At 38.7% G+C, this 288,358-nt stretch overlaps 8 protein-coding genes across 11 annotated transcripts; 2 read left to right on the top strand and 6 right to left on the bottom strand.

The window, feature by feature from the left end:
* Positions 1-24,766: 24,766 nt before the first annotated feature.
* LOC127428488 (uncharacterized) lies at positions 24,767-52,734 on the bottom strand. The gene is made up of 8 exons (XM_051676905.1): positions 52,433-52,734; positions 50,190-50,527; positions 44,865-45,012; positions 44,031-44,148; positions 42,804-42,845; positions 42,619-42,660; positions 36,708-36,933; positions 24,767-25,879 (listed from the first exon to the last, which is right to left on the bottom strand). Exons 2-8 carry the CDS (start codon positions 50,359-50,361, stop codon positions 25,650-25,652), a joined length of 978 nt encoding a protein of 325 aa, XP_051532865.1. The 5' UTR covers positions 50,362-50,527; positions 52,433-52,734; the 3' UTR covers positions 24,767-25,649.
* Positions 52,735-67,767: 15,033 nt separating this feature from the next.
* On the bottom strand, positions 67,768-73,007 carry LOC127428489 (transcriptional activator protein Pur-alpha-like). The gene is made up of 2 exons (XM_051676906.1): positions 72,836-73,007; positions 67,768-69,252 (listed from the first exon to the last, which is right to left on the bottom strand). Exon 2 carries the CDS (start codon positions 69,176-69,178, stop codon positions 68,318-68,320), a length of 861 nt encoding a protein of 286 aa, XP_051532866.1. The 5' UTR covers positions 69,179-69,252; positions 72,836-73,007; the 3' UTR covers positions 67,768-68,317.
* Positions 73,008-76,680: 3,673 nt separating this feature from the next.
* On the top strand, positions 76,681-210,029 carry nrg2a (neuregulin 2a). Of its 3 annotated transcripts, none has more exons than XM_051676901.1 (11): positions 76,681-77,237; positions 139,415-139,580; positions 140,369-140,487; positions 166,664-166,790; positions 181,291-181,349; positions 186,936-186,959; positions 190,537-190,639; positions 198,585-198,720; positions 198,822-198,949; positions 199,863-200,087; positions 206,888-210,029. In XM_051676901.1, exons 1-11 carry the CDS (start codon positions 76,826-76,828, stop codon positions 207,537-207,539), a joined length of 2,151 nt encoding a protein of 716 aa, XP_051532861.1. In that variant the 5' UTR covers positions 76,681-76,825; the 3' UTR covers positions 207,540-210,029. The 3 variants fall into 3 exon arrangements, with proteins under 3 accessions (XP_051532861.1, XP_051532862.1, XP_051532860.1); XM_051676900.1 differs by having other exon boundaries at positions 76,707-77,237; positions 198,597-198,720; XM_051676902.1 differs by lacking the exons at positions 181,291-181,349; positions 186,936-186,959 and adding an exon at positions 180,843-180,919 and having other exon boundaries at positions 76,682-77,237; positions 198,597-198,720.
* Positions 210,030-236,268: 26,239 nt separating this feature from the next.
* epdl2 (ependymin-like 2) lies at positions 236,269-241,564 on the top strand. The gene is made up of 6 exons (XM_051676910.1): positions 236,269-236,371; positions 237,842-237,876; positions 238,006-238,140; positions 238,285-238,471; positions 239,913-240,003; positions 241,432-241,564. The coding sequence occupies exons 1-6, from the start codon at positions 236,296-236,298 to the stop codon at positions 241,553-241,555; spliced, it is 648 nt and encodes a 215-aa protein (XP_051532870.1). The 5' UTR covers positions 236,269-236,295; the 3' UTR covers positions 241,556-241,564.
* A 107-nt stretch (positions 241,565-241,671) lies between these two features.
* LOC127428490 (ubiquitin thioesterase OTUB1-like) lies at positions 241,672-250,464 on the bottom strand. The gene is made up of 7 exons (XM_051676908.1): positions 250,328-250,464; positions 249,776-249,837; positions 249,159-249,257; positions 248,747-248,865; positions 245,995-246,079; positions 244,362-244,556; positions 241,672-242,215 (listed from the first exon to the last, which is right to left on the bottom strand). The coding sequence occupies exons 1-7, from the start codon at positions 250,371-250,373 to the stop codon at positions 242,018-242,020; spliced, it is 804 nt and encodes a 267-aa protein (XP_051532868.1). The 5' UTR covers positions 250,374-250,464; the 3' UTR covers positions 241,672-242,017.
* A 2,420-nt stretch (positions 250,465-252,884) lies between these two features.
* Positions 252,885-254,069, bottom strand: LOC127428491 (cytochrome c oxidase subunit 8B, mitochondrial). The gene is made up of 2 exons (XM_051676909.1): positions 253,902-254,069; positions 252,885-253,289 (listed from the first exon to the last, which is right to left on the bottom strand). Exons 1-2 carry the CDS (start codon positions 254,019-254,021, stop codon positions 253,179-253,181), a joined length of 231 nt encoding a protein of 76 aa, XP_051532869.1. The 5' UTR covers positions 254,022-254,069; the 3' UTR covers positions 252,885-253,178.
* Positions 254,070-261,839: 7,770 nt separating this feature from the next.
* Positions 261,840-267,703, bottom strand: slc22a6l (solute carrier family 22 member 6, like). Of its 2 annotated transcripts, none has more exons than XM_051676903.1 (11): positions 267,272-267,703; positions 266,165-266,701; positions 265,620-265,723; positions 265,354-265,508; positions 264,966-265,134; positions 264,302-264,425; positions 264,105-264,220; positions 263,519-263,733; positions 263,184-263,292; positions 262,821-263,024; positions 261,840-262,356 (listed from the first exon to the last, which is right to left on the bottom strand). In XM_051676903.1, exons 2-11 carry the CDS (start codon positions 266,555-266,557, stop codon positions 262,263-262,265), a joined length of 1,683 nt encoding a protein of 560 aa, XP_051532863.1. In that variant the 5' UTR covers positions 266,558-266,701; positions 267,272-267,703; the 3' UTR covers positions 261,840-262,262. The 2 variants fall into 2 exon arrangements, with proteins under 2 accessions (XP_051532863.1, XP_051532864.1); XM_051676904.1 differs by lacking the exon at positions 267,272-267,703 and adding an exon at positions 267,161-267,256.
* Positions 267,704-270,030: 2,327 nt separating this feature from the next.
* On the bottom strand, positions 270,031-287,178 carry pygma (phosphorylase, glycogen, muscle A). Its single transcript, XM_051676899.1, has 20 exons — positions 286,877-287,178; positions 282,336-282,437; positions 282,123-282,201; positions 281,796-281,899; positions 280,781-280,912; positions 279,342-279,453; positions 279,169-279,251; positions 278,889-279,032; positions 278,628-278,720; positions 277,848-277,994; positions 276,566-276,729; positions 276,106-276,220; positions 275,778-275,879; positions 275,523-275,670; positions 273,973-274,031; positions 273,496-273,637; positions 273,192-273,399; positions 272,716-272,850; positions 270,873-270,939; positions 270,031-270,767 (listed from the first exon to the last, which is right to left on the bottom strand). Exons 1-20 carry the CDS (start codon positions 287,117-287,119, stop codon positions 270,618-270,620), a joined length of 2,529 nt encoding a protein of 842 aa, XP_051532859.1. The 5' UTR covers positions 287,120-287,178; the 3' UTR covers positions 270,031-270,617.
* Between the last annotated feature and the right edge of the window lie 1,180 nt (positions 287,179-288,358).

Below are 288,358 nucleotides of genomic sequence, written 5' to 3'. Positions count from 1 at the left end.
GGGATTTAGATATTTTTAAAAAATCTATTCTAGAATAAATATTATGAACTGATGAAAAAAAATTATAATCCCTACCAGATGGGTTCAAAAGTCTCCAAATATCTGTAAGACCAAGATTTTTACACATCCTGTGAAGCGTCACTGTTGCTCTAGGGGGCTTACACACTTTTGCTTCACTGTGATCAAGGACTGAGTCCATCAATAGATTAAAGTCTCCTCCCAATATTATATCATGAGGGGTGCCAGCAGCTCAACGTCCCTTCAAGATCTATAAAAAAGCCCTGATCATCAGTGTTAGGTGCGTAAATATTAGCCAAAATCAACCTTTGCCCCTGAATTTCTCCTAAAACAATAATGACCCTTCCTAATTTATCTTTAATCTGTTTGAGACATTTGAATTGTAGATGTTTATTTATCAGTATAATGACTCCCCTGCTCTTACTTGAGCCAGCGCTAAAGAAAACATTTCCACCCCATATCTTCCCAAATTTTTCAGCTTCCTGTGGAGAAAGGTGTGTTTCTTGAAGAAACACTAAATCATATTTCTTACACTTAAGAAAATAAATAACCTTCTTTCTTTTTATGGGGTGCCCCAACCCATTCACATTCCATGTGGAGAGAGATAACCTACTCATATTAACATTTGACATATTGATATCATAAAAAAAAAATTGTGTGTCAAAAACAAGATTATACAGACCACATTCCCCATTAGTGCAACAATCAAACCCTGAACTTCCCCCCGAACAAAACAAACAGAAAAAAAGAAAAACGTGCACATTAATCCCGCGCACGACAGCGCCAACCGGCGTCAATGCCTCTAAACTCAAAAGGTCCATGTACGTATACGAGAACCCCCACAACAACTTTGCCATCAGATTAAGTCCGGTGCTTCTGCACAAATTTTGTGAGGCAAAATTACAAAACAGAAAATACTTTCTAAAACAGACCCCAGCCAACAGGCAGAATAAACGCAAAGAACATGTAGATTCATTCACAGAACTGTCTCAAAGGTGTGTTCCTCCACAAAACAAATTCCAGCTGATATAAAGCCGTTCAGTTTCCTCGGACAGACAAACAAGTGTTCAGTGAGCCGGCTGCTTATTAGTGCAGCAGATGACATAATCATTCTACTGTCCCTTAAAAATACTCCACAAAAACAAACTCCAGTCAACAGGAGGCACAAGCACAAGGAACGAATGGATTCATCCACAACTGTACCGAAGCAGAATTATTCAACAAAACAAGCTCCAGCTGCTAGGCGGAACCAGCACAAAAAGAAAAAAACAGGCGTCCCGGTTTCGGATGATCAAGTGTGTATTGAGCGAGTCAAATTCAGTCGGAGGCCGCGTAAAAAAAAATACACCATGACTTACTCAGTCCGTCAACTTTATAAAAGACGTCCTTTATGTGAGCATGTAGATATTTTGCGGTCATCCATAGTGTCCATTCTCAATCTGGCCGGAAATTCAAGTGTAAAAACTATCTTCCGTCAATGCAAAAGTTTCTTGAAGGAAGTGTCATTCTACAAAACAAACTCCAGCCGCTAGGCGGAGCCAACACAAAAAGTAACAAAAAATGGCACCCAGCTTCCTCAGACAATCGAGTGTATGTTCAGCGAGTCAAACCACTAATATAAGAAACATCAAATGGCTTACTCACTCCAATGTATTTATGAAGAAGAATGCCTGTTTTGGACATGTAAATGCTTTGCGACCATCCTTCGTTTCTATTCGCAGTTTGGCCAGAAACATCAATGCAAAAGCGATCTTCCGTTGATGTAAAAGTTTCTTACATTCCTTGAACCGATCGCGTTTCTCTCTTGTCGAATTCACAAAGTCCGGGAACAAGAAAATATTGTGATTCTTCCAAGAAACCTTTCCTTTGCTCCTCGCCTGGCACAACACAAGATCTTTATCGGATGATCTCAGAAATTTGGCCAGGATTGATCGGGGCATGTCTCCCTCAACAGATCCGCAAGCAGGGACTCTGTGAGCTCGCTCGATTTCCAGTTTATGGCCTGTTATGTCGAGCAGACTCGGGAAGAGCTCATCCAGGAATTTCACCATATCTCTGCCCTCTTCATGCTCAGGAATTCCAACAATCCGTATATTGTTCCTTCGGCTCATATTTTCAAGATATTCCAGTTTTTCCAAAATGTGTTCCAAGCCTGTTTTGGACACAGGCAGATTAGCGGATAATTCCCTTTCCGATGACTCCAGATAAACAATCCGTTTCTCAACATCCGACACTCTTGTGACCAACTCTGTTTCTATCACCATAATCGATCGACGTATTACAGCGAGATCCTCCAAGTCAGCAACAACCTTCATCAGCATCACCGAGATGTTGGACAGTTGACACTGTCTTTTAATGTCTCCAGAGTCTGAGGATTTTGACTTCTTTGCCATGTTTACCTCAAAGAGCAAATATATAATTGGGTGTATCGAATCTCACCGGTTTATAACATGAAAATAATTAAAAAAGTGCACAGAGCTCGTGATTCACACATCTGCTTCTCGCATGGCGTCACGTGTTCTCCCCCGAATGTCATAATATGCTTGATGCAGCATGTCTTGTGCAGCAGCAGCATGTCCACATGCTTAAGTCAGTATGTCTCTGTATGTTCTAGCAGTAGCCTGTCTCCTATCAATATGTCATACCCACATTAACATGCTTTCAGAGAGTTGTCATGACTGAATTGCATTTATTGTTGTTATAGATCAGCTACTTTGCTTTGTACCACAAATTCTTGCATCATAAAGTAGTGTTTATTTGTGAATTATTTGGTAATGTTTAAAGGGGTCATGAAATGCTCTTTTTTATAGTTGTATTATATTCCCTGAGGTCCACTGATAATGTTAGTAAAGTTTTTTTTTTTTTTTTTTTTTTTTTGCATTAAAACAATAATAAAACATAATTTAGTAATAAATTAGAATTTTCCGCCCTGTTTTTCGTCCTCTGTCTGAAACACTCCTTAAGTTACTCACTTAGGTTTTGGCCTAAGCGCCTCCTTAAAACTTCAACATAAATGCCCACTGTTATGATTGGCTAATATTGTGCAGCCCCTCGAAGAGAGCCATTTTTGAAACTCAGTCGTAAGAGAATGAACCAGCTCAACAACATTATAAAACTAAATGTCAGGGTTTACACATAACGCACATCAAACTCATTGCATCCGAATATATTAAACTGTTCATCTCAAGCACAACAGTTAACACTCACACCCTGTCTACACTGGACGCGAGAGTCGTGTCGTGTCAAAAGCAATAGAACCCATTATAATCAATGATGCTGTCTACCATGGAAGTGTCCAAATAAATAGTTTAGAAAGTTAGTGTGGACATGCCCGGAGTAGACAGCCTCAATCCGTTGCATAGTGTCAATGGACGCTCCCAGTTTAAACAGGATGTCAGCACCTTAAACTATCACACAGTCATGACATATGAAATATTCATGAATGAAACTGTTTACTCATGTTTTTTGTGATCACATCCAAGTGTTTTAACTGCCCCATCCTTCAATAACAGTTCCTTTTCAAAGCTTGAATCATATTATGACTGGTATGAGCTGAACATACAATCCACTCTAAAATATGCTGAAGACACATCCACATCTACATCTAGTTTCCAGTATCATTAAAGAACTAAAAATAGCACAGATGGGCAAAAGATGACGCGTTTGTGCTCAGCTGAATGACAGAGAGCTTCTCCTCTTTAGAGTTATAACTTGACACAGCGTCTTTTAAAAGCGGCCTGAGATATGTATCAAGCGGTCAAAGACGTCTGTCTATGCATGTTTATGTAGAATTATTTTTAATCCAGACAGGCACATGAAGGTGTTCTGTGTAAGTCCACTTAGGATGAATCTTCCATGACAGGCCCCATCTCTCTCCACTTCAACTGTGTGACTGACTGAGCACCAGTGGGCGGGGCCAAGTTTGCAATGACGGAAAAATAGGCATTACATATGCAGATGTATTTGGTCCAAGTTCCACAAGTTCCACGAATTCCAAACAAGCCGTTTTCGCAGCTTGGTTTAAATAAATGCTCTTTTTCTATTAAGGAGGATGTTTTCAGTTCTGAAACTTACAGTATGTTTTTATAGTACAATGACCTCTTATATGTCAAAAGATTAAGGAAAATCTGATTCCTCATGTCATGACCCCTTTAATTGTCATGTTAAGAATACTACTCTGTCTGGTTTGGTTCTGTTTTCCAGCCTGATGGTAGATTGGCGTCAAGACGGCCATTTTGTGATGTGAGCTGAGGAGAAGAGCGTGTTGTCCTGCACTCCCTCATGGATCAGCTCATTTGTTTTCACTCCATCCACAGTGCACCTGGGAGCCAGGGCCGTATGTATCCGTCGAAAGACGGGGGGGGGGGGTTGAAGAGATAGATATATCCCCGTTCAAGCCTGTGACACATTAATTATTAACAAACTCAAAGTAAATGCATTAACTCTCCCTCTCCCTCTCTCTCTCTCTCTCTCTCTCTCTCTCTCTCTCTCTCTTTCTCTCTCCGGTCCTCTCATCCCTCTCTCCTCTACTGCTTGCTGTCTTCACTCATCCAGATATTCCTCCAGTGCTCTGTCTCCAAAAAACACATCTCCCTCTCTCCTTCTTTTTCTCCTATGCATACATAGTCACTGATAAAACACCCCTCTCTAAAGCTTTTTTTCAGCTAGTTTTCCACCATTGTATTTACTTCTTTTTGTGAAGTGTAGTTTGCTGCTCGTAAAATGAAGTGAAGCATGTCAATTGGTGGGGGTGAACGCAGAAGGGTGGGTGACAGCAGTTTCAGGCACAAGGCCCCGAGAGAGAGACAGAGACTGAGAGAGAGAGAGAGATGGGAGAAGAGGGGCTTGGTGACAGAGTTTGAGGTTAATAACTCATAAAAGGAAGCTAAGATAAAATGTTAAAGTCAACATAAAATGGTATTCGACATATAAAGGGGCACTGGTCCATTCAGATTTATGGCTGGTCCACCCAATCAATGCTGGTTGGAAATTAAAAGAAGTCACTTTGTGTCACATACAAAGTAATCTAATCTTAGATTCATACATATCATCATATTTCTGCAGACTGTTCTTAAAGTGAAATCGGTCTGCGCTTACCGAAATTTGAAACACTGCCTCCAGTGGCTAAAGCGGTAACTGTTGTTGGGCATATGGGCATGTGTGAGCTCCATTTACTGAGTGTAATGTCCATGGAGGGGACTTCGCTGGTTTTCAGCTGTACAGGCTGTAATACAGTAAAGAGGAATGCATATTTTATAAACTGTACCTCCCAACCCAGACCCCATACCTAAACCTAACCACCAGTAGGGTAAAATATTTATGTTAGGGGTAAATTGCATCCTCCGAATTGCGCTCATCACTGATTATGCAAACACGATTACTTCCTGGTTGCAATGCGAGATGCAAACCCGGTTCTCCCACGCTGCTGACGCGATGCGGTTCCGGTCACGTCACAAGGGATGGTAAACATGCTTAAGCCCATGCAAAAATGCCTTGTGGGAGGTGAAGCTTATAAGTTAGGTAGCATAATGCGACTGATCCTAGGGCACTGGAACTTTCGGAAACTTCATGCCAACTTCCCTTGTGACCGTGCTGATTTCTATTATATACACAGTGTCTTTATATAGCTTGAAACACAGTCAATCCATTCACTAATATGAATACACCATATGAAGCATATTGCACACAAAATCGGAAAGCACTTTGTCAATAATAGGCTCTGATGTGTTTAAATTTAAACAACAACAAACTATTTGCCAATGGGTTAATTTTTTTTAATTATATTTTATATTTGACGTCAATTTAACCCCAGCAGAAACACTTTGTAAAAAAACACAATAAAAGAAATTCAAATAAATTACTAGCAGCAGTGTATCTACAATGTGTACATCAGTCTGAGAATCTTATAATGTGAAAAATCATTGTAGTTTTTTTATGTTTTACACTGATGAGCCAAAACATTACGACCACTCACAGGTGAAGCGAATACCATTGATCATCTCCTAACAAGGCCACATGTCAAGGTCAGGGTTGATTAGATGGTAAGCGAATAATTAGTTCTCGTAGTCAACATGTTGAATGCAGGAGAAATAGGCAGGAGTAAAGACCTGAGCGACTTTGACAAGGGCCAAATTGTTATGGCCAGACAACTGGGTCAGAGCATCTCTGAAACGGCAAGGCTTGTGGGGTGCTCCCGGTCAGCAGTGGTGAGTACCTACCGACAGTGGATGGCTCATCGATGCGCGAGGGCAACAAAGGCTATCCTGTCTGGTCTGAACTGACAGAAGGTCTACTGTGGCACAAGTCACAGGAAATTTTAATGATGGTTATGGAGGAATGTGTCACAACACACAGTGCATAGCACCCTTCTGTGTATGGGACTGCATAGCCACAGACCGGTCAGAGTGCCCATGATGACCCCTGTCCACCGTCGAAAGCGCCTACAATGGGAATGCAAGCTTCTGAACTGGACCTTGGAGCAGTGGAAGAAGGTCGCCTGGTCCGATGAGTTCCGTTTTCTTTTACATCACGTGGACAACCGTGTTCATGTGCACTGTTTACCTGGGGAAGTGATGGCACCACGATGCACTGTGAGAAGACGACAAGCCGGTGGAGGGAGTGTGATGATCTGGGCAATGTTCTGCTGGGAAACCCTGGGTCCGGCCATCCATGTGGACGTCAATTTGACATGTGCCACCTACCTAAACTTTGTTGCAGACCAGGTACACCCCTTCATGGCAATGATATTCCCTGATGGCAGTGGCCTCTTCCAGCAAAACAATGCACCCTGTCACACTGCACACATTGTTTGGGAATGGTTTGAGGAACATGATGAAGAGTTCAAAGTGTTGTCCTGGCCTCCAAATTCTCCTGATCTCAATCCAATTGAGCATCTGTGGGATGTGGTGGACTAACAAGTCCGATCCACGGTGGCTCCATCTCACAACTTTCAGGCCTTGAAGGGTCTGCTGCTAATGTGTTGGTGTCAGATACCACAGGACACCTTCAGGGGTCTTACAGAGTCCAAGCCTCGGCAGGTCGGCGATGTTTTGGCAGTATGCAAGGGACCAACATCACATTAGGCAGGTGGTCATAATGTTTTGGCTCACCAGTGTATATCTGGGGGTCTTTGAGACCCCAAACATAAGTTATGTCACATTTTTATATGTTCGAAGCATGTTATCAAGTTGTTTATGTTACAGTATATTATATTTATAATCAATTAACGAGCAATGCCATGAAGCATGAAACTGATGTTTAGTATGATTTTTGAGATATTAAAAGTTAAAACTTTTGCAGTTACTACTTTGAAACATGTCTCTCTCTCTCTCTCTCTCTCTCTCTCTCTAATCACCAGCTTCTGCTATATATACTATAACCTCTCTATACTTAATTTTACTTGGACCCTGTCATGATTATAGTCTCCATGGACACTGTCTCCACGAGCATGGTCTCTACAGACAAAAGTCTCAACACACTGCGCTGTGTGTTTATGTGTGTGCATGTGTGAGATTGCGTGTGTACAGAGCAGCATTTCAAGACCAATATTGTAGCTTTCATCATGTTGCCCTTGAGTGGGCCACTTTCACACAAGCACACTTGCAGGACACAGACTCCCTGCAAATGGAAAAACCCACTGCCGCTGGGACAGGAAATCCAGAGGCTGCAGTGGTGAGGTCATCACTTCACTCTCTGACTGGAATGACACGACGGTTTGAGACTGATCAGCGACCACAGAGTTGAAGGACAGGACAGGGACACACAATTCAGAATGAAACTGTGTCCACATTAAACATCTGGGATTCAAAATTGAATTTAATCCGGGAAATAAACAAAGTTTTGTAATTTTTTTTTACATTTTAAACATACATTTTTACATTGTGACATAAATTGAATAAGAAACAATTAAGATTCTTCACTATTTTAGGTCACTATTTTAGGTTCTAAAATTCATAATAATTCTTAATTTTAACTTTTCTTTTTAGTGTTACAATGATAATGTAATTTGTGATGAAAAACTGTATATATATATATATATATATATATATATATATATATATATATATATACACACACACTTGTTGACCCCTCTCCAAACATAGCACTTATGGTTGTGACCATAAAGCTCTATTTTGGTCTCGTCACTCCAAATTACAGTGTGCCAGAAGCTGTGAGGTGTGTCAAGGTGTTGTCGGGCATATTGTAACCGGGCTTTTTTGTGGCAGTGGCTTCTTTCTGGCAACTCGACCATGCAGCTCATTTTTGTTCAAGTATCGTTGTATTGTGCTCCTTGAAACAACCACACCGTCTTTTTCCAGAGCAGCCTGTATTTCTCCTGAGGTTACCTGTGGGTTTTTCTTTGTATCCTGAACAATTCTTCTGGCAGTTGTGGCTGAAATCTTTCTTGGTCTACCTGACCTTGGCTTGGTATCAAGAGATCCCCGAATTTTCCACTTCTTAATAAGTGATTGAACAGTACTGACTGGCATTTTCAAGGCTTTGGATATCTTTTTATATCCTTTTCCATCTTTATAAAGTTCCATTACCTTGTTACGGAGGTCTTTTGACAGTTCTTTTCTGCTCCCCATGGCTCAGTATCTAGCCTGCTCAGTGCATCCACGTGAGAGCTAACAAACTCATTGACTATTTATACACAGACACTAATTGCAATTTAAAAAGCCACAGGTGTGGGAAATTAACCTTTAATTGCCATTTAAACCTGTGTGTGTCACCTTGTGTTTCTGTAACAAGGCCAAACATTCAAGGGTATGTAAACTTTTGATCAGGGCCATTTGGGTGATTTCTGTTATCATTAGGATTTAAAAAGGAGCCAAACAACTATGTGATAATAAATGGCTTCATATGATCACTATCCTTAAATAAAAGACAGTTTTTTTTTTGCATGATCAGTCATATTTTCAAAATCAATGCAAAATTTCACAATTTCTGCCAGGGTATGCAAACTTTTAAGCACAACTGTATATTATATAAACCTAAATAGAAGCATTTTCACAAATGGACACTTTTAAACCCCACTGTACAGAGTGTGAGAGAAAGTGAGCTTCCTTAGCATTTCCATACTCTTCCTGCCATCACCTGGACAGCAGAAATGGAAAACAAGCCCATACAATTAGTTTTTCATTTGTGCAAAACTATTTTTGCTCTCCGACACACACCCACTCACACACGCACTCCGTTGACACACATTGTGAGGACAGCTGTGAGCGTGGAACAGAGGACAGTGGCTCTGGCCGTTCGGTCTAGCTCACCATGGCAACACTTCCTGCAGACACTGCAGCTGGACTTGCAACCCAGATGTACACACACATACACACAAACTTATTCGCAGTGGTTAAGACAGTTTAAAGGCACTAATTCGGCAGCTTGTTCTTTGTTAACCTGTACTTTTGAACAGTACGGCTGCTAACTATAATATTAATTAAATAAACATCAAAAACAAAAGTAGTGTTAAAAATGTACAATATATCATTACACAATTAATACATTGCTAAAATTAATGAATGTAGCATAATTGTAACATAATTTACGGCCACTATTTTTGATTGATTGCTCTGCTCTCTACCATCACAGTAGATTTTGATGTAGCCTAATCGCTGTAGCCTGATGTAGCCTGATTTTGATGTAGCTCCCTACCTAATAAATTAATATGTCAGATGTAATTTTTTCATTAATGTGTAAGATTTTTTAAAACATGTATTTCTTTTTATCTAACATTGTACTATTCTGAAAAATGAGCCTTGATTTTTGCTTTCCTCAGCTACCTCAGCATTGGAAATTAGGCTAATATGCAGATATTGAGGTCAATTATTCCAAATGACCAATGACTTAAACACAGTCGAGGGCTTTTTAAATCAGAAATGTATTGACAGACATTAAAAAAAAGAAAAACAAGTAATTAACCTTAAAGGGCTAACATCTGTAATTTCTTACAGTTTAGCGGAAATGCCTGCTTCTCTTTATTTGTAGTCAATACAAATTTTTGTAGTCAATTCTCGGTTACACTCCAACTCCATCATGTTCTTTTCGATTATATCAGTCAAATCTGTAACAAATCAGTAACATATTTATTGAATCTCACATATAGAAGCAATTATTTAATGAGGAAATCGACAAATGAATGTCAGTCAGCGAGTTGCTCCCCCGGAATTTAAAAAAATTCATTTTTAAATTCAGCAGCAGCAGAGTTATATAGAGCAATGGCGATTTCCAACCGAAAGTGATCCTCCCTATGCCCTATTCACTTCGAAGGACAGAGCTCTTGATCTGGGCACTCTGAAGGGAGCATGACAGTACTGTATGAATGCACTCTTCGCTAGCAGTCTTGTGGAAAGGCCCTTCGTGGAGAAAAATATTTTTTTTAATTTGGAACGACCTTTCGAGTTGCATCCTCTTCTCGCAGTGCCCTTTAAGAGTGCAAAAAAGCTGTTTGGAAGACGCTCGAATAAAGCGCGTGTGGACCAAATGCGTGTGCATGTATTAGATGCAGAATAGGTGTTCATTTTAATGTGTTCAGTTCCCATATTCCGTGATCTTACTTTTACTTTACGCTTTACTGCACTAATGTCAGTCTTTGTTGTATATCAACCTCTCTGAAAAATAATCAAATATAATGAAAAATAAAAAAATAAAAATATGAACGAAATATAAAACCTAAAAATAACGATAAGACAACCTTCTATGGTTCTTATTAGGTTATCCCACAAAACCCACCCTGCAACGTTCTGGGAACGTTAGTTTATGGTTGCAAAAATAGAACCTAAAGGGAACATTCCTGGAACGTTAGGAACCAAATGCTAACATTAGGGGAACGTTCTGTGTTTGCTGGGCCATAACTAGATAGCCCTAACTAATACTGTAGAATATTATGAAATATATCAATGTCTGATAATATATATAACCCAGAAGAATGCACTTTAAGACCCCACATTTTGAATATCTGGTGCATTTTTGTCATTTTTGGTTGCATTTTTGCCCAAAGCCCTCCACTGTAAAATCTAATTAAATGACATTACTTAGATTTTTTAATGCAATCAGTTTGCATGCCTTTTTTTTTTTTTTTTTTTTTTAAGAAAATTTACTTATTTGGCTCAAGTAAACTGAACTGAACTTTTTAAAGTATCATTAACTAGTTACAAGTAATTTAACTGTGTGATTGTATTATTGTTTTTATTTAATTGTTTAAATTGAGTGATAACATGTCTTATACAGTATAAGATAAATTAAGACTGAAAAATCTCAGTTCGCCATATGGCACCTTGGATTCTGCTCAGTACTTCTTAGTGCACATAAATCTGCACGTTTGTGAAGTACAATTGAGTAAAGAAGAATAGTTTAACTTTAGCAGGCTCCAAGTTCACCAGAGCTCACACTAATCACCCTCATGTTGATTTCACACAAATCACAACTATCAGCCAGCTACAACAAAACCACAACAATATTCATAAGAATCAAAACTATATACATTTTTAAATAATTATTATTTTTCTACATAAGTTGCCTTTTTTTGACCAAACCTGCATAATTTATTCAAGCGCAAGGGTTTATGGGTATTCCACACAGCTGCAATTTTGTACTTGATAATTTTGAGTCAGTAGTACTCAAAGCCAAAGTTTAAAGAACGTGTATATTTGAGTTATTATTACAAAATGTGACATTTCAAGTACTGTTTAATTAGAACCACTTAAATGTTTTTATTAATGACAACTTTAGGGTTTAGAGAGTAACGGTAACTCATTTAAAACTAGAAAGAACAGAAAAAATTTAGCTTGAGTAAACAATTTTTTATTTTTTTTTATTTTTTACAATTTTAGATTAACTATTACTGTTTACAGTTACCTTCTGACCCTTGTGCCTTTTGAAATTTATATTAGGAGGAGAGGTAAATATTATATTACTAGTATTATCCTGAGTCATTGTGGCTTACTGCATATGACATCAGATTTTCAAACACCTGGATGTTTATTTTAGAATTTGATTCTGCATGCGTTGACACCAGGGAGCAGTGTGTGAGAATTTCACACATGTGTGAAGAGAGACAGAAAGAGAAAGCGAGAGACAGAGAGGGGCTGGAGTGTGGAAGTGGGTCATCTCTGTAATGTGAAGCAAACAATTCCTCAGGAGAGCTCAGTCTTGGTCTCTTCTTTTTACCTCCACACTAGCATCTGCATCCTCCATGCTCTCTATTTCGTTCTTCTTGTCCTTAGTATTCTTATACAGCTAAACTTATACATTTGATGACTCCATTAGCAACAAGTAGCATCACAAACATTTTTTTTTTACACAAGACTGTGTCCTTTCTGAATCTTTGTTTGGATGTATAAAACATATTTTAGGTCTTTTGAACAAATAATTTATACCAAAACAGAACTAACAATACATTACCCTTTAAAAAAGTACCATGTATTCTTACTTTACAGGAGGTCCCTTTGGTGCCATTGAATATGAATATAGGATGATTTCCTCGAGCACTGTGTCTGTGGTGTTATAAGTATTGCTCTGTTGTTTTGAGCAACAAAACAACATTGCCTTGACCAATGATGTGAGTTTGGGGCTGGACTTTCTTTTGCTTTACCTATGGCAGACAGTGTTCGAAAAAGCTGTTTGAAAACAATGTTAATTTTTTGCAGTTCTGTTTGGCTAGTGGTGGAGAAATTTCAGCTTTAAGTACATAAACATTGTTATCAAACAGTACAATCACATAGGCCTATATCAAAATGCCCTGGTATTTCCTTAGTACTTTTTTTATTTATACATGTCAAACCTAACTGTAAAAATCAACCTAAATGTCAGAGTGCTGCTATTCATTCAGTAATTTTTAAGTACAAAAGTAAATGAATCTGGGAATCAAACAGTATCGTGGTACATATCAAAATATAATTACTATGGTATTTCCAGATAACTTTTTTGAGAGTGTAAACCCTGACAAGTTTGTGAAGGTCATCCCAAATTTCCGATTGCTGATTACACACACACACACACACACACACACACACACACACACACACACACACACACACACACACGAGGGAGCTAGCTAGCATCTTGATAGCATATAATTATTACAGCAGATATTAGGGAAACTGTTAATGTTATCTGCCTCATTGCATCTTCAAGTGTTTTTTAAACAGTCCTTGCCCTACACAAGTTGAGATTAAGGGAGATACAGCTACACCTCACACCTACACACACACACAAAGAGGGTCTCTCCCCCTGCCCACTTCCTCTGCAGCCTGTGGTGTTTCCATTGGGGTGAGAGAGTGCCAGCTCCGTCCCCCCCTGCTCCCCAGTGGGGTCCTGCCTCCTGGCATCTGTCAGGGCAGCTGTCTCTCTGCTTATGCCGCGCCCGTCCTCCACGCAGCACTGAACGCCACAGACACACACACACAGGTTTGCTCAGAGCAGTGATTATTCAGTGCACACATGCATGCATGCTTACACACATAATTTACTTTAGACACACGTACACATACACATCCCATAGGAAAGAAAAATCACAAGAGATATTTTTAATATCTCAGTTGTTTCTCCTAGACATAAATAAGATAAAATGGAGAGCAAATGAAGACTAAGTCTCCTGCTTAGATGTTTCTCCTGGAAAAAAGACCCAATTAACCTCACGTCTCCTCTATAGTTTCAGGAAAGATCTCATATAGTACATAGTCTCAAACTATGCTCAGATTTGCTCAGACAAAGTCAAAAGTCAGAGATTTAATTATGAACTCAAAATATTCTCATCAAATCCTTCTAAGACCAAATTATCTGAGTTATGTTATACACATTAATTTTACAGCTCTACATTTTTACTTTGTCAACAATTTCTTCCTTATCTGCTGTTTTATTTCTCCTAAGGAACTTGCGGAGAAACATCTGAGACAGAGATGATAACTGTAAATGAAACATAATTAAGAGCTCAAAGTCTTTTAAGCTATGAAAGACCAACCTCTGAGAAAAAAAATTTCCTCTGGGATGTGCAAAACTGACAAACAAATTAATTTACATAAGTAGTACAATACATGACAGTGCTGTATGACCATGTGTCAGACAAGCCAGATATGAACATGACAGTTTTAGCCACTGATTTGGTTGGAAATAATGACACACACTCACACACTCTCTCTCTCCCCCCACTTTCTCTCGCTCTCTCTCTCTCTCTGTTGGCTGATTGCAGTCTAATAGCATACACACAAACACATGAAGACGGCTCAGAATCACATCATGATGGGAAGTCAAAATGAAATAAGTCGAACAATCAGTGAAGACCTCAAAATTTCAGCGAAAGAAGCTGGTGTGTGTATTTATGTGTGCATGTCTGTGTGTGTGCACCCAGGCGTGTGAGCACCACAGGAGGTAAAAATGAGAAAGTGTGAGGTGCCCAGGTGTTAACATTCTAGTACTCCGTCAAGCCCCGTACACACACACACACATGTAAATGAGAACTAGTGATTCTCACAGCATAAACATCAAAAGTCCACTCTAAACCACTAGCTTCTACAAAGTGAATGCACACCACAGAGCATGACTGGACGTCAACAACAAAATATATCTCCTCCCTTGATAAGCCTATTATTATGTTATCCTAACTATATACAATTATATACTTGCCAAGTTATTTGATTATTTGACCTTTTTACCCCTCCTGTCCGCTACCCTGACAGTTTAGGATGAGATTGGTCACTAGTGTATTTTCAAATAGGAGAAATTGTAAAATTGAATGTGGTGGCTCTAGGTATGAAAGTCCCACCTGACAGTTATGAGAGGCAATCACCTTTTAGATAGAGACATTGCCTGTTAGTTTTCATAAAGAATGTACATGCGCATTGTCTGCACTAGCCTAAAATAAAACATTTTGTGTTATCTGAGCTAAAGAAGCACAATACATTCTTGTCAGATTTTATTGCTGATTTGAAATGTTATTTGACCGTAATCTTGACCAACCATTTTGGAGATTTCGGTTTCCCTCCATTCATCTAGAAAGAAGCTGTACTTGTATGCATAGAAATTCGCTGCCCAAAGGCAAAAAAAAAAAAACAAAAGAAAAAAATGGACGCAGAGTGACCTGACTTGCTTTAAACGGGCTTAAATTTTACATTTAAATGGACCAAAGAATATGATCAGTACCACAAATTACCACAGTAATTTCTGTAAGTGTAAAACCTAATGGTGAAGGTCAACCTAAACGTTTGAGCACTGGTCTTCCTTAAAGTACTTCCAAGGCAGTGTTTGTTGTAATCTAATTACTTTTTGAGAACAAAAAGTAGTGTAGTGCATTACATTTCAAATTGTAATCAGATTACAAGTTATTTAAAACATGAATTATGTTAATATGTAAACCTGTTTGCCAAGTCAATGAACAAGGACAAAATATAAAACATTATTTTGAATTATTTGAGTGGAAAAACAAGATTTCTGTAAAAAAGATTTTTCGAAAGTAACTGAAGTAATTAGTAATGTGGTAACTTTTTCAATTAAGTAATCAGTAAAGTCAGTAATCTGATTACAACTTTTGAGTAATAACTTTAGTGAATTACTTTTTTGTGTAACTTACCCAACTTTGTATCAAGGTATTTTAATATGGTATGTGAGAGAATAAACATTTACGGTCCCCGTTTAATCCCACTAAAAGATCTCTCATTTGGCTCACACACACAAACCCCACTGACTCAAACTCATTTAATGAAGTATATTGGTCACTTTCGTGAACACACACACACACACACACACACACACACACACACACACACACCTCCTGTTAATAGGGAAGGGGCAGCCAGCATGGATGCGGCCCTGACTAATTGGGCGCGGCGCAGGGAAGTGGGTCTGGAAACTACCTGGCAATTTCCTGCAACCCTCCCTCAACCTCTCCCTCTCTCCAACTGTCTCCCTTTTGCCTTTCTCTCTCTCTCTCTCTCTCTCTCTCTCTCTCTCTCTAGTGTGAAGAGAGTGGGCAGGTGGGCTGCTAGGAGGAGTGGCTGCAGCTCTGCGTTGATATTCTGCTGGCGTCCAGCTTGTCCGTCGCCCTACATAGCAGGCGCTCCCTCTGGCAGTGCCTGGATTGGCTCGAGGCTCAGCACGCCGCACACTGTGGCTCCAAAAGACTTTACACACGTGCGCTCACACATGACACACACCCACGTTCACTCAAAAATATGCGAGCACATGATGAAATGAGCTAACCTTCAGACACGCTCATTCACGCGCACACTACAAAGAAAAAGCAGACCAACGTTGACCAGAGCTGCCAAAAGACAGGGATATTTCATTGTGTTGTGAATGCTGCAGTGGGTATAATCTTAGGCCTGCACCAATTTACCTGCTTTGGCCCTTGTGGTAGACAAAGACAGACAGAGAGAGAGAGAGAGAGAGAGAGAGTAACATCATGTCTACACTACATAAGTCAAACAGGCACGTCAAAAGTAGATTGCTCCCATTATAATCAACAATGCTGACGCGTGCGTGCAGTGTACGGCTGTGTTGATTATAATGGTAGTGATGTAGTTCTGTTGTGTCACTTACTCTCAGGGTAGACGGGGTGTCAAGGGACACATAGGGATGAAAGAGGAAGGGGAGAGGTGAAAAATATTTTTCTCTTTTACTGTATATGCACTGTAAATATGCATCCATTACCATGTGGAGCAGAACAGAGGCTGCCTTAAGGCTGAAACATACTCTATGCAAGCACGCAAAGGCAGATGTTTCTAGCTACACAAGCTCAATTTCGAGTTCTGTTGCATTGCAAACTGTGTTACACCATAATGCACAACAACACAAGTATGCTTTGCAGTCTTAATGTTGCCGCAAGGGGCACTACAGCTGACAGTAGTTTGAACTGTCCGCATCTATGGTAAGTTTCTCTTTCAACTACTGTCATGGCTGAGCAACAGTTGCTGAAGACAAAGTAAGCAAGTAAGATAAAGTGAGTATATTTATAGCAACTTACCAAAATAATAAGTATCTTATCCAAGGGATTGGCAATACCCCATCCCAACCTTAAACGATAAATTTACCCAAAAATGAAAATTCTGTCATTATTTAGTCACCTTCGGCTTCCTGTCACTCCAAACCCATATGAGTTACTTGCTTCCATGGAACACAAAAAGTGATATTTTAAAGAATTTCCATGGTCACTCTTTTCCATACTATGAAAGTGAATGAAGACTATGGCTGTTAAGCTCCAAAATGACAAAACAGCATCATAAAAGTTTCATAGAAGTGGTCCATACAACTTGTGTTATATTCCAAGTCTTCTGAAGCCATGCGATAGTTTTATGTGAGGAAAAGACAAAAATGTATATAATTACTTACTAAACATCTTGACATCCAATCTTGCTTTCCTTGGTGCATTCATGAGAGAAGTAGTGATGTCAGATTTGTGAACTAATCATTCTTTTAAGTCGAATGAATCGGTTGATCCAGTTTACCAAACTGGTCTAAATAATTTGTTCACAAATCAAACTGATGCAGTTCTCAAGTTAAACTCACCGACTCAATGGTTAATACAGTAGCTGCCCAGTGGGGAAGATTATGAATGAATAACGATTTGAACTTGGTCTGATCACAAAAAGCTATTGTATGACTTCAAAAAATGTAAAATATAGTGCACAAGGCATTTGGAACACTTTTATTATACAGCCAGGATATTCTTCAGAAATTCACATTTTGTGTTCCACGGAGGAGTTTGGAACAATATGTTATATGAGTAAATGTTGAAAGAATTAATATTTTTGGGTGAACTATACCTTTAATGAAAGCACAGGAAGAGGACAGCAGCTGGTAGCGTGTGTTTGAGCCATGAGGATAAGACACTCACGCTGGACTCGCCAGGGTCTTTCTGCAGCACCACTTACACACACACACACACATGCACACATCTGGAGAGACTGAGCTTCTTTGTCCGATTTGCTGCCGCCCATGTTGGAAGAAGGCCTGGGCCGCAGGGGCTCGCTTGCCTGCCCAGGAGCCAACAGCACTGAATCAGCCATGACTACAGCCGAGCACAATTTCAGCCCAGATCAGACACAGCTCTCCCCCAACAGCCCCAACACCACAACTGCTCAATACAACAGGAAAAACAAGAGAAGAACAATGTTAGTAAAAAGATAAGTATACAAAAGGAAGATGGTGAGAGTGAGGACATTAGCCACAGAATAGGGAGTGTAATCTAATTGGCTTAGTAGATTTGGGCAAAGCATTAACATTCGATGCATTTGGTTTGTTGAAATGTTAGCTTGTGTGTCATGAAATATTCCAAAGGGAAAAGTCATAAAGGAATAGTTCACCTATTTACCCAACCTCAGAATAAAATTTAAAAAAAGATCTCTTGACTCTGTTTCCCATACAGTACATTAATAGCGACCAGTTTGTCAAGATTTAAAAATGTCATAAAAGCACTGCATCATTAAAGCATCATGAAAGTTGTCCATAACACTTATGCACATGATGCACTATATTCCAAGTCATACAATTTGTGGTAAACAAATATGGCCCATGAACATATTTGATGTCTTGAAGTTTGGTCACGAGCCGTGCAAGGAACAATTACGTTTAAAGTTATTGCCATCCAATATAACCATTTTTTTTAAGAGCTGCAAAATAATAGCATACAGGTTTGGAACAACACAAGTGTGAGTAAATAATGACATTTTCATTTTTGGGTGAACTATTCATTCAATAGACAAAATCATAAAATCTCCATTGAGTCAAGCTCAGAAATGAGACCTTTAGGGGGCAACAGACAGATGTGGGGTTGTTTTTTTCCATGTAGTCCACAGCTGGGGAGAAATATTGAAATTTTTAGCCATTTAGCGCTTGCAACATAACAACATGAAATCTTTCAGAAATTCAGAGAGGCTGTTATATGTCACAGCATGTGTGTGTGGCATGCTGCATGCACATAGCTTTCTGTATATGCACACATATATGCCGCACATTTCCCGATGCCGTGAGCGTGGAGGAGATAGCGGTGCGATGAAGGAGAGGAGGGAAGAGAGAAGGGGGGATTTTGGGGATGGGGGCTGGAGTAGGTCTTAGGGGCTCCAGGGAGGCGAAGATCCAATTATAGAATGTTAGAAACAGTTTACTTTCATTGTATGGAAAACAAGATGCAATGAAAGTCACAAAACATTCACTAGAACTATCCCTTGAAGTTAAGGTTAGAGAATAACATTTGGGCTCTGAAATCAAACCCTAGGAATCTTCAAACTTTATTTTTTTCTATGTAGGCTAACTCTAGCTGCAAGTTTCTCAAATGCTTAAGCTAACAACTACAACAAATTCAGCCTCAACATGAGGCACCTTCTGAGGTAGATGTGATAATTAGTAATTTGTTTTTCATAGATGTCTCATTGTGTAATAGTGCACTTCATTGTTTCACATAGTTCACTGTTATGTATTATAATGGGTTGTAGCTTATTGTCACATTTTTAGCCTGTTCAGTTTTAACCAGTCACCAGTGTAACACACACTTTTTCTCAGTACGATGTCCATTGACGCATGAAGACTTTTGTACCCTTAACTTCTCTCCAGCTCACAACTCTTGCTGGCCAGTGGCATCACTTAGCAACGTCAGCCCTCGTCCCAGCAGCGACGCCAACCCCCTGAGAGCCCAGAGTCTCCCTCAAAGTCAGAACCACCATCTCCTGGCAACAGCGCAAGCCATCTACTAACATCCAACACCTCCTGTCTCCTGGCAACTGTGTTCATATTCGTGGTCACAAGCAATGGAGCCTGTGTTGATGCTACAATCTGTGTGGCCACAGGGGTTGATGGCGCCCCCTTCAGATTGGAGGTGTCATCACAAGAGTGGAGCTTACAGCAGTAATTTCATTATGAAGGAGGAGTTGTAGACTGAGAAGGTCCATTTCATCTGAGTTTGTTCCAGTCAAAATAGAGCAGGTCAATCGTACAATCATACTGCACCTCCTACCCTGCCAGGCGTCATCCTCCACCAACCCCACGGAAGTCTGTCTCCTAGCAACGCTGACTGCATGCACCCCGGGAGGGATCCGGAAGTCCACATGCTCAAGCGGTGCTGTTCTTGGAGAGCATGTCAAAGCACCCCCTCCAAATTTCTTTCTTTTTTCTCTTTTTCACTCTCTCTCTCCCATTCCCTCTCTTTGGTATACTCCAGCTGGCTCCCACGCACAGATTTGGAACGGCTCCTGCACACAGAGCCTGGGATGAAAATAACAAGGCCACAAAAATCTTCCACTTTACAGTTCTTTTCCTTCTGAAATCAATCGTTTCTCTGTTAAGAATAATAAGCAAATGACCATGGACTCTTCAGCACTTTTAAGCTCCAGAAATCCGTACGTCCCTGCTGAAAAGACCAACTTAACCAACTGGTCAAGGCTGGTTAATGTTGGTTTAGTGTTAGTCTAGTTCATGGACCGGCATAGTCATGATGTTTACCAGGAAAACCTGGTTTACCAGTATGGTTTTTCTGGTAATGCTGGTCAAGTCTTGCTGGTTAAGCTAGCGTAAAAGCCTTGTTGGAATACCAGCACACCAGCATCCCATATTGTGGACCAGCATTCAAAACACAAGCAGCTATGCTGTTTTATTTTAGTAGGGGTCCCATAATCAAAACTTCTGAATAACCTCAGATTGTCTTGATCTTTAGGCCTGGTCTTCTTTGCCCCAAATTACCCAGGATCTTGAAGCTTTTCTACTCTCTTCTGAACCAGTTTTGTTCAGTTTACTTAAAATTACTGTAATAGCTTTCATATGTGTGTACACTAAGAATGTTAGGATTTTTGCTAACTTGGAAAGATTTTTTATAGTAAATATTAATGGCTTTGCCTTCGCCAGCAGCCTTAAAGTTGGTTTGGGTGTCAATATTGAGTTAGATATCAGTGAAAACTAGCAAAAACAACCCCAATCAAGCACTGCCGGCTTGTTCTCCAGAGTCTAGACCAGCTCATTAAGGTTGGCATCGCACTTCTCTTCATTTCCGTAAGTCTGCTGAAGCCCCCATCTTCCCCACCCACTCTCTCTCCCCTGAAATCCCATAGCAGCTCTGCAGTGTCTCCTCAGAACTCCAGAGAGTTCTACTTTTCCACTAGTCAATGGCGCTCGGTTGGTGAGCAGCTCCAGCCCACCTTCTGCACATCAGAGAACCTCTGTGAAATCCTAATCCCTAGAGCAGGGTGAAACACAGGCCCGGCTTGCCTGACCTCTTTGGTTGCCATGGATACAGTGCACTATAAATAAAACAGAGCCTTTTTTTAAAGCAGTTTGGCAGGGCTTTACGGACTGGTAGGGTTCACTCTGCACCCCCATCCACCCCTACTGTAAATTAAAAACTACTATCTGTGTTGGTGTTTTTCTTGGGTAGTATTTATTGAGTCCAAATCTGATGGAAAGGCAAAAGAGAAATTGAGAGAAGGAGAAAGACAGGGAGGGGGAACAAAAAGCGAGCTCTTGAACTGGTCCTCATGCACAGAGGAAGCCAAGTTGTTTGTGGGTGAAGTTTTTGGGAGCGTTTAAATCTGTCGAGTGTAAACAGATGGAGCTGTCCTAACGGATGGCCGTTAAAAAAAGAGGTCCATTTTCTTCAAAGTGGCGGCACAGAGGCGTTGAGAGACGAGGGAGGCTGCGTGTTTGTGCACTGAATCAGGGATGCGTTGCAGATTTTTGTCTGGCGAGGTGAATCTCGGGAAGCTAGAATATAATTTGGTCACGGCTGTGGGAGGTTGTGGGGGGTGGATGACTGTGGGGGGTGGGGGAGCAGGGTTTCGACCGTTTCGCTGCGGTGAGAACACGCTTGACACTACATTCCTTTCCAGTTAATGCGGTACGGATTGCTGGAGTTTAACCCTCTGCCTGCCTGGGCCTGGAGCTGGCTAGAGTCTCAGCTAGTGACCAAAGAGCTCAAGCAATGTGCATCCAAAACTAGTCTGACCATAAGGAACCAGCACACTAACCATTAGAAGATCAAAATATTTGTATATATGTGATGATAGTTGTTTCAAGAAAGAACAGAAATGTGTGAAAATGAGGATAAGGCCATTACTGGGGTCTTTGTTGAACTCCATTTCCTGGAAAAAAAATTGATCATAAAGTAACATGGTTCTACAAATAATTTTTTACCTTGTATGTACCTAAGAATAACATGTAAATACCATGTTTTTTTTTACATATACTTTGGTAGTACCATTGTTTTTTAGTCTTTTTTTCTTGGACCTGTACCATGGTAGTGCTATGTTTTTTTGGATATGTACCATACCATGTTTATTTATTTATTTTTTTTAAATGTGCCATGGTACATTATTTTTGGTACTGTGAGGTTACATTTTTTTTTTTTTTTGTAAGTGATGGTAGATATCAAAGTACTATGGTATTACCATATGATACCATCACTTTACCATGGTACTGCCATAGTACTTTTTGTAAGGTTTTGATAGACTTCTTCTTGTCTTATTCTTAATCTTGGGCTCTTTTTATCAGCTCTGAGGCACAAGTTTAGCATCCAGTGACCATGTCCAAGCAGCATGCCAGTAGACAAACATCCCTGTGACTGCCTGCATGCAGCGTCTCGTGTGACAGAGGCACAACTGAGCCTGTGGAAAAACAAAGACACGCTCCACTTTCCAAACAAACTAACCCTGCCTCTGCTGCAGGTGGACACGCTGGCTCACGTACTGGCCATCAACCCAGATTTTCCGTGGGTGAGTGTTTTTTTTTTGTGTGTGTGTGTGCGTGTAGCGGGCGAGCAGGGAGTTAATACGGCAGGCCTGTGGCGGTCCTCCTGCCCTCAGCCAGATTAATCATGCAGTAGACCCTGTTCCCTATGCCTGAGGGCTGAGTCGTGCCTGCATGCTCACCCTATCACATGGGCCAGAACCCCTCTCTCTTCTCTTCATGCTCCTTTGGGGCTGAAGGGGGAGGGAAACGCCCCAGAATGCCACGCTTTGCTTCTTTCCCTTTCTGTCTTTTTTCTTATTCCCTTTTTCCTTCTGTGGGTGTCAGGAGATAGAGACAGGGAGAGAAAAACAGCAGTGTCCGTCTCATCTTCCCTTGGCCACAGTGGCAACAATGGCCCCTTTTATCGCTCATCAGAGGGGCCCGTCGGCAGTGGCCAGGCTTTGAAGGCGTAGATGGGGTTGTTTGCTAGGGGCCTCCCGCATTTGCCTGGAAACGACTCATCGATGTCTCTGTGCATCATAGAACAGCCGCTGCTATTGTTACGTTCAGTGTTGCAGAACCGGGTGCCGGCTCCCATTTGACCATGCCTTTTGATGGATTAGTGAGTTAGTGTGTGTGTGTGTTTGTGTGCATGCAGGGCCGATGACACATTAAAAGATCATAATGATATCACACACGAGAACAGAGTCAAGTGTGTAGTTCACTGCAACATCTGCCCAAAAATATTTACAGCCTCAAATTTGTACTATACCATGCTATAGAGGAGCGTAGCAACCCTTATAATGCACTTTTAAAAAATTTCTCAGTTTGTCCCTCCCACTTTTCAGAAAAAAAACTGTTTGAGAATCGCAGCAAACAAACTGTGGCAAAAGTGCTCAGCAGCGACCTACATCTTCCATGACACACTGCGAATGACGCAATTGAGTCTCCCTACACTCTCAAACTACATTTACATTTGTATGTATCTGAATATTTGGCAATTTACTTCACATATATTGATTCTATACTTACAATTAATACATTTAAATCAATATTTTTTCCATAGTTTTAATTCAATTACGTCATACGCATTGCTCCACAGGATTGTAGTTCATTCCCTCATTAAAGACATTTACTACACAGTCTTTTACCTTTAGTCTTTTTGTCTGATTTTCGAATACTTTTTAGCTTCTATCCAAAGTTTGTGATTCACCTAAGATCTGTTGGTCTGGTTAATGGCTTACAACTCTTTTATGAAGAATTTTATTTCAGGAACCAAAAAGGCTGAAGAAGTGTGTGGGCACTGTTATGCTCTATTGGTACAATAACTAGATCAAAAGTTATGAAGAAGTCTAAAAATGTTGATAGAGGAAAAATGTCTAATTGTTAGATGATGCATAAAGTGTCAATTAACTTTTAGGAAGATCAAAATTTTAGGATAAAACTGATATTAAATGTATAAGGGAAAGTCTTTTAATTGGTTGGCATTTCTTATTTTTTCAATTTTTAATTACCTTTTTGCCTTAACATTTTAAATGGTCGTGTGGTGTGACAAACAAATGATTAAAAGTAAAAATATTCCATGTAGTCTCTCAATTAATAGGAGGTCATGTATCTGCATTTAAAGTACCTATAAAAGAATTAGTAAAATGTTAAGGAGTATAGCATGTCACACCGCAGGACGTGTCAACTTCTCAAATGTATTCCATGTCAACAACCAATTACACACTGATGCAAAACCCCCTCCCCTCTTTCTCTCTCGGTTTTATTGTGATCAGCAAGCAGGGGGCATCCAAGAGAACAGCTCACTCTACAGATTACAGCCCAACTATCAAACACAGCCGAAAGCTCTTTATGTGTGCAATGTTTACATTCTAAATGATTTGTAAGCTCTGTCAGCTCTTTCATGGACAATGCCTTGTAATTTATTGCAGGAAAACTATCATATATTCTGATTAAATGTGCATTAGTATGAAGTGTTCTTGTCATGGCAGTATGACTTGACCTCAGATGACTCCTTAAATGCCTGTCATAAGCACATGTTAAACATAAACACAGCCTAAAGCCTGTCAAGCTACTGAGGAGAAAATTGTAGCCGGAGCCTGAAGGGAGTCTGATCATTTTATTAAAGAGGCAATATCCAACACTTGTCCTGAATGTGTGGATGAGACTTTCAAGCTTTGAGCCAGAACAGAGCATGTATATAAACTCTTCCAGCACATACAAATCCATAATTAAGTGCAAGCAAATGTGACACTGAAAAAATAAAATAAAAACAAATACATGAGGAACTTTTTAAAGGTGACTGCTGCCCCATCGACCGATGACCTGATTACCAAAGATGTTAAATTTAAATATAATCATAATAATATGAAAGAATATAGAACCGGACACATAAAAATAGACAATCTGTTTCATGTTATCGCTGAACTGGTGGAATCTGAGACCATCAACCTCAAAGCAAATTTTTTAAACCAACAATACAGAGATCTGGCTTTTTCCACTAAAACGTGACAGCCTTCATATAAGCTACGGCCTTCAAGATGTCTTGAGTAAGCAAAAGTGATCTAGACAACATTAACCTACAGGATGAATAACTTTGGTTTATCATTGTTTGCTTTAAGAGACTCAATCTTATACTGGTGGTTAAGATTTCACGATTTCATCTCAGACAGTGCAATTTAGTCATACAGCCAGGTCGACATTATTACTGAAAGTATTGACAGACTGATGTAGCAAGTGTTTCATTCCAGCTGAACAATTTACCAAACACACTCATACCATATAAAAAATTAAAAAATTAAAAAACAACAACACTGCAAAAAATGTTTTACCCTGCCGTATTACTTTGGCAACAGAAGCATTCAAGTTCCTGAGAGAAGCTACGCATCTACACCTCTCAATAGAGCCAATGATCTGGACAACTGAGTTGGGTGTTCTGCAGTGTCCAAAGAGGCCTGGATGCAGTGCAGGAGTTGGTCCCTTGTCGATTACCTGAGGGTGGGTGAGGGGTGGAGCCTCAAGTGGCTAGGCTTTTCTGGGATTGGAGGTTTGTTGACACTGTGTGCAGCTTGAGAGGGTGGGGACTCACTGGACACACTGAAGGTTTTCATGAGCTGAGCCACACGGCCCCGTCCCAAACAGCTCTCCTCAGCTACTTCAGACCCCATGTCGACAGAAAACGCCCGTTTAGAGGCGGGCACCACTTGGAAATCTTTTCCTGAGAATGAGAGAGCAAGAGTGAGGTAGGCTGAAGGAAGTACTTCAAGAACTTATGACCAGTGTTGGGTAAGTTATCCACTACAGACTACTAAATATTTCTCTAAAATTTGTATCAGATTATGATACTTATTACTTCATTGAAAAAGTAATCACATTGCTAATTACTTTGTAAAACCATTACAGACACTTTTTTTGTTATTCCGTTCTAAATTCAAAATAATAATGTAATTTCCTCTTCGTCCATTGTTACATGCAACCCATACACTCATCAGTCAGTAGGGGGTGCACATAATTCAGCTGTCAAGGAAACGCAAACATAATTCATGTAATTAATGTTTTTAAATGTAATCCACGTAAATAATATAATTTTAAAATATACAGTTTGTAACCCCATTAATGTAATTTTAACACTATTGAAAATCAGCAACTGTAATTTGATTACAAGTATTTACAATGTAATAATTTACACTACTGTTGACAAAAAAGTAATTCGATTACAGTAAAACATTTCTTTTTGCTCACTTTACACCAAAAGACTGGTTATGACCCTCAAGGTTCATCTATTCTGTCCTTTACCCTCAAGTTTTCTGTCCTTCTCTGAGCACACTCTTCTATCCCTTTCTTTTTACCCGTTCACAGTGTCCTTGGCTCTTTCTTCCTGGGCTGCAGAACGCCAGACCAGAGGTCGTTGGTGCAGGAAGTAGAGAAGGGACACAGCTGGGCGTAGTTGATGTGAGTGTGAGAGTGGTTATAGGTGCGTAAGAGTGCGCGTTTGTGTGCGGTTATTGTGTGTTTGTAATTGAGAGATGGAGGGATGGAAGAAGAGGAGGGGAGGGCCACAGGGATGGCGGTGGAGAGCAGACAGACGCTGCTCAGACACCAGATGGCTTGAGGAGCTGCTTATTTTTAGCCACGTCCCCAGGGGACACAGATGTGTGAGTGCGTTCGCTGTCTCTCGTAAACACATATACCCTTTCTCTTTTACACACAAACTTTGACACACATTTTTCCCCTAACAAACTCTTTCTCCTGAAACACACCCTCACGCACGCTTACACACCCTGGTCAAAGACATGAAGCCACATGTGACTGTCAGTCGAAATGCCCCACTATTGAATCATGAAACATCAGCTTTAGCCACAAGGTCTTTTAAAACAGACATTCAGGGGAAACACAAAATTTGATCCAGTCGCTATTCAAGAGCTTGTTTATGTTTTGTTTTCTTGTCTTACTCTCTCTGGCCTCCGTTATTTGGGCATATCTCACGAAAACATGTCTCCAGGTCATATTTGAACCCAAAATAAAGACAATTAAGAAATAATATTTTGCATGAAGAAAATTAAAATTTTTAGGACTACTACTTTTAGGACTATTTTGAATTGTGACATTCTTTTAATGACAATTAGGCATTTCCCCCCAAATTCTCATAACCATATTGAGAATAACCTTTTTTTTTTTTTTTAGTTCCCATTATTCCTATTATTTTCCCATTATTCTCAAAGTTGATTCTCATTAGATTCTCTTTTCTATAATACATAATATGTAATTCTTACTATAATACAACAGATAAAAAAATAATGTAATACAAAGATGTCTTTTAGCATAAAGACAATAGAAAAAATACTACCATCAATATATATATATATATATATATATATATATATATATATATATTGATATATATATATTGATATATATATCAATATCTATATTTATATATATATATCATATATATATATATATATATATATATATATATACACACTTGTGCTCAAAAAAGCATACCCTGGCAGAAATTGTGTAATGTTGGCATTATTTAATGTTGGTCTTTTATTTAAGGATAGTGATCATATGAAGCCTACATTATTGTAAGAATTCTGGGGGAAGTGTCTTACTATGCAATGCAAAATGTATATATAAATAAGAAATTATGTTTTTATTAAAAACATGGAGACCATTTAGGACCACTTGAAAATGTGATACTTGTTTCATGATAATTAAGCACCCACCCCAAAAATGCAAATATATATATACAATAATGTGTCCGGACATTTAACAGTTTTTTTTTTTTTTTTTTTTTTTTGTAATTCTCATTATTCTCAATGGTGATTCTCATTCAATTCTCTTTAATGTAAAAAAAAAAAAAAGTCCTTTTTTTTTTTACTGTATCAGTCATTTTAATACAGCCTGGTATAAATTGCTTTAAAAGACTTTATTTTATTTTAATAAATTTTTTTTTTTTTTTAATCAGCAAGGTGGTACAATAAAACCATAAATTCTTCTTCCTGTCCAGTAGGTGGCGATATGCACTAAAAATGCAAATCGCAAAAACAAAACAAGAATAATGTGAAAGTAAAAAAGGACTTAACTTAACTCACTGTCACTTTTGTCTTTGTGTCATCTTGGACTTAAACTGACACCTAGAGGCTTGGATGCAGCATAATTTTAAATAAATAGTTTTCAGTTACAGATGCCATTGTAGAAATTTTGTATTCACAGTCAGCCATGATTACTTTTTATTTTATTTTTTGTCATTAACAATTTTTATTGATTCCAAAATGTAAATTAACACAGACAACACATGAAAACACGGAATCAACTTTATCAATACATGCCAATTGACATTAAATAACAACAGACACACATATAAACAAGCAGTTCAAAGAAAATACTCTATGACAAAAAAAAAAAAAAAAAAAAAAGAAACTAACCAACCAAAAAAAGAAAAATATTCCACATATTAATTACAGAAATTACCCAGTTGTCCCTCTCCACTGCTCCTCCCTGTCAACCCCCCAGGAAGGCCAAATAAGTGCCCCACTTCCTGCCATACTCACCCAAACTGCCCAGCCGTCTATGATATAACTCCTCAAAAGCCACCAATCTGCCCCACCTGGCGACTTCCATCCCCCGAGTATCACTTGCCTGCCGATCATCACGCAGGTAAGGACCCAGTTTTTTATAAGTTTATTTATTATATTAATACATGCCCCATCACCCAAAATACAAAGTCTGGGGCAGAATAAAATCTGAGTGCCCAAGACCTCACAAATCCTTTCTCCATTTTCTAGTACTAAATTCAAGTCTCTCTCTCCCATAACTTCTTAAGAGATGTTAAAACCCCATCCCCTAGACTCTGAATTAGCCAGGAATAGTATGCTGAAGCTTCATGACCTTTTCTAAAAGCAGCATCTCAAGAGTGTCTGCCGCTTTAGGGGGCTGCGTACTACACCCAAAGGTGGTACAGAATAGATGGCAAGGCTGTAAGTACCTGAAGAATTGAGATCTGGGAATCCCAAACCGCTGTATAATATTTTCAAAGGATCTCAACGCTCCATTTTCATACAGGTCACCCAGCGTAGTAACACCCTTCCCAATCCATTCTGTCCAGCAGAAAGGGGACTTGTTAATGCACAATTTTGGGTTTAACCAAATACTTGCGGCAACATTCAGATAAATGTCCGAATGAAACACACAAGAATCTTTTGTCCACACTAAATGCATATGCGAGATAATGGGATGTGTCTTTACTTCTCTGGGCAGCTTGGTAGAAAGACTTTGCAATGGCAAGATAGGGGCAAGGACGTCCTGTTCAATAAAGAGTCAGGAAGGAGCTCTCTCAGGTGGAAGCGACCAATGTGCCAAATGTCTGAGACGAAAAGCATAATAGTAAAACAAAATCTTGGGGAGACCTAACCCACCTTTTTCAACTGGCCTGTGTAACTTGTTAAAATGCATCCGAGGAAGTTTACCATTCCAGATAAAGGATTTAGCTATACTATCAAATTATTTAAAATAAAAAAGGGGAACTTCAACAGGGAGAGACTGTAGTAGGTAGTTGAATTTTGGAACACAATTCATTTTAATTACATTAACCTTCCCAATCATAGATAAATGTAATGAAGCCCACCTGCTCACATCACTCGAAATTATTTTAAGGCGTCAAAATTAACTAAATCACACAAATTTGCTGGGAATAAAATGCCCAAATACTTAATGCCCTGTTTGGGCCACTGGAAGGCGCCCGGCTGGAAAGCCGTTACTGGGCAGTACGCAGTCAGAGCCAAAGCTTCAGATTTAGACCAACTGACTCTGTATCCTAGGAACTTAGAAAAGGAATTACTAAATCTGTGGAGGCAAGGCATAGTTCTAGTTGGGTCAGAAACGAATAATAAAATATAATCTGCGCAAAGCAAAAGCTTATGCGCCACACCTCCCGCCACCGCCCTGGAAAATTGTCCTCCTTTCTTATTGTGGCTGCTAATGGTTCCAGGGCAAGACAGAATAATAATGGGGAAAGAGGACAACCCTGCTGGGTGCCCCTATCCAGAGTAAAATAATCTGAAATTAATCCATTTGTTTGTACCGCCGCTACCGGGTGTCTATAAAGTAAATGAATCCATCCAATAAAAGTATTCCCAAAACTGTATATTTCCAAAATCTTAAAAAGATAATCCCATTCTACCATATCAAAGGCCTTTTTGGCGTCAAGCGTGATGGCAGCGACCAGAGTCTGATCATTCGCCACTGACCACATGATATTGATGAAACGCGATATTCATGTTATCAGAAGAGCTACGGCCCTGAATAAACCCCACTTGATCTATATGTATAAGAGAAGTCATAACTTAATCGATTAGCCAAAATTTTTGCCAGTATTTTTACGTCTAGCTGGATCAGGGAAATTGGACGGTAACTCTTACACTCGCTTGGATCTTAGTCCTTTTTATGAATCAGACTGATCCGGGCTTGTGTCATGGTTGGCGGAAGCTTTCCATTCTTTAATGATTCCGTATAAACTTCTAACAAAATTGGAGCCAGTTCTGTAGCATAAGATCTAAACAATTCAGCAGCAAAGCCATCCGGCCCTGGAGCCTTGCCTATAGGCAAGGCCTTAATTACCTCTCCAAGCTCCTCCAAGGTTATCTCAGAATCAAGATAATTTTTTTGCTCAGTCGTCAGTTTAGGGAGTTCTAATGGTCCCACTAAGTTTCTAATATCTTCACTGGTGGACGAAGATGTAGAACAATAAAGATCAAGAGAGAATTCTTTAAGAGCATTATTAATATCAATGGCTGAGGTAAATATTTCACCACCAGCCTATTTCACTGAGGGAATGGTAGAAAAAGATTCTCTCTGCTTTATATATCTAGCCAAAAGCTTCTCTGCTTTGTCCCCCAACTCAAAGTATGACTGTCTTGCCCTGAATAGCCAAAACTCCACCTTCTGCAACAAAATAGTATTATATCTGTATTTCAGTAGGGTCAATTCTCTGAGGCCATCAGACGACATTCAGCGCTTCAGCTCTGCCTCGGCACTTTTAATATTCCCTTCCAACTCCACAAGTTCTCGTGCTTTGGATTTTTTGATGAATGAGGCATACTGTATGATCCCTTAAGAACCGCCTTAAGTGCCTCCCAAGCCACACCTGCAGATGATACTGAGGACCAGTTGGTCTCCATATAAATATTGATTTCAGCCTTTAACATTTGTTGGAATTCAGGATTTTGCAAAGGGATACATTAAAGTGCCAACTATATGATTTTTCATATGTGGCAACACCTCTAAACTCACCAGAGCGTGATCCGAGACTAAGATGTTTCCAATTGAGCAATCAACGACAGAAGAAATGAGGGACTTAGATATATATATAAAAAAATCTATTCTAGAATAGATTTTATTGACTGATGAAAAAAATGTATAGTCCCTACCAGATGGGTTCAAAAGTCTCCAAATATCTGTAAAACCAAGATTTTTACACATCCTGTGAAGCGTCAATGTTGCTCTAGGGGGCTTACACACTTTTGCTTCAATGTGATAAAGGACTGAGTCCATCAAAAGATTAGTCTCCTCCCAATATTATATCATGAGGGGTGCCAGCGGCTTGCAACATCCCTTCAAGATCTATAAAAAAGCCCTGATCATTAACATTAGGTGTGTAAATATTAGCCAGAATCAACCTTTGCCCCTGAATTTCTGCCAAAAAAATAATGACTCTTCCTAATTTATCTTTAATCTGTTTTAGAGATTTGAATTGTAGATGTTTACTTATCAATGTAATGACTCCCCTGCTCTTACTTGAGCCAGCACTAAAGAAAATATGTCCACCCCATATCTTCCCAAATTTTTCAGCTTCCTGCGGGGAAAGATGCGTTTCTTGAAGAAAAACTATTTCATATTTCTTACGTTTAAGAAAAGAAATAACCTTCCTTCTTTTATGGGGTGCCCCAACCCATTCACATCCCACGTGGAGAGAGACAATCCACTCATATTAACATCTGACATTTTGACATATGAGAAAAAAATAGATTGTGTGTCAAAAATAAAATTATAAAGACCACAATCCACATTGTTGCACCAATCAAACCCCAAACTTCCTCCAGAACCAAACAAACAGAAAAAAGAAAAACGTGCGCATTAACCCCGCACACGACAGCGGCAACCGGCGTCCATCCCTCTAACGTCAAAAAGTCAATGTATGCCTATGAGATCCCCCCGCGACAACTTTGCCATCGGATTGCTCAAGTCCGGTGCTTCGGTACAAATTTTGTGAGACAGAATTACACAGCAAAAAATAGCCTATAAAACAAACTCCAGCCCATATGTGGGATAAACACACACACACAAAAAAAACATGTAGATTCATCCACTTAACAGTCTCGAAGGTGTGTACCTCCACAAACAAACTCCAGCCGCTAGCAAAACCAGCACAAAAAAAAAAAAAAAACTCCAATGCCCTGCAAGAAATATTTCACAAAACCAACTCCAGCCAACAGGAGGCATAAGCACCCAAAACGAGCAGTTCATCCACAAGCTGTCCCGAAGAAGTTATATTACACAAACAAACTCCAGCCACTAGGCAGAACCAGCACAAAGAGAAACGAAAAAGGTGCCTAGCTTCCTTGGACAGTTGAGTGTATGTTTAATGAGACAGGTCCACTAGAGAGCAACATGAAAATCACCAAAGGGCTTACTCACTCCAATGTTTTTATGAAAGACAGTGCTTGCTGTGGGCATGTAAATACTTTGTGGCCATCCTTAGTATCTATTCTCAGTTTGGCCAGAAACATCAGAGCAAAAGCGATTTTCCGCTGATGTAAGAGTTTCTTGCATTCCTTGAATCGATCATGTTTCTCTCATCGATTTCGCAAAGTCTGGGAAAATGTTGTGATTCTTCCAAGAAAGCTTTCCTTTGCTCCTTGCCTCGCGTAACACAAAATCTTTATTGGATGATCTCAGAAATTTGGCCAGAATTGATCGGGGCCTGTCTCTCTCAGCCGATCTGCGAGCTAGGACTCTGTGAGCTCGCTCGATTTCCATTTATGGCCTGTTATGTCGAGCAGACTCGTAAAAGAGCTCATCTAGGAATTTCAACATATCTCTGCCTTCCTCATGCTCAGGGATTCCAACAATTCGGACAAAATTTCGCCTACTACGGTTCTCCAAATCCTCCAGTTTTTCAAAAATTAGTTCCAAATCTACTTTGGTCACTAGCGGATAAGCAGCTAATTCCCTCTCTGATGACTCCAGATAATCGATCCGTCTCTCGACCTCTGACAATCTTGTAACCAACTCAGAGAATTTCGCTTCCATCGCAGTAATCGATCGATGTATTACAGCAAGATCCTCTAAGTCGGCAACAACTTTCGTCAGCATTACAGACATGTTGGACAGTTGACGCTGGATTTCTCCCGCTGCACCGTCCAGACAGAGTCCCTTGTCCGCAGGCCCGTCAGAGGTTTCAGCTTGAGCACGTAAGTGTCTTTTAATATCTCCAGAGCCCGAGGATTTTGACTTCTTTGCCATGTAGACTTGAAAGAACAGATATGTAGCAGGATGTGTCGAATCTCATGACATGATCTTATGACAAAAATAACGAGCTGAGATATTCTTCTAAAAATCTTTGTTTGTGTTCAGCAGAAGAAAGTTGAGACATCTGGGATGGCATGAGGGTCAGTAATGCTGAGAGAATTTAAATTTTTGGGCGAACTATCCCCTTAAACATCTTGCCTTTTGGGATTTGAGACAGCTGTGAGATTGTTCTGTTATTGAAATGTTATTTACAACTAATTTTAAGAAAGAAAAAAAAAGAAAAAAAAACATTTAGAAGTTAGAAATTAGGAAGAAAATGGTAGTTAAGAAGACTACTTTACTCTTTATTTTTCTAAAGAACATTTCGGGAATCCTGCTCCTGGACATATTCTTAAAAGGTTTCTTGAGAATCAATCTTACTTCTTAAGTCCAACACTCTCTTCTTTCTGTCCTCTCTCTCTCTCTCTTTTGTGCTCTCTCCCTCCCTTCCTCTGGCCCCTGACCTGTGGTTCCTGTGTTACTGTCCTCTCGACGCACTGCGTGGGCCTGCCACTGATTATCTCACTGTGTTGTGTGGTCGCCACGGAAACTCTGGATAGGCTCCAGTGATCTAGGCGGACACACATGTGTGCACAGCACTCTTACACACTCACACACCCCGAGTCACTCTGATGATCTAAAGGTGTTTGTTCCACTGCATTTTCCATGCCCCACTAGTAGCCCATTCTGCATCCAACAAACACTGTGCATATAGGTGTGTGTCCGTTACTGTGTGTTCATACATCGAAGTGTGCTGTTAGCTGACACCAGCGTAACTACAACGCCTGTCACTCGCAGACAGTGTTTGCCATTTTCAATCCTCCCATAAAATTAGTGAATTCTCCACCAGAATTCGACCTCTCTCTCCGACACTCTGGAACCTGAGCCTCTTTCACAGAGCTGTCACTACGTGCTCACAACACCCCCTCAAAGCCTGGCTGAAACTAAACTCTCCAACCAGGCCGGCAAAAACGGCTCCTGCCAGCTTCACCGTGCAATTACTTGTGACAATGCCTGTAAATACCTGATCACAATGAACAGAACACCAAAACCACAGCCTCAATCTACAAATTTGCCATTAATTGATTTGCATGCATTTATGAATGACCACAAGAATGTTTTTGGTGTATGTGGCAAATACTGTAAAGCATGCACATTCACAAAAAAAAAAAGATGCAATAAAAGTGAACAGTGCAAACATTCTGCCTAAAATCTCCATTTGTGTTCCACAGAAGAAATCACTACTCCGATTGAAATACATTAAAAATCTCTTTGGGAGCAACAGTGTACCAACTTCATGTTTTTGATATGGTGTATATGGGACAATTTCTATTCCCAGTCACCATTGGTAAGCAGAGGAGCTGAGCCACACTGACAGCCCAGTGCCGGAGAAAAGCATGCTCTCTCTTTAAATGGCCCCAACTCCGAGTGTGTGTGTGGAGGGGGTACAGAAGTGGGGCAGAGGGCAGAATTCTGGAGCGGCACGTTTGTGCACTGAGCCAGGCTGCGGGGGGGTCACGGCTGCCAGGAGGAGGTGGCAAGGGGGAGAGGAGGCTGGGGGCCCTGTCACTTATCAGCTCCGTCCGAGCGCCGCCCAGGGCCAGAGTCAGGAAGCAGCGCTGGAATGTGTCCTTCCCTCTGAAGGTGAAGAGATGCGACACATACACACACACACACACACACACACACAGGCACACAAACCCACACACCAATGCACACGTGCAAGCACGCAGAGACGGAGCGAGCAGCTGTGGGAAGCTGTTGCTTTTACTCACATGTCAGGCTGAACATACAGGCAACTCACACACACACACACACATTCCCATGACTTACGTGCTCTCAACTGCACCCGCAAAGTTAAACGCTCACACAAACTGACATGCACACATGCTTCCTGTTATACACACACACACACACACACACACACACACACACACACACACACACACACACACACACACACACACACACACACCACATTTCCAGATGTTTACAGTCTATACCTGAATCAGTTCACATTTTTTGGAAATCCAATTAGGATTGACAGCTTTTGGCAAATAGACAGTTACTCCATCAAATGAGATACACAAACTATATAAAAAATTATGCAGTTCAAACCAGATACTCACATGAACACAAAAATCTCTTCTGAGCCAAATTAAGCCTAATACCTTTAGTATTAGTAAGTCTAGTTTCAAAGAAAATAATTTAACATGATCTGAATGATTATAAGTAATGAATGATATTCAATATTTTATATCAAACAATTGTCATTTACCTTACCTGGCCTAGGTTATGGTGGTGGGGTGTATTATTAGGTTTTAATAGGCTGAACTTCTATTATTTGTCCAGTAGGGGACATCAACATTAATTACAGAGATGAATTGTGTAATGCCTAATAATACACACTAGATGGCACAAGTTCGGCTTCCTAAGTGAGTTATAACATCTGTTGAGGCTGTTCACACCACTAGGAGTGTTAAGAACAAATGCTCAAAAGAAATGTTAAAATTTAAGAATCTACCATCAGAAAAAATCCACATTGATTGGACACTAATCTGGGGGGGGGGGGGGGGGGTTACATATCCCCCTCAATATCATAAGTGATTACAGTCCTGCTCTCTAGACAAGATTTGTTTTAAAGAATTTGAAAGATTGAAGTTACATACAGTATGCCTTTTTCAACTTTAAAATAGAGTCAGAAAGAATGACTCTAATTTTCTGATTTAATAGGGGAAAACAGATCCAATGACAGATCAGTGTGAAAACAGTTTCAAATTAAATCAAACTGATGCTCAGAGACAGATCAGCATACATTTATCCTGAACATGGAATAAGACATTTTGTTTCCGAATTTATTTATTTTTTTCATAATTTCATAATTATTTAGATGGTGTGAGGAAAAAAAAAAGGTCCAACTCACACATACAGTTTGCATACATATATGCTACAGTATGTAAACACCTGACTCTCACCTCTGTTGATCTGTGGTTTGGGGGTGTCTTGGGGATGGAGTCTGGATGTATCAGGCAGCTGATTGGTCGTCTTGTCCTCTATGTCCGTATGGGCAGGTCTCCTGGGGGCTGAGTGTGTCGGGAGGAAGTGGGGCCGATAGCAAATTGAGGACAGGAGTGCCGAGCCATCTTCTGATAGTCCTGACTCAGCCTCTTCTTTGGAGACTAAAGGCTGATTATGGGATACCTGCCATAGACAACAAATAAACCAAAGATTGTCCTAAAACCATCACATATTTAGCCCTCATGTTCTGTTGAGACTGACTTCACTGTCTTTGCCTTTGGGGTCCCAGAGAAGGATATTTCAACTCTGTAGATGCATACAATGCAAGTCAATAGGGTACAACATTTCTGAATCTCCAAAAGGGCAAAAAGCAGCATACAAGTAATCCATTCCACTCCAGTGGTTAATCCATATCTTCAGAAGCAATATGATAAGTGTGGGTGAGAAACAGATCAATATTTAAGCCCTTGTTTTCTATAAATCTCCACTTTCACTTTCTTCTTTTGTTTTTGTCTTTTTGCATTCTTCGTGCATATCAACACCTACTGGGCAGGAAGGAGAATTGATAGTAAAAAAAAAAAAAAAAAGACAAATATTTATCAGTTTCTCACCCACACCTATCATATCACTTCAGAAGACATGGATTTAACCATTGGATTATTATGGATTACTTTTATGCTGCCTTTATGTGCTTTTTGGAACTTCAAAGTTCTGGACACCATTCACTTGCATTGGATAGACCTACAGAGCTGAGATACTGTTCTAAAAATCCTTGTTTGTGTTCAGCAGAAAAAAGAAAGTCATAAACATCTGGCATAACATAACATTAAAGAATTTAAATTTTTGGGTGAGCTATCCCTTTAAAGACAAAATCTGAAAAATGCTACAAACATTTGAGTCATATTTAGCTAAAACAAATTTATTCCCTAAATAATATCAAGAAAATATCACTTTTTATTCCAAAGCCTGTTTAGTTGGGCATGGGTGAGCAGCATGCCACCCACTGAAGCTTTACTATAATGAACTACAGTATGCAAAGATTCAGAGAAATCAGAGTTAGAAAATTGCAGTATCTATAAAAGCCACACAAAAACCAAGTAACTTATTTTGGTTTCCATGTTGGCGTAGTAATTTCGTTTAGCCTTTGTAGGGCAGTATAGCTCTCTTCACCGAAATTATCAAAAAACCCTCTGGAGCTCCAGCCAGACAAAAACAGCAGATGTTGCACGCTTTGACAGTAACAAACACAGGCAGTGTTAACACATAAACACATATAAAGAGAGATGAAATAGAAATGTGTGCTGTGTTAGGACTTGCCCTGCCCAGGGGCTTGTGGGAATTGAGGGAGAGAAAGTGTGGATGAAAGAGAAAAAGGGAGATGTTAACTGAGAGCAATGGAAAAAAGCAGGGAAAGAGAGGTCCTTGCCCAGAGCCCAGGGGACGGTCCCACAGTCCCATCCATCTGTGACTGACAGGCACACCGTCTCGCCCGTTTTAATTCCCTGATCAACTTAATCAGCCACCTGCTCTTTAACAACTCTGGGGCACAAATCAGCCCCTGGGCTCTCTCAGGTCCTCCTGCAGAGCACACACACCCTGTCTGTCCTCATGCTCTGTGACACACAGGCCACACACTGAGAGCAATGCTCCATTCTCTCCTTCTGCAAACCTTACCGGTCAGCATTTTAAACGAGCTCAAACGTTTTTCTTAAATACAGTTGGGTCCAAAAAGTCTAAGATCACATTGAAAATCTGGGATTCAAAATCTAATTTAAAACTGGAAATAAATAGAAAGTTTTAGGACTTTGAAAGGTTTACAGTAAATCAAAGAAATGCTATAACATAAATAAAGAAATATTTAAGGTTCTGCACTATTTCTACTTCACTAATTAAATAAGAAAATTGCAACAATGACCATAGTCACAAAATTAAAGCACATGTTTGAACTAACCCAACCACTAGAATACGGATCCAACCACATACTACACAGACACTAACCTTACACTACTTACACTACACCTTGCCAAAACAATATATTAGTTTTACATTTATGCACACAAAGAGTTGTTTGTGTTAAAAGCGTAGTCCACTGTGCTACACTATGCTTGGCTGTGGGGGTCAAGAGACTGAAACAGGTGTGATCAGAGAGCAACAGCTGAGGGTAAGAAGATCTCAAGATGAGAGCACAAAGACAGCTGCTCCAACCTCCAACCCCCCCTTCTCTCAGAGCAGAGTGCCAGGAGAGACCACAGACAATCTGGGTAGGCCATTCCTTTACACTGGCACCATGTCTACACTGCAATTGTGCGACCCAAAATAAGAATGCGGTCTAGTTTTGTATCGTTGCTGTCAGTGTAGACAAGTGGAAGAGTCATGGCAGACTGACACATTTTTAGTTGCTATAAGTGGGATGGATGACAGTGCAAATGCAGCATAGAAATATACTGTATAGAAAGACAGAGAGGGAAGGAGGCAAATCATGTTAATCTGGCAGTGGTGTCAATGAACAGCAGCAGTTAGATCCAGGGACTTTCCAGCAGCCTCTGGTATAAATGAGCTCTCTGTGGTCATATAGCATGTCACATCAGTTCAATGAGCCTCTTATTATGAAAAATGATTTGGATTTGTAAACAGTGTTGATTCATTGCCAAATCTCTAGAGTTATATACCTGCTTCAATCCAAGAGATGAAGTGGATTTCTTATGACATGAAAAAACATGTATAGTAGGCATGCCATAAAATATCAATAAATCGATTATTGATCGGCACGTTATTTTAATGAAATACAGTATTTTTGAGGCATCAATATACAGTTGAAGTCAGAAGTTTACATACACCTCAGCCAAATACATTTAAACTCAGTTTTTCACAATTCCTGACATTTAATCGTAGAAAACATTCCCTGTCTTAGGTTAGTTAAGATCACTACTTTATTTTAAGACTGTGAAATGTCAGAATAATAGTAGAGAGAATGATTTATTTCAGATTTTATTTCTTTCATCACCTTCCCAGTGGGTCAGAAGTTTACATACAATTTGTTAGTATTTGGTAGCATTGCCTTTAAATTGTTTAACTTGGGTCAAATGTTTTGGGTAGCCTTCCACAAGCTTCTCACAATAAGTTCCTGGAATTGTGGCCCATTCCTCCAGACAGAACTGGTGTAACTGAGTCAGGTTTGTAGGCCTCCTTGCTTGCACATGCTTTTCCAGTTCTGCCCACAAATTTTCTATCAGTTGAGGTCAGGGCTTTGTGATGGCCACTCCAAAACCTTGACTTTGATGTCCTTTGATGGCCATTTTGCCACAACTTTGCTGGTATGCTTGGGGTCATTGTCCATTTGGAAGACCCATTTGCAACCGGGCTTTAACTTCATGGCTGATGTTGCTTCAATATAGCCACATAATTTTCCTTCCTCATGATGCCATCTATTTTGTGAAGTGCACCAGTCCCTCCTGCAGCAAAGCACCCCCACAACATGATGCTGCCACCACCCCAATGCTTCACGGTTGGGATGGTGTTTTTCGGCTTGCAAGCCTCACCCTTTTTCCTCCAAACATAATGATGGTCAGTATGGCCAAAAAGTTAAATTTTTGTTTCATCAGACCAGAGGAAATTTCTCCAAATATTAAGATCTTTGTCCCCATGTGCACTTGCAAACTGTAGTCTGGTAGTCTTTTTTATGGTGGTTTTGGAGCACTGGCTTCTTCTTTGCTGAGCAGCCTTTCAGGTTATGTCGATATAGGACTCGTTTTACTGTGGATATAGATACTTGTCTACCTGTTTCCTCCAGCAACTTCACAAGGTCCTTTGCTGTTGTTCCGGGATTGATTTGCACTTTTCACACCAAACTACGTTCATCTCTAGGAGCTAGAATGCGTCTCCTTCCTGAGCGGTATGATGGCTGCGTGGTCCCATGGTGTTTATACGTGCGTACTATTGTTTGTACAGATGAACGTGGTACATTCAGGTGTTTGGAAATTGCTCCTATGGATGAACCAGACTTGTGGAGGTCCACAATTTATTTATTTTTTCTGAGGTCTTGGCTGATTTCTTTTGATTTTCTCATGATGTCAAGCAAAGAGGCACAGAGTTTGAAGGTAGGCCTTAAAACATATCCACAGGTACACCTCCAATTCAGTACACCTCCTATCAGAAGTTTTAATGACTTCAACCTAAGTGTATGTAAACTTCTGACTTCAACTGTATTAACATTTGCCAACATTTAAATTAGAAGCCTAATTTGCGTGCTTTCCAACTCACTCAGTTGGGCTACTGTTGAATGTCTGGCTTAATAGCGTTTGGAGACAACAATAGGGTGATTTAACATTTACTGAAGCAGTTTGCAAAGCACAGGAATCACAACATAGAATGGGTATTTTAGAGCTCCTTGCACAGGACACATACACACAAAAGTTACAAAAGTTTTCCAACTTCATCAAGAATGAAAGTGACGTTGATGAGTTTGCAGGTTAGTGTACGAAACTGGTTTAACTGTGCAAACTGAACGATTAGAAACTATTATGCAATTTCTCTGTATCTATCTTTGTAGAGGTTTCATTCAAGCTGTCAAACCACAAATAGACATAATTGTAACTGAACATACGTTATGCAGGCTATATGAAGGATGCATATACACAATACTGTGTGTCATCCTCTGAGGCTAGAGAACATAATCTTTGTCCTTTGATAATGATTTGGGTGAAATTTAATGGAAAACTATGCTAGTTACGCTCGGTGACACTGCAGATTTTTGAACCAGATGTGTCCGGTGCGTGACCCACTTTAATTAATCCTGCCACTCATACTTTACCAAAGTTGTGTTGAAAAATATTTTGAAAAGACACAAACTATTGTGCAACGAGCAACCCTATTTACAGTATATCTGAAAAAATCCCGATATATGTTGATAACCATTGGGAAAATCTTCAGATTATCGATGCATGAAAAAGGCATCGATCCCAAACCTAATGGGACACAAAAACGTTTCATTTTTTTACTATTCTTAATTTGTCTAGCTGTCCAATGCAATATGTTACCTGTAGCATTTGGGTCCATTGCATTTGCAACTTTAGTAATAGTACAAATGTATTAGTTTATTAGTGACTCCTTCATATAACAACATAGATCCATTTTTTAAATACTATTAATTGTAGAAACATCCTATTCTTTTTGGTATACCTTACAAAAAAGTACTGAGGCTGAATCATTGTCAGAAATGGCATTAGAAGGTAATACCATGGTATTTTGATATATACCATTACCATAATTATTACCATGATCCTTAAATGGTAGAATGTCATGGTATTACCATAGTACACTGAAAAAGTCAAACTGTGCAGCTGTTACCTTACAAAGCTATTTCTATCTGATCTCCTAAAAATTACTTTAAGTGTAATCTAATGTGATCAGGTATTTTCATATTAAAGTCATATTAAATAACAGTTTTGACTTGAACACAACCATTACTGTTATCACATGCCAAATTTTTTTCTAACAGTGTAGTGTCCAAAAAAAAAAAAAAAAAAAAAAAAAAAAAACAATATTACCAACATGGGATGTTTTTTTACATAGTGAATGTTTATAGTAATAACATGACACTTTTTGAAAGGGAACCATGGCTTTGATATTAAAGTATATGTGTATACTCAAAAAGAATGTTCTAGCCAATATTTAAGAATTACGCATTTCAATTTCATAACAAAATTCCAAAAAAACAAAATTGTAATGTTTAATGATATTAAATTAATAAAACTATTTAGATTTTTATTTTATTTTATTAAAGATTACTCAATTCAGTGTGATGGAATTTTGTTATAAAACTGAAATGTGTACATTATTTTGAGTGTATATACAAAAAGTGGTACTTGCATTTTCTACAGGTAATGATGGTTTTTCTTCATTTACTGGAACCTAAGGATTAGAAGACATTTAAAGAAAAAAAAAAAAAAAAACGACATATGAAACAGATTGCACATCAGTTTTAACAGGTATCCTATTGTAAGGTAAGTCTCATTCATCCCGAACATCAGATTTGTTGCAATACCAAAACACACCTGTGGAGGCGCCAGAGTCCTTAAGTCTGTGTCATTGTTCTCCTGTGAAAACAAAAGTAAGACTTAAGACTGGGAACACAAACTCTCCACTCCCTCTGACAAATAGCATCTCTTTTATGATTTTAACTATGACAAAACTTTATGTAATAATCCCGATTAACTGACAGGTTTGAACTGTTAAAAATGTAAGGGCCCTAAAATGGGCTTGTGCTGGTATTTGTGTGACTCCCATGCAATCCTTCACTAATTGGCAGCAGTGAGTCACATGTGGTGAGGTAGAGGAACAGATGTTTGTGTATAGCTAGTGAAAAATCATAGTCTGGTGATACTGGCCAGCACATTTCCTCCCTGGAGTGTGCTCGCTGCGCACGGTGTTGCCATGGAAACCCTAGTTCGATTCTAACGTAACAAGAAAGAGAAGGTGACAAGATCTTCCTCTCACACATATTAAGTTTAGACCCTGGATAGAGAATCTTAAAAACACAACCTCTGGGTCTGAAACTGAGAGACTTACGTTTTGTGACACATACACACACACACACGTTGGTGCGGCTATCCTTATGAGGACCCTCCATAGACTTAATGATTTTTATACTGTACGAACTATTGATTATATCCCCTAAACCTAACCCTACCCCTAAACATTCTACATTTTTACATAAAAAAAAAAAAAAGTTTATATTTTTTAAGCGACTGAATTATGGGGACACTAGAAATGTCCTCAAACCACATTTATAGCATAATTCCCTTGTAATTACCAGTTTGTAACCCCTACTTGTGCATAGGCTGGTCAAAAAGTGTCTGTTGGTTCAAAACCCTGTTGATGCCAACTGACCACACATACACAGAAACATTGATACATGAGCAGAGAAATTGAGCCATAAAGAATTGAGCAATGAGGGCTGTTGTGTCTGAGAGATGGAGAGGTGGGTTGGAGACAGGAGGTTTTTTTGAAAGGATGAAAGGGAAAAATGGAGAAGGGAATTAGAAAGGGAGGAAAAAGGAAAGGAAGGTGCAGAAAGAGGGAGAGACTGAGGTTGTGATTTATTTGGCTGTTGAACGATGACTCTCCCTGTGGACAAGGTTTGTCTCACTGCCCCACGGCTGTGTCAGAGATTAATGGCAGCAACAGGAAGGTCACCTACACAAACAGACATGCATGCCTGAAAACGCAGTGGCACCAATTTAAGAGTTGAGCAAATGTGGAGGTGTGCATGTAAAACACACCTTTAAGTTCAGTTGGACTCCTGAATGCAGTCTGAGCGGAAGATTTTCTCTCCCTGATCGTACAGGTTCTGCTGATGTACGATTTGCCAAGTTGCTCTTCAAAGTGCCAGGCTCATTGCTAAGACATGACAAGACATGTGAAAACATAATTAGTCCTGACAGAATGAATCAACGCCCTTCACAGCAAAACAAGTTTTCAGCATGCATAATCAGTACTTTTATCTTATTTTCCAGTAAAAATATCTAAACACCCTTAAAACAAGATACATTTACTTGAGAGGCAAAACTGTGTAAGACTTGTTTTCTCAGAATATGCACAAAGAATGCAAATCACCAAAAACAAAAGAAGAACGTGAAAGTGGAGATTTAGAGTAAAAAAGGACTTAAATATTGATCTGTTTCTCACCCACATTTATCATAACTCTTCTGAAGACATGGATTTAACCATGGATTACTTTTATGCTGCATTTATATGCTTTTTGGTCACAATTCACTTGCATTGTATGGATCTACAGAGCTGAGATATTCTTCTAAAAATATGTGTGTTCAGCAGATGAAAGAAAGTCATACACATCTGGGATGGCAGGAGGGGTGAGTAAATGATGAGAATTTTCATTTTTGGGTGAACTAACCCTTAAAAATAAGAAATAAAAATTTGCTAATGTGGTAGAAAAAATATTGTCTTACACAGTTTTGCTTCCCTTGTTTTAAGGGTGTTTCAAAAAATACTACTCATAAAACTTATGTTTTGCAGTGTGTCAAGCTTTTTTGTTCTAAATACTCCAGGAACATTCAGTGTTTTTGTCAGTGTTTGAACGGAAACTTGGTCCATACTGTGAATTGTTCAGGACGCTGGGTGTTTTTTTCTCTCCAAACCCTGAATAGATGATCTTGGAGGACTTGAGTTCATCAACCTCGCCGATGACAATGACATGCACATCTCCATCTCGCCCCAGCAGCCAGCTCACACTCTTGTTATGAGCTACAGAGAAAGACAAAAAGAGAGACTCTGAGATGGTTGGATTCTGGTGTGCGTGTCCCTACCAGCCTTCTTTACTAGCTTAAGCTAGCTGAATCAGCTTCAGTAGAAAGACTATGCTTGCCAATCAGCTTCACCAGCCAAGCTTTGTTGGTGAACATTTTGGCTATGCTGGTTCTCCAGCTTGACCAGCACCAAACCAGCATTTACCAGCCTGGAGCAGCATGAAAATTCATCAGCTAGTCTTTTTAGAAGAAATATGAAGGAAGTTAGAATGGCTCCAAGACAGGCATGGCTCCAAGACAGGACCAGGCAAGGCCCACCCAGCGGGCATTCTCACCTAAAACAGCAAATCCTGTCCCTGGTTGGAAAATGTATATGTTAATTGATACATTTTAAATAAGATTTAATACAGACTGTATTTCATATAGATACAATTGGAATTCAGTGTTATTGAATAGTGAAACAAGTGAAGGCTCCTTTTAAGGTAAGGTTACTTGTGTATAAGAAGAAAGAAACAATCACAGCAAGTGAAGAAACCCTCACATGATGAACTGGTTCTTCTTGCAGACCTTGTACTAAAAGTACAACATTCCAGTTAAACAGCCTGTCTGACAAAATCGTGATCCAGGTCAAGACAAAGATATCAAATCAAACAAGCTAACAACTAAACAAATGATAACAACTAAGTAATCAACTAAAATTAGACTAGAAATATACACAAATGTATTTTTTATTTTTTTTTAAACGTCTCAATTGCTTCACATTTCATATATCACATTTTATCTCAGGGTATGCACAGAAACCTGACCAGCACATTTTTAAAATACATGTCAGTACTAACAAATAGAATTAATAGTAAATAAATCACACACATTATATGTATAAATAAAATAATTTTATTTCAGATAATTAGGGAAAATAAAGTCACACATCTCTCTTTCTCGGTCTCTATCGTTTCTATTATGTAGCACACACAAATCTTTAATCAATTTAATTCAAATAATTCTACAATAACACCAACAAGCTAGCAATCATGGTACACAGTGCATACAGAGTTACAGCTGCAGGCACTGATGACACATAAAATATCCAATTACTCATAATTCCTGCAAGTGACCTCATGACTTTGGCTAGGTTAACATTGGGACTAATCATATAAGCAATAAGATTAGACTACTATTATGATTTTTAATCGAATGTATATGTCCACATTTGGCCTTAAATTAGAGATGACAACATTTACATTTAGCAGACGTTTTTATTTAAAGTGACTTACAAAATTAGGAACATAAGTAATTCGTCAAACAAAAGCCAACAATATTTTGGCTTTATTAGGACCACAGTGTTCCTAATAAAGTGATAAGTGAGTGTATATTTAATGCCGTTTTTCCTGCTGTCCTTTGATTTGACATGATGTCTCACTCAGAATATTACATTCTTGAGCTTCAGTGGTATTTAAATGCCACCATACAACTGCAAATTACTATTTAAAAGTGCTTTATCCATCTGATCTTCCGTCACTTGCAGATATTTTATTAGATAGTCATTAAGCGTCCTATTCTTGTTCAATTTTTTTTGTATGTTTATTCATTATACATATTAAAATAAAGAACATGTCTGGGTTTGTTATACATGCTCAGGGAGTGTTATACGCATATAGGTCAGTTAATGAGCGTTGGCTGATAAGGCAACATTTAAAAAGTCATGTAAACAACCTTACAAAAAAAAAAAATAATAATAATAATGAAATCAGATTTGAGCAGAAAATCAGATTTGGGCCACATTCCTCTGTGTGTGAATGTAGCCATATGTACATCATCAACTGTTGATATTCATATCTATAATCTTTCTCCCTTTCTCCTCCTCCTCTGTGTGTTTTGAGCGGCTGCATTTCCGGTGTACTTCCTGCTTTGCTAGCAGTCATCTGTTTAAGGGAATGGAACTTGGCCTGGTTGACATGTTTCATCTTGCTCTGAAAACTGGGTCAGTAACAGAACGGTTTCTTGTGCAGCCAACTTGCCCAATTTAAGGGTCAGGATGTCTGCAAAAACTCTATTTTTTATTGTATTTTACTCTTGACAATAAAGAACCTTGAATCTCAAGGGACTTTTATATATTTTCTAAACTATTTTTTACATTGTAAAGTGAGTATAGTCTATTGGACAGGCTTTATACAGAGACAGTCTCTTTGAATAATGTCCGTTATGCTTCAGGACGTTGTATCAGTATGTCTTTGGAAAATCATTGATCTGCAAGAACAGCTGCAGTTGTCTCAAGGAGATAGAGGACTCTCTGTTCTCCTCTGAGGTTTGAAACTCTGGGACTCTATACAGTAACTGCTTTGTTATTGGCCAACAAGACTTCCTCCTGGAGTCAGGCACATATCAAGCCAAATTAACATTTCAGCAATCTGCACATTATTTACTGGTTCACTTCTGTATTAAAGAGACTGAATTCATAGAATGGATATTTAAAGGCATAGTCCACACAAAATGAAAAATCTGTCATCATTTACTCACCCTCATGTTGTTCCAAACCCATATGACTTTCTTTTTTCCATGGTACACAAAAGGAGATGTTTAGCAGAATATTAGTTGGCATCTTTTTCCCCATTCAATGAAAGTGAATAGTGACTGAGACTGAACATTCTGCCGAACATCTTTTGTTTTCCACAGAAGACAGAAAGTTATTAGAGTTTGAAAGAAGATGAGCGTGAGTAAATGATGACAGAATTTTAATTTTAAGGTTTTCCCCTCACTGGCTTATCTTGCCCTATTCAAGTGGAAGATAAAGAAAATCTGTCGTTTATGCTCTATTTAAAGGGATATTCCGCATTCAATTAAAAGTTAAGCTCAATCGACAGCATTTGTGGCATAATATTGAATACCACAAACATTAATTTGGAATCGTCCGAACTTTTCTTTATAATGAGCAAAAATAGAGGTTACAATGAGGCACTTACAATGGAAGTGAATGGGGCCAATTTTTGGAGGGTTTAAAGGCAGAAATGTGAAGCTTATAATTTTATAAAAGCACTCATAAAACTCATGTATTATTTGAGCTGTAAAGTTGTTTAAATAGTCATTTTTACAGTCGTTTTAGGTTTGTTGACATAATATCGTCATGGCAACAAAGTTGTAAAACTGGCTATAATTTTACACAGGAAAGGTTTGTCAACGATTGTACCACACTAAAATCATGTTAACACACATATTGTTTGTCTTTTGGCAATACTTTTGAAACAGTGAGCATTTTAACATTTACGGAGTGGCCCCCTTCACTTCCATTGTAAGTGCCACACTGTAACCCAGATAGTACTTTTTTTAAAGAAAAGGAGGGGCAAGTCAAAATAAAATTTTGTGGTAATCAATATTATGCCACAAATGCTGCCGATTGAGCTTAACTTATATTGAACCCGTAATATTCCTTTAAGTTGACTTTCTACTGCAGAGGTTTCCATGAAAGTTCTGGCTCTTCCAGAACAATGCTGATATGCCAGATTCCATGAGTACATTGTACGTCTTACCAGTTTAAAGAAGTACATGGGTGTAACTTTAGCTCAACGACAAAGTTTTATTTATTCAGTTTTCCACAGCTCTCTGTTTCTTTTGCCATTTAACAGATACCCTCTATCTCTCAGATGCATTCCTTCCATATCTTAGCTGTTTACTACTCCCTGTTACCCTATTTTAGAAAGCTGACCTCCTTACGGAAGTCTCATATCAGTGACACATGAGGCTATGATTGGGAAGAAGAGGTGAAATTAAGTGAAAACCGCCATTTTATTGACATGAATGTGCGTACGGTTTTTAATTTGTCCGTTTCCAGTTTTGCACTGAGGCTGAGGTGAACGTTCACTAGCCATGTGAATTGTCCATTAGTATGCCATTAAAAGTGAGGGATGGATGGAGTAGAGATTCTGGTCTGGACTTCCCCTTGCTCTCATGATGAAACTAAAGACTGTAAACTCTCAGTGTCTGGTCAGTGACGTAGATGTTCCCAATGGTAGCATTAATAAAATAGCTCTCATCTCATCCGTCTACACACTCACATGGCTCAACCATCTGTGTCCATCTCTGTGAACTTACTGTAGTGTCACAAGACATTATCCATGAAGCCTGCAGTAACACATGGTACGTCCACCATTGCTGAACTGATTTCTATCAGCTCAGCTACTTTGTCCTGGCTGAGTCATGTGCCACATAAAGATTCTGACCATATTAAGTCAGTTAAAGCCAGCAAAGAAAAGCAATACCAGACTTGCAGAGGCCTGTGATCACACAGCAGTTAAATATCTGCACTAGTAATCCAAAGGCCCTACGTACAAACCTGTGATGAGTAATCTTGAAAGTTCCTGATAAGTGGCCCAATCACCATGGTGCCCTTGAACAAGACATTAAACTTAAAGGAGATTGTCCCTCTAATATGTTAATTGTGTGTCTTGTTTGATAAAATGCGTTTGCTTAATGCTAAATAAAATCAACAATATGCTCTTGTTTAGTACTACATATTAGAGGTAGATGATATATCGGTTTTACTGATTAATCTGTGCCAAAAGTTGCTTTTTGAACTATCGGTTATCTGCAAAAATATGTGCCTATAGTTTTTTTTAATTATTATTCCTTATCAATAAACCTCATCTTGTGAAATACATCAATATAAACTCTTCATCTGGTGAAAATATATAAATACTTAAATATAGAGCATAATAAGGTAGTTATTTCAAAATAAGAGTCCCCTGTGTATTTCGGACTTGTTGACTCACTATCCGTAACAAAAGATTTTTTTTTTTCATTCTATAAATCGATAAAAATACATTTAAAAAATCATCCTTTTCCACCTCCTTAGTTATCGTATCGGCAAAATCCACTATCGGTCGACTATCTAAAATCCACTACTACATACAGTATGATAGTGATATATAATAGAAGAGGAATACTTGAGCACTGTTTAAATACTATCCTTTGCATTGCGTTAATTAAAAACTCAAAGTAGAATAATTCACTAAATCCACAATAATATTAAAAAACATCTGCTGTCATATGACTGCTTGACATCCAAATTGATGTTCTAATAAAAGCTGCACAGATCACAGGACCAGTTAAGTATAGATATACAGGCAGTGGACACCATCAAAATGCAATAGACTTTAAGAGTTAGATAAACCAGAGGCCAACCTCTATTTGGTTTGGTTTTGAGTGGCTCCCTCTCCAGCTTCTCCTCTCGCTCCTTCCAGCGTCGCACCTGCTCCTCACGCATCTTCAGGAAGAGGGTCTTCTTTTGCTCATCGTTCAGAGCATCCAGCACATCCGGGTCAATGTACATGTCTTTCAGGATCTGCTGCAGCATGGCCGTGTGTGTGTGGTGGTCCTTTATTTATCCTGAAGTTCTGTAAGAGTGAGGATGATTATGGTAACAACGATGAAGCCCAGCCTGGTCCTCAAATCCACAGCTGTGACGTGCCTTCACCACACACACATTCTCATCACTGATCAGCATCCATAAACTGGACAAGCTGTCAGGAGAAATAAAACATTTAAACATCTGGAAACAATTACTTGCTTTTACAGTTTGCTAGCTTGCTCTTTCCATGCAGTTTGGGACTTTTTGTGTGATGTGTTATTTTAAAAGTGACTATGTCCATAAAAGTCTTTCGGTTTAGGAAAGAACGGTTTTGCTTTCTTTCTTTCAGTGTTGTGAAAAGCACCACACTGTCATCTCTACTCAAACACACTGACTATGTTTATATGCACAAGAAAATTTTGATTTATTAATATCACAAAACAAAAGAAAACAAACAAAAAAATTGGATTTTAAAAAACAAAAGTGGAAAATGTGTTGATTGTATAATGTTGTTTCACCCAACTGAAAGCATCCTAGTTTCAACGTAAGGTAAACAAATCAATTAGACCGATTTTATGTTTGATTTTAGTTGAGTGAACGAAGTTGATTCAGCATATTTTCAATGAGAAAAAAGACGTTGAATCAATGTCGGTGATCAACGTCCTTTTAATGCCGCAACAGACATCAATTTTATGCTGATTCTATGTCCAGATTAAAGGAATAGTTCACCCAAAAATGAAAATTCTCTCATCATTTACTCACCCTCATAGCATCCCAGATGTGCATGGCTTTTTTTTTTCTGCTAAACACAAATGAAGATTTTTTAGAATAGTTCAGCTCTGTAGGTCCATACAATGCAAGTGAATGGTGACCAGATCTTTCAAATCCAAAAAGCACATAAAGGCAGCATAAAAGTAATCCATAAGACTCCAGTGGTTACATTTATGTCTTCAGAAGTGATGCAATCTCTTGGGTGGGAAACAGATCAATATTTAAATCATTTTTTACTATAAATCTCTACTTTCAGAATGTGAAGGTGAAAGTGGAGATTGATCGTAAAAAGAACATAAACATTTATCTGTTTCTTATCAACACCTATTATACCGCTTCTGAAGACATAAATATAACCACTGGAGTCGTATGGATTACTGTTATGTTGCCTTTATGTGCTTTTGGAGTTTGGTCATCATTCAGTTGCATTATATGAACCTACAGAGTGGAGAAATTCTTCTAAAAAAGAAAGTCATTCAAATCTGGGATGGCATGAGGGTGAGTAAATGAGAGAATTTTCATTTTTGGGTGAACTATCCCTATAAGCAAATATTAAAGTTTCCATAAATCTGAATAAGACAGCTGAAATATGGCTGTATTAATCTGAATTTTGGGTCATGTAAAACACATAAACAGAAAGAATATTCATTTATTTTTGCACATGTCCACATGAATGTAATTCTGATTGATATGTGATGCAGGTAGTCATTGATGATTTAAAAATAAATAAAAAACTGAAATGAAATAAAATGGTAAGAGTAAGCACTTCCAGTATTTCCACAAAATAACAGCAAAAAATAAAATACAATAATAATAATAATAATAAATGTCAAAATAAAGTCTTAACCAGAATATGGACCTTAATCAGAAAATGATGTGCATGTAAACATGGTCACAGATTCTCAGGCCTGATTTGGGGGGATTCCTTGGAACTGGAGTTGCTTTTATCATCAGCAGCTCCCCCTCCTTTCCAGAATCCCACAAGACACGTCTCTATTTTAACATTGTCTCACTTTGGACACAAATGAACTAGCATGGCGTGACCTCTTAAAAGAGAACCAACATTACAGCAGAGAGGGTCTAAGATCACAAAACATTCAGAGCAGGCATGCTAAAACAAAGTTACAACTGCAACAACAATAGTAACTGCGACTGAGACAGAGCAGAGAATGTCTCCCCTACATATTTAATAGACTGCAGTTAATGTCTTGAGCAGGAACTAGAAACACTGAGAGATAGGGTGGAAAAGAGAAGGCAAGTTAGAAAGAGAAGGAAAAAAAGACTGTGTAAAGTAAGATGTACTCACAGCTGGGTGCGGACGTTCCACAGCAGACTTTACTAAGTGGGAGAGAGAATGCTTGTGTGTCCTTCTTGCCTTTGTGTTATGACTTAGCTGGTGACATCACAGCATTCCATACTCTCTCTCTCTCTCTCTCTCTCTCTCTCTCTCTCTCTCCTTTTTTCCTTCTCTCTCACAAATGTACACAACACACTCTGCCTTGCTTTTGCACAAGCACACACAAACTTCCTTTCTGCCCCTATAACTCTCTTAGGTTGGAAGAAAACTCAGGAAGCAGACCTCAGCTGTTGCCGCGCTAAATGAAGTAGCAGCATCCTGTTTAACAGAGGCAGAGAGAGAGTTTGGGATTGAGGAGGAGGAGCAGCTGAAGAGAAAAAGACGGAACTTAATCACTGTTAAGCAATGGAATTTACACAAACACAACTCATGAGGAAACTTTCACTCTTCCAGTTACAAAAAAAAGAAAGAAAACCATCACTCTATGTTATTTGGAAAAGAATAAGCTACTTCCCCTCACTGAAATCCCCTGTTTATAACTTGTGAGGTCATTTCCTTAAAAATGTCTTTGCTGTAAATTCACACAGATGAAAGACAAGAATTACAGTGTTTAGTTTGCTTCTGAAGCAAACTGAGAGAATGCTGCAGAATTAGTTTGAGGATAAGAATAGGATAAGATGTGAATATGCATTAGGTGCTTTAATCTAATCATACAGCAGGTGGCGCCACAGTGTAAAAAACAGTCTTTGATTATCTGTGCTCTTCAGTAACAGCCTATTTGTAATGGATGTTCAATTATAGGCCTTATATCAAATAAATATTTATTTGTTTTGGTCGCCCAGTGCCCTGTTATATTTTACATATCTCCAGCCACAGTGGAATTTCAAGTGTTTTTTTTAATTTTTTATAGTTATGCTGTCTCAGTTCTGATTGTTCATCTTGCTGCAGCTGACAGCTTTCTCAGTGTAAGTATTTTATGCTTCTGAAGAAAGATCAAAATCTGACAGTGATGTTCGCAGGGTTAATAAAACCTTCTCTGCTGGTGTAACAGGTCTAAAAAAATACATAAATTTATATATATATATATATATTCATTCCCATTTATCTTTATTTATCTTTTTTTGGTAATTTTCCACACCTGATTCTGTCTGTCCATTTAGTCTGTGTACAAACCAAGGTGCCATTTACATAGAACGTGTTTTTACATCCGTCTGTACTGTTTTTTCATTGATTTCCTACGTTAACACACTTTTTTGGCTGTTTTTCAGCATCTACCGCAGAAGCACTGCATTTTTTTGACAACGTGTCAGGTTAAATTTCACATGAAGTGCCCTGACAAATGCAGTTTGATTTGGTGTTTTTGCGTATTCCTACTGAAACAGGAAGTGGGGTTGGGATATGCCGAATTATTTAAAAAAATAGCCAATAGGCTTTAGTTTAGAGCCACACACACACAAACCCATTTCCAACATGCTGGTCATGTCAGAGCTGCTTAACAGGGAAACTTGAGAAGAGCTCTCAATACTGGCCAGCTTTTCAAAAGACTTGAAACGAACTAGGCTTTAGTTTAGAGCCACACCTTTCCATCATGCTCTTGGCCGTAACCAGCCATGAGGTCACAGAGGTACATTTTTCATATTCCAAAATAAAATTTAAAGCTATATAGAACTGAACAATGCACGACTGCAATTTTTTAATTGCCTTAGGTCAATTAATATCTTTAAAGTTTACATTAAATCTTTAATTCAATATTCAAAAAGTTTTAATATCATTAATCAGGTGTAAACTACTGTTCAGAGGTCCAGACCGCTGCTGAAGCAACACATACACTGCGCTGTCACGTGACACCTGTTATTTTTCTCCGCGCTAGTCAGGTCTCAATACCGGCCAGCTTTTCCAAAGACTTGAAAACCGAACAATGATCTAACTGACAACATAAATCCATAACCAACCCACAAACACAAGTCTTTGCATATGACAAGGCTGGAACTGTCGTGCAAGTCCAATGCAGATGAATGAGAAACACATGAGTAAAAGATCATGTATCCATGGTTTGAATCACAGTACATATAGCATAAAGAATAAACACTACTTACTCAAGCTGTACATCCCAAGAAACCTCTGGCTGCACAATCAATATAAATAAACTCCAGGAACTTTCCTGAGTCCAGCTCCTGTGTTGGTGCATCCCATTCAGGAGTGTTCATCCCTATGCCCTATTCCCATCGAAGACAGTCACCCTCCACTGTGAGATTTTCAGATGTCTAAAGTGTGATAACGATCAGCCAGAACTCACTTTAAGTGATTCTTATTGGATACTCTGTTTGGAAAGACTCTACAGCATGGATTGTGTTTTCTTCAAAGTGCCACGTGAAGGCATAATCAGCGCCACAGTCAGACGGGCTGGGGTGCGTTTCCCATACAACGACGTAACTCGCTGCTTAAAGGTGCTGCAAGCGATTTTAGCCTTTCTAAATTCCACGAGACTGAGCCGTTGATTTCCAAAACACTGCAACGATACTGTTAAAAACCGACACAAAGCATGTTCCCATGGTTGTCAACCACAACAGTAGCAAAATAGCACCATCAACTGACACTGACAAATTATGAGTGAGAATATAACGCTATTACTCAATTATTCGCTGAGACTCCAACACTATCAGAACACGCAAAATTATTGACAGGCAGAAAGCGTCAGAGACCGCGGCCCGCAGACACATTTTTGTTTGCCGTTTACACAGTCTAGTGCTGTCACAGAGACCGTTGAGATATCTCTCGACACTTATTTCAGTGATATCTTTCAGGAAGAAGGAAATCTTCCCAGGAAATCTTTCCATGAATTATTTTTTTTTCAATCGCGTACAGCACCTTTAACCACCATAGTACGATGCATCGTTGAAGAAATGCAGTGGAAACTAGCTACTGACGATTGTTTCCCTAAACAGTAGTAACTGTCACACATCCATCGTTTGAACCTCACTGGTTCAACAAAATAGAACTGACTTTACGCAGGGAGTAATAACTTCCGCAAATATTACATCATAAAAGCTCATTTACACGTACACCAGAAAGCCGTTTAATGCAAGAAAGCTTCTGAATTAAAGCTGCATGTATTGTGTAGATACATATGCTGCAATAGATGGGTTTCCTTCTACATCAGACTTCGGGGTTCCCCGACGTACATGAACACATACGAACTCTTAAAAAACATATAAACGTCACTTATGTGTTAACATGGACACATAAAAGCTGTGTTCCCCAGCAGAAACCCTGTGTTATAAAGAGCTTTCTCTTAACAGCCTTTAATCCCTTAAACGGCTGCATTCGTGTTTACGTGACGTTTCACAACACCTCTTTTCGGCAAAACCCTAGAATAAGCAGTTTTCTTAAATGCATGTAAACGTTCTCAAAGTCTTGACAGACCGAAATATATATATATGGAATTATAGAAGCCTAAGCGAAGTGAAATGATGTCCAGATATCAAACTAACAAGGAACTATGCTTCTAACCACAGGTAAAGAGCTGTAGTTCTAACAACACAACTTTGCGATGCGATGCGATGCGATGCGATGCTTGAGAATGTTCGTTGGAACTTCGGTTTTGGGAAACAACAAATTGTTGAACTACGTTGGTATCGGTGGAACTTGCGACCATAGTTGGCTAACGATGCTTTTGGGAAATGCACCCCTGAACAGTTGTAGCGGGAGGATGCGTTCTCATTCTAGAGAGCATTTGATTGGACAAGGTTTCTCAACCTCTGTGACATCATAAACGTTCCTGAGTCTTTTTAGCTGGAAGAGAGAAAGGCCCTGTCCCAAATGGCACACTTGATGTGGACTTGCGGTCTCGTGGTCTTCATTTGCGTGTTCCCGTGAAGTCCACGAGACCATAGGGTGTCCCATTTGACATTTTAGCACTCCGAGGGGTGCTTGCGAGCACCCCCTTTGCACCCTCAATGCGCCCGCAGCGGACTACTTCCCAACAGTCACCGCTACTGATCCTCTCAACCAATCACAGCGGACTGGAGTTTCCGTGCTGATGGAAAAAACATGGCGGAAGTTGATTTTAATCATCATTTTTGACTGATTGTCAATGCCGGATCACTTGCTTATCATGTGTATATAGTGTCACTTAAGTCTGATGTATAGAACTGGTTCAAAATTTGTTTTATTTGGTTTTCCAGAGATATAGAATTACTCCTATTAAGTTTACTGAATAGTTTTTCGTTGATAAAAGCAAGTAATCTAACATTAAACCTTTGCTATTGTTGTTTCAGTGAGGATTTTAGAGTTACTGTGAGTCTCTAAAATATCAAGACAGGAGAGAATAATTTAATGCACATGGCTGTAGCTTGTAAGATTGCTAATATTTATTGATATAGCAACATCCATCTATACATTTAACTGTGTTCTAAGCATCTGCCTGTAACCATCCAGGTGTCTGAATCATGTTTTTTTTGTTCTTTTAAGATATAAAACGATGGGGGTTGGATCCAGTACTTACAGCCAATCAGCCACAACATCAAAACCACCTGCCTAATATCGTGCAGGTCCCCCTCGTGCCACCAAAACTGCTCTGACCTGTCGAGGCATGGACTCCACAAGACCTCTGAAGGTGTCCTGTGGTATCTGGCTCCAAGACGTTTGCAGCAGATCCTTTAAGTCCTGTAAGTTGCGAGGTAGGGCCTCAATGGATTGGACTTGTTGGTCCAGCACATCCCATAGATGCTCAATGGAATTGAGATCTGGGGAATTTGGAGGCCATGTCAACACTTTGAACTATTTGTCATGTTCCTCAAACCATTCCTAAACAATTTTTGCAGTGTGGCAGGGCGCATTATCCTGCTGAATGAGGCCACTGCCATCAGGGAATACCGTTGACATGAAAGGGTGTACGTGGTCTGCAACAATCTTTAGGTAGGTGGTACGTGTCAAAGTAACATCCACATGAATGCCAGGACCCAAGGCTTCCCAGCAGAATATTTCCCAGAGCATCACACTCCCTCCACCGGCCTGCCTTCTTCCCATGGTGGATCCTGCTGCCATCTCTTTCCAGAGTAAATGGCCGTCCACATGATCTAAAAGAAAACGTGATTCATCAGACCAAGCCACCTTCTTCATGGTCCAGTTCTGACACTCACATGCCCATTGTAGGTGCTTTCGGCGGTGGACAGGGGTCAGCATGGGCACTCTGACCGGTCTGAAGCTACGCAGCCCCATATGCAGCAAGCTGCAATGCACCTGTATGTTCTGACACCTTTCTATTATGGCCAGCATTAAGTTTTTCAGCAATTTGTGCTACAGTAGCTCTTCTGTGGGATCGGACCAGACGGGCTAGCTTTCGCTCCCCACGAGCATCAATGAGCTTTGGGTGCCCACGACCCTGTCGCCGGTTCACCGGTTGTCCTTCCTTGGACCTACCAGGAACACCCCTCAAGACCTCAGATCCTTACGCTTGCCCATTTTTCCTGCTTCCAACACATGAAATTCAAGAACTGACTGTTCACTTGCTGCCTAATATCTCCCACCCCTTGACAGGTGCCATTGTAATGAGATAATCAATGTTATTCACTTCACCTGTCAGTGGTTTTAATGTTGTGGCTGATCAGTGTATATATGCGCTTTATTTTTCAGAGGTTCTTGATTAAATTATCGAATGCTTTACTGTCATTGTGTTTCTTGAAATTATTTAATAAAAACAAATATTAAATAGTGAGTTTAAAGTGTGCTCCTTTACTCTATCTATGAATGCCATGACTTTTCCCAAATAATAATTAACAAAACTGCATGTATATAAAAACATAATGTAAAAAATGCGTCATCTGATTGAAGTCTCGAAGTTTGTCCCAAATGCACACTTTTACCACGCATGCACCCTCATGGACCTGCTGACTAGTGGCACATTGGTCTGCACTCGCTTATGTCACCAAAGTCTGCGCTCAGAGGAAGATTGCAGTAGCGGAGGGTGCCATTTGGGACAGGGCCAGACTTAATGTGTCAAAGGTTTATGTTCTGAAAATTAATTTTAGGAAGTACACTAGCATGTAGATAAATTATATATATATATATATATATATATATATATATATATATATATACACAGGGTTGGGAGGGTTACTTTTTAAATGTATTCCACTACAGATTACAGAATACATGCTGTAAAATGTCATTTGTAACGTATTCTGTTAGATTACTCAAGATCAGTAACGTATTCTAAATACTTTGGATTACTTCTTCAGCACTGGTAGATTTTTTTCACTTGTTTTGATTATAAAAACTCTGTCAGTACAGTAAGACAAAATACACATGTTAAAAATACATTCTCTGAAAAACCTAAATATCTTATGCAGTGTTGTTTCTAAAACAATATCAATCTAATTTATCTTGTTTTAAGGATTTTTAGATATTTTTACATGAAAACAATACAAAAATGATTATCAAGAATATGATTTTTGCCCTAATATCAAAGGTCTTACTAGAAAAAAAAAAAAAAAATGATCCAACGTGAATTTTCTTGATAAAAAAATATGATCATGCCTGGTAAGGTGCACATAAAATGGCTAGAAATAGCATTTTAGCTTAGTGTAAAGCTGACAATTTACACAAGGTTTATTTCTATTTCTTCTGCTCTAAACTTACTTCAAACTTACTTCTCTGTCTGCTCGTATGAATGTAACACATCATAAGAAAGTGTTTCACCGCTGTTCAAATACACTTTGGATCGCATAATTTATATGTATAAATGTTTTCCATCTGAAAGGACTAAATATTATATGAAACAAATGACAATAAAATGCAAAGTAATCTCTTCAGTAATCAAAATATTTTTTGAATGTAACTCTATTCTAAATTCCAATTATTTAAATTGTAACTGTAGTGGAATACAGTTACTTATATTTTGTATTTTAAATACATAATCCCGTTACATGTACTCCGTTACTCCCCAACCCTGTGTGTGTGTGTGTGTGTGTGTGTGTATTGATTTCAGGGGGTCTTTAAAATTAGCGTTTACAATTTCGAACTTTTAAAAGCGAGACACCCGCGTTCTGTTACATGCGTTTTTTTTTGTTTTTTTTTTGTTTTTTGCTTGTAGCGCATTAACGAATTCGACCTGAAAGTCCCCTATACGTGGCGAAAACATTATCGGATAAGATTTCATTTCGTGACATTTACAAGCAAAGCAAGTATGAGTACCACCTCCATCTTATATTCGGGCATTTCCACTGAATCCCTCAACAGTGCAAATAAATAGGAATCTAAAGTCGAATGTTCAGAAGGATCAGCTAATCAAACTGTTTTATTTGTACCTGGTGAGTGTGTCATTCATATGTCCCAGAAGGCCTTGTTGCGAGCCTTGAGTAACGCAACCACGTTAAATGACAGGAAAGTAGGGCAGGTTCCCTGGTAAGTGTTTTTTTGCGTTTCACATTTGTCGATTACGCACAATAAAATGTATTTAAGTTTAAATCAGGCTGGCTCAAGCATTCAATGTCAAGTTAGTGAGCATTGTTGAAATGTCAATAGTCTCTTTGATACTGTGACGTAAGTTACTGTAATGTGTGATGTCCATAGGGTCATAGTCATATTCATCTTACCAGCATGTGTCGCCTTGAAGGCCTGAACTTCAAAAGCGCGGGCCTGCACTAAAAAAAAATAAATAAAAAAATGCAGGCTTGCATTCGCTTCTTTACAGTTTCAAGTGTTGGATGTTTAGTCAACAGCGCCATCTTCTGGTAAATTGTGAAAGGGTTTTGTATCTGAAAAAATTGATTTAAAGGTCAGCGAGGTAATATATCAGATTTAAAATGTCTCGACTGCAGCCTTTAAAATTATGTTTATCACCATCTGTACAAGCATATTCTATGCTGACAACAAAATGGCTTTTTATCTGTTTAAGTTTGGTGCTTGCTTATTGATTTTATTCATATTGCCAGTACATATAGCCTAATCATCTTTTAGTAACATTTAAAATGATTCTGAATAACCGCACTCACCTTTCTGTTGAAATGTTGAAGTTTTAAATGGTTGTAAATTATTTTCACTCGGCTCTTTGCTCACAGTCTTCATATCTTCAAATCTTCAGTTGACAGAATTACGTTAATTAAAATTGAGTTGAATTAATCTGATTTATCTGAAACTTGTTTAGTTGAATCTGTTTGTCTAGTAAAGGATTGCTGTAGCCTGTTTTCATGAGCAAATTGCTCATATATCACAAGAACGATAAACTACTATGAATAGCTACTAAAAATACATAATTGTTAATATATGATTAAATATCTATCTTATAAATAATATAATAAACAGTAAATAATTGGCTTATATAATCAAAATCATTTATAATATATAGCCTAATGCATAATATAAATTATGTAATCTACCACACACTGGGGTTTACAACATGTCTGTACGGATAATATTTTAAACAAGATGTTTGTAACTAAAGACACCCATATGACTCTCAAGTCAAAGACAGAGTATACAAACTAATTTCACACGAAATTATAAAAATAATTACTCTTGGGGAAAAAAAGTAACGTTTTTTATTCTAAAATGATTTTCTTTATTATTACTATTCTTTTATTATTCGAGGTTTTTAACGTTTGGCGGAATAATTAACTAGGCTAATTATTCTTACAACTGTGACAATAGTTTGCCACCAGATGGCGCACATCTCTACAATGTAGGAGCAAAACAGAGGTACGGTATAGACTTTCTTAGCTGTCTTAACTGAGGCATTGAATTATACCATTCAGCGTGGCGACTATAATTCGGCCTTTTTCACATCTGTACATAAAGACATTTAAGACTGGAGCACAGAACCTGCTTGGGTTGTTTGGAGTAGGTCCAGATGTTAAGGAAGGAGGCAAACATGCTTGCTGTAGATTTTCATAGTGATTGGTTCTGGCCCAGAATTCAGCATTTAGGTGACCATGGTAAAGTAACTCATTCCAACAGAGAATGACTATAGCCAGGCTCATGATTGAGGAACAACTGACTAAACCTGACAAGGCTTGTGCTCAGACTAGATAACCAGCTGGCTTCTTCAGGAAAGCACCACACCCATCAGCACTTAACTACAGAAATAGGTCACCCCTGTCTCACATGGGGCGCTTAAACATGCTTAACAACTGGACACTTTGAAAAGATCAAAAGAGTAGCACAATGAAATGATTCATCTCAAATGTGTAAAATGTTATTAGTAGAGGTCAAACACTGAAGGTCCACAGACACATTTTGTAACTGTTATTTTTCTTATTTTTCAGTTTCTTTTGTGTTGGAGTCCATGGCAGTCCATAGAACCGTATGGTAAATGTTTTGACGTTTAGCACACTTATTGAAGAGGGTCTGGATATTCATTATGCCAATTGTGGGGCCAGTCTCTCAAACCTTCTAGCGCCACTAACTGTTTAAATGTTCACCTATGTTTTAGCTTCTTTTTAACTTTTAAAGCAAATGGTAAAAAACATAACTGTTTCTTTCGTTGATTACTTGGGTCATGCTGAGTTAAAGACTCAGTGCAATTTCCACTATTCAGATTTTTGTCAAAAATGTACTTTTTCAAACTCGTCTTACAACTTTCTTATGATGTTCCTTAAATTAGGGTCAGATGATCTTTAAACTGTGCTAGTAAAACAATGATTAAACATTTTTTGATACATCAAATATTTCATGAGTAACATAAACATGTTTGTCGGAGAGGATGCCAAACAGGAAGGGAGCTCATACAGATTTGCGAATTACTTCAACACTTGTCCTGCATCCCAATTGATGACTTGTTCAAGAACTATGAGTATGTATGTAAGACAGACAGTGTTTCAATAGTTTTGCCCAATAGGTCAAAATGTAAAAACATAAAACCATAATAACCTTTTTATAAATTATCTTAAAGGAATAGTTCATCCAAAAATGAATATTCTCTCATCATTTACTCACCCTCATGACATCCCAGATGTGTATGACTTTCCTTCTTCTGCAGAACACAAACAAAAATTTTTAGAAGAATATTTCTGCTCTGCAGGTCCATCCAATGCATGTGAATGGTGACCAGAACTCCAAAAGCTCCAAAAAGGAGATAAAGTCAGCACAAGAGTACTCCATCAGACTCCAGTGGATTAATCCATATCTTCTGAAGCGATCCAGTTGGTTTTTGGTGAGAAAGACCAAAATATAACTCCTTTTTCACTGTACATCTTGACGTTGCAGTCTCTAGGCACAATCATGATTTCAAGCTCGATTACACTTCCTATAGCATTTAATATTAATTTATCACTCTGCCCATGCATCAAGCACTAGGAAGTATAATCTAGCTTGAAATCATGATCGTGCCTGTTCTCGCACAAACCAACTGGATCACTTCTGAAGACATTGATTAAACCACTTCTTATAGAGTCTTATTGATCTTTTTGTAGTTCTGGCCACCATCCACTTGCATTGTATGGACCTACAGAGCTTAGATATTCTTCTAAAAATATTTGTTTGTGTTCAGCAGAAGAAAGAAAGTCATACACCTATATCTGGTATGGCATGAGGGTGAGTAAATGATGAGAGAATTGTCTTTTTTGGGTGAACTATCCCTTAAAGTCATGATTTGTGTACCTTTTTTTATTATTATTATTTATTGCTGTTACTCAAACAAAATGTATCCAATATTGGCTCAGAACATCTTCAGTCCAGTCCTCACAAAAGTCATCAAATTGGTTTTGGGTGTTCAACGACGTTCTCCAGAAACACTAACAAATATGCTGTTAAACACAGCAAACAGCAAGTGAGGTTGTATCTTGGCAATACTTATTGCATACTGACATTAAAATGTACTTATCATTGCCACAATGCCCTGAGAATAACATAAATTGTGAAAGTGCCACCAACTGATCAACAGTTATAAAGTTTTAATGGCAAATCTCACCATGAGCCTATGAAATAAATAAATAAATAAAAAATTCTCTACCGTATAATATGCAAGCACCATAATCACTGCTTAGAGCTTCATTTATTACTTTTTAACCACCCAACAATATATTTATTATTTTGGTAGCATTTGTTATTTATTTAGCTATATTTAATTTATATGACTACCCAACCAGACTTTTTCATGGTTAGTGTTTTTTTTTTTTTTAAACAGTTATTTGCCTTGCCATATATTTTTAAAATTAATTTAATTTAATATTTTAAAACTAAAGTACTTCCTCACTTAAGAAGGAACACAAGGAAAAAGTATTTACGAATATTTCATTAAAAAGGAAATTTACAATTTAAATCTTCGCTAAAAAAAATTAGTTATTTAATGAAAATGTTTCAATATTACTCTTTGAAATTCAGTTCTGTCACTAGAACAAAGATCATTTTCATAGTACAATCACAATGGTCATTAAAAGGTAGTCTGGCCAATTCAAATAAAGGACTGTTTCACATAATTTACAAAAAACAGCTACTCAAACACTGGGGCAATTATCAGGTCAATAGAGTTTTTAAGTTGTTTTAAGTCATTCCTACACATGATAATATGCTATTTAATAATAATAATAATAATAATGAAACAAAAAAACCTAAATTGTTGGTTTGTTTTGTAGTAAGTGCATCAGAAATCTGCTATACCGAACATATATATCAGTTATTTTTAAAACTAAAAACACATGTAGAGAGCCAGAAATCCAATTCAAATGAAATCCGGAGAATCAAGTCAGCTGAACATATTAAGATTAAATCAAATAAAGTGTAAGGCACAATTAAGACATAAAATAAGACTTGTTCTTCAATTAACAAATATATGTGATTTTTCAGGATACATTCAAAAGAATTGCAGCTCAAACAGTATAATTTAAAAATATCTAATGTTATTATGATTGTTAAACTGAAAAAGACCCCTCACATTCTCAACAGTATGTATTCTTCTGAAAAATGTAAGATGACAAAAGACTTGGATATGATCACACATCCAATGAAAATGTACTGTTATTGTTAGTTCACATTATACATTGGTTAACCATTGGAATTGGAAGCAACCATCATTACCCATACAGAAAAAGGAGATTGCATCAAATGACATTACGACACATGTTATTACAGTATGGTTAGTCTGCATGCTTTAGGCCAGACTCGGTACAAGAAATGCTCATATTCTGTTCCTTTAAAAGTGCTACATGAACTGTGTACACAAAGAAAACTTCATTGAAGTCAGAACCTTAATATTGACCTCAGCAAAAAAATAAAATAAAATAAAATAACACTACATGAACGAGTGCACACGAGAAAAAGAAACACTTAGAAACATTTATATTGACATTATTTTCATGAGAGGTGGGTAAATTAACATTTCTTTTTATTTTTTAATTTGTAAAATGTACATAAATTATATTTGACGCATAACCGCCGAATGAGTAATTCAGTGATCCTCTTTGCAAAGGGAAGGAACATAAGTTAAGATATAAAGAAAGGAAAACTGCACAAGGAATTCCTTGTTGAGATCATTTTCAAACAAACATTGGTCAGACATTTTCTCCAGCTGGTACAGCAATGTGCTACTGACATCAACCACTGAAGACAGAAGAGGTCATCACACACCTTCATTAGAATCTTCCCATGTATGTTTTCGAAGGAAATTAAGGATACATATTGATTGCCCCTTACCCAAAGGCCTTAACACCATTCCATGTGACCATTTCAATAACCCCCAACCCTCAAATGTTAAAGGGACAGTTTACCCTAAAATGAAAATTCTGTCATCATTTAATCATTTTGTTCCAAACCTGTATGACATTCATCTGTGGAACACAGAAGGAGATATTTGGCAGAATGTTCATCGTTCACTGTCACCATTTACTTTCATTGTATGGGGTAAATAGATGCAATGAAAGTGGTTGGTAACTGAGACTAAAGCTGGTCGAACACCGGATGAGAAGCACCACACCACGGGTAGGACAAGGCACAGGTATCATGCACAGGACAGCCCAAAGTTTTGAATCTAGTCACCAAACGCAAAAACATTTTCAAAGGCTACTTCATTAAGAATTAACAAAGTGACTTTGATGAGTTTGCAGGTTAGTGAATGAAACCGGCGCAACTGCACAAACTGAACGATTAGAAATGGTGACGTTTATTATGCAAGCCTTAAATAGTCTTCATTCAAGCTGTCAAACCACAAAAAGACATACTTGTAACTGAAAATACATTGTGTTGGCTATATGAAAGATACATGTACACAATGTATCATCCAGTCATGGCTACAGTGAGTAATCCATTTCCTTTAATAATGATTTGGGTCGAATTTAAAGGAAAATTATGCGAGTGGTGTTCCGTGGCACTGCAGAATTTCAAGCAGCTTCCGGAGTCGTAGCTGGGTGCCACCAAAAGATGACGAATGGCAACGGCGGTGTGCATACATTTATATAAAGCAACTGTTTTGAATTTTAGAACACCCCATGTTGTCTGCCAGACACATCCGTTGTGCGACCCCTTTAACTTTCTGCCTAACATCTGCTTGTTTGTTCCAAGAAGGAAAAAAAATCATTCAGGTTTGGAACAATATGACAGTGAATAAATGATGACATCATTTTTGTTTTGGGGTGAACGATCCCTTTAAGAGGAACAGAGATGAAACAGGGGCACATTGATAACATGAATGTTCACAAAAAGTGCAGACAGAATAGATAACTGCTATGTGTTCACTTCACCAAGTTGGGTGAAGCTTGCTTATTAAAATTGGTTTCTTTTCCAGAAACAGACCTTTTTTAAGTGCAGATAAAAAGGCTTTAAAAAATAATAAAAACCTTTAAAGAAATAAACGTGGAATTCAGCCACATGCATTTCAAATATTAATCATATATTTAATTGATATACTTATATTGCCAACATTGGCACTTTCAATATTGCACACAGTAATGAAATATAGCACTGGAAAGAAATAAAAAGTAAAAGGGGAGAAAAAAATGAGAAAACTTTGTGAGACAAAGTTTCCAAAATGACAAATTACGTGACGCAACACTGAAAAGTTATAGGGAAATGGGAGAAAAGACATGCTGGCCACACACCCCAAATAGGCTTTTAGGTCTGTGACAAATGACACATTACTGCCAAACTATGGAGGCTTCAGTTTAAAACCTCATAATAAAGTGTGCTTGGCATTTGATAAACTAAGGGAAGGCTAATCCGCTTTGTCAAGGTTACTAACACCTTGTGGTGTTTATGTATGGGAAAATGCCTAGGTGATTTCCGATCATGAGGTCTGAGTAACCAGTCGGGATCAGAGGTATCGCTTTAAAACCTGCAAACAATGATTTCCTTCTCATTAAGGAACCGAGCCAGCCCATCAGACCACATGTTATGCAATAGCATATAAGAGGGCAGGGCCAAACAAAAACAGACAAGGAAAAAAAAAGACAAGAACCCAAACTTAGATCCAAAGCATCAGCCAGTGTATGAGCATACGGAGTCTGTAAGGCACCAGGTTGTTCAATGCTGAAGAGTATGCTCCCCAACAAGTTTCATTAAAGTCAGGGTCTCCCAACACATGTCCTCAAGGGCCCCCATGGAAAAAGGGTTTTTGTTTTCTGATCAAACAGTCAAAGCGTTGATATTATCTTATTATGTACATGTTCTTCTCAATTCTTAAAATAACTAATTCCTTAAAATAACATAAAAAATAGCATGAATTTAACTACCTGACCAAACGTTACTGACATTATGGACATTTAAAACCATCACAGAGAAGAGTCCTTGAGGACGAACATTGAGAAATCCACCTCAATGTGGCTGTGTACAGGTTAACATGCAACTACAGCATTCCTTGGTGCCACTCATACTCTCATTGGTAGACTAATATATAGTTTTTAAACCATTTTACAGATTGTTTGTCCAATCCCCCACTAAAAACGTGGGTTGTTTTCTTCTCCACTGAAATACATCTGATTCACAAAATCATACTTTGTATATTTTACTACATTAGCAATTTCATACGACTATCTGTATGTGTATCGAGGGGTCTGATAGATCAGGGATGCAACTTTTTACGTTACAAAAATGTTTTGAAGTGCTCTTTCGTTTCTGTTGTCATTGCTCCGCCTTATTAAGTACCTTTGTATACCTTTTTTTATACACTGTGCATGACAATGAGACACAAATACATATCATATCATCTGCATGACAATAACTTCAATTAAAATAATACACTGGTAATACTCCTCAGAACGTTTGTGAAGAGGTCTCCATGTGGACTACCACACTAAAAATGGATAACAGGTTGATATTTTCACATCAAGATACCTAGCAAGCCCTCAGGTGATGCTTGTAATATCTAGTGGTATGGCTACCAAGATAACCTCTTCAGATGACTTTAAATTTTGGTTTAAAAAAAACTAAACAAAAAAAAAAAAAAAAAAAAAAAAAAATGAACAAAACAAGCTAAAATATCTGATTTGTGCTGAAGTCATTAGCTCACATGTCAAGGAATTGTTTCCTAGTAACACGGCAATAACTCCATTTGAACATTGCAAACACTTCTTGGAACGTGTAAAAAAGTTCTCGGTTAATAAGGGAAACAAACGCTCAGTTCTGCTGTAATCAAGTAGGAAACACAGTTCATATATAATGTCATTACTTTGTTTAGCAGCCGCTTACTGTATTAATGGTGGGTAAGTGGAATAACATCCAGCGATGGGTGGCGAGTTTCAACTGTCAGTTTGTGAAGGTTGTTGTATTTTTGTGGGTAGTGCTCCCTTGGAGTTAAACAGTTAAATCTTTATGTATCTTTCTCTCTCTCTCTCTTTTTTTTTAATTTTTTTTTTTAACAGTAAAATTCTCTTACGTATAATTTCTCTGTATGTTATTCTGATTATTTCTTTTTTCTTCTTCTTCTTCTTTTCTCTTTTTTTTTTTTTTTTGCATGTTTTCCCTCCACTATCAATCCTCGTCCCCATCGTCTCCGTGCATCTCTTCTTGCTGCTGCTGCAGCTCGCTTGCCCTTTTTTCCCTCTGCTTCTCTTGAATCTTTTTCATTTCGTCTGCGTATTTACAGAAAGTGTTGCCGAATTTGGACCACACTTTGTAGGGCACTGTGATAGAGTTGCGATAGGTGGGTTTAACCTCGCTTACCCTCATGAACACCCCGTACTTATTGGAGCCCACGTCAAAGAAAAAGCGCTTGTTGTCCACAGTCAAAGAGGTTCCCTCGGGCAGTTCCGCTGGCTCGTCCTCCACTCCGTAGTCGTCGATGAGTTTGGCGAGAGCATCGCGAAACTCTATAAGTCCCTGCGCAGGAAGAGCGATCGTCTGGCCTTGCGTGGATCCCAAACCGGGCCCCCGGTTGACGGTCTGTCGGATCCGTAGAAACCGGCCCCTCTGGTTCTCCTTTAGATCCATGTAGTACTTCCGATTCTCCCGGACCAAAAACTCACTCTTAAGCGCCCGCCGGGGCTCGTCTTGCGCCATGTCCGGATTGCTCGGCCCCAGCTGGGCATAGTGCTCGATGAAGTCCCCCAGGTAGTCACGGAACTCGACAGCGACGGACATGGAGAGAGTGAGACGGCTCTTGTTTCCCCCGGCCCCTACTTCTGCTATCTTCAAGAAGCGGCCTTTCGCGTTCTGCTTTACGTCCAGATAAAAGCGCTTGTTCTGGATGTCAACCCGCTTCGAAGCGAGCTCTTGCGTCTCGTGCTGCAGCCCGGAAGCCGAGCCCGCCCCTCCTGTCACTGGGTGCATGGAACCGACACCCGGGCCCGTGGCTGCTCCTCCCTGCTCACTTCCACTGTCTCTGTCCGCCATGATGCTGCCTGCCTTCTCCCTCTGTCTTACTGCAAGCCTACTGCCAACCAGCCACGCCACCGCTCTCGCGAGATCTGTGTGAGGAGAGAACACGAGCGCTCTTCAGATCTGTGCTTGCACATTATGGGCATCTAAACCGAATAACCTTCGCTGTAGATTCATAGTATAAAAGGTTTAGCATTGTTGTCGCAATGCCTAATCACATCCTAGGTTTGTGCGAGAAGGAAGGTAATGCTCCGCACATTCAAAGAAAATCTTAGCTCATTGTGTCCATTGCGCCCTGTGTGTCAACTGTTTTGCCGCTTATCTTATATAATAGCCTGCATTACATTAGTATCTTAATATATTACTAATAAATCTACTGACCGTCGATACAGGCGCGATTTGCTGAGTTTTACGTGTTTGGTGTCCACGTGGGACTTTGCTTGCAAAATGCAAGATGCTATTGTAGATTAAATATTGCAGGAAGACGGAAAGCCTGGAATTAATTCATTGTTATACATATGAATGAATAGAATTTGGTTTAATTCATTTTAATCTCATAGAAGTGAAACTTTTTCTAGTTATTTACAAGTTGGGCTGCTTTGTCATGACAAGAATAACAGTAGATATCTGCAAATACATTTGATACAGTAAGTATTAGGCTAGCATGTTGATCAAATGATTAATTGATATAAAACGTTTGTTTTCTTAGCTGTTTTAAGGTGGGTGAATTTAGGGGAATGTGTTAGGACATTTTTACGATTTTCTGTAGGTTGATGGTATGTAGGCATACATACAGGCTACTCTTTGTTTTGTTTTTTTCTCTCCAACATGTTATTTAACATTGATGTAACTACGTCGTTATGCATTTATACCACATGCACGTCAGTCATTATAATCAACAAGATAACATATCTGAATATTTTTTTGTTTTGTAGTTGATCAACCTCTTATTTTCTAAAATAACTAGGCTACCTGCAAAGAATTTTCAGCAATAAACTGAAGTTTCCGATTCAGTTAAAGCACAGCTTCGCCAGCATGTTGAGAAGAATATGTCTGAAGACAGAAAAGTTGTTTTTGGTTTAATCGTTTTTTAAAAGGTTGAATTTTAGAATGGCTTTTTTATTTATTCACATGTTTGTTTGTTTTTCAGCAGATACTTTCTGGCCAAAGCGGATTACACGAATATGCAAATGTTGAGAAAAGGACATATCAAGCTATGCTTAAACGAAACATTCGTGCAATATAAAAATGAACACAATAATGCAAACTGTTCCAATGCAGCTGTAGCGCGTCTCTGAAATTATATAGGCCTTGCTATTTTAAAAATATGGATTTCAATTAAATAATGGATTACAGTCGTTAATAATTTGTAATAAAAAAAAGAATTAAACTAAACGATTATAATTAATTTAGTAAAATATCTTAAATGAATATTGTTGATTAAATCTAAATGCATTGCTTCTGAATATCAGTCTGCACAAAATGTATGAAAAATATCTGACAATGTAATATAGATTAAAATAGGCACATTCGTTTAAAATGAAGAAAATGTTTAATAAATATACAAATGCATCACTTTGATAACGATTTGTATTATAGTACATATATATATATATATATATATATAACCTTTTATAGCTTATATATGTAGCCTAGTCGTAGAAATATTGCCCAAACTCAAGGTTATTATACAAATACAATAAAACAAAAATCGAATTTGCACTCAAAAATATTCTGAATTAATCTTTATTTATTTTATTCATTTGAACTCTTATGTTATTTAACTGAAATTATATGTATTAACTTTGGAATGTGATCGCTTTTGTAAACGTGTAGCCTAATATTTTGCATTGCTTCCGTGAATTATCGATTCTCTCTAACAATTTAGTTTAATTTATACATCTGTATAAAATAATCAGCCTGTTCGTTAAAAATAAGGGAAAATATTCTAGGCTTATAAGCTGTTAGCTACATCTTTTATTGAGGCAAGAATTTAAATATTCGGTTGCATCTAATTGTATGTTCTAACTTTCACAAATGTGCTGTGTGCATTAAAATATCACACAATCTTTATTAAAACAATTTGGTTGAATTTTGATATTATTTTGATGTTACATCTATAATACAATAACATATTTAGGGATTAGGAAAGAACCAAAAGTATACATTATATAGGCCTATATAAATCCTTGACTCTTAACACAAAAGCCTGAAAAGTAATTACGTAGATTAGGCTAAATGAAATGATTTTGAATTCATATAAATATACCCACTGCATTGAAAAAAATTATATATATATATAATTTATATATATAAGGATATATATATATATATATCCTTACAATATTATCATGATAAGGGTACAATGTATACGACAACCTCCACATCTGTCCATGCAGAAACTTTAATAGGCTATACTTGTATGTTTGTGAGGGAAAAATAACACACACATTCAGTTTTCTTCAGTCCAGCAATAAACAACATGAAGTGATCGGTCCACGCTTTATGAAAGTAACTAAAAGGACTAAAATACATGCATGGAATAATTAGGTGAAATAAGCATGTAACAGACATTTTAATTGTTAATGTTCTTTCTATCATCGAAGATACGCTGAACACAGGCAGTCTGCGTGCAAATCAGGCCAATAAGGAAAAGCCTTGAAATGCATTCAAGTGCTTATTATTTTACACTAACAGACATTTACATTTTTAATGTTTCTCTCCAGAATCTAGTAGCCTAGTAATCACCGAGGATACGCCGAACACAGGCAGCCTACGTAGAAATCAGGCCTAGTTAGGAAAAAGTGCATGCACATTTATATTCATGCTTTAATAATTAAAGTGGGATTATCTTTTTTTTTTTGTACTGCCAAAAATGTCACTATAATAAACAGAATGTATAAAAAGAATAAACAAATAATAATAATAAGAAGAAGAAGAAGAAGAAGAAGAAGAAGAAGAAGAAGAATAAACATTTTAAAATTGTGTCTGCTTGTTTTCATGATTCCAGACAGTTTTCTGGGCTAAACTTCTATTATCATTGGGTTTTTGTTCCTGATTAAAAAATAAAACGACATTAACTCTGTATTTACCGTCAAAAAGTGGTTATTAGAAAACTCTGTGTGGCCTATTTAAGTCCCACTAGAATGAAGAATGGTTTACCTGGCTATTCGTTACTGAAACTTTACCAACATTTTGTAATTTGAAACTTTACACTAAGAAATGTATATTGGCCTAACAAAATGACAGTGAGCCGTGCGCACTTGTGCGCGTCTATATAAAAGAAATAGAGTGAAGGAAAGAGGGACTGTTGGCTTCAATTCATGAGCGTCACTCAAAGGTTTGATTGTTTTTTGGTCGAAGATGAACTCTCGAAGGCTTGAACACAACGGTATGCCACAGTCACACTTAAATGGCACACTGCATTTGCCGCAACTGTCTGTCAGCCTCTGATCATCCTGCTGTCTGTCACCAGTGTAAACAGTTACGGACTTTGCGCAAGCAGTCTGTTATATACACCCCCGTGTGCGAAAATTCAATCCTTGGCTGTTATTTTGATAAAAAAAAAAAAAAAAACAAATGCACCGCGGAATACCATGACATATTATCACAAAGTGCAGTGCTGTTGCCAAAGTCGCAGACCTCATATCGAGCGACGTGGTTATATCTTACCCCGCTCAGTCTGCAGGCAGAGCGTAAGCCCTTGCGCAAGCCCTTGGTAGTTGAACACTGTCAAAAACAAAGATGAAAACCTGTAAGCCCCGACGGCCTACTGTAAACACTGCCGCGGTGCTGCTTCACCGATGCGCCGTTCACAAGATGGAACGAAAGAGCAAGTCGTGGCATGGAGACGGACGCACGCACAAGCTCAACGCTGTGCGCGTGGAGTCTGATGTCAGCACGCTCAGCTGGGGAAAAGCATAAGCTCGTGCGCCTCGCACTGTTGCTTTCTTGATACTACAACTGGAGATGCTATATTAATATAAGCTACAAGAAGCAGAATCTTATTTGAAAACGGACTAATTTAAGTGTTTTACCATGTATTTCAAGTGTTTTAAAAATAGCTTTGGTGTCGTTAAACTCATATCTCACTAAGCTGGTAGTCAGTGGAAGGTTTAGGGCTGGGTTTACTAAGAACTGTAGAACGTTTGTGCACGTAAATTGCAGGCTACTAAATTTCAACGGCATGTTTTACAAAAGTATCGTATCGCAAAGGGACACAAAACAAATAATAAGCATTATGATTATTGCAATTATGCCAGTGTACACTATCTTAGAATAAAGTGCTGATAAAAAGTAAAATAAAATAACCCCCCTTTAAACGATACTCTGCAGTAAGCAGTGAATTACATATGGAAGTTCAGGCCTACTTTGATGACATGGCAAAACTAACCCTTGAAGTATGATCTATGCTTAATGATGTTAATTTAACCAAAAATATGTGACCCTGCAATAGTTTTCACACTAAATAACTAAATAGATAAACAACTAAGCATTTGAGTAAGCATGTGCTATAGCAGAGATTATTTCGCAGAGATGGGCCACTTCTATTAAAATGAATGGGAGAAATTGGAACGCTCAACCAAGAAGCTCTGAGCGCCCAATGGTCAGAGGATGTAGAAAGGAAGTCCCGCCTTACAGTTAAAAGAGCCAATCACCTTTTAGATACAGACATCACCTGCCAATCAACTCTAGTATGCACATGCGCATTAGCTATACAAGCCGGGAAATTAGCGTTTGTTAGAGTAATATGAGGTAAAGAATCACAATTTATGATTCCAGTATTGTCAGATTTTATTGCTGATTTGAAATATGTTCTTCGATCGTAATCTTGACAAATTGTATTTGAGATTTTGTTCTTTCCCCATTCAAGTAGATAGGAGCTGCACTGGCATGACTGGAAATAGCCTCCCGAGAGCGTTCCAAACATGGCCGACAGTGGACTGACTTGCTAGAGAGACTTTGGCTACAGCTAGTAAATCAGCGCCTCCACTCTCTCTTCCTCCTCCTCCTCTTCTCCATTTTCTAATGGCAGGTTCAGATATGCTCCTTTTTGCATCTGTATGGCATTCACATATTCAACCCAGTCTCATGAAAATTCGTACATATTTTACGAGTTGGCTATTTCCTAAGATTTCGTAGGAGTATAAATTTGTTCGATTCATAAGGAAAGTCAAAAATATGAAATGTTAGTTTAAATTTTATGAAGTTTATTAGTACCAAACACATCAGATTTTTAAGTAAAAGTTACCGTATTAGCTGAAATGTTTGTTACATTTGCTCACTTTAATCAATATTATATCATGAAGTTAAGTAGAGTTTACCTAATTTTATACCATTAAAATGTACTTAGAAAATCTGTGTGCAAAAACTTGCGAAGTAAAACAATTAATAAATCTTACTAGTCATTTATTTCAGTGTATAAATGAACCAAGCGTCTTCCAATATGTAACAAAATATAAATGGGTTAGCTCACTACCTGGCCGTGGCTGTCATTGAAATGCTGTTATTTGTGCTTCTGTGAATTCCAGCCGACTGAACCATTTTTAATTATCCACATCGCGTGGAATCACACTATACATTCCTGAAACCAGTCTTACTTTAGCCATAATAATTTATTTTAATATATTCTGTAATATTTATTAACTTTCAGCGCCTCCTCAAGATAACAATGTATTTGCACAATATTCGTGTTGCGGAGCAAACTCCTGGAGAAACTGGCGAAAGGTTTGGCTAAAGTGCAGCACCATTGCACCAAACAGCTTCTACTTAATAACGAGCGATTAGCCTGCTGGTTTGGGAAACAGGCGTTACTCCATCGTAAATTAACGAAGGACGTAAGCTAATAGGGTGTTAAGAGTGTGTTTTGCATCGTCTGCGGGGAAACCCGGCCCTAGGGCAGTTCTGTTTCAGAACCATGGACAGTAACCACCATCCCGATGCATAATAAACATGACGTTTCGAACGATCTGATCTGACTTCTGAAATGTATCTAAGAGCAGCTTTTTGTGTGGCTTCCTGTGTAGTCGAGTAGGCAACGTTACAGAAATGCGACATTATTAACCAGGTATGGACTCCAGATTTCTGTTCCACTAACATCGAGTTAAAAAATTTTTGGTAGCCTACTGATGCAGCAGGTACTACAGCAAAAAGATTTGAGCTAACAAAAGGTTCAAACCCAAGAGAGAGCCATTAAAGTTAGCCCCAAGTTGCTCTAGTGAAGTCTCTGTAATGTCATAATGGGCTACGTGTAAAAGGCATATAATATGCTTTGGAAAAAACATCAACAAAAATGAAAAAATTAGCCATTTTTGCAAAGTTAGAAAGTATGAGTGTTTGAGTGTCTGACCTGTGATTCCAAACAGTAATCTTAGAAAGGGTGGCTCTCACATCTTGTGCGAACAGAACGGCAGATGTCGCTCTTAGTGAATATTTTATCTCCACTCCTTTGCAGATCCACAGGTTCAGCCTTCATTAACTTCTCTACGTCAGGATTTAGGTTATTTTATATTTTGGCCATAGCCGGTGAAAGTCTAACATTTATATTTCTCATATCTTTCTAAGCAGTCGGTGTCTCTTTCTGTTATATATAACCATCATTCCATGCACATAGATGATTTATCTTATGTGTGTATCACACATTTTGTATTTTGTATGGCATCCTTGATGTTTCTTCTTATAATATCTTATAATTGTTTATATCTGTCCATGCATCAGCGATGCAACGGCAATCCGACGTATCCAATGGGTTTGATGCAACGCCTCACTATCATTTGTTTTTTTCGTTAGGCAGAGCGGCCAATGTGGCCCGAATGCAGGGCATGATTTAGTAATGGAATGAGATGCAAAACTCATTCAACGCTGTTGATTCACAAATCAGAGACGCTGAAAACCATTCGCACTGTTAGGCATCGCGCTCAAAGCACCGCAAACCTCTGGAAGCAGTTACAGTAGCCTACTGCGTTGCTGTGACAATTTAAATGGAGATTTAATGTGGGTGCTCCCGTGCACCATACATTTTGGGGTTTACTTATTCTTTTTTATTCGATAAGGACTGGTGATGGGAGAGATCATGGATTGACTTGCTACATATTTCCCTCGGTCCGTCCCTGATAGATAGGGGTGGCAGAAAGAGAAGGGGCAGCAGGGAGACGGCAACAGTGTAAAACTGTAGGCATATATTTTACGAAAGTGCATCTTACATCGTATGTGGTGAGTGGATATTGAAAGTAATAGTTTACTGCAGCATTTCACATTTCACTGCAGTCAGTACGAGCAGGGCGCGCTCACCACTGCAATTTTTGGGCAAAGATTGACTGGCGGCGTCTTGCGGATATCTGCTTATGCCTTTGGAGGAGGCAACATCTACGACTTTAACTACATTTTATGATGCGCTTCAGCAGAATGCAGCTAAGGGATTTTTATTAAGCCAGCATCATTACGCCGTTTCCGGTTTCCAGTTGGTGTTTCCCTATAGCAGGTTTATTGGAAAAAAGCAGCGGATCCCGATGGCATGGACACTTACGCAAGGTCTGCCGCGCCGCCGTGCTACTGGAGCCTATTCGCAGTGTTTTCCCTCAACCCAGCTCCACCGCCACCGCCCCGCAGCCCAGAGAGCCCTGCAGCAACGCGACCACCGACCATCGAGCCAAAGCAGGCGGCATGAGGAGGCTTGATTCGGTACACTTATCCATGCTGCTCATCGGGGTCTCCTTCGCCTGTTACTCCCCGAGTTTGAATTCCCTGCAGGACCAGGCTTACCGATCCGCCGTTGTGATTGAGGGCAAGGTGCAGTCAGCGCCTCAGAACGTCTCAGCGGAGCCGTACAGTGTGAATGTCAAAGTCCTGGACGTGTGGCCGCGCAACAGCGGGGGTCTGGAGCGGGAGCAGCTCGTCACCGTGGGGGAATTTGGCTCGGAGACTCCGTGCGCCAAAGTGAAAAAGAATCACAAGTATATATTTTTCATGGACCCAACTGAAGAGCCCTTGGTTTTCAAAGCATCGTTTGCTCCCTTAGATACCAGCGGGAAGAATCTAAAAAAAGATGTTGGGAGGATCTTGTGTGAAGACTGCGGTAAGTTTATTCCCACAAAATGCTTGTACTGAGGGTTGCAAATGTGATCGATTGGCATTTGCCGTCACTCTCGATTGTATGCTTATGTTTAGTGTGGATGGCATCAAAATGTTTGATTTATAAGTAACAGATGGGTGCTTCGTGAGGGCATCTCTGCAGCAATATTGGGCAGGAATAAAAACGGTTAAAGATTTTTCATGGTATCGTCAGACATAAGCAAAAACATATGCAGTATACACGCGCACGCCCACAGAAGCTCGCACACGCGTACTCGCAGTTCATCTGTAGGATATTACTTGAATTCTTTACAAGACCATTTCCTAATTACACTGAGCTGTCATAGTGTTCTTGGTGTAACAATCCGATAGGTCCCATAACCAATTACAGGTTGTATGCACATGAAAAGGCTTATAGACACAGTATTTGCGAGGCGTTAGATCAGAATGACTCGTTATGATATTTAGCATTTTGGGCGTCAGGATATGAAGCTCATCGCTCTGTTGGGAATGAGAAAGTTGCTGGTCTGCGCTTGTGTATTAGGCATTCAGAACAACTGCACTGGGAATGGACCCTTTAAAACTCAACTCAGGACTGAGGGAATATCATCCTACCAAGCTTTCGTCCTGATTTTCAATTACTGTTTGTATGAAATAGTTATGTTTCCCGGATTTAGAGAGATTCTTGACATGTGTATGACAATGGCAAGTAAGCCCAGAATATTCCTCAAAAGCACAATACATTTTTTAACCTCCAGTAAGCTGTTATGGGTTGATTCAGATTCAAAGCGTCATCTCAGATCAAACTCTCACAATTTAGAGGAAATAAAATACACTGCATCTTCCCTCATTGTAGTGATAGCCTAACTATAAGGTGCTTCCACACTCTGAATAAGTTTTAGGACACAGTGTTTTTACAGGCCTACTTACAGAGAGATCCAACTTGTAACACGTTTTTAAGGTATGCGTAAGAGGCCGTTCAAACCGTCTGCGCTGTTTTTCAATTGTTTTTCTATGTAGGCTAAACATGCGCTGGACGGACGTCTTTGACCGTTGCGCCGCATCTGTGCAGAAACGACGCATTTTTAAACGCCATTTCAGGTTCAAAAAAACGTTAACTTTTACAAACGCGTCTTGAAACACATGCGTTCTGTTATTATTTGCGCAAAAACAGGTTTGGTCTGAACGGCCCCTAATCGCGTTTGATTATCGCTGTCCATGGTGCTGTTTCGTGTTCTCTTCATTTTATGAATGCGTGCCAGACAGGAGAAGCACGTGATTTAAACAAAAAAGAAGATATAAATGGAATTATAATTTCATAACTGCACGTTGAAGCATATTTGAGTAGCTTACAGTACAGAGGCCTTGAATAAACTATCGCTTTGAACTAAGCTCATCGATAAACTGACAATCTTGTCTTTTTCAAAGATCAACGAGTAGTCTTTAGATGACTTTGCAGTTTCTTTTTCACAGACTCTTTTCTTAAGTTGCCAGAGGAAGTGTTGTGAATCTAACATCTGCTTTGAACAAACTTGTGTGGTGCAACAAAATCATTTACACGAGACTTCTGCCTGGCTGAAGCCATCTCTTTGCAGTGAGAATGGTTAACAGGTGATAGGCCTACTCAGTTGTGCTAAACAAAAATCTATTATGTGAAATACTGCAAGGTAATATTGAACTGTTGGTGATGAGATGGCTGAACCTCATTGCCATTCACTAATAAGAACTCTAGTCTGTACCTCCAGTGAACATACATGTTCATGACATGAAATTGACAGTGATGTGAAAAGAGTCAGTAGGCTACTAGATTCAAGAGGTTGTTGCAAAGGAGGATGGTCACGATCTTACGTGCTCTTAACGAGCGGATAGGTTAGTTTGATTATTTTATGAGATCATCTGCTCATATTTTCATTCTGTGTGAGCTTCTTGCGTCTTTAGTGTCTAAATTTGTTTTCCATGTTATTCCTGAGGAAACGTTACAACTTCAAGCACTGTTTCTGCCATCCAAAAGTGCATTAAACACAATGAGCTTTAAATACTCAAATAGCTATGTAAACCTTTTGTCGCATATTAGATGGAAACGATGTCCAGCGACGTCATTGGCTGTAGTTATAGTCGTAAGTATTCAAACGAGTCCAGTCGCACAATATCATATGAATTAGCCTAATTTAGAAAAGTCGTACGAATCTTGACGATTTCGCCGTGAGAGTGTGTTGCCTACTGGAGTTCAGTGCACCGCAGCATAATTTATGCAGATTAATGTTTTCATTTCATTTTCCTTTCTTTTCTTTTCTTTGTGTGTGTGTGTGTGTGTGTGTGCATATTTTATTCATACTTCTGTTGTATTTGTTGTCATTTTAAGTTATTTGTCATGTGGTGATTATTGCGAGCTCATATTATAGGCCTACTTAAGTTGTTTTAGAATGTCACTTGTTTATAATGTGTTACATGCGTATTCAGTCGTCACTTTGATATTTGCATCCCTGAAATTAAAAACAAAATCACAAAGGGCTGATGTCACATCATAATACATTAAAATTAATTCAAATGTATTTTTAAATAAAAAGGATATGAACTGAAAATGCTGCGTCGCACTGTGCACTATCTGCAAATAGGACGATAATCCTGATCATGCGCGCCCTCTGCCATCCGCTATTGTTGTCATAGTTACCATGGAACGTTGTCATAGAATTTGAAATCCCTGGCCCTCTGTGACGTGACGTCTTTCGGATTTATAAAGCCAAGGTTTCTCCGGGTTTACTCACTCAGAGTTTGATGAGGACAAGTACAGGACGGCTCGAGAACTCACCAAAGTGAAAGTCTGCAGGGTAAGCTGGGTGGTTAAGCGGAGACTAGGAAAGAGATCCCCCGACACATCAGCGCTTTTGAATTTGCTAGAACTGTCAATTTTTTTTTTAATCGAATCAGTTAAACGATATGCCTATTAATTAATCAAATGTTTTGCATAAATTAATTATTTGCTGAAATAGGCATTATTTGGCATTATAAGCCTTTCACCCCACACTTAGCAAGACAAGATGCTTTTTTGAGTAACAAATTAAGATGCTGATTCTTAATAACTTATTCAAAATAACTATTTCAGAAAGGGTTATCAATTTTTCTTAATTTCAATCACATTTGGCATTTCATAACATCTCAAACATTCTATAAACAAATTAATCTCCATTGTGATTGGATCAGTTAATGTGAGCCCACTTTGAATATTTGTTTTATGGGAGCCTTTACAGCTTTATTGAAAATGCTAAACCAGTTCACTTGAAATCAACTTAATATATTTATGTTTGAGATGAGAACACAATTATATTGCATAAAGTCTAAGTGTTATTCAACACAGTCATCAAAAAGTGATATATCACATTGCTATGAAATGTTTAAATGGATTCTGACTTCAAATGGGTGGTGTTCACTCAGCATGATTTTTACTGCATGCTCAATTATTTAAAATGAGCAAATGCAGCAAATTTTATGTATTTCTATGCAAAATGAAACAGGAGACTTGTTGGTGTTTAATGTCCTGTTATGTTGGGATTTATAGGAGTTTCTGTCATGTTAAATTATTTTGAAGGTTACCATTGCGGAGAAGAGTGGAGCTTATGGTTAGGTCGAGGTTGGGTACAATACTTGTAATTAATCAGTGTGTATTGCTTTTCTCATGAAGCAAATACTTGATGGATCATTAGAATAATAACTGTTTGGGGATCTGTAAACTTTCAGCAGCACCATACTTGTTAAACTGTACAAATATATATATAATATTCTAATGTGTTTGTTGCTAGCTAGCAACAAGATTCAAGGTTCAATAGAGTTATTTGAAGAGATCAAATTTAAGTTAGGTTAACTCAATTAATTTAGGTTTTTGCTACACAAAGTATTTGAGTAGAGCCTACATTAATTTCAAATCAAAGAAACTCTTTTTCATTGTGTGGATACAATGCCCACAATTGAATAAAGTTGAACCAACAATTTTTATCAGTGTACACTCAAAAAATTGCTCTTTGGCTGAACTTGATTTAATCATGGACTGTGGTTACACATGTTTGAAATGAGTTTTCTTAACTTCAAATTACTATGTAATCTCAGCATACTGTAAACACTTGTGTAGAATGAACCTAGTTAAATTAGGTAAACCCAACAAAATTATATGTGTCACTGTTACTCAAATCTCTTTTATTTCTTTATGTACTAATTAGCGAAAGTGAATGTTAGCATGCTAAATTCATGCTTGTTGGAGGCACTACAGAGTATAGTTTAGTAACAATGCTATGGTAAGGACAGTATTTGCTCAACAAAGTGAACAGTCAATTCAATGTGCAACATTGACCTGTCCTGATCGTTAGCTCAAGCTCCACTCTTCACCATAATGGTAACCCCCAAAACTCCCAACGTAACAGAAAATCTTTTAAATCATAACAAAACAAAACATTAAACACTAACAAGTATCCCACTTTATATTTATCTTGCAGAAAAACATAAAATAACACTTCATTTTAACATTTACTCTCCTGATCGAGTCCCATACAAAGCATGCTGGGAAATGGAAATATGCTGCCCAGTTTCATCAATGCTACATCAACGCCACAAAAAGTATTCATAGTCCCAATTTAAATGGATTAAGTAAACATCCATTTTACAAAATTAAATGGATAGAACACAATGAAATCAAGTTGTGACAAAGTGTTTTTGAGTGTAGCCCTTGTTGACCTTACCTCCATTCGTCTGGCTGTATGTCTCTCTTGATTGAAACAGGAAAGCATGATTCATTTTCTAACTCACTCTGCTTTCAAATATGTCACATCTGACTGGTGGGTCAAGTTTTGTGTATAAAAATATGTTTCTTCTTCTGTCCCTAATGGCTCAGACTAGATTGAAAGCCTTTAAATGCAGGTATTTTGAAATTTTCACAGTTTTCATGTGTTTTTAAAGTGAGAGACCACATATTACCGTGAAGAGTGACAGGTGGATTGGTGCAGTTGTCTAGTGTGTCTGCCTGACACTCTCTCCCTTTGCTTTCAAAATGTGTTTTCCAAAAGATGTTTGTGTCTGCAAGCAGCTAATTCTTACCCTTTATGATTTATAACAGTGATGTTATTGAAAAGCCTCTCAGTATTTGATGCTCTCCTTATGTGTTATCCTGATTTTCCCCTCCCCTTTGCGGAGGTCACAGCTGCATCGAGGTGGCAGCGCAGAATATGCCTGTGGCTCAATATCATTGATTGGAAAGAACTCTCGGGCAAAACTGCATGACACAGGACAAGAATAACAGCTGGTGATTGAAGTGCACTGAGGGAAGGACTTATTTTTAAGAAATATACTATGTCTGAAGTATTCTCATGTTTTTATATCTATACAAGGAGGTCAAATCTAAAACTTGAGGTATTTTTGGGCTGACCAAACATGCAGCTAAGATTGTGTTGTAATGAAATCCCAATGGGTTCCTGACTGACATTGAAAATGTACCTCAGTAGCATAGTGCATGATTAAAAAGGCAATAACAGAAAGAGAACTGCCTTAGGAAATTCAGTGATGATAGGCAACACATCTTCCTTACAAGCTGGAGTTGTCACTAACAGTACAATAACTGAAGAGGTAATTGATGATTACAGTGTGGTCTTATGGCTGCATACTTAAGTGGATTTGAGGATCAGGTGGGGCATCCACTTGTTGAATGGGGCGGTGGCCATATTAAAGATGACATATTGTGAGAAATAAAATTTTCCTTGGTGTAAGTTGGGGGCGGCTGTGGGACTAACTGTCTGTTTGAACAACTGAAGACAAGTGGCGTATTCAGAAAGCTGTTTTGAAAGCATTGTTAATTTTTGCAATTCCGTTCGGTGGCGCTAGTGTCGCAGAAATTACATACTTCAGCGTTAACAGGCTGTGCACATTTCTGTGTGAACCTGTCATTATATAATGCAGGCTTTGCAAAAAGGTTAGTTGTTGAAGGATGAAGCAGTTAATAAATATATGAATCCACAGAAAACCAGCAGCTCAAGGCTAAGACCTTGAGACCCCTTAAAGACACAGCAGCAAAAAATGGTTGAAAAAGAGGGTTGAAATAGTCAAAAACGTTATAAACATTTAAATTGGACCTCAAGAAAAAACTAAATAAAAATCCATGATATAACTCCTTTAAAAGCACAAGTATAAACTTGGTCATATTTAGGATATCAAAGCAGGATTATGCACTCTCCAGAATAGCCCACTTTTCCATAGCTCCAAGAAAAGCCTCTGCATCTCACCCACACATATTCCCTTCAGACAAACAGGCCTTAGCTCAGAATGTTTCATGAGCTGGACATGAGCAATCTGTGAATAGCTGCCAGTTTTTGTATTAGAATTGTAAAACATAATATCTATATGTTTAGGAGGACAGATTGTTGGAAAATGTACCGTTTGGCAGAAATTCAATTATGGATTGTCTTGCCTTATTCCTTAAAGCATTTCTTCTTGGGTTTAGGCGATTTCTTTATTTAAAATACATTACCACATTTTATATTAAGAGGTTTCATGTTACCCGGCATACAGTACATGTACAAACTCTGATTTAAAGGATCCTGTCTCTGCAGCATAGTTTGTCCCCTTGTAGCCAGGTTTTTTTTCCTACAGGCAAGAACAAAACAGTGTTAACTATTTTAGTTTTTTTGTTGCTTTTATAATCATATCTCTGAAATGCAGTTTTATTGATTAAAACTGGAGATCAACAACTACAGTCAGGGTTCTAACACTTTTTGGCCAATTAATTTCCATGATTTTAAAATTGTTTGTGGGGACTAAATAAAATATTTTAAATAATTATATAGACATTGTGGTAATACTTTACAATAAGTTGATTTGTTAACATTAGTTAACACCATAGTTAACATGAATTAATAATGTGCCATACTTTAACATCATTTATTTATCTTGGTAAAAATGAACTTACATACTGTATACAAAAACATTTTTATTTTTATTTATTTTTTTACATTAAGGTAACATTAGTTAATGCAATATGAACTAACATGACATAATAAATTAAAACTGACCAAGATTAATAAATGCTTTAACAAAAATTGTTAATTGTTATACCTGATAATGCATTAACAAACAGAACCTTATTGTAAAGCATTACTGAGACTGTTCTCAAAAAGAGCCATTTCTAGCTGATGAAATGTTTAAAACATGAGCATAACTAGAAAAAATATATACATTAACTTTAAAATTCCATGACTTTTCCAGGCCTAGAAATTGCATCCTTAAAATTTGTTTTCTACGGAAGTGGGAACCCTGTAAAGTGGCTTGTGAAGTTACAGTTGCATCTAAGATTTACAGTTTTTTGTTTATTCGCTTTGGTTTTACTTTCACAATTAGTAAATTGTTTGAAAACTCTTAGTACTAATATCACAACAGGTCATCAAAAATGCATTTTTTCAAAAGTTTCAGCATATTTTCAACTGACTAAGTATGAAACACAACATCATAAAGTAACATTTTCACCACACTAAATAAGTGTTTCATCTATATATACCTTTAATTGAAAGTAACTGCCTTTCATAATGCTATTACCATCAAACGTTTTCTTTGCATCCGTTTTCGTTCAGTTTAATATATTTGTCTATCATTTGATCCAACTGAACTTAATAGTTAATAGTTTGGTATATCTATACATTTTCAACTGTTTTATTTATTTATTATTATTAAATTTTTTTATTGATTCCATTCAACAAATTAAATAAACATAACAGAAAATGTGGAATCAAGTTATATAAAATGAAAACTTCCCCCCGAACATAACCCCCACCTCTTCAAAAAACAATAAAATTGCACACACACATTTAACACTAGAGATCCCTCTCCACTGCCCCTCCCCGAGAGCCTTCCAAAAAGGCCAAATATCTGCCCCATTTTCTATCAAATTACCCCAGATTGCCCAACCTTCTATACGACATCTCCTCAAATGCTGCTACCCAGCCCATCTCCGTGCACCACTCTCGAAATGAGGGCGCTCCAGCCAACTTCCATCCCCTAAGAATAACCCGTCTGCTAGTCATAACACTGGCCAGGACCCAATTCTTTGTGTATTTATCCCCTATATTAATGACCACCCCATCGCCTAAAATACAGAGTCTGGGGTAAAATGAAATTTGAGTGCCCAATACGTCACACATAAAACTCTGAACCCTCAACCAAAATTCTTGGATCTTAACTCACCACCAAAAAACATGGGTTGTGTCCCCATCTTCTGATTGGCATCGCCAGCAGGTGGGTGTGTTTTTAAGACCAAGCCCATACAATCTAGAGGGGGTCCAATAGAATCGATGTAAAATCTTAAATTGCATAAGGCGCCCCTTTGCATCTCCATGGCAGTGATTTTTTTAGAATCCTAACCCACACTCCCTCCTCCAATACCAAGTTTAAATCTTTCTCCCATAATCTCTTGAGAGAAGCCGAAGCTCCATCCCCCAAACTCTGAATTAGCAGGGAGTAATACAATGATGCCTCATGACCTTTTCCAAAAGCAGTAATCACCACTCCCAGAGTATCTGCCACTTTAGGGGGGAGTATGCTACTCCTAAAAATAGTACAGAGCAGGTGGCACAGCTGTAATTAACCTCCCTCACAATCCACTCAGTCCAGCAGAAAGGGGACTTATTAATACATAATTTTGAGTTCAGCCATATGCTCGAGGCTACATTTAAATAAATGTCAGAATTAAACACTCTGGACACATTTGTCCATACCGAGTGCAAATGCGAGATAATGGGGTGTAACTTAACTTCTCCGGTTAGTTTGATAGAAAGGCTTTGCAGTGGCGAAATGGGGTAAGAACTTCTTTTTCAATACATAACCAGGGAGGGGCTCTCTCAGGTGGGAGCAACCAATGAGCCAAATGTCTGAGACCGAATGCATAATAATAAAACAAAATCTTGGGTAGGCCTAGCCCACCTTTGTCAGTCAGCCTATGTAACTTACTGAAATGTAATCTAGGACGTTCACCATTCCAAACGATGGATTTCGCTATGCTATCAAATTGCTTGAAATAAGAGAAGGGGACATCTATAAGGAGAGATTGTAGCAGGTAGTTGAATTTTGCATTTTAATAACATTGACCTTCCCAGTTATAGATAAATGCAATGAAGCCCACCTGCCCACATCGCTCGAAAACCTTTTTCGTGTCATGGTTGGTGGAAGCTTTCCATTCTTTAATGATTCCTTATAAACTTCTAGCAAAATTGGAGCCAGTTCTGTAGCATAAGTTCTAAAAAACTCAGCGGCAAAGCCATCTGGCCCCGGTGCCTTGCCTGTAGGCAAGGCCTTAATTACCTCGCCAAGATCCTCCAAGGTTATCTCAGAATCAGAATCTTCAGTTTAGGAAGTTCTAATGGTTACACAAAGTTTCTAATATCCTCATCAGTAGAAGAAGACGTGGAACTATAGAGATCAAGATTGAATTCTTTAAAAGCATTATTAATATCAATATCTGAGGTAAATATTTCACCACCAGCAGATTTCACTGAGGGAATGGTAGAAAAAGACTCTCTCTGTTTTATATATATAGCCAGATGTTTTCCTGCCTTGTACCCCGACTCACAGTATGACTGTCTTGCCCTGAATAGCCAAAACTCCACCTTCCGTGACAAAATAGTATTATATCTGTATTTCAGCCGGGTCAATTCTCTGAGGCCATTAGATGACATTCGGTGCTTCAGCTCTGCCTCAGCACTTTTAATATTCCCTTCCAATTCCACGAGTTCTTGTGCTTTGGAATTTTTGGTGAATGCGGCATACTGTATGATCCGGCCCCTAAGAACCGTCTTAAGTGCCTCCCAAGCCACACCCACAGAGGATACTGAGGACCAGTTGATCTCCATATAGACATTGTTTTCAGCCTTTAACATTTGTTGAAATTCAGGATTTTGCAAAAGTGATTCATTAAAGCATCAACTATATGATTTCCTTTTCTCCATATTTGGCAACACCTCTAAACACACCAGGGTGTGATCTGAGACTAAAATGTTTCCAATTGAGCAATCTGCAACTGATGAAATGAGGGACTTAAATATAAAAATCTATCTAGAGTAAATCTTATGGACTGATGAAAAAAATGGATAGTCCCTCCCAGATGGTTTCAAAAGTCTCCAAAAATCGGTAAGACCAAGATTTTTACACATCCTGTGAAGCGTCAGTGTTGCTCTAGGGGGCTTGCACACTTTTGCTTTGCTATGGTCAAGGACTGAATCCATCAAAAGATTAAACTGTCCTCCCAATATTATTTCATGAGGGGTGCCAGCGGCTTGCAATATCCCCTCAAGATCTATAAAAAAGCCGTGATCATCAAAGTTATGTGCATAAATATTAGCCAAAATAAGACTTTGCCCCTGAATTTCAGCTAAAACAGTAATGACTCTTCCTAATTTATCTTTAATCTGTTTGAGACATTTGAATTGTAGATGTTTACTTATCAGTGTAATGACTCCCCTGCTCTTACTTGAGCCAGCACTAAAGAATACATGTCCACCCCATATCTTCCCAAATTTGTCAGCTTCTTGCGGGAAAAGATGCGTTTCTTGAAGAAACACTCTATCATATTTCTTACGCTTAAGAAGAGAAATAACCATCCTTCTTTTTATGGGGTGCCCCAACCCATTCACATTCCACGTGGAGAGAGACAATCCACTCATATTAACAACTGACATTTTGACATATAAGAAAAAATAGATTGTGTGTAGAAAACAAGATTATAAAGACCACATTCCAACACTGGCTGGAACATCCCCCAGAACCAAACAAACAGAAAAAAGAAATATGTGTGCATTAACCCCGCACACGACAGTGCCAAATGGCGTCCGACCCTCTAAACTCAAACAGTCCATGCACGCCTATGAGAACCCCCATGACAAATTTGCCGTCAGATTACTCAAGTTCGGTGTTTCTATAAAAATTTTGTGAGACAGAATTACACGGCAAAAGATAATCTATAAAACAAACTCCGGCCAATAGGCGGAATAAGCACAAAGAGCATTTAGATTCATCCATAAAACTGTCCTGAAGGTGTGTTACTCCACAAAATAAACTCCAACCGTTAGGTGGAACCAGTTAAAAAAAAAGCGCTCAGCTTCCTCAAACAGTCAAGCAAATGTTCAGCGAGCCGGCCACAAGATGACTTACTCACTCCATTGACTTTATGAAGGACATCGCTTGCTGTGGGCATGTGAATGTTTTACGGCCATCCTTAGCATCTATTCTCAATTTGTCCTGGTATATCAGTGCAAAAGCGACCTTCCATTGATGTAAAAGTTTCTTGCATTCCTTGAATCGATCACATTTCTCTCTTCGAATTCGCAAAATCTGGAAACAAGAAAATGCTGTGGTTTTTCCATGAAAGCCTTCCTTTATTCCTCGCCTCGCATAACACAAGATCTTTATCGGATGATCTCAGAAATTTGGCCTGTCTCCCTCCATGGATCACCAAGCAGGAACCCTGTGAGCTTGCTCGATTTCCATCTTATTGTCTGCTATGTCAAGCAGATTCTGAAGGAGCCCATCCAGGAGTTTCACCATATCCTGTCCCTCTTTGGCCTCAGAAATTCAGACGATATGGACATTAGTCCACCGGCTATGGTTCTCCATGTCCTCCAACTTCTCCCTGACATGCTCCAAATCCACCTTGGTCGCTAGCGGATTAGCAGATAATTCCCTCTCCAATGACTCCAGATAATCGGTCCGTTTCTCGACATCCCCCACTCTTGTAACCACCCCAGTGAACTTCACCTCCATGGCAGTGATCGATCAATGTATCACAGCAAGATCCTGCAAGTCAGCAACAACCTTCGTCAGCATTGCCGACATACTCAGCATCTCTCGCTACATTTCTCGCACCTCTCAGTCTAAATCAACTCCCAGGCTCGCGGCCTGCTCGGGGGCATCAGCTTGAGCACGTAAGTGTCTTTTAATGTCTCCAGAGCCTGAGGATTTTGAATTCTTTGACATATTGTCCTCCTAGAACAGTTATGGAGCAGAGTGTATCAAATCTCACTGGTTTATGCCATTAAAAGTGTTAAAACTAGCAAAGTATGCAGAGCTCGCCGTTCACACGTCCGATCCTCGCATGGCGTCACGTGACTCCCCCATTTTTAACTGGTTTAACAATTTTATGTGTTTGTAAAATATCAATATTTACAGTAAATCACAAGTTCAGAACAGGAAAAAATAATGAATTTGTTACAATATTGACAATCTATTGTATATCATATGTAACCACTGTTGTTTACAGTAAGTACCATATGCATTCAGAGTGTGTGTATGAGCATTTGCAATTTGTCAACATAGTGCAGGACAGACTGCAAGAAAGAGGAACCAAATAATTAATTTGTATACTGGAGGCCAGTCAGAGAGGTCACAGAGGTGGGCATCAGAAGGAGGAAGAGGACAGGAACTGGTGAGCCCCGTGATAAATTCATTGATCATATCATTTGATTACACACTGGGTTGATGTTACAGGCATTATGAATTTACAGTAATGTCAATCTGGTCAGGCAGATTAAGTGTATTTTTACTAATGTGACTACAACTGTAAACATTTTTATTTAACATCTTTAAGGTTAATTTGAAACATGTATCTTGCATTGTTTGCTACATAATCAACAGACTGATCAAATGATTTAATTGAAAGAAGATCATTCTGTTGTGTTTGGTTGATTAAGCCAAATGTTCTCATTACATATCACAATAATCTTGTGTTCTGAAACAGGGATTATATGAAAGGAAACATGTATAACTCCGATGAAAGCATGTTAGCAGGTTTTGAAAGAATGACTAGCTTTGTTGCAAGTGTGATCAGTGTAATATTTTGTACTAAGTGTTTTGAAAATGTACCACTTACATGTGGAAATAGTACCAAAGCGATAAAAAACAAAACAAAACTGTAAGACAGACCATCTAATGAATCAACTCCCATAGTCCTCGGATACTAGTTCATCCATGTGCAGGCCTGTCTGTACTGTCCCTCTGAGTGCTTGCTGTTGAATGACTGCTGTGAGTGACTCTGGGTGAAAGCAGCGGTGTGAATTGACTGACGGAAGGTGGAATACCCGAGGCGGGCTTCCCATCGATCCCGGTCATGCATGATGATGAATGTTTGTGTAGGTTGCTCTGCATCCTCCCTCTGGAGATAGATTCATACACTGTGGCCCTCTTCATAGCTGTTTTACAGAGTGTCGGGTTGACAGGAGACGTATGAGCACTTGGTGCATGAAAGCAGGCAGTAGTCTCTAGTGTGTCAGCTGTACTCTGGGGCATGTGTTGTTACCTAGACTTAGTTACTACATTATAATCGCTTTCAGCTCTCAACCCTCTTTCTGCGCACTTCAGCAGCTCAGTTCAGCTTTGGCAGTTTGTCCTACTTACAGGAAACCAGACATAATTCCTATCTAGGATAGATGCCATTACTTGTCTTATATTGCAAAGAGTGTCTGGCATGTATCTCATTATGTATTTTAGAGTACATCCATTTTTTGTTACATTTTGGCACCATATAAAACAGAACGCTTTGAATTTTTTGAGGCCATTTATATGCAGCGATTTAAAGGGATATTTTGCCAAAAAATGAAAATGCTGTCATAATTTACAAGCACAGTTTCAAGACTTAACTAGATACTGTATACTCTTCATAATATTACTGATATATTGTTTATAAAGAAATAAAGCATTCATAAAGATATTTTTGATATACTTTTCATAAAGATATACTGTTCATATGCCCTAATTTTGTAATTCGCTTTTGATAAAAGTGTCAGTTAAATGAATAAATGTAAATATAAATGTAAATTTATTCCCCTTCATGTTGTTTCAAACCTGCATAACTTTTGATCTTATGTGGAACTTAAATTCTCAGTCTGTCTATTCAATGGCAGTTGATAGTGACTCACTTCAAAGCTTAAAAAAACACCCAAAGAATCCTGAAAGTCCATGTGGCTCATACGCCATATTCAAAGACTCCTGATGGCATACGATTTTAAGTCATTTTTCAGTGAAAATAGTGACTCCCGTGTTCACGCAAGAACTTCCATTGTTTAGTGCTAAAAACAATGCAAGTCTTGTTGTATGCCTTCAGAAGACTTGACATATGACGTACAAGACGCTTGGACTACTTTTATGATATTCTGGGTGCTTTTTTAAGCTTTACAGAGAGTCACCTTCAACTGCCATTGTACTGAATATTCATTACCATTTTTCCTTTTGTATTCCACAAAAAAAGTAGTATGGGTTTAGCGGTTGGGTTTAACTGCATTACAATGAGTAGCCTAAAGAGAGAGCCTGCCCATTTTATCAGCCGTCTTGGTTCCAGAACTATTTTACCCATTAATTTCTTCCATAGACTCCATTAAACAGTTGTAAAGCATGAACCAAACCAACCAGCTCTGAGGTGAATCACAACATTACAGACTTTAATTTGAGGTAAAAAAGTATTTAAAAATCAGAGAAAAAGACAAAGGTACAAGTCTGTGTACTTACCGTCTTTCATGAGGGTATGGATTACCATCCCATGAAGCATTGCAAATGACTGAAATGAACATACAACTATGTGTGTGTATATATATATATAAAACTATTGATTTTAGGTTGTTGATTATAAGTATAGAAACAATATAGTTTACATTTATTACAAAATATTCAGAAAATACACAAATATAGAAGTAGTTTGAGAGTGCAGGGAGACAGACTTATTTGCGTCATTCAGAGTGCATCATAGGAGTGAACAGTTGCTTCCGGGGTGATTTGGTTTTCTACTTGGTAACGTTTTTTTTCTGCTTGACCATGGGTAATGTAGTTGTTGTTCAACAGGAATTTTGCGATAAAACATGAGTTTTAAACAATGAAGTTGAAATAAGTCAGACTGATGGCTTCAATGAAAGCATATACTGTACCATTGATGAAAAACCTCGGAGCTCATGGTAGGTCTGTCTTTTAAAGGTTTATCATTTATCGCTGAAAATCAATTAGTCTATGGAAGAAATTAATGGGATTTTTACTTCCGGAACCAGACTGTTGCACTCTATAATGACAGGAGAATTATTTCTTTAACAAAACAAATTAATGATGAATGGACTTTTTCTTTCCTTGACCAATATTCAAAACTCCTACCAACTAATCATTGTAGAGGTCTGCGTTATATTTCTTGCGGCACGGGATTACATTTCCGAGTTGAAGACTGGAGCGGACGGTACTTCCATGAGATATGGATGGGTGCGGGCGGTCAGAGAATAGCCTGAAAAATCAGATGTAGATCTCTTTTTTTATTATATTAATTAATGATAATAAATAAGGGAGGATAATATATATGCACACACATGCATTAAATTATCCAATATTTAGAGCAGGCAGATAGTCAGCGGTGCTTTAGAGGAATGGTAGAGCAAAGCGCACACTGTCATCAAAGGATGTGAAACTCAAACTAAAAAATTATCAATTTAGTGTTAAGAAACCAACTTCAGGCAAGTCAAATTGGCGTCATTTTCACCGTCATCTGATAATAGCAATAACAGAAAAATAAAACGTTCTTTGTGTACACTTGTTGTCTATTTGTATGGCTTTTGCTCTATGTGGAAAACAAATGCGTGTTTGTGGGAACGGGAGCATTGGGGAAGAAAATCACTGCGGGCAGAGAGCAGGTGAACATGGAGTAAAATTCAGTGGGAGTGTTCATGTGCGGGATAGAAACTTGCGGGAGCAGGTTGGAAAAAACAGTCCCGCACAGACCTCTAACTCATTGTATAGAGACTGTTTGGCCCCTGTGCATTCTGTCCATTTTCCACTTCAACATACTGCATTGCTGGCTCATCTCTCTTCATACAGCCACATGTGTGCCCAGGTCTCCCTCTTTTTTGCTTTCATTCCCTCTGCTTCAAAATAGTCAGTTTTCTATTATTTTAAACAATTTTTAAAGGTTTTTTTACTTTTCAGTATTGAATGAAATATATTTAATAAAAATGTATATCGCTTCGTCCGCCAGCTTGGATTTATTTTTCACCTTGCTTTTTATAGTGCATTCTGGGATTGCCTATGATACATACAATGTTATCTTATAATTTGGCCAAAGCGAGATATAATTAACAGACCTATCTTTTGGAACAACCTTTGCATCTGAAGCGCACCAAAGATGTCTTAATATGTTGACTTTGGAGGCAGCTTTCTAGGTTTTGGAACAGATCCAAAATGTCATACCAAGTGGCATCTGCAAACAGATGACATTGGAATGTTTCTCAAAACTAACTTCACACTTTTGCAATTATTTTTTTCCATCTGGTCCCAAGGTATCTTTCTTTGATATAAATGCTTCTAAATGTTTTGTTATCTAATGCAATGATTACTTTTTTTAATGATACTAATGCAATGATACTTTTTGGCACCACCTATAAATGGATCACCCAACATTCTGTATTTATTGCAAAAGAAAACATAAAAGTAAAAAGACAATAAATAATGTTCTTTATTAATCTGAATACCATTTATTGCTCTGTTTGTAAAATCCCTGAACAATAGTTTAAGTTCATATGTTCAGCTTTGTCAATTGAAAGTTGTAGATTCCCTAATGCAGGTGCATCATTGATCTGTATTTTTTTTTTTTCTTTTTTTTTTTTGAGGGGGCACCAAGGACAGCCCCTGTTGCTTGGATCCTTTCAGCAGTCACCTCCGGCTACTGAGGAACCATCTAAAACCACCTTTCATTAGTTAAAGTTTTAAAATCACTGGAAAGGAGATGATTCACACTGAAATAATATAATAAGCCACTTTAAACATGAAGAAAAGAGAGTGTAAAGATGCCACAAAACCTGTCAAATGCATTTCAGCACCAAAGTAAATGAACAGCGACCAATCAAACAAAAACATAAACAGAATCTATATTAGATTATAAAAAAAACTGACTAACTGTCTTTCACAGAGATCAGACATAGTTGGCAAACGTTAATTGCACTGAAATTGATGCTATTAATTCATTTTTATTACCATAACACCGCGCTTTGCCTTGGTACTCGACCTTCCCTGTGAGTCACATATTTGACTTGAGCGGACTTGGACTGGCAGAATTTAGACATGTGAATAAAGATTTCTGCCACAGACATTCTTTTTTTTTTTTTTTTTACATGCAATAATCATTTCATTTTATTAAGGTACAAATAAATTTTTGAAGTTTAAATAATCCACTCAAAATCCTCTTGGCCCAAAAATCTAAGTGGGCATGTGACCCATCAGTCTGAATGGGCGTGACACCTATGCCTCAATGCATTATTTAATTACAGTATTTCCTGCTATGTTGCCATGTTATGTTCCCTGTATTCTCTTGTGTGGAATTCCCCATATCTTAACCTAAATTGGATTGATTATTTCTTGGAATGGTATCCATACCTGTTTAAGCTTTTGATGTTATTTAGTAGGATTGGGCAGCTTGATTTTGTTCTGTTTAAATATTATTACTTACTATATTTCTTTTGCATCATTAGGATTGACCTTTGCATAGTTATGTTAATACTGTTTTTATTTTTCTAGTGATTTTATTATTTATTTAGTTTGAAAAAGAATATTTGTCCTAAACTTAGCACTTAAACAACAATATCATCACCAAATGTAATTGCAAAAATAAATATTTTTTAATGGAAGGTGTTTGCATGCTGTTAAAGTGTTTGAATGTATTAAATAAAGTGTGAGTACAGTAGTTTTCTAATACTGCAGTCATATTTCTTTGAACAGATCTAACAATGTCTGACCTGCACCACTTTGGTTTTTACATTAAAAACTAATCAAAATAAACATGATATTGTTACAACAGTATACACGACACAAATGGTCTAAAGGTTGGATATGTGTAATATACTATGATCAATACCTTTAATGTATCTTTAACAAGGGCTGCCCTGTTATAATTAAACTTCTTAATGCGCTGGCAGTAAAAGAATCCCATGATGAACAATGACCTCCATCATCACAAGTGGTCCATCGTTTTGCTGAAAATGCTGACTTGCACGTCTCTACGTTCCTTTACCCATGAAGGTGATCATTTCTAACTTTAAACACTGTATCTGTGACAAGAATGACCTTGTAGGGTTACAGTAGTGGCAAAGCTGTCCATCGTGTGATATATTTAAAGAGCTCCAAAATAGGCCCATAGGGATTGGGTTGTCCACAGAGGAAGAGAGGCTGCAGAGACAAGCCTGCATAAAACCTTGTAATTGACAAGCTGTAAATCTGAGTCAGGGCGTTTTAGACTCGGGCTGTAAAGGCAGTCGAGTGTGAGCTGTGTATTGTTATTGGAACTCAATGCACTGGCGCATTGTGACCATTTTAGAGAGACACTGTACAACCTTTATGGATTAACTGCATATTTATATAGGCAATGAGAAAATGTTCTGCAAATTACTTTTAAGAACCCAGTGCATGCTTCTTTACCCATATGGGCAATAAATACAGGCGAGATGTCAAACGTGGGCATGGCAAATGATCTGTTATCGGGTGTAGGATGAGTGTGTTCCACATATTAGATTCTCCAAAAATAGGCTAATTTAATAGATATTCATTAAGTATGAAGACTGGAAAGAATATTGAACATGTTTGCTGGCCATTAGAGTATCCAAACAAATTTTTTTAGCATTGTCTATACCTCCACATACTTGTGATTTTAGAAAACTTTACTTGTGACACTATATATAAAATAATTAAGAATTCAAATCGACAATAAAAGTCCCATGACTTTTTCATTGTTTTTGGCTATTTTGGGCTGTGTAGAATTTAGAGGAAGTCATCACATTCACCACTTAGAGGCAGTATATGAACAGGCTTTTGACAGTCCCAAAAAACATTACAAACAGGCCCGAGAGTTTGCACCCTGCAGACGTGGTGTGACTATGGCGTTACTCTCAACAGATCTGACATTAATGCATTGGGAATTGTGCCTAATCACCAATGTTTAAACTACATTAATGCTCAAATGCATCATGTGCCTGATTATCTTGCCACAGAGAATGACATTTAAACTCCTCTGAAACATTTGGCATGTGTCAGTACGCTAGTTCTGAAAAGACATGTCTGTAATTCATTGTGCTTGGCTGTAATATTTTGGACACTGTTTAGATTCATTCGGCTTTGTGAATTTAGACAATTAATCAGTTCAACTGCCAAGTTCATGATGGAAAGAGATGTACCTATGTACTTATGCATTAGTTACTTAGTTGCAGCTGGCATAAAACAAAACAGACACTGAATTTGAACTGACATCGCTACTCACTAAGAAGCAGCAATCGTGGGAGGTGATCTGGCAAATATATGTTTTAGCTGAACTTATGGCCCCTTTTTTCACTAGACCTTCACAGGGAAAATAAATTGACAAGCTGTTTGAATGTTTAGCTTGGAGTATTTGGATGGAGGGGGTGGCAGGAGTAGATATTCTTTTTTTTTTTTGTCTGCTGTGTGCTCTTAAAATCCATGTTTTCTGTTTTCCTCCAGCCGACTGAACAAATTCTTAAACAAAATTAGTTTCAGAATGAAACTTTCAGCTTATAGAATTACAGTGATACAATGGATAAATTACACCTTTTGGAATGAATCACTGGAATCTCTGCATGCATGATCAGCTTTGTGACTTGAACGTTGTAGATTCCTTAATGCATTATTTATTTACAGCATTTCCTGCTTTCCTGCCATGTTTTGTTCCCTGTATTCTCTTTTGTGGAATTCCCCGTATCATACCCTATATCAGATTGATTATTCCTTGTAATGGTATCCATACCTGTTTAAGCTTGTGATGTTATTTAATAGGGTTGGGCAGCTCGATTTTGTTCAGCTATCCTTAGAAATCACAAAAAAAGTATAATTGAAAGGTACACTCAGTAATTTCTTATGAATGTTGTCTTGGACTCACTTAAAATGGAAAATTCTGCATTATTTACTTTATTTACTTGTATGACTTTCATCTCTTGAACAAAAAAGGTGAGGAATTTTGAGGAATATCCTGAAATGTATTGAAGGTGCACACAGTAATTTTTTACGCATATAATCTTGTACTTACACTGACACCTAGCAACGTGGATGCAGCATCATTCAAATGCAATAGTTTTCAGTTACCAGTGCCATTGTAGAAATTCACTGTTCACAGTCAGCCATGATTAATTTGATCCATGAATGAAAGTGTCCAATTACAGAGTAGTATTCCTCTGGTCATGTGATTCTAACATGGCAGGCCCCATGAGGGGACCCCTTTTTTGTAGAATAAAACAGCTTTTATGCCTGCGAATTAGTAGCTGTGAATTAGCTGCGAATTAGTAAACCAATAGATACAGATGAACAAATCAAATCAATAAACTTGTTTTTGTATCAAACTCTAATTCCAGAAACTGCGCAAGTAAATCCGCTCAGCTGTCAGCAGTGTCAGAAGTGTAAGCGCGTGCAATGAGGAAGCGCTTTGTCGCATAGTTACTGAACTTAAGATGTTTATAAAACTTTCTAAACCTGTTAATTCGACACGCAAATGGCATTATACTACATCTCCGTAAGCGAGCGACACAATAAAACTGTCGTTCCTGTTTATGACCAACAAAGCTGTTAACATTGCAAGTGTGTGCGCCCTTTCATATCTTGGTGCTCCCTCATTAGACATAATGCAGCACATTTGCAAGAAAGGGAGAAATAGCAAAAATGCTTTGTGTAATGTACCAGGTGCATGGTGAAGAGAGACGCGTAAACACCTGTTGCATCTCTCATCTCCATTTCTAGTTCCATCCAGGGTTGGAAATTAACGGAGGCTCTCCGCAAATCACGTTCTTCATTTGAAATTTTGCTGAACATTATTTGTTTCATGCCGTCTGTTGTGCAGATGTTGCCGAGTTGTTAATTTAATAGCCAAAATATTTGGAAATATGTGAATGAAAAAAATATATATATTTTCAGCAACAATGCACATTATGCAATGTAGAGATCATACAACTTTGTAATTATTGAAACATGCCATTTTAAAATTAATTGTTTAAATTATTTGACATAAAAGGATGATGGAGTCATTAGGATATAATTTTAAGAAATCGATTTCATGCCCTGTGTTTGTTATAATGCAATGTCCTCTTATGGCCCACAGCCCTCAGTCAAGTTTGATTTTTGTCCTTTCATAGGGAAAAGTTTGGGCACCTCTGCTGTAGACTAAACCCAGCTGTCCATCTACTCTGGTGTTTACTGGACTAAAAGCACCCTGAGCTCTCAGTCACACACTCAAATCTACTCTCCACTCGATCTCTTCTGAAAGTAATGTTTGGTGATCAGTGCCTTAAGTGCTTTTCCCTTGATAGTAAATAATGTATTTGGCACACATGTAATGTGGCAGGGGAAGGATGTCATAACAGGTGAGGCATTCGCAGTGCCTGTCAAAGATAAGCTGAGAGCCAAGTGAGGATGGGCCCATGATGTGCTAGCCCCTACAAAGGGGCCTCCTCTCTGATCTGAGCGGGAAGTACGTACAGCATGGTTTTCTCCTCTATTATTATCTGAACACTCAGCCTTCCAATAAGGGACAGTATTTTACAGCCTTAAAGGGATAGTTCCCCCCCAAAAAATAACAATTCTGTCATCATTTACTCACCCTATTTTTTTTTTTTTCATTTGAATCCCAAAAGGAGATGGTAGTTAGAATCTTAGCCTTAGTCACAGTTCTTTTTCATTATATGGAAAAAAGATGCAAGATAAGTGAATGATGACTGAAATTAACATACTGCCTAACATGCTCTTTTTTCATTCTATGGAAGAAAGAAAGACATTAGAGGTTTGTACCAACATGAGAGACTGTGAGAGAGTGGGATAGGATAGTGGCTGAATGAAAACATTTGCCCCTCTGCTTTCTGCCTGGAAGCTGCTCATCAACTATTCATCAGTAAGCATCTGTGCTTTACCACTGCAGTATGGCATGTGTACATCCTGCCACTCAGGACTCGTGTGTAGCGTGCGAGTAAAGGACGCACTGGAGGTGACCTCCTCATGCACCTGCAGTTCTTCCTTCCTCGGGCTCAGATCGCATGCAAGCTGCTCTGCATACGTCAGTGGGCCAATGCAGCATATTTAGCCTGATCTCCACAAAGTGTCAAGTTTCAAGTTTCAAGTTTTATTGGTCACATACATAACCATACACAGTACGACAGTATTTCATACACAGTATGAAATTCTTGGTACGACTTTTCTCCTCACAGTTTACGATAAAATTATATATAAATAGATAGGGAGTAGAAATAGAAGTAAAAAAAAACACAGTTAAAAACACAATTTACAACACAATAAAATACACAAAAAAATAGGAGAAAGACGAAATATATTGTATGTACAAAGTATGCATATGAATATGAAATAGTGCATAATGACAGATGTAGAGGTGGTAGCAGCAACATTTTGACATTACACTGTCATACATCTAACCGTGATGTCACTGTTGCTAAAGACACTGGCAATATTTTTGCACACAAATACCATCAATCACAGCTGGTGCTTTATGTATGGCTGTTTTGTGTGCAGACTTAAATATTTTCATGCTTTTGCATATCTTTATTCAGACATTCTTAGAATGAAATAATTTCTAAAGACATAATTCACAAATAGAAATAAAAATGAGAATTCTGTCATTATTTGCTCACCCTCATAATGTTCCAAACCTGTATGACTTTCATCTCTGGAACAAAAAAAGTGAATTTTGAGGAATATCATGAAATGTATTGAAGGTGCACGCAGTAATTTTTCAGGCATTTCGTACTGTACTTACACTTGGACACCTAGCGCCGTGGATGCAGCACCATTCAAATGCAAAAATTTTCAGTTACCAGTGCCATTGTAGAAAATCACTATTTATAGTCAGCCATGATTAATTTAATTAATAAGTAAAAGTGTCCAATAACAGGGTCGTTACCAAGATTAAGCAAGTAGTATTTGACTGGTCATGTGATTCTAACATGGCAGCCCCCATGTAGGGGACCCTCTTCATGTAGAATAAAACAGCTTTTATAAGGTTACTGATGTGACTGAATCACCTTTCAATCTTCATCTCATGTGAGTGGATATGATTTTATACATTTTTTTCAAAATTAAAATGGAGTACAACTTTTTTAATGAAGAGTGCACCTTTAAATTATATACAGTAGGGATGCACCGATGTATCAGCTGCCGATATTTATTGGTCAGTTATTGACCAAATTAAAACCATTGGCATATTGTTAATAAGCATGAAAACACAGATATGAAAAAAAAAATGATTGTTTATTTATAATTACTTAGTAACAGACTTTGTAAAAACTCTGTGAATTCAAATATAAATCCAGAAATAATAAAAGCCACAATATGTGGGTTGGCATTCCTAAGAAAATGTAATATTACATTTTTATTCTTTCTTGTTCTTACGTTGATCTGGGAAAAAAAGCTATTGTGAATGCAGCACTTACCTATAGGCTACATGATGAGGGAAACCATCCACCAGGCTTTGAAACCAGCAGACTTTGACTTCTGAGACATCAGAAATTATATACAAGCTCTGGAAAAAATTAAGAGACCACTGCAAAATGATCTGTTTCTCTGGAGATATGTGGTATGTGTTTAAGTAAAATTAACATTTTTGTTTTATCCTATAAAGTACTGACAACATTTCTCCCAAATTCCAAATAAAAATATTGTCATTTAGAGCATTTATTTGCAGAAAATCTCATCTGGTCAAAATAACATAAAAGATGATGTGTTTCAGACCTCGAATAATGCAAAGAAAACAAGTTAATATTTATTTTTTTAAACAACACAGTACTAATGTTTAACTTAGGAAGAGTTCAGAAATCAATATTTGGTGGAATTACCCTGATTTTCAATCACAGCTTTCATGCGTCTTGGCATGCTCTCTACCAGTCTTTCACATTGCTGTTGGTTGATTTTATGCCACTCTTGTAGCAAAAATTGTAGCAACTCGGCTTTGTTTGATGGCTTGTGGCCATTCATCTTCCTCTTGATCACATTCCAGAGGTTTTCATTGGGGTTCAGGTCTGGAAATTGGGCTGGCCATGACAGGGTCTTGATCCAGTGGTCCTCCATCCACACCTTGATTGACCTGGCTGTGTGGCATGGAGCATTGTCCTGCTGGAAAAACCAATCCTGAGAGTTGGGGAACATTGTCAGAGCAGAAGGAAGCAAGTTTTCTTCCAGGATAACCTTGTATGTGGCTTGATTCGTGCGTCCTTCACAAAGACGAATCTGCCCGATTCCAGCCTTGCTGAAGCACACCCAGATCATCACCGATCCTCCACCTGGTCATCTAATGGTTAGACGGAGACCTGGAGAGGCCTTCAAGCAGCAGTCTCACACCCACTGTGAAATTTGGTGGAGGATCGGTAATGATCTGGGGGTGAGCTGTATATTAGAAATTATTTATTGTTAGAACAGTAAAAAAGCGATTGTATCTCTATATACATTTTTTAAGCAATCATAAGTAAAACAGTGATCTGATGACAAAATAAGTTAATAAGGTAAAATATCGGTATCAGCCTATAGGTTTTTGTTAAAATCAGTATTGGCCAAAAAAGTTCAAATCGATGGGGGGTGGTTGGGGGGTTTGCAGTGTGAAGCATTTACCCATGTTTCCATCGATCATGGTTGTACTTGCTTGTTTTGATTGTTGGGGGGTTACATCCCACCCCCCCATCCACCCCGGAATCTAAGCCCATGGATTGAACACTCAATGACAAGTTGTTATATGCAAACAAAACTGAGCCAGTGTAACCAATAACACCATAAAATGTGTGTTGTATTGCATTTCCACTTGATTGCTGTTGCGCACATATATGCTGCAGTCTGTCATAATCCGTGTCCGGAATAAAGCAGGCAGTGACTGTGACAGCAACTTGACAAACGAAAGGTTTACGAACAAAGGAGCATGGGAAGGGCATCCGCGTGTTTGTGTGTGGAGTGCCAGATTGTTGAAAAGAGGGTCTGCCGGCACTCCCATTGGAAGGCTCCCACTTAGCTCGAGGGACGTGTCCGGCCATGTTTGTTGCACACTCCATGCACATCGAGCGCCAGTGTTTGTTTCCACAGGTATGTCGTAGGAGTGAATTGATGTGTGTCTTAACATGAAAAGGCTTAAAAAAGAATGAAAGGTTGTTCTTTTGCTTGTGTTCAGAGGTGGACAGAGAAAAAGTTACCATCCATTGGGAGAGAGTTTGATGAATGCAGAGACCTGTGTGTGAAACCAGATCAGAGCACCATTTTACTGGCCTCATTCATCCAAAGCCCAGCCCATGCAATGACACATTTCACATTACAGACAAACTAGAAGTAGTATAGTAAAAGAAAATGATCAGAAAGTATGTATAAAAGAACTTTCTTTTTTCTTGCAAGAACTGCAATGAATTGTTCCATTTTATGTCAGTATGTGTAGACTTTGAGGTTATTTTAAAGCATTGCAGTGCATTGCATTTGATCAGTCTAAGTGAACCTTTCCAGTGCTGACCATTGCATAATCTTGCAAGAGCGCATGGTGTTAATTGAATTGAATTTTTCCTAAGGATTTCAGGCCGTGTCCCACGTTCAGAAACATGAACAGTAGGGATGCCTTTTGTCCCAAATCTGCTTAATTATTTTACGAAACTTACATAGCTGTGCTTCGTGCCTTTTCTGTCATGAGAAACAAGTATACATAAACCTAATCATGATATTAATGTTAAAAGCCCTGTTGTGTAACACAAAAGAACATTTCCAGGTTCCAGTGATTTTCAGCATCTGCAATTGGTTGATGTATTTACATTTACATTTATTTATTTAGCAGATGCTGTTATCCAAAGCGACTTACAAAATGATGAAGGAGTTTTATGTTTTCGTACAAATGAAGTCGTCCGAACTGGTACGAATTCTCCACCTCGTAGTTTTGTGATGAATTCTCATGAAACTACACTCACTGAACAATTTATTAAGAACAATATGGTCCTAATAAAGTGCCCGACATGATCTTTTGCTGTTGTAGCCCATCCGCTTCAAGGTTTGACGTGCATTCTGAGATACTATTCTGCTCACTACAATTGTACAGAGTGGTTATCTGAGTTACGTAGCCTTTCTGTCAGCTCGAACTGGATGTTTTTTGGTTTTTGCACCATTCTGAGTAAACTCTAGAGCAGGGGTACTCAATAGGCAGACTCCGTTCTGGATTCTGACCAAAAGGACAACTCAATCTGGACTGAGATCTACATTTTTGTGCTAGTTATCTGACACCTGGATAAGTGATTGTGTTAGCATAAGTAAATAAAATCTTGCTGTGAATGGCCCTTTAAACTAGCATGTTAAATGTCTGCAACAGAATCATATGAACAAGCAAAGCAAGCAGTTTTTATATCCTTTCTCGCTCTGCGCACGTTGCCACTCTGCCCTGCATTAATGTGAGTATTCATCTTCATGTGTCTGATATGACTTCGACAGTTCAGCTAAGCCAGGTGTAACAGGAAAATTTAATGTGGTTCCAGAACGCCTTTAGACTATAACGTTTTTTCCCGTCTAAAATTAGCTTGAATAATCAACATGTCATGAGCCTTTTATAAAAAATAAAAAAACAATTTGTTTTAATTTTGTGAAAATGAATACGAGATTTCATCATCTCTGGCATGGATGGCAAGGAAAGACAACCATAACTTTGAAATTACATGTTCTCTGCTTATGATGAGAATGTTTCCATTATTTGATAGTCAGCCCATTCTTAACTACAGCAGCTAGTATTTGTAAGCTGCACTGTTGTGATGTACATTGTTTGTTTGTTGTTGGTTCTCACTTTGAGGAAAATCTGAATGTAAAAATATTCAAACACAAATACTGGACTGCTATCACTCAGCTTCAAAATGAACAGTTCATCTTATCTCCTAATAGTTATATCAAGAGTCACTCGATTGATGAACCCTGAACTATTGTATTTTTTTGGTAGAAGATCCCCTATACCCCACTACTTTGGCAGCCTCTGGGACCCCAATGTCCTCATCCTTGCCCAGTTATGAAGAGGCTATTTTGACTGTTTTGACATTTTTTTCTTCTGTTATAAAGTACTATTGCTGTCAACTTGGAAATGTATTATAACTATTCCCAAAAAAAATTGCATTTCTTGTATTATATCATAGCCGTACTGACTACTGACACCTTGTAAGTTATTAGTGTCAGGACCTTTGCTGGAAAGGAAATGTCACAACTGGAACTGTTGGAACTTTAATTGAATACCCCTGCTCTAGAGACTGCTGTGTGTGAAAATTCCAGGAGATCAGCAGTTACAGAAATACACAAACCAGCCCTTCTGACACCAACAATTATGCCACGGTTAAAATCACAGAGATCAATTTTTTTTCTCCATTATGATGGTTGATGTGAACATTAACTAAAGCTCCTGACCCGTATCTGCATTATTTTATGCATTGCTCTGCTGCCACACGATTGGCTGATTAGATAATCGCATGATTAAGTAGGTGTACAGGTGTACCTAATAAAGTGCTCAGTGAGTGTATGTTGGAATACATTTACCTGGAGTAAAATAACTATGTATTCAATAGAAAAATATGCAACAAATTTGAAGCTTTGATACATAATAAAATTTTTTAATACATTTTGGGACACATTTCAGTAATGCATATGTCTGCATTTATTGTCTGTGCAAATTTGGCACGATAGTGTTTGTCATATACTGATCTCCTGCATGCCCTCTATGTTGGGTTTCCACCAAAAAATAACTAAAGTTATTAGAATATACTACTGTGAAAATACTAAAGCAGTTAATAGAGTTAAAGTTTTAGGTAAACGTAGGTTTTAGGCTTAGATTTTGCTGTTCTGTGTAAATGGAAAAATTCAGCATCAGAGCTACTCTCCGTTGCCTTGACACTTTTGTGTTTTGATTTTTGTCACCTGTGCTCGAGAATCATCTCAAACGGAATATGTCTTAGTAATGTAACATGTAGCTTTAGGTGGTTGAATAGGTGCAAGAAAGAAAACACCAATCACAATTCAGTATGCAAATATATGTATAAAGAAGACCAAACACAATATTAATAATCGCAAATATAACATAATCGCTGTCATTTTGCATACAGTTAAATTTTGAAGGCTGAACATTCTATGCAAGTCAGTAAATTTCGTAAAAAGAATAACGTTTACATAATTCAAAGTAAGCGAGCTTGCCAGGTCACAGTGTTTACCATATGAAAATCTGATTGGCCGGTTTTAGAAACTCGTTGTTTGTTTAGAATAATTAATCCAGTTATTATGAAGGCTTGTGGAGGAAATGTGGCATGGATGCTTTCCCTTCCACAATCCAGTCCCAGCATGTCAACACACTCATATTCCCAATTGTTTTTTTTTGTTTTTTTTATCATGCGTTGTCTTTGCTCAGTCTTTTTTTGTTTTCTTCTCTCCCTCCCTTTCTGTCTTTCACTTTTTTCATATTCTGTGCTCCTCTCCTTCCACTAACTCTGGATCTGTGAGGTAAGAGTCACCTGCATGCTACTGTGAGGAGCAAAAGTTGAGGCTCGATGCAGTTGGCTGGAACTGTCCCAGAACATGTTGTTATTAGATAAGTTGCCTGGAAGAAATTTGATGCATACAGGATTATTGCCTTGTCTCCTTGTTTTGAGATGCTCCCTGGCAGTATTGATACTTGGAGAGCAGTACCTGCCTCAAAGACCAGCAATGCTGGGCACCAGCTTATGTTGTGTTTCGGGTGTTGGTCCCCCAGCATTGAATGCTGGTGTGCTGGTGTCCCCACAGGCTTAAACTAGCTTAACCAGCTTCATCAGATACACCATGCTGGTCAACCAGCTAGACCAGCAACTAACCAGCATAGACTAGCGTGGGAATTGTACGCTGGTTACGCTGGTCTTTTTTCAGCAGGGGTTTCTCCCTCTTTTTTTTTTTTTTTTTTTTTCTTTCAGTGATTGAAATAGAAATATTGCCTCTGTATTGATTTACCTTCAGTTGTAGATCCTGAGCCCTGGCTTGGGCTGAGTTTCTGGGCAGAGGTTATTTATGTTCAGATTGCCAGTGGAGATGCAGCTTACTGTAAGTCTTGTTTTCATTCCTTTCTCATATTATTCTCTGGCCGTGTTGTTGACGTCATGTTGAGTGGCCCGGACTTTGGAGTTCAGGAGTATGTCTATCTCCTCATGCAAACACACTCTCTTTCCGTCTGGTCCCTCTCTCAATTTGTTGTTGAAAGATAGTCAGTGAAGAGCGAGCAGGTTGTTGTGTGTGTGCGGCGGTGGCTAGCAAAACCTCTCATGGCAGAGAATTGAACAGCTACAATAATTTAGGCCTGTGGTTCTTAAGTTTTTTATTTTTGTTACCCAATTGAAGTAAGACATTTTTTGCCTTTAACATATCCAAAAATATATTAATACATAAAAAAGCAGTACTGCTTTTCAGGAGCAATATTAAAGGTTTAGTTCATCAAAAATTTTAATTTGTTCGTAATTTACTCACCCTCATGTCTTTTTTTCTTACGCAGAATACAAAAGGAAAAAATGATGAAAGACATAATGAATATTGCTGTCTGTTTCTCAATACAAGGGCAGTTGGTAGTAGCTTAAAAAGCACCCAAAAGTATAATAGAAGTAGTCTGTGTGGCTTGTGCATCATATTACAATTCTTCTGAAGGCATTCAATGGTGAGAAACAACCCAAAATTTAAGGCATTATTCAGTTCATTATTCTTTGCATTTAGTGCTAAAACTGAACGTGCATCGGACTTCATTGAATAATGTACTTGAAGTATGTAATTTCTGCACCACTCGTGCCACCAAAAGAAATTGCAAAAATAAACATTCATTTCAAAACAGCTTTCTGAATACACCCCAGTCCACCCTTGATCAAACTAAAAGATAGTCCCCAACACATGCCATTGGTCAAGTTAATGTCATTGTCTCTTTTGAGACAGGTCACTCAAACAAAAATAGGAATTTTCATAGTTCCACAGAGACGTAGTGTTTACAGTTTTCAAATTCAAGATAATTAACCTATGAATTGCTTACTTATAGATGTCTCTGCATATTGAGCTGGGATAGAAGAAATTATTCTAACACTGAAAAAGTTACACACTTCAGATTTAATAATTAATTGAGTAATGATTTAAATTTCATGTGGTTTCTCGTCATATACTACCATATACCTTCAAAAGACTTGGAAAATGATGCACAAGCTGCATGGACTATTTTTCTGACACCTTTGGGTCCTTTTTAAGCTTTAAAGTGAAGCACTCTCCACTACCATTGTATTAAAAAGATGGACAGTGATTTTTTTTTCCCTTTTGTGAAAAAACTCCTTTCCATTCCATAATGCAGAAAATGTTAATATGAGGAAGTGAATGAGATTTGAAAACTAGAGTCTCTAGCGCCCCCTTTACAATAAATCCTTACCCAACACTTTGAGAAGGTCATCGGAACACAATGGCAATTCTGGAATTTGTTGTCACTAGCAACATGAATGCAACATGTACAGTTGAAGTCAGAAGTTTACATACACCTTTAGACAAATACATTTAAACTCAGTTTTTCACAATTCCTGACATTTAATCGTAGAAAACATTCAAGCAAAGAGGCACTGAGTTTGAAGATTGGCCTTAAAATACATCCACAGGTACACATCCAATTCAGTACACCTATCAGAAGTTAATTGGCTAATTGTCTAAAGGCTTGACATCATTTTCTGGAATTTTCCAAGCTGCTTAAAGGTACAGTTAACTTAGTGTATTTAAACTTGTGACCCACTGGACTTGTGATATAGTCAATTAAAAGTGAAACAATCTGTCTGTAAACAATTGTTGAAAAAATTACTCATGTCATGCACAAAGCAGATGTCCTAAACGACTTGCCAAAACTATAGCTAATATTACATCTGTGGATTGGTTAAAAAGTGAGTTTTAATGACTTCAACCTAAGTGTATGTAAACTTCTGACTTCAACTGTATGTGTCTCAATATTTTACTATTATTTTTAAGCGCTGGATGCTGTTGAATGCAAATCTCCTCCCACGTGTGGTCCGTCGAAAAGAAAAGTGAGCCAACATCAGGGACATGGTGCATGGGAGCATAAGGACTGAAGGCTCCATATACCACAAACTTACAGCTCGGCCCACCATTCCCAAACTTTTTCTCGCAGGCTGTCATACTTCCATAAATTATGCTTTTTCATCTTTTTCTAGGCCACAGCTCAGTTGTGCCTGGGCATCAGTTTTTATCCGAAGCATGGTGTAGTATGTTGTTTGTCTTTTATGTCCGATTACATTTTTTCTTGCATTTTTGTTTATGTTTATATTTTCCATCACTTTTTTTATTTATTTCTGCCCAGAGAGAAAAGAATTTGCTGTGTGATAGATAGCCGGTTCAAGCCGATGACTGGTGAGTGATGTAGCTGTGTGAGATTATTCTCTGTGGAGCCACAATGAGTCAGTGTGCCACTGGTATGCAGCATTGCTGTCGTTGGAACAGCAAGAAGCATATCTGTGACCCCGCCGTCTGCCTGTCACACTGAGACGGCCCAGTTGCGCTCTAGGCTTCCTGTAATCTTCTCCCTATAGAGCCTGAAGGGGCCATCCTGCCACATGTACCCGGGGACCAAACACCAGCTCTCTCTCCTCAAATTATCTGAGGCCCTCTGAAAGAAAAACTCAACCCCTTAGTTTTCGACTGGTTGGGCGATCAGCCCCAAAGGACGCTCACCACTAGCACAGCTCTTGTGTTTTTCAGGAAGGCCCTGCAATGCTGGAAGAGAAATTGTGAGATAAGCCAAAGCCATGATAAGACAAAGCTCCTCTCATAGAAAAAAAGCCAAAAATGCAAATAATTGGTGTGTGTGTGGGGTGGTTTAGGGGACATCTCTGTTGAAAAGACCAGCTTTGATAGTCATAAGCATATGTTGTGTTTTGGATGCTGGTTCCCAGCATGGAATACTGGTGTCCCTACCAGGTTTATTAAAGGGATATTTCACCCAAAACTGAAAATTCTATTATTTACTCCTCTTCATGTTTTTCCCAAAGTTTTTTCTTCCATCAAACACAAAAGGAGATTTTAGACAGAATTCTAGTCTCAGTCACCATTCACATTCATTGCACTTTTTGTCAGGTCATACAACATTTTCTTTTGGGGGTAAATAATCCCTTTAACTAGCTTAAACAGCAAGCCTCCTTTGATCAACCAGCCTCAGAAAGAACATCATACTAGTTAAACAGCATTTTTTGCTGATGAATAACATGGCTATGCTGCTTCACCAGCTAGACTAGCATCAAACCAGCATAAACCAGCTTAGACCAGCATGGAATTTGTTTTTCTGCAAGTGTTGGGCCTTCAATAACTTCCTCACTGTGACATGTTTGTGCTTTGCTTTGAGTACATTCTCCAGATAAAGGACAAGCTGAGAGTGCGCAAGGAATTTGATTTGATTTGAAAAATGCAGAGCTGGGAGCGGACGTGTGTGTCTCTCTGTGCGGAGGGGCATTGATAAGAAACTGGACCCTTTCCCATGAGCCTCCGTTTTTTTTCTCTCCCTCCTATTAAATACTAGAAAATGTAACTATGGCAGTTGCCTTTTACAAGCTAGACAAGTGAGTGGCGAAAAAAGAGCATGCATATGCAGGTGTGCGAGTGCTTGCATGTTTACATTGTACCAAAAGGGCATGTAAACAGTACATCTGTGTCAATTCACTGGCTACATGTTGGCCTGTTTCTGAATGCTGAACAGCATGTGTAAGTGTTTGTGTTAACACTGCGACGACGATGTGGGCGCTTGTTTGTTAAACTGCGTGAGAGCGTGTGGGAGTGTGTTTGTCTGTTCTCCTGAATCTGAGAACGAAAGCAAAAACATGGATGGAGTAGATCTCACCCGTGAGTCTCGGGTGAGACTCTAATGTTTCTTCTGCAGACTGCGATACTGTATATCTAAGTGCCACTTTTTGTAGGGATCTGAATAGCTGTCAAATGGTGGCAGAGACAAAAGCCAACCGCATAACACCGCTGCTTTACCTTTCTGAACATTGTCCTTTCATCACCATAGAGTAACTGCACTCGTCAGTCCTGTTTGATCATTGCTGACAAAACATGAGATGATGATCTGCACAAATGGCTGTTTGGTGGCCACAGTCGTTTGATGTAATTTTGCAATTGAACTTTAGCTGAAGTTGTAATTTTCCCCATGACATCATAGAAGAGCAGTAGAGAGTGATTCCAGCTACTGTTGCAGGCTTATTGTTGATTAATAGAACATATTGCTGACGTCACAAGCAGTTGGAAGGCTTAAAAATTATTGCCGCTTTGTGTATCTTTGTGGTTTGTTGATCACTTATGTAATACTCACACCCTCACCTGGAGTATGATCTCATCATTGATGGGATAAGCAGAGGATGAGCTACAATATTATGTTATGCACCTGTGAGGATCTTGGATTAGACTATGCGCAGGATGTGCAACTTGTTGTTGTGCCTTTGACTCCATTCCATCTAGCTCTCTCTGTGCTTGTTTGTGCTGTCACAGCACACAAATCCCTCTGTGATCCGATGCACCTCGGTTAGCGTAAGCTGTGAAAAGGCATCTCGCAGCACGCCAGGGCTAAATTGTATCCTATTGGCTGGCGTGTTGCTATGTGTATCCCGATGTATTCTGTCCCCTCTGTTGAGATGAATGTCCATCTTTGATATGTTGAAGAATAATCTGGGATAGACTCTGATAGGGATGTATATCATGTACCCTTTCATTCATAAATCACCAAATCATTGGCTGGATTGATCAGCCATCACAGTGTTTGGAAGGCAGGGTTTAAAGTAGTGGGTGGGGATAAAATTTGACAGCTCTGTGATTGACTGCCAGATGATTGGGCAACCTGACAGCTCCAAAAATGAGCGAGTGGGTAGAGTGTCATTCTACATGTGAAGCTTGATTTCTCTCACTCCCTCTCTCTAGCAGCTGCCTGTTTCTCTCGCCGCAGTGTTTCCCTGCGGACTGAGCAGAGGCTACCTCATGGACGACTCTGTTTTCATGTGGTGCAACGGCTCTGTCTCTGTCTCCTCCCTTGTTCTGAATGGTTGCCATGGTGACAGCTGCGTGCAGTGGAAACGGTGCAAGGCTGCATTCACACTCACCATTAACCACCTGAATTTACACGCACATGTAGGGCAAGGATTCTTTACATGCAATACACAAAGCGTACACAGATACACATGCACATGCAAATATATGCTGACTTTCTGTGAACAATTTCATCTTCAGGGCCTCTGCAGCACGCAATCCACGCATGCATTCACTCACTTGCGCTCACTTAGCCTTTCCATTCATATGTCTTATTGCTTGTAAGCACAAACACAGATGGTCGTTTGCTACAATACACATGGTAGTACTGTTTGGAACTTAATGGGATTGCCCTTGTTTTCGTCCTCTGCCCAAGATTTGACCACTGCAGTGATACAAGAGAGACTTCTGACTTCAATTGGTCAAGCTTTGGTAAATGCCTTGAGACATTCCGTCTGTTTGGGCGGATGTCTCATACCCCACACTGTGCCCCTGCGCAGACGAGGGCACCTGGAACCACAGATCCTTCCTTTACCAATACGAATGTGTGTGATTTCCAAGATATACCTTCAAAGAGATTGACTCGAGATCAGACCCTTTCCGATCCTTAAGGTGCACCACATTAGAAACATGTCCTGCTCCCAGGCACCGGACCTGGGCACCGTGATCATTCACAGATGGACTAGCTGAAGCTGGTTTCACAATTTAAAGGAATTGCATGAGCATGGGTCAGATTTCACACATCTGTATCCAGTGGTTTTGCACAGCACTCTTATTAGAATCAGCGCTTCTCATAATTGACGAGCTGCTCTGTCCATCAAGATAACAAAATTCTGCTATTGGGTATTTGGTAAATGCATTGATACTCTGGATATGGGATACTGGTGTGCTGGAATTCCCACCTAGCTTCTTAAATAGTTTAACCAGCAAGAATTACTTTGTACCAACTTCAACAGTAGGGTTGAGAACCAAAAACATATTCTTGATCAGAACCAGTTCCATTTAAAAAAAAAAAAAATGTCGAAAGGTTTCATTTTCATGACCTTCAATTCTGTTAATGGTTCCCGAATGAGCAGTTTTTCATCCATACAAAAGGAACGGCATATTAAAATGCTCAGTGTATTCTACTGCGCTAATCAGCAGAAGTGCTGCCTCACTTCTGAATCTACTTCGCGAAACACACAGTGTACCCAGTGTAGTCCGATTCCCGAACAAATGACTCTGAGATGGGTTTTTTTGAATCTACAGCATGCAACATACTTTACAGCCCTACCAATGTAGTACAATTCTCCCACAAATGGCTCGAGTAAGCCGTTGAATCAAAAATTCACAGCGTGACCAGTGTAGTACAATTCCTGAAAGAATTACTCTAATAAGCTGGCTCTTTTTAGTAAATCAAAACACTTACACATCCTTGTGTATATACTTACACATTTTAATGTTGTGTAAAAACACTTTTCCTTTGAACACAATGTTAAATTCCAATCCCTGTTCAAAAGGCTGTTTGGTTCATCAGTTACACCAGCACTAAACCAGCACTAATCTGCCTTGACCAGTGTGGAAGCTCATGCTGGTCTGTTCAGCAGGGTAGACAGAATATCTACATTTATTCCTTTATATCCCTGCCTCTGCAGTGCCTCTCCACCCCACAGCTGCCCTTGCTCCACCTCAGTCAAGTCAACAGGCGAGTGTTAAACGCAGGGATCTGCATCCCTTTACCTCCCACTCAGATCCACCATCTCCCTACACACATGCACACATACACATATACTGTATACCCTTCCGTATGAGAAACACACTGGTCTAAACAACCAGATGGGTGTTTAAAACCATTACATCTCCTAAGATAAACTCAGCGAGCTCGTGAAATGCCAGCAGTGTCTCGGGGCGGTATATATGTGAGATGGTGTGCAGGTACTGCGGGAGGCTGGTAGGGGGGAGGTGGGCTACACTTATCTGCTGTGATCTTGGAGGAAGTTAAAAGGGTGAGTGGGGGCTGAAACTGGCAGAGATGGGGCCTGATTGAGGGTACAGGAGTGGAAGAGATCTAGGAGAATCCAATCCAGGACTTTTAAGGGGGTGGCTCCACATTCTCTTTATTTACTCTTAATGTCAGGCATCCCCACCCACCTGATCAGAGTAGCGAGCGCCTTGGGGCAACCAATGTTGAGAAACAGCAGATGTTTTTTTAATGGAGGAAAAGAGGAACATTTTGGAACAGAGAGAGCGAGAGAGACAGAAAGAGAATAGAAGAGGGAAAACATAACAGTGCCCTATTTTAGAGAAATATCTCCTATCTCCTTACTGTTTTTGTTTGGCTGAGAGAATTTTGATTGACTGTCATTACCGTGAGAGTCCATGTCATACCACAGTCTTTTATTTCACCCTGAGCTGGAGGGCTTTGTTATTTTTTTTTTTTTTTTTTTTTTTTTTGGCAGGTGGGTGGTTCACAGCAAAAATAAAGCAGAGCAGGTCCTTGATACTCCCAATTTTCTCTCTTCTCCTTTTGTTCTGTAAATTCTTGTAACAGCATATTGCAGCATTGCACTGGTGGTATTGTATACCATCATGTCAGCTTCACCCCTAGAAGTGTTCAATCCCTGTATAGTAAATATAGTATTACACCTCTGTAATACAGCAGGGCAAAGAGGAACTAATCTTTAAAGGGAGTTCCCTTTTGAAAAATACGGCACTCACTAACCTGTATTAAGATACCTTTAGATCTTGCACTTCTGCATGTGTAAATTAGGGCTGAAACTAACGATTATTTTGATAATCAACTAATCTAATGATTATTAGAATGATTATTCGACTAGTCGGTGATTATTGTAATGATTAATTATTAGCTCTTAACCGACTATTCAGCTTGTGCCCGACTTAAAAGGTTGTATTAAACGTGCTTGCTAACATTTTATATAGTGCTTTTCTAGGCATTTAAAGTGCTCCACATAATATAGGGGGAATCTCCTCAACCACCACCAGTGTGCAGTATCCACCTGGATGATGCGATGGCAGCCATAGTGTGCCAGAACACCCACCACACACTAGCTATTGGTGGAGAGGAGAGTAGAGTGAAGTAGCCAATTCAGGGATAGAGATTATTAGGAGGCCATGATAGATAGGGGCCAATGGGGGGAATTTGGCCAGGACATCGGAGTTAAACCCCTAATCTTTACAAGAAGTGCCCTTGGATTTTTAATGACCACAGAGAGTCAGGACCTCGGTTTAACATCTCATCCGAAAGATGGTGCTTTTTTACAGTATAATATCCCCGTCCCCAAAGACGCGCTTCCTGCCTCCTCCTCCACGTGACGCGTGACCTTACCAACGAGTTTACGTCATCCCTCTTATGAGCGCACGTCACAGAGATACGGAAGCGAACATTTGTAGTTAAAAAGTATATAAGTATTGTTTTGTTTCTCAAAATAATCAATTGTTTGCGTTCAGAAGAACTTTATTTGTCAACTGGAGTCGTGTGGATTATTTTTATGCAACCTAAATATGCATTTTGGACCATCAAAAAATGGAGTACATTCACTTGCCTTTAGAGGAGGAGGCCTGAAATGAAATCTTAAAAACCTTAAATTCTGTTTTGATACATCAGATACATCTTGGGTGGCCTGAGGGTGTTAATTTTCAGCAAATTTTCATTTTTGGGTGAACTATTCCTTTAATGCAGCTAGATTATAACATGATGGCTCGCGACTTTATGAATCATAATATATGCGTCACTGTGCATTTCTTATTGTGAAGAAAATTGTAAATACACAGCTTTATTAATAAGAGAGAGTTTGTGTGACGAGGAGGAGGGTGTGGCTGGGCCGTGATGGAGCATGGCCGCTGCTGAATCAGCTGATCAGCAGGAGAGTGAGATAAGGGGCAGCCAGAGACACCAGTTCGAGAGAGAGAGATGCACATGGCCGCGCTGCACATTTGTTTATGTTGGTTTTAAGATTACCATTACATTTTATGTGATTGTTCAGCCGGTTCCCGCCTCCTCCTTGCCCATCCTTGAACTGTTACAGTGGTGCCGAACTCTGGGAAGGAGGAGGGATGCACTGTTGCGGAGTCCTCGCTGCTGCCATCTGCCAGGGGACAGAGGGGTTGCTGCCGGCCGCCGAGAGCCGGAGGAACCACGGCCGTCTGCCGAGAAGCAGAGGAGCGGTTCCATCCACCAGGGGCCGGAGGACTCGCTGCCGTCTGCCGGTGGAGGCATGAGCTGTCATCCGCCAGAGGGCGGAGGAGCGATTGAGGACCGGGTGACGGCATGTCCGGGAGCCGGCGAGTATATTCTTCTCTCTCTCCTCTCTCTCTCTGTGTGTCTCCACTCGCCCTTTCCCTCTCTCCACGCCTCCCCTCGTCTCTCCCCCCAGATTCATAGGAGGCAGGGTGGGCCAACGGCTAACAGAACGGCTGGAAGGGCAGCGTCTCCCCTCCAGAGATGGGGGGGAATTAGTCAGACCGGTGGCACCCCGGCCTGAATCGGGCGGGGGAGTAGTGTGACGAGGAGGAGCGCGTGGCCGGGCCGTGATGGAGTATGGCTGGAGCTGAATCAGCTGATCAGTGGGAGAGCGAGATAAGGGACAGCCGGATACACCGATTTTAGAGAGAGAGATGCATGTGGCTTCGCTGCATGTTTGTTTATGTTGGTTTTAAGTTTTCCATTAAACTTTACGTTGATTGTTCATCTGGTTCCCACCTCCTCCTTGCCCGGGTTTCGGCACCACTGTAACAGTTAAAAGGACTTTAACTGTTACAGTGGTGCCGAAACCTGGGCAAGGAGGAGGTGGAAACCGGCTGAAAAATCAACATAAACTTTTAATGCATAAATTAACTTAAAACAACATAAAACATAAGAACACATACATGCAATGCGGCCGCTTGCGTCTCGAACCAGCGTCTCCAGCTGATCAGCTGATTCAGTGCTGGCCATGCTCCATCACGGCCCGGCCACGCCCTCCCCATTATACACTGCAACAAAAAACTTTTTTTGGCTTGTTTCCAAAAATAATATCTAAAACTTATTTAAAACAACATACATTTATTTTAGCAGCTATACTGCAGAAGAAAAAATTGTTATCTAAGAATGTTGAATATAATATTAAAAATACAAATATTTACAAATATCTAAAAATCCTTTAAAAAAAGATGCATTCACCCGAGAAGTAGCATATAAGATATTTAGACTTGCTTTTAGAGAATAGACCTTGAATATAAGGATGTTTTGTCTTTACTGCACTTGCAGGAGTATAACAAAGTGAAAAAATACACTTATATACAAAATACACTTATATTTAAGATACATTCTCTTAAAGCAAGTCTAAATATCTTATATGTTGCTTCTCAAGTAAATGCATCTTGTTTTAAGACAATTTTAAATGGAAAAAAGACAAAAACACTTGATAACAATAGAATGTTTTTCAGTGAATGTTTTACTTAATTAAACTTAAAAACTATTTTTCCCTTTAATTCAGTGAATGTCATACAGAGGTATTTTTAAAAGATTTTGTCCTCTTTATTGTAAGGAATTATTATCCTCTATAGTGCCGATACTTCACAGAGTCGAGATTATCTTTTTTTTTTTTTTTTTTTTACAGTGCCTCACCTGAGCATGTAGATGACATGAAGCGATGGTCTGAGAATAGTTACGTTGGTATCATTAACTACTTTGAGTTAAACAGTTGCACAAGTTGATCATGAAATTCATTTTTACTCCAAATAACACTTAAATGGTGGTTGTTGTCTGTCTGGATTGCTCATTTTGTTTAGTTTTACATTGCATCTCGAGACCAGAAACAGAAAATAGGCAGTTAGAATCATCATGGCGCCTGCCACCCAGTGGTTGCTCAGGAAAACTATGGATAGGTGCCAGAGAAGCACAAGGTTAGGTAACAAGTCCCTTCATGCCAGGCTATGAGGAGAGGGTGACCCACAACCGGAGTGCATCCAGCTCAGTGTCATTACCAGTGACAGGTTCACTCACCTCGAGGAGGTTGTTGTGAGGGAAACTTCCACATTGCCACATGCACACACACACACACACACACACACACACACACACACACACACACACACACACACACATGTTGGTGCAGCTATCCTTAAGAGGACTCTCCATAGACATAATGATTTTTATACTGTACGAACTATAGATTCTATCCCCTACCCCTCAACCTCACAAAAATCTTTCTGGATTTTTACATTTTCAAAAAAAACAAAAAACAAATACAACAACAAAAAAACATCGTTTAGTATGTTTTTTTTTTTTTTTTTTTTTTTTAAGCAATTTGAATTATGGGGACACTAGAAATGTCCTCATAAACCACATTTATATCATAATACCCTTGTAATTACCAGCTTGTAACCTAAAAAATTTCCTTGTAAACCACCCAAACCCACCCACACCCCCACACACATTCACACACACACTGTTTATGCCTACAATGTGGCCTTTGATCTTCTCAGAGTGGAGGCTTGCACTGAATGGCCAGACGTGTTAGGACATGCCAGCTCCTGCCCCCTGCTACACACACACAAATTACTTGCACCAGCTGAATGATGACATGGCTATGGGGGGGGGGGTAAGGGCCCGATACCACAGCACCGTCTATGACTCACCCCTGTCATGCTTTCATTCTCGTCATCATTTGTTTAAGTTTCTGCCAATTTTACGTAGGTTCTGGTACTAGGAATGGCATGCACATTTTTTTTTCCTTTTTTTTTTTTTTTTTTTTTGAGGGGACAAAAGTGGCAGTCCTACAGTTACTCTCTTAGTTACCGATGCCAGATAAGATATGACCTATGAAAACAAAACACTTTTTAATAACTTAGCCTAGTTCAGGACATAACATATAGTTATTTGTTTATAAACTAAGCTAAAGTGCAACTGACAGGCAGTGATCACCATGTGTTTTTGTTGTATATGGAATCTGACCTGTTGATACTAACTCCGTTTGTGTTCCACTGGGAAAAATGGCATGTGAGTTTTGAGCAACATGCAGGTGTGTAAATGATGGCACAATTATCAGTTTAAAGCTGAATGGTAAAATTTGTCACCAAACTGTTTCCAGAAACTTCTATTGGTTGTAAAAAACAGATAGTCCTGCCCTGAACTCACCCCAGAAATGTTCAATTGTGCCACCATGATACACTTTTAGGTGAAGGATAATTTTCAAATGGCATTTTTCTGCCCTTGAAGGGAACTTCAGGAAGGAGAAGCCACTCGAATGGTCGTTCCAAAAAAAAAGTAAATTAAAGAAAATTAATATTTTCCCAAAGGGTGCTTCCACAAGACTGTTAGTGAAGGGTACATTCATACAGAAATACCATGCTCTCTTCATAGTTAAAGCCAATAATCTGTGGAATTTACATCTCGATTGGACTAACCAAATTTAGACATGTACAATGTGTGATTTTTGGCACAGCATTTTAAACCAAAGTTTTTTTGGAAGATGCATTCCAAATCCACTTAGCTCAAAAACCTGAGGGGGCACGTACCCCCTGGCTGGCACAACAACAAACCATTCACCTTCCATTTATGTTGATGAAACATCGCTCTGTGAGGGAACGGTATTTGGAAACATCACTATTTTGGGACCAAGGCAGATTCATTGATGTTCTTTTTTTAAATGATGAGAGGTTTGTTTACAGAATGACATCATATCGGACAGATGTTGGCATCAGTGTGTCTTGCGTGATTAGAATGGCGATAATGGTTTGTTTTGGGGAAGCCCTTATGAAGACACTTTTTGTATTGTATCTCACGTCTCTTATCTGAGTTTTGGTGCCCTGCATTACAAAAACAATACCACCTCCCATATAGGGATTTGAACCTTTACACACTCTGGCCATCAACATCAGTGTTATATGGGCTTGGCACTAACACTTTTTGGGCTGTTGTGTTTAATATAAATTCACCTAAAATGCAAAGACGTTTATAAAGTGTGGCTTAAGTGCCAAAATACTTTTGTCACTGTATTAATTCTACAAATATATAGTTTCTTGTCTGAAATTTGCACTCCTCATGGGCCCTAATATGACATAACCTGTAGGTGATTTTCTGAAGTATATAATTCAGTACAGTAAACTTGTCATAATGAATCAAAGGAGAAAAGACAGACAGCGGAAATCAACGTGTTGTGGTGGTATGATCTGTATTTGCTGGTCTATCCTACTTTACATTGTAAAGCTCACCTGTGCAGAAATAATCTTTCTTTGTTTCCAACCTTTCTTCTTTCCTTTGTTCGTTCTTTCTTTCTTTGTTTCCTTCCTTCCTGCCCTTCTTTCTTTCTTTCTTAGTTTCTTTCCTTTATTTCCTTTTTTGTTCTTTCTTTTTTCCATTTCTTTCCTTTCCTTTCTTCTTAGTTTTTCCATTGTTCTATCTTTCTTTCCTTCCTTCCTTCCTAGCCTATAGCCTATCTATTTTTTATTTTTATTTTTTTTTATTTTGTTATGTTGTTGTTGTGTAATATGTTGTTTATTTTTTGTAACAAAAAACATCTGTAAATAACCTGTATCACAGCACAGTTGTTAGAGGTGTAGCAGTGTGGCCTCATGTATCTGTGCAAACATTGGAGGGAAGTTTTTCAGCTCTCGTGGGGTTCCCATGCTGTGTTTGCGTGCTCACTGCTGGGACTCCTGACGACACGCAAGCAGGGAGAGACGCTATCAGGGACGTGTTGTGACTTGCTCACAGTAGAGGATGGGAGGCTGGGAGCAAAGAGAAACAGAGCAGGAGAGAGAGAGTGAGAGAGGGACATTGGGGGACACAAAAGTCAAGACAGAGAGGGAGAGGTGTATCATTTTAATAGAATACTTTTCTAGAAATCTAAAACAGTGGAAATGAAAAAGCAATAGAACAATGAGATGTTGACCTTATTTTTGCTGCTGCGTCACTGAATGCTTTTGAATGGGTGAGTGGTTTTGTAGATTTATGTGGGTGTGAGTGTTTGTGTACATCTCTGGGGGTGCAAGGGCACTGTGTAAGGCAGAGATCAGCCATGGGTCATATTTAGAAGTCACCCGGAGGGCTGGATTCATCTTTTTGCCCTCCTGCTTCCCTGAGACTGAGGGAGAGCAGAGGAAAAGGACAGAGTGAATGTGAGCAGGTGAGCTGGGAAGGCCTGAGCACAGAGATGTCTCCAAGCACCAGCTCCAGGGCCTGGAAGAGACAGCACTTATCAGGAGGATCCAGGCAGGGAACAGTTAATTGCCTGACAGCAATGGGAAATGCCTCCTTTTGCTCCCTCCCTCTCTTCCAAACAAGGAGGTGTTCCCAGTGTGATGTGAGAGAGTGTATATAGGAGCCTGAACGTTCTGACAAGCTCAGAGTCTCAAGTGCGCCAGTCACACACTGCCTGTTGGAGTGTCTGCATTTTCTTTCCATTGTGGATTTACATTTTTCTCTCTTGGTTTGGTACTGACATGATGTCAGAGGGCAAGAAGAGGGAACGGAATGGGAAAAAAAGGGGTGGAAAAAAAGGACGCAAAGAGAGCAGGGATCCCACTGAAGGTAAATAGAAAATGCACGCAAGGTGTGTGTGTTTGTGTGTGCGCCTGTGAAAGGAGGGGGTTCTAAGGTGTGAGGTGGGTGTGAGACGTGTGAAAGAATCTCTTTCCTTATCTTGTCAAAGCTTGCTGCATATGTTTGTCACATAGGTGGACTTCCTAAAGCAGTTAGCGTGTTGCAGCATATCTTGCCTTTGTGGCGTAGGTGCGTAATTGTTGCATTGATGTGTGTGTTGCGTGCAAGGCAGAGCACCAGTCAGTCCTCAATTAACTCCTACTCCAGTTTTCTTGAGTCATGATTGGTGGTGGCTGTCCCGGCACCTCTCAACCTACGGCACTCACCTAATTTCTGCATATTGTCGCCTATAATGAGCTGCATTGTTGCCAAGATTCAGCCGAATAGTGGGCTGCCTCCCTGTTTGCCCTTAACTCAAGTGCTTTTCAAATGTTTGATCATAGTGGCTGCACTGGTGCTGGTTCCCTCCACTTGTGCAACAGTGGCTGCCTCTGTGGTTTTCCAGTGGTTTATGCTGCAGGGAGACGGTCGTTGCTGTGGAACATTTGAAATGTCAGTGCTGGGATTTTCTTGAATGGGGGCTGACAAGAGTGCTTAGAACTCTTCCACTATGTGCTGCTGCAAGTCACGGCTTGTCACTGCAGTCTGACCCTGAGGTCGAGGAGGGAGACACATCGGGAGAGAGCAACAAGTCCCTTTTGCTTTGCACATACTCACTATGCAACTTTGTGATGGGATGATTAACACCTCTCATTGCAGCTGATGTCTCCTCAATCTACATTTCAATACATTTAATATTTTTAATTATTTAATATTATATCTTTACTCTTTATACTTTATCCAACGAAAGTTACAGTGTATTTTTATCTGTATGTGCATTCCCTTGGAATCAAACCCATGACCTTGACATTGCTAGCACTATGCTCTACCATTTGAGCTTTGACAGTCTTGTACCAACTAGAAACCAGCTACCAGCTTAAAGGGATTATTCACCCAAAAATACAACTTCTGTAATTATTTACTCACCCTCATGTTGTTCCAAACCCGTATTATTATTGGATTATATATATATAATCGGTTACCACATACCATGTAAAACTGCCTTTACTACTGATGGATAGTTTTTAAATCTATGACCCTGCTCGATTTTAACATGGATCTTATCTGCCTGCATGCTACATATTTTATTCGTAATTACTGATGCGATAAATGTTAACGTTACATATTCAAATCTATTATGCTAATTCCACAGTTTACATACCATCTGTCTCTGTGTGTTTGCATCATGTCATTATGCATCAGACATAATGTTATCCTTTATAAATATCCCTATATTGAAATCAGATATCTATAATGGATGTAACATATCTATCATGTCTTTATAGTATATATATTCATATCTGTAATTAATGTAACTTTATTTTTCTGTTTATATATGCAGCAACACATATAAGCCAAATCATCTGTGACTCTAGTGCTCAAGTCTGGTGCATGTCTGTGAAGAATGTTTAAGAATGTTTAGTAAAAACTTGTAATCTTTTTTCGCCATATTTAAATATATATATATATATATATATATTTATGAACTATTCCAAAATAATCGAATCGGATCTAATCGTGACCAAATTTGAGATTTTACGATGCATCCTAATCGGTAGTTAAAGAATCGAAATCTAATCAAAATGTTATCAGAGCAAATATTTACACACACACTCACTCACACACACACACGCACGCACGCACGCACGCACGCACGCACACACACACACATAATATATATATATATATATATATATATATATATATATATATATGTATATATGTATAATACATATATAAGTGCTGTCAGTCGATTAAAATATTTAATAATGATTAATCACAGATTTCGAAAGTGCTGAAATTTGACTCTTTATAGTATATTTCTTTTCCTGTCAAAATTCATTCATATTATTTCCTTTTTAACAAAGAAAACAAAACTAAACTATATGTAATAATACTGCTAGATTAACATTGTCCAAACAAATCCTTCCACAGTATAAAGATAGAAAAGCACTAAAATAGCACCAGTTCAAGTAACAATAAACATTTCCAAAAGTCTAAGTGGGAGGTTTACTAATTGAAAGAACAAGTCAGTGTTAATCTCGTCAGCATAATTACTGACGTTGAGGAAGGGTTTTTTGATTACGTCAACGATAACGAAGACGAGACGAAAATAGATGCATCTTCACAAGAACTATATGATTTAATTTAAGCATACTGTTGACGAGAGAAAAATAATACTGCAAGACAGCACACGAACAGAAGATAAAACTACTAGAAAGAATGAATTAGTCCAATAATCCAGTATGTTAGCAATTTCCCCGATTGAACTGCGTTAACAGAAAGAGTTAAACAATGCTGGCATTATAAAGCACTTTAAAACAGGTTAATTATCTCACTCAAACACATCCTATTTATACATGAGATAATCACTATATATGCATCATATATGTAATATTACAACTTACATCTGGCCAGACAATAAAGTGAATGAACAGGTGTACTTGAGTTATATTATGCGCTAGTCAAAATGCGTAATTTGCATTCCATAACACTGCGTTGTGAATAGGTGGTTTCTGTAAAAATGCGCAACACGCGATGCAATCTCCTAATCAGTCTAAAACACGAAAATAAATATGTCTCTAAACTATGACGCATTCAGAATACAGTAACTTCTAAAAAGTAGCTAATACTTCAGTCATTGTATGCCATTATTTCTGGAACTAAATAGCAACAAAAACTACCACAGCACTTTCCTAAACACCTGTTTGTCATGATGCACTGCAACATTTTCCTGGTTCATGAAATTATTGCATGTAATGTCTAAAAGTTGATTTTGAGGTAATTTGATCTAATATTAAATTATTATTATTATTATTTTTTTTTTTTTTTTTTTTTTTTACATTTTGCACATTATTGTAACTAATGAGAATCCCTAAAATGATTACATTTATTTTGAGACAAAATAGTTATTTGTCATTTTCATTTTTGTTCAAGGTGATTAAATCAAAAGTTTTTCAATAACTGTTCAATAAATGAAAGGATAGCATTTGGGGTAAATAATAGGGCTAAAGGCACATTAAACACATTGTATTTCTTCAGTGGGGGGAATAGATTTGAGAATAGATTTGTTATTAAGAATGTTCAAAGTGAGCTCACATTTACTCATCCAATCACAAGAGATATGAATTTGATTATACAATACTTAAGGTGTTCTGAAATGTACAGGAAGTAGTGCATCCTTTTTTGAAGTGGTTATTATGAATAAGCATTTTCTTAATTTGTAACTCAAAAAGCATTTTGCTGTCTCAAAAGTATTTGCATAAGTTGACAAATATTGCACTATAACTATTGTCCCTATATCTGCACAATATCACTTTAAACCCCCTAGGGGCCTTTTAACCCAAGTGTGGGGTAAAAGGCCACCTCGCCACCTTTTTAAAAGAAAACAATCACACAAATTATTAGTCTTGTTCACACAAATGATTCTGTTCTATCAGTATTCTTTAAAAAGAAAGGTATTTGTTCAATCTTGATACATTGTGACCAGAAAAAAAGCAGATTTTTCTTAAGGTGTGCCTTTTGCCACATTGTACCCTATACATGTTTCTAAATGTTTTAAAATTGATATTACAGTTTGACACATTTTTGTCATTTTGCACCAACATTTTCGTCAACTAAAATGTTATTTTCATTGACTAAAATAATATGGCATTTTCGTCAGAGTAAAACTGACTAAAACTAATGAATATGACATGACAAAATATTGACTAAATTTAAAAAGACTAAAACTATGACTAAAAAAAAAACTGAAAAAATGAACACTGGAACTAGTCCCCATAGGCGCATTAAATCTCTTAAACGGCAGGCTGTGACTATCCACTTTGGATATGGAATGCACATAATTCACGTCAGGGTGTCAAGCCCCTCTTTGAACTCCACATGAAAAGCGCTGCAGACAGTGTCTTGTTCTGCTTTTAGCACTGGCGCTGGCAACGTAATGGCACTTCATCCGTATTGTCGGTTAATCATTAGCTGATGCTTCAAAAGTTTAGAAGCAATGGGTTCAAAGTTTAAGTTATTTCAAGTGGAAGAACTCCAAGCTAGCCTACCACAGCATTCCCTTTTAGGTGACAGTTAAGACTTGGGAGTGCTTCTATAGTACAAAAATAAGTACGTAATTAAATTATGTTTGTTTTGTAAGAGGTCGTTTCCCCATCACTTGACCATTGGCACGTAATCGCTGTTGTGTATTTCTGGTGTGTACATCACTGTAATGTCCCTGCAAGACACATCGCAAAGGTTCCGCCCAATTCCAACCAGTGTTTTGAACTCACATGGAGCTGCGTTAATTGCTATTTAATATAAATTAACATGTTAAACATTTTAAATTAATCGTGTTTGAGTTAACAAGTTAACTTTTGACAACTCTAATATGTACAGTATATATGTTTATGTGAATCTGAGAAACTGGACATTAGGGCAGCCAAGTCAAGAACTTCCATAGTCCAAATGGCAGTGATATTTTGAATGCTTGGGAGACCCACCTAATATATAAGATTATACATGAGATATTCAATTAGATTACCGTGTCAAGACAAAAAGGCATATTATTGTATTGTCTTTCTTTCTCCAACACACACACCTTCCCCCCCCACCTCTCATTTATTTACAGACATGTCTGAGTCTTTCTGTGTCCTCTCACTTGAGGGAGGTGTTCCTTACCCTGTAGCCCTGAGACTTGATTTGCAAGGGTTTGGAAAGAGAGAGTATTGTGTTCCGCAACGCAACACAGGCTTTTATGTGGTCCTAATTTCTGTCTTTCGACATGCTTTTCCTCCCAATACTAACACAGGTGTAATTTAACATAGGATTGTGTAAGACATAACATTGTATAGACTGTGGTTTCCTCTCCCATCTTTGGTCACAGAAATATGTCAAACTGTGTGGCATCTGCTAAAGAAAGACAGTGTCTCAGAGTGATGCTAATCACCTGCATTGTGTCTACGGAAACAAAGCGCATGAGGGCCCGGAAAAAAAGGAAAAAGCCATGCAGGTTTGGAACATCATGAGAGTGAGAACATGATGACAGAATTTACATGTTTGGGTACTAAATCCGAGGATACGGAATAGGCAATTCTGAGAAACGTGCTTTACATTATGAAAAAAATATATATATATTTTATGTAGTTTTGAAACCTGTTTGGGTGTAAAGACTAGAGTCTTTAGTTTTTGTTTGATATGCCGCTTTAAAAAATGCATACATTCTTCGAGCGTCGCTGTGCTGATAAACATATCCACATATGTGGATTTTAGGACATTATTCCCTCAATAGTTGAAAAAACATGTTTGTTATTTTAAATAAGTTTCAACATTTAACACATCTGTGGGTCACTTCGCTTCGTTTTAATATAAATAAACTGAAAAAGTTCAGTTTCAGGTTGCAGATGATGTTTGGACCACTCAACATGTTAGACAGACATGGGACAATGGTAATCAGTAAATAGATTCAGAATTTATAATGTATAATTTTATTTTAACATGGTTGGCAGCAACTGGATGATGCTGGCCATTACTTTGAATCAGAATTAGTTATGCTAAAAACATGAATAGCCAACACTACTGGAAACTGGAAAAAAAAAAAAAAATCAGACTTTCTAAAGCTTGGTATTATTTAAAATTTCACAACTTAGTCCCGCTGTCCACATATGTGGACATAATTTTATAGAATTATTTACAAAAATATATTTTTTGTTCGTTTATTAGGTGCTACTAGTTACAAATCAATAAGGGAAATGGAAAATTCACACAGCAGTCACGCTCAGGTCTCAGGAGGATACACATATTTTTTAAGTGATAGATTGTGTACATTGTGTACATATGCGGATATATGTGTCATACGCCAAACTCGCTCATGCTTATGACTTTCTGTCATTGTGTCTGACTGAATAATTTCTCTCTGTATGATAAAACCACATTTTGGTTTATACACTTTACATGAATTCCTTCATATCTCGGCAGAGATATCCTGTTCAATTTTGTTGATTGTGAGCTATACACAGTGCTTAGACTTTATTTAGTCTGTTAAATAAGTGTGGCTAGATAGGAACTACTAAGGTTTGAATATGTTCCACATTGTCTTCCCAGTCTGTGATGAAAGGGAGCCATATCTCTGAAGACTTTCAAGTTGTACTTATCTTATCTACATTAATAAAAGAAAAGAAGTTAAAGAAGAGGAAACTAAAATGAAAGGAGGGTTTTTAAATGATGAATCATATATTTACATATCATGTACCTATTTTGGATATTATACCGCTGAATGTTCTCTGATAAGCAGTATGCGGGCGGCACATCGGCCACAGCGCTTCACAAAGGCTGAATCACACAGCTCGTCGAGCCATGAGAGAGAGCACACCATCTCCTCAGGCTATGGATATCAACTGTTCCTTAAAAACAAGCTTTGCTTTCCATAACAATGCATACTGTCTTGTGTAATGTTTGCGGGTGTATGTCAGGGCTGGCTCTTAAATTTAAACACGCTCCTTCTCAAAATTTATATCCCCATGCCAGGAAGTATACTGGACATTTTAAAGGGTTTATTACCATGCCAGTTAGTTTTGCATTGTTTATTTTAGTATGGTTAATTTCATTTTAACACAAGGAAGTGTTTTGGTATATACTGGAAAATGTATCAGGCTATTGAATGTTTCAGGGTTTTCACACGAATGGGAAGACCTTCATTACTTAAAAGTGGCCAAGTTGTCAAGTCAGCTTTAGGGTACCTACCATCAAATTTTTGTTGCTCAGATTGAGTTTTGTTCAATCTTTAGAATTTTTATCTTGTTTTCCAGTAAAATATCTCAGCATCCTTATACATTATCAAAACACACTTACTTGAGGAGCAAAATTACATAAGATATTAAATCTAACAAAATTTTGTGAGGTTTATGCTTAAAACAAGAAATAATGGGGTAAGGAAAATAAACTTAATTTAAATTGAAAGCAAATTTTTTGCAAATAGTTTAAGCATGAATATCCTTAAATGTTGTAGGTTTTTTTCTTTTTTTTTTTTTTTTTTTTTAACAAGGCTACATACAGTATACTGTATGTCATTTTAAGGATTTTGAAATATTCTTAGTGTAAAACTAGACAAAAATACTGATTTAGAAAGTGCTGATCAAATTCTGAATATTGATTTCACCTTGAAGTCAAAGACAAAGTTTTATTATTTAATTACTGATTTTGCTATGTCAGATCAGCAAAAAAGATGCAGCTAGATTCTGTTGCTTAAGCATTTTTGGTGCGTCTTTCCCTACTGTGAAATATTTCTTGATGAACCTGGTTTTGTGGCTATATATATATATATATATATATATATATATATATATATACCCAGCACATGCTTGTTTAATTGCAGATACGGTTGCAAGCTGTGATTTAGCTGAAGTTGCTACTCTGCTTAAAATGTGTTTTATTGGGTTGTCTAAATGTGTTTTGATACTACTGTTATATCAAACACTCTCTTTCCTTGAAAACAAGAAGAGGGAGAAATGGTACGCTTGATTAAGGTGATTTGAAAACATAAAATTAGTTTTCAAAATTGAAATTAATTTCAAACAAGAAGAGGGCTTAATTTGACATTAGTAAATATGGAAAGGACACTTTGTTTTGATTGGTTTATATCTCCCAGGGCCTTTCTGTGTGGAGTTTGCATGTTCTCCCCACGCTCGCGGGGGTTTTCTCCGGGTGCTCCCGTTTCCCCCACAGTCTAAAAACATGCAGGTAAGAGTGAGAGTGTGAATGTGTATGTGTATGTCTGTGTGTGGACTGACCACCTGTGCAGGGTGTTTCCCTGCCTTCGGCTGGAGACAGCTGGGATAGGCTCCAGCACTACCCACAAACCTATATAGGACAAGTGGCTATAGAAGATGGATGGATGGATTATTATTATTATTATTGTTATGATTAAAGGGGGTCAAATTCTGAAATGTATGTAATTTTTTGCATTCAGATGGTTATGCTGATAACATAATTTGCAATAAAACATTTTGTATTAATTTAGAAAAAATGATAAATGGAAACAATGTCAGTAGTGGTCTCAGACTTTTGGAACCCACTGTAAATGACTCAATACAACACTAGTTGGATGGATGTTGCTGATTTAGTTTTTATTATTATTATTATTTAGGCTTATTTGTCTAATGGAGGTGAAAATTTCAGTGAAATATCTTGTGGTGTTGCTCTCGGCAGTAACACTACAGCGAGAGACAGACTGATATCTATTCTTTACAAATACACTTACACCACAAACGTGTGTGCAAAACCAGACTCCTCTCACAGTGAAATCGGAAGCAATAGGTTGACTTTTCTTTCGCTAAAATCGTTTTTTCTTACTGAAATGTGAAACACTGCCTCCAGTGGCCAAAGTGGTAAGTGTTGTTGGGTGTATGGACTCATGTTAGTTCCATATGCCATGTGAAATGTTCACAGAGGGGTGTCAAAAGCGAGTTGTGAAGCGAGTTTTCAGCTAAACAGGCTACAATACAGTGAAGAGGAATGCATATTTTATAAACTGTACCCCCCCAACCCAAACCCCAAACCTAAATCTAACCATCAGTGTAGTTAATATGGAATCGTTCACTGATTATGCAGATGCGATTACCTCCTAGTTTCATTGCGGGATCTAAACCTGGGACTCCCATGCTGCTGACTCAACGCACTTCCAGTCGCGCCACAGAGGAATGTTAACACACTGGAGCTGATGCAAAAATGTCTGATAGGAGATGCTGCTTGTCGTTGAGTCGGCATAATGTGGCCATTCATAGGGTACCGGAACTCTCGGAAACAACATGCTGACTTCCCGTGTGATCATGTTGGCAAAACATACACTTCCAGCACAATCCTGCACTTTATTTTGACAGTGCAATGGCATGAGGTATTTTCTTGGAATACTCAACTATGTATCTAAACAAGATATGTGTCATAACACGAAAGTGAAAATAAATGTTCCGTTCCTTGGAAACCTTGAGAAGGTGAAAGAACTTTGATTTGTGCCATGGCTAGACAGCAAAGATTGTGTGGTTTTTACATCCTTCCCTCTCTCCTTACTGCAAAATGAATTAGCCTGCTTAAACTGATCCTTGGCACTGACCCTCTGGTTATGTATTTCCAAGCCATTTCTGAATTACAGGCAGGGCCACCTAGAGGAAGTGTCATGTGTCTCTAAAAGTGTGAGTTGTGTTAAAGCTCTGATGAAATATACTACCTGAGGGGTGGTATGGAGAAATAATCAACATGCTCAGGTAACCCAAACAAACATGTTTAAGAAGCCATCTGTACTATTTAGATGCATTACCGTTAAATTGGCAGTTAACTTGATGCGACCTAAAAAATAATACAGTAGGTTTCCATCTCCAACGGTTATGATAAAAGGAATGGTCATTCAAAAATTACAATTCTGTCATAATTTACTTATATTTTATTTTACCCTCATGTCTTGTGCGGAACAAAAAAGGAGATAATGTATATTACAATACAATAGCAGTGGATAGTGCCTTGCTTTAAAGCCTACTAAACAACAAAATTCTCTTGAACGCATAACAGACATTGAAATTTCAGGATGTTTCTCACCACAACCTATCACATACCTTCAAATCACTTGTAATACGACGTACGAGTTGCATGGATTACTGTTATGATACTTTTGGTCCTTTTTCAGCTTTAAAAGTAAGTTAAAATTAACTGCCATTGTAGTGAATAGACGGACCATGATATTCATTAAAAGATATTGTATTCATGCAGGTTTGGAATGACATGAAAGTGAGTAAATTATGACATAACTTAGAGTAGTACTTTTTTCCCCTTATATCGAGACATGGCACTTGATATATCATACACATGTGGCATTAGTTATGAATTTAAGTGTTATTTGACAGTTTTCAGCACCTAGTTTAGTGGTCTACATACTTATGTTTGATCTCTTTTATGAGTTTGAATAGTCTAACATGACTCTGTCATGGACTGTAACTGCATTAAGCTTGGAGCATGACTCCGGATTCATGAAAAACATAGAGCATTCAAATCAGATTCCCCACCCTTCTTATCTAAACAAGGGCAAGTATCACCCTGCTCGTACAAAAGCAATTCGGAACAAGATTCCTCATGTCAGTCAGTCTCCATAGAACTCTTGTGTATGCTTCATTCCTAAATTGCAGCCTTATGACCCCCGTTTGGCTTAATAGACTTTAGGCCTCAGATCTGCAGCCAGCTTACCCTGCTAAAAAAAAAAAAAATCTTAAACCAGCTTAAATGGTTTTCTAGTCTTAGATGCTTTCCCAGCCTGGTCTGCTGGTTTTATAGAGGTTTTGCACAGTAGCCAGATTTTTAGATATTTTTACAGGAAAACAATACCAAAATTATTATGAAGAATACGATTTTTGTAGTATATCGTTGCCCTGAGATCACCGGTCTTACTAGAGGAAAAAAAATTATGATCTAACGTGGATATTCTTGATAGAAAAAAATATAATTGTGTCTGGTAACAGGTGCATGTAAAACGGCTAGAAATACAATTTTAACTTAGCATAAATCTAAATGTTCACATGACAATTTACACAAGGTTAACTGTTTCTGCTGCTCCAAACTTCAAAACCCCACAGAGTGTACACAACCACATCTTTTCTGGGGATCACATGTGGATTCTCTCTATTAAGCTCCCAAAGGGAAAATTCCTTAATGACGTCATATCCACATTTTTACTCATAACCATGTGAAAGCGTCCTCTGTCTGCTCGTATGAATGTAACACAGATGAATAGACACAATATGACTACATTTACATGGACACCAGAAAGCAGCTTATTAAGAGAAAGCAGGTTATTGAGAGAAAGCAGCGTTCCGGCTACATGCACTGTATAAGCGGTGTACTCAGAGCCCGTCTGAAGGGGGAGCCTACAAGGTTAGCATAGAATAGCATAATGCAGCAGTCCCATAGACATTCTATGGGCAGTACACTGGCAAAGAGACAAGAGGCTGTGTTTTTTAAATAGATGCCTATGGAGGAGATGCTGTCTGACGTGGAATAAACTGCTTTTTATGAGGAAACAGCTCATCACTTAATGAACTGACCACCTGTTCACTAATCTTCAGCATCTTTTACACTAAACAATCCTTTTGGAGTGAACCATGTGTGGAGTTTACTACGATAAACTTTGCTGTTTTATAAGAAAAGTCATAGATGATTTTGTGACAGGTAGATGTCAGATTATGTCTCTCCCCATTCATTTGCATCCACAAATGGTGACTTACTGTCGTAACGCACTAGATAACCATTACGTTCTCTCCTATGGTAAAAGCAAGAAGGTTGTTATTGCAGTATAGAAAATCCCTGGCGTAGATCTCTGCGGCTTGCAGCTCTCCTCAGCAAATAACAAACATGGCATCCGAGGAAGTCTTTGCTATTTTATTCTCCATTGCTTCGGTTTATTTACAGATATTCCAGAGTTGTTGCTGTGCTTGATTTCTTAACTTTCTATCAAGACCTGCATCGGAATTGCGCTGCAATAGTGGGGATTCCCTCTTACGTAAAACCCGGGATTCCCCCAGTGTATGAGCCCATATAGGCGAATGTGAGGGACCATCGATATTTTATATTGGTGTTTATAAATGGGTATAGTTTATGGTGTATGTGCTTTTCCCACTTTATTCCCAGTAATGTTGAATTCTTTACACTGTGTTGACTTGTTGTTGGGCTCCATCCTATGCCATTTTTTATTCAGTCTGTTTACAAACATGTGCACTCTTTAAACACCCATCAGAAAGCAGCTTCTGTGTTAAAATGGCCACATTAAGCCGCATTCTCAAGGAGAAACCTAGGTGGTTAAACCACTTCCTCTTTATCCCTTAAGTGGCAAAAGGAAACCGGGGTTCTTGTTTACATGAAGTTTCAGAAAACTACTTTCTGCAAACCCCTGGAATAACCAGTTTCCTTAAGTGCATGTAAATGTGGTCAGTATTAAATGAAACAAATGACAATAAAATGTAAAGTAATCTCTTCAGTAATCAGAATACTTTATTCTGAATACCAAATATTTAAATTGTAACTGTAGTTAATAATACTGTATTTTGTATTTTAAATACGTAATCCAGTTACATGTATTCCATTACTACCCAGCACTGCTGCTACAGTATGCATCTGTACTCACACTCTTTGTAATAAAGTCACTGGCAAACTGACCATTTGGCCATGATGCACAGCACACAGTCACTTCGATACTAAAACATGCTTGTTGATTATGCAGATGCACTGAATTTATTATTGGAAGCTACAGTTCAACTTTCAGATCAAACGCAGGCCCTTGCTTACTCATACTGCTTCTAGATGTGGGATCATTTATCAGTTTATATCATATAAAGAATTAGTTTTGTTTTCACATGTTTACTCAGAAGCACATGGCTTTGAGTTGTGTATCATAAAATCAAATTCCTATGAAGTTACAGTGTGTTGTTGTTGTTTTGCAATTTATGTTTGTTTCTGAATTAAACGTCATTTAACTTATCTGTTAGATTAAACTGTTCTCATTTAATTTAGATGGGTTTTCAGAGGAACTCAGTATGACTTTATTTACCAAAAGATTACAGAATGTTTAAATATTTTTTATTTAAATAAAAAAAAAAAAAATTAAAAAAAATAAAAATAAAGACCATCAGGTTGCTCTGTGATACAGCATCAGAAAAGTCTGCATCATTCAGCTCAAAACAGCTTGCTTTACTGGGACAAAGAAGTAGGACAATTGTTCCTAAATTAGGATGCCTGCTGATTATTTTTGTAACCTTTGTCAAGATTTTAATTGGAGAATTGCTTGTTTATACAGCTGAAGTCAGAAGTTTACATACACTTAGGTTGAAGTCATTAAAGCTCCTTTTTTAACCATTCCACAGATTTCATATTAGCAAACTATAGTTTTGGCAAGTCGTTTAGGACATCTTCTTTGTGCATGACAAAATAAATTTTTCCAACAATTGTTTACAGACAGATTGTTTCACTTTTAATTGACTATATCAATTCCAGTGGGTCAGACGTTTCCACACACTAAGTTAACAATGCCTTTAAGCAGCTTGGAAAATTCCAGAAAACGATGTCAAGCCATTAGACAATTAGCCAATTAGATTCTGATAGGAGGTGTACTGAATTGGAGGTGTACCTGTGGATGTATTTTAAGGCCTAAATTCAAACTCAGTGCCTCTTTGCTTGACATCATGGGAAAATCAAAAAGAAATCAGCCAAGAACTCAGAAAACTCAATTTCCAAACACCTGAAGGCACCACGTTCATCTGTACAAACATTAGTACGTAAGTATAAACACCATGGTACCATGGAGCCTTCATACTGCTCAGGAAGGAGACTGTCTCCTAGAGATGAACATAGTTTGGTACGAAAAGTGCAGATCAATCCCAGAACAACAGGAAAGGGCCTTGTGAAGATGCTGGAGGACACAGGTAGACAAGTACCTTTATCCACAGTAAAACAAGTCCTATACTGAAATAAACTGAAAGGCTGCTTGGCAAGGAAAAATCCACTGCTCCAAAACCGCCATAAAAAAGCCAGACTACAGTTTGCAAGTGCACATGGGGACAAAGAGCTTTCTTTTTGGAGAAATGTCCTCTGGTCTGATGAAATAAAAGTGGAACTTTTTTGCCATAATGACCATCGTTATGTTTGGAGGAAAAAGGGTGAGGCTTGCAAGCCGAAGAACACCATCCCAACCGTGAAGCATGGGGGTGGCAGCATCAGGTTGTGGGGGTGCTTTGCTGAGGGACTGGTGCACTTCACAAAATAGATGGCATCATGAGTAAAGAAAGTTATGTGGATTTATTGAAGCATCATCTCAAGACATCAGCCATGAAGTTAAAGCTCCGTCGCAAATGGGTCTTCCAAATGGACAATGACCCCAAGCATACCTCCAAAGTTGTGGCAAAATGGCTTAAGGACAACAAAGTCAAGGTACTGGAGTGGCCATCACAAAACCCTGACCTCAATCTGATAGAAAATTTGTGGGTAGAACTGAAAAAGCGTGTGTGAGCAAGGAAGCCTATAAACCTGACTCAGTTACACCAGTTCTGTCTGGAGGAATGGGCCAAAATTCCAGCAAATTAATGTGAGAAGCTTGTGGAAGGCTACCCAAAACATTTGACCCAAGATAAACAATTTAAAGGCAATGATACCAAATACTAACAAAGTGTATGTAAACTCCTGACCCACTGGGAATGTGATGAAAGAAATAAAAGCTGAAATAAATCATTCTCTCTGTTATTATTCTGACATTTCACGTTCTTAAAATAAAGTAGTGATCCTAACTGACCTAAGACGGGGAATGTTTTCTACGATTAAATGTCAGAAATTGTAAAGAACAGAGTTTAAATGTATTGGCTAAGATGTATGTAAACTTGTGACTTCAACTGTACTTATGTTTATTTTTGGTGCGTAGATAGTTTTTAGACTTTTAAAGGGGCACTAAGTGTTTTTTACCTCACCTAAATGAACAGTTCTCGTAAAAATTAAGAAAACATGTTCACTTTCATTAGATGAAAACTTAGTCATATAAGCAGCCTAATAAAAGTTGTTTATGTTTACACAGAGCTAGTCTGCCTCATAAGGGTCACCATGTTGAGATCACATGACCAGCCCAATTAGGTTTAGCATCTTTCTACCAGCCAAATATGGGACATTGTAGCTTTAATTACAGAACTTTTTCCCCAGTGGGAATCCTGCATGAGACGTTGTGCAACGGTAAAGAGGTGTACACTTGTTTACATCTGACTTTTTTTTGTTTTTAAAGCGAGGACGGACACAAAAACGCATTCTGTGTACAACCCCTTAAACTATTAAATTGAAAACTGCTGTAATACAACCACCAGGAAGAACCAAATTCCTATGAATCTTCGCTTTTAATAAACACTTTTTGCCAAAAGATAGAAGCTGCGATCAATGGAGAAAGACAATATATTCTGTCAAGCTTAAAGGTGCACTCAGTAATTGTTCCTCATTTAAAATGTTTAACTCCTAAAGTCATGAAATGTAATTTTGCAATATATGTAGGAAATCATGACCACTCACAAAGACTCCAGTCATATCAGTAACCTTATAAAAGCTATTTAATTCTACATGGAGTGGGTCCGCACATGGGGCGTGTCATGTTAGAATCACATGACCAGCCGAATACTACTCCCTTAATCTCAGTAACTGTCCTGTTATTTGACACTTTCACTCATTGATTAAAGTAATCATGGCTGACTGTGAATACAAAATTTCTACAATGGCATCTGAAACTGAAAACTATTGATTTTAAATGATGCTGCATCCAAGCCGCTAGGTGTCAGTGTAAGTCCAAGATGACACAAGAAGACAAAAGTTACTGAGTGCACCTTTAACTGAAGTATGTCATTTCTGTGACAGTAGTGCCAACGAATGGAATTGCAAAAAGAAACAATGTTTTCAAAACAGCTTTCTGAATACACCCCTCATCTGCTGTTGAGCCAACAAACAAATAGGCCTGTTCTTGACTAACGCCATTGGTTAAGTAATGTTGTCAGGGTGGGGCTAAACGGGTCACTCAAAACAAACACAGGAATTTTTTATCACCACAGAGAGACAGTGTTTACAGTTTAGGAGAGAATTAACCTATGAATGACTTATAGTTGTCTCTGCATATTATGATGAGATAGAAGAAAGTATTTTAACACTGAAAAGGTACATACTTTTTCAAAAAGAACCGGCTTTATGTTTAAAATTATGGTCATAAGTTTGTAAACAGCGTAACATTACAGTGTCACTGTTTTGGCAGTAAATAGTGTTTATCATAATGGAAATGTAAGAAAATCATTGTTTTAACTAAACCTGTGCTGTACTGTACTTTTGTACTAAAAGTGCTGCAGTTTTTCTCACCGTTATTTAGTCTCCAAGAATGAGCACTGACCGATGCATTGTAATGTCATGTCTTGAATGGGTGCGTTTACTGGTGTTTTGGAATCACAATGGTGAGAAACAGTTATCATGCTCTCGAATGCTATATGTTTGACAAAATTCTCCTGCTTCAGACAGAAAATATGACAGAAAACATATGCTGATTTTCATTGATCTTACTCCAAGCTGTGTTTGTCAAGTGTGGCGTCTGTGTAATGTTTAACAGCCAATATCTCACACAACTCACTCAAAAGGTGTGTGTTTCAGGTCCATTTCTCTCAGTTTGTGATACATTCTCAGCAGTTTGGGTGTGAGTTTTGGGTACTACTTGCTTTGTCTCAGTACAACGTGATCCCACAGGAAATTGACATGCTGCTTCTGAATGTTCACATACCCTAAAATTGACCCCATCATCCGAATTACTGACAAGTGCCATTCCCCATTAGACATTTTGCATCAATTCAGATGTGTTCACCTTTCCCTGAGCTACTGACCAATCTCAGAGACAAAGGTTTTAGTTTCCGTGGAAACCAGGAAGTAATCGCATTCATTCCAAGACGCAGGTTCGGATCCCGTGGAAACCAGGAAGTAACTGCATTCACATAAAAAATTATGAGTGCAATTCGGAGGTGTCGCTTTGAATCAAAAATTTAATTTTTATTCCACTTACGGTTAAGTTTAGTGTTGGGGTTTGAGTTAGGGAGTAGGGTTTATAAAATATGCATTCCTGTTGACTATATTACATCATTTACAACTAAAAATACAACTCACTTTTGGAGCCACCCTGTGGACATTTAATCTCAGCAGCGCTTCGAGCTTCAGCCACTGGGGGCAGTGGTTCAAATTTTAGTTAGCACAGACCGATTTCAGCAGTACAATTTTTGACCTCCTGTTGCAAAATTCACAGTGTGATCAGTCAATTTATTAATCCCAATATTACTGGACACGTTTGCTTACAGAATTGTTAATTTAATATTGGCTGACTGCAGTGCATTTCTACAATGCCATTGGTAACCAAAACTATTGCTTTTGCATCATGCTGCACACTTTTGCACTTCAGGCCACTAGGTGTCTGTAAGTCCAAGACAACATATCAATTCAAAACAAACAATATTTAGTGAACCTTTAATTAGCTATTGAATATGTATATTGTCAAATAAGGAATGGACAGCTTTTATAAAAGGATATTTGCTATGGATTCAATTTGAGAAGGCTCAAAGAGTTACTCTGACACCTACCCCAGCCCTGGAGCAACATGTGCCTTTCTCTCATCCAGAACAGTAGGGCACGGCCAAATAGCATCGCTCAGTCTTGCTTGTCCAGCTGCAAGTCTTTGAAGCCGTATGATTGCTGTCTGAGTCCACATTAATCCCATAATGCATTTCCTGAGTAACTATGCATGGTGGCGTCTGGGCATGTGGCAACCCATGTAATGATTTCACCATCATTCAGCTCTGTTGTCCTCCATTTTGTTATTGTTATTGTTTTGAGTGTTCTCTGAAATCCGGTAAAGGCTACTTGAGGGTCTGTGAAGCATCTGTCATCAATGGGTCATTTTACATAATTTAAAAAGACGTGTAAAAGACGAGCCAATTTCTCCGCCCTCTTAGATTATGGAGATAACAGACTGAGCGTAATGTTCAAGCTGCTATTTGCTTCTAATACATTGTTTTTTTGACAAAACTTGACAATGCATTGCTTTGACACAGCTTTGCAGGACCCCCTGGACACGCCCCTGCAACTTTGCCAAAAGCCCTTGACTCATTCTAGAGATTTTGATTGCGGTTGTGATTTCTCATCGGATAAATTGTATTGCATATAGCATATTTAGCTAATAAATGATACAAGACTGACAGTCACTGAATCATGACTAATAACATTCATAGTTTAGTAGCATATCTTTAATGAGGAGCACAAGAACTGTGAATAACTCAGCCCATGCAGGGCTTTGATCAGTGATGTAAATGTACTGCATTGATCCCAAGAGCACTGGACTGTAGGGAAGACAGAGCTGCCTCACACTGCCAGTGTCTCTGGTGACATCATCTGGCCAGCTAAGAGAGTTTTCTGCATTTCTCTCGTTCTCTCTCTCTCTCTCTCTCTCTCCCCCCTCTCTCTCTGGGTCCCTTCATATCTTCTCTGCTCTATCAGCGCATCAACCACACCAGAATGTGTTGGTGTTAAAAACACTACTGTAACATAATATGTTTTTTTCTTTCTTTCTTTCTTTCTTTTTTCCTTATTTATCTCCTTCGTTCTTCCCTTACCTCCTTCCTTCCCTTTTTTCTTTTTCTTTCTTTCTTTCTTTCTTATTTATCTCCTTCCCTTCTTCCTTCCTTCCTTCTTTCTTTCTTTCTTTCTTTCTTTCTTTCTTTCTTATTTATTTCCTTACTTCTTCCTTTACTTCCTTCCCTTCTTCCTTCCTTCCTTCCTTTACTTTCTTCTTTCCTTCTTAACTTTTTCCTTTCCTTTCCTTTTTACTTCTTTCTTTCTTCTTCCCATCTTTCTTACTTTCCTCCCTTCCTTCCTTCCTTTTTCCTTTGTTCTTTCTTTCTTTCTTTCTTTTGTTCTTTCCTTCTTTCTTTCTTTCTTTCTTTCAGCTGCTGCTCCTTTACTGAGACGTATGAAGAATCCAATGTTGGTGGATGAAGGAAGCAGGCTGATTGTCAAGTGCGAGGCCTCCGGCAACCCCACCCCAGAGTACAAGTGGTACAAAGATGGCGCTGAACTGAAGAAGAGCAAAGAGATCAGAATCAGAAACGGCAAGTGAGTCAGCATGTCCAATAGCCAACATCAGCACTTCATAAAGCACTCATCCTAGACCTCACGTCTAGAAGTACATCATGACCTTCATGTGAGACAAGAACTTCTTACTTTGGGCAGTGTAGACACTGCCCGTACTCTTCTAATTAAAATGAAGTGTTTGAGCATGTCTATTATATTGTTAATTAGTTTTGAAAGGTGAATGAGGTAAAGATTCAAAAATTATTTTTAATTGTGAGAGTGATCAAGGCAGCAGGTCCTCAACTGGTTTTGATGCAGGGTCCAGGTTTTACATTGGAAATCGAGTAGCAATCCAACAAAAATTTAAATCACCATGAAATGCAACTTACCCCTGAACCCATTTTCATATTTTCTTTAACATTGTATATTTTTTAATCATTTGTTTGAAAAAGAGGGATTTTCAAGCAAACGGTCCATGTTAGCATCTGCCTAATTTGGCTAGCTTCTACCAAATGGCAGATGAATTTGTGCCAAAATACCACAGAGTTTGATTGAACGGACAGACTTTAAAGTAAACAACAAAAGATATGGGAAGTGTTTAGTCTTCCCTTTTTAAAAGTTGATAAGACTTTATTTATTTTTCTATTTTAACTACACATGATTTTACAGTACAGACTTGTGTCCTGTATTTTGGGATTTTTTTTTTTCTGATTTCTACTTTATTCAGAGTTTTAGAAAAATTCCACCCATAAAGTTTCTCCCTTTTCCATTTTTATAGTGGAATCATTGACTCTTTCTTCTCTCTCTGCCTCTCTCTCTGTCTTTTGAAGGAAAAACTCCAAAGTCCAGATCGGCAGTGCAAAACTGGAGGATTCTGGGAATTACACATGTGTGGCAGAGAATGTTCTGGGGAAGGACAACGGTACCAGTACCGTGCATGTACAAAGCAGTAAGTACAGACCGGAATATGGCTACAAACTTTTGTTTACACAAGTACACATTCGCTTCAGGTGGTATTTTATAAAATAGAATGAAGTCAGGAGCATGTCTGTGCTGATTTTAAACAGATTCATGATTGTTTGTGTTTCAAATATATAAATGTAGGATATGTTGTTCTTGCTGACATTGCATTGTGATGAGAAATGAATACTTTGCTCTTTATCATAACAGCGGAATATTAAAATAAGACAAGAGTGTGTGTATGTCAGCCTTTTCACATATCTGTAAGTGGATAGTTTGCTTCTTTTCCAAACTGAGGTTACTCCAGGTATCTCTCACACTCATTGGCTGAGAATGTGTGAATGTCAGTGCTTTTAACATTTGCATTTTGGAGTTGTCTGTTGAGATTTAGAACAGTGGCAGGATCCAGAGAGGTGCGTGCATGTGTGTGTTTGTGTATGCTCGTTCTGATCATCTGTCGGCATGTTAGGCACCCCGGAACAAGTCTTACTGTGTCACGACAGCCAGCTTGACTCTGACTGTTTTCACATATGCACGCACATGCAAACAAACAGTCAGGAGGAAGAAGCAGGGAGGCAAGACCAAGCCCATTATGACCCCAGGCTTGGGGTGGAGGTCTCGCCCCCCATACAGTTCTCATAATGCACATGCAACATAGATCAACAACCTGAATGAGGCCGCCACCAATGAAGTGCTAAAGTGCCCAGGGAAGCAACAGATAAATCTAACAACTAAGGAAATACCTACAGCTGCAATTTTATTATACACTGTTTTCTCAGCCTCCTTCTGGTACAGAATGAGGTTGTCACGATACCACAATTTCAGTAGTCAATACTAATGCCAGTGACATTTCTTGATTCTCGGTACCTATTTTAATACCAGAGAAAAAACTAATATGCTATTAAACATACTTTTTTTAATGGAAAAAGTTTAATATTAATGTAAATATTAACAAATTAAATTACAATGGCATTGATTTTTTCCTGAGGTCATCTGTAGAATGGCTTCTGTAGAGTAAGGCTACAGTGTTTGGAGGGCTGCAGCAGTGCTACCTTAGCAGCTGCATGAACTGGCGCTTTCTGAATCTATCTGAGAAGAAGAACAAGAGAGAGAAAGAGATGGAGAGGTCGATTAGGAAAAGCAAAGAGACGCATTGGCTTGAGGAGGTGCTGAAAGGGAAAGAGAGTGGCAAGAGGGAAAAGGAACAAAACAGAACAGAAAGCCATAGATGGAGTTAGAGGAGACCCAGCTGCTGTTTTAAACCCATTTTATAATGCAGTTGTGGATTTCAGGCTCTGTTCAAGCACACAGCCAATCAGATCGCGGGACTCCCTGGCTAATGTTTGTCACTGGAAATTAATCTCTCTCTTCATAAAGGCTGTTTTTCATCACATGCCTCCCTTTTAAACAACTCAGTAAACACACACATGCATATTTTGGCTCTTTCAGCAGTAAGTTAAACAAAATAAGTGAACAGAGTAATTGAACTCTTTTATAAAAGCTGATCAGTCCTGAAGTTACGGCTGTTCAGGGGAGGTGAACTGAGGCTGTCCAGGGAACGAGAGAGACCTTGTGACCTTGGGACTGCAATTAATGAAGACAAACAACAGACGATTTAAGGGCCCATCCCCTTCCTGTTCCACTCCCCAGGGGCAGGTCGGTTGCATGGTTGCCTCTGAACACTGCCACCTCTGTCTGTGCAGCAGACCCATGGTAGCTGTCACCCTTCAGTGCATCCTGCACGGTGGTCCTGTGTGAGTGTGTGTGTGTGTGTGTCTGTATGTGTGTTTGGGTACGTGTCATTGTTGAAGGTGACTCTGGTTGATCAAAGCATTGTAGTGCAGGTCACCAAATGGGTGAGTTGGGACAGAGAAATGTCAAAAGGTTATGGGCTCCTCTGTTGTGGACAAATACTCATTCTGCAAACAAGCCGCTCATGCAGACAGCAATATTAGTGTTACAAGTGTGCCGTCACACCAAAACACTCTCAAGTAGCCCCACTCAGCCCTGACTAAAATCTTAATACATCACAGTAGGGTTTATATTAATTTACCAGAATGATATGGTGTGTGCTAACCAGTCAACATGAAATAGCATTCGCATCTTATTTTATGTCCACAATCTGATTTATTTCAGAGTGAAACAGGATATTCAGTTAGAAAAAAGCAAAGCAATTAATTGGACCGTTAAAATTGGGCGTTATATACCAGAATGGAAAAACTATTTAGTAAAAGAATTAAACAAATATATATTTATTCAAAAATAAGAGGCATTGGTAAAGTCGATAGACAAACTATCACTGTAGTAGAGATATGGGGATAGTCCTGGCAGAGATGATGGCTCTATATCAGTGGTCCTCAATCTGGGTTCATGGGCCCACGGGAGCCTCTAGAGGACTAAACTAATTATTTAAAATAAGATATAGTAACATAATCTTACTTAATGAAAATGGAAAAGCAGGGCACAAAGATCATCTATACTTTACATTAAAATCCTGTCCCTAGAGGGCACTGCTTACAGCTACAGAGAAAATTATAGGGACAGAGGGAGAGCATGAGGTGAGTGGAATGTGTTTGATGGAAAACGCAGCTGGACGGACAATTGTTCCAAAATCATCAGTCATGCAGGGGCCCACCAACAGCAATCTCTCTTCTCTCTCTCTCTCTCTCTCTCTCTCTCTCTCTGTCTCTCTCTGATTCCCTCTCTCTCAACCCCCCCCCTCCCGGGAGGCTCCTCACAAACATTCAAACTCACACACCCTCAACACCTGCCTCTGTGATGAAAGCCAACTAATGTAAACCATCACTTATCTTTAATGTAGTGTTTTAACACATTTAACCACCTTGACCCCTCAGTCTCAGGTCTGTGTCTTTCATCTACCACCTCTTTCCTGCCCTCTGTGGTTTACAGTATAAAGTATCATCATCTGAAACCTCCAAATACCCCTGTTCTCTTCCCACCATTGCGTTTATACCAGACACGTGTCAAAATGAGATCATTTCCATTGCAATCAGTGGAATGTCCAATTTCAATCTGATCTCATAAAATTAACGTGACAACATTTTTGAAAACCAAAATTACGTGCATCATTACACGTTTGGCTGCAGTTTCCCTGTGAAATGTCCAGCAGGGGGCACCAAATGCAAGTGAAATGATGTTGTAATCAGACAATGTTTTTAAGGTGAATGTTAAATTGAGGATTTAATGAGTAAAATGCACTTAGCTAACCTAAAACTTTAACATTAACCTAACTAATATTGTCCTAAAAGATATATGAGAGTGTTTAAATAGTGCTTAATAAGATAAACGAGAGGTGAAAGAAATGGACATCCTTATTCTTAACCAACACCTAAACCTAACGATAGTGTTTTGAAGGCAAATTTGATATGTCATGAAAAGCACATATACTGTATAGTAGCAACCCCAGTGTTTTGATATAATAACATCGCAATGTGTGAGTAATAGAGCGAAAAATAGGTGTTTATAAAGTCATAAACAGCCATAGTACCCATTATTTGTGTGAAAGTGAATAAAAGCTGTTGTAGCACCTCTAGAGTTACTGCAGCAAAATGTATAAAGCAGCACATAAAACTGAGTTTGCAAAAATTTAGTTATAGTAATGTTCATTCTATGAGACTAGGTTGCCCATTTTATATTTTTGATGCGCTGGAGAGCTGCTCCAGCCACTTTATTCATTAATTTACTCTAATATAAAATGATTTACAAATGTTTTATATGTGAATTTGTTTTGCTATGATGTTTATTCATTTATTAATTTATTCATTACAGCTTGTGTCTGGTCAATTACAGTATCACTTAAATCTACTACAGTCACTTCAAGTGTATACAGTGTTTGCCTCTCTTCTTATTTTCTTTAGCCCTCTCCCTTCCTTTCTTTCTTTCTTTCTGTCTTTCTTTCTTTCTTTCTTTCTCTGTCCTCATTCTGTTTGTGAAAAAAAAAAAAAAAAAAAATCACTCTTCGTTTTCTCTGTCCGGCCAAACTGCAAGATTAACTGAACTTAAAGGATGCTAGAAATCTTTTTGGGACATTGGCAGTGACTGTGCTAGAATGTGAAATACCTGTAAGGGAATTGAAGACATTGATTGGTGTGGGCAAGCAGTTGGGGCCATGTCGGCCCTCACTCAGGGAGATTCATGGCAAGCCCACTGTATTTACAGTCTAGAATGAACAAGTTGTGATTCAGCACAAACAAGGCGGCTTTACATAAACACATATACAAACAAATTACTGCCAAGGACCGAAATAGCTCTGTTGTTTTGCCTATTTCCACACTATATCTTCATGGGGGGAGTATCATGATTGGAGTATCATGTGAATATCATGTTACATTAATTTAGTACCTTCCTTTGCAAAAATGTACCCTTAAATTACAAAAATACCACAGCAGTGCCATTGTATTTTGTACTGTTAAGGTACTCTTTTGTGATGGTATCACTTTCAAACCAAAAAGGTACCATGGTACTATCATGTTTTTTGGACACAGAACAATGCTCATACCATGTTTTTTGAACATGTACAATGGTAATACCATGGTATTCTTAGAAATGCCTTGGGGCACCATGTGAATTCTATGGTACATTTCAAAGTATAGTATAGTACCACCACAGTACTTTTTTGTTAGGCTAGATTATATTTGGTGTTTTGTGTGAGTCAGGGAGTCTGTTTTGGATTAAGAATGCTGGTCAGTTGAATCATGGGCTAAGTGTTGCCCATTAGGAGCCGTATAAGACCTTTGACTTGAGGGTCAGATTCTTTGGACCCATTAGCCATTTTTAAGGTGCATAGTGCTAGGTGCTCTCTCTGCCCTGTGGGTCCATGTCTCTGGTCACATAAGGAATACATATATTACTCATTCATACTTGCTTGCTTCTTTTCAAGGTGTTGCCCTTTGTAGTTGTCTGCCACAGCTCTCGCTCCCACTCTCCCCTCCCCATGCCACATGTTTCTGATGGTCTTGCCCACAGTATTCATTACTTCATTAAGTCTGTTTGGGTGGGGAGAGCCCCTCTGTTTTCCCCATCAGACCGGATGCTGGTATATATGTGAGTGTGCAAATGAGTGTTCTAGTGGGGTGGATTTGCTGCAGCTGGCTGTGACAATCAGAGCTGGTGGTTTGGTCGGCTGGTGCTGCTGTTTCTGGGTGGGGTTATCGAGGATCTGAAGCCCCACATCCTGCAATCGCTCTCTGACTGCCAGCTCACATTAAAGCCCCCGATGCCCAATTTCACGCCCTGTAGTGTGTGAGGGCGCCTGTGTGTGTGAGTGCTGACAACTGGGAAAAGCCCAGAGGTACGGTGTCACTCCACACCAGCAGTTTGGGAAAAGCGTGTAATGGAGATTTTGGACCGGACGCCTGTATGAATGCTTGCAGAGGAAGTGCGAGCCGGGAGGGATTGAGCAGGATTTGGACGAGCCTCTGATGGACCCAGATGTGTCTGTCTATCCACTGCCTGTTCTGCTCGTGGGTCTGTGCGAGGGGCAGAGAGTGGGGCTTGTTTCCAGGGCTGGAGTGGAGTGTGGCACAGAGCTCGGTTTCCCTCCATCACAACCCACTCCACGCCGCTCTCCAAGGCCCTGCTGCAGAGGAGCATGTGGGGGAAGAGCCCTGCTCCTGGTGCCCACCCTACTTCTACTTCTGTTGGGTCTTGGAGCATGCTTGCTGCTCCTCCGCCGTGCTCTGATTCAGGGAACCAGCCGCAGCAGGGAACCAGACTTACTGGACCTCCTCAGGGGAGAGGACAAGGAGGAGGCGCTCCGTGTCGATGATGCTCCACGAACCCATGCAACTCCCACGAGCACTGTTGCCCCATCCTCCCAGTGGTCCCCAGAGTCTCTATCCACGTTTTTCCCAGGCACGGCCTCGTCCGAGCCTACTACCTCTAGCCCGGCGAGCACCCTTGCCATCACCATCTCCCCCAGCAGCACCCTTCCCCCTCTGGGTAAGTGCCCTGAGCCTTGCTTGTTTACACACGCGTCCTGTTGTGCAATCGCATGCAATAGCGCTCTTTGATTTCTCTCAGAGTCGTCTCTGAAATGAGGAGGACAAGACCAGGCACATCAGCTATGCAGCAGGAAGTTGGGAACAGAAGAGCAAAATAAAGACCTGTTAATGAAAAGGGAAAAATACAGGACAGAGTTCACTGTAGGCTTCTGTTTTTCTTGATTTTGTATTCCACCTCCTTGCTTTTTGGTTTTAGGGAAGGGTACAGAGGATCCTTGGCTTTCTCTGAAGATGGCAGTTGTTTATAGTTGGGGTCATTAGTAATGTTTTTATAAATCGTGCATTTTCTTTGGACAAAAAGAATTTGGTTTTGGTATCCTGCCTAAATATTGATTGTAAAGACTTTTATCTGTTTGACACACGTCTCCCGATTTCTAAAAAAATCCCTTTAAACTTTGAAGTGAAAAATATGCAAATACTGCATGTAAATGTCATACCTGGTAGTTCTCATGCTGGTGCCACAGTCATTTGCTTAGTCCATTTATAGATTTAATGAAAACCCTGTCATGTTAATTCATGTTGTTGCAAACTCGTATGACTTTCTTTTTTCCATAGAACACAAAAGGAGATGTTAGGCAGAATGTTACCCTCATTCACCATTCACTTTCATTGCATCTTTGCAAAAAAGTCATATGCCTTTAGAACAACATGAGGGTGAGTAAATGATGACAGAAATTAACATTTTGTGTGAACTATCCCTTTAAAGTCGTCATGAAACAGAAGTTGCAACCGACTTTACTTCCATATTGTGACATATTTACGAGTGAAATAGCTTATCGAACAAGAAAAAAATTTAGGGCGGAGATTTGAGTTTATCCATTGGTTGTTGATTGGATTGTGAAATATGGCCGTTGCATTTCAGAACGGAGGCAGATCTGAATGCAATGGACACACACACCCCTACCACCGTGCTGCTCGAGTCAGAGCCAGTTATCGGTGAAATTGAGCAGCAATCTCAACACATTTATGATCAAAATGAGAGCATAAATGCACAAGCACATTGTGATCTTTGCTTACAAAGAGGCTGTAGCCACTGAAAAATGAGTGAGTAAAAGATAACTATAATTTAACATTTTGAGTCACAATACACTAAATGTAAAGGAAAAAAACACTTACTTGTGCTGTGCATCCCAAGATCCGAAGCGTTGTATTCATTATTGATCACCTTAGCAATATAGGCATGAAATCCCTTGAACACAACTGCGAATTTGACGTTATTCCTCCTCAGCCGAAATATAAATTCAAGCCAGCTGACCCGTAACCAAGGAAGTTTCGGTTAAGGAATGATAGTTTTGAAGGAAAACAGATGAAAATACACCTTGCCATCTTCAGCAACATGCGATTGACGCTTCGTTCAACTCTACGCAAGGTTGTAGTATTTATAAGACAGGGGCTGGGTTTAAGCATACTAAATGATTGGAGAAATCCTGCATACGTCACCATAGAGAAGTCTGTCGTTTCACCGGAAGATCGAGTTATGACATTTTGATTAAAGATTACGAAGTCAAAATTTGTTAAAAAAAAATAAAACATTTGCTTGGATTATTCGTTCACAATAAGATCAATAACATGCATTTAGAACATAGATGGGGTGAATTTTCATTTCATGCCAACTTTAAATATTGAATTTTACCCTGTGCATTGGACAGATTTTCCACTGACTGAATCAAAATATTCTGAATAAGTAAACATACAAATACTGGATCACTTTAGGAATCAAAGCGCTTCAGGGAAGTTCTGTTTCCTAACAGACATGTCTTTTGTTGTCAGTGTGAGTCACTGCAGTTAATGCAAACACGAAGAGCCGCAAGACCACAGTAACAGTCTTAAAGAGATAATAGATTACTTTAAGCACTGAATAATGCACCAATACTACAGCTGTATTCTACATTCAACACACATATTTGTTTTACCACAGATTCCTACAAGAACACTCTGACAGGGAATTACATAAACTGTGCTTTTACTGATAGTACAAAGGGATTATATGTTACCTTGTATGGACCTCAATGTGAAATTGCTGTGCCATACCAAATGAACCTGCAGGTTAAGTCTAAAGTAAACTTGCCCTCTCCCTCTTCCAGCTAAACATCTTAGGGAGTTTTTCCTTGCCACTCTCATCCTTGGTGTGCTCACTGGGGGAATTAAAGGGATAGGTAACCCAAAAATGCTAATTCTGTCATCATTTACTCACCCACACTTTTGATTTTCCTGCTTCCATAGAACACAAAAAGAAGCAGAATGTTAGCCTTAGTCTCCATTCACTTTCATTGTATGGAACAATGATGCAATGAAAGTGAATGGTGACTGAGGCTATCAATCCATATCAGTCTACCTAAAATCTCATTTTGTGTTCCGAGGAAGACTTACAGGGTTTAAATACATGTAATGGGAGTAAATGACGACATCATTTGTACTTTTGGGTGACATAATTTCTGTAAAGCTGCTTTGTAACAATATGTAAACAATATTGCTGTCTAAATGAAACTGACTTGACTAAGAATTTCTTAAGTTTTATATAAAGGTAATTAGTGAACTGTTATATTAGTCTTGAATTTTCCACACTTGCACTTGTGCACACATGCATAAATGCACACAGACAGAATCCAAACATTAGTTACACAGCACAGCACCAGTCTGCTGAACAATCAAAACAACACTGACATTTGAACTCTTGTGCCCTGTGGTGTGCCAAAGCTGTTGCTACAAATCTGATAGTGTCATAGTCTTTTCTTGCCCTGGGCTACATGATTTTGTTTAGAGACTTTTAATAAATGCAGCAGCGCACGTATAAATGTGAAACTGAGAAGACCTCTCTGAAGGCTTCAGGAATCCCTTTAAACAAAAGGGGTTGCACATAATGGATTCACATAATGGAAACCACTCAAAAGCCGTAAGATTGCATGCAATATAAATTGACCTCTTGTGCAGTGATGAGATTCCTCTCCTAGCTGTAACAAGAGACATCTCCAGAAATCCCCAGCAAGAGGGGGTTGAGAGAGTTTGCTGGCGCAGGAGGTTGACCATGGCAGGAAGCTTGTCTTCACTATCATGATCTCTCAAGCATCATTTGTCAGCCTCTGGAGCTTTTTTGAACTTCAAACTATCAAAGGCGTATCAATAATGTGGATGTAATTTGAACTAGCAAATATTATTTGTTACAATTTGATACAGAATTGTTCCCCTAAAAATGAAAATTCTATGATTTACTCACCTTCATTCCGTTCCAAACTGACATGCCATTCACTTTCAAACTGAGTCACCATTCACTTTGATTGTATGGAAAAAGGATGCAATGAAAGTTAATGGTTACTGAGCCTAACCTCTCCTTTTGTGTTCCTTGAAAGAAAGAAATGGGATTCAGGACTGGAACAACATAAGGCTGAGTAAATTATGACAGAATTTTCATTTTTAGTTGACCTATCCCTGAAAAGGCAATAAGATGCAAGGGCCACCCATTGGAAGTCCCTCCACCTGTGAAATTACTTGGACTGTTTGGACTGTGCACTTGGAGAATGTGTCTGCAGAAGTAAAAACAAAACACTCTCAGCAACAGGGACCTCTCCTTTAATTTTTACGACTTTCCTAGAACCCTTTGGAGATTGCAGAAAGATAGACATGTTTATGAAGCCTTCCAGATGGCCCCTTTTTGCCCCCACCCAGGCTCTCTTTTCAGTTCCTTGGCCATGAAGGATTAATCAAACTTAGGTCTAAGCTCGATGGCCAAACCCTTGGCTGGAGAAAGTGACCTCTCATGGGAGCTGTAGGGCAGAGTAAAAATTGCTTAGCTTTCACCATTAAGAACTTGGAGAACTTGGAATTTTGCATGTCCTGCATATAACCAAGCCTTGAGACTTGGGAAGCCACCTAGCAACCCTATAGCTGAATGTATAGAGATTACTCGCAAGTGTGAGATTGGATAAACAGGTATCGTCAGGGACCTTGGTAGGCTGTAATACTTTGTTGAACATTTAGCGTGAACAGTGTCATTGGTATGCTAAGTCTGGTTTAGCTTAGCCGCAATTCTCCAAAGAAATGGATTTGAACCAAAAAGGCTGATGGAGTATTAGAGTTTTTTTGTTTTTTTTGTTTTTTTGTTTTTTGTGCCAGCGGCAGTCTGATCAGTGCTGACAGAGCGATACCGCCATTAGGAACCACACACAAGCTTTGCCTGGAAGCATCATATTTTCTACACAGCTGCTCCATCCAAATTACAGCGTTAAGGGCCTTTTCACACTACTGGGAAATGCCTTTGAATGTTTTCTGTTCCTGTAGCTCAACTGATAAAGGATGGAGCTAGTAACGCCAAGGTCATGGGTTCGATTTCCAAGGAACTGATAGCTCTAATAGAAGGTATAACTTGTACTGTAAGGGGCCATTCAGACCGAATGTGTTCTTGCGTTAAAAAAAAGGCTGGACACAGTGCAACATATGAAACAGGAGGTGCAGGTCTTGAGACGTGTTTTTAATAAGTCTAAGAATGAATTGCTGCTGGTAAAAGTGCAGTATATTTGCACACAGTATATTAGTCTGTGCCGGTTTAGCACCTGATTCACTAAAGGAATAATGCAGATTAGGCAACAGTGCAAACACAACCACAAAATCTACTTTCCACAGAATTACACCTGCTATGATCAATAAATAGTAAATGTACACAAAACATTTTTTTATTTTTATAAAATGCAGTTTACCGCTTGCTTTTCTTCTCCAAACATGTACATCAGTGGAGACCACAACAGCTGAGATTGGTCCGTATTGTAACCATAGGATGATAAAAATGGATATCTGAGGTAGTTTGGCATTTTCTCCATGATTATTTTAGGTTTATGCATTGCATCACATTGCATTTGGTCTGGTTTTAATCGGGATTATCTGCTGTTTTTGTAATCGGTTTAGGTTTCATGAAGTTACATGCAAAAACGCAACAAAAAAACAAAACATCTGTTTACAACCTATGCACTCTGCTTTTTTCTCAGGACTTTTAATCTATATATTTAGTACATGAGTGAAACAATACTTGTCGTATTCTACTTCAGACCTTTCCAGTCTGTATGATGTTTTGACCGTATGTTTAACAACATGGTGTACTGTCAATAATTATTTCAGAAATGATGGCATTTTCTCAATTTACTAGCACTTGGTAGTGTACTCGCAGAATGATGCATACACACCAACACAGAACTTTAAATGCAAACCAACGTGTTAGCCACTACACGGAGCCTACGACGTAGATATATAAACCGGCCTTTAAAAATGCGACACTACTGCGCAAGACGCTGAGAAAAACAGCAAGACAAAGCAGCGGTCAAAAACATTAATCTAGAGCATGTTTACATAGAAAAACTAAACAGCACAGACTGATGCAATAATGCGTACAGTGTGAACAGCCTCTAAATCGCTTTGGATAAAAGCGTCTGCCAGATTTATGAATGAAAAAAAGGTTTTAAAGACAAGACTTGTTATAAAGACAAGTTATGAGAGATTATTCAGTTGCATAAATGTGTGCAGTTGGTTAATATGCCTTGTCCCCCCAAACCCCACCCAGTCAGTATGACAGATCTGTCTCTCTCTCTCTCTCTCCCTCTCTCTCTCTCTCTCTCTCTCTCTCTCTCTCTCTCTCTCTCTCCCTCTCTCTCTTTTCTCTTTCTGTTTGCAGAGCTTTCCCACATCTCCAGCAGAGAGTTGATGGGAGCCTCAGATACATGAGGGGATATTGTACAGGCGTGTAACTGTCACAGCTCAACAACTGATGGAGAGAGATTTAAAGTGTATCACTAGACAAGAGGCATAAACATGACAAACATCACCACAATTACCCCACAGGCTGTCGTCACAGTCTTCTTACCATAAATATGCACTTTTGGAAGAAATCAAAATAACATTCTCTTAATCTGAATATCAAACAGCGCTTGGAAACTTTCAGTTAGGGAAAAGTCCAAACCTGTGTAGTTCATACTACAAGAAGCAAACATTTTAATGAATACCATACAGCAGTGCAATAGACCTTATTCACAGTAGCGCCATCATTGATTTTTGACAGGAATGAATACGGGGCGAAGTAAGGGATAGACTTACCATCTCTTCAATGAAATGCACTGTATAAAGCTACCAATTAGATCACATCTAATTTACCACAACCCATGTTGTCTGGAGTTTTTTGTCTACTGAAATCTTTTGGAAATATATTTTTTCAGTGTTTCGTCAGCGCTTTAAACAAGTGTACAATCCACTGAAGATACTGTAAGTCTATCCCTCACAGCCTCGTTACCATTCTTGTAAATGGCGCTGCTGTGAATAAGGTCTATTGCAGCATGTTTTAAATGCACCACAATGCTTGCTTGCTTTTGCATCATGCATTTTCTGATCAATGCTTAAATAGATGCTCTGTTGCACATTTGAATAGATTCAGGGAGTGAATCTCGTCCTAATGTAACCAGCTTTTCAGTGCACCTCTGCTCACACTCCTGGGGATAAAAAGAGTTGACTAAGAAATACAAACTTACCCGCTTGTGGAACTCTGGGAAAGTGTGCACATATTTTAAGGACCAAGCCTCTGGATGACGTGTTCTTTATGAGGCATTTACTGTAGGTGAGGTCTCTCAGATGAGGAGTTTTAATATCTGCGGGTTCCATTTCTCCATCCAGGGAGACTGATCCTTGTTGGGTGGGTAAATTGTGTTGAGTCATTAGTCCTCTACTGGGATAAACATGCCCTGAAACGTGCTAAAACTCCCAGCGGGCATGGAGGGTTGGATGGGGGGTTGGCAGGGAGCATACACCTCCCAACAACCAACTGGTTAATGCGCTTGTAACACATAAAGAGATGTTGTGCTAATGAGGACAACGATTCAAATCTGGGCTGCGTTATGTCCCCGCGCAATTATTCCCCCACTTTCCTGCTATTTCCTAGAGATAGTTCACACAAAAGTTTCAATTCTGTCATTATTTACTCATTCTTATGTTCTTCCAAACCTGTATCCAGTTCTATTTTTAGTGGAACACAAAATAAATGTTGAAAATGTTCAAGTACGATTTTTATGATGCTTTTTTGTCCTTTTCGGAGCTTAACATACTTGGTTACTATGAAATTATGTTGTATGGAAAAGATGTGTGTGAGGATTCTTCCAAAGTTCCCCTTTTTGTGTGCCATAGAAAAATAAATAACCGAATATGGGTTTGGAACAACTTGAGGGTGAGTTTTTTTGAGGGTGCCTTTAAAGGCAAAACGGCCACAAATTAAAAAAGGGCCAAGTTTAATTTTCTTGATATTTCATAATATTTGGTTTTTCACAACTTTTAAGCATTTGAGCACAATTACTGCAAAACATTTTTTTTTTTAAATGAAAATAAAACAAGTAAACAAACAAGCTTGTTAGCTCAATAAACATCCGATGTAAATTTGCGTCATGCAATACCGCCACAACCAAATGTTCCTCACCGCCTGCTACAGGCACAATCACTTCAACAAACCAGTACAAGATGTTCTCTGAGCTGTTTGTGGTCCTGGAGACAATGTGGTACTTACTAAAACACAATTAACAAAGCCTGACCAGACATGCACTTAAATAAACTCTTTGTCCCTGATACTGAACCTAGACAGCGCTCTTATGTGGTAACATTAGTACCTCTAGATCATGGTTGATATCAGAGAGGGCCCAGATGTGAAGAGAGCGCACCTCCACATCTGCTATCGTTTCTTTCTTTTGACCTGCCTTTAGTCGCGTGTTCCAAATGTGTGTGGCAGTGGCGATTTCTTCAAGACTGCATGGGAAGCACGGCTTACCCTAAAAAATCAGAAATGCAAATTATAGGGGGCCTGGGTAGCTCAGCGAGTATTGACGCTGACTACTACCCCTGGGGTCGCGAGTTCAAATCCAGGGTGTGCCGAGTGACTCCAGCCAGGTCTCCTAAGCGACGAAATTGGCCCAGTTGCTAGGGAGGGTAGGGTCACATGGGGTAACCTCCTCGTGGTCACGATTAGTAGTTCTCGCTCTCAATGGGGCACATGGTAAGTTGTGCGTGGATCGTGGAGAATAGCGTGAAGCCTCCACACGCGCTACGTCTCCGCAGTGACGATCCACGTGATAAGATGCACGGGTTGACGGTCTCAGACGCGGAGGCATCTGAGATTCGTCCTCCGCCACCCAGATTGAGGCGAGTCACTACGCCACCACGAAGACTTAGAGCGCATTGGGAATTGGGCATTCCGAATTGGGGAGAAAAAGGGGAGAAAAAAAAAAGAAATGCAATTTATAGATTATACAAATTATGTATATTACTTCAATATTTTGGCAAATAAAAATGAAAAATCTTCAAAGAGTGTCTATGGCAGATACGTACCTGTACCGCTGGATGAGACCGCGTCATTTTGTGACCTGCCTGGATGCCGTGCTTCTCTTGGAGTGAATGGGAATTTCTCATTTGCATTGGAAAATTTATCTTATTGTTTATTGGAATTTGGGCTTACAATTAATGTATTTTTGTCCCACCTGGAAGCCGGCTTCTCTATGTGATGATGGTCAATAATTGAAACATTGATGTACATGACTGACAGCGCTTGAAATCCCAAAGCACCATGCTGTCAGGCACAGAGTTTGTTCGTTGGGTTGGAGCATCATGTACAGACACATTTATACACTATCTGTTGTAAATAGAGCAGTCAAAATTAACGCGTTATCGCGTGCGATTAATTTAAAATTATTTAATGTGTTAATTTTTCTTAATGCATCTACCAATTTTCACATTAGATTCTGTCTTTTTTTAAAAAAATGTTTAGCTCTGTGAGAGTTCTAAACACTTGTTGGAATAGTGCGGAATCTTTGCACTGTGTCCGGAGATTTAATGCGCATTGCAATGAATATGCAATCTATGGGGACTAGTTCTTTCATTTAGTCAGCCTCCCACTTAGACTTTGGGAAACATTTAATGTTATTTGCATTGGTGCTGTTTTAGTGCATTTCTATCTTTTATACTCTGGAGGGCTTTGTTTGGACAATGTTAATAAAGCATTGTATTGTATTGTTTAGTTTTCTTTCCTAAGATGGAAATAAATGCATTTTGACACGAAAATAGTTATATATAGAGTCAAATTTCAGCACTATCAAAATCTACGATTAACTATAAAAAATTATGCGTTAAAAGATTTAATCGACTCACAGCACTAGTTGTAACACATTTATTTTAGCTTTTGTAATTCTATATTTTGATCAATTGCCATTTTTAATTATTGCAAAAACAGTTCTGAGCTTGGTGAATTATTTTCGTTTGATCATTTCTTTGTTTGATTAGTAGTTCCCCACTCCCCACTTTTGAAAAGCACTAGCAGCTACTGGTGTGTGTGTTTGCCATGGTCCTACGATGAGTTGCTCCTCATTGGATATCTGTAGCTCTGGACAGCTAGGGCAAAAGCTGCCCCATATCAGAGCTTTTTTATTTGAAGAGAGAGAGAGAGAGAGAGAGAGAGAGAGAGAGGGAGAGAGAGAGAGAGAGAGAGAAATAGAACAAGATAGCTCATTTCTGAGTGACTGTGCTGTCTGCCCTTTGTTGTCTGAGGCCTGAGGCTAGTGAAGACAATAGCCGTCAAATTTCTGGCTGTGGCTCATAACACTTTTCTTTTCATTTGGAACAAGACAGTCTTCAATCATGTCTCAGTGCACAGAAAATTGAGAAATGGAGGCCCATAGAATGAATAAAAGTTTGTATTTTTTATGAAATCTTAAATCTTACACAATTCTCAGTGCACGTTGCAGTCCTTTTGATTTACAGTATCATTATGAATGTTGTTTTAGACTTTGCTCAGACAATGTTTATCTTTTATTTTTATTTTTTGGTGTATCTGACTCAAACATGTAATTTCAAATATTGGAATTTTTCAACATGTGGCGCATATACAGTATAACGTCATTCAAAGTGCACATCATTGTCTTTTTGCTCATTCCTTCCTGTATTGGGAACTATTCTTCACAACTGTTTTTTTAATTATGGGTCTCAAGGTGATTTTTAATGGATGTATGAAGGTTCCCTCATGTTCACACAGGTGTCTGTGCAGTCCTTGTAGTTCATCACATTAAAGGGATTGTTCACCCAAAAATGAAAATTCTCTTATCATTTACTCACACTAATGTCATTCCAGATGTGTATGACTTTCTTTCTTCTGCAGAACACAAACGAAGATTTTTTGAATATTTCAGCTCTGTAGGTCCTCACAATGCAAGTGAATGGGTACCAACATTTTTAAGCTCCAAAATGCACATAAAGGCAACATATTAGTAATCTATATGACCAGTGGTTAAATCTATATCTTCAGAAGCGATATGATAAGTGTGGGTGAGAAACAGTTCGATATTTAAGTCCGTTTTTACCATAGAGTCTCCTCACTGCCCAGTAGGTGGCGATATGCACGAAGAATGCAAATCGCCAAAAACAAAAGAAGAAGAATGTGAAAGTGAAGTTCCCTATCTGTCACTCACTCAACGTTGGTGTCAATGTAGTGACACTAGGGGTCACCCTTGGGAGCCTGAGACACCTCTGGTCTTTGATAAAAGGCCAATGAAAATTGGCGAGTGGTATTTGCATGCCACTCCCCTGGACATACGGGTATAAAAGGAGCTGGTATGCAACCACTCATTCAGATTTTCTCTTCGGAGCTGAACGGTCATGCTCATTGAGCTGAATACTACTGTTCATTCACCTCTGCTGGATCTGACGGCGCATTTCAGCAGCTTCTCCCCCCTCTGCACTGGTGCATTGCAGAGAACGCCCCTGGGCACTTCGGCAGAAAAACTAGAGAGTATATTTTCTGAAAGAGAATTTTTTCCCCTCTAAAAGAGTATATATTTCTTTAAAAGCGCGCACACACGGAACGTCTTTTTAAAGACGCGTCTTTTTAAAGATGCTTTTCCGATTGTGTGTTATTCCTGGTTGTGCTCGTTATCTCTCGCCTTCTGACGGTCACGATCACTGTCTTTCATGTCTGGGCACTGCTCACGCGGAGACAGCGTTCGTGGATGGTCATGTTCTCATTGCGAGAATATGTCCATGGCAATGTTGCGGTCGCGGCTCGCCTTCGTAAGAAAGCGAGCCACCCCAGAGGCTCCCGCCTCGGTCCTTTTACCCACGGGTATGAGACCAGCGCAGCTAGCACTGGGTGAGATTTGGGGACCCCAATGGGACCGCCTCTGCCGGGTATCCCCCCGCGGACCTCCCATTCCCCAGCACACTTGTCTGCCCCGATCGGGCTTCCGGATGAGTCCGCCGGCTCGTCTCACGGCGAGTTCGACCTCTTATTCGGAGCCCGCGAAAGTGATGAGCTCTCAAGCGCAGCATCGGAGAGTGGGCTCGTCCAGTCGGAAGCCTCAGCTGGGCTCCTCCCTTCGGGGTCGATTGCCCAGTCAGAGATGACGACATGCTTTCCCGGGCAGCCTCGAGCGTCGGTTAGAGTGGATTTTACCGCTCTTCCCTGAACCCTCGCGGCTCGGTGATTGGTTCCTGGGCTCGCGGCGCAGCTCAAAGCCACACCCCGCCCACGTTCCTTTCTTCCCGGAAGTGCATGAAGAGCTGACAAGGTCGCGGGAGGCACTTTTTACTGCCCGGTCCCGATATTTTCAGCTTCCCCGCCCTCACTACCCTCGATGGTGGGGCGGCCAAGGGCTATTCGGCAATCCCCCGGTGGATAAAGGCGCTCGCGGTGCACCTATGCCCGCAGAGCGCCACCACCTGGCGCGGATGCCCAAAGCCCCCATCTAAGGTCTGTAGGTTTACATCGTCTCTGACGGCCAAGGCCTACGGTGCCGCTGGACAAGCCGCCTCCGCCCTGCACGCCATGGCTCTCCTGCAATTCCGCCAAGGCGCTAATGGAACTGCACGAGGGTAGTTCCGCCCCGGGATTGATGCAGAAACTGCACTCGGCGACCGACCTCGCTCTCCGAGCGACAGAGGTCACGGCGCGGTCTCCCGGGCGGACGATGGCCACACTAGTGGTCCAGGAGCACCACCTTTGGCTCAACCTGGTCGAGATGGGTGAGGCCGACAAGACACGATTCCTTGCTGCCCCCATTTCCCAGGCGGACCTATTCGGCTACACCGTCGAGGACTTTGCCCAGCAGTTCTCGATGGTAGAGCAGTAGATGGATGCTAGCCGGCATATCCTGCCCCGGCGCGGCTCAAGATCCCGCACCCCGTCTACTCATCGCCAAGGGCATCCCCCTGCGGTGACTGCACCGGCTCCGCCGCAGCCTGCACCTTCGGCCCGGCCCCGGCGTGGAGCCCACCGCAGGAAGCAGACGCCACCCATCTCGCGGCCGCCCAGAACCCGTGAAAGGCTTCAAAGCACCCTTGAGATGGGTGACCCAGGGACAACGAAACCCGCTGCTCTGGAGCTGGTAAGCAGATCTTCATCTTTTTGTTACCTTTTGCATTTAATTGCGCTGCATGCCCAAGTGGCTGCAGTACTCAAGAGATCAGCAAGAGCAGTTTCCTTGTTCCCTGGGTCACGTATCCAGTGTGTACGGCCGTCATTACGACCACCATCCACCACTCCATTTGGCAGGTTTGGCGCTCCAGCGGCGGTCTCCCGCCCCTGAGCGCCCAGCTGTGGCACAAATCCACCCCTGATGTGACAGTCTCCACGGGTCATGAGGACAGGCCTCTTCCTCCCCCGTCCCAGGCTGTTCCGGGGGTGGTCACAAGCAGCCAGGTAAGTGCTTCGATGTCCTTAGACTCTGCACGGCCACGATGTGGTGTGGCATCTCGAGCTCCGCCCTGCCGCAAGGCCCCACCTGTCGGTACATCCGATGACATTGTCCCTTTGGTCCCCCTTGCGCGGAACTTGGACGCATGGCTTGCACTTTCCAATCCGTCACGAGGGCTGGTCCGGACCGTCCGACTCGGCTGCACGATTCACATCGCCGGGCATCCACCCAGGTTCAGTGGTGTCCACTTCACCTTGGTGAAAGACGAAAATGCAGCTACCTTGCGCGGAGATCGCTACCCTCCTACGGAAGGGCACGATAGAACCTGTCCCTCCAGCCGAGATGAAGAAGGGGTTTTTTCAGCCCCTACTTCATCGTACTGAAAAAAGGCGGTGGGTTGAGGCCAATCTTGGACCTGTGAGTTCTGAACTAGGCTTTACACTGACTCCCGTTCAAGATGCTGACGTGAAAACGCATTCTGGTGAGCGTCCGGCATCAAGATTGGTTCGCGGCGGTAGACCTGAAGGATGCGTACTTCCACGCCTCGATCCTTCCTCAACAAAGACCCTTCCTGTGGTTCGCGTTCGAGAGTCAGGCGTATCAGTACAAAGTCCTCCCTTTCGGCCTGTCCCTGTCTCCTCGCGTCTTTACGAAGGTCGCCGAGGCTGCCCTTGCCCCGTTAAGGGAGGTGGGCATTTGCGTTCTCAACTATCTCGACGACTGGCTAATCCTAGCTCACTCTCGAGATGTGTTGTGTGCACACAGGGACCTGGTGCTCTCACACCTCAGCCGACTAGGGCTTCGGGTCAACTGGGAAAAGAGCAAGCTCCTCCCGGTTCAGAGCATCTCTTTTCTCGGTTTGGAGTTGGACTCAGTCTCCTTGATGGCACGCCTTACGAACGAGCGCGCCAAGTCGGTGCTGGCCTGTTTGAAGGCGTTCAAACAGGGAACAGCGGTTCCACTGAAACTTCTTCAGAGGCTCCTGGGGCATATGGCATCCTCGGCGGTGGCCACCCCGTTCGGGTTGATGCATATGAGGCCGCTTCAGCACTGGCTCCAGATTTGAGTCCCAAGACGGCCATGGCGCCACGGGACACACCGCGTGGCCATCATGTTGGTCTGTCACCGTCTTTTCAGCCCTTGGACCGACCTCTCGTTCCTACGGGCAGGTGTTCCTCTAGAACTGGTCCCCAGGCACGTCGTGGTCAGGACAGATGCCTCCAAAATGGGCTGGGGCGCCGTTTGCAATGGGCACGCAGCCGCCGGCCTCTGGACGGGTCTGCGACTGCAATGGCACATCAACTGCCTCGAGTTGTTGGCAATTCTGCTCGCCCTGCGGAGGTTTCGGCCATTGATCCAGGGCAAGCACATGTTGGTTCAGACAGACAACGGTAGCATATGTCAACCGCCAAAGTGGTTTGCGCTCTCGTTGTATGTCACAACTCACCCGCCGTCTCCTCCTCTGGAGTCAGCAGCACCTCAAGTCGCTGCAAGCCACTCACATCCTGGACAACCTCAACACTACGGTGGACGCGCCGTCACAACAGGTTACCCTCAGGGGAGAGTGGAGTCTCCACCTTCAGGTGGTCCAGCTGATTTGGAGTCGATTCGACAGGCACAGGTGCACCTGTTCGCCTCCCAAGAATCCACCCCACTGCCCGCTCTGGTACGCCCTGACCAAGGCCTCCCTCGGCATAGACGCGATGGCACACAGCTGGCCCCCTGGCATTCGCAAATATGTGTTTCCCCCAGTGAGCCTGCTTGCACAGACCCTGTGCAAGGTCAGGGAGGACGAGGAGCAGGTCATCCTGGTAGCACCCTACTGGCCCGCCCAGATGTGGTGCTCGGACCTCACGCTCCTCGCGACAGCTCCCCCCTGGCAAATGGAAGGAAGGACCTTCTTTCTCAGGGAAGGGGCACCATCCGGCACCCGCGCCCAGACCTCTGGAATCTCCATGTCTGGCCCCTGGATGGCACGTGGACGACCTAAGCAGTCTCCCACCTGCGACGGTAGACACGATCACTCAGGCTAGGGCTCCCTCTACGAGGCGCCTGTATGCCTTTAAGTGGCATCTGTTCACTAAGTGGTATTCTTCCCGTCGGGAAGACCCCCAGAGATGCGCAGTTAGATCAGTGCTTTCCTTCCTGCAAGAGGAAGGGAGGCTGTCCCCTTCCACCTTGAAGGTGTACGTTGCTGCCATAGCAGCACACCACGACACAGTCGACGGTAAGTCCTTAGGGAAGCACAACCTGATCATCAGGTTCCTAAGAGGCACCAGGAGGCTGAATCCCTCCAGGCCGCACCTCGTTCCCTCATCGGACCTCTGTAGTTCTTCAGGGTCTACAGAGAGCCCCCTTTAAGACTTTGCAGTCAGCCGAGCTAAGGCACTCTCCTTGAAGACTGCCCTCCTGACTGCGCTCACTTCCATCAAGAGGGTAGGTGACCTGCAAGCGTTCTTTGTCAGCGAAACATGCCAGGAGTTCGGTCCAGGTTACTCTCACGTGATCCTGAGACCCTGACCGGGCTATGTGCCCAAGGTTCCCACCACCCCTTTAGGGACTAGGTGGTGAACCTGCAAGTGCTGCCCCAGGAGGAGGCAGTCCCAGCCCTGTCGTCGCTGTGTCCGGTGCGCGCTTTACGCATCTATTTGGATCGCACGCAGAGCTTTAGAATCTCTGAGCAGCTCTTTGTCTGCTTTTGGTGCACAGTGGAAAGGAAGCGCTGTCTCCAAGCAGAGGATTTCCCACTGGCTCGTTGACGCCATAATGATGGTATATCTCACCCAAAACATGCCGCCCCCGGTAGGGCTACGAGCCCATTCTACCCGTGGTGTAGCGGCTTCTTGGGCCTTGGCCAGAGGTGCCTCTCTAACAGACATTTGCAGAGCAGTGGGCTGGGCAACACCCAACACCTTTGCAAGGTTTTACAACCTCCGGGTGGAACCGGTTTCGTCCCAGGTAGTGGCACGCAACACAAGCGGATAAGCCCGGGATAGCCGGCCGGGTGTATCGCTTGCACATAGCGCCTTCCACCTCCTTTTGAGCTGAAGATGTGCGCCGTTAATTCCCAGTAGTGTTCACAAAATTTGTTCCCTGGTTGACTTACTCCGAGCCCTGTGGCAGTCGAGTTTTCGGAGAGACTCGCTGCCGGCCCAGTACACGCGCTAACTAAGAGCCCGGTTCTGGGGTAGGTGCTCCGCATGTGGCGGTTCCCTGTAAGGCTAACCCCATGCGATCTATATCTTCCGCTAATTCGTTTCCCTGCTGGCAAACTGTGTCTTCCTTGGGCAGAGCCCCTCTGCCCCAGTCTCCATGTTTGTAGTAACTCCTCCCCCATTGGGCAGGATCTACCTTGAAGGCTCTCCACATGGTTGGAAAGACCATGTGACGTATTCTTCCACTTAAATATCCCTGCCTCTCTTGGGGCGAGGTGTGGTCTCCGCGGTGTCCTCCCCTTGGGAGGGACACCCCCCGACTAGGCCTGGTGGCCCAGTCGGATAATCCCCCTTTCTTTTTTAGGGAGTGGGAAAAGGAGAAAGGGAAAAGAGGCCACGACTGGGTTAAGCCTGTCTCTATCTTTGGGTAGTCGACTTGTCCCCAAAAAGGGCCGTTCGACACTCATAACTGTGTTGGGGGAGGTTACGTGTCGACCTGGTGTGCTGGCTATGAGGCACACAGCAAGTCTGCCCACCACACACCGCCAGTTCACATAACACAGTTCAGCCTTGTGGCGTTTTGTATAGGGACCCCTAGTGTCACTACATCGACACCAACGTCGAGTGAGTGACAGATAGGGAACGTCATGGTTACTGGTGTAACCTCCATTCTCTGATGGAGGGAACGAGACGTTGGTCCCTCCTGCCACAACGCTGAACTACCCGCTGAAATGGCCGGACCTTATATCGGCTCCTCAGCGTAAAACCTGAATGAGTGGTTGCATACCAGCTCCTTTTATACCTGTATGTCCGGGGGAGTGGCATGCAAATACCACTCGCCAATTTTCATTGGCCTTTTATCAAAGACCAGAGGTGTCTCGGGCTCCCAGGAGTGACCCCTAGTGTCACTACATCGACACCAACGTCTCGTTCCCTCCATCAGGGAACGGAGGTTACACCAGTAACCATGACGATTTATAGTAAAAAAAAAATACTTAAATATTTATCTGTTTCTCACCCACACCTATCATATCACTTCTGGAGATATGGACTTAACCACTGGAGTCATATGGATTACTTTTATGCTGCCTTTATGTCCTTTTGGAGCTTCAAAATGTTGGTACCCATCCACTTGCAATATGAGGACCTACAGAGCTGAAATATTCTTCTACAAATCTTTGTTTATGTTCAGTAGAAGAAAGTCATACACATCTGGGATGGCATGAGGGTGAGTAAATGACGAGAGAAACTTTCACTAACGTTTGCCCACCAAAAGTGTCCAAATGCTTTTTGTCTTTACTTTGAACAATATATATATATATTTTTTTATAACTTGTATAACCTAACAAACTTATTTTTGTGAAAAGTGTGTTTGGGCTGTATTTCTATCAAATAAATATAACTTGGTTTTATATTTTAGAATCTAATGCAATGGCATTAATACATTTTTAATTGTGGCTTAAGTGTCCAAATACTTTTTGGTGCCTCTGTATGTTGTCTTAATTGTTAGCAAAAATTTCTGTTTTTTTTTTTTTTTTGTGAGTGTTGGTGTTTTGATGTTAGTAGATATATTTGTGTTAGGGTCCTTTCCCTGATAGCACACGTACATCACCTAGATGTCTATTTGGTGTGTGTGTTTACATTTGGAAAATTGATTTTTTAGATTGTTTGCTCATCTGCAATATGTCTAAAAGACGTTTCCTCTCAGATGTCAATAAGACATTGTGATGTCAACAAACCCTAAAACTACTGTGAAAATTACAATTTAAATTACTTTACAGCTCAAATAATACATGAGTTTTAACAGAAGAATTAATTTAAGTGCTTTTATAATATGATAAGCTTCACATTTCTGTTTAAAATTGGCCACATTCACTTCCATTGGCCACACTAACCTCCATTGTAAGTGCCTCACTGTACCCTCGATTTTTGATTTTTTAAAGAAAAAGATGGACGAGTCTAAATAAATTTTTGTGGTAATTGACATTATGCCACAAATGCTGTCAGTTGAGCTTAACTTGCATTGAACCCGGAATATTCCTTTAAGCAATTGATGTGTTCATGAGTTCTCACATTCATGTTATTTTTGAGAGTAAACAAGGTTTTGTTTGTTGTCTGCAGTGGAGGGACTCAAACATGAAACAAGAGCTCTAAAAAGAATATTCCTTGTTATTTTCAACCTAATGTCAGTGTACCTCTTGTGTGGCATACTGTCAATTACCACAGACCATAATTTCGACTCATCCCTCAGTTTGAATATATGAACAGGAAACATGTTTACAGTAAATATACTTGTAACGGAAATAGTCAGTGGTAACCAAAAGCATGCCACACATGCAGTACATTAGGTTCAGAATAATGCCTTTATATTCCTTTAATAAAATTTTCATTCTTAAGATTTTGAGTTTGAACTTGACAAAGATGCCACACTACATTAAACAAGAAAGAAATCCTTGCGTGTTCTGCAAAAACATTGATCTGACGCTGATGACATGAGTGTTTGTAGTGTCATGACCGGCTCAGAGCCATAGCCAGTTAAAGGAGGACACAGTGAATTGAAGGGTTTAAGTAAATTGAAATATGTTTATTAAATCAAAATATAGAATAATTTGTAAACTGTAAGCAGTGAATTTATCTGTGGTGTCTGCAAATGCATGGATGTAAGTTTTGGGTGTACAACATTTAACCAAAGCAGAAAACAGACATTCACAGAAGGAAACATAAATCAAACGAAAATAACCACAAAAAAATAACCCCCCACCATTCTAACGAAGCCCAGTCTTATATAGAGCTGAAACAGGTGCAAGAAATAAAGGTGATGAGCCTTCCAGCCACACCCACTAGCCAACCCTGGCAGGTAAGCGGGAGACCCGTCACAGTAGATATGTTCAGCTTAACAGCAGTGGAAACTTGAGTAGGTATGTGTTTAATATGACAGCGGCAAGCTGTTGTCAATCGTCATATTTCTGCTATTGATTAGAAAGTATCCCATGTATTGGGATACATGTATCCCAATGTAGCATTCCATGAACTGTTGTCAAAGATAAACAAACTGCTGTCAGTAAGGCCATAATGTAATTTACTGTATGCATATATGATTTTCTCCAGTATTCCACACAGTAAGCTTTGGCTATGTTTGCATACTACCTAATCACTCTTGCTGTTTCTGCAATGTACTGTATAATGTGCATAGTATGTACATTCTCTGTGGCATGGACTAAACTACATTTGCCAAAATATGCAGTGTAAAAAAAGAGCATGCTGCGGTGTAGCACACTACAGATTAAAATGTTTATTGTTGCAAAATGCATTCTGTTTCACATTCTAATTTTATACAATGGCAGGCATCAGAAAGTAGTACCCTAGTATTCCCTTCAAAACAGTCGTATACTGCTCATTGTGGCAAATGTAGTAGGTCATCTAAGTGTTCTATGGATACTGAAAATGCGCATACTTTGCATGGTATACATACTACAGTATATACTGCATCAGTAGTATGCTATTCCAAACATAGCTTCTCTGACCTTCGCACCCCCTCACTCTATTTTTTTTTTCTAACCCGAGTGGTACAGTATTCCCAAAACATAATTTTTGTTTTATAATTATTTATCACACATTTGCACATATACAGTGAAATTCTTTTTTTTTCTCCCACATATCCCAGTTAAGCTGGGGTCAGAGTGCAGGGTCAGCCATGATACGGCACCCTTGGAGCAGATAGGGTCAAGGGCCTTGCTCAAGGGCCCAACAGTGGTAGCTTGGCAGTACTGGGTTTTGAACCCCTGACCTTCTGATCAGTAACACAGAGCCTTAACCGCTGAGCCATCACTCCCAACCGCTGAGCCTCCCAACCAATGTTGAATATTGCTCTGATAATACGGCAGGATTACAGATCCATTCCAGAAGTGTGAATCAGCCTGAGCAGGTGGTGTGGGGGGGCTTTCTGCACACACTAAAATATTTATCTTTGCCTATCGAACGTCTCGAATGCCAGCAGAGCAGAAAAGATGTACAGAAAGATTTGTGATGGAAACCAAGAAGTCATTGTTCTAAAGTGAATGAGTGCATTATAACTGTGTTTAGACTTAAGTGTGGGGAGTTATCCGTTATGGCTTTAATGCTGAATTATCAGTAACATGTAATGAATGTTATCTGGCATGTTGTATCATCCTTCTGTGTTTTAGTTCTTGTGCAATGATGTTTACAAAGCAATCACTGAAAGCTCTTTCTTTTGGTTTTGCACAATGTGATCTGCCAATGCTAATGTCATAAGACGTCTGTGTGTTTGTTTCCTGCAGTAACCACAACGTTACCTCCAGGCTCGGGCTCAGGCCACACCAGAAGATGCAACGACACAGAAAAGGCCTACTGCGTGAATGGTGGCGACTGTTACTTCATAAATGGTATAAATCAGCTGTCTTGCAAGTGAGTTAATCTCTAGTGCCTTTTTTCTATCTATATTCCTGGTGGAACACACTATATACATCCTTTACCTTCCCCTTCTCTCTCTCAATCACTCTCTCTCTTTCTCCATGGGGGAATTCACTAAAAATGAATTGCACCTGCTGATAGCATCGTTTATTTGCACAAGCTGTCGGCATTGCTTTAACGCAAGATTCATTAAAGGAATTTTGCAAATCTCGTAACAGCGCAAACATGCTCATAAAATTTTGTGTTAAATGCGATTTGCAATGACATTTAGTGTTGAGTGCTCGGTTGCAGCCAACTACCGCCACCTGTCCACTTGATATGACTCTTTAAAATGCTGAAACTGCGCTTGAGTACACCGTATTTCTGAATATATGCCTAGCTAAAACTTTCATTATTTGATGAATTACTGCTGCTATGATCAACAGAATAAAATCATAATTTAAAAAAATAAAATTTCATTGAATGGCTGGTTTCAGTTAATAGCGCAACGTTAATTACGGCAGGCAGATAGCACTTAGTTTTGTACATTAGACGCAATCATTAATAAGCCTAATTTACGTTGAAAGGATGTGCGTTTGCGCTGAAAATAATGACATAATTTAAATTCTCCTGCTGTGCAGTGCTATTTGAGAGCATTTAACAACTGGTTAAACTGGATTACAGGTGGTTAATGAATAATACACAGGTTTCGTTCCGAAATACCACATGCAAAAGTGGTGCAGCTGTTTAGTGAATTCACCCTTACGTTGTTTACTCACATCCTATCCTCAGTTTCCAATCAAAAGTCTTCCAGATGGAGTATATTTGGGCTGTAATGTATGCATTTGATTAGGTTTTTCTATAGTTTGCCATATGTTTCCTTAATAATGTTTCTAACTGAGAGATTAAGAATTGCACACTAAGTGAAGTAATTACCCTTGTTTTCAACCCGAGTTCGCAGAGTTCCCCATCTTTCTCCAGCAATAGCCAAATGGTATCAATCAAGTCACCCATCCTTTTCTACTTACACTTTCTCTCTTTTTCTCTCTGTTCCTCTATCTTTGGTTGTATCCCTGTTTTCCGTGTGTCAGGGCACAGCCGATTGACTCATTAGTGCAAATGTTGATGAGTGTGGTATGACTGTCTCTCTGCGTGATATGCTTGGGGAACTGAAAAAACTGGCCTCTTGCCCTGCTCTGACGGCCCATATTTAGCGTGCTGGAGAGATGTGCATCAAACCACTCTAAAATGCCATGTCATGCTGGTTTAGTGCTAGAACAAATATTTACGAGATCCAGAGGCCTCCCACAAGGTAAATAGGGCCATTGCTTACATTTCAATCACAGGGGAAAAGAACACAGATTTATACAGATGCTTTTAAATCAGGGATGCTCTGGACATCTTGTTTTGGGCCGTAAAAACATTTTCGCCTGTATTATCAAAACAAGCTACAGCTGACCAGGATGATCAAGTACTGTAGCTACGAAGGGCGAGATAACAAACAAGGGTACAAGAGTCAGATGTGGGAGCACCTCTGTGTAGTCACACATGGAAATATGTATGGTCAGGTTTTGCCTACACTGTGGGAAACACATGTCCCCACAAGGATAATAAAACCTGAAATCAGCAGCATTGTAAGGCCCAGCCAGTAGTCCCCATAAGGAAAACAGCTTAAACATACTAAAAATGTCTTGAAGACCCCATAAGTTTGCTTGATGTGCACAGTTTTCTTTCTTGTGTTGATGTATTTTCTATTTGGCAGGACATATTGAAGGGCTTGTAGCCTTTTTTAAATAGCCAATAGGCTTTAATTGTGTAACAGCATTGAACCTTGATTTGCTATTTGCTAATTGGTGGCATTAGAGGGAGGGGCGTTATCATTTTAGAGACCAGAAATCTGTGTAGTGCAAGATAAGTCATCAATATTTTGGGTCTGTTTTTCAAATAGAGCGAGATTGTAAATTTTAAATATGTATATCTCCTAAAAGTGAAATTTGTCAATGTTTATTAGTACATTAGCATATACAGATTACCTCAAAGCTAACAAACATGGACTAAAAACTCCAAAAGGGTTTCTGTGAGGGGTTCTGTGGTAGGGTTAGTGGATAGAAAATATCCAACCTGGTCTCATAGTATCATGCTAATATAACTAAATGTTTGCCAAATAATTTTTGCGTGGCTCATTATAAGTACTGTGGCAGTTTCCTGGTGAAATTAACATTTCGCTACAACAACAGTGACTTTTATTCACAAGTAAAACAGCAGATTACACTTACTTTTCATCCTGTTCCTCACACAATGCTATCTTTTGACACCTAAACACTATTACTATATTACATGAATTGTAAAGCCATACATTTTAACGTTTTGCATTACATAACCAACTACATTGATATGTTTTCACATTTACGTGATCAAATTATGCAACTGCTTAACACTTTTACAAAAAAAAACAAAAAAAAAAACAAGGAGGTTCAAGTGTTTGGTATAATTTTAAAGAAAACCTTTTAACTTCTGAGAATCTCAGCCTAAGAAAATGTGAAGAAAAAAATATAAAATAAAAAACCTGAGCCAAAAATTTACTTTTTTCTTATTTTTTTTATTTTACATTATATACCTCAAGGTGAATAAGGTGGCTTCAAAAAACTGCTTTTGTTTTGTTCCTAATTATATCACCTATAACTGAGTAAAAGCTTGTGTTGATACAACAAAGCAATCAAAATGTATAGCATTATAAATATAATTTATTCTTGTGTCCAAAAACATCTCCAAGTGTCCAAAAGCCTCTCCAAACATAATAATTGTACATAAGAACTAATTACACATGCAAAGACAACAATGAGTAAAGATTGGCATATTATGCAGACATGATTTTAGTAAAGAGATTTCACATAATGAGTTTCATTCTGTGCCATTTGAGTCATCATTGAGTCTGTGTCATGTACTTGGTGCCATCTCCTGGTGGCCATATGTAATTAGAGTGATTGATCACATGACTCTCTGCCCAAATATGGAGGACTTTCACCACTGGTTGGAGCAATCTGAACCCAATCCGATTGGTTTAGGGTTCCTTGAGGCTACAACATTTCAGATGATGTCATCTGATCCAGGAAAGATAACGTGTTTGTAGCCAGATAGCAAGATGCCAGATAGCCAGATACTGTGTGCACATTTTGCTTCATGTGGGTTATCTAATAATCTATGCATCAGATTACTTTGTGTGTGGGTTTGTTTTACAGATAACCGTCTCCTCTAAGTAATGGTATGTGATATTTTATGTTCTGTTTATTTTTTGTAAATTTATAAGTGAAGACAAGCATATGAGCAACACCTTTTCACATGAAACATTTATGTCAAAGAAAACTCAAGAGCATTAACCCTAAAAACCTCATCTCTTTGGGGAAAAATTTTATTCGCTTTTAGCGCCACACAGTAGTCATCTCACCTCAGAACTGCCACAATACATGTAAGAACTATGTATATCAGTCTGCAAAAATGATGCCACAGTCAGTTAGTATTAAAAACAATAGAAAAAGTCAATAGAAAATCCAGACCACCATGATAGAAAAACATGTATATGTGTGTATGAATGTTTTAATACAGCATCTGTGTGCTATATGGAGCTATTTTGTTGCTGTGTTTGAGTGTGAGCAGTGGAGAGCTCTTACAGCATGTAAAAGTGCTGTTTTTCTTTTTTTTTTTATCAATTTCAGACCGCATGTTGTGCCATTTTATGAGTGCACCTGCTGGTATTTTCAGCCCAGATGCACGGTGTGCGTGCCTGCGTGTGTTTGTGTGTGTGCATGTGTGTGCCTACCCCTGGAATACTGCTTGGCAAGCAAACGGCCTGGACATGGCTGCAACAGCCACTCAATAAGTTGTGTACAAATTGGAAGAAGCAATAACTCAGTTGTTGCATCTAATTCACTCACGGGTGAGGCACAGATCCAGAAAAGTTGCATAATGCAGTCAAGGCCCTCAGGGAATTGTTGCCCCAAAGCTATCTCATTCAATATAGGCCAGGCTCCCATAGGAATTACTCTCCGGCTGAAGAAGTCCAGCAGTGCAAGCCAGCTCCTATTTATGCCTACCTCTTTCCTTTGAAATACAGAGTCCCACACACACACACACATAGAGGGAAAGACGAGGTAACAAATGACCCAGGCCATAAATAATTACTTTCTTGCTGGGATGATGGGGGGAGTATTTTACAGCCTGCCAAGTTATGGCAGCTCCACATCGACACCCATGTCATGTTTACATAAGAGCAGGACAGACAACAAAACTGAGGAGGAGAAAGAGATGGCAGAGGAGATTCATGGCCCTGTGTGCTGAGGGGGCCCAGACAACAATGCCATTTGACACTGGTGTTGGTTTATTCACTGCTTCTGAAGCGATTTTGTGTTGATCATCAAGGGCAACATCTGATGAGGAGACTGTGGCTTACCAAGTTTGTTTTTAATTTGTGCATGTCAAACTAAATTACATTTTCCAAATAGTAGTTAGTGCAGGGCAGTATATACCGTGAGACAGTAGAAATGTGTCAATGGGCAGAGATTTTGCTGTACCCCAGCTGAAAAACCAGCCTAAACTGGTTTGCTGGTCTCCCAGCCTGGTGAGACTGGTCGGGTTTGTTGGGTTTAAAGGGGTTTTGGCCACTTGTTAGCTTGGCCAGGCTGTTAGACCAGCCTAAATCAGCTTTGACCTGCAAACAGGTTTAAAAAGTTTGTTTTTTTCAGCAGGGTCGTTTATAACGTGGTAGATATATTTGTGTTGTTAGAAACAATATAAGCAGAGATTTGTGTTTTTACAGTAAGAAACTTGCCTTATTAATATAGAGTTGAATTCATGTGGTTTGCATACTGTATATCAGCTATATTAAAACGGCTTTGCATGTGGCTCAATCATTTAGAATTTAGAATCAAACCTTTCCATTTTATAATATTAATTTTTTATTGCTAAATTTTTAAGTCTTTTTCTTACCACATCAGTGATTATATAATGTGAAACTTTATCATAGTATTTGTAATTAATAATCATGTCATTTGGTTTGCGTCCATCAAGTTCCATGTAAAAGGATAAAACAATAAAATTAAATGAACTGCCTTTTATTTGTTAATATTTTAATTCACCGGATTATCCAAAAATAGTTATTACCTCATGGTTATTCAATATATAAACAATTTTCCTGTTGCATTCACATCAAAAACCAACAATATTGTCATGCGTACCATTACATAAAATCACTCAAACGGTGATAGAAGATTTTGGTCCTAATTTCCCTAATTAGGGAAATTACATGAAGACAGATGCCTCAAAAGGGTTTTTAAAATGTCAGTACTTCAAACCACATGTATTCTTCATGCAACACAATGAGGATCAATAGATCAGGCTTCACTTCCATGAGAATGTCATTTAGGTGTGACGTGCGTGCTGGATACATTTTACTCCCTTTGATTGAGTCGGACATATTCACGATCTGGACACAAGTAATGCAAGGTGTTCTGGGTCAGAATGGACTCATTTAGGCAGTGCTGGTCCTCTCGTTTTACAGAGCTCATTCTTTTTGCAGAGTTAGAATGACCTGAACGAAGGCAACAGGATGCAAAAGAAAGACTGCTCTCTCTATATCTTTTTCTTTCTTAGAGCTTTATTACAAAGCTTTATTGACAAGTCTGTAGAGGATTACAGTAAGTACTCTGAATATGTGAGCCCAAAAAGCATGTGGACACTTTTGGGAACTTAAGTCAGATTTAAAAATGACTGAATGTCTTTATGTTAGTAACAAAATGTCTTGTTTTATAAATTTAAACTATTGTTGTATAAATTGAAACAAACTTTTTTTTTGTGCAGTGTTTGTAAGGAGGTATTTCAACTTACTTACAACCTCCGGAGGTTGTTTGAGACGCATTCCAGACAAAATTCAGTCAAGTGTAAATGCATTTGGTTGTTCAAGCCACATATGTTAACTTTACTCCACCCAAACAGCGCTACGTCCGCAAAGGGAAAATGCGAAACAAAAATGTAAAAAACGGATGCACGTTGTAGGAGAGACAGAATTTTTTCTTTATTTATTCGATACAAATCGCTGAAGCAACTGAAACTGAACACTGACAATGAATGCATTTGATGTGCATGGACATATCTGAAATACGACAAGTCCCGAGGGGAAAAATACACAGCGCGCAGGGCAAAGTCACTTGGAGTCAAATAATAAATCACATCGCTGCACGGCATTAGCATAATCACAGAAGTGAACTCAGTTTTATTTGCATATAGTGTGGGAACTCAAGATCGTATTTATATCTGTTTGGCGGAAACCAGGGGCATAGATTCTGGGGGGGATTGTGGGAGGTAACCCCCACCCACCCGCTTCACAATACAACCCTCACCCCCAATGTTCAAACCAAATCTACGCCCTTGGTGGAGACACATCTATGCGACCAAGTGTAAATGGAATATTCTTAATTAATCAGAAAGCATTCCGATCAGTAAAAACGCATTAAGTGACCAAGTGTAAATACCCCCTGTGGGTCATCTTTCTTTCATCTTTCATCATGTTTAAGTGTTGTTTAAGTGTCCAAATATTTTTTGGGGCCACTGTAGTACAAATATATCAAACAAATTGAACAGGGTGAAGTGAAATTACAATCAAATTACAGCAAATGGAATAAATAGAGCAAAAAATATTGGTTAGATATTGCATGGTGACAAGACATAAATGATTAAGTAAATATGGTCTATGGAAGTAAAGATAAGTACATTTTAGCTTGTTTGATGATTTGGTTGATATTAATGTTTGATTTGTCCGTGGTTCTGGTTAGAGACTGGTGTTTGTTTAAAACAGGATTAGAAGATGTCATAATCGACAGACTGAGGGGGCTCTTTTTAGGGTTTCGTTTTTCTGTTTGCAGTGCCTTCTATTCCAGTATATCGTGTAAACTATATATTGCCTGGAGTAACTGGCTCTCATTTGACCCTTAATTATGCAGTAGATGTCTAATTTGCTTTACGTGGCCCATTACCATGTTTACATTTCCAAATGTGGTAATGGTGAGGTTTTGGTAGATCTATTATGCTTTGGAATATACAGTTTGACCACCTGGAACAGAATTCTTGGAATTGGTGTCTAGGTTTGTTTGGAATATCATGATGTTTATCCTCTTCAGGTTTACTTTTGCGGCCCAATTCTGGCAAAATTTCCTTTTCTTTTCCTCTCTCACCGCCTTTGTAGATCTTTGCTAAACAGATGCTGTTTGTTGAGTAAAGTCTGTAGTTTGTCTTTTTTTTCTAAATCATCAATTTTCCTATTCAGCCTATGTCATAGGCCAATGTCTGTTGTGACTGTGCATTTTATAGTTATATTAACCATTTTCAATCTTTGATTTAAAGACATTTTGGTTAGCAATTTTGGTATTGTGTTGAGTCACCACTTGAAATAGATATGGCATACAGAAATCTGATATGGCAATACATGTAAAACATATATAAAATGTATGTTCATGTATGGTTTTCACTGATATTAAAAAAAATTCACATAGAGTACTTGAAAAATGCATGTCCACAGCTGAGGTGGGGGGCAGGTTGGGAAAATGATTTGAGGAAAGAGAGAGCCAGAGCAAGATAGAAAGAATATAGAAAGAAAAAAAATTCAGATAAGGTGAAAAACAGAGCCTAGGTATCTCTGTAAATATAAATACAGAAAAAAGTTATTTAGCACCTGAACTATATTACCAGTCAAAAGTTTGTACACAAGGGGCCCTATTTTAAGAGCGCTAAGTGCAGCACTATGCGAAACATCATATGTGCAAAGCCATGAAGTTTTGGTATTTTCATGCAAGCATGCGCTAAGCCTGGGTGCAAGTTGGTTGGCGAAATCATGCGCAAAGCGCAAATGGGCTGAATCAAGTGCATTTTTATTCTGAGGTTCTCTGGTTATTGCATCATCTGAGTTCTAACGTATGTTCCATTCCCTGTCAAGCACCAGCAATATAAACGAAGACAGCCTATTCATAAGAATTTGGTAAAGTAAATGGGTTGTGTGCAATGGATTAGAAGAATATAAAAATATGGACCATTTGTGACCATTATTTTGCACAATAAATAGTTTCATCTATCATAGTTCCAGTGTTATGGTGTTTAGCATTTAAATACTACTGAGGATGTTTGTGTTTTCTTCAGCCTCGAGGAATCCCCTGCTCTGTGACTATTGTCGGCTGTGGTGCTCCGGACTGCGTTGTTGTATGTGTTCTCTATTGACCTCTTTGGGACTGTTTGCTCTTGTCCTGCTTGCCTGTGTCTCACCTGCAGTCTTGACAGTGTTAAGGGATGCTTGAAACATGCTTTGCTGCTCTCCCGTTAGTCATTGTTTTGCAATGTAAGTTTGTTTTATTTTTCTCTGTTTAATTTCTGTACAGCGTTCCTTGAGCTTTGGAAAGGTGCTATGCTATACAAAATAAATGTTTTATTATTATTAATCATATTGATCTACTGACAAAAAAAATCATGGCTTGTCTTAAAACTGTAAATCCAGGAACTCAGTTTAGACTTTGCACAGAGAATAGATGTGGTCCTCAGACATCTTAGCAGAATGACCAATTAATTGGGAAAATAGCAAATTGCGCTTTGTGCCACTTCATTAACATACAACATACCCACAGGTTGCACGCATATGGCCACAGATAGCACAAGAACTCCCACCCATGGCCACTTGCGTTTTGCGCCTGCACGAAAATTGCGCTTAGATTTAGTGCTCTCACAAAAATTGGATAAGACGCAGCGCACGGCTGCACCTAGTGCGGTAGAGCACCAAAAATAGAGCCCAAGGTTTTGCATTCTTTATTAGTACTATTTTTCTTTTCTTTTTTTTTATAATAGTCTATGTAATAACACAAATGGAATATGGACATTTTGAAGTGACCAAAAATGTTAAACACTGAAACTATCTTGAATTTGAGCTTTTTCAAAGTAGCCACCCTTTGCAAAGATGACAGCTCTGCACACTCTAGGCATTCTCTCAACCAACTTCATGAGGTATCCAACTGGGATGATTTTTAAACAGTTTTCCATGTTGTTGTACTTGTTGGCTGCTTTTCATTCACTATCCAATCCAACTAATATATTTATTTATTTGTATTACTATTTATTATAATAAACTATAAATAAAGTTATTATTATTAATGTTTGTATATTTTTTTTTTATATATATATATATAAAGTTTAGTTATGACAAGAAATTCATATGTTGCCAAAATGTATTTGTGTCTACAAAACTAGTTTCAAGCATTTAAGCATAATCCTTCAAATCAAAAGCTTTTTAAGATTATGTGAAATATTTCAGTCAAGGGTGTCCAAACTTTTTACTGGTAGTGTACATCACAGCATTTAACAACTTGAAAATATTACATAACAGTGAGTATCTGTTCTTCATTTGATGGGAATGGGCTGGAGAGAGGAATGAATGAAAGGAATGGAAAGTCGAGAAGTTATAATCCCAGAGGTGCACACTTGACTGAGAGACACACGTGTGCACACACGTTGGGCCGCCCCTCTGGCACTCTCCAGAAGGATAACATTGTTTCCATGACCTCCGACCCCTCTCAGTGGCATACCTGTTACTTAAAACATGTCTGCACTTCTATGAGGGAGGGGTAACATTATCTTCCCTCCCTTATTCCCCCAAAGACCAGAACCGTATGTGTGTACACACACAGTGCAGATGGCTATGGTTTAGTTCAAAGTGCTCTCCCACCATCTCTCTCTGTTATTCCCAGGGTCTCAGTTGCCTCTGATAGATGTTAACATTTCAGTGTTTTGCCACGTGCCAGGCAGTGGCATGGCTCTGTTGCAGTGCAGGGCAGAGGTTACGGCCCATTTTACATTCTATAAACTCACCAAAGACTTCGTGTGTCTCGTACACAAAGAGGCACCAAAACACTCTCCAGGACTTTCAGCTTCATCGTACCACGTTGGTGGAACGAACTTCCAACTCCATCCGTGAAGCTGACTCACTCTCTGTCTTCAAAAAACGACTAAAAACACATCTTTTCCATGAGCACTTAACCAGTCATTAAATTAATAAAAAAATAAATAAAAAAACAAAAAATAAAAAGATTCTGTTGCAATTTATTCTGTTTTGAATACTATTATGATGCTAGTGATACTTTGTAATACTGCACTTTTCATACCACTGTCTCCTAAGATGATTCGCTTATGTTTTCCTCTCTTGTAAGTCGCTTTGGATAAAAGTGTCTGCCAAATGAATAAATGTAATTGTAAATGTAAATGTGTGTGAGCTGCATGTATTGTGTCATGCATAATGCCTCACATCCTACTTCAAAGCTGACATTTTTAACATTTACAGGGGCCTCGTAAATATGCAATGCCTGCTAAAAAAAAATGGCTTAAACCAGGCTAAGGTGGTTTGATTGCCGTAGGTTGTTTAAGAAGGTTTATCTTGTCTCCCAGCCTGGCCAAGCTGGTTTTCAGCTGGTCTAGCCAGTCTTACAGCATAGCCATGCCAGTGCTATTATTGTTAGGCAACGTCCACATTAATTTCGCTACATTTTGGACTTCCATCCACACTGAGATGTCGTTTTTGTCTAGCGATAACTGAGATTTCGAAAATGCTCTGACAAGTGGATAAATTTGAAAACACAGTCTTCGCATTGTAGTATGGACAGGGAAAATGGAGGTATTAAAAAACGATGACATATTTGTTTTCATGTGATGCAGTCATGTGATCCATTCAACTCAAAATCAGCTAGAGGGTGGCCCATGTTGTTGTGGCATTGCTGTGCCTGTTATCCACTTATATGATAAATGTTACTTTGTACAACCTCCAAATTACTTCAAAGGCGACAGGAATTGCTGTCCGTCAGCGGAACACGAGGACAATTGCATTTCAGACCGTACATGGAAATGATGCAGGGCCATGGTTAATCTTTTTTACAAACGTAATGAATTAGCAAACAAAAACAAATTAGTGTGAACAACTAAATAACATTTTAAATTAAATTACTAAGTTCAGGCATGAAACTTCTTAGAAAATATTCTTTGAACATGAACATGTTATCTTTAAGTCAATAAGCTCGCTCACACGTGACATGTCAAGCCAGTCGGCTCACATGGTGTAAGCTGATAGGTCCTTTTGACGAATAATCGGGTAGCCAATCAACTTGCGTACTCTCTCTTTGCCTAACGTTTACATTTTCTCAGTTTGCAAGTCAGCCAGTTTCATTGCAGTGAGCTGTGATTTTCTCTGAACATGCCATTTGTTTAGGTGGTTGATGGGGCTTTTTCTTCTATCAGCTTGCATGGTCATGTCTGCTTTTGACCATGACAAATAGAAGCATTTTGTCTTTATCAAGGTAAGCCGTAGGCAATCAGACTCTGGCACACATCGCTATCTTAGGTCATTCGTTTAAATAAATCCACACATAGCTATTTTAAGTCACTAGTTAAATAAGCTCTGGGTTTTCCTGGTCCAGATAAACATTATGTTTATCCCCCATATTTAAGCCTTTCAGCCAAGCGGCCCAGAAACACCGAGATTTAGTTCTTTAGCGTTATGCCATTCGGCCCAGCAGGCCCAAGAACACCTAGCTAGCATACACTGTGCACATGAAACTTCAGAGCAGCAGCAGTACAAAGTCTTGGTGGTAGATCTGCTTGTTTTTGGATTTGTGTTATACGTTTGTGCAGATTCCCTGCTTTGTTGGGGGATTGTGCCCCAGTAGCAGCATGTCCACATGTTTAACTCAGTATGTCTGTGTATGTTCTAGCAGTAGCAAGTCTCCGTACTTGCACTGCAGCAGCAGGAGCAGGGGCAGAAGCGTAACAGATATAGTCTAAACTCAACTAAAACAGTCATACATTGAAAACTAATGAAAACAAATGTAAACAAAATGTAAACAAAAACAATATGAATGGATAAAAATAAAATAGAGATAAATATATATGAAAATATATAGAAATAAAAATTTAATTAAAAATTCTAAACTATTATAATGACAAGCTAGCATTTAGCTGGCCTCCTAGCTTAACCAGCTGATAAGTAAACATAACACCTTTAAGACCAGCAAAACAGACCAGCCTAGCCAGTTAGGCCAGACTGGGAGACCATACCAATTTTTTTTTGTTTTGTTTTGTTTTTTCAGTAGGATAGTCAAGCAAAGATTCCCTCCCATATTGGGGAAGAGCAGAAAGGCAGCATACAGCAGATAGTCTGGTGACAGAAAATAACACACACTTACATTCTCTGTTTGTCCTGTAAATTGAATGTGGCCTGACTACAGTATATACCGAGTAAAATGGAATTAGCAATGTGAAAACATCATCCCCACAATGCTCCTTACATACTGATGAGTGATAATTTGTTTACTGGAATAACATGAATAAGCATAATTGGCCAATCAAACCCATGAATGAGAGCCATGTCATAATCAGGCAACCATATTTGAGATTACTGCTAACTGGCTCAGACATAGCTTTGGTGGATTTGTGCTGTCTTCAAGTCATGTCGGAATGATTGTATTTATGAGGTCAGCACTCATGAACGCTACCACAATATTGTAATTATCAGTGGGAAACTCTGGATTTTCTTAAAGCTCTGACTTTCCAAGTTGGGGGCATGTCAGTAAAAGGAATATTCTGGGTTCAATACAAATTAAGCTAATTTCACTCCTTCTGGGATTACAGTGTGGCACTTTCACAATAGAAGTGAATGAGGCCATTTCATAAATTTAAAAATACTCACTGTTTCAAAAGTGTAGCCATAATTTGTAAACATTATGTGTGTTAACATGAATTTACTGGATAAAATCTCTTTTCTGTGTAAAGTTATATCCAATTTTACAACTTCTTTTCCATGACAACGTAACATCGTAAACCCTTAAACGACCGTAAAGATGATGATTTAAATAGCTCAGATAATACACAAGTTTTAACAGAATTCATGTAAGTGTTTTTATCAAATTAAAAGCTTAAAATTTCTGCCTTTAAATCCTTCCAAAAATTGGCCCCATTCACTTCAGTTTGTAAGTGCCTTATTGTAACCCTGATTTTTTCTTTTCTTTTCTTTCTTTCTTTTTTTTTTTTATTTTTTTTTTTTAGTTTAAGAAAATGTGTATTTAATTGGGTTATCAACATCATGCACACAAATGCTGTTGATTGAGCTTTGTCAGAATGGTAATTTTACTATACGATTTAGTTTATATGCATTTTGTGTATGTATAGTGATAAAGCTTGTCATAAAATATGGTAACTCTTTACAAAAAGGTTGTATACAGTTACATTAATTAATGCCAACTGTGAATTTAAAAATGAACTTTAACAATTTAACAATTAAGTTTAACATTAACAGTTACCAATATAACAACAATATTTTACAGAACTTAGTAGTCTTTGTTAATGTTAATTTCTACATATTATTTTTTAACATTTTAATGCTTTAATGCTTTATGAACTTACATGAACTAACATAACACAACAGTATAGACCTACTGTTTTTATAAATCAACATTAACCAAGATTAATAAAAACTGCTAATTTATGTAGCTGCTTTTTGAGGTGACAGGCATGTACTATAAAACAAAATTTCCCATAATTTTCTGTGGAAGCATGAGAATAATATATATAAAGCATACAATTCCACACCAAGTGTGCATTCTTTGCTGTTCATTTTTTTTTGTTTTTTGTTGCATAAGCACAAAATATGAGAAAGAAAAATGAAATTGCCCAACATGCTCATTATTTTCCCACCAAAATTATTTAAACCCACATGACATCGTAATTACTTTGGAGCATTTTAGAACGAACTTCCCAGGAGGCAGCAAAAGTCTGTGGAAAATATGGTTGTATCATTCCACCCTGCAACTTATCCTGCATATTAAACTAATTATGGCTGTATAATTGGTTCACTATTTGATAGTTGGAGTGGCTGCAGTATACAGGCGTGTGCGGATGTGTTTCCCAAGTTGTTGTGCATAATATTTTCTGTGTATTATATCTTTATATGTTTGTGTGTTCAGTGTGTATCATCTTTTCCAATTCTCCTTCCACCCTCAGATGTCCGGATGGATACTTCGGCCCGCGGTGCTTGCAGACAGAGCCCCTGCGGTTATACGTGCCCAAACCTAATAAAAGTATGTTGACTTGAGATGTACAGCTGCAAACAGAGGACTGGTTTGTCACTGGGTTACCACTGTTGTCTCTCCCTTGCCCTCGTCTGCCTCCCAAGGCTTGCTGGCTTCAGTCTGTCCTGAAACGGACACAGTGGTGCTCCAGTGGGGTTCCTCTGCTTCTGCTGTACATTATTGTGCTGTTGTTCTAATTCCATGTTCTCTGCTTTTTTCCCCTGTCTCTCTCTCTCTCTCTCTCTCTCTCTCTCTCTCTCTCTCTCTCTCTCTCTCTCTCTCTCTCTTTCTTTGGCATTTCTCCTCTCTGCTTGACACCCCTTCTTTCTTCTCCTCTTTCCTTCTCTCTCTCTTTCTATGGTTTTATTTCTTTTCATCAGGTGTCCAAATGACTTTACTGGTGATCGCTGTCAAACCTACGTTATGGCCAGTTTCTACCGTATGTCCATTTCTTCTTCTGTCTGACTGTCTGTCTGTCCATTTTGCATGCTGAAACTGGAGATGTAGAATGTAACTCTGTCATGGTTAATCATCTACTCGCTGTTCTAACAAACTCATCAGTTTTTAATACCTAATCTGTTTTATTTGGTGCAGTGTGCCATTCACCTTCCTTGCATCATTGGTTAATTGTACATTGAAAATAGTTTTATCCTGTAACATGTTCAGTGATGCATGTTTTCGAGTATGATTGCATGTACTTTGGTGAATTAAACACAAAACTTAATAATTTTAATTGATGTTTGCAATTAAAAACAATGAAAAACTGCATCACTGCTTAACATATAAATAATATACATAACATATTAAACTAAAAATAATAGTTAGTGTGAATTTACTAACCATTAAACTCATGCTATGGAGTGTCCAACTAGACCACAAACTAGATAGCACAAGATGTGTTTGGTCAGCTAAAATTAGATATAAAAATTGCACAATAACAATCAAGAAATGGTAGCTAATATTTTATTTTTATAAATGATTTGTCAAGATTGCTATGCATATACTACATATGGGGAAGATAATATTAATAAGATAATATTTAAACTAAACTAAATTACAAATTAAATTGGATGTATATCAAAATTGCATTCACATAATTTTTTTTTTTTTTATCTAATCTGTAATTGTACTGCAAAAATGTATGTTTTTACAGCAAAACTGCCTTCACATCATTCTTAATTTGGCTTCAGTTAGGTGAAACTCATCAGAAGAACATTTAATCTATATAATTTTATATAGAAATAATTTTTGTTTGAAATGATAGCAATAACCTATGATGTTAATCACTAAGCATTTCTGTATTATATCAATAATTTAGTAATGTGATGCGATTAGTAGTTTAGAGAAACATATTTGCAAAAACATATATATATATATTTTAAAAGCACTGTTTATCTCTCCCTGTTTATTTTACCAATCACAGTAGTTTGCACACAATATATCTTTCTGTCATTTGAAACCCCCACCCCCCTTCACCTCACAGTTCAAAAATCCTCCCCTTAATTATGTTGTGAAATTAAACAGCTCCACTTCCCCGAGGTGACACATTTTAACCAAATAAGGCTACACATCGGCATCTCCACTGCACATGTCCATCAACTGCAGAATAACACCTAGATTAGAGGAAGGCAAAGGGATCACTACACCTGACAGCTCGTGCCTGTGAGCTACTGGCTCTTGCATATGTCCGCTTAGTGCCTATAATCAAGCCTTTGTGCTCTCAATAATGTTGCTATGCTGCCGCTGTTTACATTTTAACATGACCTTAATGTTAACGTATTTATTGTTTAAGAAAAAATAAAAAAAGACAGTAGGTACAATTCAAAAGATTGATGTTAACACAACTGTTCTAGGATGGGAAGCTTACACAGTTGAATGTAAAAGAGAATAGATTTGCTCCGTTTAAAAGAAAAAAAAAATATGAAATGTTATTAAAAAAGAAACAAGAAAAAGTATAAGATGACACATCCTGTGTCCTGTTATGTCTCGTCATGATTTAGCATCCTGGAATGTGATATGTATTACCCATATCATGATAGATCATCATGTCTTTGCAAGCCAAAGATGCATGGATTGTTAGTTTTCCCACTGTCAGCACAGTTTCCTCTCACTGCTGCTTAATTTGAGAGGTCTAGAAATATGTGTCTTTCAAAAAACATTGGATACTGAAACAGTGCAGTTACTTTTAGAGGGCTTTTAGAACTGAAGAAATTTATAATCTTAAAATGTGGCACCGTGGGTGCATATAAATACTGTTCAAGCAGCATGAGAAAAAATAGTAGGGATGGGCATATCAGTCTTGAAATATTAATACTTCCGATCCTTACATAATAATATTGATATATTATTATCAATAATAATATTTTTATAAAAATAAATTATAAACTAGTGATTTTCTTATTTGTTTACTGTGGCAATAAATCTGTATCATAATCTTTGAAATGAACAAATATAGTGGTAGAAAATAGTTGTATTAGTTAATAATACAAAAGCTATAATAGGTCTCCTAATTTGAATTTTATTTATTGTTATTGATGAAGGATTTTAACCCTATAAAGCCTGAAATATAAATGAATTGTCCGAAAATTCCATTTATTTTTTTATTTTATTTTTTTTACATTAAACAGTTTTTAATACCATCAGACAAACTATAAAAATAAATTGTAAAAATTCATTTTTGTGTAGGACATTTTTTTATTTAAATTTTTCTTAGCCCATGCATGCTACAGTGATAAATCTTGGGGTATTATCAGAGGATTCCCTGGGCTTTTCAGAGATACCAAATGTTTAAGAGTTTGGCCATGACAACTTTCTCTCCTTGGTCTATAAATATGGATTGAAATGTATCACAGTTCAATTCAGCAAATATTCATTTTAAAATATCAGTAACAATATAATTATTACTGTCACTTTTACATTATTAAAATAAGCTGTCATTTCTCCCAACATAAGAGTCACTTTTCACGCAAGTCCGCCGTCATATTAAATAGATCGATATAAACATTGAAACCACTTTTTTTCACAAATAACCACTATATGGTGCCATAAACATCTGAAACTTACATACCATGGGTTGTTTGGCTCGTCAGCTTGAACAGAGAGTGAAACAGGAGCTGTCAAACGTTGTGTATCATATTTGATACACACAGCGTTATAGGGTTAAATATAACGATAAATTGCTATAATTAGCCATTTTATCCTTAGAAACCACAAAAACAAATCTATTTAAGTATCAGTGTTGGATCTATACTGGGGACATTGGACTTGCATTTGGTATTGCATTGAAAAGAGAATAAGAGGTATGGCCCATCACTAAAACATAGCTTTGTCACCAGGGACTGAGAAATAGAAAAGGAAGGTGTCCCTCATTTCAGTGCACAATCTGAATTTTAAAACCTTTAACACATCTGACAAATTGTCACTTCGACATGGAAAGCCAATCTGTAAATCCCAGTGTGCAGTATGTGTGCAGATAGTCCTTCAGAGAAAGCATGTAGGCAGACATCAATAGTACAGGCATGTCCTCAGAGCTGTCTTCTCTGGATCTTCTGTCACTTCCTGTTCCACTCACTGCTGAAGAGAGAACTTTAATCGCTCTCCCAATTAGAGCCATAGCAGAGAGCTAAAGCCTTCACAAAAGAACATTGACATCAATTGTAGGAAGGGTAACTGGCCTCCAGTTCCTGGCAGTTCACAGAGACACATATGTTTGGGGATTGTCTAGAGTTAGCCGAAGCACTTCCTTTTGAACTGGAATCCAACGTAAATTTGAGAGACAAAAAGCTGTTAACACGGGGTTAAGGGAATAGTTTGCCCAAAATGTTTAATTCTGACATCATTTACTCGCCTTTATGGTTTTTCTTTCCATGAAACACAGAGATGACATTTTAAAGAATGTCCTGGCTGCTTTTTTCCACACCAGCTAAAAAAAAAAAAAAAAAAAGAGCACCTTAAAATATCTTAAAAGTGGTCCATATGATTCACAAGCACATATTCCAAATTTGTATTGTTAATCGCTGAAAATCTTCCCATCTGCTGTAGTCAAATTTAAATATCTAGATACTTCTTATCAGGTTTAATGTCAATTACATCAGACATTACTGTTCTCTATGTCTTGGCACTGAAAACAAAATTCCAAAATATCACGTTAAATATTTTTTTTCCGCACAGAATAAATAGCTTTATTTACTGTATATGTAAATATATAGCTTGCTGTATAATGCAGGGAAGGGCATCCCTGGCAAGGGGATTATCATATTTGGGAGTCCCTATTTTAGAACATCTATACCAACTCAATCAGACCCAAGCCTATGGAAGTTTGTTGTCATGACAACGGTGGGGATTTGTTGCAGCTAATATTAGGCACGTGAGCTGTCCATGGAAAAGTGCTCCTCGCTCATCCATTAATGGAAATAATTGTATTATCCTGATCCCAAGGTCCCTTTTGCAAGAAAATATTTTGATGCCATTATTAGATACCTCCAGTTATAGCATGCAGAGCTCTGACATAGCTAAAAAATGAAAGCCACTATCCCCACACTCTCTGTCCGATTCATATCAAGTCTCGTGCTAGATGTGGATGTACACTACATACAAACTTACATACATGCAAATATGAATCCAATAATACCTTAATCTTATAGGAATGTTCCGGGTTAATTACAAGTTTTTTACAACAAAAATAATTTCGACTCGTCCCTTGTTTAATAATAAAACATTAAAAAAATATAACAAAAGGGGCAAAAATCGTGTTCACAGTAAATAATTTACAATAGAATTTAATGGGGCCAATCCATAACAATTAAAAAACAAATTTTCATAAGTATAGCCACAAGACAAATGTATAGACACAAATAAACATTATACATGTTAATATGATTTTAGAGTGATAAAATCAGGGATTTACTGGCATTACGCCATCTACCAGATTACAGGGTCAACCAGCATTACATTAAGTTTTTAATATTAGATATAACTTTACACAGATGAGGTAAGTGCTTTTATCACACTACAATCCTGTTAATATGTATAATGTTAACATCTCATGATTATACTTTTGAAAAAGTGTGTATTTTATTATTCACTACCATTGTAAGTATCTAACTGTAGGCGGCATTTTTTGTTTTGTTTTGATTTTAACAAACGAGGGACCATCTGAAATGTCACAAATGCTGAGAATTCAGATTAACTTGTTTTGAACCCAAAACATTCATTTAATTGCATTGTCTAATACATCTGTCTGAATAAACTGTTGCATATGATCGCATGTTTTACTAATATACACATCCCAGAGTGTACTTAGCATCTTGTGATTAACAAATGACAAAACCCAAATATACAATTCAAATTGTTTTATGAATAATATCAACTGTCTCTGTGCCCCACAGGTAAGACACATCAGAGAAAATCTAATTGTATAGTTGAACATTTAATGAATACTTGAATGCACTTGCATTCCTGCATACTACTTGTTTGTTTTCTATAGTGAAACTGTCTTGTTTGCATCGTGAAAATAATTAATTTGATTAAAGAATTGACATAACCCCTTAAACAATATAAATTTCAGCATCTAACTGTGAATTAACTCACAATGGCATTAATTCATCAAAAATAAATAAATCTACTAACCTAAATGCTCGTCTTAAAACATTAAGTCCTAATCTATGCAATAAATACTAAAATAAACTGCTAGTTTGATACTAGATGCTAGTTTGATAACTGTAATTATAATTCTTGTTTATTACTCATAATTATAATTCCAAATCATGTTTTAGAAACCCATATTTCAGTCTCATATGCTTGCTCTAACCTGCATGGCCTAATCACTTGCTGTTCTCCAGTATGCACATATGTATCCCCACTTAGTACATATGTACCTGATGTGTACAAAATTCTCATCCCACTTTCATAATGCCCATATGTGTTCCTGTGTAGGGTGGGATATCTCTCTCTCTTAAACTTTGTTCTTCTTTTTCTCTCTGTTTTTTGTTTTTGCTCTTCAATTATCAACTCTTTGAACTGGCAGAGTCTCTTGGGATTGAATTTATGGGTATGGACCAATCCTTTCTTCTGATTTCCAGACTGAACTGTGTAGCTCTCATTCCATTTGACACACCTCCTTTGCCCCTCTCTGATGGACTCTAAAGCAAATGAAAAAATTGATTAACAAATAAATCTACCAATCAGCCATTGCTCTGTATTGTAGCCCTTTTTTTATCTGCAGCCCTTGTCCTGTCTTTAAGAAGTTTCTTATGACTCATTGTTTTTTAGCTATTAAAAGCTGAAGTGTGTACATTTTTCTTTCTCTCATCCCATGTTAAAATGAAAATTCACCCTGTCTATTTTCTAAATGCATGTTTTTGATCTTATTGTGAATGATTCATCCATGCATATGTTTTATTTATTTGTATTTTATTCTTGACCTCGTAATCTTTAATCAATATGTCATAACTCGATCTTCCGGTGAAATGACAGACTTCTCTCTGGTGACGTATGCAGGACTTCTCCAATCATTTAGTCAGCTTAAACCCTGCCCTTGTCTTATAAATACTACAACCTTGCATAGAGTTGAACGAAGTATCAATCGCATGTTGGTGAAGACGGCAAGGTGTATTTTTGTCTGTTTTCCTTCAAAACTATCGTTTCTTAACCCCAAATTTCTTGGTTACGGGTCAGCTGGCTTGAATTTACATTTTGAATGAGGAAGAATAATGGCAAATTTGCAGTTGTGTTCGAGACATTTCGACTTTAATATGCAAAATCAACTGTAATGAAACAAACCACTTGTAGGTTGATTTCTCTGAAAATTGTAATTACTTAATTACTTATTTGAGCCAATGTTGCTGTTTTGGGCTGATCAGGATGCTCAAACAAAGAGAGCATGTTTTGAAAATGCCACAGAGTTTGGGACAGGACTATATGTTTGCCCGACCAATGAAAGACAGGGGAGTGTTCGATAACCTGCATGAAAGTCATCATTATTTTTTAAATTCTATTTGGTGATATAGAAATTACACACTTCAGCTTTAAAAGCCATACATTTTGGTGCCACCTCAGAAAACTTTGCCATGTTTTATTGTCAGAATACTGATCTGTGTACTGAGCAATTTATAAAGTTAGTTTGACAAGATTTTCGTAGAACTCTTGACAACCACATGTTTTGTTAAATCGGTTGAAAAACGTAAAGATCCAGGAAATAAGTCCGTTTTTGCGGTCAATATGAAGATACACAGGTTTCTTCATCTGTGCGTATGCAGCTTGCCTCAAAATGTAAAAGTTAGCATTATGCAGGGGTGATTTGTGTCTGTTTTACACACCAACCTGTTATTTACGGAGCAGTAAACATAACAAGCGCGGAGCTTCAAGTGAATTTGTTTATGTGCACTAGAGTGGTGTTAACATTGAATTTAATTATGTTACACCTGGCAAGCCTTGGCTCAAGCTTTTTTAAGTGTTCATCATTTTCCGTCACGCATGCACTCTCTGGTTTTACATCAAACTCTTTGGGCTACCCATTTTGATGTTTGACATCAGAGATTGGACATCGGTATTTTAAAATGCCACATAAAATATGGCCATGTCAACTAGGACTTCTTTTTTTTTTAAGTGTGCTGTAACTTCCCCAGATGGTATTTTATAGAGTTGAACAAAGGTGATTTGACAGACATGTCAAGATTATTTCAATGCAATATGGATGAGTGCTGCAGACAAGACTTCCCTTGACTTTTTTAAAGGTAAAGTTCACACAAAATGAAAAATTGTCATGTCATTATTTACTCACCTCTAGTTGTTCCAAACCTATATTGCTTACATTCTTCCATGGAACACAAAAGTAGATGTTAGGCATAATGTTAGGAACTGACTGTGAAATGAAAGTGACTGGTGACTGAGGCTAACATTATGCCTACAATCTCCTTTAGTGTTCCACAGAAGAAAGAAAGTTAAGGGTTTGAAATGGCATGAGAGTAAATAATCACAGAATTTCCATTTTTGGGTGAACTTTCCCTTTAAAAAGTGTTAGATTTCATCCCCTTTTCCCTACCTTTCCTCTTCTCCCCTTACTCTCCTTTACCATCTTACATTTCTCCATTTACTTCAACTTATTATTATTATTATTATTATTATTATTATTATTTTCAATTTTGCCTCTCTGTCCTTGCATGCTAGTTTGCCATTCTTCTCCTGCACCAATGAGATTTCTGCAGCTGTATATTATAATGGTTCCAAATTGGATGCAGTGTCTCTTTTGTTTTCTATTCTTGATTTTGTTAGGATTGAAAGAAAAAAAGAAGAAAAAAGAATAAAAAAGTATCCTGGTGCCCTAGCATGCCAAACTGCATTAGTCCCATAATTAGGTTGTTTATATGACCTCTCCCAATCGTCTGTTCTCTGCTTATAAAAACAGCCCTTGTTTTTCCTTAAAAATGATCCATTTTATGGTACATGTAAACTAGGTCCTCAGTGAAGTCAAGCTGTGTGGTTTCTTAAGAGCCAAAGTTACTCAGATCCACACTTGCCACCACAGAGACCATAAGCCCCTTTTAGAAATAATGTTCTCTGACCATTTTTCCTCCTCGCTCTGTACTACTGAGCAAACGACAGCTGGATTATTTAATTATTGATAATGAAATATTTCCCACTAACCAGTCCCCAGACGTCTGAAGTCCAGAAACATTCTCTTCCTTTTGGAAGGTCTATGAGACCAACCCAAGGCCCATTTCCAAGGGAAAGACAAAGGCTGGATATAGTTTATGGTTTGATTATTTGAAAAATATTTCCTCTCAAATTGTACCCAAAATTCAGCATGTGATAAAGCTTGCTAAACATCCATGCTTTGAATGGTTATGGATACATTAATAAACTATAATTTAAGGAATCGTTCAACCAAAAATGAGAGAATGTTAGCCTTAGTCACCATTCACTTTCACTAAACAATTTTTTTTCCTCCATACAATGAAAGTGAATGGTGACTGAGGCTAACATTCTGCCTAATGACAGAATTAAACTATTCCTTTAATTAGGCTCAACAAAGCCCCCTGATGATTGCATTTGTGTCTGTATGTGATCGCCTCTTAAAGGAACCTGTCCTGTACATTCATCTACATTTCAATGGCAGATTGTAACTTTGACTCTCTGGAATGCAGGCTGGGCTTGTAAATTGAGCTGAATTACAATGCACTCCAGTGGAGAAAAGCATCCATGGAATCACAGATGCATTTTCATCAGGAGATCATTCAAACATAGGCCGATTCCCACATGCCCAGATAATGATATGCATTATGCCTCACGCAAGCACTTTCCACTGCTGAGCTGGTCCATTAGAGCCCTGTGAAAGGCCTAAGCCTAGTGCCTATCCTGCGATTAATCCTCATCTCCATACAGCTACAGTAATGAGAGTGCAGCTCTGCTCAGCTCTGTTACTGATTCTGAGTCATGCTACATGCCTGATAGAATGAATATGTTCCTCTAAACTGTACATGGTTCATCTCAAATTTATTGCGAGAAGGCATGGTGGAGGATTCGCTGCAGCAGTGGGAACTGTTTACGAGAGTGTTAAAAACAGTTTTAATTGGAGAAGAGACTGATAGTTATCTTCTTTTGTGTTGCATTTGTGTGGCACTGTACAGAGGCAGAGGAGCTTTATCAGAAGAGAGTCCTGACAATCACCGGCATCTGTGTGGCTCTTTTGGTGGTGGGCATAGTCTGTGTGGTAGCCTACTGCAAAACCAAGTAAGTATAAGAACAACGGCAGCCACATATGTTTTAGATCTTATTCTAAATTTGTGCATTATTACATGTAATCATTTTACTTAAGTTTTCCACTTGAAAAAATTATCACCTAATGAATAGTACTTTAGAAAATATATAAAATGTGTGTATTCCAAAATATTTTAAATATATTGTTTAAATATTTTAAATATATTTTTCACTTAAATTACCACAAAATGAATTGAATATTAGATTTGACAAATATTTTTAAAATGCACATTCCAAAATATTTAAAATATCTATTTTAAATATTGTAAATATATATTTTCAAGTAAATTAACACCTAATGAAATGAATAGTGGTTTTGACAAATATTTAAAATATGTGTGTGTATATATATATATATATATATATATATATATATATATATATATATATATATATAGAAACTCAGCAAAAAAAGAAACATTCAACTGCTTTTATTTTCAGCAAACTAAACATGTGTAAATATTTGTATGAACATAAAAAGATTCAACAACTAAGACATAAACTGAACAAGTTTCAAAGACATGTGACTAACAGAAATGGAATAATGTGTCCCTGATCAAAAGGGGGGTCAAAATCAAAAGTAACAGTCAGTATCTGGTGTGGCCACCAGCTGCATTAAATACTGCAGTGCATCTCCTCCTCATGGACTGCACCAGATTTGCCAGTTCTTGCTGTGAGATGTTACCCCACTCTTCCACCAAGGCACTTGCAAGTTTCCAGACATTTCTGGGGGGAATGGCCCTAGCCCTTACCCTCCGATCCAACAGGTCCCAGACGTGCTCAATGGGATTGAGATCCGGGCTCTTCGCTGGCAATGGCAGAACACTGACATTCCTGTCTTGCAGGAAATCACGCACAGAACAAGCAGTATGGCTGGTGGCATTGTCATGCTGGAGGGTCATGTCAGGATGAGCCTGCAGGAAGGGTACTATATGAGGGAGGAAGATGTCTTCCCTGTAACGCACAGCATTGAGATTGCCTGCAATGACAACAAGCTCAGTCCGATGATGTGACACACCGCCCCAGACCATGACGGACCCTCCACCTCCAAATCGATCCTGCTCCAGAGTACAGGCCTTGGTGTAACGCTCATTCCTTCGACGGTAAATGCAAGTCTGACCATCACCCCTGGTGAGACATAACCACGACTCGTCAGTGAAGAGTACTTTTTGCCAGTCCTGTCCAGCGAAGGTGGGTTTGTGCCCATTGGCGACGTTGTTGCCGGTGATGTCTGGTAAGGACCTGCCTTACAAAAGGCCTACAAGCCCTCAGTCCAGCCTCTCTCAGCCTATTGCAGACAGTCTGAGCACTGATGGAGGGATTGTGCGTTCCTGTTGTAACTCGGGCAGTTGTTGTTGCCATCCTGTACCTGTCCCGCAGGTGTGATATTCGGATGTACTGATCCTGTGCAGGTGTTGTTACACGTGGTCTGCCACTGCGAGGACGACCAGCTGTCCTTCCTGTCTCCCTGTAGCGCTGACTTAGGCGTCTCACAGTACGGACATTGCAATTTACTGCCCTGGCCACATCTGCAGTCCTCATGCCTCCATGCAACATGCATAAGGCACGTTCACGCCTATGAGCTGGGACCCTGGGCATCTTTCTCTTGGTGTTTTCAGAGTCAGTAGAAAGGTCTCTTTAGTATCCTAAGTTTTTATAACTGTGACCTTAATTGCCTACCATCTGTAATCTGTTAGTGTCTTAACAACTATTCCACAGGTGCATGTTCATTAATTGTTTATGGTTCACTGAACAAGCATGGAAAACATTGTTTAAACCCTTTACAATAAAGATCTGTAAAGTTATTTGGATTTTTACAAAATTATCTTTAAAATACAGTGTCCTGAAAAAGGAACGTTTCTTTTTTTGCTGAGTTTACATACACTGGCGGCCAAAAGTTTGGAATCATTTACAGTTTTTGCTCTTATGGAAAGAAATTGGTACTTTTATTCACCAAAGTGGCATTCAACTGATCACAATGTATCGTCAGGACATTAATAATGTGAAAAAGTACTATTCAAATTTGGAGGGGGGGGGGAAATCAGAACTTCTTAAACTACTTCAAAGAGTTCTCATCAAAAAATGACAGCTTTGCAGATCCTTGGAATTCTAGCTGTCAGTTTGTCCAGATACTCAGGTGACATTTCACCCCACGCTTCCTGTAGCACTTGCCATAGATGTGGCTGTATTGTCGAGCACTTCTCACGCACCTTACAGTCTAGCTGATTCCACAAAAGCTCAATGGGTTTAAGATCCGTAACACTCTTTTCCTGTTGTCCAATGTCTGTGTTTCTTTGCCCACTCTAACCTTTTCTTTTGTTTTCTGCTTCAAAAGTGGCTTATTCTTTGCAATTCTTCCCATAAGGCCTGCACCCCTGAGTCTTCTATTTATTGTTGTTCATGAAACTGGTGTTGAGTGGGTAAAATTCAATGAAGCTTTCAGCTGAGGACACGAGGCATCTATTTTTCAAACTAGAGATTCTGATGTACTCATCCTCTTGTTGAGTTGTACATCTGGCCTTCCACATCTATTTCAGTCCTTGTTAGAGCCAGTTGTCTTTTGTCTTTGAAGACTGCAGTGTACACCTTTGTATGAAATCTTAAGTTTTTGGCAATTTCAAGCATTGTATAGCCTTCATTCCTCAAAACAATGATTGACTGAAGAGTTTCTAGAGCAAGCTGTTTCTATTTTATACCTAATATTGACCTTAAGACATGCCAGTCTAATGCATTCTGTGGCAACTCAAACACAAACACGAAGACAATGTTAAGCTTCATTTAACGAACCAAATAGCTTTCAACTGTGATTGATATAATGGCAAGTGATTTTCTAGTACCAAATTAGCAATTTAGCATGATAAGGTGTTGGAGTGATGGCTGCTGGAAATGAGGCCTGTCTAGATTTGATCAAAAATTACTTTTTTCAAATAGTGATGGTGCTATTTTTTACATCAGTATTGTCCTGACTATACTTTGTGATCAGCTGAATGCCACTTTGGTGAATTAAAGTACCAATTTCCTTCCAAAATAGCAAAATCTGTACATTATTCCAAACTTTTGGCTGCCAGTGTATATATATATATATATATATATATATATATATATATATATATATATATATATATATATATATCTTCTGATTTTGTGTATATCTCATACTAAATTGTTTAAAAAATTAAAACAAAATCTAACATAAAACGAAGGCAATCTGAATAAACACAAAATACAGTTTTTAAATGATAATGTTATTTATTGAAGCTCAAAAGTTATCCAATACCAACTGGGCCTGTGTGAAAAAGTATCTGCCCCCTTAGTTTCTAAATCCCCAAATCTATGAAATTGCATTAATTATGGGGTTCCGCTGGACTAGACACACCCAGGCCTGATTACTGCCAGCACTGTTCAATCAAATCAACATCTAAATAGAACTTTTTCAGCCACATGAAGTTGGCTAAAAAGTCTCACCCAGTAGCACACTATGCCAAGGTCGAAAGAAATTCCAGAAATGATGTGGAAAAAGGTGATTGAAATACAACACTCTGGGAAGGGTTACAAAGCTATTTCAAAGGCTCTGTGACTCCAAAGAACCACAGTGAGAGCCATTATCTCCAAATGGAGAAAACTTGGCACAGTAGTGAACCATCCCAGAAATGGCCAACCTTCCAAGGACAGCATCCAAGGAACTGCAGGCCTCTCTCGCATTAATAAAGGTCACTATTCATGACTCCACTATCAGAAAAATACTGTCCAAAAATGGCATCCATGGAAGAATGGCGTGGTGAAAACTATCTCTAACCCAGAAAAGGCTCTTTAGGCTTTAAGGCTCGTGTAAAATTTGCCAAAACACACCTTGATGATTCTCAAAGCTTTTGGGAGAATGTTCTGTGGACTGATGAGTCGAAAGTGAAACTGTTTGGAAGACAGGGGTCCCATTACATTTACATTTACATTTATTCATTTGGCAGACGCTTTTATCCAAAGCGACTTACAAGAGAGGAAAACATAAGCGAATCATCTTAGGAGACAGTGGTATGAAAAGTGCTGTATTACAAAGTATCACTACCATTACATCTGGTGTAAATCAAACACAGAATTCCACAAAAAGAACACCATATCTACAGTCAAGCATGTTGGTGGTAGAGTTTGATGGTGTGGGGATGCTTTGCTGCTTCAGGGCCAGGGCGACTTGCAATAACTGAGGGAAACATGAATTCTGCTCTCTACCAGAAAATCCTAAAGGAGAATGTCTGGTCATCAGTCCGTGAGTTGAAGCTCAAGCGCAACTGAATTATGCAGCAAGACAATGATCCAAAAGAAGCTAAATTAAAGTTTTGGAGTGGCCTAGACAAAGTCCTGATTTGAACTCGATTGAGATGCTGTGGCAGGACCTTAAATGGGCAGTTCATGCTCAAAAACCCTCCAGTGTGGCTGAACTAAAGCAGTTCTGCAAAGAAGAGTGGGCCAAAATTCCACCACAGCGTTGTGAAAGGCTGATCTCCAGTTATCGGAAGTGTTTGGTTGCAGCTAAAGGTGGCACAACCAGCTATTAAGTTTAAAGGGGCAGTTAGTTTTTCACATAGGTGATATAGGTTTTGGATAACTTTTTTGCTTCAATAAAAAATATATATTATATTTGAAAACTGTATTTTGTGTTTACTCAGGTTGCCTTTGTTTTATGTTATATCTCATTTAAAGATCTAAAACAATTTAGTATGAAAAATACACAAAAATAGAAGTTATCAGGAAGGGGACAAATACATTTCACAGCACTGTGTGTGTGTGTATATATATATATATATATATATATATATATATATATATATATATATATATATATATATACATACACACACACAGTTGAAGTCAGAAGTTTACATACACATAGGTTGAAGTCATTCAAACAAATTTTTAACCACTTCACAGATTTAATATTAGCAAACTAGTTTTGGCAAGTCGTTTAGGACATCTGCTTTGTGCATGACACAAGTATTTTTTCCAACAATTGTTTACAGACAGATTGTTTCACTTTTAATTGACTATATCACAATTCCAATGGGTCAGAAGTTTACATACACTAAGTTAACTGTGCCTTTAATCAGCTTGGAAAATTCCAGAAAATGATGTCAAGCCTTCAGACAATTAGCCAATTAGGTTCTGATAGGAAGTGTAATCAATTGGAGGCGTACCTGTGGATGTATTTTAAAGCCTACCTTCAAACTCAGTGCCTCTTTTCTTGACATCATGGGAAAATCAAAATCAGCGAAGACCTCAGAAAAAAACTCTGGTTCATCAATTTCCAAATGCCTGAAGGTACCACGTTCATCTGTACAAACAATAGTATGCAAGAATAAACAGCATGGGACCACGCAGCCATCATACCACTCAGGAAGGAGACACATTCTGTCTCCTAGAGATGAATGTAGTTTGGTGCGAAAAGTGCAAATCAATCCCAGAACAACAGCAAAGGACCTTGTGAAGATGCTGGAGGAAACAGGTAGACAAGTATCTATATCCACAGTAAAATGAGATCTACATCAATATAACCTGAAAGGCTGCTTAGCAAGGAAGAAGCCACTGCTTCAAAACTGCCATAAAAAAAAACAGACTACAGTTTGCAAGTGCACATGGGGACAAAGATCTTACTTTTTGAGAAATGTCCTCTGGTCTAATGAAGTAAAAATTGAACTGTTTGGCAATAATGACCATTGTTATGTTTAGAGGAATTGGCTTGCAAGCCAAAGAACACCATCCCATCCGTGAAGCATCGGGGTGGCAGCATCATGTTGTGGGGGTGCTTTGCTGCAGGAGGGACTGGTGCACTTCACAAAATAGATGGCATCATGAGGAAGGAAAATTATGTGGATATATTGAAGCAATATCTCAAGAAATCAGCCAGGAAGTTAAAGCTCGATTGCAAATGGGTCTTCCAAATGGACAATAACCTCAAGCATACCTCCAAAGTTGTGGCAAAATGGCTTAAGGACAACTAAGTCAAGGTATTGGAGTGGCCATCACAAAGCCTTGACCTCAATTCGATAGAAAATTTAGGGCAGAACTGAAAAAGCGTGTGCGAGCAAGGAGGCCTACAAACCTGACTCAGTTACACCAGTTCTGTCTGGAGGAATGGGCCAAAATTCCGGCAACTTACTGTGAGAAGCTACTTGTGGAAGGCTACCCAAAACATTTGACCCAAATTAAACAATTTAAAGGCAGTGCTACCAAATACTAACAAAATGTAAACTTCTGACCCACTGGGAATGTGATGAAATAAATAAAAACTGAAATAAATCATTCTCTCTACTATTATTCTGACATTTCATAATCTTAAAATAAAGTAGTGATCCTAACTGACCTAAGACAGGGAATGTTTTATATGATTAAATGTCGGGAATTGTGAAAAACTGAGTTTAAATGTATTTGGCTGAGGTGTATGTAAACTTCTGACTTCAAATTTATATATATAAATAGATAGATAGATAGATAGATAGATAGATATTAGGGCTGTCAGTCAAATAAAAATTTAATCGCGATTTATCACATATTCTTGGGAAGAAATCAAAACAATAAGTAACAATATAATGCTTTATTAACATTTTCCAAACATATGTTCCTACCATAATCCTACCATAATATAATGTCACCAATTCAAGTAACATTAAACGTTTCTCAAAGTCTAATTGAGAGGTTGACTTATTGAAAGAATTGGTCCCATAGGTTGAGTATTTATTCATATTTTCATTCATTTCATATTTCTATATTCAGAATTTTACATTTAAAATATTCATCTTATAACATTATTTATGCATTTGCAACTGCTGTTACACCTAAGTTCCACTTCAGATGCAACTGTGACACTTTTGCTGTGTAAAGATGGCTTTAGTCCCAATAGGTTTAGTGTTTATTGCAATGGGCATAAAATCTCTTAAACTGTCATCCTCCACAATATTAATCTGACGGTAGACTGTGACAGTCCGCTTTGTAACAGCAATCTTGAAGCTGCGTTCATGATTCGTGTTAGAGCGTCAATGCCAGCGTCCAGCACCGCTTTGAATTCCACGGGAAAAGTGGAGTGATTGTTGGCATGCTTCAGTGTTTCAGTAATTAAAATGCATTGAAAATGCTTGATTTCTAGTGCCATCTTGGCTTGTTTTGTACTAAGAGGATTTTCTCCATCATTTTATCACTGAGAGGGAAGCGCTGTTGTGAGGTGTCCGTCACTGTAATGACTCCGTGAGGACACATTACAAAGCTTCCAGCCTCCCAACAAGTGTTTATGCTGTTTTATGCTGTATTAACGATAAATATGATTAAGAAAAATGTATACGTTAAACTTTTTTAATTAATCGCATGTGATTAACACATTAATTAATATATATATATATATCAATGAATAAATTAACACCTAATGAAATTAATAGTAATATTTATTTTCCAAAATTTGTATATACATATTTTAGATATATACTGTATATTTACACCTAATGAAATGAATAGTACATTTGACAAATATTTTACTTTAAAATTATGTACACTCACATTAGATGAAGAAAACGCTGTTTTATTCTTAATAAGGGGAGTCCCCCTCATGATGCAACTTGAGATCACATGACAAGTCAAATATTACTCTTTTATACCACCCAATTATTGGACACTTTTGGTTGCAAAATAAATTAATCATGGTTGAAAGTTATGCCATTGATAGCAGACAATGTTTGCGTGACACTACCTGATAGGTATCAGTATAAACTCTAAGACCCATGTTGTATCCACTAGCGATACAAAATAATAAATTACTAAGTGCAGCTTTAAATTGAGCAGCAGCACTGGTAAGGAGTTGCATGCCAATTAACTTGTAAATGTGACATGATAAATGTGACTCTGGGCCGGTGTCTGAGAGAGTGACACTGCCTCACTGTAGCCTCCCCCCCAGGAAACAGAGGAAGAAGATGCACAATCATATGAGGCAGAACATGTGTGTGGATCACCCCAACCGGAACCTGGCCAACGGACCGAATCACCCAGGCCCTGGTCCTGAGGAGATACCCATGGTAGATGTACGTCATTCTTCTTACTAAATGACATTGCTTGTGAAGTCATACCTTCTTCAGTGGTCAGCCGTCTAAAAAGAAGGCCTCTTTCTCTTTCCTAATTGCAGTATATCTCCAAGAATATTCCAGCAACTGAGAGAGTAATTAGACACGGAGCAGAGGTGTCTTTTCCTGGCAGCCGGCAGTCTTCCAGATCCCACATTTCCTCCACCCGACCGCATTCTTCCACTCACAGGTACATTCCCTGCCAGCAAGGCCTACTTTACCATTCCAGTTGTGTGTGTGTGTATTCATACTTAGAAATAGTTTTAGGACAACTTTGTCCCCAGAAGCAATCTAAATCTGACCTCCCTTTAAGGACATTTTGCAATTTTGGAACGTCATTGGAAAGTTTAATAATTTGGAACAATGATTCCTTATTAAAGTAAATAATGTTTTTCTTTTGTTTGTTTATTTTGTTTGGTTTTTTTTTTATCCTAAAAGTGCAAAAGGTGTATTTTAGGGTTAGATTTTTTTGTGTGGGTTAGGGTTAGTAAGTTGGGGTCTGGGTTAGTGTGTGGAGGTCAGGTTTTGCCTACATTGTGGGGGCCAAATGTGACCTGCTCCATCATTTTGAGTCACTTTGACCCTAAATAACATTTTGAGTTTTATTCACTAAAGTAAAAACAAAAGTTTCATCCAACATTTCAATTATAATATCTAGGCAAAAATAATAGTAATTGCATTAGAAAGTTGAGAGTTTCCTTTCTTGTGAACTTAAGATAAAAAACAATATAAATCAATGGAAAGTCCCCACCGTGTGTGTATGTGTGTGTACTCTACACTTTGATTTTTACTTATCAAGAGCAAGCGTCGTGTTCCAGTTGCCCCCTACCATAGTCATATGTCTGTTTTCATCTCATTCAGCATTCTTTCCCCTTCCACTCACCCCGGTGCACCTTGACATGGAATCTGAGTCTGGCATCCATTTTTCACCCCTTTTAAAGTGACGTGAAACTCAGGGATACATCTTGATCACTCGCAGGACTCTGACTTCACGCTTTTCACTCAAACCCATTCTTGCAAACACACATATGGGTTAAGCATCTCATGCGCTTTTTCTGTACCGCTTTTTTTCCGTCTCTTTTCTTTTTCTCTGTCTTTCTTAGACACGAGGGGAGAACGTGGAGTCTGGAGCGAACAGACAGCGTCCTCTCCGACTGTCCTTCTGGCATGATGTCGTCCTCAGTGGGGACCAGTAAATGCAGCAGTCCTGCGTGCATGGAGGCGCGGGCCAGGCGTGCCGCACACTGTGACTTTACTGAGCCCCACCGGCCAGCCCTGCAGTATGGCGACTCGTTCGACTCGCTTGGGGACTCTCCGCATAGCGACAGGTGAAAAACAGCGCCCCCTCTCTCAAGCCATGGCACTACAAACAATTTTTAGTGTGTGCATTAAGACTTCTCTGCATTCCAGTGCGTAGTCTCCATAACCCCTGGAGACTGGCATGGGTGGCGTGAAAGTTTCAATAGCCAATACGCAAAGCACATGAAGAATATAACACTTCGGGCCCCTTTACACCTGGCATTAAAGGATTGTTCACAAAAATATTATGATTCTGTAATTTACTTACCCTCAAACCTTTATGACTTTCTTTCTTCTGTGGAGCACCAAAGGGACTGACAGCCTCAGTCAACATTCACTTTAATTAAATGGAAAAAAAGATGCAATAAAAGTGAAGCTTGACTGAGACTAATATACTGCCTGTCATCTCACTTTGTGTTCCAAGTGAACTGTCTCTTAAATGTGTGCAAGTGATTAGAGCTGAGCGATACATTGAATACCCACAATATAATCACAATGATTTTGCTGACGATATAAAATTCAACAATATCGTGATGATTTTAATGAGCCTTTTATTTGCCCATTAAGTTTCATAGAGTGCATCAGTAGACTAATTTCACGATCCTTCAGGGCTGTATAATTAATCAAAATAACATCGAAATGAAGATATGATCATATGTGATTATTTAACTGCCAAAGGCTGCAATTAAAGACAGATAAACATGGTCTGTGTGCGCTTCAGAATAAACCGGCAATGCGCTGATTTGTGTGCAAGCATGAGGCCGGCGGGGTCTTGTGTTTTTAGCGCAGTACACTTGCATTGTGAAGTACTGCTGGTTCAAGCATTTGCGCAATTCCAAAACATTAGTGACCGCTATTAAGTTATTATACAAATCTACAAACGCGGAAAAGTAAAGGAGAGTTTGACAGCGGTTCACAAGATGTAAAACTCATAACTGTCAAACAAACTTGACCCTTTTCCGTTTTATAATAAAAGCTCCTGGTGAAGTGAAATTTACACGACTGCATGCAGTGTCAAAATAGAAACCCCAATTTAGGGTGAAGTAAACAGGACAGAAATATATTAATTTTATTTAACAAATCATATGCTGAAAATGATAATAATCCAGTATTACATTATAATAATAAACTTGACTGGGTTCCACAGTAATAATTTAGTACTATGCAATATTCATCTGTTTTCCAAAAAATAAGTGAAGTAGTTTTTACACATCTTGTTCATTCACAAAGAAAAATGTTTTAGTAAAAATATATGAAGGTAAATAAGATTTTTATTAAGCTTCCATATATGATTGTATGTTAAATATAAGTATAAACGTGCAAATCAATGAAAATGATTACATTTTACTCTCCCTTGTGTTAATTTATTGAAAAACTGTGGGAAACATACCTTCATTTTTAAATAGATTTTTATTTAATGCCTTTGAAATATTAATTCTACATGGCTACAATGGCTGTTTAGATTAAATGATGGTTCCTCTGACTAAAAAAACAAACAAACACTTTTATGCTATTTCAGAGCAAAAACATAATTTTCGAGATATGTATCGAATATCACCAATTTGCTGAAAAATATCAAGATATATATTCTGAGGGACCTGTGTTGCTCAGCGAGTATTGACGCTGACTACCACCCCTGGAGTCGTGAGTTCGAATCCAGGGTGTGCTGAGTGACTCCAGCCAGGTCTCCTAAGCAACCAAATTGGCCTGGTTGCTAGGGAGGGTAGAGTCACATGGAGTAACCTCCTCTTGGTTGTGATTAGTGGTTCTTGCTCTCAATGGGGTGCGTGGTAATTTGTGCGTGGATTGCGGAGAGTAGCATGCGCCTCCACATGCGGAGTCTCTGTGGTGCCATGGAAGATGAGCCACGTGATAAGATGCGCGGATTGGTGGTCTCAGAAGCGGAGGCAACTGAGACTTGTCCTCCACCACCCGGATTGAGGTGAGTAACTGTGCCACCACGAGGACCTACTAAGTAGTGGGAATTGGGCATTCCAAATTGGGAGAAAAATGCAATAAAAATAAAAAAATAAAAAGTTTTTTATCATATTGTGATCAAATCACCGACAACGCATGTTAATGCCTGGCGTAAAGGGGGCATTAAACTCATCGGGTATATCGTGCAGATGCTCTGGCTCAGCTGAGTGAGTGTCAAAGAGGAAGTCGGGGTCAAGCAGAGCTTCGCTGCTCCAGATACACAGTATTTGTATGGAAGCAGGGTGGAACTAGCCCACGGCCAGCTGTATTTACAGTTACTGTATCTCTCGCCTGCAGAACGCCCACACTGCCATGCAAGGTCCAAAACAGGAGAATTTATACTGTGAGGGGTTCATTAAGTCAACAAGAGTGAACAACACATCATCTCAGGGGTGAAACAGGTCTCTCGTGCTCTGCTGTGCACTCTTTCTGTCTCGTTCCATCTTTCCTCTCTGCCTTCTCTCCACCCCTGCAGTCGACTGAGCTATCTGCCTCAGGCTCTGCAAATCTGTGATAGACTGGCCAGTGTTAAAGGAGTGGTTCACCCAAAAATGAAAAATCTGTCATTTACTCACCCACATGTTGTTCCAAACCAGTGTGACATTCTTTCTCCCTTGGAACACAATAGGTGATGTTAGGCAGGATGACAGTCACTAACATACTGCGTAACACCTCCTATTGTGTTCCATGGACCAAAGAAAGTTATATAGGGGTTTGTAACAACATGAGGGTAAGTAAATGATGAAAGAATTTTCATTTTTAGATGAACTATCCCTTTAATTGATCTTCTTCAGTTTGGCCTTCCCAAATAGCGCACATTCACTTTAACTCACACAGCACATGCCAGAGCAAGCACGGATAGGATAATTTTTTCTTTCAAAGGCGTCAAGGAAAATTTACTTGATTAAGTATAGCATGATGCATGCTAACGGAAGGCAAGCATAGTCATTCATCTGGTTGTGTGTGTGCAGCAGTTACAATGCCAAACATAGTCTTAGAGGTTTGACGTGGCCCCCATTTGTTTCACACTTTTGCTCTAATTTGCTACTGAGCTTTCAGCTGCCGTGTCTTAATGTGCATACTGTAATTTTCCTAGTGCCATAGCAAGATAGGGGTAAATTTACACAATCCTGCAACATCACAAGACACAAGCACTGTAAATGAGCCACAGCATTAGAGCCAAGGTTATTAGTCTAGAATTTTTAATGGAGTTTTTATTTCTGTTTTAATTTCTATGTGTTCTTTTTAATGTAGTTCATTAGTTTTCACTCAGTGACTGTTCGTTTTAATTTAGTTTAGGTTTAGTTCAGCCTTATCTAGTTTCAGTTAAATTTTTCCTTATATTTAGCTTTTATTTTATATTAAGTTTTAAAATTTTAGGGCTGCCAAAGTTCATGTATAAACTGATATAATTTAAATATGTTAAACGCTGTCTGGGTTGTCTAGTGTTATAACTATCCATTGGCGTTTTTATCTTTAATGAAGGCCAGTTGTAAAGGTTTCAAATGTTATAAGTTCTTTAAGGTAACACAATGTATTCATTAACATTACTTAACTAAATTAAAGATAGGGCCCGCCAACAAAAAAATAAATATCAAAATATGAATAACAGCAGTCTTGACCAACACAAAAAAGGTATTGTTTTAAAGCTTGGAATCTGTACTGTACAATGAATGTAGGCATTATGACCAAAATTGAACATGTGCTTTGAAATTTGCAGACAAATCAGAAGTGTTCCATTTTGTCTGCACATTTTATTGTAATCTACATTTATTTTAATTTATTGTAGAAACATCAAACTGATCAAATAACCATGTGTCATACACTATATTGCCAAAAGTATTCACTCACCCATCCAAATAATTGAATTCAGGTGTTCCAATCACTTCTATGGCCACAGGTGTATAAAATGAAGCACCTAGGCATGCAGACTGCTTCTACAAACATTTGTGAAAGAATGGGCCGCTCTCAGGAGCTCAGTGAATTCCAGCATGGTACTGTGATAGGATGCCACCTGTGCAACAAGTCCAGTCGTGAAATTTCCTCGCTACTAAATATTCCACAGTCAACTGTCAGTGGTATTATAACAAAGTGGAAGCGATTGGGAATGACAGCAACTCAGCCACGAAGTGGTAGGCCACGTAAAATGACAGAGCGGGGTCAGCGGATGCTGAGGCGCATAGTGCGCAGAGGTCGCCAACTTTCTGCAGAGTCAATCGCTACAGACCTCCAAAGTTCATGTGGCCTTCAGATTAGCTCAAGAACAGTGCGTAGAGAGCTTCATGGAATGGGTTTCCATGGCCGAGCAGCTGCATCCAAGCCATACATCACCAAGTGCAATGCAAAGCGTCAGATGCAGTGGTGTAAAGCACGCCGCCACTGGACTCTAGAGCAGTGGAGATGCGTTCTCTGGAGTGACAAATCACGCTTCTCCATCTGGCAATCTGATGGACGAGTCTGGGTTTGGCGGTTGCCAGGAGAATGGTACTTGTCTGACTGCATTGTGCCAGCTGTGAAGTTTGGTGGAGGGGGGATTATGGTGTGGGGTTGTTTTTCAGGAGCTGGGCTTGGCCCCTTAGTTCCAGTGAAAGGAACTCTGAATGCTTCAACATACCAAGAGATTTTGGACAATTCCAGCTCCCAACTTTGTGGGAACAGTTTGAGGATGGCCCCTTCCTGTTCCAACATGACTGCGCACCAGTGCACAAAGCAAGGTCCATAAAGACATGGATGAGCGAGTTTGGTGTGGAAGAACTTGACTGGCCTGCACAGAGTCCTGACCTCAACCCGTTAGAGCACCTTTAGGATGAATTAGAGCGAAGACTGCGAGCCAGGCCTTCTCGTCCAACATCAGTGTTTGACCTTACAAATGCGCTTCTGGAAGAATGGTCAAAAATTCCCATAAACACACTCCTAAACCTTGTGGAAAGCCTTCCCAGAAGAGTTGAAGCTGTTATAGCTGCAAAGGGTGGGCCGACGTCATATTAAACCCTATGGATTAAGAATGGGATGTCACTTAAGTTCATATGCGTCTAAAGGCAGATGAGTGAATACTTTTGGCAGTATAGTGTATGTCAATGGAAAGCTCTCAAAGAGTAGAATACAATCAGTCTATTTGTTTTACTTATAGCTTATATGCCGCGTTTTTGCTTATAACTTCACAAAAAATAAACGGAACATAAACATAAATATCACATACCATTACTTAGAGGAGGCGATTATCGTTAAAACAAGCCCATACACAACATAATCGGATGCATAGATCATTAGATAATCCACATGAAGTGCAATGTGCACACAGCACATAATCTGCTATCTGGCTAAAAACAAGTTAGCTTTCCTGGATCAGATGACTTAATTGGAAATGATGTAGTACGTTGTCCAGCATCATGGAACGCTATCAAACCAAACGTATTAGGATTCAGATCACTGCAACCACAGGTGGAAGTCATCCAAATATGGGCAGAGAGGATCATTCACTCTAATTACATATGGCCACCAGGAGATGCCGCCAAGTACATGAAACAGACTCGATGATTGTTCAAATGGCACAGAATAGAACTGAATGAGATCTCGTTACTCACGCCTGCAATGTGTAACTAGTTCTTATGTACAATTATTATGTTTTATGTGTTTGGAGAAGCTTTCGGACACTTGGAGACGTTTTTGGACACTAGGATAAATTGTTTTTGAAATGCTATAACTTCTGATTGCTTTGTTTTTGTTTTGTTTTGTTTGTTTGTTTTTTTTTTTACTTATAAGCTTTTAATTTTGGGTATGCCACGGAAACAGGAAATCTTTAAAAACACCCTCAGAGCTTAAAGGTTTAATAAACAAACTAACAATGAACAATACAAATTAACAGCCCTTATTAAGCCTACAAAGCTTGGCAAATGAAATAATTGTAAAAAATATATATATATTTTTAAATTAAGCTATTTTTTGAACCTACAGACAAAATCTTAAAATTGTAAAACCTTTTTTTTTTTCCATGGGTCTTAGGAAGTTATAGTAAGATGATATCATAATAGCTTGTAATGTAAAACTATGAGATATTTATTATGACAGAGCATGTATAAAAATATATATTAATGTCAGTTCCCACTTTAAATATGTCTTATACTGACATTTAATTTTTATATTCAATGTTCTGTGTTTTTTATTGTGGTGGGACTGTAATGATGATTGAGAGATATACCCGTTATAGCCTGTTGTATCATATTTAATACACGCATTTCAACATGATTATTCTATAAAAAATAATGTATGAAATTTTAACAAAGCACAAGTTGCTTCAATTCAGCAAATACTAATTTTGAAATATCAGTAACAATATAAACGTTATTGTTACTTTTACTTGATCAAAATCGACAAAAATTTCACAGCAAAAGACGTGCATCACAATAAGAAGGCAGCTGTTTTGGAAACGATATTACAAGGTCTTCTACTTTCAGAAGAGCATGGAAATTTCACCAGGAGTCAATAGACATCTACTGTAGTACATTGTATACAACAGGTTTTGCAGCAAAGTATTCATCATGTTGATGATGTAGAGGCTTTAAAAGGGTTTTACAGGAGAAAGTTTAATTTACTTTTATATTTAAAGAAAATATTTTAATTCAGTTTTTGTTTGTTTTCCCTAATACCACTGATTAGAGCACCTACAACACCAATCTAGAATTCCACATTATGGCATCTGTTTTTAAAGTGTCTTCTTTTGGTGGTGGCTCTCTTCCCTTTTTTGTACCTGAAAACATTTGACTCATACGTATTTGTTTTGCAAAACCTTCTCTCCTACTCTTGCTCGCTCCTCTTCCTTTCTCTCTCTCTCCCTCTCTTTCTCTCACCACAGGTATGTGTCCGCCCTGACCACACCGGCTCGCCTGTCTCCCGTGGACTTCCATTACTCACTGCCCCCGCAGGTGCCTACCTTCCAGATCACGTCTCCCAACGCCAGCCACGCCATGTCCTTGCCTCCTGCTGCACACGCTCCATACCCACCAGTGGAGGACCAGCCGCTGCTGCGCCGCTACCAGGTGCCCCTCCATGAGGCCCGGGGCCACGAGCCCTACCGGCAACAGCAGCGCGCCAGCTACCTGCAAGACAGCTCGGGCAGCCTGCCCTCCAGCCCCTTCCGGCTGGCTCAGGAGGAGGAGTACGGTAGCACCCATGAGAACCTGTCCTCCTTGGAGCAACCAAAGAGAAGCAGTCAGCGCTGGCATAGGTCCAGACTCAATGGCCACGTGGCGCCGCGTGGCTACCAGCTGTCCCGGGACTTGGGCTCGCGCAGTTGCCTGTCAGACAGTGACTCAGAAGTGGAGGAAGGTGAGAGCACACCCTTCCTAAGTATGCAGAATATGAATGTGGCCGAGCCCTCCACCCTCTACAGGCCCGTACCTGACACACGGACTTCTCACGCCCAGAGCGGGCGGCATGGGCCTCGTGCCAGTACACAGACCAGACTGACACACTCACGGCCCAAACTGGACAATGCACCCCACTAGAGAGAATGACATCTATACACAGTCAATCTACTATAGACCTGCACCTATAAGAAATATTTTTATTTTATATAACTGACAGATATTCTAAACAAATGAAATATTTATTTTCATTTTAGCAAAAGTTGTCTACTAGTTAACAGCAAAGACTTTTTTATAGGGAAAACTCTATTTATATGTACATTTTGATTTACAGCATAAAAAATATGTGCCAATTTTTTCAGAAATTAAGAAAAAAAAAATAGAGTAATATTGTGGTGCCTTTTGCTGTATGCCGACGCCAGAGGGCCAGTGGAGTTTTTTGTAGCCTTTCTTATACGGACGCCTCATTTTTTATACTTGTTTACTCTTTTGTTGTCTCTTTTTGGCCTTTTTCCTTACTTTTCTTTCCAGGTTGTGTTCTTTTGGGCACAAACCCCTATTTGAACTGTGACATTGCCCTCTTTTAACCCCCAACCCCACCCCACCACCACCACCACCACCACCACATCATGCAATATAAACCACTCAAACTTAAGGTGTATGTTTACATAAATTTGATCCACAGAGATGTTTTATGATCATGTTGCTTTGCCAACAGGAAATCGATGACAAATGCAATCGGGTGTTCCTTCTCTGTCTAAAGTGGGGGCGATAAAATATGTGTGTGCGTGTGTGAGCGATAATGTCGAAATGCTTCATCTGACCAAACACATATCTCCGCCATGCACCGCAGCAAGGTGCGTAGGCAGAGCGATCGAGAGGCCTGGGAATGACTGTGGCTCGGAGAAATATGCTGCTGTTGTCTAGAGTTACGCATGTGGGCACCTGATTTGTTCTTTCAGATGCCCTGCCTTGACTTGCATTGTATTCCTACAGGGTAAGGTTTGTCACATGGGAGCCTTCTCATTCCAAAGGGTAAATGTTAGGGGGCCGTGGGCCAGGCTAACAGCTGGTGGAGTTGAACTTGGCTGTCAGTGCTAATAGCTTTTGACAGATAACAAAGAAATAAAGAACATATAGTCTTTCCCACTCAACCCACCTTCCAATCATTCTGTCTAATCACCCTCATTATCAGCACATCCATCCGGTTAGTGCGGCCAGCGGAGAGATAAATTGACAGGGAGGGAGAGAGAGAGTATGGATGAATGGAAGGCCTCACAGTGTCTCAGGACCTCACTCCACTACACATCTCCCTCACGCAGAGGACTGAAAAGAGATTGACGAATGTCCCTGTACTCCAGGACAGGAAGAGTGAAATGGAATTTCTGTGCAAAATACTCACAACAAACACAGACTCAAATGACAAGACACATAGCTGTGAATTACTAGGGGTCATTAAAATGCCAAAATATGCAAACTTTATATTCTACTTGCGTTCAACTGCATTTCATTTTTGAGATAAGAACGGTGTGTAATGTGGAGAATGTATGTTTTGCTGTCTTGTTTTTACATTTGTGGTCCATTTATTTCATTAAGTCCAACTATTTCATACTGTTTCATATTCACAACCAGTAAGACACCAAATAGAGCTTATAATTAATATTATTAAAGTACACTATAAAATCAGTGTATCATTATTTCTAATATGCAACTATAATACAAAGCTATGCCTTCATCTTCATTTTGAAGCAATCACTTGGCCCAGACCAAACCAAACTACAAACAGCTGCACAGACTGGCTCTGTTTGGAGGGAGACACTCCTACATCCAGAACCTAATCAGTGAGATTAAGTATATTATAATCAGCTGTTTTTAACTAGTCACCTTCTGCAAAGAGCGTCCACAGTCAGTATCAGCTTAAAGAATATTCATGTTAAAGCAGATGAAGTCCATTCGGTAAGGCACATAAAGTACAGGAAGAAGATTAGAACTAGGCAGATACGTGTTACATATATTTTCATGCACTTCTTCCATAAAATGAGATAAAATGAGTTGTGATTATTTTGGTAATTAAATCCTTAAAGGGGTTTAATGCTGTATTATGACAACCCAATGGAATATCATTTCTTTTTTAAATGAAGAAATGTTTTGTTTGAAGGTTGATGACTAGAACTACACTAGATGTTTACCCCTTCACATTTTGGATTTTTGTATGCTTTAAAAATGCCAAAAAGAAAGTGCTCTAGTTAGTTTATAAATGTGATTTCACAACCCCACCCCTGATAACTCAACCTCTGATGGTTAGTTTTGATTTCCCCCTCGCTTGCAACGTTTAAACACCTCACCTCTGCATGTCCTTGTGGTCAAGGTTAGATGGGTGCATGGTACAAGCAGCAGATGATTTTCTTTTTCTCAAGTCAGTGGAAGTGTTTTTTTTTTTGTTTGTTTGTTTTTTTTTACATTCAGCAATAAAAAGGAATCTTTTTCCCCACCATGTCCATTCTTGGAAAACTTCTAGAGGATTTAAAAAAAAAGAGAGACAAACACACTTGACTGTCATAGACTGTAAAAATAAAAAGGAAAAAAAACCTGTTCTTATAAGAAAATAAATATTTCTTGGTATCATTTTGACACATGTGCCCATATCTGACCTGTTGTTTGTCTCATCTGTGTGGTTATGATGTTGAATTTTTCCAAATCTCTTTCCCTTAAAAGAGTGAAAGATGAAGCCACTAGGTAAACTATTCCATTGCACAGAAACCGGAACACTGGGAAGAGAGTCATTCTGTGTGAGCAGATGCCAAATGGACCGGTGGTTCTCAACTGGTTTTGCTTTAGGACCCAGATTGGACATCAAGAGGCGACCTGGCACAATTGTTTATTGCACAAAATTAAATTTTGATGGTTTTATGCTCCCACCACTGCACAGAACTCCTTGTGGTTGGCAAACTCGGCACAAACCATGTTTATCCTGCAAGTTCACTTGCAGTATAACCTGTTTATACTGCAAGTAGACCTGTTTTTAATGTAGTCGGGATTGTATTTTGTTTTACCTGTGTAGTTTTGTTCATGGTTTTCAAGGATGAGGGCATGTCACGCAACCTGTCCATGTAGCCATCGGCCTACTTCTGACTAGCTTCTACAAAGTGACACCTGAATTTGTAGCAAAATGCTGTTTTATACTGTCAAAATACATAACTATGCACAAAAATATAGTTAGTTGCATTTTATTTTTTATATTTAGCATTGTTTTTTGCCCGCTGTCCACAACCCAATTAGAACAGACTTGCAACACATTTTCGGGTCTCTTCCTAACAGTTGAAAGCCACTGAAATAGACCATACACACTTGTACAGTACACAGCATTATGATTTGATACACCCCCATTATAAAGGTGTGCAACCATATTTACTGTGGTAATGGTGAAAAGTTATGAGATTTTGGAGAAAATGTTTTTGTGTGTGTGTGTGTGTGTGTGTGTGTGTTTAAACATTAAGGAAGTTGAAGCCACTAGAGGAGATAATGCTCACATTATGCTAGCTAATGATGGCTGGTGAGTATAGGCAGAGAGAATAGCAGAGATGGGCCACTTCTGTTACAATGAATGGGAAAAAATCGGAAAGTCCAATGATCAACAGATGTAGAAAGGATGTCCCATCTTACAAGTAAAAGAGCCAATCACCTTTTAGACACAAATATCACCTGTCAATCAACTCGAGCTATACAAGCCAGGAAAACTGTGTTTTTTAGCGTAATCTGAGGTAAAGAAGCACAGTTTATGATACCAGTGTTGTCAGATTTTACTGCTGATTTGAAATATGGGTAACACTATACAATAAGGTTCCATGTATTATCATTAAGAACATTAGTTAACATGAACTAACAATGAACAATACTTTTACAGCATTTATTAATATTAGTTAATGTTAATTTCAACATATACTAATACATTTTTAAAAATCAAAAGTTGTGTTTGTTTACATTAGTTAATGCTCTATGAACTAACATTAACAATGAACAATTGTATTTTTATTAATTAACATTAATGAAGCATAATAGATGGTATAAACAATATATTTGTCACATCCCTTCATCTCACCTTTCCTTAATGTTCAGAGACTTTTAGTTTAACCCCTTCATGGACCTTCATGTTGTAGTTGTTCCCCAAACTACAATTCCCAGCAAGCACCATCATCATTAGTTTCACCTGTTTTCCATCAGTGTTCACAGCTGTTCCTCGTTAATTCCCATGCCTGTATATATTCCCTGGTGTTTCCTCACTCATTGTCTAGTCTCGTCCATTGTAGTATTGAGCTATGTAGTTCCTTTGTTTGATAAGCCTTGTGTTATTTGTATATTCGTCTTCATTAAATACTGCATTTGGGTTCACTGACTTCTCTGTCTCCTTGTTCATTGCTGACAATATTGTTAATTGTTAGTTCATGATACCTAATGCATTAACTAATGTTAACGAATGGAACCTTATTGTAAAGTGTTACCGAAATATGTTCTTTGATTGTAATCTTCACCAACCGTTTTGGAGATTTCGGTCTTTCCCCATTCAAGAAGATAGGAGCTGCATGAGTGGAAATAGCTTCCAGGGAGTGTTCCAAAGATGGCTGCCAGTGGACTGACTTGCTAGAAAGATTTTGGTGTGGGTTACTTCTAGAGTAAAACAACTAGAAATGGAAACGTTGGTCTGAGACTCATAAAAAAAATGGAATTGACATACTCCAAACTGTTTAATACCACAAGTGTTTTGTCTACAAGGATTTTCTCTGAATACTGCAACACTGTTTAGATACAAGGGAGCCTCTCATGTGCCTATGTTGCTTCTTCCTCTAAATATAAGTGGTAATTTGCTCACTTTTCCTAGGAAATCAAAAATACTTTTTTTTCAAATGCTGGTTTATTAAATTAATTGTCCTGCAACAGGGTTTATAAAACTAATCTGAATCATATAGACAGTGTTACAAAAGATTTAAGATTTGACCTGAACTCATGACAAAAAAGACTTGAGACTTGATTTAGACTCTGCATCAGAGACTTGCAAACATCTCCAGAAACAATGTGGGCTTCACGGATTATTATAACCTTGTGTGCAGAGGTGTAAAAAGTACTCAGAAATTATACTTGTTAAAGTATAAATACTGAGTGAAAATTTTTAAGTATCCAGCTAAAAACATACTTGAGTGAAAGTAAAAAAAGTATTCACATTAAACTGTACTTAAGTATTAAAGTAAAATTTAACTTTTTTTCCTAGCTAGAATGAAATCAAGAGAGAAGATTGTGTGAGAGAGGAAGATGGTAAATTTGGCTGGTTTGTTATTTCGACTTTTTACTGTCTCCGACGAATGTCATTTCTCCCCTGGTGGCATTCACAACTTGGTTATAGAGTCATCTTATAATAACATTTTTGCAAAACAATTTTTATGTGTCCTGTTGTACTGTATGTAACATGGCTATTTCCTGGTGGAATAAACACTAGCGGCGCTAAAACAACAATTACTTTTATCCCCATTCACTCAAATAACGAGTAAAACTGCAGATTTTCAGTTCATAAACACTTTTCGCTCTGTTCCTCACACAATGCTATCTTATGACATATAAACACCTTTACTATAGTGCCTGACTCATTTTAATGTTTGCATTACATAGCAAACTCATTTACAAGCTTGTTTAAGTGTGATCAAATTGCACATTAGCTCAACTGATATAGTGTTGCATATGAGATACAAAGGACCGGGGTACGAGTCCTAAAGAGCACTCGAGTCAACACATGAACCGAAAGTCACACAAATATTTCAACATATACAAAGCTCAAATTAGATCTGAAATTCTGACTCTGCAGATGGTCGGAACTCCACACAGAAGATGTGTGACACAGCATTTAAAATAACTGACCTCTGGTCTGTCATCTGTTGTTTGTCGAATTCTGTAAAAGAGCGGCTTCAGTCCAGTGAGATGAAAGAAAATGATCTGCAAAAATGTAATGAATACTTTTCAAGTTTAAATAAAATTGTAAGAAGTAAAAAGTAACAAAGTTTCTTTGGAAATATAATTAAGTATAAGTATTCAGTTTAAATTGCACTCAAGTAAAAATATTTTTACTCAATTACTTTACACCCCTGCTTGTGTGTGTGACAAGAACAAGGTCTGTTTCTCTCAACTTTTACCTCCAGCTGTTCCTTGTGTCTTGTGAGACATTTCCAAGACATTTATCTGGGGCCCATCATTGCCAACACTTTGCTTTCCCCCTCATGACCCTGATCAGCTCAATTTCTATGTGTTTCTCTGCTCTCTGGTCAATTCTGACATGCCTTAACATTAAACATATGCCTCACGATACTGTTGTTTAGCTGCCAAGTAAACTCGAACAAACCAGTCCATGGTAACTTAATGGTGGATGGACTATAGCCTACCTGTTTTAAGTTTCACGCTTACAACTTTTAAAGAGGTAATTATTCTGCCTGATTCTACACAGAAATGGCAGTAAAACTGTCTGAATATGTTATCTCTAACCAGGGTTGGGAGAGTTACTTTTTAAATGTATTCCACTACAGATTACAGAATACATGCTGTAAAATATAATTTGTAACGTATTCTGTTAGATTACTCAAGGTCAGTAACGTATTCTAAATATTTTGGGTTCCTTCTTCAGCACTGGTAGATTTGTTCACTTGTTTTGACTATAAAAACTCTGCCAGTACAGTAAGACAAAATACACATGTTAAAAATACATTCTCTGAAAAACCGAAATATCGTATGCAGTGTTGTTTCTAAAACAAGATAAGTCAAATTGATCTTGTTTTAAGGATTTTTTTGATATTTTTACAGGAAAACAATACAAGAATAAGATTTTTGCCCTAATATCAAAGGTCTTACTAGAAAAAAGAAATTATGATCCAACGTGAATTTTCTTGATAAAAAAATATGATCATGCCTGGTAATGTGCATGTAAAATGGCTAGGAATAGCATTTTAGCTAAATGTAAAGCTGACAATTTACACAAGGTTTATTTCTATTTCTTCTGCTCCAAACTTACTTCAAACTTACTTCTCTGTCTGCTTGTATGAATGTAACACATCATAAGAAAATGTTTCACCGTTGTTCAAATACACTTTGGATCGCATCATTTATACGTATAAATATTTTCCATCTGAAAGGACTAAATATTAAATAAAACAAATGACAATAAAATGCAAAGTAATCTCTTCAGTAATCAAAATACTTTTTGAATGTAACTGTATTCTAATTAACAATGATTTAAATTGTAACTGTAGTGGAATACAGTTACTTATATTTTGTATTTTAAATACGTATTCCCGTTACATGTATTTCGTTACTCCCCAACCCTGTCTCTAACCGTCACATATGTGTGGAAATACGTGGGTAGAGACTGTGTTCTAGTTACAGGCACAAGTGTATTTCCAGTATTGTATATCTTACAATTGTTAGGTTCTGTTCATCTAAAAAAACAAAAAAACAAAACAAAGCTAGACACAGCCGAGACTATTTAGCCTGAAATGGATAACTTGTATTAAAATGAATGGGGAAATTGGAATGTGCAATTAGGCAGATGTACAACAGGAAGTCCTGCCTTACAGGTAAAAGATCCAATCACCTTTCAGATACAGACATCATGAAATGAGTTTTTTAAAAGTTGACATTATTTTGTACCTGACATGAACATCTTTTGTACATGACACGGCTCTAAAAAATATGTGAGACGCTATAAAAAAACAAACAAAGTCACCCCGCGCAACATTCAAAGACTTCTGTCTAGAATGCAAAACGCGTTTGGCCCCTTAGTCTTGCTGAAAGTTCTACCTTATTTTTTACATGTTCAGATGATGTACAATTCTCAGCAATCCTTACTTAACAATTAAAAAGCTGATATGAAGTACCTGAGTGCCTATACTGTAGCTAAGTTTTTTAAAGGCATGTAGTGTGAATTCTCCTACTTTGCAATCACACAATGCTTATGTACTTTGATTGTTGTAGCTGATAAATCAGTTGTAAAATTACTGGGGGGAGCTACAACTGTAATGTACCATAATCTGAATGTAATCCTTTCGCCTCACCTTCAGATACCTCTAGCTTTTCTTACCTGAATCTAATCAAATTAAAAAGCTATTATCTCAATGGACAGAGTATTTGGCAGGTATCAACAAAATGTTAATTCTGCCTTCATTTGCTATCATAATTATCCTACTTCCCATTTCTGAAGTGGTAATTATCAGTATGTCGCATTCAAGTGTGTTGCTGTCGGAAAGAACAGGAAACAAGAACGACGCCAGGTTCATTTATACATATTTCTTGAGGAACTTTTATTTTGACACTATAATACATATTACTCATTTAGCTTGTTGACGATAATGGAATTTTGGTCAAAGACAAGCTATTGTCATGATGTAAAAATGTACAATATACATCAAATGGTTGCTGATATACATAAATGAATATGACCTAAATTACTGTATTTAGAAAAATGAATAAAACCTGTCATTCACTACAAAAACTGTACTCTCCTCTGCCATTTTTAAAGTTTACGACTCCTCCCATCTCGGAAACTCAGGTACCAAAATAATCTCAGAGTTTCCCAGTTGTAATTACGACTTGAGGGGTCTTTCATGTGCAACATCCAAGTGGTAAACTTGTATTACTATAATTCCGATAGCATATGAAGGCAGCATAAGTGATAAATAGACTTTCATGGGAGTTTTGTGTGAAATGTTTCTCTTCAGTAATTCAAGTGAATTTGGCACCTGACGTCTATAGTTCCTGAGCATTTTTGATGCATTTCCTTGCACAGTTGAAAGCTCTGTTTTGGGTTTTGGTACTGTAGGTGAATGTTTGAAAATGTCCTTTGACTAAGAAACATATCGTCTGAGGTGTTTTTGGCGCCAAAGCCAGTGATTCAATTTAATACATATCTGTCTTTCCTCAGTCATGGAAGCTATAACCCTGGAAATCTGGTTTTACCTCCTTGGGAACATCTTTCCCATTACCTGTATGGATAGTGAATCACTGAAACTGACTGTTGTTGGCATAAGCTCTATTCTGTAGTCATCTTTGTCGGGAATGTGGTATAAATCATGGTGATGAACAGACTGCCTTAGACTTTAATGCAGAGATATGGTTCCTCCACTACAAGGGATAGTTTTATGAGACTTCATACGATGTCTGATCAGATGATAACCTGATATGAAAGGCATTTGGGTTATAAACTCTCCAAATGTTGTTTCACCTTGACAATGTTCTGATGTTTTCCCAAATGATTTGGCATCATTGTCTGTTCCCTTAAAGAAATGTTTTTTCTCCCTTCTACTGATTGCCAAGCATCTGTTATCCAAAGAATGATCTCATTACACCACCAAAATGGTTGAGAAATTTAAAATACATACATTTTTAAATTTTCCTCATTTCAACCGGTTATCTAGAGTCTTGGAATGTGTTTAGATTTCATTAATTTTGATAAATTTTCTTTATAATGAGAATGAACTGAATCAACACAACTTTGTCACTGTGGTTTGTCAGAATAGATGTAATGATTTGATTTTAAATCAAAATGTACTTGAAATTAAATTAAACAACTTAATCTAAACAATTTAATCACAACTTGTCTGCTTAAGGCCTTGACAAGCTAAAGTAAAGGCTACATTTACATTTGCATATATACAAACATTCATTATGAATCTGCTAGTTAGATAAATGTGTCTACAGATACACACTGATATAAATTATTAGTAATGTTTTCTCCACAGCTACCATGTAAATATTTCCATGAGTTAAACAAGGTTAAAAAATGAAGTCTTTCAAAACCTGACAGCCTGATGCTATTGGTCCAGTAATGGTAAAGTTAGCGTGACTTGACTTGGAAAAAGAGATGAAGATAACAGCCAAATTGATTAAATGAGGAAATACCCTACACAAAAATAAATACGCTATCACCTGACAATTTTTTTAATTTAAACAGTTTTTATATATATATATATATAAAAGGCTGTCAATGTTGCAACAGGCAGAGACATGATGCCTACAAACCAGCCACAGGTCAACAAAATCTGTGAACCGGACCTGCCAACTTCTTTCTAACAATTCCGACAAGACACACCTCAATGCACATGATCAGCCAGGCATCTCTCACAAAGTTTAATACAAAGTCCACACACATCCCCAATATGTCTCAGCTCATCACTCAACTAAGACATTTCCTCCATTTGCTTGTACACTCTTTTGGGCTGACATCAAATCTGTGTGTTCTCTCAGGAGTCTCCTGTGATGAAATGTTCAACACAGACTGAGTCAAGGACCCTCTTAGACCATCAGATTCTAAGAACCAGGTGTGGCCATGAGCTCAAGTCTCAGCTCTGACAGCTGGAAACATCTAGGATTTTGAAAAACGCTGTGTTCCCACCAAGTTCAAGCAGTGCATGCTAATTACACACTATACATTCTCTCCACAAAACTGTCATATTCACACTCTCAGATTGAAAGGCAAGAAAAACATGACAGTATGATGTATGTTTCCAAGCAAAATACCCAGGCTTCAATGGCCATTAGTGAACGAAAAAATGTGTGTGAACGATTATTATCTCTACATGTTTAATTGCCTGTGCTGCTCTTCATCAGGACACAAAGGCTATAGAGACTGCACACGAAAAAGAACAAAGAAGCTTATGCATGAAAGAGAAGTTTGACCATGTAGTACGAGTCGTTTCTTCTGCCAGGATCTATGTCTCAGCATTAGACGCTCACAGTCCATTTACTGACCGTCTGATGAAAATTGCACACAAACACCACAGGAGTGGTGATGGCATAGTGGGCTAAAGCACATAACTGGTAAATGCTGGTTCAATCCCCACAGCCACCACCATGTGTCCTTGAGCAAGGCAGTTAACTCCAGGTTGCTCCAGGGGTATTGTCCCTGTAATAAGTGCACTGTAAGTCGCTTTGGATAAAAGCGTCTGCCAAATGCATAAATGTAAAATGGTAAGTTCTGGCAGAAATCGGCAATTCCAATCTACAATATTCCTGTGTCCCATGATGCCTTGTGGGCGATGCGGGCAGAACTTCCGGTTAAGCATAAACAATAGCTGTGTTATTAAAATCGACAGAAACTTGAGAACAAATAAAAAAAGAATTACAGCGAGGCAATATTGTTCTTCCGCCCATCTGTTATTGATGATTGGTGGGAGGATTTTGGCAAATATCACAAATATATGCATTTTAGTAACTTTGTTGATTGTCTATCGATAGAGAAGCTATCAGTAACCTGAATAGCTCTGAAGCCCTATCAGAGCTTTCACAGTTTCACAGTTTATTTTAAAGCAGATATTGAGTCTAGTAAGAACCTGAATAGTCCATTCTACTAAGCTTGTGTATTAACTACGGAGACAGGGGAGGTCCAGACAGCAGGATGTTTGTGTATTGCATAGCTCAGGAGATGATACTGCTGTCATTGTTTACATAAAATACTATTATTTTCTGGGACATGACTATGTAGTAGGCTCATTCCAGTTTTATCATTTTAAGTTTACATACATAATCTCCGTATTGTAATGCTAGTCTAATCCTAGATGAAATCTTTTGGTTCTAAAAGAACGTCTGATCCTGTTGATAGATTTAATTTATTGTTCTTACAGAAGGTATGAAATTGGGATGGATTAGTGGGCACACAATAAAGTGTACTGTACAAAAAAAAAAAACAAAAAAAAAAAAACACATGCAATACAAATAAATACATTTATTTGGACATACATTATAAAATTGTACACAAAAGTTCAATGTTCTCTGTAAAGCAACTATAAAACAATATTGTAACAAGTTCCTGGTTTATCCCTCAATGAGAAAGCGGCGAGCCAGATGAAGTTTGCATATACAGGTGATAATATTTTTTCTACACTTTTCAGTGCTTACAAAACACACACACACTCTCCCCTCTGTGGCTCTCAGCTCCTTTTTATCTTTCTGTCGCCTCTAACTGCAACACAGAACAGCTGTTAGTAAAATTGCCCACAGGTGTAACTCCTTACCACTCTCATCTCCTGGTCTCACTCTCTATTCGGCTCGACCACGCCCCCATCTCCACATACCCCCGTCTCCCGACTCAGGCCGGGGAGCCATCCAGCCTGCCCGTTACTCCCCCCGTTTCGAGAGAGGAAGTCTGTGACAGCCATCTGCACCCCTGTCTGCGGACCACCTCGAACTTAAATGGCTGAAGAGCCAGATACCAACGGATGATCCATGTGTTGGTATCCTTCATGCGAAGGAGCCACTGGAGCAGGGTGTGGTCTGAACAGAGGGAGAAAGCCCGCCCCAGGAGGTAATACCGAAGGGTGAGGACTGCCCACTTGATGGCCAGACATTCCTTCTCAATGGTGCTGTACTTCAACTCTCTTTCCAAGATTTTCTGGCTGATGTACAGCACCGAATGCTCCTCCCCCTTGACCGCCTGGGACAACACGGCTCCCAACCCCCTGTTAGAAGTGTCGGCTAGAGTGTAGAAGTGGTCCAACACAAAGTGCAGCTTTCACTTGAGTAAAATCCTGCTGACACGGCTCCGTCCACTGGACCGGATCTTGTGCCCCCTTTCAGTCAGATCAGTCAGTGGGCTGGTGATGGTCGAATAGTTAGGCACAAACCTACGATAATAGCCAGCCAGCCCCAGGAACTGTCTCACCTCCTTTTGAGGCTTAGGTCTCGGGCAGGCTGCAATCGCTGCGGTCTTATCAATTTGGGGCCACACCTGCCCATGACCGCAGTGGAAGCCCAGATACTGTATTTCCACCTGCCCAATTGCGCACTTCTTTGGGTTTGCCATGAGTCCCGCCCATCTCAACAACCTCAGGACAGCCCTCAGATGCCGCAGGTGCCGCTGCTAATCATTACTGAAAATAATGATGTCATCTAGGTAGGTAGCGGCTTAAGCATAGTGAGGTCTGAGGATTCTGACCATGAGCCACTGAAACGTAGCTGGGGCCCCGAACAAACCGAACGAAAGCATCACAAATTGGTGCAATCCGAACAGTGTGGAAAACGCAGTTTTTTCACAGGTCATGGGAGTTAAGGGGGTCTGCCAGTATCCCTTTGTCAAATCCAGTGTCGAATAAAAGCAAGACGATCGAGCAGTTCATGAATCCGAGGCATCGGGTACGCATCAAATTTAGACACCGCATTGACTTTTCTATAATCCACATACAACCAGACCGAGACATCGCTCTTAGGAACCAGAACCACCGGTTTCTTCTATTACCCCCATATCTAGTATGGTCTTTAATTCTTCCCGTACCACTTCTTTTTTGTGCTTGAGTAATCGGTAGGGATGACTGCATACCACCACCCCAGGTGTCATTTTGATATGGTGCTCTATGAGATTTGTTTGACTGGGGAGAGGTGAGAACACATCGGAGAACTCTCCTTGCAACCTGGCAACCACTGTTACTTGGAATGGTGAGAGGTGGTCTCCACAAGTGACCGGGGTGACTTGATCGGTGGCTTTTAAGTTCACCTCCGGCCTGAGCTCCTCCCTCTCCAGAACCACCGTCGCCAAAGTCACGGGAAACACCTCTCTCCATGCTTTTAGGAGGTTAAGGTGGTGAATCCGATGTGCTCCGCCTCTATCCATTCAACTCACCATGTGACCTCAAAGGGCCCTTGCCACGTGGTGAATAATTTAGAGCTTGTTGTGGGGAGCAATACAAGGACTTTATCTCCAGGTATAAATTCCCGTAGTCGAGTGCCCCTATTAAACAGTCGGCTTTGGCATTCTTTTTTTTGTAATTAACATTTTGTATTACATCATACAATAACAATGAACTGCAATATATATATATATATATATATATATATATATATATATACAGTGGTGTGAAAAAGTGCTTGCCCCCTTCCTGATTTCTTATTTTTTTGCATGTGTGTCACACTTAAATGTTTCAGATCATCAAACAAGTTTAAATATTAGTCAAAGATAACACAAGTAAACACAAAATGCAGTTTTTAAATGAAGGTTGTTATTATTAAGGGAAAACAAAATCCAAACCTACATGGACCTGTGTGAAAAAGTGATTGCCCCCTAAACCTAATAACTGGTTGGGCCATCCTTAGCAGCAACAACTGCAATCAAGCGTTTGCGATAACTTGAAATTGAGTCTTTTACAGCGCTGTGGAGGAATTTTGGCCCACTCATCTTTGCAGAATTGTTGTAATTCAGCCACATTGGAGGGTTTTCGAGCATGAACTGCCTTTTTAAGGTCATGCCACAGCATCTCAATAGGATTCAGGTCAGGACTTTGACTAGGCCACTCCAAAGTCTTCATTTTGTTTTTCTTCAGCCATTCAGAGGTGGACTTGCTGGTGTGTTTTGGATCATTGTCCTGCTGCAGAACCCAAGTTCGCTTCAGCTTGAGGTCACGAACAGATGGCCGGACATTCTCCTTCAGGATTTTTTTGGTAGACAGCTGAATTCATGGTTCCATTTATCACAGCAAGTCTTCCAGGTCCTGAAGCAGCAAAACAGCCCCAGACCATCACACTACCACCACCATATTTTACTGTTGGTATGATGTTCTTTTTCTGAAATGCGGTGTTACTTTTACGCCAGATGTAATGGGACACACAGCTTCCAAAAAGTTCAACTTTTGTCTCGTCAGTCCACAGAGTATTTTCCCAAAAGTCTTGGGGATCATCAAGATGTTTTCTGGCAAAAATGAGACAAGCCTTAATGTTCTTTTTGCTCAGCAGTGGTTTTCGTCTTGGAACTCTTCCATGCAGGCCATTTTTGACCAGTCTCTTTCTTATGGTGGAGTCATGAACACTGACCTTAACTGAGGCAAGTGAGGCCTGCAGTTCTTTGGATGTTGTTGTGGGGTCTTTTGTGACCTCTTGGATGAGTTGTCGCTGCACTCTTGGGGTAACTTTGGTCAGCCGGCCACTCCTGGGAAGGTTCACCACTGTTCCGTGTTTTCGCCATTTGTGGATAATGGCTCTCACTGTGGTTCTCTGGAGTCCCAAAGCTTTAGAAATGGCTTTATAACCTTTTCCAGACTGATAGATCTCAATTACTTTCTTTCTCATTTGTTCCTGAATTTCTTTGGATCTCGGCATGATGTCTAGCTTTTGAAGATCTTTTGGTCTACTTCACTTTGTCAGGCAGGTCCTATTTAAGTGATTTCTTGATTGAGAACAGGTGTGGCAGTAATCAGGCCTGGGTGTGGCTAGAGAAATTGAACTCAGGTGTGATAAACCACAGTTAAGTTATGTTTTAACAGGTGGGGCAAACACTTTTTCACACAGGGCCATGTAGGTTTGGATTTTATTTTCCCTTAATAATAACAACCTTCATTTAAAAACTGCATTTTGTGTTTACTTGTGTTATCTTTGACTAATATTTAAACTTGTTTGATGATCTGAAACATTTAAGTGTGACAAACATGCAAAAAAATAAGAAATCAGGAAGGGGGCAAACACTTTTTCACACCACTGAATATATATATATATATATATATATATATATATATATATATATATATATATATATATATATAAATCAACATTTAAACCCCACAACCCCAAAATTTTGAATTGTAATAGATGCACCCTTGCATCTCTAGATGCAGACTTAACATTTTTAAGAATCTCAGCCCACACCCCTTCCTCCAATACCAAGTTGAAATCTTTCTCACATACTCTCTTGAGAGAAGTTAAGGCTCCATCCCCCAGACTCTGAATTAACAGGGAGTAGTACACTGATGCCTCATGACCTTTTCCAAAAGCCGCAATCACCTCTCCCAAAGCATCTGCCTCCTTAGGGGGGTGTGTGCTACTCCCAAAAATAGTACAAAGCAGGTGGTGCAGTTGTAAATACCTATAAAACTGAGGTCTGGGGATCCCAAAATGTTGGACCAAGTTTTCACTCCACTCTCATATAGGTCACCGAGCGTAGCAACCCCCCTCACAATCCATTCCAGCCAGCAGAAAGGGGACTTGCCAATACACAATCTTGGGTTCTGCCATATGCTCGAGGCAACATTTAAATAAGTGTCCGATTTAAACGATCTGGACACTTTAGTCCATACCGAGTGTAAATGCGAAATAACGGGGTGTAACTTAACTTTTCCGATTAGTTTGATAGAGAGGCTTTGTAATGGTGAAATAGGGGCAAGAACTGCCTCTTCAATAACAAACCAGGGAGGGGCTCTCTCAGGTGGAAGTGACCAATGAGCCAAATGTCTGAGACTGAATGCATAGTAATAAAACAAAATCTTGGGTAGGCCTAGCCCACCTTTGTCAATCGGCCTATGTAACTTATTAAAATGCAATCTGGGACGTTTACCATTCCAAATAAAGGACTTTGCTATGCTATCAAATTGCTTGAAATAAGAGAGGGGGACATCTACAGGGAGAGACTGTAGCAGGTAGTTGAATTTTGGAATACAATTCATTTTAATAACATTAACCTTCCCAATCATCGATAAATGTAATGAAGCCCACCTGCCCACATCACTCAAAAACCTTTTTATTAAATGGTCAAAATTAACACTAACTAAATCAGACAAAGTTGCTGGGAATAAAATCCGCAAATACTTAATGCCCTGTTTGGGCCACTGGAAGGTGCCCGGCTGGAAAGCCGTTATTGGACAGTATGCTGTCAGAGCCAAAGCTTCGGATTTAGACCAATTGACTTTGTATCCTGAGAACTTGGAAAAGGAATTAATAATTCTGTGGAGGCAAGGCATAGATCTAGTAGGTTCAGAGACAAATAATAAAATATCATCTGCGTAAAGCAGAAGCTTATGCGCCACACCTCCCGCAACCACCCCTGGAAAATTATCCTCCTTTCTTATCGTGGCTGCTAATGGTTCCAGGGCAAGACAGAACAATAATGGGGAAAGAGGGCAACCCTGCCGAGTGCCCCTATTCAGAGTAAAATAATCTGAAATTAATCCATTTGTTTGTACCGCTGCAACAGGGTGTCTATAAAGTAACTTAATCCAACCAATAAATGTACTCCCGAACCCATACATTTCCAAAATCTTAAAAAGATAATCCCATTCTACCATATCAAACGCCTTTTCGGCGTCAAGTGAGATGGCAGCGACCGGAGACTGATCATTCTCTACTGACCATGATATTGATGAGATGCCTAATGTTATCAGAAGAGCTGCGGCCCCGAATAAACCCCACCTGATCTATATGTATAAGAGATGTCATAACCTTACTTAATCGGTTAGCCATCTGGCTGGATCAGGGAGATTGGACGGTAACTTTTACACTCGCTTGGATCTTTGTCCTTTTTAAGAATCAAACTGATCCGGGCTTGTGTCATGGTTGGAGGAAGCTTTCCATTCTTTAATGATTCAGTATAAACTTCTAACAAAAGTGGAGCCAGTTCTGTAGCATAGGATCTAAAAAATTCTGCGGCAAAACCATCTGGCCCCAGAGCCTTGCCTGTAGGTAGGGACTTAATTACCTCATCAAACTCCTCCAAGGTTATCTCAGAGTCAAGAGTGTTTTTTTGCTCAGTCGTCAGTTTAGGAAGATCTAATGGTTCCACAAAGTTTCTAATATCTTCATCAATAGACGTAGACATGAAACTATAAAGATCAAGATAGAACTCTTTAAAGGCATTATTAATATCAATGGCCGAGGTAAAAATTTCACCACCAGCAAATTTCACCGAGGGAATTGTAGAAAGAGACTCTCTCTGCTTTATCTGTCTAGCCAAAAGCTTCCCTGCTTTGTCCCCTGACTCAAAGTATGACTGTCTTGCCCTGAATAACCAAAACTCCACTTTCCGCAACAAAATAGTATTATATCTAAATTTAAATTGGGTCAATTCTCTGGGGCCATCAGATGACATACAGTGCTTCAACTCTGCCTCTGCACTTTTAATATTTCCTTCCAACTCCACGAGTTCTCGTGCTTTGGATTTTTTGGTGAATGAGGCATACTGTATGATCCGGCCCCTAATAACTGCCTCCCAAGTCACGCCCACAGAGGATACTGAGGACCAGTTGGTCTCCATATAAACACTGATTTCAGTCTTCAACATTTGTTGGAAATCAGGATTTTGCAAAAGGGATACATTAAGGTGCCAACTATATGATTTCTTTTTCTCTATATGTGGCAACACATCTAAACTCACCAGGGCGTGATCCGAGACTAAAATGTTTCCAATTGAGCAATCAACAACAGATGAAATGAGGGATTTGGATATAAAAAAAAAATCTATTCTAGAATAAATCTTATGGACTGATGAAAAAAAATTTATAGTCCCTACCAGATGGGTTCAAAAGTCTCCAAATATCTGTAAGACCAAGATCTTTACACATCCTGTGAAGCATCAATGTTGCTCTAGGGGGCTTACACACTTTTGCTTCACTATGATCAAGGACTGAGTCCATCAAAAGATTAAAGTCTCCTCCCAATATTATATCATGAGGGGTGCCAGCGGTTTGCAACATCCCGTCAAGATCTATAAAAAAGCCCTGATCATCAGCATTAGGTGCATAAATATTAGCCAAAATCAGACTTTGCCCCTGAATTTCTGCTAAAACAATAATGACTCTCCCTAATTTATCTTTAATCTGTTTGAGACATTTTAATTGTAAATGTTTATTTACCAATATAATGACTCCCTTGCTCTTACTTGAGCCCGCACTAAAGAAAACATGTCCACCCCATATCTTCCCAAATTTTTCAGCTTCCTGTGGGGAAAGATGGGTTTCTTGAAGAAACACTATATCATATTTCTTATGTTTAAGAAAAGAAATAACCTTCCTTCTTTTTATGGGGTGCCCCAACCCATTCACATTCCATGTGGAGAGAGATATTACACTCATATTAACATTTGGCATTTTGATATAATAGAAAAAATAAATTGTTTGCCAAAAACAAAATTATGGAGACCACATTTCAACATTAATGCAACAATAAAATGCAACAATTTTCACACAAAAATGAAAAACGTGCGCATTAGCCCCACGCACGAAAGTGCCAACCAGCGTCAATCCCTCTAAACTCAAAGAGTCCATGTACGCCTATGAGAGCCCCTGCGACAACTTTGCCATCGGATTGCTCAATTTTGCCTCACAAATTTGTAAGGCAAAATTACATCAAATATTTTGTAAAACAAACCCCAGCCAATAGGCAGAATAAACACAGAGAACATGTAGACTCATTCACAGAACTGTCTCGAAGGTGTGTGCCTTCACAAAACAAATTCCAGCCAATATAAAGCCGTTCAGTTTCCTCGGTCAGACAAACAAATCTTCAGTGAGCCAGCTGATGAGTGCAGCAGATAACATAATCATTCCAAGTAGCGTTATTTAACAAAACAAACTCCAACCACTAGGCGGAACCAGCACAAAAGGAAAGAGACACGCATCCCGGTTCCTCGGATGGTCAAGAGTCAATTAACTCGGAGGCCGCATAAAAGTATATCCCATGACTTACACAGTCCGTCAACTTTATAAAAGACATCCTTTGTGTGGGCATGTAGATATTTTGCTGACATCTGTAGTGTTTATTCTCAATCTGGCCGGGAACTTCATTGTAAAAGTGATCTTCCGTCAATGCAAAAGTTTTTTTAAGGAAAAGTGTTAATCCACAAAACAAAACAAACTCCAGCCGCTTGGCGGAGCCAACGCAAAAAGAAACAAAAATGGCACCCAGCTTCCTCCGAAAGCCAGAGTATGTACAATGAGTCAATCCACTCATAAGAGAAACACCCAATGGTTACTCACCCATTGTTTCTATAAAAGACATTGCCTGATTGGGACATGTAAATACTTTGCAGCCGTCCTTGGTGTTTATTCTCAGTTTGGCAGGGAACATCAGAGCAAAAGTTATCTTCCGCTGATGTAAGAGTTTCTTGCATTCCTTGAACCGATCGCGTTTCACTCTTGTCGAGTTCGCAAAGTCCGGAAACAAGAAAATATTGTGATTCTTCCAAGAAAGCTTTCCTTTGCTCCTCGCCTGGTGCAACACGAGATCTTTATCGGATGATCTAAAAAATCATGCCAGAATCGATCGGGGCCTTTCTCCCTCAGCAGATCTGTGAGCCGGGACTCTGTGAGCTCGCTCGACCTCCAGTTTATGGCCTGTTATGTCGAGCAGACTCCGGAAAAGCTCGTCTAGGAGTTCCACCATATCTCTGCCCTCCTCATGCTCAGGAATTCCCACAATTCGAACGTTATTCCTACGGCTTCTATTCTCAAAATCTTCAAGCTTTTCAAGAACACGTTCCAAATCAACTTTGGTCGCGGGCAGATTAGTGGCTAATTCCCTCTCTGATGACTCCAAATAATCAATTCATCTCTCAACATCACTCTTGTGACTAACTCAGAGATTTTTTTTCCATCGCCATAATCGATCAACGTATTACAGAGAGATCCTCCAAGTCCGCAAGTACCTTCGTCAACATCACCGACATGTTGGACAGTTGATGCTGGATTTCTTCTCCCGCCGTGCCATCCAAATTGAGTCCCCGGTCCACAGGTCTGTCTGGGCTTTCATCTTGAACCCGTAAGTGTCTTTTAATGTCTCCAGAGCCTGATGATTTTGACTTCTTTGCCATGTTTACCTCAAACAGCAAATGTGTAACTGGGTGTATAGAATTTCACCAGATTATATCATGAAAATAATTTTAAAAATTAGCAAAGTGCGCAGAGCTGTCTCTCACACATCTGCCTTTCGCATGGCGTCACGTCCATCAACCGACTTTTATATTCCTGTGCTAATTTTCCCAATGTGTGGAGTTTTACTCAGGTCAAGAACATATTGAATTTAGTTTGTGCTGTTTGAAGGTCCCTCCTCCCAATTTTCCCATAGGAAGTCGAGCAAGCCGCGTGGTCGATGCCCATATAATAATTCAAATAGGAAGAACCCCGTGCAGGCTTGCTGGACCTCTCACACTGCAAATAATAGGTGCTCGAGCCACTTGTCCCAGTTCCAAGCGTCATCGTGCACGAACTTACGAATCATATTCTTTAGGGTCTGATTAAATCGTTTGACCAAGTCGTCCATTTTGGGGTGGTAAATGCTGGTCCAAATTGATTTAATGCCCAATAATTCATATAGTCCACGTAGTATGTGTGACATGAACGTAGTGTCCGGATCAGTGACGATTTCTTTCGGAATCCCCACTCGGGAGATAATTCTGAAGAGTGCCTCCGCAACACTTCACGCTGAAATGTTACAGTGGCACTGCTTCCGGATATCGTGTTGCATAGTCCACCAGAACCAACACAAAGCGATGCCCGTGTGCCGTCCACTCTAATGGCCCAACGAGGTCCATAACAATTCTTTCGAAGGGGACCTCGATCAACGGAAGGGGACACAATGGCGCTCTTGGGGTGGCCGGTGGATTCATCAGCTGACATTCACGGCATACCGCATACCAACTGCGAACATCCCCACGAATGCCCAGCCAATAGAAACAGGCCCTTAGATGGTTCAGTGTTTTTCCTGCCCTAAGTGACCCGCCATTGGATTATAATGAGCCATCTGGAATAACATTTCCAGACAGCTCTGCGGTATTAACAATTGGGTTGTATCCTCCTTTGTCTGAGTGTCCTGCATCACTCGATACAGCCAATCCTTGATAATCGAAAAATATGGGTATGAGAGTGCAATGTCTGGCTGGGGGCGCTGACCATCAATCACTTTCACTTGGTCGAAGGCATGCCTAAGGGTCTCATCTCGTGTCTGCTCCAGAGGGAAATCCCCTGCAGGGAATCCTCCCTTGCATCCTCCTGACGTGGAGCTGAGGTAGACTGCCCTGGCACCGCCTCCCCAGCCAGTGAATCGCACACCACACACCGATACACTAGGTTGCAGGACCCATCCACACATATTCTCCTCAATAAAGTTATAAATGCCAGCCAATTCATACCCAAGATTAGTGGATTGTAGAGGCAGGGACTAACCGCAGCCTCGACACTATGCTTTTGTCCCCAAAATTGAGTGATGACCGTCACCAAAGGGTAATTTTGAATATACCCATGCACACACCTTACCTTCACCCGCTGGCTTGTATCCAAAGCCTCAGATTGAACCAAGCTTTGGTGAATGGAGGTTTGGTTACAACCTGAATCCACCAATGCTTGGTATGTACCCCCCTTAATACTCACAGGTACCCTGCATCTGGGATCCGGACCACTGTCTCCACCTCTATCGCGAGGCATCAGTCCTGGAAGTGACCAGGTTCCCCACAGTGCCAACAGACTGGCCCAGGCTTTCCCCCCACACCCCTGGCAGTGGAGTCACCAAACTGTGGGGAAGGCGAGAGAGAGGAAGCCATTTTTAGGGAAACCCCGAGAATGGGGCGCCGGTTTTGGCGGAATGCCGCCCCATTTCCGGGGTACAGGTATAGGAAAAGGGGAAGAGGAGGGGGAAGGGGAAGGGCGTGAGAAGTGAGGAGAGAAATTGAGAGCACGGGGCTCACCGGCCCCCAAATACACTGCCAAATGGTCCTCAGCCAGCTGGACTGCCTCCGTCAGCGATGCCGGGCGGTGGCACTGAACCCACTCAGTACTGCTCCAGTACCATGAGGTCGAAGACAGCTTCGGCGTCGCAATCCTCTGCCAGCAGCCACCTCCGACAGGCATCACAGAGCTGTTGGTCGAAGGCAAATGGGCGGAAGCGCTGCCAGTGTTGCTCAGGGTTACGGCCGACTTGCTGCAGGATCGCCCGCTTTAGGTCCACGTACTCCATAACATTAGGGACTGGAAGTTGTTGGGCCATGAGCTGGGCTTCCCTGGACAGCAAGGGCAGCAATCGGACTGGCCACTGTGTGTTAGGCCAGCCCCATGCTTCAGCTGCCTGCTCGAAGTGCTCGATGAAGGCCTCTGTGTCATCTTGCGGCCCCATCTTTGCAAGCATGATGTGGGGCTGGGCTATAGCTGCGGCCGGGGTCATGGCTGGAGTACTCCCCTGGGCCATCAAGCTCTGCAATACCTGTAGGTCTTTCACCTGGGCTTGGAGCAGGACCTGGAACCGCTGCTCCTGCTCCACACGTAAGTCCAGGAGGGATTGGTGTTGTGTCTGGTGAATGCCGGCAAGAGTCTTGATGACTTCGGCCAATGGCGAGGACTCCATGACACTGCATCTTCCTCAACTGTTCCTGGGTTTCGGTATCACTGTAACAGTTTCCAAGTTTATCCCTTAATGAGGAAGCAGCGAGCCAGATGAAGTTTGCGTATACAGGTGATTTATTCAATATTTTTTCTACACTTTCAGTGCTCACAAAACACACACACTCACACAGAACAGCATGTATCACTTTCTCCTCTGAGGCTTTCAGCTCCCTTTTATCTCTCTGTCGTGTCTTACTACAACACAGAACAGCTGTTAGTAAAATTGCCCACAGGTGTAACTCCTTACCACTCACATCTCCCGGTCTCGCTCTACATTCACAAATCAGTACTCGACCATGCCCCCGCCCCCACAAATATGTATTATGAAAAGCACTATAGACCTACAAATTAATTTCTTTAATACGGAACAAAGTCTTTCTAGCAAGTCCACTGGTGGCCATCTTTGGAACGGTCTCGGGAAGCTATTTCCAGTCATGACAGTGCAGCTCCTATCTACTTGAATGGGGGAACACCAAAATCTCAAAAATGGTTGGTCAAGATTACAATCAAAGAACATATTCCAAATCACCAATAAAATCTGTCAACACTGGAATCAAAAAATTTTTAAATCCCAGCTTGTATAGCTAATGCGCCTACGCATTCTCGAGTTGATTGACAGGCGATGTCTGTATCTAAAAGGTGATAGGCTCTGGGACTTACTTTCAACATCCGTTAACCACTGGGCATTCCAATTTCTCCCATTCATTTTAATAGAAGTGCCCCATCTCTGCTAAATTGTCTCTGTAAAGAATTAATGTCCACACCATTTCCCAAATCACTTTTTTCCCATTAAGAGAAGACATGGACATCCTGCAAAGACAATCAAAAGAAAGTGGATTTCAGGCAGGGGAAATGCAGGGCAGAAGAAAATCAAATTACAATTAATTTCAAATGCCATAAAACATCTCACTACTGTACATGTCTCATCTCATAATTATGGTCTCCAGTGTAGAATCCATCCATTGAGCATCACAGCAAGAAGCAGTTGAAAACACAATCACTACTCAGTTCAGGAATAACACCATTCATTTTTATACTTTTTATACATGCACTTCAAAACATGTGAAGCATTCACAAAGGTTGAAGCTGTATAGAAATGAACATACTATATATGTTTCTAATGAACTTTCAGCACATATACACACACTTGTTTGCACAATGATGCTGTGTTTCTTTTAAATTCATGGGGCTCTGTTTCTGGACGTCTATTGTAGCCAAGACATAATGGAGGATAAGATAAGTATACTCCGCTGTTGACTTCTTGTCAATAAAGTCAAAAGAACACAAAAAAAAAATTTCCGAGGCTTTTTTCAAACAGATATCCCGAAGCCATTCCTTCTGTAGGCAGACGATGAAGTTAGAAGCATCATGTACAGAAGCACTGTGCTTTTGCAAGTGGTTTATGACATTGCGGTTTTAGCTAAAACTGTAGTTTTGCTTAAATATTAGGACAGCCATTAACTGCACACATTGTTCATGAAAATTTCAAAGACATCTAACAACATTTAAAAAGCAAGAATCTAACTGCATGACACCGGTTACACACAAAACACCAACTAACCGCACTTTCGCTAGCCAACCAGAAATTCTGCCAGCCTAACGAAATAAATTAGACTTAAAATATTGTGGATATGATTGGCTGGCTGAATGCAACTTCTACATGGAAAATCCAATTGGAAAAATTAAGTTGTGTTACATGGTACCAGACTAATCACACTGTGAATTTGCCAACAAGAGGCCGAAAGTTATGCTGCTAAAATTGGTCTGTACTTACCGAAATTAAAACCACTGCCCCCAGTGGCCAAACCTGGAAGCGCTGTTGAACATATGGGCACATGTGAGCTCCAGTTTCCAGGTGAAATATCCACAGAGTGGCACCAAAAGCTGTAACTCTACCCACTAACCAAAATCTAACCATCAGTGGAGTAGTAATGTCATTTTAAGGCAAAAATAAAACATCTGAATTGCATTAATCACTTTTTATGTGAACGCGATTACTTCCTGGTTTCCATGGAACCCGAACCCATGTCTTGGAGGTCACTCACACAATGCGCTATCAGTCGCGCCAAAGGGAGAGATGATCATGTTTGAATTGATGCACAAATGTCTTATGGGGGATGCCGCTTGTCAGTAATTTCCACACCATTATTTGAATAAACTTTTTCAACATTGGTTTATCATTGCGGTAAAATTTGTTTAAGATACCCCCATCCCTAACAACACATTATAATAAACTGCACTATGGTTGGTCACTTATCTGTTAGACTGTCTCTTGGTGGGCAGTCCTTGGCCAGAATTAGCTGCAATGAGGACCAGATCTTATGCCGTTTAGCCAAAGGTCTGGCTACACGAGGCTACTTTGATCTCTGCTCCCAATCCAATAGTTTTTCAGCCTCATGCAGCGCCACAGGATCTGCTAAAACATGTCAACATTTCTCCATTGTTTAACATTTATGATTCATGGCAGCCCATGATGAATGTTCTGCAATCTCTGATGGAGTGTAGCAGAGAGTGCATGTGAAAATGTAATGTGCAGCATCTGATGGTTTACATGTGTCTTAGTGATGAAGCAATGCACACATCAATCATTTAATACACAGGCCATTTCAACACTTATGCAAAAACCTGGCGGCCAAGCCATGTACAACACAACTGTCATCAGCCTCATCATACTGACTAAATATCACTGAAAGAAGCTCTGTTCCAGAACGTAGTAAGCTGCTTCACTGTTTGCTGCCTGTATAGGTAGCTGTATTCTAAAGCAGCACTTTAGCCATCATGGAACCTAATATTAATGAAACCCTTTGAAGTGACATAACTATCCATAAAGCACTGTTTACATGGTGCTGAAATCTGTAAATTCCAACCACAGAATGTATATCAGTATTGCACAACCAGATGTTTCTTCACCTAGAAAAATAGTCTCACCTCAAAATGATGATTTAGATAACATTATCTCATTTAAGTGTCATTCTTTTAATGAGGAATTGCTTTATTGAAGTGGTTTAAAAATATATGAGCTTCACATTCTTTTTTTTAAACCCTCTGTCTGTAAGTGTCCTCTAAGTCTAAGTGTAGGCCTACTATAACACATGTTCCGTTTGTTTTTTAAAAGCTGAGAGACGAGGCAAAATTATTTTATGTGGAAATCGACAGCATGTCACATATGATGTCCATAAACATTGTGTTGTTTCACACATTTCATAATGTGCTGTGTATGAAATCGAGCTTGCGTAACAAGAAGTGTTTGCGTTTATGTTCTTGCGTAAAATATGTTTCAGGTCTAAGATATAAATAACCCTAAATATTCCTTCAAGAATGTGTAGTGTTTTTCTATAACAAAGAATCAAATATTTAGTAGCTATTTCTGAAGAAGACGGTCTAACCATACAAGGAGAGAAAGGTCCAGATCTAATTGATGACTCACTAGTTGATGTTTGCTGTTTCAACTATTGATCTGCAAATGATCTCACTTGCTGAGCACACAATGTACACCAAGAGGTCAACAGCAGTGACTTCTAGAGTGCTTTGCCTTTTAATTGTAGATACAATATAATAAAACGGTAAAAAAGAATGTGGAATAAAATGAGTGGAATGTGAAATCAGTTTAAAGTTTCTTGCTTGAAAACACAGAATATAAAAATGAACAATGCTTTGACCTGCCAAGAATTCGGATCAACGATAATTACAGGTTATATCAACCGTCCTGTGTGATCATGTTGCAATAGTACACAAGCTCAAACTTCGATAATATGTGAAATTAGGCTAAATTTACTGTTTATTCTTAAACCCAATAACGAGTAACCTTCTGTGGCTTCAAGCATCAAAGAAACCATAAATAGGTCACATGAGCCACATGGATGGCTTGACAGGTGAGCTGTATGTGTTGTACTTTGACTGCAGTAAAGAAGTAATCAGAATGGTAATCCAAACCATATAAACCTATATGTGTGTGGCATGAGAACATGAGAACTCTCAAAATGAAACACTTAACCAATAAATGTTTCCTTTGATGTGCCCTCATGATAATAGTGCAGGTACTAAAATGTGTTGTACATGCTGAGGCTTGATTCGTTCCAACACCCTTTCTCTTCTCAGTACACTTCAGATGGACAGCAGTCAAAAAACTTGTTTACTTTGCTGATCATGAATGTGGAGGTGGCAGAGGAATTGTGCAGGCATGTGCACATGTTTAAGTTACATAAGGACATGAAATGGGTTGCTTTTTCTTTGTTTGTTTTTTATTTATTTTCACGGGGCATCACAAAACTTAATAAAATAATTCCACTGTGCCATAGCCACATGTTGATGTTAGGTTAAGATTACATTAAACCTATTTATTTGTTGGAGCATTTGAAGAAAGAAAGGTGTTATAAATTGCAAGCTGGCTGAAAACTAGGTTTTCGATCTGCTGTCAAAATAAATTCATGAGCTGTTAACATACTTGTCATTATAGACATGGATGACATTTTGGAAAGCTAATTAATCTTTATCACAGATGCAGACAGTGTGCTATGTTAAAGTGATAGTTCAACCAAAATGAAAACTCTGTCATTATTTATTCACCCGCAAGTCGTTCCTAACCGGTGAAGAAAAGAAAAACTAAGAAAGAAAGGGTTTGGAATGACATGAGGATGACTAACAATGACAGAATTTTAATTAATCCTTATCTTTAATGTTGTGTCACATACACTCACTGAGCACTTTATTGGGAATACTATGGTCCTAATAAAGTGCCCAAAGTGGTCTTCTGCTGTTGTAGCCCATCTGCCTCAAGGTTCGATGTGAGATCCTATTCTACTCACTACAATTGTACAGAGTGGTTATCTGAGTTACTATAGCCTTTCTGTCAGCTCTGCCTTCACTGCCACTCACTGGATGTTTTTTGTTTTTGGCACCATTCTGAGTAAACTCTAGAGACTGTTGTGCATGAAAATCCCAGGAGATCAGCAGTTACAGAAATACTCAAACCAGCACGTCTGGCACCAACAATCATGCCATGGTCGAAATCACTGAGATCACATTTTTTCATATCAACCATCAGAATTAACAACAGAACATTAACTGAAGCTCCTGACCCATATCTGCATGATTTTATGCATTGCACCTCTGCCACACGATTGGCTGATTAGATAATCGCATGAATATGTAGGTGTACAGGTGTTCCTAATAAAGTGCTCAGTGAGTGTAGATGACCAACAGTCATATCCAGCCAGTTTTTGCCAAGTAAAGCACAACTTTTACATTTTACTGTTGTGCATTTTAAGATCATGAAATAATCTTGTTTGTCTCTTCCTTAACAGCAAATTACTATATGACTGTCACCTGCTCTTGAACACTAACCTCTTCATTTTAAGAAAGAGGGCAAGTAAATGATTAAAACAAAAATGAGGTAGTAATGCTGAGATTTTATCATGTGACTAAAGAAATTTGCACTCAAGTCTGATTTTACATTGGTCAGCAATTATTCTACGGTATCTTCCACTGTCATAATTTTAAAAACATCTAATCATCATGCTAACTTCTCGTCCATTTGTCATGCACTGTTATTCCAGCCTACTTACTTTGAACACTTAGAGTACCTTTAATCCACTATATCACTGACACCCAAAATGTCCAGTGTGGGTAAGAAGGAAAATATGGAGGGATGATCCGAAGAAGACTATATAAGAGCATGCTATAGGCAGAACGCACTTGGAAATGCTGATGCCAGTTCTGTTGCTTTGGCTCCTGTTTGCCAGCACTCCACAGTAACTATGAAGATCCTGATTCTGATCCCAGTTTGCCTGAGCCTGATTCTCAGCAGCTATGCACAGAAGCCTCATCCCTGCAGTAAGACTTTTTGACCTAATGTCCTTTGACTGTAAATTATAGTGCTTATGAACAAATGGTAACTGTTAAATAGCTGATTAGTTCTACTTAACAGGGGTTGTGGAGTAAAAGATTAAATGTAACATCCCATTCAGAAAATAAATGTTTTAATTATATGATATATATGTTTTGATGTATTTTAACATCGAAAATGGGCAAAAATATATCAGAATATATGTTGGTAATTTACATTTATTTATCTATTTTAAAATATATTTTAGTTATTTTCCCAATTAATTTTCCATCATTTTTTTGTGTGTATATTTCAAAAATCAGTATGCATAAATATATTTAAAATAATAATAATAATAATTTCAGCAAGAATATAATTTTTCCCCACTGATTTCATAGGAAATTTTAACTACATTTACACATTACAGTTATTTATTTTGCATTTGGCAAATGCTAAAACAACTTACAGCGCATTCATGTTATTCATTGTATCACTACGTGTGTTCCCTGATAATTAAACCTTGGTGTTGCTAATTTTCATAACCCTAAAGTTTGTTATATGGGATACTAGAAGGTTACAGAAGACTTAGCTGGTCTTATATTAAAAAGTTAAGTTCACCCAAAATTCTCTTAGCTCACCCTCATGCCAGCTAAGATGTTTATGACTTTTTGTTCTTCTGCAGAACACTAAAGATTTTTAGAAGAATATCTCAGCTCTGTAGGTCCATACAATGAAAGTGAATGGTGATCAGGCCTTTGAAGCTCCAAAAAGCAGATAAAGTCAGTATGAACATAATCCATCAGACTCCAGTGGTTTAATCAATGTCTTCTGAAGCTATTCAGTCAGTTTTGGGTGAGAACAGACTAAAATATAACTTTTTTTTCACTGTACATCTTGACAGCAGTCTCTTTGGTTATCATAATTTCAAGATCATTTAGCACCATCTAGCCTCTGCGTATACATCAAGCACTAAGAAGTGTAATCAAGCTTGAAATCATGATCGTGCCTACGGACTGCAATTGCTAGATGTATGGTGAAAAAAAGAGTTATATTTTGGTCTGCTCTCACCCAAAACCGACTGAATTGCTTTAGAAGACATTGATTAAACCACTGGAGTCTGATGGATTATGTTCATGCAGACTTAATCTCTTTTTTGGAGCTTCAAAGGCCTGATCACCATTCACTTGCATTGTATGGGCCTAGCTGAGATATTCTTCTAAAATCTTTGTTTGTGTTCACCAGAAGAAAGTAATACACATCTGGGATGGCATGAGGGTGAGTAAATGATAAGAGAATTTAAATTTTGGGGTGAACTATCCCTTTAAGTATTGTAATTACATTTTTCTTAAAAAATATTTTTCAACATGCAATTAATTTTTCATTCGCACACAGATTTAATCATAAGATACTGTCCATACTGATTGTTTTAGATTTTTTGAGAAGTCTAAATTAAAATTTTTGCTTCACATGACTTACAGAGTCTCCACCATTGCTTGAGGGGAAATTGAATGTGGTAAGTGGGCTGACATGAAGAGAACATCCAAACCGAATTTCGATTTTCAGCTATACACTGTTAAGACACTGCAAATGCTGATTTTGAGATATTTTAATAGTGCTAATATCATCTTGCTCTCACACTCAGCTCTTCCCAGGGCAGAAGTTAAGTGTATATGAGAAATTCTACTATGATGCAATTGGACAGAATATTCGTGTTATAGCATCTGGGAAGGAGGGCAATGAGACCATCTTTGCAGACAATCTTCTATTATTTAGAGAGGTACGGTCCCAAAGGTTTTAAGATAATAGCAAAACAGAAATAAACAATGAAAACTACCATATTGTGAAATTCATCATTAAATTGTGCTGCTGAGTCTAACTTCCTGAACTGAGCTAATATCACTTTTTGCTATCCTCTCCACAGGGGATTGAATATGAGATCTACTACCACAACCGCACCTGTATTAAGAAGCCACTGAAGGTTCCTTTCATGCCTCTTGAGATTCCCCATGATGCCAAGTTCTTAAGACAGATGGTCTTGGGGAGCAGCTCTAGACCAGGAGAGGGACTGCTTGTCAATAACTGGGAAGGAACAGTACCTCAGTCAAAAGGTAAAGTGCACAATTATGCTGCTTTTGTTTGCTGATTCTTAATCAGGATTTTAGGATTCAGCACTGTCTATAACATGGGTGCATATTGTGTTTTACATGATATATATATTTTAACCTAAATTATATTAATTTGCTATCAATTCTCACATTGATTTTATAAATTCCTTTTTGTGATGTAATGTACATGTATGTATTTTTTACCTTTACAGCAATTATTAATCTGTAAAATCAATAAAGCTTCAAGTGGGGAAATTAAATTAAGTGAAATGAGGAGTTAAAACCCTCCACTGCATTGTAAGCAGATCATTGTATAGAAAATGTTCTTTGTATAGAAAATCTGATTTTCAAACCCTTCACAGTTTAACAAATGTGAGCAACTATAGCAAAAATTGAACGTTTGATATTAATAGTTTGATCTGATTACGATTAGTACCTAAATATTATTCATATCTGTTTTTGTGAATATGTTTCTATACATTTGTTTATATTTTGTCTTCCCTCCGTGCTATACAGAGCCAAACATTCAGTCTAGCAAAATATTTAAAGGAATAGTTCACCCAAAAATGAAAATTCTCTTATAATTTACTCACCCTCATGCCATCCCAGATGTGTATGACTTTCTTTCTTCTGCTGAACACAAACAAAGATTTTTATGAGAATATCTCTACTCTGTAGGTCCATACAATGCAAGTGAATGGTTGCCAGAAATGTAAAGCTCCAAAAATCACATAAAGGCAGCATTAAAGTAATCCATACAACTCCAGTGGTGAAATCCATGTCTTCAGAAGCGATATGATAGGTCTGGGTAAGAAAAAGCTCAATATTTAAGTCCTTTTTTACTATAAATTCTGCTCCCTGCCCAGTTGGTGGCGATATGCACAAAAAAATGTAATCGCCAAAAACAAAAGAAGAATGTGAAAGTAAAACAGGAGATTGATAGTAAAAAAGGACTTAAATATTGATCTGTTTTTCACCCACACCTGTCATATTGCTCTGAAGATATAGATTTTACAGGTGGAGTCTTATAGATTAATCTTATGCTGCCTTTACGTGCTTTTTGGAGTTTAAAGTTCTGGCCATTCATTCACTTGCATTGTATGGACCTACAGAGCTGAGATATTCTTCTAAAAATCTTTGTTAGTGTTCTGCTAAAGAAAGTAAGTCATACACATCTAGGATGGCATTAGGGTGAGTAAATGATGAGAGAATTTTCATATTTGGGTGAACTATTCCTTTAACTCCCAATTTAGAGTAACATTTTTAAAATATATATAAAAATCAATAAAATTAAAATAAATAAATAAATACATTTATTAAACAATTAATGACCATTACAACAATTATGCTGAGTAAATTGTGTGTTGGCTTGGGTGAACTAATATGAAAATTTTTCTGAAGTTCTCATTACTAGATGCTATTTGTTCTGTGCCTTGCTCCACAGAAAACTATTTCTTGACCTTCACTGAGTTTGGCTGCATGCCTCTCTACGTCGTCTATTACACAGATAAAATGGACTTAAACATCATGGCAAGGTTAGTGTAAAAGGTTACGGGCCTTTCCCCTCACAGAGACCATAACCACATCCAACTCTGTTTTCCATTAAAACCCAAGACACATGGATAATAATTTTGTAATCAAGTCTGTAATCTTGTCCTTTACCTAACCACATGTGTAGTATGCTGATGAAGAACAACAGGATATTATGCAACAGTTTGCGTCCTAACCAATTACACGTGTTTACAGTGCCTTTCCTCTTCCTCAAATCAGAGCCGTCTTATGGAAGAATTACACGCACATAAATAAAACGACATGTGTGCCTTATGAATGCCATTAAACACTATTTCTCAATCCTGTTTTCAACAAACACCTACTATTCTTCAATTTAACAGCTGAAACAGCTGATTCTGTTAATATTAAGAAAACAAGCCCTAACCACATACCTACACTTTTCCAAACCCTTAAAATCAGAGGGCATTGATAGGTTGATAAGAATATTGTTCCAGGATCAACATAGCATTTTGATTCAAAAACATGTCCTATTTGTGTATATTTAATCCATTTCTAAATAAAGCAATTAATAATTTCTGCATTATACGCTTGGCTAGAGGGAAATGCCCTCCTTAAAATGAGAGTACTAAGATAAGCGTTTGAGAGAACCCACTTCAGTTACAAATACATAACTACCATATTATTTTATGCTTCAGTTTAAATTTTGCACAACTAATGCATTTTCTTAGTAATCACGTTAGCCAAAAAAAAAAAAGGCTGATTCTGTTAATAATGACAATGATTACTTTTTTTATTTATTGCAAACTGTATAATATGTCGTATTTTTATTTTATTTTTTTTCAGTCTTTTTTATTTCCAATTTGTTTCCAGTAAGACCATTTTTTTTTCTCCCCCTGCAATGTGTGGTTACTATTGTAATGCCTCAATTTTCCCCAGGGATCAATAAAATACTATGACTACAGTAATATAGCTATACCTTATATAAAATGCAGAGACCATCATGTAGAACACTATGTAGGGCACTATGTTACTTTATTTTTATGCACAAAAAGTAGTGTAGCACATTACATTTTAAATTCTTGTAATCAGATTACAGTTACTGACTTTCAATGAAAGTAATTACTTTTAAGTACATTACTTGGGTTTCAAACATATATTAAAAAAAATGTGTAATGCAACTAAAATGTGAATTCAAATGTTCATATGTATGTCGGTTTGCGTTTCTGTGACAGCTGAAGTGTGTGCAACAATGAGCAAGGAGAATATAGACATTATTTTGAATTTGAGCGGATAAAATAATTTTGTGAAAGTAACTTAATTAGTAATGTGATTACTTTTTCAATGAAGTAATCTGATTATAATTTTAGAGTAGTTAGTAATTTGTTGTGGATAAATTATTTTAGTAATTTACCAACACTGATTATATGTTAACCCATTTTCTCTCTCCTCAGTTATTATGACCTAGTGCTTGGAATAGAAGACCCGGAGGTCTTCATCCCTCCCTCTTTCTGTGATTCAGTGGAACTTGAGACCAAAGATGGTGCTGTGGCAAACTTCTTCACTGCTCTTCTATGAAAGCACCTGTGTGTGTGTGTGTTCAGTCTAAATTGCACCATGTCCGAAACACAAATCATTTTTGATTTTGCTTTTAAACCTACTTCATATTAAACAATGACTGTTCAAACTATGGCTATACTGCAAGCTGTTTTTATTCTCATTAAAGTCAAATACAGTCAAACAGGATAAAGCAATTCCACATAAATCACAGGCAATTTTCAACTACAAGAAACAAACTAAATGAAATTATAACCATATATTGTATATACAACTAGCAAAAAAATGCAGGTTATCCAAAGAAGACAGTACAATGTCCAGTGCCTGGTATCAAAGAACCTCCAAAATTCTGCATACAAGTCTTTGGGGTTTTGAGAGGAAATTGCAATGCGGAGTGCTGGGCTCTCGTGTTCACATTTCACAGGTTTAAAGTTGAGTCAAACCCACAGCACTGTGATTTAGCAGCAAACAGGTGCATAGCTACTATTTGTAGAGGATGTCATAGTGGCCAGGTCGGTAGAGGAGGAAAATCTTGGGCTCTCCATCTTCAGGGAAGATGTGGTGATTGACCGTTCCTCCCTCTCCTCTGTCCATGTACTCCACTTGGATGCACACATTTAAGGCCTGAGCCAGAGCTATGATGTGAATGTGGTCACTCTCTTTGGACATGGGCTCCACCTCCTGGTCAAATCAGAAGGATGGACTGGATTAAATGTTGCAGAGTCATTGAAGAATAGGTAAACGTATAAAATACTGGATGAAATAAATAATCTGCAATAATTAAAATATCTATATTTTATCAATATATAAAAATAAAACTGTCTATAAGGGAAAGTTTAGATTTACAGTGCATCCAGAAAGTATTCACAGCGCTTCACTTTTCCCACATTTTGTTATGTTACAGCCTTATTCCAAAATGGATTAAATTCATTATTTTCCTCAAAATTCTACAAACAATACCCCATAATGACAACGTGAAAGAAGTTTGTTTGAAATCTTTGCAAATGTATTAAATAAATAAATAAATTAAATTAAAAAATTTTTTAAAAAAAATCACATATTTACAGCCTTTGCTCAATACTTTGTTGAAGCACCTTTGGCACCAATTACAGCCTCAAGTCTTTTTGAGTATGATGCTACAAGCTTGGCACACCTATTTTTGGGCAGTTTCTCCCATTCTTCTTTGCAGGACCTCTCAAGCTCCATCAGGTTGGATGGGGAGCGTCGGTGTACAGCCATTTTCAGATCTCTCCAGAGATGTTCAATCGGGTTCAAGTCTGGGCTCTGGCTGGGCCACTCAAGGACATTCACAGAGTTGTCCCAGGGCCACTCCTTTGTTATCTTGGCTGTGTGCTTGGGGTCGTTGTCCTGTTGGAAGATGAACCTTCGCCCCAGTCTGAGGTCCAGAGCGCTCTGGAGCAGGTTTTCATCAAGGATGTCTCTGTACATTGCTGCATTCATCTTTCCCTCGATCCTGACTAGTCTCCCAGTTCCTGCCGCTGAAAAACATCCCCACAGCATGATGCTGCCACCACCATGCTTCACTGTAGGGATGGTATTGGCCAGGTGATGAGCGGTGCCTGGTTTCCTCCAGACATGACGCTTGCCATTCAGGCCAAAGTGTTCAATCTTTGTTTCATCACACCAGAGAATTTTGTTTCTCATGATCTGAGAGTCCTTCAGGTGCCTTTTGGCAAACTCCAGGCAGGCTGTCATGTGCCTTTTACTGAGGAGTGGTTTCCGTCTGGCCACTCTACCATACAGGCCTGATTGGTGGAGTGCTGCAGAGATGGTTGTTCTTCTGGAAGGTTCTCCTCTCTCCACAGAGAAATGCTGGAACTCTGTCAGAGTGACCATAGGGTTCTTGGTCACCTCCCTGACTAAGGCCCTTCTCCCCCAATCGCTCAGTTTGGCCGGGCGGCCAGCTCTAGGAAGAGTCCTGGTGGTTCCAAACTTCTTCCATTTATGGATGATGGAGGCCACTGTGCTCATTGGAATCTTCAATGCTGCAGAAATTTTTCTGTACCCTTCCCCAGATCTGTGCCTCGATACAATCCTGTCTCGGAGGTCTACAGACAATTCCTTGGACTTCATGCCTTGGTTTGTACTCTGACATGCACTGTTAACTGTGGGACCTTATATAGACAGGTTTGTGCCTTTCCAAATCATGTCCAATCAACTGAATTTACCACAGGTGGACTCCAATCAAGTTGTAGAAACATCTCAAGGATGATCAGTGGAAACAGGATGCAGCTGAGCTCAGTTTTGAGTGTCATGGCAAAGGCTGTGAATACTTATGTACATGTGATTTTTTTTCGTTTTTTATTTATAATACATTTGCAAAGATTTCAAACAAACTTCTTTCACGTTGTCATTATGGGGTATTGTTTGTAGAATTTTGAGGAAAATAATGAATTTAATCCATTTTGGAATAAGGCTGTAACAGTGAATAGTGAATAAGTGAAGCACTGTGAATACTTTCCAGATGCACTGTAAATGTGATGTGACTGGTCACAATTTCAAATAATCTTTTTGCCTTCACTAGTTTATTTTAAATGGTCCTGCGGTGTGACAAATTAATTTTAAAAGTACAAATATTAATGGTAATCAATTAATGAGGTCATAAAACTGCATGCTTAATAATTACAATAGAATTAGCTAAATGCTGTCTAAAACAGCATGTCACATTGCAGGAGAGTATTGTTCTGCAATTATATCATGCCATGATACTTACAAAACTTTTCCTCAATTAAAAAGGACTAAATGACCCTTTTGCTCAAGAGATACTTGCCAATCTCTCAAAATATGCAGAGCAGCATAGAGTTACCTGTTGGCAAAACTCTCGAACAGTGCGGCCGCCCTCTATGAAGTGCTGGAAAAAGTCTTCCTCTCTCTGCAGGTAGCCCGAGGTCACCAGCCGCATATACACGATCAGATAATCTGACACACTCTGCTCATTGAAGGAGCTGAGCAGCTCCCCTACAGATGGCTGCTTGTCACATGTCTCAATCAGGTCCATGAACTACAGTGAACAAGACAAGAAGAAAATAATATATACAAGAAAACACATTAAGGGAAAGAAAGAAAATCCAACTTGGTCTGAGAGGTAGTTGAAATTTGCATGCAACATAGCAAGTTGCATAGGGCGTATAAATGTATAAGACTGCAAATATTATAGTCATTTTTGCACATAATCAACCCTTCGTTAAAGGGATATTCATTCAAAAATGAAAATTCTCAAATAATTTACTCACCCTCATGTCATCCCAGATGTGTATGACTTTCCTTTTTTCTGCAGAACACAAAAGAAGATTTTTAGAAGAATATTTCGACTCTGTAGGTCCTCACAATGCAAGTGAATGGTGACCAGACCTTTGAAGCCACAAAAATCACATAAAGGTAGCATTAAAGTAATCCATATGACTTCAGTGGTTAAATACTTATCTTCAGAAGCGATATGATAGGTATAGGTGAGAAACAGATTAATATTTTAATCCTTTTTTACTATAATTCACCTCTTTCACTTCACAAAATGTGAAAGTGGAGATTTATAGTACAAAAGGACTTAAATATTCATCTGTTTCTCACCTACACCTATCATATCGCTTCTGAAGATATAGATTTTACCACTGGAGTTGTATGGATTACTTTTATGCTGCCTTTGTGATTTTTGGAGCTACAAAGTTTTGGTCACCATTCACTTGCATTGTGAGGACCTACAGAGATGAGATATTGTTCTAAAAATCTTTGATTGTGTTCAGCAGAAGAAAGTTATTCACATTTGGGATGGCATGAGGGTGAGTAAATGATGAGAGAATTGTTATTTTTTGGGTGAACTATCCCTTTAAGCCCCACCTTAAAAACAGTTCTGACCAATGCTATGTTAGCAACCGTTGTCGTCGGGTTCATATTAGCTGAGTTTTATGGAAATGATCAAAACATACAGTAAAACACTGTTGCCGGGTTAACATAATAGTTACACAAGGTACCCAGAGAGAAAAATCTTTAAATCTTGAAAAGTGCTTGTGGAACAAACTATGTGTCTGCACTCATTTCCAAATGAATGGGTACAACATCATCAACATTCAGTTATAGGAATTTTATCAGTTGTTATTGCTATCAATTGATACTTATTTCTTTTTATTTGACTGTGAGAAGTGTTTGCCTCAATCTTGATTCACAGCCTCTGCAGTTTTTAATCACGTTACTGCGTAATTTAACAATTTCTTTAAAGAAAAAAGGCAGATAAAAGATGCATTGAAATTTCACACTTCATTTCAGATCTTGTAAGAATAATATATATTTTTACCACTTTGTGTGCACATTTTAGGTTTCACAGAAATTTCATTTTTTTTCTCTGAGATGTTCTGTAAAGCTTGTCTGTGTGAAAACAGTAACCAATGTGGGCTGAGCTTCTCAAAGGGTGCATTGTAATCCCAGTGCAAAGGAGTAGGACTTACCGTGTTATGAAAATCTTCAATGGTGAATTCTGTGAAACCTTGGCTCACTAAATCTAGTTTACTCTTAGCAGCAATGGCCTTGAACCTGCCAAGTTAACGTAACCAATAACTGTGAGTTACAACAGGATCTTTCAGGAATGTGCCGAAAGCTATAGGAGCTTTTTAAAGGGATCGTTCACCCAAAAATGAAAATTGTCTCATTATTTGCCTTCACTAATTTATTTTAAATGGTCCTGTAGTGTGACAAATGAATTTTGAACATATAAATATTACAGGAAATCAATTAATCAGGTCATAAAACAGGGGCCTGGTAGCTCAGTGAGTGTTGATGCTGACTACCATCCCTGGAGTCGCGAGTTCGAATCCAGGGTGTGCTGAGTGACTCCAGCCAGGTCTCCTAAGCAACCAAATTGGCCCGGCTGCTAGGAAGGATAGAGTCACATGGGGTAACCTCCTCATGGTCGCTATAATGTGTGGTCCTCGCTCTTGGTGGGGCGCATGGTGAGAGGTGCGTGGATGCCACGGAGAATAGCGTGGGCCTCCACACGCGCTACGTCTCCACGGTAACGCGCTCAACAAGCCATGTGATAAGATGCGCGGAATGACGGTCTCAGACGCGGAAGCAACTGAGATCCATCCTCCGTCACCTGGCTTGAGGTGAGTCACTACACCACCACGAGGACTTAGAGCGCATTGGGAATTCCAAATTGGGGAGAAAAAAATAAAACTGTACGCATAATAATTATAATAGAATTAGCTAAATGCTGTTTAAAAGAGTATAGCATGTCACACTGCATGACATGTAAAATAAATTTAATTATTGCTACAGTGCATTGTATTGTTCTGCAATTATATCATGCCATGTTACTTTTCCTCAATTAAAAAGGACTAAATTACCTTTCTGCTCAAGAAATCCTTGCCAATCTCAAAGAAAAATATCAATATTTAAGTCCTTTTTTACTATAAATCTCCACTTTCACATTCTTGTTCTTTTATTTTTGGTGATTTGCATTCTCCATGGATATCGCCACCTACTGGGTAGGGAGGAGAATTTATAGTAAAAAAAAAAAAAAAGGACTTAAATATTGATCTGTTTCTCACCCAGACCTATCATATAGCTTCTGAAGATATAGATTTAACCACTGGAGTCTTATGGATTACTTTAATGCTGCCTTTTAGGGCTGTCAATTGGGCAGAGAAACTAAATTTGAATTTTTACCTTGAAAATATTCTAAATTCAAATTCAATTAGAATTTTAAAGTCAGCTGATTTTTTTAATAGACGTTATTTCCTTAGTCCACAAGAGGGCGCATTGAATACATATCACCATACAGCACCATGTTATATTATTGCAAAGAACATTCCTGGCTGTTAAAAAAAACACTCCATTTTAAACTAAAGTGCATAAAATAAAATAAAAACAAAATGTTTTAGTCGGTTCATATTCTCACATTTTAATTCAAATGTAAAACGAGGGGGGAAACGCTTCTGTAGGCAGTTCTGTGTTAACATGGTATTACACTTGCATTAGTGCCACAGTATATACTACCACAGACTCAAACTTCACAATAACAGAGATATACCACAGTGTTTTTCATTAATTACAGCTGTATGTAAGGTAGAATTATTCCCAGACAGCAGTGGTATTCGGCTGAACTCGGCTCATGATCCCTGGTCAGGGGCTGTTCAAACAGACGGAACACAATTGAAAGTAACAGAACACGAGGATCTCGATACACACATTTCCAACTTGAACTCCTTTACAGATAAACCCATTGCTTAATCTAAGAAATGCTGATAAGAGAGCAAGACACAACGGCCAAAGACCTCCACCTACTGTAAGGGGCTGTTCACACCAAACGCTTTTGCAACCATCTAGTTTTACTTTTGTTTTTCTATGTAAACACGCTAGACGAACATCTTTGTTTCGCTTTGTTTTTGTTTACACAGTGTCTCGTGCAGGAGCACTGTTTTTTAGATGCCGTGTCAAGTTAAAAAGAACTTTAAAACACGTCTCGAAACACCTGGTTTCTATTAAACTTTATTTTGTTGTGCATCATCTAGACTTTTTTAGCGCAAGAATGCGATCGGTCTGAAGTCATCACCAGTGCTTGGCACACATCCAAAATTCGAACGCGCAGTTTTAGCATTCAAATGTGCGTATTTTTCTTCAATTCTACGAATATTCAGATTTTCATTTGACACCATTCACTTGCATTGTATGGACCTACAGAGCTGAAATATTCATTTAAAAATCTTCTTTTGTGTTCACCAGAAGAAAGAAAGTCATACACACCTGGGATGGCCAGGGCCGCATTAATGCACGGGCTTACCTCGGCTTAAGCTTACCCGCGACAGCGGGGGGCCCTGAACTCCAGTCATGGTATTTTCCCGGCGCCGTTCTCGGGAGGGTGCATATGTAAACGCATTCTGCGTGAGACGCTCATGTAAACACAGAGAGGGTGCACATGATCATCCGTGTAGCGCGTGATCATCAAGTGAAAACAGCTCTGATGACAGACAGGGGCCCAGCAAAACGATAAGCCCCGGGGCCCAGGACCACCTTAATGCGGCCCTGGGGATGGCATGAGTGTGAGTAAATGATGAGAGAATTTTTATTTTTGGGTGAACCATCCCTTTAAGTTGACCACTATCACCTTCTCCTCACAATTTCACATAAAATGAGTGCTCAATGGAACTAAAACAATTGTGTTTATTCACTTCATTTGAACAAGGCTTGAATGAAGGTTACCTATGTAATTCTTTGCTGTCTTCAAGTAAAGACTCCAGATGTGAGAAGCCAAATGCTCTGTAGAAACAGTTTCCATCAGGCCGTGTTTTGCGTATAGATGAGTACCTCTTTTGCAAATCCTGTTAACAAAACAGTTTACTTGAAGGGAACACAGACACAGGACGGGGGAAGCTGGGACTTTATTTGAGAATAAATAAACATTATATTCACTCTTCCCTTCAGGGTATGTGATTATAGTACAAAGAGACTTCCACCTGGATAATGATAATTTATGGATACAATTTGGTTGAAGAGATTATAAACTTTATGCTTCACTCTCTACTAAATTCTTAACAATAACTGTAAAAAATAACCCTTACTGATTTCATAATAAAAAAAAGTAGAGTTCACTTATGAAAAATTATGTTCTTACTCTTATCTTCTGCTGGTAAATGGCATCATCTTTAGCATACTCCCTTTTAAGGACAGCAAGGTCCTGTCTTTCCGACACCAGAGGGATACTGGTGGCTATCTGGAATAACATTCAGGCTGGGTTAAAGATTGAAACTCGCAATTTTCCATGCAATAATGAGAATATCTCTCTCTCTCTCTCTTTCTCTCTCTCATATATATAAAATATATATATATACATACATACATACAGCTCTGGAAAAAATTAAGGGACCACTGCAAAATTATCAGATTCTCTGGATGCTTTGGAGAAAAATGGCATCTCTCTATATATATTAAAACATCAAAAATAGTCAGGGTTCCACACTTTTTGCCAATACATTTCCAAGGATTTTCCTTTTCCATTCATTAGTAAATTATTTCTCACAAGGAGAAATTTCTAGATGATGAAATTTAAAATATATATATATATATATATATTTACTCTAGGCACTTTCTTTCATATATTTACTTACACTTCTTTTAAGAGTACCAAACCACTAACTGCACTGCAGAAAATACCTTTATCGCTAGAGGAATAACCTGTGCATAGATTGTAAAACAACAACAACAAAACAAAATTAAAATGAGAACAATTACCTCTTGCTGAATCTTATCTTGCTGTGCTATAATTGCCTCATCATATGCAAGACAATTCAGCCCTGTTAGAGAACAAATATAATTAAGTGTAAACATTTACAAATCCCAAAATATAACCTCTCAACAGTCTCTCAATTGCAAATATCTTCCTTCCCTGAATAGTTAGATGTGAAACATAAATGTTGCTATCACAAACAGTGGAGTGGCTTTCTACATTTTGTTTTCATAGTGCAGGTGATTTCCACTGTCCATTAATGTATTTTAAACCTAACTTATCATAGGGGAAAGCGTCTTCGTTTGTCAAACGTTTATACCTAGCTAATAATCACTTACGCCGTGTTATTATTTTCTGGACAATGTAACAGCTGCTTTAAAACATAAACAATAATTTTTTTTCTCAGCTATTGTTATTAGCAAGTTAGCAAACCACTGGCTGCACTTCCGTTTAATTCCTGATGTATTCTCATCTCAAAATAACATTAAAGGCAACATTTACAAACTGCAGCAACCAAATCTTCATTCTGGTACCAACTCCGGGACACTAATCCTCACCATCCGCATCTTTTTGAGAGATCTCCTGTGGTTGCTCCTCCGCCATGTTCCAGCTGATCAATCATTTCCGGTCACCTGATCGACTAGAAACAACTTACGGCTGAGTATTCTTTATCAGAGCCCTTCTACCAATATTCTAGTACTATGTATAACGAGGCGGTCCCATCGATATTATATGGGCGGTACACTAGCAAGGAAACCGGAGGCCGTTTTATTTAAATGGATGTCTATGGAGGAGATGCTTCTATGTGCTGAATAAACTGCTTTTGTGAAGAAACAACTCATCTTTTAATTAATTGACTGCCTGTCCGCTAATCTCCAACATGTTTTACACTAAACATTCCTTTTGGAATGGACTATGTGTGGTGCTTACTAAAATAATATCCCTGTTTTATAAGAGAAGACACGGACAATTTTGCGATAGGTAGGTATCAGTTTACGGCTCTCCCCATTCATTTGTATGGTATCCGCAAACGGTGACTTTCTGTCGTAACACGCTAGTTGACCGTTAAGCTCTCTCCTATGGTACAAAAAAAAAAAAAAAAAAAAAAAAAACCGCTGAGGTTGTTATCTCAGAACAAAAGATCTATCTTTACTAGGGTACTAGATTTGTTTACATTGATCAGTCATGCATCAGTACTTTTGTTCATCTTTAGAAACATTCACTGTAAGACTCAATAATCATCCAAAATATAATTGTTTCAAATTAGTATTTGTCACATTCACAAGTGTACAAACACAAACTATATTACTATGCATGCCTAGCAGATCGATTTAAGGTGGTGTAAGTGATTTTAGCTGTTCTGGAACTTCCACAAGACTGGGCCATTAAATTAGACACGCCCCTTTTTTCCAAACCCTCGCCCTCCAAAGATAGCATGGAGACCATCACCTTGCAGTTGTCTAGCAAAATAGCACCCTCAGCTGACAACAGTTATGTATCTGAATATGAAATTAAAGGGGTCATGAGATGCTCTTTTTTTATATAGTTTTAGTAGTAGTACAGTTTTTTTTGTTGTTGTTGTTTTGTTTTTTTGCATTAAAACAGTCATAAATTAGTAATATATGATAATTTTGCAGGCTCCGGCCCTCTGTATGAAACGCTCGGTTTAAGCACCTCCTTAAAACTTCAACGTAAACACCCACTGTTATGATTGGCTAACATGTGCAGCCCCTCTAGACATTTTTTAAATAAAATCTGAAGAGAATGAACCAGCTTAACAACATTATAAATCTAAATATCAGGGTTTACACTTAACACACATCCAACACATTGCATCCGAATATATTAAACTGTTTATATCAGGCACAACTGTTAACACTCACACACTGTCTACACCGGACGCAAGAGTCGCGTCTCGTCAAAAGCAATAGAACCCATTATAATCAATGATGCTGTCTACCATGGAAGTGTCCGTTGCGGCGCATCACACTGTGTCGACAGTAAACAGATGTCCCATTCCAAATTAAAAAGTTTGTCGATGTGCCCAGTGTAGACAGCCTCAAGCCGTTGCATCGCATCGTGTCAGTGGATGCGCCCGGTTTTAACAGGAAATCAGCACCATAAATGATCACACAGTCATGACAAATGAAATATTCATGAATGAAACTGTTTAGTAATGGTTTTTGCAATCGTGTCCAAATGTTTTAACTACCCCATCCTTCAATAACAGTTCCTTTGCAAAGCTTGAATCGTATTATTACTGGTATAATGTGAGCTGAACATATAATCCACTCTAAAATACACTGAATGATCTGCTTCATCTACTACACTATGAGAACATGCAAAATGATTGACAGCGAAGTCTTTCTAGCAAGTCAGTCTACTTTGGAACGCTCTCGGGAGGCTTTTTCCATTCATGACAGTGCACCTCCTATCTACTTGAATGGGGAAACACTGAAATCTCATAAACGGTTGTTCAAGATTACAATCAAAGAACATATTTCAAATCAGCAAGAAAATATGACAACACAGGAATCATAAATTGTTTTTCTTTACCTCAGATAATGCTAAAAAAAAATGCATTTTCCCAGCTTGCATAGCTAATGCGCATGGGTGTTCTCGAGTTGATTGACAGGCGATATCTGTATCTAAAAGGTGATTGGCTCTTTTACATGTAAGGCAGGACTTCGTTTCTACATTTGTTGACCATTGGGGCATTCCAGTTTCTCCCATTAATTTTAATAGAAGTGGCCCATCTCTGCTAAATAGTCACATCAAAGTCTTCTGATTGGCTGATCAAAGAATGTGTCCATGGCCCGCAGTCATATTTTTGTTTGTTGTTTGCACAGTGTAGTGCTGTCACAGAGACCGGCGAGATATCTCAGTGATATCTTTCAGGAGTAAGTAACATTTTCTCCATACCATTCCATAAAATAAAAAATAAAAAAGGCTTACAGCACCTTTATCTATTTAAATCAATAGATTTAATCTCAAAGACCCTTAAAATGTAAACATGTTATGCAACTAGCTTTTGTTGAACAGCACTTTATTCTTGTCTGACAAAATAATATAGGCCAAATATGTCATAGACAACAGTAACAAACACAAACACAATTTAAGATTTAAATAACTGTTTATTTAAAATGTAAGAAGCTCCATGTAAGGAGAATTGAATCACCAATGATGACATGTTATTACACATTTATTAACATCGAGCAAACAGCTCAGTGTATTGAAGACCGGAGTGGTTGGTGGAAAGTAAACAGTTGCATGGAGAGGTAAGCTGGGTGGTTCAAAAGAGATATATTGTTCCACAATTCAGGTAAATTTGAAGGTCAGTGACATGGTGGTCCCAACATAGCCAAGCAATAAAATAAGACAAGCTGCTTTCAGTCTGTGACAGGTCAATCACTCCAAGTCAGCAGAACCCTTCTTTTTGTAGTTTTCCAGGTTGGCCAGAACCCACCCAGCTGGTCCGAGGATGGCAAGAGAAAACAATGTCAGTCCAACTGCTGTCTCCTGTGAAAGGACACCAACAGACAAAGTATTGTCAGGTAAACCTTTGTTATAATAGTCAAAAAATTATATTGAATATATTCAGAGTGAGGAGTTAAACAGTAGAAATGGGATTCTATAGAAAGACCCAATCTATATATTACTACAAAAAGTTAAAATAAGGACATTATAGTTACAGTGTGATGGCTAATTTTAGGCTATTTTGTTTTAAACCTTCATAGCAAATCTCAAATATTAGATTTTCTAATTTTTCCAACAACCCTTAAAACCCTCAATGTTTTCCATAAAACACTCTTTCATTTACTTCTATAACTAAGCATTTAATGCCTAACTAGACCTCGTTTTTTTCTAGTGCACTACAACAAATATACGGCCCAGCTGTAAAAAAAAAAAAAAAAAAAAAAAAAAACAAGCCTGATGAGGCGCTAACTTCCAACATATATACGAAAATATTGTTCAGATCTATTCACAATTAGTGTCTGGATTTGATGTGATCTGAAATGATGCTGCATGTTTCTTATGATCAAATACAGCGAGTCTAAAGGTGAGTGCAAGGAGATTATGGCGTCCCCATTGAGGCAAAAGAAAACGATCTGCTCTGTACTGTATACTTACAGCAGGACCAACAGCGTCCTTGGCTGGTCGTGTTGCGATGTTGGCTCGCTGGGTGATGGTTGATCCCCGCAGAACCGGGACGGCTCGGATTCTAGCGATTCCCCGCAGAAGTCCAGACATCTTGAATCTCGTCTAGTGAGTGTGTAATGAACAGGAACCGGAAAACTCACCGGAACTTGCGGCACGAATTCAGCAAGGGATCATGGGAAACATCTGTATGCGTCCGGGAGTTGTAGTGCGTGTGTGTCTGTCTCATGGCCGCCGCCGACAGTATTGCCGGCAATACTACTTTTATCCGTTATTTCGGCTTCCTTAACCTGCATTTTTAGCTCTGGTAGTTCAAAATAGAATCCACATATGTGATCCAGTCCTGACTTTACCTTTCGCGTTGTGATTGGTCAAAATCAATTGGTTACTGCTTAACTGAATGTGCTGCTTTAGAGTGGCCGTATTTCCCGCCTGGATAAGATGAGAAGCATGAGCAGCGAATGTGAGGATAAAATAGCTATCTGTAATACATATTGATTATTTGTTTATAGTGTATTATATATTTAGACTTTTACCATTTTATTTTTAACGTCGTATTATTCTAAAAGACTAACATGTAACCGTGCATGTGTATAGCATGGCTGAGTGTAGTAGCCAACATACTCACATTTAACTTAAAACCAGCGGAAATGTGTCAGGAGTAATAAAACAAAATGTGGATTGCCATATTTAACGTTATGTAAATTGCTTACTAGCTTGGCAGATGTTGGCTGTTGGTTAGCTTTTGAGCATTTTTCTATGCGGTAGTGGATAATGCTTGCTAGCTTGGTTTTTGTGAGCCATTTCCATAGCTACCATGAAGGTGCACATGCACCTCAAAGAGCATAGTTTATTTCTTCAAAAGATTTGTCAAGGGATATAGGAGGTTAAAAGATGATGTCAAGAAACAGTTTTAAGTGACTTGAGGTGGGCGATATACCGATTACATCGATATACGGACAGGGTTGGTGAGTAACGGAATACATGTAATGGGATTACGTATTTAAAATACAAAATAAAAGTAACTGTATTCCACTACAGTTACAATTTAAATCATTGGTAATTAGAATACAGTTGCATTCAAAAAGTATTTGGATTACCGAAGAGATTACTTTGCATTTTATTGTCATTTGTTTTATTTAATATTTAGTCCTTTCAGATGGAAAACATTTATACGTATAAATGATGCGATCCAAAGTGCATTTGAACAGCGGTGAAACACTTTCTTATGATGTGTTACATTCATATGAGCAGATAGAGAAGTAAGTTTGAAGTAAGTTTAGAGCAGAAGAAATAGAAATAAACCTTGTGTAAATTGTCAGCTTTATGCTAAGCTAAAATGCTATTTCTAGTCATTTTACATGCACGTTACCAAGCACGATCATATTTTTTTTATCAAGAAAATTCATGTTGGACCTTAATTTATTTTTTTCTAGTAAGACCTTTGATATTAGGGCAAAAATATCAATCATATTCTTGATAATCATTTTTGTATTGTTTTCCTGTAAAAATATCTAAAAATCCTGTAAACATGATCAATTTGATTTATCTTGTTTTAGAAACAACACTGCATAAGATATTTCGGTTTTTCAGAGAATGTATTTTTAACGTGTATTTTGTCTTACTGTACTGACAGAGTTTTTATAGTCAAAACAAGTGAAAAAATCTACCAGTGCTGAAGAAGTAATCCAAAGTATTTAGAATACGTTACTGACCTTGAGTAATCTAACAGAATACGTTACAAATTACATTTTACAGCGTGTAATCTGTAGAGGAATACATTTCAAAAGTAACCCTCCCAACCCTGTATATGGACGGGAATGTGTCAACTGTCAACCACAATAAATGTTTGTGTATCCTTGCTTTCGCCGTGACAAAAAGTGGTGCAGTTTGGTAGAGAATGTGCGTTTGTAGCCATGGTTATTTGGTTGTTATTTTTCATTTAAATGTGCACTTTTCTCGGAATACAGCATGGGGAGAGTGAAGACACCTAAAGACGCTTAAAATGAAAACTGAGTACAATATTTCAGAGTACAATATTTGCTTATATAGCCCACCCCTATTAATGACAATTACAAACATAAAACTTAAAGGTGCAATATGTAATATATTTACTGCACTAAAGCATAAAATTATCATAATATGTTATCAGAGATTTAGGAAACATGCTAACTTGAAATACTGGCTTTTCCGAAAACAATGCTACAACCAGTATATTCTACTTTGAAATTTCCATTCGGGGCCGAAATTTCTGTTTGTGCTTTCGTCCATTGGCAATTTTCCTCCCCGGGTTGCCAGATTTAATACAAAAGTTAGCAAGCAAACATAGCGCGCTTCAGCCATGGAAGCCAGCAATACAGATGTGCAATACAGCTAACATTGACAGAGTTATAAAAAATCCACATGAGCTGGATTATAATTTGCAAACAATAAAAACACTGCAAACGTATACATTAGCTGATCAACTTACAGTGTAACGCTCGTCGCTTGCCATTGTCAGGTTGCTCGTTACTGTTGCGTGTGTCAACCTGGCAACTTGCGTGATCTTCGAATCTGGGGAGGAGGGTGGGGGAGACAACTCTCTCCAATATTTTGAATTTGGACTGCAGTACCCATTTTAAACACTTGATGTCAATGTTACATGTTGCTCCTTTAATGAATGCAGTAAAATGTCCCGTTCAAATGAGTAAAAGGTGTTTTCGCAAACAGACAGAAGCAACAACTGGAAACTGTTGGTACCTCCTCACCCAGCAATTAGGGTTTGAACAGGTAGTAAGTTAAAGTAAATGTTCAAAACAAGTAAGTTAAGTGATTATTAGAATCATTAAACTTAAAAACACCTTAAAACAAAATGCAGCAGACGGTGAAAATGTCACTTTTATGATCCCCTCAAAAATAAAAAACTGAACCATTCGATTATTTATATAAATATATAATTTTATGTTGCTTGCAAAAAACAAAAAGTAAAAAAAAAAAAAAAAAAAAATTGGCAATAATATGTGGCATGTTATGGCACCCCTGTGTGTGTGTACAACCATTTTTCCCAGTTAAAATAGTTACAAATAAACTATCTTTTGCATCTCCAGTAGTTAAACATTATAAAGATTATCCATTACATTTGTTGTTAACTTGATCAGTTCCCATGGTCATCGAAAACCTGGAAATATCAGGGAATTCTGTGATTTCCAGGCCTGGAAAAGTCATGGAAATTAATAATATCAGAATTTTTTTCTAGTTAATATATTTTGATTTATTATGCTCTGCCCTAAAATATTTAATTTGGGTGTTACATTGCACTGGATTAAAAACACACAGTGAAGAGTTTAAAATATATTATGTTATTTAGAATACCTAACCCAAGGCTCCACAATAAGGGATACCTGATGGCCCGCACATTCCACAGTTCACAATCACAGTGCACGAAATTCCCAATTTTTTTCGTTTTAACATGTTGAAAATTAGCAGTCCACACATTGGAACACATAAAATCAACAGTACATTTCTATAAGACTGTAAATCCATCTCTGTCCGCTCATTTCTCTCTCATCTCTCCATGCAGTGTAAACACTGTTTAACGTGCATGCGCACTCGAACGGGCACAAGTATTGTTCCCACAGTAAAAAATAGTGCAGTTTAGAGATGAAGCGCTGAATAAAACCTAATAAACTTTGTTAAACCCCGGTTATACATGTGGGTGGAATTATGAGCTGCTCAGTATCCAAAATACAAGTAGGCCTATATATTTAGGTAATGTTTTTCAAAATGTAAACATTAATTCGACATGCTAATGGCGTTTGATATGAATAGAAGCAAAATCGCTACGGTTATTATTTTCAGAGCTGTTCAGCTGCAGGGTGAAGATGACTGTTTAAAACAGTCTACTTCATATGTTTCTCATAACACCTGTTACACTTCTTGTTTCTGGATCATACAGATATTTTCTTTCTGTGCTTTGTGTATCAGTCAGTGTTGGTCTTGTTTGGGTTGTCTAATTTCAAATTTATATCCACACTCTTAATTTACAGATTAGGCATAATATCTACCTACTGAATATACTGGACACATCACAACTGATTTAGTAGCAAGGTCTCCTCTCTCATAGATTCATATGTGCATAACATTCAGCCAATAATCAAATCTTTAACTCTGTGACTAAACATTTGATCCTGATTGTGAAAACTACACAGAGCTTAAAAGTTGACAGCAAGACTAAACGGGTGACGGAAAACCCATAATTTGCTCCACAGAACTCTTCACTTAAAAACATACGTAAATGGCTGAGGTTAATATGATGAATTTATATTTGTAAAGCGCTGAAATAGGGTTACATAAGGCATAAATCATATCTTGCAAATTATAAATGTGATACAATTTTGGGGGGAAATTGTCTTAAAACGTAATATTTATTTTAAAAACAAATTTAAAGCCATGATGGTTAAAAGTGTTATTTTTTATTTTTGTGTTGGGGCCAGTAGAAAAAAATCCTTAACGTTGAGCCCTGCCTGACCAATTAGAGACAACGATGTTGCTGCTAATCCCCACCCATTTTAGGATTCACACAATATGTTGTATGGATTAAATGTTTTCAGTTGAACTTTCATAAAGCAATGTTGTGTTTTTGTTTTGTTTTTTTACAAATTTGCGATTTAGATATCGGTGCAATTTTCAGAATGAAAGGCTAAATTTTTGGGCATGGAAATTACCTTTCAAGTCATGGGAAATTCATTGGTTGAAAATAGTGGGAACCCTGTGTTATGTAACAGTGACACCGTGCTTTAGTGCTGCTGGTGTGGTTACTGAACAAGCTTATGTTACATAATTATATTGGTTAGTAAATTCTTACGAGCCAAGCAGAACATGTTATTCAGAGTAGCACCATTTTTAATTTGACAGTCATAAGAAAAGCAGCTGTGAGGGACAGAGGTAGGCCTATATCCTCTTCAATGTGTTGAACTTGTTGCCACCTTGCCCCTGTAAAATTATTATACACCATATCAGTAACATAAAAAGGAGCCTATTTCTGGCCAGCATACAAGCAATACAACATTTTTGTGATTGTGTACTTGTTTGATATCGAAATTACCGCAAACATACAATTTGTTCGTTCAAACATTAATAGCAATAATTAAATGTGTATAAACTTAACCAGTATAATTCGGGGCAGAGAGGAGCACACAGCAGTCGTAATACAAACACACAATCCTTTATTAAATGTTAAAACACACAATAAAATTCAACAGGGTTACCTTCCATTTCAAATGTGAGCATGTACCCCAAAATAATCGGAGCTCACATCCCCACATCAACCTCACACAAAAACCCAGCCGGAAAAAAGAACATCGATCCATTGCCATCAAACTCTTTAAATAGTTCACCACATCGAGCTGCACCTGTGCACGCCAACATTCTCATTTGCAGAGTATGGCCACTCACGTCAAGTATAGGTCTCTGTAGAACTGTAATAGGTAGTTTCACATCTGTGGGCGTTTTCAAACAGGGATGGGTGTTTCTAAACTATCCAATCAGAGTATGGAATCTCAGTGTAGAAATCAGTGGGCGTTTCCAAACAGGATGGGCGTTTCTAAACTAACCAATGAAAGTAGGGAATCTCAATGGTTTGAAAACGCCTACTGATTGGGAAAAGCCCATTTTTGTTCTGCAGTGATATAAGGGCGTACCCAACTTCAAGTTCATCAGAATATTTAGGCCTTGTTATTCTGTGCTTTGGCAATTTTGAGTTAAAGCTAGCCTTTAAAAAAAAAAAAAAAGGAGTTAACTACAATACAAGTTATTAATATGGCTTAAATTAAAACATTATCTTTTTAAAGTATATAACTATTTGCAACATACAGCATTTTAACAGATAGACCATTATGTAAATATATGAATTGAAAACATAGTGGTGAACAGCAGCATAATATTCAGCAACAAATAAGGTAATGTGAAATGATGTGGTGGTGGAACTCAAAAGAATCGTCCTTTAATATGGTTCGTCTATGAATCATCCGAACAAACTGACTCACTAAAATGAATCAGACTTTCTAAAGATTCATGAGAGGGAGAAGATGGTTTAGAATAGGCTGGCCAAGGACCCCCTCTGTCCAAGACCATTTTGAAAGCCCCATCCCGGATATTTTGCATCCCGGAATGGCCGGACAGATGGGCAAAAACTGGAATGATCCTGGAAAATCCTGGACGGGTGGCAATCTGAACTGTTTTGACAAAACATTGAGGAATCAAATTACCCAAAAAAATCAGTAGACAAAAAAACTTTAGAAACATGAGTGGTTAAAATTAAATGTGATCTAGGATCTTTATACAGCTTTATACAGTGCATGCCATTAAAGTGACTGTAAGTGTATCCCTAAATGCCTCATTTTTATTACCGTCAAAAATATGGCACACTGAAAACCCCAATAAGTTAATTGCACTCATTTGATTGAGTAAACTCGTTCCCTCAATTCCATTGAGTAATGGGGTTTCCCAAAACTTAAGTATTTAAGTTCAATTAACTTGGTTTTCAAGTAGAGTGAACTTAACTAACTACATGCAAGTAGACTTAACTCAGATTTGAATTTAAACATTGTTTCTACTGATGTACATTTTAATTTAATCGATTCAATTTTAGATCAAACAACAGCACAGCTCAAATAAAGATGACAACTGATTCTAGGTCAATTATTAAATAATTCTTTACAGAAATGCATATATGCACTTCAGCTGCACATACATTAAGGGAACTGAGATAGTGTGACCAGGATCCAACTTGACCAAAGGGACACAGATCACCCTAATGGTGACATTACACCAAACAACTATTTGCAACAAAGCATAAATAATACGACAAAAGATCTAAAACATCTATGAATTCTTAATAACAATTATTTAAATTCCCCAATCTGTTCCCTCTGACCAAGGAAATATAATTCAAGCAGCAAGGGATTGTGGGTATTTTTTGTGTCCTCAATTATGTACTCAGTAGTTTGAGTTATTAACACTTCAAATCTTAAATCTATGGATTTTTAAGGAAAATATGTTCAATGAACTTAAATATTTCAGTTATGAGTCCAAAATTTGACATTTCAAGTTTTTACAGTAATGACAACTTTAGGGTTTACAGTGCAGTACTCTGAGAAGGAGTGAAATGGTGGACTCATATTGGCCCAAGTGAAGCAGCCCTGATTATATATTTTTTATATATATATTCTGCTATATATGCAAATTTTGTTCCACCACAATTTTTTTAAATTTATTTATTTTTATAATAATAATAATAATTTTTAGCATTAGCCAGAATTTTTTCTTTTTTCTTTGTTTTCTTTACAAAAAAAGAAAGGAAAAAAGACAACATTTTTAATATGCACTGGTAGCTGGAAGCTATAATGAAACTCCATGACAGATATATTCATAAACACTTGCAATTTTGACAACCTTGTAGCAAGCTATAACTTTACCTTGGAAGCAAGTTTAAAACGCAAAATTTGCAACAGTAATATTCTAAATATCACATCATGCTCAAGATTTAAAAACATGTATTATCAACCAAGATGTAGTGACAACACAGAACTGGACCAATAGGGCAATTGACACTTCCATCAACTGGCCCGAAACCCTAACAACTGGCCACCGGGCCAGGGGGCATCCTTATTGTTGAGCCCTGTAGAGCATATTTAGTGTGAACAATGTGGCCTAATAAATGTTAAAAGTAATATTAACAACTCTTAATGTTGTCATTTACCTTTTATTTACAGTCATTTATTGATTTAATCACTTATTTAATAAACTTCATGCTTCAAAAATGTCTTAGTAATTTAACCTATGTGATACATTATACCTCCAACCGTTGGACCAAGAGTCAACATGCCAAATGGCAGCATATGGCAGGAAATTGTTGCAGAAAATAACCCAATATCAATGGATATTTATATTTTATTACTTGGATGCATTTTACATTAGACTACTTTTGCACTTACAACAATTGAAACAACAAATACAAAACACATTCATAAAGCATTTTTTTTTCTTTTGCTTTATTTAAGTCATTCAGGTAAGAAAACAAAAATTTAACATATAAAATGGCAAACGATTTCCAAATATTAAAAAGCATCGTTGCACCATTTGAGACTCTATTCTCGCTTTGTAAAAGTAAATACATTTAACTTGTTCTAATTCTAGTCAGAAAGATAAGAAATTCAGCTCCATTTATCATACAAGAAGACCCCTTCACAGTCTTTGGTTGTTTTTATGATATAACACTTAAGTTGCACTGCTCTTCTGTGTGGCAACACTCATCTCTATTTGTCTGTTACAGACATTTTGCAGTCACAGGGAGTCTCAGACAGACTCTTTCAGTAGGACACCACTGGGATCCTTCTTGGTCAGATCCTCTTTCTCAGGTGAGTTTTTGGAATTTGTCCGCCTGAAACCTCTGTAAGATGTGGAAGAATTGGTGAACATTTATGGTTGACAAATTTTACTCAAAGCATTTTACTTGTGTCACTTACACTTTAACATTTGACACACAATGTTCTTTTCTTATCTCATAAATGTGTTACTGCCACAAGAAAATTAGTGTTCAATTATATTGAGCATTATTAATTGTGTAATGTCTATTACACAACTTTGTGGATCAGGTCTGACTAGTACAAAACTTCAAAAGGATAGTTCACCCAAAAAATGAAGTTCTGTCATTATTTACACATCCTCATGTTGTTCCAAAGCCATATTACTTTCTTTCTTCTGAGGCAAACATTCTGCCTAACAACTCCTCTTGATTTTCACTGAAGAAAAAAGTCATACGGCTTTGGAAAAACATGAGGATGAGTAAATGATTTTTATTTTTGTGTGAACTATCCCTTTAATGTCAATATTATCAAGTAACCACTGGCTCACCTGTCTTCCACATCCTGCATAGTGTCAGGAAGAGGCATTGAAAGGGTTTCGGGGAGAAAGAATGCAAAGATCCCACTAAGAATTGGAGCTCCTCCATAGATAAAACCAGGTAGCCATGGGACAGCCTCCCCTAGAAGAAGCACCATGGGAGCCACCATCGCCCCCAGTCGAGCCATCATGGACACCCAGCCCATACCATTCTGACTGAGAGCAGAAATAGAGCAGAAAATTGCATAAGCTGACATCAATTGTGCTTACAAAAAGCATGCAATTTTGCAGCTCTGGTTATTGCTTGTCAAAAAGAAACAAATTGATCTTTGACAATTGGTGTGTGATGATAGTGATGACAGGGTGCTTAATTACCGGATGACAGTCGGATACAGCTCTCCAGAGTAAAGGTAACAACAACTGAATGATGCCGCCAGACAACCCTTCCCTATCACTGCCAAACTGGTGCGTAATAACTGCAGGTCTGCACATGCACAACAACAGAAATCATGGATACATAGCTATATGATCAGCCCCGTGCATCTCAGCCTTTAAATGTCAGAGCCTCAATTCTTTTGATGTTAAATGACAGACAAATAGATGTGAAAAAAATGACAATAACAGCTATTGAAAACGAATGACCCACGTGACAGTGAGACTTGAATTTTATCATCAATGCTCTCCATTAACAATCGGGCTCAAATTCTTACCATAAGGCACCAGAAGATTAATGAGTATCATTATGCCAGCCAGGACAAGAGCTCCACACTGAGATGGTCTTCGTCCTAACACGCTCATACATATTGTAACCACTACTTTAGCTGGGATATCCACTGCTCCAAAGATGACCTGGATGAGATAAATGCTGACCCCAAATTTCTGTAGATCCATGGAGAGCCCATAGTAGGCGAAACTGGTGGAGAACCTGAGAGAATGTTTCATATTATGTTTTTGTGTTTTATTTACACAAATATAAAAAATCTATTATTGGGTAAGTTCACTCCCAAAATGAAAATTCTGTTGTTATTTACTCTTACCAGTTCCAAGCACGTTACTTTTTTTTTTTCAATGGAACACAAGAGGAGAAATTCTGAACAATGCTGATGCCGCTCCTTTTTCCATACAATGAAAGTGAATGGTTACTGAGACTGTCAGTACCTAACATTCTGCTAACATATCCTTTTGTGTTCCACCGAAGAAAGAAAGTCATACGGGTTTGGAATAACATGAGGGTGAGTAAATAATGACATTTTTGGGTGCACTATCCCTGCAAGTATATCTAAATCTATAACTGACCACACTGCACTAAGGCAGATTGTGATAGTCCTCATAGTGGATGTGCGCAGGAGGTCAAGAACACTATAAGATCCTGTTGAACACGCCATCTCCTTCTTCATGGATTCTTGCAAAATCTGCACACACAAGCATGTAGAATAAGCATTTTGAATGACCAGGAGGATGCTAAAATTGACACAGCCCATATAATGTCATACCTGAAGATCGATCTTGTCTGCCTCTGCCTGCCGTCCATTTATGCGAGCCACCGCTTTGAGGTTTTTGACCGCTTGCTCTGACTTCTTGTTCAGGACCAGCCAACGAGCAGACTCTAAGAACCACCTGCATAAGTTAAACACTCTCAATGACTCTAATCAGCAACATCAAATCTTTCTATGCCACACACACTGTTCCAAAAACAAAACTAGAAAAGAATGTTCATCAAGACAAACTGTAAGCTAGACAGATAGATAGATAGATAGATAGATAGACAGACAGATAGATGGATAGGCCATAAATACAAAAAACAACCAGAAATGAAAAGCTTGTCAAGACAAATTGGAAGGTTGGCTCAACAAAGTAATGTCTGGATGTTTGCAGTATTTTGAAGAGAGATTTGAAGTTAGAAGATTATACACCTGAAGGTGTAGTTTGTATACTTCGGCAGTGGGAAGTTTGAAGGGCTGTAGGCCTTAATAGGTGGTGACAGACAGACAGATAGATAGGCAGACAGACAGAGATAGATGGATGGATGGACAGAGAGGTAGATAGATGTGCTAATTTCTTCTATATTTACTACTATATTTTTTAAAAGCACTTTAATATTAAAGAATCTGAAAGTGGAGTTTATATAATGGAAACAGGCATGAGTAGAGGACACACCATGAGTAGAGGAAGGACACATAGAAGGGCAGGGAGACAGCCAGTGTGAGCCAGCGCCAGTCTCTGATGCAGTAAGCAAGGGCTGCCAGGATCAGCTGGCCTGTTGTATAGCAGTAACCTGTTCCTGTACCCACCACTGTCCGCACTCGTGTAGGGATCCATTCCACAACTGCGGAGAAGCACAAACTAAATTCATGCCTTTCTCCAGTAGATGTCGCCAAATGTAATGTAAACCGTTTTCAGTTACTGTACACACAGACTTGGCATCAACCTTCTATAAAGCTGTGCTGAAGGGGGTTAAAATAAGCTGCCTAAGCCTGGCACAATTACATTGCATATGCAGTTGACGAAATAAGCCATGTTAAGCCCTTATTTTCTGTATACTCACTTAGAGAGAAAGAGTTGAGCACCAAACCAGATAGGGCCATGCCACAGCAGAAACGGAACAAGCAAAACATTGTGAAGGTTGTGGAGAAGGCGGCACATGTCCCTCCAACTGCCATCATCAGGTTAGAGATTAGTAGTAAAATACGACGGCCAAACCTGCATGGGTAAGAGGGTAAGAAGTGTATTTTTTTATTTTTATATAAAAAGTTTATATCATTGTTTTAACTGTCATATATAACCATGAAACATTTGAAAGTGAAAACAAACCTGTCTGAAAGTCCCCCAAAGACTATTGCTCCCACAAGCACCCCTCCCATGTAGGTAGTTTGACTCATTTGTTTTAGTGCGCGCAGGTCACAAACCAAATCCCACTGAAACAGAAAGACAAAGGACATCTAACCTCAATCTATCATTTTAAAAAACAGCAAAAACACTCACTACTTTGTTAGTTTATAGCATGATGAGTAGGCAGGAATCATATATGGCTGTGCCTAAGGCTCCATTGCTAGCCATGCAGTCAGTGACTTCACAAGCATGTATCGTCTAAGAAAACTGGTTTCAGGTAGCATCACAATGTCACATCTAAAAATATAAAACTAATTCAGGTTAAATTTTGAGATAGCCAAGCAAATATTTATTGACTACAATGCTTATGTCATGGTGTAAATACATCTATGTTGCCTTCAAAAACCCCAAACTTCAAAACCAACCAGATGAAGGCATCTTAGTAGACAGAATGTTACGTAATCATTGTATTTGGATGTGCCTTGATCTGTTATCCGGGGAGGAAAGATGTTTAGGCTTCTGCTTACCTCAGTAATAATTGTTGAGCTCATCTCTGTTATGTTGTAGTTCCATCCATCTTCACACCCCTGTGTCTCTATCTCTTCCACTTCCTCTTCCCAAAAGTCCTCAGAACTATTGCTGCTCAAGAGCTGCCACTGAGGATGGGCATACCGTCTGCACCGCTCTGGTTTGCCCTTTTGATCCAGAGGCACCGTGGCCAGCAGCACATCCCCTGTATCCAGCGAGGACATTGAGATGTTGGCATGGGGGGCACAGTGGTGTGGAGGCACAGCGGCCACAAAGTTCTGCAGCAGGTTATGGCTGGCCATCATCAGGATGGGCATACTCAGCAGGGTGACATGTAGGACCTGGAAGCGTCCAGTGCTGCCTACCTGCTCTAGTAGGTCGGCAAAAGCCATGGCTCAGAGATCCACAGCAGCAACAAATGTATAAGATCTGTCACAGGCTTTATCACAATTCACGTTTGGATTTCAGATCATAACCCAAAGTTCTGTCCCATGGAACAAGAGATGCTGTCAGTTGTGAAATTAACTGGTTTATATCTGTGGAGACACAAGATAAGGTATGTAGGTCAAAATGTCTTTAAAAACTTTATATTCACAAAATAGGTCATCCTGTTCACTACCAATGCTCAATTGGACAAATGCCATTAGGTGTGATTCTTTAACACAGTGTGACTCAGCTGTTAACATTAAATTGAGTGAAAAGCCTCTCATTGCATTTCATTCAATTAAAATTACACTGCAATCACAATACTATTAACATTTATCCATTTTGTAGACTGTTTTATCCAAAGTGACTTACAAATAAAGCACCCAATTTTTTAATCATACATATTAGCAGGTCTGCAATACTGAATTTTCAAGAGTAAACAAGAGTAGTACAAAAGTTAGAGCAGAATTGTAATTGCGGAAAAGTAGAGAGAATAGATTTTATTTGTTAATAAGAAGTGTCTTTATTTACAGTACATTAAATAAGATTCACAGATTAATATAACACACCTTTTGGCTGAGAAGATCAAGTGATGTCCTGAACTTTTCCCCAAAAGAGCAAATGTTCTAGAAAGCTTTTGACTTTACAGTGTTTCTACAAATGAAAAATAAAAAGCAAACCTTTTCCAGCGGGTTACGCAGTTTTGTATAATCAGCTCTGAAATTCCTCAGGCTTTTGGGTTGAAATACAGCATACGTCCGAGCTGGATTAGAAACTCAGCAATTAAACCGCTTGTGGCATGAACAGATTTTTCACTGAAGCCGGAAGAGATGCCCCAGTGGTTGAGTAGATCGGCTTGAGTCAAAGTTGTTGTGTTCCCACTGGAATCCCTTGGCTAACCTCTGTGCTTGTACCTGCTGTGTTCTGAAGCTGTTCCAGTGTCCAGGCTGGTGGGGTTACTGCTGTGAGGGAACAGAGCAGAACTCTGGGTTTTTAGATTTGTGCGAGTTCATGTCTCGGAATGAATGTAAGAGAGGGAGGGATTTGGGGTAAATTAATGATTTTAATGGCATAATTACTGATTTTCATCTAAGAACGTTCCGTTTTCCCAGAGCGATTATGAAGTGTGACCAGGGGAGATAAGACAAAGTAGAAGAATAACCAAAGATAGTTAACTAGAGATAGGTGTTTGTACGTCATCTTGCTTTTAAAGTCCAACAGTTCTTCCCCCCCCCCCCATATATTTACACACACACACACACACACACACACACACACACGTAGGTTAGATGAGTTCAATCTATTGTAAAGCCACAACATCTGATAAGTTACATATGAAAGATTCATGTGACTGTTTTTGGGGGTAAATAAAATCTACCTATCATCTGTCTGTCTGTCTGTCTTTATCTATTTGCATGTTCAAGAATGCATATACCTTCACATTCACATACTCTGTGACATCGTCATATTCACTCTGTTTCAGACTGAGTAACTTGAAACCCCTGATGTTTGTTCAGCCTGAGAGACTATGGCGATGCTAATATAGAAAAACAAGCTAATGACTTGCTAGTTACGTAAGGGAGAATTAGAAAAGTAAGCATGACTAGGGGAACTTATTTTTATAAATGACTGAAAAGTTAGGAGGCCCAGACAGCACTTTAAGTAACTATTCATTATGGGTCTGTAAAACATTCTATGCATGTAGATATAAAACATGAAGGCCAGAATATTTTCACACAGCTGTTATTCAACAGCCTCAGCATCTACAAGCTTACATAATTTCACTCTCAGATTTTGTTCTCAGAATGCTGTTAAAGTAATGCAACAGAACTCAGAGTTAATTCACTGCACAAATACTGTTCTTAATCAGTATGTTTGTCTTGATTTTCAGTAAAAATGTTCAGGAAGACTCACAGACTTGAGTGAAATTTAAAATGACATTTATTTGATGAATATAAAACAGAAATGTAATCTCTCTCTTTGGCGTAAACCACGTCTGGCGGTCCGAAGAAGTTGTACCCGGAGCCGTCATATCCTGCCGGAGTTAGGAGACGGTCGAGGAGCCTACCCCCGTGCAGGATGGGACTCAACTGGTGGTGGTGGAGTGGTGGTGGAGGTTGCCGTGTTAGCACAATGAAACGCAATGTGATAGATTGTGAGCAGACTTGGCTTACATGTGATTGGCTAGGAGTTACCTAGCTAATGGTGCGATGATGTACAGTTGCTAGTCTTCCCGCTAGAACTACGCTGCGCTTACATTTAAAAGACACTTAAATCAAGAAAAATTTATTTGAGACCAAAATTATTTGAGATATTTTTCAAAGGGTATACTGTATCTTGAATAATAAAAATAAACTTAATTCAAGATACATACTGTATATACTCTTGTGTAAAAAAAAAAATAAAAATAAATTCTTATCAAGTACATTTGTTTTGAAAAGGATGTTTAGATATTTTATTAGAGAACAAGGCTAAACTACTAATTAACTTTTTTTTTGCAGTGTTCAGCAGCCCCTGTCCAGTACATGGCCCATTTTCCTTTTGAAGTTTTTGCTCCTGTGAAGAGCAGCACCAGCTGCCAGAGCAAATGATTCCACGTAGCCCATCTCTGGAAATACATTGTGACAAATTGAGGCAGTTGCCTGTGTCCACCTGCTGGTTTGTGAGAAGACCTCATGGGGTCAAGGTGTGAGTAGGGATTTAGCATTTCACATGCAGTTATGACACAGAAACAAAGCTCTGGATTTGACTGGTAAGCCATTACAGGATTGCCTGCAATTATGTCGTTTATTGCTGGCTGATAGCATGGCTGACCCCTGATCTTATACGTTTTTTTCATGTGCGTGTGAGTGTGTGAGCATTTGCTTGCACGTGTGTAAATATTGAAGCGCTCTCGAGTCAAGCATGAGGGGTGATTTACAGAACACTTGTTACCCCACACACTCTCATTTGTTTGTTTGTTTATAGTTTATTACATAATTATGTTGTGACATAACAAAAACAACACTGAAGAGAAGGCCTTGTATTTGGGTTAGATGGTTATCATTGTTAATGACAGCTGATAGGAGAAAACTGAGTTAAGAGAGAAACTTCTGACTATGTGGATCTGCGATACAAGCCCCTAAATGGATTCACCCATTAAAGAACATTCTGTCATTAGGCAGATTGTTAGCCTCAGTCGCCATTCACTTTCATTGTATCTTTATTCCATACAATGAAACCGAATGGTGACTGAGCCAAACATTCATACCGGCTTGAAACATCTTGACTGTGACAGAATTTTCATTTTGGGGTGAACTATTCCTTGAAAGCTTCAATTTTTTTTTTTAGTCTAGCTCCCATAACAAAAATGATAGTTTAAATAGATTCTGTATGTTAAATGTGTAAGCAGCAACCACTAATTCACTCATATGTTTGAAACAACCGTGACCCCCTACTCATGCCATTTTAATGAGAGCTTTTGCAGACATAGCTGACAATCTCGTCATTTTAACCATGTTCCTAATCCTTTAAGAACCAGCAGAACTAAAAGCCGAAAGCAACAGTGTTTGAGACCAGATTTAATTGGATTTTATTCAGAATATGTAGTTTTTTAACAGTTCAAACACAAAACACAAGATAACATCAACACTTTAACACCACAGGGTGTTCCATCAAAGCCTCTTCTGAGACAAGATGTGTCTCCTGCTCATAATGAATGAGTAAATTCAAAGTTATCAGAATCCCGGATTATTACAGCTGCCATTGAAAGCCGCTTTTGCTAAATTAAGATGTTACCAGTTGAACAGTTATGGAGTTTGTTGAATTTATAGATTGTTTACTGGGTGAATGAGTCTGTTTGAGGCAGAATATTAACAATTGAAGATTGACAGACTGCTCGAGGTGAGCCATGAAATAAAGCATTACCAAAAGAAAGAACAAGACAGCTATAGCTGCATTCATTCAGAGGGAGCATCTAATGTTGCTGTCTTAGAAATCAATTATGGTTGCTCTTGGTTGGAGATTAGGACAGGGACAGGTGGAGATTTATTTTAGTTCATCAGGTGCCGCAAGCTTCTCCAGAGTGGGCTCTACACCCCAGATCTCATGGGCATACTGAGAGATGGTGCGGTCACTAGAAAACTTGCCAGAACCGGCGATGTTCAGGATCACCTTCTTGGTCCATTCCTTAGGTTTCTGTCAAAAGAGGAAGAATTGACAATTGAGAATCATCAAGGCTCAAAGACATTTCTGTTTTGTCAGCAAAGTGTTTTAAAAAAAAAATAAAAAATTATTACACACCTTATACAAAGCGCTGACTTTCTCTTGGCATTTGATGTAGTCTTCATAGTCAGCAAACACTTTAAACCTGAGCAGGGAAAAAACATAAAATCCATGTATACAGGAATAGGGCTGAGAAATACCTTAACCTTTACATGCACAGTTATAATTTAGTTTCTATAAATGTTAATATAAAGTTACAGTGGGTTTTTGTGTAGTCAAGCTACAGTCTTTGACTGTCCAAAAATACAGGACACAATGTCTAATCGAATATTTGAAGGAAGGACGTCAGCTGAGGAAGTGTAAAATACACGTTGCGTGTCACTGCTGTCTTTCAAAGCATGTACACAACGCCTAGGCCAATTGTGGTTTGCTAACGTGTTTACATGCTGCTCGAAGCCGAGCTACAGTTGCATTATATAGGTCTGTTAGTTAAAGCCCTTACATAACATTTTAAAAAGACACATTTTAGAATTTAGTTTTAGAATTGTTTAATATTAAGGTAAAGATACTGTTCTTAAAAGATTCCTGCAGAGACAGTATGCCTGTCATTCACAATGTTCCATTACAACCAGTGTTGGGTGTAATCCAATTACAAAGTAATTAGTTACTGTAATCTACTTACTTTTAAGTCAAAAGTAGTGTAATGCATTACATTTTAAATTCTTGTAATATGATTACGGTTACTGACTTTCAATTTAATTACTTTTAAGTACATTATAGGGTTATGCTTTTTTCTAAAACTGTAAATTATTCATATAGAATACATGAATTATGGCTCCGTAATGAGTCATTGTGAAGGAGAAATGTGAGGTTTTGAGTGTATGACTTGTGTGAAACACTGAACAAGAAAGAAATATAGACATTGTTTTGAATTTGTTGAGCGGAAAAGTGTAATTAGCAACATGATTACTTTTTCAGAGAAATAATTTGCAATTTGTAGTGGATAACTATTTTTAAGTAATTTACCAAACACTGATTACAACGTACTGTGCCCCTTGCATGTTTATTTATCAAAGATTTTGGTTAATTTGGTAGTATATTCAACTACCAATAAGAGTATTCTTAGCTCCGCTTAACACATTATACCATGTTCAAATAAATTCAGCAGAATTCTGCCTATTTTCCCCAAACATCAGCACAGAAAATTGGGAAAAACTATGCAGTTTCTTTTTGGACCTGTAGGTAAGTCCTGATTTAAAACGTTGTGATTCATCACAACATCATATTTGTATTTCGGCTGAAATGGCAGCAAGTGTTTCAATCTCTTGCTCACGATTTTCTTCACATTTGCTCAATGCAATGCCTCATAAAAGTGGTTCTGAACGCACTGAGAAATGCTGGTTTTGGGGTTTGCACTTATCTAGAAGGCCTGCTTCAATAATTGAACTGTAGTAAGTGATATGCATGCACATATAAATGAAAGAGTGTAGGAATATGGTTAAAATTAATTCTAGCATCTTGTAACAATGTCAAGCACTTGTTCACATTAAATGGTGTGGTAAGGTTGTATTTGTTAACATTACTTAACGTAATAGTTAACATTAAATAACAATCAATACTTTTGCAGCACTTATTAATCTTGGTTAATGTCAATTTTTACTTATAAATTAAAAGTTGTATACTGTACGTTTACATTAAAGCAATATGCGCTATTATAAACATGAAAAAACAATGAACAATAATATTTTGATAAATCAACATTAACCAAGATTAAAAATGCTGTACAAAATAATTGTTTAAAGTTAGTTGATGATACTTAATCCATTAAATAATGTTAACAAATACTGTAGACCCTTATTGTAAACTGTATGTATGTTAGTGGGCTCGTATATATGAGAGATGCTCATCATTGTCGCTCTACCTATCATGGTGCATTAGCATGTTGACAATGTCCTTAAAGAGGTCTGGTTGTTTTGGACTGAAGAAGCCGCCTGCAATCTGGTCAATGGCCTGCTTCAGCTCAGGAATACGATTGTAGAACTCGAATGCATTGTATCTGCCAGATGGAAGAATATCACATCATTTACACATTGTACGTGCTCTATTGATTCTGTTCTCAAGATCCCAAACCCTTGTGTCCCTATCAGGGCCGTTTCTAGGCATAGGCGAACAAGGTGATCCTCTAAGGTGCCACTAGCTGGGGGGCCCCAATGAGGAGGCCGCCGACAAGCCACAAACTCCCTTACCCCCAGTCCCCCAACGGGTGCGTCAATAGGAATCTCGCCTAGTGCGCCAAAATTGTCAGAAACGGCCCTTGTTCCTACACTCTGATAATGTGATGTTTAGTCAGTATACAGTGTGACATCTGTAACAGACAGACCAAATATTCAAGCAAACCCTTTAGCATCCATGGCTTCAACATCCTCCACTCTCATGCCAAAGATGAAGAAGTTGTCCTCTCCTGCTTCTTCTGCCATCTCCACATTGGCTCCGTCCATGGTGCCGATAGTCAGAGCTCCATTCAGCATGAACTTCATATTGCCTGTTCCAGAAGCTTCTGTGCCGGCTGTGGAGATCTGCTCGGATAAGTCAGATGCAGGGATAGCTGATAGAAAAAAATTAGAGGGATTAAACCTAACATAATTCAATATTCACGTGAAAATAAAGTAATATTCAGAACCATAAAAATCTCATTTGGTACCTTTCTCAGCAAGTGTGACCCTGTAGTTCTCCAGGAAAATGACTTTGAGACGGTCATCCACCACGGGGTCATTATTGACCACCTCACCAATAGCCGTGATGAGGCGAATTATCATTTTAGCAGTGTGGTAGCCTGGAGCAGCCTAGGTTGGATTGAACCGAAACCAGGTATAAAAATATTCAATTCCAGAAGGTCCCCACCCTCATGTTGTTCCAAACCTGTATGGCTTTACTTCTTCTGTGGAACACAAAATGGAGGTGTTAGGCAGAATGTTAGCCTCAGTCACCATTCACTTTCATTATATGGAATAATCATGCAATGAAAGTGAATGGTGACTGAGACATACTGCCTTATATCTCCTGCTCCATGGAAGAAATAAAGCCATACTGGTTTGGAACAACATGAGAGTGAGTGAATAATGACAATTTTAATTTGTTGGTTAACTATCCCTTTAATACAGATGCAATGTATGCTCACTTTTCCTCCAATCATAATTGTTCTTGGGGTCCACTGCTTGTTAGGCTCCTTCTTTATACCTGCAAAATTAAAATAACACACCCAAAAAAAAAAGAAAAACATAATTTATAAAGCAGATAGTTCTGGTCCTGAATGCTGATTGTCATGCATAGCGGATTATTGATGCATAACATTCTGTTATGTCAGGGATTAAATCTTCTAACCTAGCAGAAGGATGGCATAAAAGGAATTGATAGTCATAATTTACTCATCCTCATGGTGTTCCTCAGTCACCATTTACTGTCATTAAATCTTTCTCCTTACAATGGAAATGAATAGTGACTGAGGCAAACATTCTGCCTAACATCTGGTTTTGTGTTCGTCGGAAGAAAGTCAAATGGGTTTGGAACAACATAAGGGTAAGTAAATGACAGAATTTTCAATTTTGATGAATTTGCTTAAAATGTTTTTAATGAAAATGTGTGTCCTTAATATTTTTATTATGTAATAACTATTATTTAAAAAAGCAACAAGTGCATTTTCCATTTCCCTTTTTGATTTGTAAATAGTAGCACCTAATAAACATGCAAAAAAAATAAATAAATTCTAAAATAGTTATTCCTAAAAATGTATGGCAACATATGTGGACAACAGGTGAAATTTTGATTCAAAGTAATGGCCAGCATCATCCAATCACTGCCAACCACGTTAATATAAAATTATACATTATAAATTCTGAATCTATGTACTGATTACCATTATCCCATGTCTGCCTAACATGTTGAGTGGTTCAAATATCATCTGCAGCCTGAAACTGAACTTTTGTTTGGATTTTGGAGTGAATCCACTTAGCTGCATAGGAAAGCTATAGGATGCTACCTTGCTCCCTATTTAGTGAATGATTTAACCGCCAGTGTGCTGTCTGTCTGCACTGGTCTCAGAACAGTTAGAAAGGCACCTTATTTTCATCCCAACTCAACATAAAGCCTCTGAAAGCAAAATGTTTCAGCATTTGTATGAACCCATTGATTCTCGATGTGATAATGCACAGTAAATATAGGATTTCTAAGGAAAAAATGTGCTTAAGTACACATTAGTGTACATTGTGTTTAGCAGCGTGGCGTTTTGCGATAAAACGCTCAAATTTTAAAAATGGCATATCAGATGAAACTAGAAGCTAATCTTTTGACTCAAACAGGTTTCAATGTAAACACTTAATTAGGTTTCTTACCAGATGTCATTTTGTTGGCGTTTCTCCAAAGACAAACTTCGCTGTAATTGGCGTAATGCTATTTTGTCACATGACTCTGTACGCCGAAAGTTTAACCCTTTACTGACACCCCAGAGTCTTCTGTATTTAAATTATGCATTGCGTATAGCAAAGCCAAAATACAACGTCCATGCATGTGTCCGTGGGGTAACACGAGGATAGTCATGGCTGTTGGAGTTACCTAACAATGTGTTTGGCCATGACTATTTCACAATAAAGCAGACTCTCTTGAACCTTACTGTTTAAATATGCCATGTGATTGAGAAAGACAAAACAAGGTTGAAGTGCACAAGCCACTCACGGTTGTAGAAAGTGATGATGTGCAGACAGTTGAGTAACTGCCTCTTGTACTCATGAATTCTCTTGACTTGAACGTCAAACATGGAGTTGGGGTTGATTTTTACTTTGTAGTGCTCTTCCAGGTGCACAGCAAACTTCAGTTTGTTCTCCTAAAAGAGACAAGAAGATATGCAGAAATCAACTCTAAATTCTGAAACAAATTCAAAATGTCACTGAATTTTGTTTAGAAATGGGCCACATATCAATCCTTTCTAACCTGTTTCACTTTGGCAACATCGCGAATGAAAGCCTCATCATTAACAAAATTGCGAAGTTTCTGCAGCTGATCCAGGTCACGGATGAAGTCCTCTCCGATTCTCTAACATGCACAAATAATTGAGCATATGTTATTTACTCCATGTTAAATGGAGAACTTCCTCTAGCTAGAGGAATATGGTTATTATCACACCAATTGCACATTATATAAAAGAGCAATTACTACTTCAGCGGAAACTAGACACAAGCTTTCCGCGGTCACAGTTGCCGATCATGTCTCAGTTATGTTAACAAGAAAAACATGAAAGTGTGTGAACAACTGTACCAACCTCTGCAATGACCTCAGCCAAGCCAGGGTTGCACATGACTAACCAGCGGCGAGGGGTGATGCCATTTGTTTTGTTCTGGAACTTGTGCGGGTCCATTTCATAAAAGTCTTTGAATCTGTGCATAAATATCACAGCATAGTTAAAGGGATAGCTCACCCAAAAATGAAACTTCTGTCATCATTTACTCACCCTCATGTTGTTACAAACCTTTTTTAACTTGCTTTCGAACACAGAAGGAAACGTTAGGCAGAATGACAGCCTCAGCCACCATTTACTTTTATTATATGGAAAAAAGGAAAAACGTACTGCCTAATATAAATAAAGTCATGTGGGTGAGTAAATAATGACAGCATTTTCATTTTACGTGAAATATACCTTTAAGACTATATGTGAAGGATCTATTGGTCAACAGTTTGTAATGTAGGCTGATGTGTATTGGCAAGTGATACATTATACATACACGGTAGCTTTGAGGATGTCAGAGTGAATACGTGCTACACCATTGACTGCATGAGAGCCAACAATGCACAGATGAGCCATGTTGACTTTCTTCTGTGGCCCCTCCTCAATCATAGACATGCGGCGCAGGCGGTCCACATCGCCGGGGTGAAGAGAGGCAATGCGCTACAAAAACAAACACAGACTGTGTACTACAAAAAAAAAAGTTAAAGCTCACTAATAAAAACTCACAAAACTGGCCTTAGAGCAGCTAGATAGCTAGCTTGCTAGACAGACAGACAGACAGACAGATAGATAGATAAGGAGTTATTTCTGGGCAGCTGCTGTGATTTTCTAGTTTGTAAGGTGTTATGGATGTTTACAAGGTGGTTGCTAACAGTGATGTGCACAGACCTTAGCAGGGACGGGCGGAATGATAAAAAAGGGACTGATTTTTTAATTATTTATTTATATATATATATATATATATTTTCTAAAAGAGTAGTAATTATAAATACATTATAAGTACTCTTGTATATACTGTATATACTGTACATCATTTTTTTTTTCCTTTATCACAAATAATAGCCTATTCTGTTATATTTCTCACAAAAAGCACCATGGTAATACTCGTTCAAAACAAAAGTGAGAAAATTCATCTTTTCTCAGAGGGCCCTTCCACTAGACTGTTAGTGAAGAGTACATTCACAGAGTAATGCCATGTTTCCTTCAGAGTACCCACTACAAGGGCTCTGCAGTTCAGAGTGAGTATAGGGCATAGGGAGGATCACTTACGATTGGAATCTTACCCAGATCTGCGCACTTTTTAAAGGTACCTCCGCTTAATTTTCTTTAATATGCCCGTGATTTACAAAGAAATCTCATAATAACACATTATTACTGTTATTGTGAGATTATGAAGAGATTAAAAAAAATAAATAAATAAATAAATAAATATATATATATATATATATATATATATATATATATATATATATATATATATATATATATATATATATATATATATTTAATTATTAAAAATTTTCCCCTTTTTATGGACGACCAAAAGGGCACCTTTAGATTTGTGAATGAAAGGGGCAGGGGCTTGTGCCCCTATTCTGTGCATGTCAGTGGTTGCTAATGTGATCTGGCTGGTTGCTAGGACATTGCTAGGTGATAGACAGGCAGAGATAGATAGATAGATAGATAGATAGATAGATAGAGGGAGAGAGAGAGAGAGAGAGAGAAAGGCAGGCAGGAATGGATGGTTGGATGGGTGGATGACTGTATTAATGCCGGACCTCCAGGTGGCGTCTATTTATCTCATAGATGATCTCGAGGTGGCGGGGCAGCAGGGTCTGGAACAGGTCGATAGGCCAGCGTTCCAGAGCCTCAGGCAGCACAGTGTGGTTGGTGTAGGCACAGGTCTTCACACAGATGTCCCACGCCTGCAGGGAGCGAAGAAGACAACACAGTTTGGCTTACAATTTATCTGGTGGACTATGTTTGCTTTATAAGCCCCTTAACACACTACCAATGGGATTTATTAACACCTCCCAACTAAAAACAAAACATTAAAACAGAATAGCTGGTTTTGAATGCTAGTGTGCTGGTGTTCCAAAAATGCTTTTTTACTATCTTAACCAGCATTTGTTGGTTAAACAGCAATACCAAAAAATAAAAACACGTACTGGTCAACCAGCTTCACCAGAACCTAACCAGCATAAACTAGATTAATCCAGCATGGTAATTCCATTCTGGATTAGCAGGTTTTTTCAGATGGGCTTTATTCAATGTTTAGTACCAATAAGGTACAAAAATATATATATATATTTTTAAATTTACTGTATAAAGAATAGTGAATGTAATGATGTTATTCAGAATCATGTCCACATACAGTATTACAAGGAACAACTATCTGAGGTTCATCGTACTTTGTTGCCCTCTAGTGCTATAGGCTGTGGTTGTTTGATACAAACAATTCTATAAACTGTTTGAGCAAAGAAAAGATTCATTTACATTATGTTTACTGTACAAAATAATTACAAATCACATTTGATAACAAATCATCTGCCCCGAACCTTCTCCCAGGGTAACTTCTCTTCATCAACCAGCACTCTCATCAACTCAGGGATAGCCAAGGCAGGGTGAGTGTCATTCAGCTGAATGGCCACCTGAGAGCAGCCAAACAAAAAGATAAAAAGAAGCCTTGAAAGTCATGGCAAAGAGCAGCACTCTGACACTCACTTCCTTCCCTCCTGAAAGTAATACTAAAGACAAACAGCTTTCAATGAGACTTTAGAATCTTTAGAAATCTGTATGGATGGGGTGATGGAGCTAACCTTATCAGGCAGAGTGCTGAAATCAGTGCGCACAATCTCCCTGGAGCCAAACTTGGAGGTCTTGAAGCGTCGAATGATGTCTTGGAGAGTCGCAGCCACCACAAAGTACTCCTGCTTCAGTCTGAGCTCCTTACCCTCAAAGAACTGTATGGAGACAGGGACCAAAAGCTTCAGGCAAGCATTTAAAATCCACTCAATAACCAACCCACTGTAAAAACTGTGGTTGTCCTTAAGTGCTAACTGTGAATAATTTGCAGAGAGCCAATGGTGTGGTACTGACGTTGTCATTAGGGTAGAGCACACGAGAGATGTTCTCGGCCAAGTTCCTGTCTAGCACAGCCTGAATGTAGCCACCAACATTAACTGAGAACGGGAAGAGAATGTGTGAGAAAGATGATGTTGTCTTTTTCTTTCAGCTAAAAAGTAGCTACTATAACTGTTACTGCTACTCACAGTCCTTCAGGTTAAAATCGCAAGGGGCCTTGGCAGACCACAGCCTCATGGTGTTTACTATGTTGTTTCTGTAGCCGGGAACAGGGGTGTCATATGGCAAAGCCAAGACAACCTATAAACACAATAGAAAATAGGTTGGGTGATTCTCATAGAAACTCACAAGAAAATTTTATAATTAACGCCAAATCAATACAAAAAAATACTATATTTTGCATTAAGAAAATTAAGCCTACATTTAGGACCATTAAAATTTTTTAAATTGTGACATTATTTTCAGGACACTTAAAGGGATAGTTCACCCAAAAATGAAAATTCTCTCATCATTTACTCACCCTCGTGCTATCCAAAATGTGTATGACTTTCTTTCTTCTGCTGAACACAAACGAAGATGTTTAGAAGAATATCTCAGCTCCGAAGGTACTCACAATGCAAGTGAATGGGTACCAAAAATTTCGAAGGTCCAAAGAGCACATAAAGGCAGCATAAAAGAAATTCATAAGACTCCAGTGGTTCAATCCATGTCTTCAGAAGAGATATGATAAGTGTGTGTGAGAAACAGACAAATATTTAAGTCCTTTTTTTTAACGATCAGTCACCACCTTTAACTTTTAAATTATTTTTCTTTTGTTTTTGGCAATTTGCATTCTTCGTGCATGTCGCCACCTACTTGGCAGGGAGATATTGATCTGTTTCTCACCCACACCTATCATATCTCTTCTAAAGACATGGATTTAACCACTGGAGTCTTATGAATTACTTTTATGCTGCCTTTATGTGCTTTTTGTAGCTTCAAAATGTTGGTTCCCATTCACTTGAATTGTCAGGACCTACTGAGCCGAGATTTTCTTCTAAAAATCTTTGTTTGTGTTCAGCAGAAGAAAGAAAATTATACACATCTGAGGTATGAGGGTGAGTAAATGATGAAAGAATTTTCATTTTTGAGTGAACTATCCCTTTAAGCATATTTTACCCCTAATCCTTATTACTGTGACACATCCGAATATTTTACTTTTACTATTCCCATTGTTTTCAATGATGATTCTCATTACCATAACAGTTTTTTTTTTCTTAACTGTATTACAGTAAGATGCTGTTGTACAATGACTTTTTAAAATAAAATCAGTAAAAACTTAAAGACAATACCCAGGTAGTACTAATATGATGTATAAGTACTTTGCCATTTAAATAATATATCATTTTTTCACATTGCGTTTATGAGAATTGGGTGGTAAAATGTGCATAATTTTCACAAAAAAAAAAAGGTTTTATTTCCTTTATGCAACATTTAATTTATTTGTTTCTTTTGATTCTGGAGTAAAATAGAACCATGACACTTTCCTGCCAGGTTTCATAAGAATCACTCTGTTTGGTGATTTAGTATTTGTAACCACAATTTGCACACAAAACTAGCTACAGGTTTAAGAATGTTAATGTATTACCTGAGTGTCCACCCATTTGACTCCATCTGGGTGATGCTCTGTCCTACCATAAAAGTGCACAGGGCGCATATATTCTGGGCGGGCTTTCTCCCATGGGTTACCATACCGCAGCCAGTCATCTGCCTCTTCAACCTGTAAATCATTAATATCATAACATTTTCGAAAGATGTCGATAGTAAAAAAAAAAATTGTCATATGTAATGTTTCTACACAATATTATTTTCAGACTAATTTTTCTGAAGAAATTATCAGCAGAATGTAATTTTCTGAAGAAAATGTGAGTGGTGCTTGCCCATGCAATGCTATATATGTATATACAATATATATATATATATATATATATATATATATATATATATATATATATATATATATATATATATATATACACACACACACACACACACACAAACACACACTCACTGAGCACTTTATTAGGAACACTATGGTCCTAATAAAGTGCCAAATGTGGTCTTCTGCTGTTGTAGCCCATCCGCCTCAAGGTTCGACGTGTTGTGCATTCTGAGATAATATTCAGCTAATTACAAATGTGGTTATCTGAGTTACCGTAGCCTTTCTGTCAGCTCAAACCAGTCTGGCCATTCTCCATTATCCTCATCAACAAGGCATTTCAGTCCACAGAACTGCCACTCACTAGATGTTTTTTGTTTCTGGCACCATTCTGAGTAAACTCTAGAGACTGTTGTGCGTGAAAATCCCAGGAGATCAGCAGTTCCAGAAATGCTCAAACCAGCCTGTCTGGCACCAACAATCATGCCATGCTCGAAATCACTGAGATCAAATTTTTTTCCCCATTCTGATGGTGGATGTGAACATTAACTGAAGCTACTGACCCATATCTGCATGACTTTATGCACTGCACTGCTGCCACACAATTGGCTGATTAGATAATCGCATGAGTGTACAGGTGTTCCTAATAAAGTGCTAAGTAAGTGTGTATATAATTATTTAATATTTCACATTATTACAAATTACTGAAGGTCATTTAATATACCTGCCAGCCATTGGCGATTTTCTGGTTGAAGATACCGAATTCATAGCGAATGCCATAACCGTAAGCAGCCAGGCCAAGAGAGGCCATAGAGTCCAGGAAGCAAGCTAACACAGAAAGAGAGAGAGAGCAATGGTGAGTATTATGAGAAAAAGAGTTATCTTAGCTGTAAAAAGTACTCTACTCTTCAAAAGCTTTAGGATTGAATCTTGTAGACTGTTCTGCTATCGTCTGACTTTCTTGGGCAAAGTTCAATAAATCCATACTGAGAATAATGCTTCCTTCTTTTAAAGCACAGGGAACAAAGAGGAGGGAGATCAGATTACAAACCAGCCAGACGGCCAAGGCCTCCGTTTCCAAGTCCAGCATCTTCCTCCATCTCCTGGAGCTCCTCCATGTCTAGACCCAGCTGAAAAACACAGCAGTAATGATTAACTGCTTTACTCAAAACAATCAACATTCATGCATCATCACATATCTATGATACGACCCTGACTGAATGAATGATGCCCAGTTAATTTAGGTTTCATTGAGTTGCCCAACCTGATACGTGGCCTCATCACAAGCGTTCTCCAAAGCCAGGTTCACCATGGTGTTCTGCAGGGTACGACCCATGTAGAACTCCAGAGAGACGTAGTAGACGCGCTGAGGGCACAGCAAGAACAAAAGAGAAGTCACACGTGTTTTATTTGATTTGTCTATGACATTTTAGTTTTTTATTTGAAACTTGTCAAAGATACAATAGTCTCATATCATTGCTAGTTCACCCTCATTATTTACACTATATGGCTGAAAGATTGTGGACACCCCAACACCACACTTTATTGAGCATTTAAATTCAAAACTGTTGGCATTAACAGGGAGTTGGTCCTCCCACAACTTCAACTGTTCTAATAAGGTTTTCCACTAGATGTTGTCACATGGTTGTGGGAATTTGCTCCCATTCAGACTTGAGCATCAGTGAGACCAGGACAGGGTTTTGTATGGGCCAATTTCTTCCACACTAGATTCTTTTTTGGATCTCGCTTTGTGCACATGGGACATTGATACACTGGAACAGAAAAGGGTCCTTGCCAAACTGTTGCCACAAAATTGGCAGAGCACAATTCTCTAGAATGTCATTATATGCCTTAGCATTAAGATTTGTCTTTACTGGAATTAAGTGGCCTAGCCAAATATGTTAATTAAAAGGTGGTGTCATCATACTTTTGGCCATGTAGTGTATATTTTGAAATGCAGTATTGACAGTTATGTTGGATATGTGATTTATAAGTTTATACTAGTTTATATTCATGGGCTAGAAACTTGTCAAAGGCCTAAGGACTATTTTTAGACTACATTAAAGATTATTTTAACACTCTAGCAGAGGGCTGACACACTGGATGAGACCTAAAGGGAGGTAGTCTGATACTGTTCTTGTTGTAGCAATGACATTTTAGGCGTTTCCTCTGGTGTTGTTGCGTATGAAAAGCAAGAGAGAGAAAGAGAGGGACAGTGGAGGTGAGAGCGGGTGTATGGGGTTCGAGCAGCTGAAAAAGACTAGTCAGAGAGTGAAGAAGGTCACTGGTGTTATGTAACACTGGCATTTTGACTCTAACAAAAATAACCAACAGTGAGGTCGCCAGCAAAGGTTACAGGGTGTGTAATGGTGTGCTCTCCAGCAGCTAATGAAGAAGGGTTCACACTAACATGTTGTACAATTGTTAAACTGCCTTTTGATTAAAAGCAAGTGACCCTGCACTCTGACCCCAGCTTAGCTGGGATATGTGAAAAAAAAAAGAATTTCACTGTATATGTGCAAATGTATAATGTGTGATAAATAAATACAATTAAAAAAAAGTTGTCCCAAACCCAAATGGCTTTTTTTTTTTTTTTTTTTTGTCCCTGGAACACAAAAAGAGATGTTAGGCAGAATGAAAGCCTCAGTCACCATTCACTTTGATTGTATGGGGGAAAAAAAGATGCAATGAAAGTGGATGGTGACTGAGGCTAACATGCTGCTGAACATCTCCTTTTGTGTTCCACAGAAGAAAGCAATATAGGTTTGGAAGAACATGAGGGTAAGTAAATGATGACAGAATTGTCATTTTTGGGTGAACTCTCCCTTGCTTAGAACATGGACAATTATAGGTAATCTGTCTGCCCAATCTATCAATTTCATAGCATCCAGAAGCTTCTTTACAGGGATAGTTCACCTAAAAATGAAAATTCTCTCATCATTTACTCACCATCATACCATCAAAGATGCATATGACTTTCTTTCTTCTGCTGAACACAAAGACTTTTAGATAAATATCTCAGTTCTGTAGTCCATATAATGCAAGTGAATGGTGGCCAGAGATCTGAAGCTCCAAAACGCACATAAAGGCAGCCAGGGTTGGGCAGTAACGAAATACATGTAACGGGATTACATAGTTAAAATACAAAATATAAGTAACTGTATTACATTACAATTTAAATAATTTAGAATACAGTTACATTCAAAAAGTATTTTGATTACTGAAGAGATTACTTTGCATTTTATTGTCATTTGTTTCATTTAATATTTAGTCCTTTCAGATGGAAAACATTTATACATATAAATGATGCGATCCAAAGTGCATTTGAACAGCGGTGAAACACTTTCTTATGATGTGTTACATTCATACGAGCAGACTGAGAAGTTTGAAGTAAGTTTGGCGCAGAAGAAATAGAAATAAACCTTGTGTAAATTGTCAGCTTTAGCTAAGCCAAAATGCTATTTCTAGCCATTTTACATGCATGTTACCAGGCACGAACATATTTTTTTAATCAAGAAAATTCATGTTGGATTTTAATTTCTTTTTTTCTAGTAAGACCTTTAATATTAGGGCAAAAATCATATTTTTGATAATAATTTTTGTATTGTTTTCCTGTACAAAATTTCTAAAAATCCATAAAACAAGATCAGTTAGATTGATCTTGTTTTAGAAACAACACTGCATAAGATATTTAGGTTTTTCAGAGAATGTATTTTTAACATGTGTATTTTGTCTTACTGTACTGACAGAGTTTTTATAGTCAAAACAAGTGAAAAAAATCTACCAGTGCTGAAGAAGTAATCTAAAGTATTTAGAATACGTTACTGACCTTGAGTAATCTAACGGAATACGTTACAAATTATATTTTGCAGCATGTATTCTGTAATCTGTAGTGGAATACATTTAAAAAGTAACCCTCCCAACCCTGAAGGCAGCATAAAGGTAATCCATAAGACTCAAGTGATTTAATCCATGTCTTCAGAAGTGACCCAATCGATTGTGGGTAAGAACAGACCAAAATATAACTCCTTTTTATATTATAAAGCTTGACATCAGCAGTCTCCTTGGCGATCATGATTTCATGCTCGATTACACTTCCTAGCGCCATCTAGTGCTCTGCGCATGTGTCAAGCACTAGTAAGTGTAATCATGCTTTAAATCATCATCGTGTCTACAGACTGCAATAGCAAGATTTACAGAGAAAAAGGAGTTAAATTTTGGTCTGTTCTCACCCAAAATCGATTCGATTGTTTAAAAAGACATGAATTAAACAACTATGGATTACTCTTATGCTGCCTTTATGTGCTTTTTGTTACTTGCATTATATGGACCTACAGAGCTGAAATATTCTTACAAAAATCTTTGTTTTTGTACTGCAAAAGAAAGAAATTCATACATATCTGGGACAGCGTGAGGGTGAGTAAATGATGAGAAAATTTTAATTTTTGGGTGAACTTTTTCTTTAAATTTCTGGAATTGGTTTCTTAGAAAAGGCATGTGAGGGAAATGCTGCTCTGCTGTATATTCTGGATCATTTCTGCACTGTTGGCTGAGCTCCAGACAAATGACAGTCACACTTTCAAGTAAATACTTATCAAAGTCAAAGTTTATTGCAAATGCCCACCCAAATAGTAAGGAAAGGAACAAAATATTGTTTCGTAGATCAATGGGTGCATGGAAGGAAATAATTTCTACTACTTTTTATTACATTTTTATTCAGTTAATTACAAGAGGTATAATACACCTTTCACTTCCCTGGCATTATAAATAAGTCTAAACAGTGTTTATGTAACTCTTTGAGATACTCTGATGGTTTATAATGAGATACATTTACATCTCACTTCTTCTGCCCATATATGGTTTCTACAGTGACCTTTTTTTAGGGAGCAACTTTTGACCTTTTTATCCTAGACAACTTTTCTATCTAGGGACCTTGGGCTAGACTGGAGAGGAAAAGGTCAGGGATGCTGAACAGTGCTATCAACTCCTGTCTTCTCTCCAACTTGTGGATTTTATTGCCTTGAGCACTTACACTGTTACACTGCTGCTTGGTTGTTCTAGTATTTACTGTAAAATAAAGAAGATCCCTCAAGTAAACTTTCCACTGAAATATAATATGCTCTAGATGTTAAAAGGGATGGTGATTGAAAATATCAACTCATTTCAAAGTTGAGATGCTTTGTTGGTTGGAAAATGTAAGGAACGATATAGCTGTTGTGTAGAAATGGAAAAATCACACGCCATTTCAAGATGCTTTATAGTAACAAGCATGCACATGACAGGATGCACATAAAACTGTGACCAGTCTGGCAACAGTGCATTATTGTGCTACTAAACTACGTACATAATGTATCATGCTATTGTATCATCTGAATCATTTATTCATCATCCCAATGTAAAGAACTGTATATCAGTAAGTTGAGACAGTTGCAGATGGTGCGCTAGATCAAAGGTGTTCAAAAGTTGCACTTTGTTTTATCTGTAAACTTGTTTAGAGCTGGATGTTTGTAGAGGGTGCTGATCCTGGTTTACCCGAGGAGCTCTCAGAGATGGAAGGTCACAAAAGGTCAACATTACTGTGGCCAAGCAGGACCCTTAAAAGACCCTTACCACCGTAGCGCCCTCCTCATGCACACATTTCATGATATTATAGGCTGTGTGATTATAACTGATTGTCCGTCATCTTACGTTCTTATGTGACCATGTACAAAAATCGGACTTTATTTATTTACTTGTAGTAGTAGTAGCAGCGTCATGCATGCACTTGCTTTTGTTCTGGTGCAATCTCGACATGCATGAACTTACTTTGGGGTCTTTCTCGTAATAACTCTGCTGTGTTCTGATCCATCTGCCTACCAAGTGGTCTCTGACTGTGTGCGCGAGAGCAAAGTAATAATCCCGTCTCGTAGCTACATTCCTGTCCTTTACCAGCGTGAAATGCAAATGCCGATTAAAGTTTGTCTTCAAGTCTGCGACATTCTCTACACCGGCGAGTCCCCTCACAGAAATCTGCTTCTTTTTGTCGTGGTCTGACAGTGGTTTGGACATGATGATGGTTCGGTTACAAATGTAAACACCAGGCAACACACGGCGATCTGTCACAGCAGCACCCATTCAACGGTAACAGCTCTCGTAATTTAAAGTTCACCTCATGAATATTGATTAGTAGGCGGGGAGTGCTCACAATTATGTACCAATGAATTTTTCAATATGCAAATCAGCCAACTGCGCTATTTGAACAAATGGACGGGGATTTAAAGGAATAGTTCACCCAAAAAAAAAAAAAAAAAAAAAAAAAAATTATAAATCGCATTATTTACTCACCTTCATGCCACCCCAGATGTGTATGATTTTCTTTCTTCTGCAGAACACAAATATTTTTAGAAGATTTTTTTTTCACCTCTGAGTTCCTTACAATGCAAGTGAATGGTGTCCAGACATTTCAAGCTCCAAAAATCACATAAAGGCAGCATAAAAGTAATCCATAATACTCCAGAGGTTAAATACATATCTTCAGAAGCAATATCACCTTTTTCCTGAATGCGGAAGTGTTCCATGATTCGCCTGTTTTCTATTTCCACTTTTTGGTGAATTCTCCCTACACTTTTAACTGTCTGTTTTTACACAAGAGTTTAACCTGTGCTTTTCAGACCAGAAATGAAAACATGAAACTGTAACTGAAATAATTTTTCATACCGAACGCTCAAAGGCGTCAGTCCAGCGCATGTTTACATACAAAATAATGGATAAACATAGGACGTCTTTGAGCGTTGACCCGCGTCTCACAGTTTTTTCAACGTTTGTGCAGGAGCGCCGCGTTTTTAGACGTCGTGTCAGGTTAAAAATAATTTTAAAAGCCTTTTGAGACAAATTGTTCTGTTATATTCGTTGCGCTGCGTCTGGCTTTTTGGTGCAAGAGAGCAGAGGTTAAAAACGTCCGTCTAACGCATGTTTACACAGAAAAACAATGGGAAAATAGCACTGAGGGACACAAAACGCATTCGGTGTGAATGACCCTAAAGAGTGCAGAGCTCTGTTGAGCCCAAGACATTAATAGCTGCAATGACCCAGCTCAAAGGCCATGATATTTGAACGGCATGCTGCTAGTGACATACATTTCCCAGCTGAGCACCACAGCATCTGATACATGAATTCTCAGTCTTGGTCAAATTCATAAACAGCCTACTTAAAACACAGATATTGTGTTGCTTGAATTGGCATTATTGTAATGGTCTGAGTTTATCTTTAGAACAATCCTTCACTGCATTGGTAGATGGGCTGGATTTA

The sequence above is a fragment of the Myxocyprinus asiaticus genome, chromosome 38, assembly GCF_019703515.2.
Source record: "Myxocyprinus asiaticus isolate MX2 ecotype Aquarium Trade chromosome 38, UBuf_Myxa_2, whole genome shotgun sequence".
Classification (NCBI taxonomy): domain Eukaryota; kingdom Metazoa; phylum Chordata; class Actinopteri; order Cypriniformes; family Catostomidae; genus Myxocyprinus; species Myxocyprinus asiaticus.
This window is presented reverse-complemented; position numbering and strand designations above follow the sequence as displayed.

Excerpts from the sequence above, each read along its gene's own strand:
- LOC127428488 (XM_051676905.1), bottom strand. The coding sequence starts at position 50,361 with ATGCTGCAGCAGATCCTGAAAGACATGTACATTGACCCGGATGTGCTG. Across the intron at positions 42,846-44,030 it reads GAGTCCAACTGAACTTAAAG|GAGAACAATGACACAGACTT; the intron begins GTGTGTTTTACA and ends TTGTTTTCACAG. Across the intron at positions 25,880-36,707 it reads CAAACCACAGATCAACAGAG|GAAAAGATTTCCAAGTGGTG; the intron begins GTGAGAGTCAGG and ends TCTCATTCTCAG.
- LOC127428489 (XM_051676906.1), bottom strand. The coding sequence starts at position 69,178 with ATGGCGGACAGAGACAGTGGAAGTGAGCAGGGAGGAGCAGCCACGGGC.
- nrg2a (XM_051676901.1), top strand. The coding sequence starts at position 76,826 with ATGAGGAGGCTTGATTCGGTACACTTATCCATGCTGCTCATCGGGGTC. Across the intron at positions 140,488-166,663 it reads TACCGTGCATGTACAAAGCA|TAACCACAACGTTACCTCCA; the intron begins GTAAGTACAGAC and ends TGTTTCCTGCAG. Across the intron at positions 166,791-181,290 it reads ATAAATCAGCTGTCTTGCAA|GTGTCCAAATGACTTTACTG; the intron begins GTGAGTTAATCT and ends TCTTTTCATCAG.
- epdl2 (XM_051676910.1), top strand. The coding sequence starts at position 236,296 with ATGAAGATCCTGATTCTGATCCCAGTTTGCCTGAGCCTGATTCTCAGC. Across the intron at positions 237,877-238,005 it reads TTGAGGGGAAATTGAATGTG|CTCTTCCCAGGGCAGAAGTT; the intron begins GTAAGTGGGCTG and ends TCTCACACTCAG. Across the intron at positions 238,472-239,912 it reads AACAGTACCTCAGTCAAAAG|AAAACTATTTCTTGACCTTC; the intron begins GTAAAGTGCACA and ends CTTGCTCCACAG.
- LOC127428490 (XM_051676908.1), bottom strand. The coding sequence starts at position 250,373 with ATGGCGGAGGAGCAACCACAGGAGATCTCTCAAAAAGATGCGGATG. Across the intron at positions 249,838-250,327 it reads CTCTCAAAAAGATGCGGATG|GGCTGAATTGTCTTGCATAT; the intron begins GTGAGGATTAGT and ends GTTCTCTAACAG. Across the intron at positions 242,216-244,361 it reads TTCGAGAGTTTTGCCAACAG|GAGGTGGAGCCCATGTCCAA; the intron begins GTAACTCTATGC and ends TGATTTGACCAG.
- LOC127428491 (XM_051676909.1), bottom strand. The coding sequence starts at position 254,021 with ATGTCTGGACTTCTGCGGGGAATCGCTAGAATCCGAGCCGTCCCGGTT. Across the intron at positions 253,290-253,901 it reads AGGACGCTGTTGGTCCTGCT|GAGACAGCAGTTGGACTGAC; the intron begins GTAAGTATACAG and ends GTCCTTTCACAG.
- slc22a6l (XM_051676903.1), bottom strand. The coding sequence starts at position 266,557 with ATGGCTTTTGCCGACCTACTAGAGCAGGTAGGCAGCACTGGACGCTTC. Across the intron at positions 265,135-265,353 it reads GCTCAACTCTTTCTCTCTAA|TTGTGGAATGGATCCCTACA; the intron begins GTGAGTATACAG and ends GCTTCTCCGCAG. Across the intron at positions 264,221-264,301 it reads CAGACAAGATCGATCTTCAG|ATTTTGCAAGAATCCATGAA; the intron begins GTATGACATTAT and ends TTGTGTGTGCAG.
- pygma (XM_051676899.1), bottom strand. The coding sequence starts at position 287,119 with ATGTCCAAACCACTGTCAGACCACGACAAAAAGAAGCAGATTTCTGTG. Across the intron at positions 279,033-279,168 it reads TGCTCTACCCTAATGACAAC|TTCTTTGAGGGTAAGGAGCT; the intron begins GTCAGTACCACA and ends GTCTCCATACAG. Across the intron at positions 270,768-270,872 it reads AAGTCAGCGCTTTGTATAAG|AAACCTAAGGAATGGACCAA; the intron begins GTGTGTAATAAT and ends CTCTTTTGACAG.